General features: G+C 43.3%; 3 protein-coding genes across 7 annotated transcripts in view; 2 read left to right on the forward strand and 1 right to left on the reverse strand.

Annotated features, from left to right (window-relative positions):
- The first annotated feature begins 1,088 nt into the window (after positions 1-1,088).
- CDS1 (CDP-diacylglycerol synthase 1) lies at positions 1,089-27,147 on the forward strand. Its single transcript, XM_081925160.1, has 13 exons — positions 1,089-2,353; positions 10,912-11,039; positions 11,465-11,561; positions 12,097-12,194; positions 12,615-12,754; positions 14,948-15,006; positions 17,320-17,402; positions 18,686-18,773; positions 19,590-19,658; positions 21,410-21,562; positions 22,282-22,401; positions 22,684-22,787; positions 23,676-27,147. Exons 1-13 carry the CDS (start codon positions 2,291-2,293, stop codon positions 23,803-23,805), a joined length of 1,332 nt encoding a protein of 443 aa, XP_081781286.1. The 5' UTR covers positions 1,089-2,290; the 3' UTR covers positions 23,806-27,147.
- A 4,054-nt stretch (positions 27,148-31,201) lies between these two features.
- WDFY3 (WD repeat and FYVE domain containing 3) lies at positions 31,202-159,908 on the reverse strand. 5 transcript variants are annotated; one of them, XM_081924725.1, is made up of 66 exons: positions 159,804-159,908; positions 132,604-132,814; positions 126,647-126,770; positions 126,155-126,264; positions 124,423-124,584; positions 123,779-123,971; positions 121,091-121,277; positions 120,537-120,703; positions 119,446-119,913; positions 118,760-118,861; positions 116,663-116,856; positions 115,375-115,832; positions 113,582-113,665; positions 109,716-109,893; positions 108,537-108,751; positions 107,087-107,199; positions 105,496-105,727; positions 104,213-104,313; positions 101,619-101,837; positions 100,800-100,981; positions 97,813-98,044; positions 96,594-96,754; positions 94,911-95,022; positions 92,789-92,979; positions 91,361-91,513; positions 88,169-88,242; positions 87,034-87,195; positions 86,410-86,504; positions 84,810-84,930; positions 83,559-83,776; positions 80,479-80,714; positions 78,639-78,773; positions 77,947-78,126; positions 76,558-76,791; positions 75,353-75,452; positions 73,942-74,102; positions 73,179-73,408; positions 71,417-71,526; positions 69,876-70,058; positions 68,601-68,758; positions 68,133-68,210; positions 66,622-66,849; positions 65,246-65,299; positions 61,375-61,543; positions 60,030-60,193; positions 57,413-57,561; positions 56,979-57,099; positions 55,880-55,965; positions 53,662-53,742; positions 52,540-52,594; positions 51,802-51,921; positions 51,264-51,381; positions 50,560-50,666; positions 49,851-50,004; positions 49,503-49,594; positions 48,869-49,081; positions 47,217-47,364; positions 45,148-45,302; positions 43,700-43,858; positions 42,548-42,727; positions 40,725-40,907; positions 39,997-40,093; positions 37,380-37,709; positions 37,084-37,195; positions 35,996-36,193; positions 31,202-35,032 (listed from the first exon to the last, which is right to left on the reverse strand). In XM_081924725.1, exons 2-66 carry the CDS (start codon positions 132,781-132,783, stop codon positions 34,912-34,914), a joined length of 10,587 nt encoding a protein of 3,528 aa, XP_081780851.1. In that variant the 5' UTR covers positions 132,784-132,814; positions 159,804-159,908; the 3' UTR covers positions 31,202-34,911. The 5 variants fall into 5 exon arrangements, with proteins under 5 accessions (XP_081780851.1, XP_081780849.1, XP_081780848.1 ...); XM_081924723.1 differs by lacking the exon at positions 159,804-159,908 and adding an exon at positions 140,481-140,498 and having other exon boundaries at positions 80,524-80,714; XM_081924722.1 differs by lacking the exon at positions 159,804-159,908 and adding an exon at positions 140,481-140,498.
- Positions 159,909-270,979: 111,071 nt separating this feature from the next.
- ARHGAP24 (Rho GTPase activating protein 24) overlaps positions 270,980-288,358 on the forward strand; it is a 361,105-nt gene continuing 343,726 nt past the window's right edge. The window contains exon 1 of the mRNA XM_081924955.1: positions 270,980-271,116. Coding sequence (XP_081781081.1) covers positions 271,101-271,116 — 16 coding nt within the window. The 5' untranslated portion in view covers positions 270,980-271,100. The remainder of the gene's footprint in view (positions 271,117-288,358) is intronic.

Consider the following 288,358-nt stretch of genomic DNA (forward strand, 5'->3'; position numbering starts at 1 on the left):
GTCTTGAAAGACCTACATTGGCTCCCAGTACGTTTCCGAGCACAATTCAAAAATGTTGGTGCTGACCTTTAAAGCCCTAAACGGCCTCGGTCCAGTATACCTGAAGGAGCGTCTCCACCCCCATCGTTCAGCCCAGACACTGAAGTCCAGCGCCGAGGGCCTTCTGGCGGTTCCCTCACTGCGAGAAGCCAAATTACACGACAGACAGAGGGCCTTCTTGGTAGTGGCACCTGCCCTGTGGAATGCCCTCCCACCAGATGTCAAAGAGAACTACTACTACTAGACTTTTATAAGACATCTGAAGGCAGCCCTGTTTAGGGAAGCTTTAATGTTTGATGCATTATTGTACAGTATTTTAATATTTTGTTGGAAGCCGCCCAGAGTGGCTGGGGAAGCCCAGCCAGATGGGCGGGGTATTAATAATAATAATAATAATAATAATAATAATAATAATAATAATAGGTAGCCGTGTTGGTCTGCCATAGTCAAAACAAAATAAAAAAATTCCTTCCAGTAGCACCTTAAAGACCAACTAAGTTAGTTCTTGGTATGAGCTTTCGTGTGCATGCACACTTCTTCAGATACACATTGAGTCTGTGTATCTGAAGAAGTGTGCATGCACACGAAAGCTCATACCAAGAACTAACTTAGTTGGTCTTTAAGGTGCTTCTGGAAGGAATTTTTTAATTTTGTTTTTAATAATAATAATGACAGCCGTGACCAACATAGAATTAGAGAACTGTAGAGCTGGAAGAGGCCCCAAGGATCATCTAGTCCAAACCTCCCCACACAATGTAGGAATGCAGGAACATATTTACCTTTACCTTACACACAAATATCCACCCCAACTCTCCCCCCCCCGAAAAAAAAAAAAGGAGCTCGGGACTCGAACCGGCGGTTCTCCCTGCTCCCCATCCCTGCCAACATTCCTCTATGGGGAACTCCCGCTCCCCCTCCCGGCTCGCCTACGCAACTGCAAGCGGCGTCGCTTCCCTCTCTCTCCCGCGCGCCCGCCTCTGCAGGATTCAGTTCCGACGAGGGGGAGGGAGGGAGGGAGAGAGAGGGGGGCGGGGCCGAACGCATCACCCCAGGGGGCGTGGCCCGGGCGCCGCGCGACGGGCAAGAACGGCCGGCCAGGCGCGAGGAGAAAGGGGCTGCTGAGGGAGCGAGCGAGAAAGCGCGGGAGCGAGCGAGCGAGCGAACGTCCGCCCTTGCCCCTCTCTCTCCCGTTGAGGAGTCGCTCTCTTGCGCGCGGCTGTTTTGTGTGTGTGTGTGTGTGTTTGTGTGGCGGCGGCTCGCGCGGCGGTAGCAACGCTGCGGCGCCGCCTGTGGCGGGTGGCGCTGTGGGTCGGAGGGAGGCAGGCGCTGAAGGGGTCTCCTAGGGGGCTCCGCTGTGGTGTCCCCCCCCCCTCACCTTCCCCATTCTTCCGGGGGTGTGTGGGCAGAGAGGTTAGGCGGGAGAAGCGAGCGAGCGGGTGACAGGGGTGGGGGGTGTTAGATCCCTTGGGTGCCCTCTGTAGTTGGTCGTGAGGGGAAGGGGAGATCTCCCCCCCCCAAAAAAAAAAACACTCGAAAGGGTTTTCAGGGGGGTCTTTGCGATTTTTTTTTTTATGTGGGGCCGAGCAGCGCCTTTTTTGGGCGGGAGTCTTAATTGTGGGTTGCGCATAACGCCCCCCCCCATCATTTAAGTCTTCTGAGGAACAGAGCTGAGATTCATTTCGGGGAGAGGGCAAGACACCTGATGTGTGTGTATGAGTCTCTGGAGTAGGAGACCCCCTCCCCACCTGCTTGTTTTGTTTTATTTTATTTGAGGGAGGGTCCCCCCCATACTTTGCCTAGGAAAAAAGCAAATCTTATCTCAGAGCCCATTTATTTGGGGAGAGAGGGGGCGGGACACGTAGCCAAAGAAGACCTTTTGACAGAGATCTTTTTGAAGGGCATCTGTTTTTTTTTGGGGGGGGGGTCCCTGCTATAAGTAGCATCATGGAAAATTCCTGAGGGACCTCACAGGGCCCTTCTGTTATCCTTGCAGAGTCTTTGGAAAAGAGAGAGAGAGACTTCTGGTCTGTGTCTTCTTTTGCAGTGGGGAGCTGATTTTGGGGTTGTTTTCCCCCCACTTCTCTGGTTTCTTGCAAGGAGCTAGCTGGGATGTAGGAGGGTTCCAGAGGCCTAGGCTTTTGCAGTTAAAGCCTGTGATTCTCCCCATTATTATAAGGTAGGCTCGCCCCCCTGCACACACACATTCTACTTCCTGCTCCTGCTGCTGTTTTATTGACCTCACACCAGGGAAATGTCGGAGCTGAGGAAGAGAGGAGCTGGTGGAGATCATGAAACTGCAAACCTAATTGACAAGGTAAGGTTGAATGGGCCTCTTTTTCGTTTTACCTGTTTCCAGGTATGGGGACATGGAAGGTGTGAGCCCTGTCATTTTCCGAGGAGGATCCTTCGCATACCATTTCCTCCCAGCAGATTCCACCACCCTTTCTGCTTGGGGTATGATGTAAGCAGTTCTTGTTCCCCACGGAGGATTAAGATTTGAAAGAGAGATGCTTCTTTGCTGCCTCCTCTTTCACTCGGTTATCATTTCACCTCTGGGGATGTGCTTGAGTAATGAAATTTGGGGCAGGTGTTTGCTTTCTTCACCTCTCTCTTAGGAAGTCACTCTTCCGTGTCAGTGACACTTGATCGTCCTTTATCCTGCGGTGAAGGTGTGGGAAAATGAAAGTCATTCTCCCTTCCCCACACCTCTGCATTTTTAACATGTTCATTACTTAACAAGGTTGCGAGTATTCAAGGTGAATTGGTAAAGCTTAAAAATGTGGATATTGAGCACCGTTCCAGTTCTGCGGTAAGAGGCCGTTCTCTCTACCTGCAGTTTGCACTCTGTGCAGAAGGTTGTTCTTTGCATCACTCCTCCCCTTGTTCTACGTTTTCACTAGCTATAGGATGTAAACAGCCGGTTCACTAATACATTGACCCTGTGCATTGGAAGGAAGTAAAAAATAAACTGCTGAATTTGTTCTTGTTAGCTTGTTTCGACACCCATGTCAGGTTATATATTTATGGTTTTCTAACTGACAGACATTTGACTCTGGGCTCAGATATAATATTTCAAGAGGAGAAGCTGTTGTTGTTCGCTAAGAAACAACAACAACCCCTTTCATGGATATCTGTGCATTGGTTTTGTGCCTATTAGCCCTTAGGCAGAGGGGTTGAAACAATTCATTAGCAGTTGTGTTTCTGCGTTACGTAAACTGTAAAGGTAAAAGGTAAAGGTACCCCTGCCCGTACGGGCCAGTCTTGACAGACTCTGGGGTTGTGCGCCCATCTCACTTAAGAGGCCAGGGGCCAGCGCTGTCCGGAGACACTTCCGGGTCACATGGCCAGCGTGACACCGCTGCTCTGGCGAGCCAGAGCTGCACACGGAAACACCGTTTACCTTCCCGCTGGTAAGCGGTCCCTATTTATCTACTTGCACCCAGAGGTGCTTTCGAACTGCTAGGTTGGCAGGCGCTGGGACCGAGCAACGGGAGCGCACCCCGCAGCAGGGATTCGAACCGCCGACCTTTCGATCGGCAAGTCCTAGGCGCTGAGGCTTTAACCCACAGCGCCACCTGTGTCCCTTACGTAAACTGTATGTGATTTTAAATACTGAAACGTAGGCTTTTAGAAGTAAGTGTCATTCCTATGACTGAATATTAAAGCTGACACTATATAAAGCATAATAGAGGCATCTTAATGAAATAATGATGCCAAGATTTTAATTATGTCTAGACTGTGTATGTATGCTTTGCCAAAAAATGCACCATTCTTTTAGTGCTAGGAAAGAAATGGAAATGGGTGAGCCCAGTTTTTTTTTACCTTTTAAATTCTAGCAGAACTTGGAAATGAAAGCTAGTGGTATTGTAGTAGTGTTGTCAGTAAACTCAATTGTTTTAGGGTGCTGAATATACCTGAGCGAGCAAGCCAGTTTTTCAAACTTTCTAACTTCAGGAAGTGATGGAATAAAGAGAGAGAGAGAGAGAAATGGATCCTGTTTTCAAGCTCATAAACTTAAAACAGAAGGCATACAAGAGAAGGGGACTGGAGGGAAAAGGTAGAATAAGATCACTTCTTCAAAGATGAAACAAAATTGTATCAGTCAGGCTGATCTTCCCATATTGGGCTGATCTTCCCTGTTCTTGCTTGAATAGCAGTTGCTTGCTCTTCTTCCTTTGGCTGAAGGATGAGGCTTTCCCCTTGCTTTTTTTCTACATCTCCAGGGCAACGGACAGTTGGAGCAGTATGTTCTTTCAGGGGGTGGGTGGAATACAGGTTCCCTGTAGCTGTTCTGTTTCTGGCCAGTGAATGGGGCCAAGATGGTCTGCTCCTTGCCATAATGATCTTCTTGGGATGCGTAGGGAGCAGCTTCCTCATGGCTCTTGGTCTCATACCTGATGACAGAAGGCAGAGTATCCTGCCTTTCAGCTCTACAGTCCCAGGTCCATGAGGCAGGGGTGGTCTGGAGAGAAGTAGCAGTGACTATACTCTCACGAATTTTGTATTATGCCATGCCTGTCATGGCAGCCATTTTCTGACCACTGCCTGTGCCACCTTTTGACTGCTGGTCAAAAAAGGTTGGCGACCCCTGTTTGACGTTACCCACCACTCTCCAACACAAGAACCTTCATCTATCATAAACAAAACCTTACGGTAATTGTGTGTTAACTTTATTGTAAACTTGTTTGCATGTACGCCTGATGTTGGAAAGAGCACACTGCATCCTGGGGGCAGCAAAGAAATCCTTCATTGGCACCATAATCTCTCTAACACTGGGCTGGCAATCCCTGATTCTTTGGTGCATCTCCTGTTGCCTTGTGTGCAGTGCCTTTTTTTTTAATGGAGTATTCAGTCATGTGAATCTTGACCTGCAATCTGAAGTGGTATAGCCAAGCTAACAAGCTAATAGGCTTGCCATCAAATCTGCTGCTTGAGATAACTAGACATGTTGAGTAACTGCAGTAAACTGGCCATCCTCTTTATTACTGCATTTTTGCCATCTTCTATGAACTAAGTGAGAATCTTGTATGCTTATTTGTGTTCATGAAGGGGATGCTAATTTCTCCTAGTTCAAACGCCTGTTGAAAGTTGTTCTGTAGAGTCTCCCAACCTTCAAGAATTGATTCTTGGAGTAGTTTTAAAAACAACAACAAAATATACTGGTCGCATGAGTTAGAAGGAGCATGAGCTTCTGCCCTTTGCTCCTGCCTTTGGGTAGGGTTGTGAAAAACACGCTGTTAGTGCACTTTAAAACCCTGGGTTTCTTCCTGTGGGCTTTCACCACCGCAGGCAAGGATAACGACATTAAAAATCAATCAAAAGCATCCAGGGGAAATCCCGACATGTAACCAATGCAATCATCAGTCTTAATGTTTTAAAGTCTATGAGCACCACAGGCACTTTTGACGTGTGGCAGAAGAAGAAAAGGAGCTGCGGGTGCCCTAGTGGCTGGGGAAACCCAGTGATAAGCCCTTCTAAGTACAAATTTTACCTCCACATCTGACACTGTCACAACTTTAGAGTTGAGCAGCAACACTTAGCTTTTTCATTCTGTTGAGATGTCATTTGTTAGCTGCTTGCTCACAAGGGATTCCTAGTGGAAGGGATTTCCTGGAAGGGAATTCCTGGTGGAAACCCAGCCAGATGGGCAGGGTATAAATAATAAATTATTATTATTAAATTATTATAGTGGAAGCTGCCAACCTTGTTGTCATCAGTGGCTCCTCTGACAATGGTCTGGTTTCTCCCCGCTTCTCTTTATTGCTGCCACTTAAAGGTCCTTCTGAGGGGCTCACAAGGGTGAGCTACCTGCTAAGACCTCTGTTGAGTGAGGGTAGCTTTGCCCAGGCCAGGGGCTTCTGGCACCAGAGGTAGGGTTAGAGGTGGGGGATATGGAGGAATGTAGCCTTGGTGTGTCAGGAGGTGGGCCAGTACTCTCTCAGAATTGAAAAGCATGCCCTGTATCTGAGCATGTGCAGAGTGCCTTCCCCCATAATTACTATGCAGTCGCAGCCAGCCCCCACCCCAGCAGAGTAGGGCAAGGGACTATGAAGATCAGGGTCAGGGCTGTTCCCTTCTGTTGTGCTGACTTGGTGTGGCAGTGGGGAGAGAGATACTGTGAGCATTTAGGTTGCAGCAGCTGGGACCATTCACCCTGATCCATTTTCAGTTGGAGTTGCTAGCTGTCCCCCCCCCCCCAAATTGTTGGACTACAGCTAAGAGCTGTTCTACAGTGGAATGGAGTCCTTCAGAAGGTGGTGGACTCGCCTTCATTGGAGAGTTTTGAGCAGAGGTTTGATGGCCGTCTGTCATGGATGATGAGATTCCTACATTGCAGGGGGTTGTACTAGGTGACCCGCAGGGTCCCTTCCAACTCTACAATTCTACGAAATGCTCTGGTGTAGTTGTGGCTCTAGAGATCCTAGAGGGTAATGTACGTTGTTAAACAGCATGTTGCAATGTTTGATCTAATTACAAAAACAAATTTGTGACCAATCCTGTGAGCCTGGGAAGGAGAAATTTGCAGCTGAGCAGTTATAACAGCATGGCAGTAGCAAACAATGTTGTCCTGGGCAGTCATATGTTTTCCTGGACAGTGACCATTGCTACTGTTTGATGATGCTTGCAGTTGTAGCAGGTGCTTTGCAAGCAAAGTTTTGCTGGGCTACTGGGTTTGCCCTTGACTGCTAGGAATCCCTTGTTTAATGAGCAAGCAGCTAGCAAATGACATCGCAACAGAATAGAAAAGCTAAGTGTTGCTGCCCAACTCTAAAATTGTGACAGTGTTAGATGTGGAGGTACAATTTGTTCTTAGAAGGGCTTACCATTCCAGTTTGTGTGAAGGAAAGACAAAGGAAATATTTACTTGCTACTTATTATAATCCATTGGAGTCTCTTGCTTTATTTTGTATAAATAAATTATCTTAAACCTATGAGCCTGGCAGTGTGCAGCTCTTCAAATTCTTGGAAGCAGTAGGGCTGGGAGTTAAATCTGGAGCTTTAGTCAAACAACATGCCCTCTGCCCCTGATCAGTGACTCTTTTAATCATCTTCAGACTAACTTTTAAAGGCCTGGTTATAAAGTTTTTGCCTGGTGCCTAAATATATAAAATGATGGTACCAGGTGAGCCTGCCTCGGGAGAGTGTTCCACGAACAGTGGCAGCTTATGGAGAAGCAATGAGACATAAAATAAGGCAGCCCTCCCCAAACTATTGCCCTCCACATGTCTTGGACTCCACCTTCCATCAGGTTGTGACACAAGTGAGGGAAAGGCGAAGGGGCTGAGAACAGCAGAGGCAAGAAAAATGGTGGCACAGCACAAAAACAGGGATGCACACTTAAAGGGCTCCTAACATATTATTTTGCATGCTGCCACATACTACACTGCAGGGTGCCACAGCATCAGGCACAAGTGAGCAAAATATACCATGCTACAAGTGCCTTCTCTGCAGGGTAAGAAATCCAGATGACTCATGCAAGTAAGCCATACTGCATGGAAAGCTTAAACTAATAATACTAAGAATTTATACAGCGCACATGGAGTGACATGCAACATTATGTGAGGTGATTTTCACTTCCTCCCCTTCCCCCTGCAGTCCGTTCCACTCACAGATGGCCACAGTTGGCTGTCACCCTTAGTGTTTGAAGCATTTCGCATGTATATCAATATGCATTCATCAGTCATTTTATTTGTATGCTACCTTTCCATATAGCAGCCCTTTAAAATAGGTTAGTGTTAGCTGCATGTTGCAGTTGAGGACCTGAGGTGATAAAGAATAGTAGTTTGCTCAAGTCTACCTAGTGAGTTTGTGCCTAAGGTGAGTTTTGAGCCAGGGACTTCCTGGCTTGTACTACTAGGAACTGTACTACTACCAGATTTCTCTATAAAAATGAAAAGTGCCTCATAGTTTTCTAAACTTCTAAGTGGAATATGAATTTGATCTTAAGCATAAAACTAGTCTGTTTACTGAAGTTTCATAGTTTAGTTTTGTACAGGAAATTTTGCAGCTAAAATAAGTAATAGTGTATGATTATGATGTGTTCTGGGAACAGATTGTTGGCCATAATGTGTCCATGCTTTTTGTACTGATTTATGTTAAACCAAGAATGGGAAAATGGACCAAAATGGTTAAAATACTCATGCAGCCAATTATTTTGGCAGACATTTGAACCCTTTCATGCTTAAAATTGCTTTAGAAGTATTACTTTGCACTCTTATTTCTGTTTCTTTCTTTTTAATAGCCTTAGCATACTTTTTAATAGTACTCCACTGGCTGTTGAAGGAGCACCTTATGTCCTTAAACCAGGCAAAGGCAAACCCGGCCCTCCAGATGTTTTGGGACTACAACTCCCATCATCCCTAGCTAACAGGACCAGTGGCCAGGGATGATGGGAGTTGTAGTCCCAAAACATCTGGAGGGCTGAATTTGCCTATGTCTGCCTTAAACCTTCCAGCTTTCTAGAATTATCAAAGTCATTCTTTCCTTATTTGTAAACCTAGCTGAACTCACTGAGACTTCACTTTGAGTAAATATTCATAGCATTGGGCGGTATGACAGCTAACTGCACTTGAGAAGGGCATAACTAGAACCCTGGAATAAATTAGGAAGTTACTTAGATGTGACACCCTTTAAATTCTAACAGATGTATTATGGTGTAAGCTTAAGTGGACTATATTTCAGTTGAAATAAATGAACATTTCATGAAGTGGGCTCTAGTTCTTATGTAACAATATATTTGTTAGTCTTGAAGGAGCCACAGCAAGACTCTTCGTTCTACAGGCTACCCCTCTGGAATAAGTAAATACTTGGAACTTTAAACTAGGGCAGTTGCTTTCAGAATCTAAACTTCCAATCTCTGGCTTTGTGATGCATCTGGAAGCTAGAGGTATGCTGTGGTATAAGGGAAAAAAAATAGAAGCAAACAGTTAAGATAGCAACAGATTGTGACTCAAAAAATTCAGTCTAAAATAATCAAGCAGAAGCTCAGACTCAAAGTTCTCATTCAGGGTGGACGCCTTCTTTGGATGGAACATTCTGACTTAAAATTGCCAGGGTTTCAGCTCTTCACTATTCTTATTTTGGGGACTATAAAGACTTAACCTCCATTCTGGAAAAGCTTAAATGGGTAACTACTATGTAGTAGGACTGGGAATTGGCCTTTTCCTACAGAGATGGACAATTCATAAAATGTCCCATTCTTTTTCATGGAAAGGTATCTACCCTGTGGAAGGAGAGAAGAATTGTAGTAATGTGAGAAAGGTATTCTTTTTTTAAAAAAATGCCAGGCTAGAAACATAAACATAAACATTTAGTTTAGTACAAGTCTATACTGAAAATAGGAGAAGAAAATACAGTGGAACCTCGGGTTACATACGCTTCCGGTTACATACGCTTCAGGTTACAGACTCCGCTAACCCAGAAATAGTCCTTCAGGTTAAGAACTTTGCTTCAGGATGAGAACAGAAATCGTGCTCCGGCGGCACGGCAGCAGCAGGAGGCCCCATTAGCTAAAGTGGTGCTTCAGGTTAAGAACAGTTTCAGGTTAAGTACGGACCTCCGGAACAAATTAAGTACTTCACCCGAGTTACCACTGTACTGCCCATTTTCTTGTTAAGAAGAAAAACCTCTCCTCTCCCTTAACTGTTTTATTTTACAACAAATTTCTTTCAGCTGATAACTATCCTTAAAATCTTGTGATTGCTATTAAACTCCTCCCATCAGATTTGGGTTTCCTCTCTTGCTTTTTTTTAGCTGACACTACTGTAAGTCTTTCAGAATGACTATTCATACTGTGCTCTGATCAGCAGTCGTAAGATACAGTGTTCATGCATAATGAAATTAATTCCTATTTATCTTTGATAAATGATACGGCAGTAAATGTAGAAAGAGCCAAGGATGGAAAACATCTCACATTCTTAGGCACCAGCATCAAATTTATTGGTGTCCAATCAAGAACATTTTCCCCACCCCTGTGAAGTATGAGTACAGGTATAATTTCTATTCTGTCTTTTATTTTACAGCTTTTGAATTAAAGTAACCTACCTACAAAATAAAAAGAGTCAAAATAGGAAAGGAGGACATGGATTATTTTGACCATAAATTGTTAATACAAATATACTGGACTGCTGAGTATGATGCATGCCTCAAAAAAGCTGACCAAAATGTTCTCTCATTTCTTTTTCGTATTCTCACGTTGATACCTTGTCAGCTCAAATAAGAATAGGGAGTAAGGTAAAGGTAAAGGGACCCCTGACCATTAGGTCCAGTCGTGGCCGACTCTGGGGTTGCGACGCTCATCTCGCTTTACTGGCCAGCATGACTAAGCCGCTTCTGGCGAACCAGAGCAGTGCACGGAAACGCCGTTTACCTTTCTGCCATAGCGGTACCTATTTATCTACTTGCACTTTGACGTGCTTTCGAACTGCTAGGTTGGCAGGAGCAGGGACCGAGCAATGGGAGCTCACCCCGTCGTGGGGATTCGAACTGCCGACCTTCTGATCAGCAAGTCCTAGGCTCTGTGGTTTAACCCACAGAATAGGGAGTACAATTTGTTAAATCTATTGTTGTGTGGAAGGTGTTGACTTCTTCCAGTGTTTAAGCGAATTGAGTTTCCATATTTTTTTTAAAAAAACAGCTTTTTTATTTGTTTTTGGAAAGCTGTATCTGTAAAGATAATTTTGTTCACAATGTTGAAAATTTCTAGCATTTCACTTAACATGAAATCATGCTTTGCCACTGATTTCAAATAATGGAATAATAATAAATTATAATAAATTTCTATATTACAGTACGTTGAATGTTGAAACAATATGCTGCTGTATGTGTGTTCTTAGCTTCTTAAGCGTATTTGCATCATGTGCTTTGTTTTAGGATGTAGATGGAGAAGATAGATTTGCGGAGCTAGACCTCAGGACCGATTCAGACATTCCTGAAGTTGTTCCACCAACAGACCGCACTCCAGAAATTTTTAAGAAGGCCCTTTCTGGCTTGTCTTCCAGGTATGGAAAAATAAAACTGAAAATATTACTGTAAAATAAATTAAGCAGATTGTATGCAAGCTAAAGCTTTGTTCTTGGAATTAGTTGCTTGGAGATGCATTAAGGGAGCCATTTGAATGGAGACAATTATTCTAAAAAATGGTCTATTGTTTTTATCTCATTATCTCTTCCTAGTGTTATGAGTTTATAGGTGCCAGACTTATTGAACCTAGTGGGACTTATTTCTAATTAAAAAGATCACATTGTCAGTGGTGTTCTGACCTGGACATTGAATTTGGTTTCAAACATGAAAAAGTTACATTAGACTCATCAGTATTCCTTTGCTCAGTTGCTGAGTATTAGTGTAGCTTAATACTTAAATTTTGTTTCTCTTGTTATGAAGTGGCAGGTAGTTGTAACATTATGGATTTTTTTTTCTTTTGCAGATGGAAGAATTGGTGGATTCGTGGGATTTTAACTTTAGCTATGATTGTAGCTTTTTCGCTGATTATTTACATGGGATCATTTATGCTGATGCTGCTTGTAAGTTTCTTGAACTGTTAAAATTTATTTGCTTTGTTTTAGCATAAATGAAAACCAATTTGTTAATCACTTCAGCCTGCCTTTTCTCAATTTGTCCGTTGTGAAACCAGTCTAATTGAGTAGCATAGCCATATAGACTGAAAGTCTCCTTTGCTTTTATAATCTAGCACTGCTTGAGGTTTCAGTTGAGATGTATTAGCTAGAAACTTGTAATTGAAATCTGAAATGCCAAGTGAATTCTCTGTTCGTCCCCATTTGGAGCAATATTGAACATAGGCCTTTGTACACAATGTAATGTGCGTTGAGAGTTTCCCTTAATGTTGTATGAACCAGGAAGCCTGTGTACTGAATTTCTGGAGTGCCTATGAGCCTGCCAAAGGCATCTATGAAATGAGCTATGCCATATCAAAATACTTTGACTCACCTAAGATTAGCTTCCAGTTCCAACTATCTAGGAACACCAGCATATGAATATGATGCATTTCTATCCTGTATTAAAATTTGGAATCGCATTCACCTTTTACCTTAATTTCAGGTCATGAGCATACAAGTAAAGTGTTTCCATGAAATCATCACCATAGGTTACAGAGTCTATCGTTCTTATGAGTTGCCGTGGTTTCGAACACTGAGCTGGTAAGTAATTTCGGTTCTAGCTGTTTCCAGCCTCTCCCCATTACATCCATAGGGATGACTTTTAGTGGAAGCACAGGCTGAGGATTTACTGACTGCTTATAACTGCTGGCTTTGTGGTGCTTCACTTCTGTACTTGAATTAAAATAAGTTAGACATCAAATGCTTCAATAATGGACACAGTTAAAAGAAATGTAACAATTTAAAAAGATTACTTTTTTGGTATCCCTTGCAAAATACCCCTCCAAATCATGTTGTATCTGCTTGCTTCGACGAGCCTCCATTAGAAGACTCCTAAGTATGTAAAATGTTAGAGTTTTCTTACTTTGATATTTTCATCTTTAAAGATATAGAACGGTATGAAGAGAGAAAAAAGGGGGCTCCCTTCTTAGAAAGTATCTCAAGTTGCTTTATATGTTGCAGGTATTTCTTGCTGTGTGTGAACTACTTCTTTTATGGAGAGACTGTAGCAGATTACTTTGCCACATTTGTTCAAAGAAGAGAGCAACTTCAGTTCCTAATTCGCTATCACCGGTTTATATCTTTTACACTTTATCTGGCAGGTAACTTGGTCCAACTTGTTACTTGCCATTGCAGTTATTTACTACTTGATGTCAGATTCCAGTGTTCTCCCTTTCTGTGCTAATAGACAAAGAGAGAGTGTGCACAGAAATTACAGAATTAACTCTATGCAACCTTTGAAAACCACACTCATGGGTGCAGTAAACACTGAGTAACTTGGTAAAGGCATTTTGGCAGTCATCTCCCATGTCATAGCTCCAGAATTATTTTTAATGAATAGCTTCAGTGTTGGATAAGTTTGGGAATGGGCATTCTTGCATAGAATCTGGAATGGCCTGATCTTGATTTGATCCTGCAAGGCACTTAACGTTGTTAAGCAAGAATGCATAATTAGTATCACTTAACAGCTAATTGTATTGCAACTCTTAAGCAATCCAAAGTGTGTATTCTTGCTTTGAAAATATAATATGCGTTGGTGGGCCATGAAAATTCTAGGTCAAGACTTTCCAACATGCTTTCCAGATGCTGCAAACTACAGCTCCATCAGTCCCAGTCATGTGGCCCTTGTATAGGAAGCTGTGGGCTGTTTTTGTTTTTTATTGGTAGATTGTACAATGACGAGGTTGGGCCATACTTTATGTAAACCAAATAACACTTCCAGAAAATCCTCTAGATGTTGCCATCCAGGGAAAGGATTTTCACAACTGTGAAACAATTACTGAGGCTGCACTTTTGTGCCCTCTTTCTTTTAAAACCTAGATGTAGATGAGATTATCAAGGGAGTGGTGCTGCCTAATCTAATAATTTGTTGTAAAACACACCATACCAATGATTGTCTCATTGGTATTGCATTTTTAATAAAGGCAGGCACCAGACTGAGTACATGTGACATGCCCAAATTTTGAAATTTGTGCTTAGAAGTTACCAGCCATCTTTTTCGCTTTTGTGAAATAACCTTGCATCAGTGTTCCTTGAAAGCTATTGAGTATGAAAAATGCTCTGTTGGATGCAGACCTTATTATATACAACAATAACTCGGGGCAGGGTAGATTTTAGTTATGGTTCACATTTTAATGTGAACTTTCTTAATTGGTACATCCCAAAACAGTATAAAAAGCAAAACACAGCTATTGTTCAAAACTCACAGTTCTCTGAATTTTGTCCTGTGGTTCTCCAAACAAAAAAAGTACACCAAATATGCTATTAGAGAAATGTGTGCATAAAAATGGATGTATTAGTGAAATAACATACAAGAACACATTATATTAGGGGAAATAAAGATTTATTTTAAAAATTACAAATTGATGCAGAGATTTGGCAAACTGAATTTAAGATTTGAAAAATAAGAAACTGAAATTGGCCCATCCTTAGTCAGAAGCCTCACACCCTGCTGGTGTGCAGGAAGTCAGATTTGTAATGATGCATAATACATACACGTTCTTTGGGTAGTACTCACAATTATTGGAGCATGTTCCTATGAGAACCCTGCCAGGCTTCCTTTCTACACTGCTTTTTAAGAGAGCATTGAAGCTACTCCTATCCATTAGGCATTTGGCAGTTGGAACATTCAGCTCCTAGGGTAATTTTTCAGGCTTTTAGCTGTTCATACTGTCTTTGTTGGGAGGTTCATGTTGAGTTTTAAGTGCCTTGGGGCTTCTGTTGAAAGGCAGTCTATAAATCTTAGGGTTGTTTTTTTCCAAATCAGTCATTAAAGACTCATCTGCAATTATAATTTTAAATATTTGGCCTCTAGTTGCGTTCCGCTCTTGTTGCGGACTTTCAGCTTACGAACGCAGGAAACCTGGAAGTGTTTACTTCCGGGTTCACCACGCGTGCATGCGCAGAAGCGATCTGCACACTTCGCACATGCGCAGAAGCGCTCGATCGTGCCTCACACATGCGTGGAAGAGGCGGTCTAGTTGTGGACTTTTCGGGGTGCGAACGGCACCCCAAAATGGATTAAGTCCGCAACTAGAGGTACCACTGTACCTGTATATAAGAATCTGGACAATCTTGTTCAGTGTACTGCTTAAATTGGGCCTATAATCAGGAGGTACAATGGAAACCATTTTAATCTCTAAAGAAAACAGTAGTATTTACAGTTATAGTATCGAGGTTAAGACTGATACAATTGAAAACCAAAGTGGAGGGGGCAAGCCCAACAATGCAACTGGCTAGCATCTGTTTACTGAAAGGCTGGAAAACATGTACCTGCTTTCTGTTTTTTTGCATAGGTTTCTGTTTGTTTGTACTGAGCTTGGTGAAGAGGCACTATCGCCTGCAATTTTACATGGTGCGTATCTATCCTTCAGCTGCTAAATTTGTTGTCAAAATAATTATCAGTATTAAATCACTTGCTTTTGAAGTTTAATGTCCAAAATAGATTTTAAAGCCTTATGAATAAAAGTTATTAACCTGCACTGTTAATAGAAATCTGGATTTGAGATATGGAAGTGATACCTTTGTCAATGACTGTGTTGACATGTTTGGGCTAAATCACAGTTTCGTGTGATATGCAGAGACCAGAATGTGCCCAATGCAGCTTTGGGCTCTCACTCTTCACCTTTCCCCATTCCCATTTCTCACCCCACATGACTGGGAGGAGGAGTTTGAAAGATTTCACTTCCAGAACAACAAGCTGGTTGACATAACCTGTGGTTAACTGAAAGCAAACCAGCTTCTGAAATGATGGTTTGAAGTAACCATAGTTATATATTAACCATGTTCTGGCTCCAGAAGACATAGCTAGCTGTGGTTAACCAAAAGCAGCAGTAGAAGTTTGTGAATTCCCTCTTCCCAGTTGTGTGGGAATAGGACAGGGTGCATACACAAGTTTTTGTTTTGCTTAGGCTCATTTCAGATTGTGCACATGGCCTAGTGGGGTTGAAACCAGCTCAACGTGTAATAATTATGGGTTCTTTGTTGAAGACTATTGCTATAAGGCTTAATTCAATCTGCCAATATAGACTAACTACACTTTGGGGAAAGTGAATTTGTTATTTTCTATACCAATCATCCAGCAAAACTGTTGGGGTATTCAAAATCCTCAGCATGAACATAAAGAAAATTGTTTGAAATTTAAATGCACATTAAACCTTTAACATTTATGTTCTCACCTCTGCCTAAATTAACAGTAAGAAACCAAGAATTATTTTAAAATTATTGACTTACCTCAAGGCTGTCAGAATTTTGCATTTTTCTGTGGCTGCACTTTAATCCAACGTGTGTTTTTGAATGCCTCTACATAGTACTGCTTTGTGGAATGGTTGCAGATGTGCTTTCAGTTGTCTTGAGTGATAAAAACACAAAAGTGTAGATCTACAAAAGTGTGCACTAGTAATTTGTGCATAGTCAAATATGTACAGTACAAACGTATATACAGCTAAAACAACTCTTCATCACAGATCAGAACAAGAGACTTTAGAAGTTTGGAAATGTATAGCATCCTGGTATGCCCCACAGAGGAACTTACGGTCTTCAAACAAAAACACCTTGAAGGTCCCAGGCCACAGAGAGGTTAGGCTGGCCTCAACTAGAGCCAGGGCTTTTTCGGCTGCGGCTCCAACCTGGTGGAACGCTCTGTCACAAGAGACAAGGGCCCTGCAGGACTTGACATCTTTCCGTAGGGCCTGCAAGACAGAGCTGTTCCGCCAGGCCTTTGGTCAGGGCGCAGCCTGACTCCCTCCTTGGCAACCTTTACAAAACTTTATGGTTGCCATCAATCTTGATTTTAATTAATTTTTATAATGTTTTTATAATGTTGCACTATTTTGGTGTTGTTAGCCGCCCTGAGCCCGGCTTCGGCTGGGGAGGGTGGGATATAAATAAAATTTATTATTATTATTATTATTATTATTATTATTATTATTATTATTATTATTATTATCCATGCTGAATGTAAATGTAAATTGAGAGTATCTACTTAGCACACACAAAAAGCACACATCATAGCACACATAGGCAAGTGTCAGAATAGTCATATGGAGAATATTAATCAGTGGGATTCATATTTGAACCAGACATTAACATCTAGTCCCTAGTAGCCTACCAATTATTAGCTACATTTGAAATTGTAATTTAATTGTATGAAACCTCTCCAGAGTTGCCACATGACAAATCACAATTTGTTTGTAAGAAGGGATGATTCTTCTTTAGTACGTCTGCAGGTAGTGTAGTTTTGATCCTTTGTGTTCATCAATAACTTGTAGGAACTACGTAACTTCTGTCTGGACAATTTTCCATCATTATATTGCATGCCATCACCATAACTTTGCCACTAACATCTTTAATGTTCTAATTCAAAATTGCCTTATATGTATATGCAGACTATCCTTATTATTTTCCACCTTCGTTCTTCCTCATTCCCATTAAGATACATGGTTAAAAGTATTTTAACTCCCAAATGGAAAAATTATAGGAGTTTTAATAGAAATCTTCTTTTATGTCTTGTCTTCAAAATTAATACAATTAGATTGTGATACTGTTTGTGTACACCTCTAATTTCTTAGAATGTCTGTGCAATTCCTTCAGCTAAACTACCATTTTTATTTAGATGTATTGATCTGTTGTAGTGTCACTAACTGTTGTGTTATTGCACTGTTAACAGTTCGCATGGACTCATGTCACTTTGCTGATCATTGTAACACAATCCCATCTTGTCATCCAAAATCTGTTTGAAGGCATGATCTGGTAAGGGGACAGTAATTCTTGCAAATCTATACATATGTCTCAATTGTTTAAATAGTATGTTTCTAGAGTCTGGTAATTGTTTTCTCTTTCACAAGTTTGTCTGCAGATATTCCATGAGGCCTTGTCTAGGCCTTAAAATATCTGGAATAAACAATAAAATAAGCATGGTTAAAATTCAATTCAAAATTGAAACCTTCACCCTCTGAGTAGTCTTAAAATATTGGTCAACATCATTGTAATCTAATTTTCAACTAGCATTAAGGGCTGCTGAATGTAGGTCATAGAAAATAAGTGCCAGTTCTAAATACATTGTCTTGGAGGTCTTGTGAGTAACTGCAAAACTTTCTTCCAGAGCCTTTAGGATTATGATGAAAGGCCAGAATTAACTATAAGAAGTATGGATGGGTATACCTCAAGAAGTCATACAAATATCTCAGTAAATTTCATTAGCTTTATGGTTAAATCCTGAGTAAATTGCATTGCTGGCGAGGAGTGAGATTGCCCTGTGTTCAGGAAAAGCTTCTCTCTTCCTTACAAATGGGCAGGGACCATGATCCAAACGATTCTGACACTAGTTCTGTGAACTAAGGGGGGCTTCTGGTTGTTCAACAGCAACCTTCCAAGCTCTGTGGCAAACTGCTTTTGAAACTGAGGGAATTTGTGATATGGAATGAGTGTCAGCAGTTTAAAGAATGATGTTCAACTGTTCTGCCGGTTAGCACAAGCCTTTGAATGAATTCAGGCAGTTAGTTGATTCCCACTCTGTTTTCCTGTTGTCTAGCAGTTGCCAATGACTGAAGTGGAAAGCGGGTCTCCTATTGCAAGAAGAGACCCAAACATAAATTATGAATCTAATTATTTGTGGTGAGGGGTGTTGCTGATGCATAGCCTGGATTTATTTTAATTTACAGGAAGTGTTTGTCTCTTTAAGCATGTGCTTTGTATCCATCTCTTTTCCAGACATATTTCTGATTCATTTTTTCTGATTCATTTCATAACTTTCAAAGTGTTTGACATATATTTACAGTGTACAGAATTTCCTCATATTGTAGAGCCATCTCAAAGTGATCATTCTGTAAACATTTGCATTTAAATTATTATTATTATTATTATTATTATTATTATTATTATTATTATTATTATATTTAAAAAATATACTCTTGCTGTCCTATGAATTTGCCCTTGCAAGTTGACCAGGATTTTTTTTTCAAAGTTACTGTTCTTCACAATAATACCTCTGGGTTGACTCTAAACTATAAAACTTTTTTCTTTTTACTGCTCAGGTTTCTTGTTCCTATCTCAAGTGTTGTTTGCAATGATATTGCTGCTTATATCTTTGGATTCTTCTTTGGGAGAACTCCGTTAATTAAGGTACAAAATTTGGTTGAGTAAATAATCAAATAACTTTTTATAGGTTTGGCTTCTATTTACTGCAGCAAATTTACTATTTACTGCAGAATGTGGCATATCCTGATTGTGCATTTCGTCAACACGTTATGGCTATTTTGGAAGGGATTGTTCTGTCCAGCAACTAGGCTAACTATAATTTTGACCAATTTTACAATATTGCTTGCTACTTGTACTCTCAGATTCTTCCCATTCTTCTTATGTACACATACAGATTGCTTTCTTTGTTATATTCTTTGCTATTTTCTATACTTGAATGTTTTGTTAGCTTGTCAGAGGACCTCTTACTGTTAGAGGGGGAAAATTAGGACTATGGATGGGTCTACAGTGTTGGCGATCAGAGTGCATTAGTTGCATTTCTGGCACTCTTAACCTCAGATTTTGATTTCTGAGAAAACATGATCCTAGTCCCCAGTAGCATTAGCAGTCATCTTGTTATAGACACATTTAATCTGCATTAGTAATTTACAGGCTCCTATTTGAATGTGTCTTTGAAGTCACTGCTGCCCTTAGACACAATCCCACTACCTTATTTGAAAAATAATTGAAAACGGAGGTGTACTTTTGTAAAGGGTGAGCATTCTTACCTGTTATAATATACACATATCTACACATACTACTCTAGAAGTAGTACAGCACTTGAAAGATGGCTGGAACATTAACTGATTATACTAGATCTAAACAGCATTTAAGTTCTGCTTATGTTATGTGTGTGTGTGTGTTTTGCTTGGACAGAAATGCAAAAATTGTTGTAACTTCTTCATTTCTCTCTCCGATTAGCTGTCTCCCAAAAAGACCTGGGAAGGCTTCATTGGCGGTTTCTTTAGCACAGTTGTGTTTGGATTCCTTGTAAGTGGATGTGCCCTTCTCATACTAATGTGGTGTTGTTCATTGCATTTGATTTGAAGCTGGCATGAAATGCTCTGAAATGTGGCCCGTCTGCTGAAGCTTTCAAGCGTCAGGCTCTTGACAAGTTAAGGCTTGGAATACCACTTTGTGTCTAGAAGTTGTGGATGGCAGGCTGACTTGTGACAGCTTTCTTTGCTGCAGCAGAAGATAGCTGGTTGAGTGACATCCTGGCATGTGACTATGCTACCTTTCCTAGCCACCTGGGTGGACATATCTTCATTTGCTCCCTGTATAGACCACCCTTCAGTATAAGAATTGTTGGGTGGTATATGAGGACAGTAGTTCTAAAATCACAGAGCAGTAACTCATAAGTCAGCAAAGTCCAGCATTTCGCAATAAAGCATCTATATACAAAACATTGCTAAATTGTATGCATTTTACAATACAGGGGATTATGCTTATCGGCCATAATGGTCCTCAAAATTATTCACCCGATTAAAACGTGATTTACAGGCTGCCGATGCTGCCTTTGCAGCGACAGATCTTCAATACCAGGATTCTAATTGGTTTCTACAAGTATCACGAAGCGCCACACTCTCATGTTTTAAAGACAGTAGCAACAGAGTGTGATGCTGGAGAGAACACCTGTGCCCCAGAGTCTTCTCCCCAGTTGAGTAGCTGTTCCTGCTGCTGATGGGGATGGGGAAACTGGTTCGGTGTGGAGTAAAATTCTTTTGCTCCTCCTTGGAAGAAGGGACAGCCTGATAGCATAAATTGGAGCAACACCCATCTGGATGTGAAACCTTGAAAGAGCGACTGCTGCTGGATTTGCCTTCTGTCCTAACAGCAGGCAGGACTTTCTTATCCTTTGTCTTGGCTAGGGCAGAATGCACTTTTAAGATAATCATTTACCTGGCACTGAAAAGACATCATGTTTGGCACCAGATAAACTTTTCTGGGGAGGTCATTCCACATAAAGGATGCTACAGGCGAGAAAACCCTGTATTCAGTCACCAGCTGCCTGACTTCAGATGGTGGGTAGGGCCTCAGGAGAAGAATGGAGATCTACACATCACCTGGAGTGGCATGGGAACAACCATTCCAACAGTAGCCTCATTTCTGCAGAAAACATTTCAAACGTGCCTTAGGTACACAATGGGAGGAATGAACCATTTTTTCTTGGTGGAGGTAGATATCCTTCTCTGGGATTGTTCTTCCCATTCATTCCAGAAGGTAGGACTTGTTCATATCAGACTGTTACTCTGCTCTGCTTGGGAGGGAGGGAGCACCCTTCCCTTTTTTTCAGACTGGAGATGAGCTTGGGCAGAACTCCTTTCCTTTGGTTTTCTTTTCTGTGTCTTACTAGTTCTTCCCCTCAGTTTTGAAGCTGTCCAAAGTGGGAGGGGGCCTCTCTCCCATTCAGAGCACAGCAAAAGCTTGATTTGCCTAAACCAGCGGTTCTCAACCTGTGGGTCCCCAGATGTTGTTGGACTACAACTCCCATCATCCCTGAGCTCTGGTCTTGCTAGCTAGGGGTGATGGGAGTTGTAGTTCAACAGCATTTGGGGAGAAAGGCTGGGACCTAAACCTTGCCTTTTGGATTGAATGGGAGAAGCAACCCAGAGGGAGGCTATCCTCCTACAATGAGCCCACCACAGGTAAGACCAGTGCTCCTTTTTCTTGTATTAAAGAAGTCCAAGATGCCCTCAACTTGTCACAAAGATCTTATGGATGCCTACTGTCCTTTTCAGGTTGCCACCCTTCTGGCTCAATATCAGTATTTTGTATGCCCCGTGGAATACAACAGTGAAACCAACAGATTTGACACAGAGTGTGAACCGTCAGAACTATTCCAGTTACAAAAGTACTCCATACCACCTTTGCTTCAGGTTGTGCTGGGAAGGGTAAGTAAAGCAAAATCTTTAAGACAAAGCTGAATCTTTCAAAGTTGGCATTCTGAATGAAATGCTTTTTTAAAAGCCCAATTCTCTCTCCCTTCTTCCTTTTGAGTAAGTTAAATAGCAACTGTGTGAGGAGGAGGGAACAAATATCCTTGAGTTGCCTGAAGTGACTCCTGCTTTGTGCTGCTGCTGTGTAGAAATAGGCAGGCCAGGCCAATCTACCTGCCTTCTTCTAATCATTCATTGTCTTCCAGAAGGAAATGGCACCATGTGGTTTGCTCTATACCCACTTTGTGCCTCTCTGCAGAAGATGGCAGCCAGGGAAAGCTCCCCCATGTATCTAGACCTAAGGCTGTTTCCCCAACAACCTTATTCTGATGTCCCTTGCCGGTCCATAACTAGGGAAGAGGGACAGGGAGAAATTAATTTTAAGAAAAGAAGAAAATGAGAGGGAGGCTTTAATTAAAGTGTACAGACCTCTCTGGAACTTTGCTTGAACCCCGACCTCACGCTGGTCTGAGAAGGCTGGATACTCTTCTTTCACTGATGAGGTCAAGATGAAGAAGAGGTAAAGCTGGTCTGGTTTCTTGAGTAAGGTGCCCATCCTTTTAAGCATTTAATGCTCCAGGTTGTCCTTAAAGGGGGGGGGGCTGTGGATATGGAGAAAACTTAAGTTTCTTATAAGGAAAATAAGGAAAATTAATGACCATAATTTCTTGTAGGAAACAGTGAATTTGTGCCCGTTCCAGATGCACAGCATTGCTTTGTCAACATTTGCATCCTTAATTGGACCATTCGGAGGCTTCTTTGCAAGTGGATTCAAAAGGGCTTTCAAAATCAAGGTGTGTATGAATCTGGATGTATGAATCTTCTCTGTACCGAGACTTCTGTGTCCCTTTTGTAAGTACACGTAGAAATAGAAATCTGCTGCCCCAGTTACCTAGGGGTACCTTTTTTAATTGAAAACATGTTATGGATTAATTGACTAAATATTGCATCTGTAACTTAAATATAATTGATAAATTGATTTAAAAGCAGTTTAGAAATGTTACATTAAATATATAATTAGTATTAATTAGGACAGCTATCTTCAAACAATAAATTGAGTTTCCTTTTTTCTAAAGGATTTTGCTGACACCATTCCTGGCCATGGTGGAATAATGGATCGTTGTGACTGTCAGTATCTGATGTCTACATTTGTTCATGTCTATATCACCAGTTTCATAAGGTATGTTCTCTATTAATAATTCATTGCAGAGAATTGACATGAAGTCATTACATGAGTCTTCATTTCAGATACTACTGTAACCTGCTCTATGTGTTGCTGCCTTTGAAAAGTGCTCAGTCATTTACACTGGCTCATAACAGAAGAGAACTCATTGTTGGGGCTAAGGAAATGGCTCCAAATGGAAGTAATGGATGTAGGTAGCAATGTGAATGGTTGCTTTAACTTAATAGAAGCTTACATTAGATGCATGTCAGGACAGAGTTGCTGGTTGCTTGTCCCAGTACTCTACATTATTCTATGTGTAAAACTTCTCAGAAAGTGCCAGTGGCGATTGGTATCTTCCTTGTTATCTGACATTACTGTTCTGAGTTGCTGGAGACTCAGGTATAGGTCCATTAATGGGCTTATGCAAGGGGAAAATAATAGGGCCCCAATTCTGTAGTGGTGCAGGGAGCAGCATTTCATATTTCCTCACATGTAGAACTATTTTTTAAAAAACAACAACAACAATTTTTATTGGTTTTTAAACAAAAAACAGTACAAAAACCATTAAATACTTATCCTGCTGTACTGCAGAACCAGTTTTTGTGACTGGTATGTTATACACCTAATTTTGTTCTGACATTCTTAAATTTCCCTCCCTATAGTAATTAGTGCTTGGGTGGATGTTCATAATGAGGAAATGTGTCTCTCAGTAGATCTGGTTATTCATGTTGAATTTCTGTGACCTCATTAAGGTGTTTGCATATGTTCTGGTCGGCATGCTTTCGATGCTGTACTGTCCCCAGTAGAGCGAAGATTTCATTTGGATGAGCTCTTTATAAGCAAACATTTGATCACAAGTGGTATTGCAGATTGATACCTTGTCTCCTTCAATTTAATTGCCAGAGGCCCCAATCCCAGCAAGCTCCTGCAACAGCTGTTGGTGCTTCAGCCAGAGCAGCAATTAAATGTCTACAAAACTCTGAAGACGCATCTCATTGAAAAGGGGATTCTTCAGCCATCGCTGAGAGGATAGGCAGACCAAACTCTGGACTACAAAGAGAAGTGCAGCTGGAAAGGCAGGTTTTGCTTATATGAGCATGACATGTTGGACCGAAGTCAGACTGTGTGCCTGAAGATATGAATGTTTGTTTACTAAGATTACTGTGAATATCTAGGAGGCCATGCAAGATTTAAGTTCCTTCTAACTGCATGTTTTTGCTGTCTAGTTTAGTTCCTTGGGTTGATGAGACGAGCCTTCTCCCTTGGTTCCCAGCTACAGAATTTTTTAAAAAATAACTATTTTTAAACAACGGTGGGCACACTCCTTCTGGAACAAGAATTCAACAGATGATTGGGAGTATGCAGTTCATCAAAATACACTTTAGTGCAATGATATTAATGACTCCAGCTCAATTAATGACACTTTGCCGTGCTGCATTTTAGCTGACAGTATCACTAAACTTTGACCAAATGGCATCTGTTTTATCCTGTTGCATTACTTCCCCAAAATAGGAAAGGGGCCTGTAATGGAGAAACCCTTACAGGAAAAGCGTGCCTGTAAATGGATGCCTGAGGCTGGTTTTGCTTTTAGTTAAAAAGCCTAAGAGGCAGGTGAAAAATAAAAATAAAGGAATCGCTTCTTGTAAAAGGAAAATGTTCTTTGGGAGGGTGGGGCTCTTCCTCATAGCATCCTAAAGACCAGTTTAAAGCACAAAACGCCTACTTGAGTTGCAGGCCTCTTCTCTACCAGCAAACTCTGTCCAGGGCTTTGGGGTTGAAATGACTGATTAGTCTCTGGAATGTGCTCATTTGTGCCTCCAATGTTTGGACGTGTAAAATAGAAACTCCCCCTTCCTTTATGGTAAGTGCAATAGAAGTGCTAACTCAGCAATATTTAGATCACTTTCGTAACAATGTTAGTTGGAGTTCTATGCTGTGAGATGAATCTAGTGCTTCCACCACTACTGGAGTCTCAAGGGCGTTTAGTCAGTAACGGAGTTGGAGATTACTTCTTCTTACCCTGTGGGGAAGACCAGCACTTCTGTTGATAGATGTGCTCAATATGATTTGCACTTTTGAGATTCCTTACTGAAGTCTGCATGAAATGTGACATTTCTAATATTCAAGGCATGAGTTGCTTTTTAAATGCTTCTGTGTGGTTTCTTTTTATCATGTGATAATAAAAAATATTTTTAAAGCAAATGAAAGTAATAAACCTAAAGCACACGAATGCCAAAAACATGGTATGGGGAGGAGTGATTAAATAGGGTTTAAGGCATTAGGAGTGTAATCCTCATGGAAGTTTCTTTCTACAGAAGTCTCACTGAAACAAAGGATATTTGCACAACAGCACATCTATTTCCATTCATTTCAGTGAGGCTTGTGCAACAGAACCTTCTGGAGGATTCTACCCTATGAACTTGGTGTGAGTGAGTTTTCTTCTGCTGTGAGCTTTCGAGGTTCCATATTTCTTGCCCTGCTTGGTGCTGCTTGACTAAACTGTGTAGTGAAACTCAACACGTGTTATTAACGTCTGACTTCTAGAAAAATGAATTCCGTTTACATCATTGTACTACTTGAGTTCATTGTGTGTTTTGGTTTAGGATGGTATATATCAAATCATTATGACAGGGTGACTGAACAAGCTGGAAACCTTTGATTCTATCAAAATCAATGAAACAACATCACCAGTAATACCTAAATATTTACAGGCTTCTTCTAAAATTATCTTGGTGGTGCAGGAGTAGCTATGGTGTTTGTCCTTTCGATGCTTCTCCTGTGATAATGTAAATTGAAAATAGCATAGGAAATGCATAGGAAATGCTGGTACTGTGGGAAAAGTTGGCCCACTGGGAACTGGAGCAATAACTAGTGTGAGAAGGAGCCGTATTGTAGGTTCCTACCTCTTACTCTGGGGCAGACACACTATTCACTAGCACCCATGATGCCGAGATAACTTCAGAAGAGGTGCCATGAAGCTGGATTAGATATTTCTTTAAAAGAAACAAAACAATGCAGTGACTTCTGTAGTTGCCGTATCTCTAGATCCTAATGGAACTGAGTACTCTGAAGTACCTTGCAAAGAGAGTTTGGCAACTACCTTCCTCCTAACAAGCTGTTGCTCATACATTTGGCATGATGTCTGGACTCCTGATCATATGGAGTGCCTACATGTGTACAGCTCTGTCTATAGGTATCATTTCAGACACTGGGGTGCACAGCATTCACTGAACGCATGTGGGTAATGTTTATTTGAAAATATAATTACTTTCCACCATCCAGAATTTTTCCCCATCCAGAATTTATTTGTGGATCAATAACTACTTTTAGAGATCTCAGCTTTCAAACTAATCACAACAATGACCCCATAGGGGTGATGGTTAAGCTCTAAAAAGAGAACAAAATGCAGCTTAAAGCTGAAGAAATGGCCTAGACTTTCAAGTTAAGAAGCATCACTAGGAAAATTTGCACTGAAGTCAGTAGTCACTTGTAGGCCTTTGAAATTTGAGACTTAAATATATTTTTTCTTAGGAAATTTTCTGCCTAATTACTTATTTCATCCTGAAGGTGACTCATATAAAAATGTAAAACTTTAATGTAAAGGTGTAACTTTTGGGTTACTTTGGTGTACTTTTTATAGCATTGGTATTGAAATAAGACTGTATTTAAGCCATTGAATGCAGGAGAATAGCTGGATCTGCCAGCTCTGTTTGCACTGTTAAGAAACATGTAGAATGTTCGCTGCTCATTAAAAAGTGAAATGCCTCCTGGTCACTTTGGATGTGCTCTTATCACTTTAGAATCTGATTGTTTTTGTTTAGGACACAGTTGAAAAGGTTATCCCAGTGTGCTTTTCAGGAACAGCCTAAGTATATTAGCAGAAATGACCAGACATACTCAAGGATGCAAAAACCCACACCCATGGCCATCACGGGATATCTGCAGCAGTGCCAAGTCTGGTTGTTGTCATGTAAACTTAAAATAACTAAAGGTTAAAGCTTGCTGAACTGTACCTGGGACAGTAAATTCTTAATGAGCATAATCTTTTCAGGGAAGGTGAAGATGTCTTGCTGCTTTAGCTTTTAAGGGTTTTTTTTTTTTTTAATTACATGCCGGAACATTTTCTTCAACGATCTGTATTTTATTAGTTCAAGCAAACTGTGTGATCAAAAGGAAACATCCCCCTCCCCTATACTTTTTCATTTGCACTTCTCTTGGGTGAGACACTCTGCCTTGTTTAGCAAAACTTTAGAAAATTGTGTGTATATACTGTAAATGTTGAGCATTCAATACTGTAAATGTGTATTCAAAATGTTTTAGTTGACCATTTTGTAGAGCTGGGATGGGGAAAATAAAGCCCTGATCAAAACCTTGATATCCTGTCTTTGCCCATGAGTTCTTCTTTTTGCAGATGTTTGAAGTTTGCAGATGAGTTTCACTATGTGTTTCCTCAGTTCCTCATGTGCTTTCTATAAAAACATCAGTTTAATTCCCAAAAAAGAAAAAAGCTCTAAGTAGTAAACAGATTACAGTGGTACCTCAGGTTACCTACACTTCAGGTTACAGACGCTTCAGGTTATAGACTTCGCTAACCCAGAAATATTACCTCGGGTTAAGAACTTTGCTTCAGGATGAGAACAGAAATTGTGCGGCAGCGGGAGGCCCCATTAGCTAAAGTGATGCTTCTGGTTAAGAACAGTTTCAGGTTAAGAATGGACCTCCGGACCAAATTAAGTTCTTAACCCAAGGTACCAACTGTACTAGCTTTTATTGCACTTGACAGGAATACATAGATGTTTCAAAAAGGAAAAAGCAGCTAGATTCATCCATACATAAATTTTAAAATAGCATTAGATGAGTACAGAAGCTTAACATACTTTAATATGGTAAAATAAAGGTAGCTGGGAGATTGTGCTACTGTGCTGTTAATGAAATACTAAGGTTTGCTTTAAAATGGTCAATATTGTTAGATATTTGGGCTAAACCCTAGAAATTAATAAATGCTAGGATTTTGGGTTCTTTGTGATGTGAAAGGATAATATAAGCTGCCAGGGGATCCCTGGGCTGCCTTACGCAAACCAGTCTGGCTGGCTGGGGGCAGAGCAGAGCTGTTAGCATTACAGTAGAGAGCCCACATTGAGCCGCATGAAATGGAAGTCCATCAACCAGTGTATCTGAAGAAGTGTGCATGCACACGAAAGCTCATACCAATAACTAATTTGGTAGCTAGTCTCTAAGGTGCTACTGGAAGGAATTTATATTGTTTTGACTATGGCAGACCAACACGGCTACCTACCTGTAAACAGAGAGCCATTGAGGGTCATCACATCTCCTTCTCCCAGGTGTGACCAGAGACTAGAGATTGGGAAGGCTGCCAGGGTAACTGCTGGGGTAGGGCAAGGGGCTTCTGGGAAGAAGAAAGGCTGAGATCCATTTTGGCAAGGGTGAAGGAAGGACTGCCGGAACTGTTGTGGACCATGCTGTAAGAACTGGACCCCCTCCATGCCGCCGAAAGGTGTAAATAGGCAAACATACCTGATTTCTTAAAGCACGACAGCCTCCACCGTGTCTTCTATTATCCAAAGGGACACAGACCCTGTGTGGGCACCTGAGATCCCATACACTCTTGCCAAGGCTTGGGAAGAAAGAGGGACGGGCTTTTGTAACAGTATGAAGATAGAAGAGGTGGTCTTAAAACAACCACTTGGCAACTTGTTGCCATTGTTGCTGCTTTCCCATGACACTTCATCTTCTAGTTTTGCCATAGGTAAAGGACGGCATCTCCAGGAGGGTGGACCAAATTCCTAATTCTAAACCGACATTGTTTTGTGGCAGTTTGGTGCTGCGTACCAGTGGTATCTTTTTTTTTAATATAATTTTTTATTGAGTTTATAAAATACAAAATCCAACTTCCAATTACAAATTTCCATAGATCTAGTGGACTTCCCCCATCTTCCGAACCCTGCATTCTCTGTACATTCAAAACATCAGCAATTTGTTAACTTATTTCAAACACAATAATGTATCTTTCATTTTATCGTGATATCTGGTCTCTAGGACATTATAGTCCAAATCCTTAAACTTTTAATTTCAACACAATAAAGTTATTTCATTACACCACCTCTGGCTTCTTGTACCTTATTTTCCATTTCAAAAGTTTACAAATGCTGAAGCTATAGTTCGTACCAGTGGTATCTTGAGTGGGCACTAGGATACTACCAAGTGGGATGTTCTGAAATTATTAGTTATTCCCAAGGTGGGAACTGGCACACTAATAATCTGGAAGCACCTGAAGGACAGGCCAGCCAAAGGCAGTCTCCAAGCATACATGTAAGTCCAGCTTTTAATGCTTCATCAAAGAACTTGGATTGGTCCAAGTTACTGTCTGGCACATGTCTTGAAGAGATGTATTCTTGAGAGTGCAGCATCCCAAGTCAATTGCTAGATCTGTTGCATGGAAGTTTACTGTGATGCCTGGAGTGTTGGTATGACTTAGCAGGCATCTCTGTTCAACATCCCTGGCCAGTCAGGACCAGAATGAGAGTGAGGGCCCTGAGTCTGAAGATCCTGAAACCATTTTGGAAAACCATGCCTCCTTGGCCAGCAAAGACCCATAAACATGATGGTTGCCCTCTCCTGATACACTGTCTTGAACACTCAAGGAAGCAAAAGAATGGGAGGGAAAGCATATAGCAAGCCCAGAGGCCATGTCAAATCGAGTCCGTACAACCCACAAGCTATGAAAACCTGGTATAACACCACCTGAGTTGGTGGTTGACATCAGACACGAGTAAGTCGCTGTGTAGTTTCCTGAACTGACATAGAATTTTCCTGATGACTGTGTTGCTGAGCTGCGATTTCCCTGGGCATCAGGGTCTGTCAATTCAGTCAGCCTGCATCAGTGTAGACGCTGTATCCGTGCTCTGCTATCAGAGCCAAGATTCTTCTTCACCCAGGACAACAGTAATGTTGCCTCTGTTGGATGGATTTGAGGTCAGGATAGGCTATATTATTTTTACGATTTACTCCCTGTTACGCGTGTGAGCAGAACTAAAAAACTTACAATCAATCAATTAGCAGAGTTTTAGAACAATTCCATGCAACGTTAAACTTTTGGGATTAGGTTGTATAGCCTCTTTATATCTTGATCCAGGCTGTGGTGGCAGACTGGATCATTCCCTTTCCTCTCTTCATTAAAAGAATCACATTAACAGACCATAGACTTAGCATTAAAAGTGGTGTTTACTTACATAAGGTCTTGCACTTGATTCAGCAATAGCAGTAATGAAAAACAAGGCAGACATTTCTACCTCTAGATTACAAAACACACAGTTGAGTTCAAAAATGGAGTCTCTGCTTGAGCAGAGATCAGGTGACTGTCTCAGAAGCATGGTGAAGGAGAAAAGCAGAGTTCGGAGACAGAAGGCAGTAGAAAGGATTAAACCCTTGTGTCCTTTTCATAGATTCATGGAGTTGGAACGGACCAAGGGTCATCTAGTCCAACTCCATACAATTTAGGAATCTCAACTAAAGCATCCATGAAAGATGGCCATCTATTTTCCCTCCAGAGAACTAAAGGAAATGATGTCACAGAGAGCTGTCTCTCTAGTAACCTGCAACTGAGTCTTAACCTTTTGACTGTAAATTCTCACAGCCTCCACCTGAAGACTAATGTATGTATGAATGTGTGACCATGCTGTGATATTTATGTTCTTTAAAAAAATGTTTAGGAGTACTCTCATTTTCCTACTCATATTGAAATACTGCCCCTCAATGAGGCCAAACTTAGATTCACAAAATGTTTAGGGCTATGCGTACCCCCGTGTCCCCCCCCCCAGAAAAAAGCACTGGTTCTTCCTCATTTCCCCTTCTGAAAAGCACCACAACTATGGAGAGAATCTCTACATCAGACACTTTTTGGGGTAGAGAAAGCAGGAAGAATGTCATGTCTGTTGCCAGATTTCACCAACAAGAGCACTAGAACTTTTTCTTTAGTTGACGTGTCCTTTTGTAGCAGCGGAACCACACCAAAGTATAAAATCAATCTTGTATTAAAAAGCAAGGACAAAGGTCTGCCATGATTCACACTAACACATGAAAGACAAGCTTCCTAAAATGTCAATTTTTATTTAAAATAAAAAGTGTACCTAGCCAGAATAAAAGCAGCATTTCAATTAATCTTCTTGCCTCACACCATGAGTGCCATTCTGATTAATTTAAATTGACATGAGAGTCAGCTTTTTCCCCCTAATGCAGAACTTGGAGAATTGCCCGGGGATAAATTTTTTTGGCACAAACACTTGACTTACCGTAGTTGTTGAAAGCTGTACATTTACACACATATATTTTTTTCTCCCAAAAGAGATATACACAGAATAATTTGGTGGTAAATAGCAAGTATTTATTTGAAATGAAAACAAAACAAAAAGTACCTGAACTATTGCATTTAATCATGTATTGTAATTGTGTTACTCTACCTTTTTGCATTGGAGACAAATATACAATAAACATTCAAATATCACAGATTGCACACTAGATAGTAATTCTTCTGGCCTTTTACATATCCACCAAAAAAACCCAGAAATTGGAGTCCGCAATATAGTACAAAATTCCACCCCTCCAGTCGTAGCCAGTTATCTTCAATTTACTCTGGTTGCTGTACAAATAAATGGCCATTTACCTAGAGTTTACAAATTAATAACAGGACAAAAAATATACATTGTACTGACACAAAAAGTCAGTTGTGTTAAGTCATGCAACAAGTAACCAAACTTGCTGAAATTAAAAATATTTTCTAAAAACAGTTTTAACTGCATAAATATTTTTTATACACAGTTCACTTACCAAAACAAAAAGGAGTCTTAAATGATACAAAAAAAAAAAAAGGTTTCTACTGATTTTTATACACAAGAAAGTGCAAAATAATGTCTCTAAGGTGTTTTTGCTATTGGACTGATGGATGAAGGGGGTGGAGTTAGCCACTCTCCACTTCCTATGCGTGAACACTACAACCGCACAGTACAAACAAAGGTAGAGCACATGAATGCATCAAAATGAGGATCACATCAAAGAACGAGGCAGGAGGAGAGATGGGAGCTATGGGACAGTGCAATAAGCTAGAGGTGCTGCTCTGCTCAACGAAATTAAATGCAAAACCACAAATTTGGGGAAACAGAGCTATTCAGTCCAGAATGCTCTGATTAAGTCTATGGAACTATACTAGACATTGTTTAGGTCATTAGAGCAGCAGCTGCAGGGGGACTCTCAGGGCTCAACTGGGCCAAGAATCCATCCATTCACTCCAGTGGAGCTTGTGTAGGACTTCCATGTCAGGGGCCACCAGAATGAATGGAGGTTATGCAGTGCCTGTTTCGTGGTGCAGCTGAGCCCCCATTTTCCCTTTTCACACAAACAGAATACACAAACCTCTTCTATCCATCATCTGGCTACACAAATGAGTTCTGGGGAAAAACTCATCCCAAAGTAGGCAGCTGAGAAGTTCAGCCCACAGAACCTTAAATACACCTATTACTACGCAAGTTCAACGCAATCAACCACACAGAAGGAAAAAAAATCACCTTCCATCTTGTGGAGTGGCAAATGTAAAAAGTGTAGAATAACACTGGTACAACATGTCTATGTAATTAAACATGCTAAAAAAGAAGGAGGAGTAAACATCTCTACACATCCTGCTGTCTTCTAACAACCCAGCAATAGTTGTAACTGTGCTATCCAGTGCTTAGAATTTTATTTTCAATAATTTAGGGTGGTGTTTTTTTAAAAAGTAACAAACCCAAATTCTCAAGCTAGAGAGACTTCAAGTTAAGCTGTTCTTCTAATGTTCAGTCTTTCCTTAATAAGAGAAACAAAAATTTGGTGGTGTGAAGGTGCTTTCAGAGAATTCAAACACTTTTTAAAAAATATTTAAATATCTGTAATTTGAAAACTAGTTTTATCAGGTCAAGATCTATAAACCACTTATGTTTACCCATACTTAAGGCTATTTAGTTTGACAGGTCAGAATGTATGCTGGGACTTAAGTGGCATGGAGATCATGTTGTTAGGCTGTAGCAACAAAGTAAAAAGCAACTAAGTGCGGAAACTGACTTTCCTTGCAGGGCAAAGTAGGCGAGACTGCTGGATCAGTGCCATTTGTATCCAAAACCACAGAGTGGGTGAAGTAATATTAATAAATTTGCATGCATGCGTGTGTGGAATGATTTCCTTGGGGACTTGAACACAAATCCACAAACTGATCTAATTCTTGCAGTTCATAACCATTAAAAACATCATCATCAAAACAGACAGTTAATCTTCCAATCAGTGCATACATCTCTATCACCAGGGATGTTTAAGTGGACAAAAATGGTCAGTGAGCTCGATTTACTGTCAAAAGAAAGTACTTAATCAATATAAGCAGTGTGGAGTGTGAGTGTGTGTGTCCCACTTAATCTTGTGTAACGCTGCAAGGTACTCAGACCATTGTAAATGCTTCGTCTTTCCCAACTGAAGTGGTACAGATCTGAGAATCTCTGCGTTTTTGCCTTAGTGTTGAGCCCTGTTCCTTTTCACTTGGGAGTGTGCCAGGGTTTTGGTTCTGTTGCTAACGTGACCGTCAACTCATCTGCTGCGAAACAGCAGCGGTGATCTGGGAAACTGAACAAGGCCAATTCATCTCCCCACCCGTTTACAACATGCTATACATTACAGTGAAACGAAAACAAACAGCACAATAAAATAAAAACAAGCCACCACTTTCCAAGGCCATGTTCAAAAAAGGATGCCCATGGATTGCGCCTGATCTGTGTATTCCCCCATCTCTACTGACAAGATGGACTGGAGAAAAAGTGACCCAAGAAAGAAGTGAGAAACATAAGATCTTAAACCGCTAATGTATGAAATGCCCTTCTTCAATGAAAGTTTGAGTAACATCCCCCAAGTTGATGGTACGCCAATGAATGATAAAGGCAGCCTAAAAAATAATGAGTTAAAGACAACCCCAGCAGTAAAGCCCAGTTAAGGGGAATGAAAGGTGGGCAATTGTTCTTGTGCAACTCCCATTCACTTCAATAGGCCCTGTGCAAGAGAATCCCCCTCAGTATATTGGTATTAGCATCCAGTTATAACAGCAAGGGTCCCAAGTCTGTTATTTTCTTCTCTGGGGTAGGGCAATTCTGAGTTTCATGCAAGGCATTTACTACTGTCCAAAGTAAGGTCTGGCCTTTACTGTTGTAGGAACCAGCTGATCCAGAAACTGCAAAGAATAAGCACAAGCCAAGGTCCACATTGTATAAAAAGAGACCATTTTAAATATGAAGATAGGCGCTCAATAGCTTCTGTATTTTTAAAAAAATGAAACAAAAAGAGGGTCCTTATCTTACAGTTGAGAATGAAAGATTCCGAGTCCTATTGCCACAGACAAGTTGAGGGTGGTTCGCCCCGCCTTTCAAAACTCTCTGAATGACCTGGTTTAAAGTTAAGATATTGCAAGTAACCAAAGAACAAACATGCAGCCCGGGTTTTGAAAATAAAATACAGATAATGCCTCAATGCTTTTAAAAAAAACAAACACATTCATATTTAAGTAGATGGATGAGCTAAAAATGAGACACAAGGTATAGTGGTTGGTCTGATGTCCCATGTAACAGGCAGTTAAGTTCATATTTCAATAAAAAGGCCATTATATCTATTTACAATATCCACAGTTTGCTTGCGAAGAAGGCAGATTTACAACTATCTTCTAAAAAGCCTTCTCCTTCCCGCAACACAAATAAGGTGACTAGCTCTACAAAACCAAAGACAGAACAAGGGGTGGTTAATGATGGGTTTTCCTTCCCAGCCACGTTAGCAGGGGGAAGGCTGGGTCTTGTGGGTCCTCGCTGCAGTTGCGGCAACTGCTCGTCTCTCTGCCTGACACTCGCCGGCTGCATGAACGCTTTCAGCCCCTTCTCTGAAAATGTACATGGAAAATGAATGATCCCTTTTGCTCGCAAGTGCTTTGCTGCGCAGTACAAAGACGAAGTGTTCAGGGCTAGCGTTGCAATCCTTTCTAGATGTGCTGCATGTTCCTTCCTGCAATGAATTAAATTTACCGAGTTCCGGTGGGCCCTGCAGTTTTGTGTGGCTTGCCTCTGCCTTGTTAATTCCAGGATCCCTCCTCCGGGCCTCGCTCGTGCTGAAGGTTGTAGTAACAGTTCTGGCAAACCCGCACCGGGGAGGAGATTTTCAAACGCTTGATTTCCGACTGGAAGCGGCTGCACCTGGCGGGGGTGGGGGGGAGAAAGGCATGCAAAAATGTGAGCTGCTATTCCTCTCTCTGCACCCACAGTTTATTATGGTGGATGATGAAGTCTTCAGATTGGGCTATTTCTCTTGCAAGAGGCAGGAGCAAAGAATTGTGGGAGGTAGACTGTTTTCCTCCTGCATTTTTGCTCAGAATCACATGGTTCTGCTGTTAGAAGAACCTTGCTCTAGGGGAAGGGTGTTCTTGGGGAACCCGGTCATCTTGAGCAAGGGAAGAACCAGCAATCGATCAACGGAATCCAAGGGGTCATGCTATAGTGACAGCACTACTGAAACAGAAATGGAATTTCCGGGGTAACTAGTGTTAAAGTGGCCGGCAATGGGATTATAAAGGATCAGCTGTTCTGAGAACCAGCACTAATGTTTACAGGAGCTTCTGGAAACAGGGTATTCCACTTATGCTATTGTGGGTTTAATTTCCCCTCTAGGCCAATTAATGAGCTCTATCCTACCTTTCTCAAAATAATATAGCACCCACTTATCTAGAATAAGAGAATTTATTTATTTTTGGTGGGGAGAGGGAGTATCAGATTTGCTAGTGAAATAAATAGGGTGCCTGTTGTTATCAAGAAGCAGCTCTTCAGACAAGTTGTGTACAAACGTAGAAACTTGCCAGGGGCAAGTTTAATGATATTTGGAATTCATTTTAAAAACTAGATTAAGGTCTGATTAACTACAAAAACAAGTTTTTTTCTTTTTTTTTTTGTAATGTAAACAATATCTTTTTTCTGTTTTGTTTTCTACATGGGTACTATTTATTGTTCCTTCTTTTTTGTGTCTTATTCCGTGCACTTGTAATTCTGTACTTTTAATTTTTCAATAAAGAATATAAAATAAAAAAGCAGCAGCTCTTCAGATGCTAGCACTTCTTTGTGAGAACCAGTCTGTAAAGAATTTACAGGAGAGACCATCTTTCTTACTTCTGACAGAAGAGCTGCCCGCAGTTTCTGCAATGGTGACGCCTTTCGGTAAGAGAGAAACGGACGGAGCAGCTGGAACAACAGTCTCCTCCCTCATCTTTCACCCAGTGGTCAGCTGCAGAGCGGCCAGGCTGGTCACTCACTGACCAGCTGAACACTCTGCCTCTGCTGTCGCCTACGAGAATCCTGCTGTGATCCCTGAAAAGAGAAACAGATACGGAAAGACAAATTAGCACTTGATTTAAGCATTAGGAAGTAGCCTCAAGGCTAGAGAGAAATACATTTTTAAAGCCAGAGACTACTAGGCCAAAGGTAGCAGCTTTGCTCCACATCCCGCCCCCTTGAATTGCTGAATCAAAGTAAGGTCTACCAGGTCAGACTTACTTTCTCCCAACTTTGAAAAAAGATGGGGAGCACCAAACACAAATGAGAAAAAAGAGGCGGGGGGAGTGTCAGAATGGTAACCAAAAAATACAAAAATTGTAAAGAAGAAGAAGAATGCCCAAAGCATTTCATTAAAGGCCTCAATGTGTTCCCGGCACCTGATACTCTGACATAGGCTAACTCTGAGCACAGTACAGTGATACTCAGGTTACAGACGCTTCAGGTTACAGACTGCGCTAACCCAGAAATATTACCTCGGGTTAAGAACTTTGCTTCAGGATGAGAACAGAAATCGCGCAGCGGCAGGCCTCATTAGCTAAAGTGGTGCTTCAGGTTAAGAACAGTTTCAGGTTAAGAATGGACCTCCAGAACGAATTACGTTCTTAACCCGAGGTACCAATGTAGTTTTATGGCTTATAGTTGCATCTCCTATCTGTCTAACCCAGGCATCCCCACACTCAGCCCTCCAGTTGTTTTGGGACTACAACTCCCATCATCCCTAGCTAACAGGACCAGTGGTCAGGGATGATGGGAATCGTAGTTCCCAAACAGCTGGAGGGCCGAGTTTGGAGGTGCCTGGTCTAACCATTTCAAAGCAATTTTCAGTTCCAAACTTGTTTGTTTTATTCTAGCGATCTAAAGCCGAAACCACTACTGTGCCTTCAGCTGATATACTGAGGACACACAGAAAGCAGGTCACTTACTTGGAGATGCCCAATGCCGTGATGTCTGCAGGATGTGCGTTGTCCTTGCGATCAAAGGCTGTGTGCATAGTTAGTTTGCTCCGGAACACTAGCTGCCGCTCCCATCTGTAGCCTAAGAAAGGAAAACGGGTAACAATGTAAGCAGATGTGGAGGGTGGGAAACACATCTGCATGGTGCCTGCTCAGGATCTGGGTTGACTTGCCCCAAAGAGTACAGGACTGATCTGGGCACCCGGAAACCTGCCCAGGCAACACACTGACTTGGCAACAACACACGCCAAGAGGCGTTTCCCTACCTGGCTTGAGCTTGCTGTAATGTCGCAGTTCCCCTGGATTAGGGTGTGGGTGGTTAGCTTGAACCTGGGGGTGGACTTTCGCTTGCCCCTCGGAGTAGTTCACAAAGATGAAGCCGTCCTTCTCATCCAAGCTGAGCTGGTCGGACCAGCGCCTCGAGTCGTCAGAGCTGCTGTCTGCTGACCACGCAGCTGCTGCTCGGGCTGAGGACGAGCGAGGCCTGTGGCTGGCGCTGCCTGGCTGGCTCCGGCTTTCCTGCAACTTTGGTTCCTGGCCAAGGCCCTGGTCTTCTGCTTCCGAATCGCTGCTTTCCTCATCCGGGGCTTCCTCACCTGTTACATGCAATGCGTTAAAAAACAAACAAACCCAGCCATGATTCGCTTTCCCTCACTAGACCTGCTCCTCCGTAACATAAAACCTAGGACCAGATTCATACAAAGCCTATTAGGGACATTATTACCATATTTTTCACTCTATAAGACGCGCCTTTTCGCTCCTAAAAAGTAAGGGGAAATGTGTGTGCATCTTATGGAGCAAATGCAGGCTTCGTGGGCTATCCCAGAAGCCAGAACAGCTAGAGGGAGCACTGCGCCACGCTCCCTCTTGCTGTTCTAGCTTCTGGCTTAGTCGCGCGAAGCCTCCGCAGGACACTGGGAGCCTTCATCCCACTGCCCTACGGAGGCTTTGTGCGGCTATCCCTGGCTTTTGCGGGAGGTGGGGGAAGGGACAGAGCCCCTCCTTGGGGAAAAGCCTGCAAGCGCCGCACACACGCTCCTTGCGGCTCTTGAAAGGGAGCGCTGAGCAGAGCCTGGGATGCATACAGGCTCTGCTCAGCGCTCCCTTTAAAGAATATTTTTTTTCTTGCATTCCCCCTCTAAAACTAGGTGCGTCTTATGGTCAGGTGCGTCTTATGGAGCAAAAAATACGGTATGACATCCATGCCAGAGGGCAGCCGAAGTGGTCTCCCCGATATTGTCACACGCCAGGCCAGCAAAGAAAATGATCAGGGATGGTGGGAGTTAAAAATAAGTTATTAAAAACTAATAATTTTATTGTTTTACTCTTTTCTGAACAACTCCAGGCACGCCTGGAAGAAGCGGACCATTTGGATCCCTTCCAGTCGGGATTCAGGCCTCATCATGGGACTGAAACTGCCTTGGTCGCACTGGTTGATGATCTCCGGCGGGCTAGGGACAAAGGTGAGAGCTGTTTCCTAGTTCTGCTGGATCTCTCAGCGGCGTTTGATACCATCGACCATAACATCCTTCTGAACCGTCTTGAGGGGCTGGGAGCTGGGGGCACTGTCATACAGTGGTTCCGCTCCTTCCTCCTGGGCCGTGTTCAGAAAGTGGTGTGGGGGGGTGAGTGTTCAGACCCCTGGGCTCTCACTTGTGGGGTGCCTCAGGGTTCTGTCCTCTCCCCCATGCTTTTCAACATCTACATGCAGCCACTGGGAGAGATCATCAGGAGGTTTGGGCTGGGTGTTCATCAGTATGCAGATGATACCCAGCTCTACCTCTCTTTTAAATCAGAACCAGTGAGGGCAGTGAAGGTCCTGTGTGAGTGTCTGGAGGCGGTTGGAGGATGGATGGCGGCTAACAGATTGAGGTTGAATCCTGACAAGACAGAAGTACTGTTTCTGGGGGACAGGAGGCGGGCAGGTGTGGAGGATTCCCTGGTCCTGAATGGGGTAACTGTGCCCCTGAAGGACCAGGTGCGCAGCCTGGGAGTCATTTTGGACTCACAGCTGTCCATGGAGGCACAGGTTAAATCTGTGTCCAGGGCAGCTGTTTACCAGCTCCATCTGGTACGTAGGCTGAGACTCTATCTGCCTGCGGACTGTCTCGCCAGAGTGGTGCATGCTCTGGTTATCTCCCGCTTGGACTACTGCAATGCACTCTACGTGGGGCTACCTTTGAAGGTGACTCGGAAACTACAACTAATCCAGAATGCGGCAGCTAGACTGGTGACTGGGAGCGGCCGCCGAGACCATATAACACCGGTCTTGAAAGACCTACATTGGCTCCCAGTATGTTTCCGAGCACAATTCAAAGTGCTGGTGCTGACCTTTAAAGCCCTAAACGGCCTCGGTCCAGTATACCTGAAGGAGCGTCTCCACCCCCATCATTCTGCCCGGACGCTGAGGTCCAGTGCCGAGGGCCTTCTGGCGGTTCCCTCATTGCGAGAAGCAAAGCTACAGGGAACCAGACAGAGGGCCTTCTCGGTAGTGGCGCCCACCCTGTGGAACGCCCTTCCAGCAGATGTCAAAGCGATAAACAACTACCTGACATTCAGAAGACATCTTAAGGCAGCCCTGTTCAGGGAAGTTTTTAACGTGTGATTTTACTGTATTTTTGGTTTTTATGGAAGCCGCCCAGAGTGGCTGGGGAGGCCCAGCCAGATGGGCGGGGTATAAATAATAAATTATTATTATATTATTATTATTATTTCATTCACCATCTTGAGAGTTATTTTAAAGCAGTGAAACGGTATATAAATGTATGAAATAAATAAATAAAATTATAGCCCCAACTATAACTGGAGAAGCAAAGGTTTCTGACTCCTGAGCTACACCTTGAACAATTCAAAGCTGAACACAAAGCCAAAAAGAAACAGCACCTATTTGGGTTTCCGGACACTCTTCCTGCATCTCGAGCGCCTCCACAGGTTCAGGAGCTGGAGTTTCCGGGACCTGCAGAAACTCCATTCGCCAGAACTAGGAGAAGGAGAGATGAAAGTGTGAGTCTGAATGCATACATCCATTGCCATATAACCTGGCTTTCAACCTGATACGATAACAAGACATGGAGCAAAGTAACATTGAAAGCACTCAAGGAGACACAAAAATCAAGGCACATTTAAATTACAATTGAACTAGGTTTCTAACTGTATGCCCAAAACTAGCGGATGGGCTATTCAACTGCTTTAATATATGAGTAAATGAATATGCCATTGAGGAATTCTCAATAGAAAGGAGCTGTAATTAGGAATGAACCTGGAAATCCTATATAAGTCCTGTCATCCTGTTTCCCACAATAGATGTCTATGGGAAGCCCACAAAGCCCTCTTCCAATTAGCAATTTTAGATGTAGAGTATATGGCTATCACACCTAGTAACCACTGATGGCCTTATTGTCCGGGAATCTGTCTAAATCCCCTTCAGACTTCAGATTCATGAGTTTCAATGCTGCCTCACTCCCTTTCCTCCGAAACTCTCAGCATTCAGGTTCACCAGATGAGCCAGGTTCTCATATTTTGAACAAAAACCCTTCTCTATCAACTTCCTCTGCACCACGAGGCATGCTGCCGATCACCAGTTTTATTTCTACGCAACTGCTGGTACTTACTCGGACCACTCCATCTGAATGCCCCGTCACAATCACGTTCTGGGTATCCCATTCGTTCATTTCTGACATGCAACAGCACAGGATTTGCTGGCTGCGCCCGGTGAAAGTGTTCACGCTCACTATGGGGTTCCCATTAATGCTCCACACGTGGATGTAAGTGCCAGCGCAGGACACAATGTCTCCCTGAAAAAAAGGATAAATGTTTTAGGCACACTTAGATCTCAACGCTGCCATTCTTTGCCATCCCGGAGGACAAACGCATCTCGATTTAATATGAAGAACAAAGGCGTCGTCTGGCTGGAAACTCCAAGAACCGATGACTTGAAACTGACCCCATCAGGAACTGATCTACATAGATAAGAGGCTGCAATCTAGTTAAAGACAAATTGAAGGCCCCGTAATATGCTACTGCTGTGTCACACAAACAATGTCCCTGCAATAGCAACTGGTATCATGTGGGTGGGGTCAAGACCACAGCTCCTTTCAACCCAACTGCCATCATTCGGGAAAGACCATAACAAGCCTACATGATGACATGCTTTCCATTACAGTGGTACCTCGGACTACATATACTTCAGGTTACAGACTCCGCTAACCCAGAAATAGTACCTTGGGTTAAGAACTTTGCTTCAGGAACTTTGCTTCAGGAACTCCCTGTTTCAGCGGGAGGCCCCATTAGCTAAAGTGGTGCTTCAGGTTAAGAACAGTTTCAGGTTAAGAACGGACCTCCGGAACGAATTAAGTACTTAACCCGAGGTGCCACTGTATTACAGCAGGATGAAGCCACAAGGAAGCAGCTTAAAGGCCAATGCAGTATTGTAGGATCTCTGGTATTCTGCTATGCCTGCTCTTCTAGTGACGGTGCAAAAAATTTACGATAGGTCTTCCCGTACTCCAGAGTCAACTTGCCTAGTTACTGGGCCAACATGATGGTCAGGTGAAAATATGATAAACAATGGTTTTGGAAGAGGGGAAGAGAATCTCTGGTTGACCCCCCATAATAAGTTTTCTAAGTACCCAGCAAGCTGCTTTCTGTCGGCAATAAATTGCACAGTTGAAACCCCAAAAGGGGCTCCATGATGTTTTCATTTACCGTATTTTTCACCCTATAGGATGCACTTTTCCTCCTCCAAAAATGAAGGGGAAATGTGTGTGCGTCCTATGGGGCGAATGCAGGCTTTCGCTGAAGCCTGGAGAGCCCCACCGCCAGCCCCGCAAGCTCAGAGGACAGCGGGGAGGCGCAGCGCGTCTTCCCGCTGTCCCCCGACATTGTTTCAAGGCTGGCAGCGGGGAGAAGCCTGCTTCTCCCTGTCGCCATCCCCGCAAGCTCGGGGGACAGCGGGGAGGCGCAGCGCGCCATCCCGGTGTCTCCCGACGTGGTTTGGAGGCTGGCGGCGGGCTTCCCCCGCCCCGCATGCTCCCAGAGCGGGCTTCGCTGTGGGAGCCTGGCGCGACATAGGACGCACCTAGATCTTGGGGGGGGGGGGGAATAAGGGGAAAAAATTATTTCCCCCCCCCAGCTTGTGGAGAGCTGTCTGTTTTGAGGGCTGGGGTCGGGGGAAGCTTTGGCTTCCCCCACCCCAGCCCCACGCCTGGGGGGGGGGGAAATAATTTTTTCCCCTTATTCCTCCCCCCCCCCCAAGATCTAGGTGCGTCCTATGGGCCGGTGCATCCTATAGGGCAAAAATACGGTAATAACTTGGAAATCGTCACTAACTAGGGGACATGTGCAATCTGGAGCTGAAATGGGCGCAACTAGTTCAAGAGTGATTTTCTACATTTGTGTTTCTTCTAAGAGAAGCAGTCAATGTTCTGATCTGTACCGTCAGTTCGTTGATGCAGAGTGCTGACACGGGGGCCCGGTGGCCACGAAGCTGTGTTAAAAAGGAGAGCTTGTTCAAATCCCAGATGATGCAGGTGCGGTCCCGAGACCCGCTCACAATGATGTGATAGGCCAGAGAGGCTGTCAAACACGTGACTGCTTCGGTGTGGCCGAGCAGCGCCTAAAAGCAGAGGAAGACAGAAGAAAACACATAAAGCATTTGCTGCAAAGTGCTGCAAATACAGATATTGGAATAGTTTTCCTTCGGAGAGAGGGACAATGTGGGAGTATGACACTATTACTAGGTTGCAGAAGACGAATTAAAATCTAAGAAACACAATGCTACGGAAACTGAATAGTGTGGTTTCTTGCTGAATAACCTCAAACCACTTAAGTGGGGTTTGTAGCCATTTCCCAGGTGAGCCTCATTGAAATGAATGGAGACTCTGTGATAGCACTAGTGAACTGTGCCTAAGCAAAGGATAATAATAATAATAATAATAATAATAAATTATTTATACCCCGCCCTTCCCGGTTCAGAAAACCAGGGTCCGGGTGGCTAACAACAAATTTAAAACACTTATTTGATGCAACAAAAAACAGCATAAAATACAGTATAAAACGTGAATAACAATAATTTCAGAATTCATCAATTTAGGGGGGAAATCAATCCAATAAAATAAAATTAGATGATCACCAGGGCTAGCTGGCTAAATTAGTCCTATTTGGGCCAGCGAGGAGACCAGGGGAGAATTAGCTGACAACAAGAACAAATTCTCAGCCCCTTCCTTGCCTTTTGCTCACCCTTTGCTTATATAGGCAGACCCCTATGGGGACAAAAGACAGGGGCAGGACATAGAGCAGGGGTGTATTTCAATGGTTTTAGTAAATTGTCCATGCAGTCACATGGACGTAAGGCTATGGTTGTGCAGGGTAATAAGCAGATTTTGTTCAGAGCTCTGACAGAATCCACAGTGAATTTCTTCCTTCCCCCAGAAAACAACATCAACAACTTCTGGTGATCTATCCATGTGCCAACAGTTGAGGAGGGCAAAACCTTCTGACTTAGTTCACTCCCAACTTGCTGGATTTAATCAGTACCGATGAAATATGCTTGGGGGCCCAGTTTTCTGACACAGAAATCCAGATTTACCTGCTTAAGAGTGAGTGTTCTGGCTTTTTCCTTGGAGGTGCCCATCTCCCATACACAAACAACTGTGCTGGTTCCTCCGGTGATGACCAGCTTGGGATTTGGACAGATGGCACTGAGAACCTGTCCCCATTCCGATAAGCATTCATAAACGATCACGGCCTAGGAAGGTAGAAAAGTAAAACAGTGGACCCATCAATTTACAAAACGTGGCCAGTTTCCGGCATCCTATCACTGTGTTGGTCGGTTGGGGAAGATACATTTCCTTCCACCCAACCTTGCATCCTGGGAGAAAACCAGCTCACACTTCCAAAGGCAGTTGCAGGGGAGAGGCAATGGATTTCTAGTACTCCCATCCACAACCAAAGAGCTGGGTTCGAAAGCTGCGTTCCGGAGCCAGCTCCTTGGTTTCATGGAGAGAGGCAAAGCAAGGGAAGTGTGGAAAGGATACAAGTAATAAGAGAAGAAAGCCTGGAATCCTCTACCCCCGGAACATAATTCACTCTGTATTTTGGCCAGTCTTAAAGTCATTACCATAGCCCATCCTGCACCAAAGAATGGTGCTCATGCAAATTATACTTGTTAATTAAAACATATGTACATTTGACAGACAGGTTTCATAAGAAGTGTTCACTAGAAACAACTTTCTGCCAAGTGTTAACTTGCCCCATGGCCTGCTTAAATACCGGATTTATTTATTTATGTTACAAGCTTTCACAAAATGCACCGCTTGAGTGTTAAAAACCAACAAAGCAGTTTTTTTAAAAAGATAAAACAAAAAAATTATCAATAAAAATTAACAGCTATTGTCAGGGAACTGATATCGGAGCCAGAGGTGGAGGCAAGGCTCCCAAGCGATGCTGGAGAAGGGCCCAGCAGGGAGAGAGGGAGCTCATCGGCTGGGGAAGGAAATCAGCGTAACACCAGGGATAAAGGGGGGGCAGATGGGGGAATCGGCGAGAGGGCTCCAGGACTCCTCGCCGGAGACCAGTGGGGAGAGCACGGGTCCTCCGCTACCCACACCCACCCTGCGCAGAAGACTTCCGCGCAGGGAAAGTAGGCATAGACTTGGCGTCAAAGAACTTCTTTGCTGGAAGAAGTTCAAGAAACGCCCACTGACGGATTTTGCTAGTGACTGAAACAGCCACGAAGTGAAGGGCTGTCCAGCCAGGAAAAGGTTTAACCAGGTAACCTAGCCAGGAGTGGCGGCAACTTACGCACGAGCAACCCCATATAACCATTACAGCTATGATTTCAAAAAAATATTAACTAACTTCAGACTAAAACCTGCATCAACTTTCTAAGTACCTGGATAGGCTTGTCTGAAAAATGTGTTCATCAGGTTTCTAAAAGGGTACAGTTAAGACACCTGCCTGAGGCAGTTTGTTCAGTTATTGTTTTCCATCATCAAGCATGCAAGTTAAAGAGCCACAAAAATCTGAGAGACAAACCTTGTCTGACTCATAGGTTCCCAGCCTGCAGCTGAGATCTGCATAACCCCAAGCAAAGGTTTTATTCCAGGCTGGCGGAATTAGCACTTTATTCTGCTCCACTGCTAAAATTCCTTTGTCCGTGTACACGATCTGTCCTACACGCTCCTTGAGCTCTGCTCAAAGAGAGAAAGAAAAGCGAGAAAGAAAAGATAGCAGCACTCACAAACAAGAGCTCATAAAAACATTCGCTGTTCCAAGATTAGGTGAAAGCTATACCCAATCACAGTAGAAAGTGAGGATATTTCACGAGAACTTTGTTATCTTTCTGAGAAACCTGCTTACACTACTGAAAGCTCTGAAAGAATTTAAACAGTGACCAGTGATGTTAAATTCTTATCAACTCCCATGACACAGAAGTGTAAGAAACTGGATAAGAGACTTTCAAGGACATAGAGCTACTGAGAACGCTCCAGGAATTTGTTAATGCTCAAATCAGTCTTACATTTCAGCAGAGCAGTGGGGAAAGTGGCTGGCGAGTATCAAAATAACTTTGTATAAATTCAAACACAACCATTCCATTGTATGAAGACTTCTGTTCAGTCCTCTAGCAGTCTAGCAACATGAATCTTGTTACAGATAGGTAGCCGTGTTGGTCTGCCATAGTCAAAACAAAAAAATTCCTTCCAGTAGCACCTTAAAGACCAACTAAGTTAGTTCTTGGTATGAGCTTTCGTGTGCATGCACACTTCTTCAGATACCATATCTGAAGAAGTGTGCATGCTATCTGAAGTGTGCATGGTATCTGAAGAAGTGTGCATGCACACGAAAGCTCATACCAAGAACTAACTTAGTTGGTCTTTAAGGTGCTACTGGAAGGATTTTTTTTGTTTTGAACATGAATCTTGTTCATGGTTCAGTGTGCTAGAAGCAAGGCAAAGCCTAAGGGAAGATCTGTAGTGCAGGCACAATGTAAGGCCGGCTCCCAGTCCAGAAGGCTCTTTTGTGCTCTCATAATTTCCAGCGAAGTCAGGAAGCATGGAAATTAACTTGGGCTTGCAGCCTGGACAACTCTGAATGTCACTAGTGCACACACCTACCGTCTCCAGAGAGGGCAAGATGATTAAGACCAGTTTCTAGACGATGTTCCCTTAGAGCCATCCCCATCGCAACACAGAGGCTATTGTGGGGTGTGGGGGATTAGCGTGGCCTTTGCCACCCAAGCTGCAGGCACTGGACACCACAGTCATATAGGTCTCTATGCAAACAGAGTCCAACATGTAATCCGGATCTGTGCCGACTATACACTCTTCGCAACTTCGAGGGATCAGGATTTGTGGGTTTTGCTTACACATTTCACTCTATGAGCACAAGCCCTGTTCAAACAAGGTGTCTAATGCACAGATGCCATTGACAATCCTGATCCCACATCAAGTGAAATCTTTGAGGCACATTGGCCTTCGTTTTGTTTTCTTTATTTTAATATCAGCTTGTTTTAAACGCTCTCTAGTTTAAAGACTGGGTTCATATATATATATATTGCTTGGTTTGTTTTCACTCGTTTCTTTACCTGCCATGACATGTTCTGTTGTTTCTAGTGCACTGAATTCTTGGCATATTCTGTTCTGCTCATGCCATAACATACCGTATTTTTTGCTCCATAAGACTCACTTTTTCCCTCCTAAAAAGTAAGTGGGAATGTGTGTGCGTCTTATGGAGCGAATGCAGGCTGTGCGGCTATCCCAGAAGCCAGAACACCAAGAGGGATTGCTGCTTTCACTGTGCAGCGATCCCTCTTGCTGTTCTGGCTTCTGAGATTCAGAATATTTTTTTCTTGTTTTCCTCCTCCAAAAACTAGGTGCGTCTTGTGGTCTGGTGAGTCTTATAAAGCGAAAAATACGGTAGATGCAATGAAGGACGCTTCACATTTTTAATAGATTAAAAAAAACATGTTAATTGATATAGACGGCCTTGGAAGTCTTGTTCTTCTGGGGTAAACAACAGTATATGTTTTAATAAAAATGCCTGGAACTATGAGCGTAGTTCTAAAAAAATAAATAAATCAAAAGTAAACTGATTGCAGCATTTACCTTTTACTGGTGCAAGAGAAGGCCTCAGGTTGTCTAAATGATGAAAAAAAATCTTGCCACTGGCAATACCTGGTGGGATAGAAACCCCACTTATTTCTCCATTAATTCGGCTTCTCACTCGCTTTGGAGGGTGAGGTTTCTTAAACAACTGCAGCAAGACAGAAAACATTACAGGCTTAGCAGCAGGCCTGCAAATAATTTGCAGCAACACCTCTCAAAACATGTCAGCACCATCGATGAGACTTGTTGCAAATAAATTCCCTAACAGAGATGGATTTCACAGTCACAGGAAACACACAAGCTGTTTTCAGTTGCCTCGGCCCACCATGTGACGATGAGTCAGTGAAATACCAGTATTCGCCACTCCTGATATGCACTCAAAGCCATGTTAAGCAACCACGGGGTGCTTTTCAAGGGACCGTCAGAGGGGCAGATGGAATGCTGGTGTTTATCAAAACAGGATGCTAGTTTAAATACTGTCAACCTTAGCAGATAAGCTGCAATCATAAACAGAGAATTATTACGATTTGGCAGGCTGCATCCTAAACATTTAATAACATTTTAAAACACTCCTTTAAAATCTAACTGTTCACATAATTTCATTGTTAGAGAGGGACGTTTTAGCAGTGGAACGTTCTCCATGATGAAGGGACAGGTCAGCTCTATTTTAGCTTCTGGGAAGGTAGTAAAAAGTTTTATCTTTATTTTTAATATGCAGGTATTGAAGGGACAGAAGAAGTTAATTTTAATCCAGTTCTGCCTTAGTATTTTTATGTTTCAGGTTTTTAGGATTTTCATTTTTACCACCAGCTTCAATGCTGACAGCTATGTGGGATCCCATAAACGTAACCCTAATCAAGTAATTTTAATTTTGGAGAAAATGTCAGTCACTTTATGTTTTGGCTGTGTGGCTGTTTGTTCTTTGTCAAGATCTGTGCAAGGCCCTGGAACTCCATATATTTATATTTTATGTCTGGAAATCACATTTTACTTCTGGAAAGCATCAAGGGCACGATCCATTGGGCAAGCATGACTAAAATCAAGATTTTGCATATTTTGCATTCGTTTAAATGGGCCTTGCACAGAAGATCTTCCTGATGAGCTATGCGCCCCCCCTTCCTCCTTTGCTTAAGGTCTACCCAGATCCCATTCAAACATGAGTATATTCACTGCTATGTGTCTAAACCTGTAAGCTTGCTTCTCTGTGAAACAAGATCACACCAACATACTGAGGATGGACATATTTGTTTATTCTTGGAGTCACACTTAGACCATCCAGTTCATCTCCATTTGGGTCATGCTGTCATGTGGTGACATTAATATGCAATATTACAAAGATGGCATGAGCTGAAGGCCCACACCCTGTCCCAGACTGATTCCAAGGATTGTCATTCAAATACGTCACATTTGCATGACCAGCTTTTACTTTTACTATGAAATCAAAGCAACAGTGACTTGCCTTTTAAAGCAAGAATAAAGCCCATGGAAATGAGATTCAAACTCCTGATTGCTCCATCCTCCCCCAAAGGGCCAAGGGTCTCCAAGTCTTGAACAGAAGGAATTAAATCTCCGAAAGGACAAAGCAAATAGAATAGAATATACCAACTTTGTCTTGAACCACAGATGCACCATACTCAAATATCATTCATTACCTGTTTCGGTATCTGTCCAAAGTTGTTAATGAATCCTATAGTAGCCGTTTCTTTTAATGGATCGTTTATGTTGTATATGTCCACTTGGCCCTCATAGAAGAGATGATGGAAAACATTTACAGCTTCTACTGCAGGAGGCCCTTGCTGTTTGTAGCCAAATATCAAGTCTATCCACTCGTGCAGGTGAGAACTCACAAAATCGCATTCCAAAGCCTGCAATTCAAAATGTGCATGTTAAATGGAACACAACCTGCTTACAGGTGGCCAAAGCCTTGCTTGCTGAAACAGATGGCGCTGTTAGCCAACACCATGACTAAGTTTCCTTCTTTCTTTTTGACTGCTTTACTTATTTTCCTTCAATTTATAGCCTGCTCTAAAAACATTGCAACTGTTTTAAAAAAGTAACAAAACAAAAACAAAACTTCATTACAGAGTTCTAATAAGAAGGAAGGTGAGAACTTATCAACTGGACTCACTACGTCAATGACATGTTTGATAATCCCAGTGTGCTCAACATGTACAAAAGACATAAAGAGCAAAACGATCAGCCAAAAATGTTTTCTTCCAAACAGAATAGCGAGATTCAGATGGGGGCCAAAAAGGTGTTGTAGTCTCTAACAAGAACATACATTACCTCCCGATGCACTCTGATGAATTCGCGGGGATCCCCTTTAGCCCATGGGGGGAGTATTACATCCCCAAGTTTAGTGCCATTCTGCTTGCAACCTACAAAGCAAAAACAAGGATAAAGAGGGTATTTCCACAATGAAGTGTGCTTCCTGAGAAAGTTTAACAGGACACCTGAATGAGCTCCACAGCGCAAATGAGCAGTTTAAAACGACCAGTCTCCGAAATTAAGACGAAAACATACAATGCTCTTATCTTTATTTAATGGACATCAAAATCCGCTTTATGTTCATCTTTCGACGGTGTCTCTGTAAGAAAGAAATACACCCATGCTATCAAAAGCGGCTTTTCTCACCTAGATCAAAGTTGTTGGAATTGAGTAGCAACTCTGGGAGGTAGAAGAATTCCGGGATAAGCTCCTTGACATCTGCCATATTGTGCTTAGATGCAGAGTACCAGGCTTCACGCACACTGTGGAACATTCTGTCAGCCAAGTCAAAGTGGCCGCCCTGAGGAAGGAAAAAGAGAAGTGCTCTATAAGATGCACTTTTTTCCTCCTAAAAAAGTAAGGGGAAATGTCTGTGCGTCTTATGGAGCGAATGTGTGGTTGATCGCCGGCTCCCTTTCTGGCCCCGCCCCCTTGCCTAAGCCTCCATTGTTGAATGTTCTGCAGACGGAGGCTGTTTGTTTCCCCAGCGACATGTGACTGGCTGATTAGATTATCTGTCTGGAAACTGTAGAAACGGCTCCCTTTCCTTTCCTAAAGAAGCTGAAGAACTGTGAGTTGAACCCCATAAAAACAGGATTTTTTTCCCTTTGCAAAGTAAGCTCAACAACTTTGAGCTGATCCTCAAAAAATGGGGCTTTTCCCCTTTGCAAAAGAAGCTGCACAACTGTGAACTGACCCCCCCCCCAAAAAAACCCCAGGGCTTTCCCCCTTTCCTCCTCTAAAAACTATGGTCTTATGGTCTGGTGCGTCTTATAGAGCGGAAAATATGGAATTAAGGCGTTCCCTACACTGCTCATTACACCTTGGAAGCAAATGGCAGAAGTAAATAGTTTACCTGTAGCCTTAAGAATATCTGTGTAAAGGGTTCCATTCGCACAAGATATGAGGCTACTATCATTGCTGATGAATAATGGGTGCCGTAATGATAAGCTGGAGTTTCACCTGAAAGAAAATGGGGGGGGGGGGGGGGAATAACAGGAAAAGGAAATAGGAAGGAAATGAGGAAGTTTGTGTTAAATTACTAGGCTTAGTCAGTATTAGCTTGCTAATACCAAAACAATCAGTACATCTAAAATTGGTATAGTTAAAAAATTTTCAATGCTTATAATTTGGCACTATAGCCACTTACATTGTTATAGTGCTCAACTAATCATATTTCTTTTTTTTTAAATGTCACACACAGTATTTTATAACACTCTTTTTAGAATTAAATGCTTCAGATTAGACACAACAAGTTTCTCTAGAGACATTTTCACCGATCATTTCTTGAATGTCTTTATCAGTGGAAACATTTCCAAGAACTGATGGAGACAAGCAGGATTTTATAAAATTATTATATTAATTTACCACAGGGGCTCAACTGAATCACAGCAAATTTCCTAATGATAAACCTGTCCTCAGCTTCTTAGCTGGTAAATCTGATGATGTCTGGTGGGATCTCCAGCCCTCAGAAAATCAGATTAAAGGAAAAGCCACAGTACCATTTATTCCATTACATCCATCTCGGATTGTGGATGATAGACGCTTTATTGCACTTACCATTAGGGTCTTCCCAGTCTTTGTAGCGCTTCTTATACTGAGCTAACCTCTCGTCAGTCTGGGCTCCCATCGGTTTGGCCAAGTTTCTAAATGTCTTTGGGTTCGTAAGATCCAATTCCTTTAAAAGCAAACAAGTAGTAAAGTCCATTCTTAAGAAATTTGATTCTCTGACTAATTTAATACATTCATGTGCAACTATTTCTGGCTCCTCTATTCAATATACCGAGATACTGGTTTCTAAAAATGTTGGCAACTACTCTAAATATTTAGCTGCTCAGGCCTGATTTAAAACAATTGTCCCTTTCTCTCATCTGAAGTGCAGATATATCTTTTATTAATCTCTACAAATCACTGCAACATTACTCCAGCCACTGCCTTGAAACACCCACCCCACAACCTACTTCACAGATTAGTTAACAAGGAGTAATATTTGAAAAAGCAAGGCTTCCAGCCCTAATCTGAGTTACTTTTAAGTGCAGGGGTTTAGGCTTCCAAGAACAGGCTTTTATTTTACAAAATGTAAGATTTTTATGTTTACCTCTGAATCATAGTCTGCAAGGATCCACGGGAAAACCGGATACTGCATGAGGTCATTGTAGGATCGGCCAGCCAAAGTGTTTAAGTGCATCAGATACTGGAAATTACTGATTTCACCTCTCTTTGTAGAGAGAGCACACAAAACAGAACAAAACAAAACAGCACTGGTGTTAATTTCCCAGTAACAAAACCAAAAACGTTTCAGTTGTCCACCGCTTTATAAAATACAGAAACTTAAATGTGACAAAGCATTTTGGCCCCAATATTACATGTTCAAATATTCTATTTCAATCCACTATGAAAAGGAAACTTTAAAGCCCTAAATGGCCTTGGCCCAGTATAACTGAAGGAGTGTCTCCACCCCCTTCGTTCTGCCCAGACACTGAGGTCCAGCGCCGAGGGCCTTCTGGCTGTTCCCTCACTGCGAGAAGCCAAGTAACAGGGAACCAGGCAGAGGGCCTTCTTGGTAGTGGCACCCGCCATATGAAATGCCCTCCCATCAGATGCAAAGGAAATAAACAACTATCTGACTTTTAGAAGACATCTGAAGGCAGCCCTGTTCAGGGAAGTTTTTAATGTTTAATGCTGTATTGTGTTTTTAATATTCGATTGGCAGCCGCCCAGAGTGGCTGGGGAAACCCAGCCAGATGGGCAGGATATAAATAATAATTAATAAATTATTATTATTATTATTATTATTATTATTATTATTATTAACTAAACCACTCTTTATACTCACCTCCCACCTTTGTGTAACAGATTTCTCCCCCACTAGGGTGCTCAGCAAGCCAGACCTAAGGAGAAGCAGAAAGAGTCAGTACTCTTGCCATTTAGCAGTGGTATATGAGAGCAATGTTAGCAACTTCATGTAACACAGAGCAAATTTTTCCTTGTAATCCATGCTACCATATTAATTAAAACTGATTTTAAACTATTAAAGAATCGACAGTTGTACCATCCTAGTATCTATGGATCACTATCAATGTCACGAACATGCCAACAAGAAACGGTCACCTCTAACAGTCTAACATGCTTTGATGTTAGAGCTCGTGTAGTGTAGCTGTCTGAGTGCTTCAAGAACAAGCTTTGGTTTCCCAGTCATGGTTTGCTTGGAGCAAGGCAACCACCATGACTCATGGTTCTGATATGATACTAAGCTGGGGATTGTGGTTTGCAGCTCTCACTCTGGCTAGGAGAGGAGCAAAGCGGGAGACATCTAAATATTCATGATGAACCTTTAGCTATGGTTTACTATGATGCGTGAGGGACACCGGTGGCGCTGTGGGCTAAACCACAGAGCCAAAAATTTGCCGATCGGAAGGTCGGTGGTTCGAATCCCCATGATGGGGTGAGCTCCCGTTGCTTGGTCCCTGCTCCTGCCAACCTAGCAGTTCGAAAGCACGTCAAAGTGCAAGTAGATAAATAGGTACCGCTCCGGCGGAAAGGTAAATGGCGTTTCCGTGCGCTGCTCTGGTTCGCCAGAAGCGGCTCAGTCATGCTGGCCACATGACCCGGAACCTGTACGCCGGCTCCCTTGGCCAGTAAAGCAAGATGAGTGCTGCAACCCCAGAGTCGGTCACAACTGGACCTAGTGGTCAGGGGTCCCTTTACCCTTTACTATGATGTGTGAGCACAGTCAATTTCAAGAGAGAAGCCCCTTGCTATTTTATTTGCATTTCTGCTTTTTCTTATACTCCAAATCTCCTCTACTTACACTGGGAAACACATTAAAGACAGTGAAAGTCACCAGGAGGTTCAACTTTTAAAATAGCCGGATGAGTAGAAAGTAGTCAAAACGAATACTGTAAATTCCTTCACTTCCAAATCTATCGCGTGGAATAAAAAAACCACAGACACTCACCCTTGTTCCACACTGGTGTTGGGTCGCTGTCCAGACACAGACTCTGAACTGTCAGTTAAAGATGGAACGACAGCCAGAAACCTTAAAAATAATAATAGGATAATGTAATCAACAAAAATGCCTTTCAATTAAGATTCAGGTGGCGCCTACTGCCAGACTGTTAATGAATTAATTAGGCTGCTGTGTCTATTTTTATTAAAAGTATACATTGCAATGAAAAAACAGTAAAAAGAAAAGTACACCTCAGTTCTAAAAGAGATTTTTGTGCGCATGGGATAGAGAGGAAGGAGGGCATTAAAAGTGTTACTGTTAGCACATAAAGCCCTTAATAGCTGGGAACAGTTTATTTAAGGATCACTTTACCCCCAATATGTGTCCACTCAGCTGCTTGGAAAACATAGCAAGCAAATCCACTTTTGTTCATAATACTAGAAGGTATAAGGCAGGAATGAACAGTTTTTGCAGGTGTCCACAAAGGGAACTGAACAGCAGAGTCCATTCAAAGATCTGCATTGATCCTGTGATCTTGAGTCAAGGGTGACTAAAGAGGTGGTCTAGTTCTGGAGGTGGCACTGAATTACTCTGGTTAGTAAAATCCCAGACTGAAGATCTGTAAGAGGACAGAGGAGACCCCACCTATATTCATGCTGTGTAGTGTTCCCCTTACATGTGTCGCTGGGGTGTCTGAGATTTTCAGCAAATGCAACATCCCTTTCTGCCTACTGAGCTCACTTTTGGTTGATCTTGACATACTGGTTCTTGAGCTCTACTGGTTGGCTGCCCTCTTTCTAAGGCAGGCTGAATTATTGGGAGCAAGTTGAGATGAAATAATTCTCTTGTCTTTGTAATAAGGCTATGTTTAGCATAATATAGGCTAGCTGCTGCGGCGGCCTAATTTTCATCTCACTCCCTGTTAAGAGGAATTCCCACAATGGATGAATGGGCCACAGAAGGGCAGGGGATAATACAGTGTTAAATGTTAACATTTCCTTGTGGTCAATAAAAACTCAATATGGAATTGTTTCTCATTTGTGGTCAAATGTTTACAATTTTTCCTCTATTAATATTCTTGCCTACTATCAATAGGAGAGCATGCTCAACACACAAGCCTAACAGACCCTATTGGTATTGGTTATAAACATCACATTCCCTCAAGCCCTTTTGAAGAGGCAAGCCTTTGCCATGGCTGCCTTGCCAATACGCTTGTTATAAGTACAGTGGTGCCTCGCAAGACGAAATTAATTCGTTCCGCAAGTCTCTTCGTCTTGCGAGTTTTTCGTCTTGCGATGCACGGTTTTCCATAGGAATGCATTGAAAATCAATTAATGCGTTCCTATGGAAACCGCCTTCCCCCGACCTCTTCTGGCGGGCGGCATTTTAAAATCGCCCGGGACAGCGGAGGACTTCTCCGCTGTCCGGGGCGATTTAAAAGCCCCTAGGAAGGCAGGCAGGGGGGACAAAGACTTTTGCCCCCCGCCTGCCTTCAGAAGAGGTCCAGGACAGGCTTCGCGGACCTCTCCGCAAGCAGCGGGAGCGCTCCTTGCGGAGAGTTGCCAGCGCGCCCAGGCTTCGCGGCCCTGCCGCCCGGCTTTGGGAGGAGGCTTTCCCACCCCGCCGCCCGGCTTCGGGACATCGTTCCGATGCCGGGCGGCGGGGGGAGGCTTTCTCGCCCCGCCGCCCGGCATCGGGACGATGCCCCGAAGCCGGGCGGTGGGGGGAGGCGTTCCCGCCCCGAAGCCGGGCGGCGGGGGGAGGCGTTCCCGCCCCGCCGCTCGGCTTCGGGACATCGTTCCGATGCCGGGCGGCGGGGGGAGGCTTTCCCGCCCCGAAGCCGGGCGGCGGGGGGAGGCGTTCCCGCCTCGCCGCCCGGCATCGGGGCATCGTTCCTATGCCGGGCGGCGGAGGGAGGATTTCCCGCCCCGCCGCCCGGCATCGGGGCATCCTTCCGAAGCCCGGCAGCGGGAGGAGGTGTCCCCGCCCCGCCGCCAGGCTTCAGAGGAGGTCCGAGGACAGCGGGGAAGACGCGCTGCGCTTCCCCACTGTCCCGGAGATTTCCCTATGGGCTGTCGTCTTGCGAAGCAAGCCCATAGGGAAATTCGTCTTGTGACGCGCCTCCAAAACGGAAAACCCTTTCGTCTAGCGGGTTTTCCGTCTTGCGAGGCGTTCGTCTTGCGAGGTACCACTGTACTCTTATTATAAATAATATGAATACAAATACCTTTGGTAGACTTTATTCCTCACTCCTTTCTGAAAAGCAAGAAGGTAGTTGCGTCCATCTCCAGAGAATACTTCAACAGCAATTGGCTGCAAAGAAATGGCAGGTTTTAAAAACGTTGTCAAAGCACAGAAGAGTAATTGCTGTGGACTTTCACGAAGCCAAAGTCAGACCTTTTTTACCTAGGTATGAAGCCAACTTACGCCTGCAAACTGTACTTTAATAATCACTCCTAATCCCTTTGTCAGGCTTTACAATGCACCGAAGCTTCCAGACTAAAATGTTTAATAAAAAGACTACAATATATATTATGTGTGGGGTTTTATCCCACCTTAAGCAAGTGGCAGGGTGACGCCAGTGCCTATAAAATATAAAGCTCTTAACAACTTGGAACCAGTTTTCCTATGAGATCGCCTTACTGCGCATGTGTCCACTTGACTGCTTTGATTGGCGGAACTGGCGCTAATACAAGTGCCACATAATACCTGATCCACATTTGTAAGAACTTGATTGTTTAGTGTGGCAACACCTACACTTTGGAACGCCTTGCCTGTTGAGATCAAGCAGGTGCCGTAACTGTACAGTCATACCTCAGGTTGAAGTAGCTTCGGGATGAATATTTTCAGGTTGCGCTCTGCGGTGATCCGGAAGTAACAGAGAGTGTTACTTCTGGGTTTCGCCGCTCGTGCAGATACTCAAAATGACATCACGCACATGCGCGGAAGCAGTGAATCATGACCCACGCAGATCCGGGTTGCGTTCGTTTCAGGATGCAAACAGGGCTCCGGAACGGATCCCGTTCGCATCCAGAGGTACCACTGTAATCTTTTTGGGGCCTGCTAAAAACATTCTGGTTTAGACAAGCCTACCCAGATGCTTAGAAAGGTACGGTATTTTTTAAAGGTTTTAGTATTTCAGCCTTTGTACGTTATAAAGTATGTTTGTGATTTTTTTCTTGATTTTCTTGTTTTTTCTTCTTGTAAATTGCTTTGAGGGTTGTTGTTTTTTTAAAAAAATCAAGTAGTGTGTAAGTTTCATTAAATTATGAAATAAATAAATGAAATATTTACGAAACCCTGCTATTCCCCACTAGAAACAATACCTGTAACAGGTATCTTCTTTTGTGCACTTCCTTAATATCCTCGTATGCAAAAATACTGCATGTCCTTTTGAGTTGACTTGGACCCTGTCGGGCTCCTCTGGGTATAATTGGCTCATGCATACTGTAGAGAGTAAAAGGTAGGAGAGAAACTATAAATATAAGACTATACATAGCAAATCTGATTTCACCCACTCATATTCCATAGTCATATTTGGCTTCATAAACCATTACGAGCATTGTCAAAACTATGATACAATAACTATAGAGTCACATACAGATTTTGCATATTTCTATTTTAGGTGCAGTGTTGTTTTTGGAGATGCATTTAAGAGCTATAGTCAGGAGGGTTTTTTATAGGTCTGATGCTGTAATCCTTTCTAACAGGGATACATTTTTTTCTCTTACAATTTCAAAGAATGTCACGCCTAACTCACTTTAGAGGCAGGGTTTCAATGTCCCGTATTTCTCTGGTGGCGGTCATAGTATAGCCATCAATCACATAAAAGTGCTCTTTGCCAAAGAGGAGGAGCCCCTCACTGGTGTCTAGGCCTTGAACCCGAGCACAGCGGTACATGTGTTGAATCTGTAATATAAGAACATATTTAATGAAAACATGATGAATAAATAAGGATATGTACATGACTATGATCATAGTGCTTTCAAATTGCTAGGCTGGCAGGAGCTGGGACAGAGCAACGGGAGCTCACTCCGTCGCAGCGATTCGAACCGCCAACCTTCCAATCAGCAAGCTCGAGAGGCTCAGTGGTTTAGACCACATCACCACCCTGCCACCCTGGAGGCCATATCAACACTCACAAACAGCATTTAAAACTCAATCTGAGAAAAAATGACTGCAACTGAAGATTTAATGAGAAGAAAGGAAAGCCCTCAAAGGACCATTTAGACCAAGGGAAACTTGAAGTCTTTAAGAGGGATAGCTATTTATATGGAATGAAATAAAACCAAGGCCAGTTGTGTCTTCTTGGAGGTTAGGCTTGTATGGCAACCCTGAAGAAAACTAATCTGGTCATTTAGTTGAAATTGGAGATCCTTGTCTTGACTAACAGAGTTTCATGTAAGAGAATAGTTGAGCAATGGTTGTGTTGAAAGCTTTGCATGATACTATGGACCTGAATAACCTGCCCTTGGATCCATGCATTTGACAGATGGATAGGCATAAAAATCCAACATAGGAAAATCAGTGCTAAGCTACTATAACTGCAACATGTTATGGGGACTACCTTTAAATAAGATGCTTGAAGAGGATGAAATAAGGCAGTATCAACAGGACCTGAATGTGTTTAATTCTGGCTAGATTGTGACTTATCACTCCCCTTTCTGCTCGTCAGATATGATAAAGGAAAAAGGCATGCCAAAGGACAAGGAATGGTAAAAATATAAAGAGCAACCCATTGATTTAATTTTGAAATGCAAGCACCAGCATATAAATAACCTCTGCCCTATAATGTTCTTTTTGATTAAATTATAGGAGGAGAGGGTCCTGTTTATTGCCAAGACAGAATGAAAAAATGGAAGTGATTACTGCAGTACAAGCAACACTTCCCAGTTGTTATTTTCTTGCATCAGTGGTGCCTGGGGACCTGCCCTTCATGTCCTCATAAACTAGGAAGCCACAATGACACTGAGTGAGGATGAATGCAAAGACAACAAATCACCTCGAGAGGTCTATTTATTCCACGCATAATCTGACATTCGAGAGGAGGCAATGTGAAAACTTTCCCAGCCATTGTCATGTTGATTCTACGGCGTATACTAAGTTTTCATCTGCCAGTCAAAGGCATTTGCAACTCATACAAACTATGTTCTGGCATCCAAAATTGGATCCTCCCCTTTTGCATGCCAGAAAATAAGGATTTGAAATTGTACAAAGAACTATTACATAATGCTTATTTATAATGCTTCAGAATAATAAAACTGCATACACATAGCATTAAGGAAATATTCTACTGCCTTCCATAGAGTGAGATTTATGCAGCTGGTTGTAATAGACAAGCAAGAGGCATCATGGCAGCTTTATCAAAAAGCATTTGAACAGGGTGCAGAGCAGGGTCTCAGAAGGGATGAAGCCTGGAGAAAGTTCTGAAGGCCAGTTCAAGGGCCTGAGATTCCACACACCTGTGCTACAGTATTGCACACCTTGGAAAGATAGGCCAGTTCTCTCTATGTGGATGCATTTTTGTTCCAAGAAAACCAAAATAGGTTCCTACAATAGCAAAGCTGAATTTGTATATTTTTCTTAAGAGTATTGTTTCCAAACTATGCCAACAACAATATGACATTTGTTTTAAATGAGGACACTCATCACTGAAAGCAACAGACATTTTCCAAGGTAAGGCTATTTATTATGAGCATTCTCAACAGCACTTCAGAACCTATTATGTCAATGTTTCATAAAACTGTTTCCCAACCACAATTAAACATGCTCATACAAACTTAAGGAACAAAGGTACTCTAGTAATTCACTGAATTTTAAGGCTGAGTTCCAATTTAAAAGTGTTTGCCAGGTGAAAAAAAAAGAATTATTCTTATATCAAAGGTATAAAAAGAAGAAGAGCTTAACTGAAGGTTAAATCTACAGAGGGGCTCTGTCACCATGTAATTAACAATTCTGCGTTTGAGTTAGGAAACTATGGGTTTTATCCAACAGGTCAGCATGTTCATGCAAGGACTTCCACTTGCGTACTGGAACTTCCCCTCTCTCCGCCCCTTCCCCCCCATCTGTTTTGAGGCTTCCCCTCTCCAGAACCGATTTTTGTTTTTTGGGGGGGGGCGGTTGGGGACAAGAGGAGAGGGAATTCCACTGCATAAGTTGGAAGTCCTTGTGTGAACAAGACAACTTAGCTGGATACAATGCATGACATTTTGGTGAGATATCACACACGCGTACTCCACAACCCCTCTATGCCATGTTCATTTTGAATGATGGATGAACTGCTTCGGAGACTAGAGGCACTAGAGAAGCCTCCACACAACAGCTTGCTAGGTTCAGTAACTGAGAGACCAAAAAGAGCATTAAATGCTGGCTTATACCTTCTCCCCTTCTTCGAGCAGTCGAAGCAAAGTTGTGTTATCGGTTTTCTCCTCTTCATCTATAGAGCTGCTCTCAGCTATTTGATCCTGCAGCTGCTCCTGACTCTCCTCATCACCACCATCAGGTGCGGAACGAGATCTCTTCAGTGGCGGTTTAACAAGGCCTGCATGAAGCAATCAAACCAGCAGCACATTTGTCTGTAAGTCACTGAACTTTGTGTGGTACATGAGCAGCGCGGCATACTCTACTTAAAGCCCACCCCAAATCCTACAGCTAAAAACTGGTAGAATTTCTGCACGACCAGCTGAGTCTGCTGAGAACTTGCAGGCCAAGGGCAGTCAATGGATAACGGTCCTTGCTCAGGCATGAAGGTGATCTCAGATAAGTCACACACTCTCACTGTTTGTTGTGGGGCTAAAACGAGATAACCCCCCAAGCTCCCAGAGGGGGGACTGAGAATCTGAATGCAAGTTTAGGTCATACAGGCTGTTCACATGCTATGTAGTGCCAGTGTTTCCCAACCTTGTGCCTCCAGATGTTTTTGGCCTACAACTCCCATCATCCCTAGCTAGCAAGACCAGTGGTCAGGGATGATGGGAATTGTAGTTCAAAAACAGCTGGAGGCACAAGGTTGGGAAACACTGAATTGTAGTCAAGGGGAATGGGAAATCAAAGGAGGCATGCCCACCTTTACAAACACACTGTGCTGATACATAGGGATAATTAGTGAATCTGATCTTTACAAATTCCAATGTGAAGTGACCTGGTCAATATGAAGTGACCTCTTCGACTAAATACACTAGCAGAACTTAAGTGTCCTCAGGTTTTCCATTCCTCTGAATGCTGCAATACAATTCTCAGCACACTAAACTATCAAATTATGTTTTAAAATGCATGTTTTGCAGGAAAGCATTAAAAATATATATAATTTAAAACATTCAAATGCAATTTTATGCATCTTTTTTCCTACAACAACAAAAAATTCTAGATGCAAAAGTGACTGGAACTTGACCAATTCCCTACTGATAGGGAAGGACTACTAGACAAGACAGATTCAAATCTTTCTTAATCAACAGTTTTAGCATCTTTGGGGTGAGTCACACATTTATGGAGGCCACTAAAGTATTACAATGGCCACAATTCACATATCAGCAGAAGTCGGGTCTGCTGAAGACTTCTGCCTTGTCCTAAATAACCTATGAATGTAAAAATTGTGAATGTCTGCCAGCACACTCAAGAACAGCTTGCTGCTTGTGCATACTTCCCTATAGGGAAATACAACATAAATAACTTCAACTTGTCAAGCATGCCTAAGCATACAGAGATATGTGCGAAAATACCCACCTTTAACTCTTGCAATAGTATCTTCCCCATGTTCTGGCTCCTGCTGAGCAGTTTCTCCTTCAGAGCTCTCTTCGACAGTGTCTTGGAAGACAGCAGGGTTTCCAGAAGCCAGGCGCATGTAATATTCTTTGCTGTCATAGCTTATAGCTCTTCGGTAGCGCGCAGGTTTCTTTAAACAACAACAGAATAAAAACGTTTGGCAAAACCAACTCAAACATACCCTAAATATAAATCTATGTTCAGAACCTGCTAAGTGTTGTAGCTGGAGGCAGCCAACTGTAAACTGATTAAGTTTCCAATAGGCAAATCAGCTAGATTTGGAATGAACCTATTGTTGCTGGAAAGATGATCAAAAATTAAATGCTGCTCGATGAACGTAAAAGTTAGCAAAATGTGTTCGGTGCTTTGTGAATCATCACAAAAGAACTGGCATCTCATCATTTCCAATATTGCACCCAGCCATTTCAGGTATTTTCTTTAAACACTGAAATGTTAACCAAAGTGCAAGGATGTAGAGAAACTGATGGGGATTAATTTAGACCTATTATTAACTCCCACACTATTACTTTAATTATGATATTACAATTCTATGATTTTATGATTATGCGCAGAGAATGGGGGAGGCAGGAAAGCTATCATAATTTGTTCATATGGATGTGGTGCTCAAGAACCAAAGTGTTGTTTGGTGTTAGCTCACACAATATACATGCTATGTTTCTTTTTCTATTTATTGGGCTGCAATCAAACACAGCTGCATGCTCCCTAATGGCCAAGGTCTCATGACCAAAACTAAATGTTGAGTGCAATGGTAAAAGTGGATCTTTTTTGGGGGGAAGGGAGGGATTTTGCATTTTTGCCAAAGCTCCGATCATGTTTTACAGGAACTTCACAGTTCATCAAAGAAGAAAAAACGTTTTCTGGAATGCTATAATGTTTTACCAATTTTCTATTTTAGTCCACTTCTCTTCATTCTCATTACTAGTGAAATACACCTGTGGAGTTTCTTTCTGCAGAGAACAGTGATGCGACTGCTTCTCCGTGGGCTCAGAGCACTTATCACCCCACAACTGTTGAGTAACCAGCGTTTATCATCTTTACGCTAGTGTGGTGAAGAACTGCAAGTGAGGCAGCATTCATAAAAATCACTTCACCCCCTGCCAAATTCTACAGAGATCCAAGCAACAAGTGTTACTAACATGCCAACTGGGTCGAAAGAATCGACTCTATCCTCCATTTATTTTAGTAGAAATAATGAGTAATACAGAGAAGTGGATCAGGCAGAGGGCCGGGCTCACCCTCTGTGGGTCATTTTGATAAGGTTGGTGCATTAGCCCCAGCATGTCAATTTTATGTTTTTCCTTTGCTGCGCTTGCTCTTCATTTGAGTTCCCTTTGGTCAGGCAAATCCCTGTCAGCGCTTGGATATGGAGCCTGAAGATCCATTATTGGCTAAAACTTGTTTCCCCCCCTCTCGGCTTGGCTCTGGTAACCCTACTGGATTCCTATGAATCCAAATGGAAAGCTACACTGCACAAAAAGCTAAAAGGCTTGGGGTTACCCCACAAGCCTTGGTAGCTGTAGGTTATGAGAAAGCTAGAGCAATAATCCACCAACGAATTTGGGATGTGGAACTGCACTGTCACGTGAGTGAGATGAATAAACACCTCAGCAAAATGTCTGTCAAAATTACAAATACCTAAATACAGACGGTCGTTTACCCTCGCTAGATTCAATGGGCTGCCATCTGCCTTACTGCAGGGCAGATTTGAGGGTAAACCTTACGCAGAACAAGTCTGCCCCTGCGTCTTGATGGAGGTAGAAACTGTCTCTCATGCCTTGTTACGCTGTCGTTTCTACTGGGATATACACTCAGCATTTATCATCCCGGCTATACATAAATCTCCAAATGGGTCCGAACTTCAACGTCTAAAATCCCTGGTAGAGGACAAGGATCCAGAGATCACGCTAAGGGTGGCCAAATTCTGTGCGACTACCACAAAACTTAGGGAACAAGCTGTGCTACCATAATGACCAAGGCCTTAAATGACAATTTTAGGTTATATTTTAGTGATTAAGATATATGTATTGCCCGTTATACCCAACTGCAAATTCAAATGTATCCCTATCATGTTTTATGACTTCCCTGATATTGTATGTGAGCTGGAACTGGTCTGTGACTGAAATTAATAAATTCTCATTCTCATTCCTTGAATTCAAATTGGGAATGCAAAGGGAGACTCTTTTGGGTGGGAGGAAATGCTGCCTTTCACTGTCAAAGAACAAGCCGCATTTCTCTTATCTCCAATCTCAGAGCTTGGGAGCACAGCACTAAGACTGAAGGTAAGCCTCTGCCTGATGCCTTTTCCTGTTTAAGAGCAGGCAGAGGCACAGGGGAAAGGCATGTGACAGCACTAAGATAAAAAATAAGCTCAGATTGGAGATAAGAGAGCTCCACACCTGAGGTCATGTGATGTCAAGTGACTGACAGGTGGGTGTGGTTTGTGCAAAAAGCCTCATGGGCCAAATTCAGAGGTCTGGTGGGCCAAATTAGGATCGTGGGATGGAGGCTCCCTCCCACAGGTGTATGATGTACACATTATTATACTAGGTCACATCCTATGAAGTTGTCTTATTTGTGCTTGTGCAATGGAAATTCTCCTCCCCTTGCATGACTCCCAAAGTTGTCCCCCGACTCTCTGAAGAAAATTCAGGGGACAAAGAGGAAACTATGTTAATAATGTATACAGATGGTTGTATCCAAGTCCAAATACTTATGCCTGGAATTAATTAGTTAATAATGCAATTAACATGTAGATCGCAGTCCCCCTGTATCTCTCAGAAATGAAGATTAGGCAATATAAGGTTAGGAAGGTAATAAGCACTACACTTCATCATGAAGCCTATTGGAAAAGATCAAGAATTCAGCCAAAGTTCTTCTCTAGATGCTCCCTAAAATCTCCAATTATGCTTGAGGTTTTTTAAAAGAACAGTTCATTTATATGATGATGATTTGTTAACCTAGTCCTATGGACATAAGAGATAAGCCACCTAGAGAACAGACACGTTTTTAGCAAGTCCACCAAGAGCCAAAAAATATATTAATGCATCACCTTCCAAAATGCTGGTTTGACAAGTAATTCCAAATGAGTGAAGGCATATTGTACTTAGTGATGAGCAATTTTTAAAAAATGTTTTGATCTCTATTTTTTTGTGACCTAGATAAGACTATTTGCAAAGGCAATATAATGTTGGAGCTTTCTTCGCAACATATTTTGGGAATTAAATATCAGTGGAATGCAATAAAGTTGTTCATGAACAGAAAGGAATGCATTCCAGGACGTACATCCCATGTTCCCCATTAGAAGCACATAGAAAAGGTTTATGTTAACAAGGGGGCAGAAAGCAGCAATTAATGGTCCCAAATACACGTATGGGATAAGGTGAGTCAACTGCTTTGCCAGCACAGTGCCCTGAACAGGTGGGATGGTCTTAACAGTGCAAAAACATTATGCCAGCCCTGAAATACTGATTAGGCTAACTGCATGAATGTCCAAACTGCCCATCACTAAACACATCATAGTCCATTAGTTCTAATTTCGAGCTGGTACATGTTTATACAGTGAGAATAGTGACAGCACAGCCCATCACAGCTTGTTAGTGTGCAACACAGACAGAAAGAGCTACATAGACATTGTATTAGGTGAAGACTGAAGAGAACACAGCCACATCCTCTTAGTATATCATTAACCCTACGACAGAGTTACTGAGGAAGCACGTTGAAAGCCAACCAGAGAAGCCTTGTTAAGGTTGCCTAACATGCACAGAGAAGTTTCTATCTGTTTTGCCACCCATGGAGAGTTTTCTCTCTTTACCTTTTGAGGAATGGTATCGTCAGATGTCTCAGGAGGCTTACTTGAGAAGTCAGACTGAAAATAGGGTATTAAGTATAGAAACATCAGGGGAAATATCATGTTGAGGAAGAATGCATGATGCGACTAAAACTGTCAGAGCATTAGTGGGCAAAAAGCCAATGACTGAACTTCTAATTTTCTCCACAACGAGAAATGCAAAGCAGGAAAAATAACAACATAGAAACTCGAACCTTAAAATCTGCTAAAACTAGCACAAGGTAAAGCTCAATTTAATCACAAAGTTCTTGCATGGGAGGCATACGCAATATTTTAGCAATTCAATTAAAATCTTGTTGATTATCAGTGGATCAAATTAACAGCTCACACTGCTGCTTTGATTCTGCACTTGCCTACAAACTCAATCTTCAAATATGATGGACTATGAAGAGACAGTGTGAGAAACTGAGATATGAAAGCTAGGAGCTAAATGGCACCCTAAACCTAGGTTATGGGCGCAACAATGGAATGTCTTGGCACGTTTTTTTTATAAGAAGAATACAAAGCTGAAAATGAACTGCAGCTAAAATATTATGTTCATTTTTCACATGGTCTAGTCCTTCTCCAGTCTTCAGAGAGTATCTGGAAGTAGGGAGGTTGAAAAAGGTCCTCTTTTCCTTCCACTCTGCAGTTTTAATCTGAAACCTTAGGCGCAGTACTGTACCCAGAGCTCAGAAACTGTTTGCGCTAATGAAATTCCCTGTCGCAAAATGCGCCCAGAACAATGGGAGTTCCGAACGCTGTTAAGAGATGCACCTTAACAGCAGCCTCACGTTTGTACAAGTCACACCTACCTGACAATGCATTTACATTTTCCTAACTTCCCAGGTATCTTTGATCAGACTAGCACAGGCCTGTATAATCCCCCCCCAAGCTCAATGCAGTCCATCATCCATGTAGGACAGCCCACCAGGGACTCAATTAACCTCATGTTTTTGCTACCTGCCTAGGACTACAAATACAAGGGGGCTATGAAGAACCATGGTAGGTGGGCTGTACCTGGCTTGGTACATTGTAGGTGGCGTAGTCTGGCCTTCCTGTTAGGGCAGAGCGAAGCCACAGCCCACTTTACTTCTGCTATCCTCCAACTGGAAAATTAATCAACGGGAATCCAGAGGCTGCAAAAAGACAACGGCCATGGCTGCATGGTTCAGGGAGCTAGTGCAAATATTTGCTGATATGCACTTGAAGGGGAATCAACGTCCATCCATAAACCCATAGCTGAGCACCACCAGAAACGCGTTATCCAATCGACGATGGACCTTCTTGGCAATGTTGCAAGAAATAATCCAATGCATTGCTACAGCTAAAAGCTACTGTCCTCCTGTAACTGCACTTACCAGCATATTTGTCTCATGTTCAGTATCCGGCATGTAAGGATACTGAATATAAAACATGTCATTTCGCACCATCTTCTTCCTCATTCGACAGGGACCTTCTGTCATCTCGAGCATCCACTTGTCCAGGTGAGAGCCAATAGGAGGGCCCCACAGTCCCCTCTCCCGTAACAACTCGTATTCAATCTGAGACCACTCTTCTGTCACATACTTCAACGCATTCTGCTGACGCTGGAAAGGACACTACAGGTTAACTGCCATGGTGTGCAAAATCACGTGTCATAAATGGCATGCAGAATCAAGCAAGCTCCCTTGTACCGTGATTCTAAGTGACATAGATTCTCATGAGGCATGGCAGCAAAGAAGCCCAAGGCATTTTAAACTGCCCTGTGATCCTCGGAAGGACGGTATATAAATTTAATAAATGAAAATAAAACAAAGTCTTTTAAAAGGTTCAAGGTGCAAAGTTGGATATTTATGCTGTTTTCCTCAATTTCAGAGCTTAAAAACTCAAGTTGTGAACTGTCCTTGCACGGGATTTGTTATTTACATAGTTCATAATTACATATTTATAAAGTGTGTTGTCTATAAAAAGGGTGTACTTGTACTTAAATCTGTCCCTGTTCCTTAAGCAGCTCTAGCACTGCTCCTAGGTTGCCAGCACCACAAATCTTTCTATAGACATATGAAGCTGCTTTATCCCAGTACAGTCCACTCTTAAGAAGAGTGTCTGAAAGAATTATCTCCTATCACTTGCTACCTAACTGAATATGCAAGGGATTTTATCTGAGACATCTTCATGCAAAGCATATATACCATTGAGTTATGGGTGCTCCCCTCTTAACTGCTGACAGAGCTTTCTCTCTAGTTGAAGGGCAGCAACATAAAGAAACTCTCTTTAATTTAGGAGATGGCTGGTTGAGAAGGACTAGTCTTATTCATATTCCATCTATGATGCTAAGGAACACAGTCTTAAGGTAGATGAATGAATTACATGACAATTTCAACAGATTCTGAAAATACTGAAATCTCCTATCAAAAGGATATGATCATTATCTTCTCTCTGCATGGTGTATGTTTCTTAGTGAGACTATCTATGGGTGGGGATCTTTCGATTGTACTGACAAGTTTGAATAAGGCCTTTTTCATTGTGATGCCCAATTTGTGGAATGAGCTCCCCATGGAGACCTGGAGAAAATAGACAATGTGGTACTTCTGCAGACAGATCTTTCTATTCTGGCATTTCCTGACTACTGATACCGAGTTCTTCTTTGGTTCTGGATGGTATAGTTTAAATTGCATGACTATGTAAAAATGTTTCAGTTGTTATTTTTTACTTTGGCTGCTTTATGTATATCACAAACCACTCTGGGACTTACAAATTTAAAACAGAAAAGCAAAATGAAAGATTTTTTTTTAGAAATAAAATGAAACAAAATAAAGAAACCACTTTTAAATACAATGCTCATGCAGATTTGATAAAAGCATTTGGTTTGATTACTGCTCTCATTTACCTCTTGGTATTCTTTATACTGCATATCTACCAAGTCTCGAACCACTGCTATGTGAGTAAACATCCATTGAGAGATCTCCTAACAGAAAAATAATGAATATATTAATGTGTGCAGAAAAGAGCTTGTCCTTAAAACAACTTACATATAAAATAACCCTGAAAACTTCAAGTAGTGTGGATTACGTAGGGAATTATGGTAGATAGTAGTTATGCTCCAATTTTTACAATAAAACAATACCTCTAATCTAGCAAAGTATTTCAACGGTCTCATCTACTTGAAACTGCTATGGTGGATTAAGGCCACAGTACTTAACATTCAGGCAGTTTAAAATCTAAATAACAGAATATAGTGAAGGGGGGATTTATTAAGACAGGCTAAATCACCAATCAATTTGTTATACTGTACATATAAGGGATGACTATTTTTTTCCTTTGTATTATCTGTTTGTCTTTAAATGCTATGCAATACCTGCGTGGATAGATTATGTTTGTTAAGACCGCTTTCTTTTCGGTTTCTTCTCGATCCTGTTAGCTTGGAGAGACCGAATCCACTGCTGACCCGGGAGAGCTTGGACTGGGTAGTCGGAGCCAAGGCTTCTCCTCTACTGATGCTTTTCTTTTCATGAGCTAGAATGCCAAGAAAAGTTGGGGGTTTTCAAAGCGTATTTACTGGACCCTACCAGCACACCTACAAACCAGGGTGGATAAAAATCAATGGTTTTTAAAAATTAAAATTTAAAAAATCAGATTTTAAAATTTTAATTTGGATTTTTTAAAAAAAATTAAATTGGATTTTTAAAATAAAATGCTTTTGGAGGAAAAATCTTTCTAAATATAGTCTTCTATTTAAGTTACGTTATAGTCCAAAGGGTATTCATCAGGAAATAAGGATTTGTTTTAAGTTTTTCATGTGTGCTAAAACTCAGTCTAATTTTTTAAAATTAATAAATAAAATTAACCACATCAGTTAACAAACATGGCTACATATGCTATAATGCTATTTTTTTAGTTAAATAAATTGTTTAAATGTTTATTAAGGAAATGATTATTTTTATCCTTCCAATGAAGTACAGCAGAAAAGTTGTCCAGATATGAACAGTTAACTTCTTAAACTTCACCATAATTTCATAATTATCTATGTATTTCTAATATAACCAAATCAGTAATTTTTGATATAACCAAAAACTACTCTGAAAATTTATTATTCCAAAATAAAACCTTCATATGGTTGTAAGTATTAAGATTATACCAGCAAGATTGAGCCTTTCTGTAAAAAAAAAAGATTTAAATCAAGTCTTACTGACTAGTGATTTAAATCGTGATTTAAATCGATTTTATTTAAATCAAATCCACCCTGCTACAAACCAAAAACGATACCCAGAAAAGCTGCAGGCTAATCTAGATGGTAGCATTCTCCCACAAACACACTCCCATCCCACATACTTTTAAACAGGTAGATATTACACTGTTATATTAGAAATTCCTCAAAGAGCACATTCCACATTTGCAACACTGTCTGTGGGTGAAGAACAGGAAACCCTTGTTCCCTAGGATGAAAAGCAGGGGATGAAGTGGTGCCCTTTGGGATGGGTAGAAAGGAAGGCGAATTATCCAACATCAGATGTAATCAAGGACAATGTCATTTTGCTCCCATCTTCCTCCCTACATTTAAGGGGTTTTAAATATGCCTAAGCCGCCAAAGAATTATATACCACACAATAATAATCTGCACAGCTGCTCTTACCCAAGTGATTTTGCCAACATTTTAAACTGGCTTCTTCCACAAGCGGCTTTACAAGGGCAATATCCACATGGCCCCTGTCATTGACGGGGAGAGATACTTTGAATACCTCCTCCAAAGCCTGTTTCTTGCTGTAGAACAGTTCTGTCCACACACGATTTACAGCTTTTAAAAGAAGCTGGCGACCTAAATACACAAAGAGGACACAAAAGTGAACAAATGCACATTTATTTTGATAATTAATCTCCTGTAACTTCAGCATAGATTTATCGCTCTAGAGTGGCTAACAGAGTAGCACGAAACAAAGAGTACAATTTAATAAATAGTAAAACAACAACAACATGCAAGCTAGTACAGCAAATTAAAAACAAGTGAAAACAGCGTCAGTTTAAACAGATGGCAAAATCAAATTGCTCTAAGATAAAGCTAGGCACCTGTCAGCTGCAGAATGGATGAGAGACAAGAATGAGGGAGTGAGGGAGAGAGAGAGATAGAGCTCAAAAAAAAATGTGTGACTAAAATTAAGTTTGGGACAAACCACCTGTGCTTGCCTCGGAAAAGCACCTGGGGTTTGTGAATATTCTTGAATCATAAAACTACCTTGTTCAGAATCATAGAATTGTAGAGGGGGAAAAACCTTTTAGAATTTAGCAAGGGGCAGGAGGACAGCAAGTTTATTTTGAGCCTGGTCCAGACAATGGAGAGTCACTTTTGGACTCTCTCTTTTAAATATTCACCCCACTCCTAACACGATTAGGACACTAGTGTTAGCTTTTCCTATGATTTATATTAACCTGTCTATTCATTTGGATTTATAAGCAGTGCTTTTTATCTTCTAGTACCCCAAGAAAAAAGCACTGTTTATAGGTCGCACAATACCTTGTGCCGACTGGGATTCATAGTATCAAATACTAGATTTCCTCCATTTTGAGCCAATATGCAATGGCGTTCCCAAGTTCTTCAGTGTCAAGGATGAAACAGAAATGATGCTGGTGAAATTTTTAATGGAAGGGTTTCCAGTGAAGCAGAAAGTCTGTGCTGTGACAATGCTGGAATTGCTGCCAGTCATTTGGAGACTTCCTTATTTTTCTCTTTCATTATCCTAACTCCATTTTAGCTACCTACTTCAATGATTTGCAAAACAGATCTGTAATAAATCTTGCTTTCTCCAGAGTTCTGAATTGTTAGCCATTTTCCATGAGAGGCAGGTCCTGCTGAGTGAGAGGGATTAAACCTAATCCTAATTATTCCTAACTGCTGTTTGGGCAGGATCTGTTTAAGGTAGATATGCAGCCTGTAATCTGTATTACTGGTCCTGTGTTCAAAATTAACCTCTGATTAGTCCTGGCTTGGCTTATACTTCAAAATGGCTTCTTTTATATTCTAGTGTTTATCATCAATCTTTTCTTCATACCTCCTTGGGAAACAACTCATACCCCCACTCTCAAATGAAACAGCCGAAAGATTAAGGGAAGACATGAGGAATCCATTAGCTAACGTACTAACTGACATTTAAGACGGATGGACTCCAGCTGCATAATTACCTTCACTAACATCTTGATTGTAGACTCCATCTGGCTCGACATCAGAAGGGATCATAACATGCCAAGTAGTCATCCTGGCTTCTGCTTCCAGGCCAAACCCATCTACGCTGCTGCAAATATTATCCAACAATGTTAGATGGAAGTGAAGGAGTTACACTGTATGCAGGACAAAAAGTATACATAAGATCTGCCCGAGGTCTTCATTTCTCAACATTACCTGGGTGAAGCCTGACCTAAACAAACAGGCTCCATCACATCAAATACTGTCTTTAAAAAGTTGTTATAACCCATCCTCGACTTCACAGTGAAGAGCGGGTAAGAAATCAAATAAATGAATGAATGAAGTTTCCTAATTATACCACTTTCTAAAGGAGGTGGGGGCTGCATATTTGAATGCTTCCCCCTCTCTCTCATCCTCCAAAACACATACAAAAACAGCTAATGCCTCAGGGAGTAAGCTAGATCAGTATCTGTCTCCATTCCATTAGCAAAGAGTGCAGAGGTGTGTGTGTGTGTCTGTGTGTTTATCTAGACTGGCCTTCCCAGTGCTTTTTTTCTAGGGGTACGCATACCCCTAAACATTTTGTGAATCTAAGTTTGGCCTCATTGAGGGGCAGTATTTCAATATGAGTAGGAAAATGATAGTACCTCTTGTGACATTAACATATGAGAGTGCTGGAGGTGAATTAGTTAAACAAGTTACCCAATCAGAACCCAGGGGGCTGGAGTCAGAGGGACTATAAAACCAGCTCTGGGAGGGGCAAAAGGAGAGTTCATTGGGAGTTGGGTGGTTGGTTGAAGTGGGAGTGAATTGGGATAGAGTCTGTGGGTAGGTTGAGTTAGTGCAGAGAAATAAGCTGAGTCAGGAACAGTTAGGAGCTAGGAAGACAAGGAAATATCTGAGAGGTGGTTTAGTGAGTGAGAGCAGGTAGCAGAAGTTATAGGTCTGGATAGGCAACCCATGAATGTAATTGACCGATACCGTTTATGAAACCACACGCTTGTTAAACTGCAATAAATAAACAGAAGTTTATGCTCCAATTTAAACCTGACTGGACTCAGTATTGTACCAGGTAGGGCCTGGGTGGGGGCAGCAAGAAATCAAGTGGTGGCACAGGGATCAAGAGACGGTGAAATGTCTGGGGACCCTGTGTGATTGCCACACCTCTAAATATTTTTTAAGAAAAAAAGCACTGGGCCTTCCTAAAAGGCGAAGAGTGAAAAAATGTGTGTGTATCTCCATGGGCTCAGTACATGACATTCCCACCACCCCTTGAGGTTAACCTAGTTTACACATCACAAGGAAGATGAGGAAAATTATGACCATGGCTGCTTCATGTATTTCTGTTCAGGAGTTTCAACATTTGGACAAAATTAATACATAAGCATCATAACATAAAGACTCCCTCACCTGAAGTGTGTGTGAGATAGAGGGCAAGACTGAAGGCTCACTTGGTCATGTAAGACCTAAAGCTGCGTCAAGAACCTACTGTGACTTGTCTTGAACTTTTACATCTGTCCTTACCTAAATTGTGTGTCCTTGCATGACTAGAATTTTATTTCTACATTTCCTGTATGTTGCCTCTTCACTAGCATGCAAGATAAATGGAAATATGTGTGACTGTTTCTAGCTTATAAGCTGCAGCCGCAGAAATATGTCCACAAAAAAAGGGAGGGGGGCAATTACAATGCACCTGACGATTTTACAGTGTAAACAGTTTTCTAAATAAACTGGTGTATGTGCACTTGGTGAGTAGCTCACCTCCCAGCGTGTAGATTCATCAAGCAATGAGCCAGGCAGCTGAAGAACTCTTGGTCGTGATTCCCAGGACCCAAGATCAGAGTCCGATTGACAGTAAGCGTCCTTAGAGAATCAAGGAGAGCAACTTGCTGAGGAACTGTTTTGTGTGGTCTCGAGAATTGGTATAAGATGGTCCTGTTCAGGCAGTGATAAACGGCATCCAGTGATAATCCCTGAGATCTTCTTTTTGACTGAAGCAGCAAAAAAAATGCAAATGAACATGTTTAAACGTGGAATCTCTGTATTACCCCAAGTTTATTAGCATGTTTTTAAAGATACTTCTTCCACTCAAATCAGAGTAAACCATACTGAGGTGTAAGGAAATAGCCAAGTATTAATTTGTAAAAATAGCTTCTAATTTATTTCTGTAGGAATTGGCCTCAATTGCAGGAAAGGACCATGATACACTTGCAACTTATCATAATGAAGTAGGAGGTAGATATCTAGAGAGTTCATTAAAAGACAGAGCCATCTGATGATCTGTACATTCATACAGCCAGGGGAAAGTATTGCTTTCTGGGTAACACACACACACACACACTGTTCTCCATCCAGGCAAACAGGAGGCATCATCAGAGTACAAGGACAGATTCCAATTAGGCAAAAACATGGAAGGAAAGTGCCTCTGGCTCCGAGGTTCCCTATCTTTGTATATATTGCAATGTATAAAGTTAAGCAGGCCAAAATTATAATAGGAGGATGAGGAAGAAGAAGAGAAGCATACCTGTGCAATTAACTGGATTATGAACTCTATAAGCAGCTTGGATTCCTTGTTGAACATGCCTTGCCAAAGTTTATCCACCACACGCTGGGTGAAATAGAACACATTGTTTACAAGCACCTGATAGCTTCCTCCACTTGTAATAGGCAGAGATGCGTCCTCTCCTAAACGACAATGACAGCGTTAAAAAATGTTTTACCCAAATAATTCCATCCCATCCTTCAGTCAAACAGGCACAGCATTAAGAATGAAACCAAGCTAAATTATGAACCGGAAGACAGATTAACATGCAAACGTTACCAGTTGCTGAGGAATCGATCACTCCCAACACTACCACACCAGCCAGCAGAACTGGTGACAAGGCCATGTCTTTGCCACCTGCTATAAGGTTTACTGCAGATGGAGGGCATTTTCTGTGCCTAGGCCATGAAGGCCCTGCCTCGTATGCCCATCCTTCAGACCTCTGACAGTGGAGGACCACAGCAGAACTTCAGAGGAAGGAACAGGTGGCAAGATACCCTGGTCTCACAACATTAGATGGGTTAAAAGCCCATCTTGGCTGCGAGCCCTGGAAGACTTGCTCCCTGCCTTTTTCCACCTAGCTTGGAACAGTGGATTAACACCAGCTACAGAAGCTGATGCGGGTGGAGCTCTGCGTTAAACCAGAGAGCCTAGGACTTGTCAATCAGAAGGTCGGTGGTTTGAATCCCCGTGATGGGGTGAGCTCCCGTTGCTCGGTCCCTGCTCCTGCCAACCTAGCAGTTCGAAAGCACGTCAAAGTGCAAGTAGATAAATAGGTGGGAAGGTAAATGGTGTTTCCATGCTCTGGTTCGCCAGAAGCGGCTTAGTCATGCTGGCCACATGAGCTGTACGCCAGCTCCCTCGGCCAATAATGTGAGATGAGTGCCGCAACCCCAGAGTTGGTCACAACTGCACCTAATGGTCAGGGGTCCCTTTACCTTTACCTTACAAAAGCTGAAGTTGCTGAAAGAGACCAGAGATTTATCTTGGCTGTCTCTAGTATAGACACATAGAGCCTGAGATTCCACACATTAAGCCTGAGCTTCTAAAAATGTAAGAGCTGGATCAGACAACAGTCCTATCTAGTCCCGCATTCTACTTCCTACAGTGGTCAACCAGATGCTTATTAGAAGCTCACAAGCGGGACTTGTACACAGAACTGTACGCAGAATTCCAAGTGCAGCCAAACCAAAGGACTTGCATAAAGGCCAAGTGCAACCAAACCAAAGGACTTGCATAAAGGCTCTAAACTTTCAGGGTTTTCACCCAACTCTTTTCAAAACGTTCCCAGATATTGAACTTTTTCCTTTCGAACAGAGTTTGCCATCGCAAAGCTATTTTAGTGTGCTTTTATGTGATATTGAAAAAGAGTCAAGCAAAATAAGTTAATTACCCAATAAAACATCAGCAGCAAGCAAATGGTCCATCACACTGTCCAAAATATAGGTCTGAAATTCTTTTTGCTGTGCTCTCGTCGATCTCTCGGGAGAGGCCTGGAAAATAAAACAAAAGCATAGGAATATTTACCGTAAGGGCTTACTTTAAAAGGGCTTCATTTAAACGGGCAAATTTAGGGACTCAACACAAATTGAATGTGCTCTATGTACAACAACTGTGGTCAATACGGTCAACTAAAATATACTTTCCTTCTTAAATGAGAAAAGAAATGTCCTGAATACAAGCTACCTGCTAAATTGATAGAACATACCCCCACTCACATACTTTTTTTTGTTTAATGGTGGCAACAGATGCCTTTTTAGTTCTACTGGTACTCTTCATTGGGGTGGTGTGAGACCACTTTGTGAGAAGAGGATGAGAGTGACATGGATCACAAGAGCATGGTGCAGCCTTCTTTTGTTGCTCACATGCTACTCTACTTCATTTCCCAAGCTGCTCCCTAGCTCTGGACAAGACAGAAGCAAATGTGAGCACTGGGGGGTGGGAATCTCCCTACCTCCGCTCTCTCGCATTTTTCTGAGCTGTTTTCTGGTTCAAAAAGCTAAGGAGGGAGGCTTACAGAGTGATGCACATTGAAGTGAATGCCTTATCACCTTCCTTTCTTTCTGAGCTAGAGGCTGACCAGAAAATACACAAGGCAAGACAATCAGAGGAGACTCAGCTACATTAGTAAAGAAACGATGATTTTAATGTGCTATAAACAAGCAACACCAGATGGCGGCAGAGAGCAGGAAATTTTAAAACACAGTTTTCCATAGGGATTTCTTTCTTTTGTTATAACGATATAATTTCTGTCTTATTTATAGTGGCAGCGCCCCCTCCCCTGTGTCTAGATCCACCCAGGGTCATACAAGAAGCGTTCCTTCTTTGGCCCACCCATATGTTTGGCTCTCCTTTCATCCCTTTCCTCCAGAACAGTTTCAGGGATCTTTCAGAGGAAAGGGAGTGAAAAAGAGAAAGCGGTGGTAACTCACAGGCCAGCTAGCCCTTCCACAGGGTTGGATACAATCCAAGGGCTGCAACTTACCATCGCTCACAATTTGGTATAACCGGTACTCTTAACAAACAACAGATCATGAAAACTACTCGCTACAACCTCTGGTCCTGCTTAAAGGAACAACGGCAGAAGGCCAACTCTACCTCCAAGAGAAGGTCTATTAAAGGAGTTTGCTTGCTAGCAGGTGTAAGGCAGAGGTTATCAATTATCAGCACACGCATGAAGTCAAACACAAACTTCTTAGCAGGGTGGTTGGTCAAATAGGTCTTGGATCCAACATTGCAGTATTCTGACTGGCTTCGGTTCATTCCTGTGTCAGAGGCAAATGCTTTGAACTCCTCTGCTGGAGATCCAACTTCATCATCCAAATCAGTAACCTTTAAAAAAGAACAACCAATAATGCAAGTCAAGTGATTTACTAGAACCAAAACTATCTTCGCCAAGGCAAGGAAGGGAGCAGTTTGCAGTTATTCACTTATTTTAGTGTTGCTTTTCTACAAATATAAACTTTAGGGATTGTTGCTTTCTGGACTGTTTCCTGGACTGTTCAGGAAACAACTGAACACGATTTTCTTCCGAAAGGTTTTTCCCATCTGGATAATAAGTATTTCCAGGGGTCAGCAAACTTTTTCAGCTGTGAGCCAGTCCACCGTCCCTCAGAACATGTGGTGGGCCAGACTATATTTTGGAAAGAAAAAAACTGAACAAATTCCTATGCCCCACAAATAACCCAGAGATGAATTTTAAATAAAAGCACACATTCTACTCATATAAAAACATGCTGATTCCCGGACCGTCCATGGGCCGGACTGAGAATGTGATTGAGCCACATCCAGCTCCTGGGCCTTAGGTTGCCTACCCCTGGTCTAGATCATCCCATTCCCATTGCCTTCTGTCGTACTCTAACCACAACTGTTAGCAATACGTTCCTGTTTCTATGTTGGAGGCAGTTATACCCTACCAACACACACCATCTAAATTTGTTATGGCTTTTTGTTGTATTTATTAATTGCATTTGCACTCCACCTTTTCTGCAAGAAGCCTAAGTGGAGCACATGCTTTTCCGCCTTCCCCATTTTATCCCCACAACCACCCTGTGAAGTAGCTTAGGCTGAGATGTAGCGACTGGCCCAAGGTCAGCCAATGTGTTTCATGGCTGAGCAGGGATATGAAACCTCGTCTCCAACGTCCTTGTCCAACACACAACCCATTGTGTGTGTGTGTGTGTGTGTGTGTGTGTGTGTGTGTGTGTATGTAAAGATAAAGGGACCCCTGACCATTAGGTCCAGTCGTGGCTGACTCTGGGGTTGCGGTGCTCATCTCGCGTCCATATTTATATATATATAAACTAGCATGTCCTATTGTATGGAAAGGTGGTATATAAATGCAGAACTTCAGCAAATAAAATCCCAGATCCCAACAGAAAATGCCATATGGACAAGAAGTAAAAGAGAGAGAGAGAGAGAGAGAGAGAGAGAGAGAGAGAGAGCTGGTTTCTACTTTGTGTGTGTGTGTGTGTTTTGTTCTCTTACCATTTCTGAGTATGGCCGGATGTTGAAAGGGAATACAGTGGCTGCCAGTGCACAAAGAAACTCGGGGCTCATCCACATTGAAGCCAGATCAGGAACATTGTGATACAAGTAGCGGAAAAACTGCATCAAGGTGACTGGATATTCCCGAAGCCAAGAACCCTCTTCTTCGGACTGCCAAGGCTGTAATGAAAGGCAAAAACAAAGCTAATAGTGTGTGTGTGTGTGTGTGTGTGAGAGAGAGAGAGAGAGAGAGAGAGAGAGAGAGAGAGAGAGAGAGAGCGCGCGCCATAACCTGCACTGGAATCTTAACATAAAACAAAATCCAATATATAATGATTGATGAAACAACTACTGATGAAATAAAAGAAAAACACTTTGTATGGAGAGTAAGATAGCATCATCTCATCATTTTGTTAATTTGTGTTTAATATGAAAGCGGTTGAAGATAAACTCACTGGGACATGGAGATAGTTTTTTTGCTTATGTTGCTCTCTAAACAACCATGTCCACCAATGGCATCATAAAGATAATAAATAACATATTAAAGCTAAGCATGTATCAGCCCTACTAGGATATGGAGGGAAGTCTGCCTCATAGCCCCAGGTAAGCCTCTCTGAGCTTTCAAAAGCAAATGGTAACACATAATTAGGAAGCTGGATGTTTATTGACATCTGAACAGTGTTCATACTTACTGAATTCAACATGCTCCTAAGCATCCCCAGCAGCAAAAATGCAGCTTCTGTGCAAAGATTGTGAACTGAAGCAACCACAGTGCCACTTGATGCAGGAACACCAAATATAAATGTCCAAATGGAATCCAAGTCAAACTGTTGATTGGAAAGAAAATTGAGAATAGGGGGATGGGAAAATAATAGTCAACACGCAACCCAATTTAAAAGTATCACTATAATTGATGTTAGCAGCTTTTGAGCCTGGTTTTGGCTGGGGAGGGCGGGCTATAAATAAATTATTATTATTATTAATTATTATTATTATTATTATTATTATTATTATTATTATTATGAATATTGGCTTCCATAGAAAAGGGCAACATTAACTTGGGATATGTCTTGTCATACTGCAATTTGTTTTACTGGGGGTAGGGGCACTTGTTCCAATTTAGTGCTCGAGTGACAAGTCAAGACATTTAGAAGCGCCTATGTAGAGGTACTGCCAAATGAACATAACAGGAATTGTAGGTCTCTATGGGTTTTCCATCAATCTCTGTTGGTTTTCAGTGCTGAACCCTAGAAATGGAGGAAACCACCCAAGAGGATTCTGAGGTGTATTATGTCCCATGGAATCTGGGGAGCTGATTGTTCCATTGAATGCAAGGGATCTAGCAAAGCCCATATTTATAAAGGATGCAACTAAGATTTTTGGCACTAGGAATGCTGAGAATGTTGGTGTGCACTGAAGCGTCTGGGCAATCTAAGTGCTTCCGTCTTCTGTTACTGGAGACTCAGATGGAACTTCCACCAGAACATCTAGCAAGTCCCATCCACTGCTAAGTACCACAGCAGTCTCCCCCCCCCCCAATTCTCTCTGTATTTCAAGTTTTATTGGAATTTAGCAGCAGCCTTAAAGGTAAAGAGACCCCTGACCATTAGGTCAAGTCATGGCCGACTCTGGGGTTGCGGTGCTCATCTTGCTTTATTGGCCGAGGGAGCCGGCGTACAGCTTCCGGGTGATGTGGCCAGCATGACTAAGCTGCTTCTGGCGAACCAGAGCAGCGCATGGAAACGCAGCAGCCTGACTGAAGCTCTAAACGCTCCCATCAAGCAATTTCCAGTAAACTCAGCATGCAGCCTTTAAAGACCTCTCATTATCTGCTTGTGTACTTCAAAAGGACAATACCATACACCTCCAGATGGCGTTGAGGCATAATATCTCTCTGCCCACTGCTGTTGGCCTTGGGGCAGCTTTAGCATATGCTTAAGTTGCTACTTGTGGAATACAAAAGAGGAGGCTATCAGGGCACCTTTCAGACTCCAGTCCAACCGTACAAACTGTTTGCTTTTTTAATTGAGTTCCACGAAGGAACAAAAACTTGGGAGAAATACAATATCGTGCCTATATATGCAGCTCCTCATTATTGTTTCTCAAGCAGCACACTGTCCTGGCCCTTCTTTAGCCATGCATTCATTTTCAAATTATAAAGCTTTCCGAAGAGCATTCCCTATCATTCACACAAAATTAAACTTGACATTAGAATGACCTGTGCCTGTTAACCACTGGGACCTCTACTGAATTCAGTGGAATTCTAGAAGAGCGCAAGAGAAGGTTTGTCCACACAATGCAAGGGAATGAAGGCTGTATCTTCTTATGTCCTTTATATTTCTATTAAGCATGATTCTAACTGGCACTGGAACGAATGTCAAGTCCCTCTCAGATACAGAATGCTTCATCACAACTTTCATCGCAGAGCTTAAGTACTCTACTGTGAAGGGGGCTTCAAACCATCACTCCCCCCCCCCTTTGCTTTTTTGAGTCACACTTAACAAAATTGGTATCTTGCTAGATAATCCCTACCTGGCCTCCCTGATTACATCGGCTGGTGATGACAGGTGCACTGACCTGCAGGTTTTCAGGCAGTTCAGTGACTGGCTGCTGCAGGAAAAGTGCCATTAGGAGGAAATAGAGCGCAGGCACATTCGTGTGCTTAGGAAGAAATGACTGAAGAACCGGAAAGCCTGGGAAATGACAAGCCTCCCGGTTAATTTCCCTGACAGTCGATCTGCCGCCAGCACTCCTGCCAACGTTGAAACCTGAGAGGGGGAAAGTAAAATTAAAAGCCAAAAAGCAACAACAGTGGGTCCGATTCACAACATCAACATAATGGAACAGAGCACCGTTGTTAACACCTGTGCGTATCAACAATAAATAGGGTAGTCAGAGCAACAGGTTGCCAAAATACTAGGCCAACATTAATTCAATGGTAAAAAAAAAACCTAAGATGGACACTTTTCTGCTATGGCATTTTATTTGCCTGCCCTGTCAAAATGTTTTGGGATTGTGCAGAGGAATGTGCAAAGTAATGAAATTACTCGTGTTTCTTCAGAGTTACAAGATACAACAGTTTAGTCTGGTATCTACTCCCATGCTTAATAAAAAAAATGAGTAGGAAACAAGAAAAAAAAGGAAAAAAGCACAATTTTCGAAGCAGTGCAGAATGTATTGTGGCACATTATACTTTCAGATTTGAGGGATGGTTAAAAGTAATATCCTCATAAAGCTATTCTCATTCTTCACTCCCAAAAGATTAGGTCATAGTGCTGAAGTCTCATTTGGCCTCTTTACCCATGGAACAAAACCATGCCACTGGGCAACAAAACCATCCTCATATTCCAGTTACCTCAATGCTCAAAACTGTTTGGTCACCTTCTCAGCAAGAGCATTATTCCAGGCACAGGGTTGCATCCAAGTGAATTTAATTCAAAACAGACCGACTAAAATTAATGGAACTAAGTTACCCATGTCTATTAGTTTTGATGGGTCTACCCCAAGTATGGCTAAAACTGGATACAACCCATAAACCAGGCATAGGCAAACTCGGCCCTCCAGATGTTTAGGGACTACAACTCCCATCATCCCTAGCTAACAGGACCAGTGATCAGGGATGATGGGAATTGTAGTCTCAAAAAACATCTGGAGGACCGAGTTTGCCTATGCCTGCCAAAGACCATCTTGCATCATACATCCATCCTCCTTTCTTGCTGCTACCAATAAAAAGGTTAACATCTCTTTAAATCAGGGGTGGGGAATCCTACTGGAGCCATGGGCCAGATCTTTACCTGGCCCCATCCTGTGGGCCAATTTTGACAGGTGGACAGGATAACCCATCTGCCAATCACATAACATCAATATGGCATCTCATGATGGACAGGTAGGTTGTCCTGCCCACCTGTCAAAATCCATTGTGCAGGGTTCCCAAGCACCAGCATTTTATTGGTTTGGATTTGTCAAAAATTATGAACATAGGAGAACTGAACACAGATGGGGTGGGGAGGGAACCCAGAACAATACTACTGTTTTCAAACACAGGCTACATCCAGGGAATAAGGTGATTCAATTTAAGTAGGAACTCTGAAATACCATTGTTTTAAGTACACGAAGAAGAAAAAAGTTGCCAGAAAAATGTAATAATAAATAACATTGGTACAAAATGCTTGTCATTATTCTTCATAATCAAAAGGATTCTCCTATGAGAATACAAGACAGTGGCATTGAAATAGGACCTAATTTATTTTAAAATACATTATATTCTCATTTCCATATAGAACTCAAATTGGAATCCAATTTCACCTAAATTCCATAATCTCAGTATCATCCAAAAATGTTCACTATCTTTTGTTCTGTGCCCTCTACCTGTCATCCCTGATAAATAAGTTTCTCGTATAAAAAGACATCTGACATAAAGAATGTCATCTACCATTCAAGGTTTGTAATTTAATTATTTTGCTTCTGTTACAAAGATTCAAATTTTAGTATATTCTCTTGCTAAGTAATGGACTATGCCCTAATCTAGAGATGCTCAATGTATTGTTCATCAGGTACAACTCAGGTTCATAGATGGTTTCTCAACTCTCTCCTCCAATTTTAAAGGTTTAGTCATCTCAGTACTTTCCAAATATTTTATTTTGGACCTATTCTTATATTACAGCAGCAGCTGCAATTGCTGTTCCAATAACGTCAAGAGATAATTTGGGAAGTGCAAACACGAAGATTGCTTGTGTACAACAACCCACACATCACCCTCTCCACACATGGGAGGAAGCTGGGACAAAATGGATTTGGATTCTAGCTTCAACGTTCATTGAAAGGTGACTAAGGCTATACTCCTAAGTGCCCTTACTAGGGAGTAAACCCCACTGAGTGGGACTTATTACTGAGTAAACAAACATAGCATTGCACTGTGAATGATCCTCAATATTCCTCAGATGTCACTGTGCTCCTATGCAGTACTGTTTCACAGAAACCTCTGAGTTTGTCAGATTCACTGGGAAGCTTTGTATTGGCCTGAATATAAGCCTCACTCCCCGCCCCCCATTCCAACAGTGAAAAGTTAAAGTGCGGCTTATATTCGCGACCTTACAGTATGCAGCCAGGAGCAGCAAGGAATGGAGTGGCTTATATTTGGGTATCCCCCCCCCCCAATTTTAAAGGTGCAACTTATATGCGGGCCAATACGGTATCTGATAATGTCACCAACTAGTCTAGTCTATGATCCTGTACATGGCTTGGGTTGATTTACATGGGTGTTTTACAGCCATAATCACAGACAGACTAAATCTGTTTTGCCTTAATGAGCTATCTGTGAAATGTGCTCACCCATAAAGGTGTGAGCTCAAATCACCCACGCCTACAACCTTTGGCTAAGAGGAGTGCATTCCACAGGATGACCCGTTCAGTCGCAATACTTTCTGAGTGCATGCCTCCAGAGATTCACTCTAGAGACCATCTCACAACTGTTAAGAATGCTACATCGAGACTGGTCTTCCTGGTACTAGATCAATTCTGTATTAGCCACAACATTCAAATTAAAAATAAAATGAAAGTGATGGTGGGGAGATAAAGGGTTCAAAAATTAGGATGTTTTTAAATATTCATACCAAGCACCGTTCCAATCTTATTAGTCAACACAGAATCTGTTTGCTCAAGCCAGCCTCCGCCAGTGAGGCCTTCCTTGAACTTGATGAGAATGGCTGGGTTGCTCAACAGGACCACCAGAATCCTCATGGCTGCCGTCACTGTGGTAGGGTGCAAGTGCTCTTCCATAAACAGCATAATCCAGTCAAACCCCAGGGTCCGGACCAGTTCTTCACAAGCCCTGAATAAAAAGTAGGGGGATTGCTACAGAATTAATGGACTAAAGCCAGACAAAATGGGCAAGCCTTATAGGATAAAAACGTTAGGTGCTTTTCATTCTGTTTCATATGTAACTTTAACTCTGTTTGCATTTCGCAAGGTTGAGCATACACAATTGAGAATGTGCTAACTCTCCTTAAGAGCATTCAGAATAATCTCTGTTGGGTAGCTCAGTCGGTAGAGCATGAGACTCTTAATCTCAGGGTTGTGGGTTCAAGCCCCATGTTGGGCAAAAGATTCCTGCCTTGAATGGGGTTGGAGTAGATGACTTTCAACTCTAATAGTCTTAGATAAGTTCCTATTCACTTTCCCGTGAAACGATTTTTCATAAATGGAAAATTTCCTTCAGTCTATAAAGCTATTTAATGAATGAGAATATATGAAGAACTGGTTCATCACTTCAGTTACTTTATATTATGATGATGATGATGATTACTGCACCATGAACCAACCAACAACCACACAGGGGAACTGAGAAGCATTTTTGGAGGATGCTTCTCAACTGTGGAACTCAATTCCCCTGCAGGGTCACCCAAATTCCATTCCAGATATCTTTGGAAGGGTGTCTTTATACAAATAGGCTGACCCCAAACTTTGGAACAGTGTGGCTCTGAAATAAATGAAATTGATAAATACATAAAAACCTGCAATATCTTTAAATAAATGCCCTCAATGGATGGTTGCCATATTAGCATTTCACTACTAATTGACCATCTACTTGCCCAATTCCAGGTGTACACAGCTGTGCACAGAAACATGTGGCGGTAATTCCACATAGATGTAGCCACCATAATAATGACTGCAACTGCCCCCTGCCTTTGCTATGGCACAGGGGTGCAACACAATGCCAATTACAGGGATATGCTGAAAGCAGCTAACACCATCCGTGGAACTCTCAAGTAGAGCTTGACTAAGCCTTGTTTTTGTCCATTAAGGCGTTGTGGGTTCTTGACACAGTCACATTTTCTAGCAAAAGTTAGGCTACTTGTACTCACTGCAAGTTGACACTGTTTTTTTCTTTAGATGTATACACAAGCTTAAGCAGTATGTCCAGCAATCGGTTCCTCAGAAGGATAAGATTTGCAGAAACAAGACCTCCAAAGTCTTCTTCCGTTCCTAAAACACAAAATGCATAGTTAGCTTTGAAACACATCAATGGAATGCTTCTTGCAAGTATTGTATCTTCTAAAATAACATCAGTTGCCATTAAGCCTCCTGCCCCCTCAAAATATAACTGGTTTGTAAATAGTTTTCTGCTATTGTAACAAACAGTGTATGACTAAAACCTGCTTGAGCTGAAAATACGCTAGACTGCTGATTGAAAATAACAGTTGCAGGTTACAGAATGGCAGGCACCACAAACAGAAAAGGGGAAATTTATTGGTAAATTCACTGTGATTGCACCCACAGTTAAGAACAAACTACGCCCAAATGAATTTCATGTAGCAAGAGTATGAATTAAAATTATTGTTACTAGTACACCATAAAATAGATTCCAAGCTCTGCAGGTGAGTGAAGATGAACCTACTAATCAAGACTGAAACATTTAACCAACTTGGATGGTGGGAAAATTGCCTAGGCAAGGAAAATACGACAAACACTTCAAATTAACCATTTTCTTTTCTTCAGTTTCTTTCTTCTACTCTATGTGCTCAAGGAGCATATGCAAGTATGCAGAAGAACTATAAAGGTTTCCATCATGTTTAGGGCAATAAAGGGTGGAGGGAAAATACTCGGAATTTCTGAACTAAAGAGCAGAATGGTAGAGGGCATAAAGTTAAGTAGGTTTTAAAGCTCATAAAGGCTCCGTTTTGTTTTGTTTTCATTTCAGACTTCGTTACTTTTTCCTTTTCACACAAAGGGAAACGAAGAGGGGAAGAACTTCTAGCTGATGTGTGTAGCCAAGAAAAACAAGCTCCGCTACCTTTAAAGTATATGCTAGAAACTGTTTACTCCTGCTTTTTCATGCAATTTGTGGTTCAGAACAATTGAAGAGCCGTGGTCCATGCAGGCCACCTGGAATTTCATTACTTTTCTTGTAGACTACACTTCAAAAAGTGCCAATGTAAACATTTCTTCCACTTCATTTCCATTTAGATGGCTTGAATGTTCAATTAAACCTAATTCCTTTTACATGAAAAGAAAACCAAAATCAATGAGACTAATCACTTACAACTCTGTGTGGCCAAGTCCCACACACTTGGTCGCAACCGCTGCTTTTACATGTAAATATCATAGAGGATCTATGGCAGGAGATTTAACACCTTAGGGCCATGCAGTAAGTTTTCTTTTACTTTTATTTCTGTGAAAAGGACTTTTCTCTTAACTTTCTGCACTTTTTACAACACAAGCCAGCGGATTTTATTTCCATGCCAGCCTCTTTGACTTAAATGAGAGTTTCTTGAGTGGTGAAGTTTGTAGAGTGCAACCTTGGAAAATTAACTTTAAAAGGGCCATCCTAATTAAAAGGTTATCTTTCTAGAGAAGAAAAGTGAAGGGACTGTAGCACTGAAAACAAAGAGATCATCATCCGTGGTAATGAGAAAACATGTCTCGAGTGATTTCTTCAGTTCCACTAGAACTGGAACTACTTACCAGTGTCAAGCTTTTCTTCATTGTTCATCTCCATGACTACAAATTTCTCACAGACTGCAAATGTAGGCAAAGTAGAAGAGATGAACTGCCCAAACCTTGGTGGATAAGAGGGGGAAAAACAGCATGCACTCCGTTTGACAGGTGGAGTTTAATTTGTCATTAATTAACATTGGCTGCAAAGCAACACTAAGCAGCAATTATTTTCTTTAAAATTCAGATCCTGACATTTATTAGGATTGAATAAAGTTGACTCAGTCACACATGCACACACGCGCACGCGCACACACACACACACTGAAACAAATTGTCCTGGATAACACTCACTCACACTCTCTCTCTCCATGTGTGCAAAATTACTATAAATAGGACATTTTGAAGCATAAGGAGGGGAAAGAACATCATCTTCAAGGTATTTTGAAATGGATTCTGGAAAGCCACTGTAAAAGATTATTAAATTTACCAAGCATGAAAAAACTGTGTACATAAGGAATGTTTTATGTTCCCAGGCTGGTAGATTCAGAGCAACGGAAGATAAATGTAGCCTCACAGAGAAACATGTGATCTATTTTTATTTATTTATTTATTTATGAAAGAAGGAAATTAAAGGATAACTCTATTTGGTACCTGAGCAAGTCATTGCTGCTAGGGAATCCTTGAAGCAAATAGCTCAGTACGTTGCTAATAGCGGCAATAGTTGGCTGAGACAAAGACATATCTCGAAGTGTCAGCAGAAGTTTTGGGATAAGCTGGAACTCCCTCATCAGTTTTGCATTCTTTGCTGCTTCACTGAAATGAAAATAACAGCTTAAATGATAAGCAATTCTCATTGATTTGAGTAGCCCATGCATTACGGCTCTTTTTTTTTTTTAAAGATGGATCTAGCAATCCACCTGACTTATGTTCATACCATGTAACGAGAATATAATGTCAAATGTGGGAACATATTTTTCCCCATTTACTTCAATTAGTTTCTTTAACCTGGCTTTACATCAGATGCATTCATTCCAAGGTTGCTTACAAACCCACACACAAATAAATCGTAACCTCAGTCATCATGATAGATAAGAACATAGGTAAAATCGGTAGCAGCCAAGAATAAGAGCAAACAAAAACTACTTTATATAAACAGATTGGTTTGGAAATACCTTTGTCCACTCTTATTGTTTGCTGACCATCTTTGCTGTTAACATCTTATATGTATATAAGATGGTTAAAACAGCCAAATGCTGTTGAAGCAAGTAGTCCAACTGCTGTGGAAAAAAGCAGACGGAATCTCCTTCCCAGGGGAAGTCTAAGTTTCTGACTACAGAAAAAGCCTAGTCTCTTGGGCCTGCCCACCAAATATCTGATGGTGACAGGACATGGGTCTAACGCAATCTTCCCCATCCCAGTGCCAATGAAATGTTATGGAATACAGCCAGCCAGCATGGCCAATGACATAACAAAACATGACTTCATGTTTGCATTTTATATTGTAATCTTCATAACTATCTGAATGGAATTTCCAATAGTTAGGACTAGGTGCTTAGCATTCAATTCAGTCCAGCTCTCTTAACTCACTGTCTGTCTTTCGGTATTTTCCCACAAGTTCCACCTCTCCTTTCCTATTCTCCCTTCATCATAAAAAACCTTTCAAATCATATCAAATCAAAACCATGGCACAGCATTAAAGCAAGCAAAGGGGAGAGAGACTGGGAGGCAAAATCTGGATTGTACATAATGCTGTATTGTTTACAAGACAAATTATATCAGACGTTACCTGGATTCAGTAAGAAGCTCAATGAAATGTTCGAATAAGGAAAGGTGAAGTTCATAGGGTGCATGAAGCCAGACCTGAAATACAAAATATACAGCTGATTTATAGCTAGCATGTGCTATTCTGCTTAGTAGAGTTATTCTAGACTACCAATATTAGGGTTAGCTATTGCTGTTTTTGTCCCAGGTGTTGCTTTTTCCCCAATGGAAAAATAAATGAAGTTATCATAAACAATTATTATTTTCTTTCCATACCAGATTGCAATTGTCAGACCACCAATCAAACAATAAAGCCCATGGATTAAACAAGTGAAGAATAAGTAAATTCATATTCTAGTTGATCTGCAGGTATAAAATGACAAGATTTAGCCTCTTCATCTTCCATTTATAAAAGATTGAGAATCTAACAGGGGAAGATTACAATCTGAAAACTAAACAACAAACAGCACTAATACAGCACATTAATCAATGCCGTAGAAGTAAGTTGATCGACTTCCGCTTGCCACATACAAGTGTGTGAATGTGACTTGGGTTTTACTTAACTATGATAAAAATTGACATTGTTATTAAGGAAGAGAACAAAAAGGGGGAAGTTTATTTAATCTGTTAAAAAATGAACCAGAACAAGATAGTGATAAGAAAATCTTCATAGAAAAATACAAGTCATTTTCTCCATCTTGGTTATTTGCTTCTGTTGTTGCTAAAGCCTTTGTTTGTGGCCTAAAAGGTAAAGGTAAAGGTACCCCTGCCCGTATGGGCCAGTCGAGTCCGACTCTAGGGTTACGTGCTCATCTCGCTCTAGAGGCCGGGAGCCGGCGCCATCCGAAGACACTTCCGGATCACGTGGCCAGCGTGATGAAGCTGCTCTGGCGAGCCAGCACCAGCACAGCACACGAAAACGCCGTTTACCTTCCCGCTATAAAGTGGTACCTATTTATCTACTTGCACTTTGACGTGCTTTTGAACTGCTAGGTGGGCAGGAGCTGGGACTGAATGACGGGAGCTCACCCCACCGCGGGGATTCGAACCACCGACCATACGATCAGCAAGTCCTAGGCACTGAGGTTTTACCCACAGCGCCACTGTTTGTGGCCTAGACACCTCTACTCTCTATAACTTAAATCTCTTCCTCAAAGGCTGCTTCCTGCTAGCCTTCTGTCACTGCAAAAATAATCCCTTTCTCTTCTTGTTAGGATCAGTGTGCAGACCTCCTTCAGTTAACAGCGATGTGAAAAGCTACCGCAAATCAAACTACATAGTCAAAAGTATTTTCTTGCCTGTCCAATTATTTCCCTTTCTCATACCTTTGACTTCGCTTAAGGTAATGTGCTGCTGCTTCTCCCCCCGCCTCTGCCCCCGCTCCTTTCTTCATTTCCGATTTTATTTTTTTCTGTGATATTGTTCTCTCTGATCTGCAACAGCCTCAAAAATCCTACTTCCCAAGACCACATATACAAACTCCCTTTCATTTTTTTAAAAAATTCTCATTTTCTGGTCATCAGTCTAACCTGTCTTTTGCTGTTTGCTATCAGCTAGTCCTGCCCTTTATCAAATCTTGTCCCTCAGTTCTGCTGGCATTACTTAAAACTACAAATACTGTGTGTTTGGATTATCAGTTTAAACACAAAGGCGGGAAACCAGAATCTGCCATGGGTCACTATTTGCTCGTCGTGCACAACACAAATTCAGAAAATGGCCACTCGACTCATATTCCATTCATAGGACCTGTGGCACCCACCCATGCCATCCAGTATCTATTGCCAGTGTTGCCACTGCCATTTTGTGCACTCTCCAACACGGAGACCTGCCAAAGCACTACAGTGGACCTTGAGCAGACAACTTAACTGATGTCAGGTGAGGATTCTGTATGGGGGCAGCCAATGAGTTTGGGGGCTAGTGAAGTGAACTGCAGTGAGACCAGCTACAGTGGTACAGCAGTATCTTGACACCATCGATGGGGATGCTCAAAATGCATCCGTCCAGGCCTCTCTGTCTGACCCACAAGGCTCTCCAAAGCTACACCATCTCACCCAAGGCTACATACTCTTACTAGGCCTGCTTTGCACCTGAGTGATGATAAAGGGTCTGGAAGCCAAGCCTTAGGAGGAACGGTTGAGGGAACTGGGTATGTTTAGTGTGCAAAAGAGGAGACTGAGCGGAGATATGATATCCATCTTCAAATAGCTAAACAGTTGTCATGTGGAAGATGGAGCAAGCTTGTTTTTTCCTGCTCTGGAGGGTAGGACCTGAAACAATGGATTCAAGTTACAAGAAAGGAGATTCCGACTAAACACCCAGAAGAAACTTTCTGATAGTAAGAGCTGTTTGACAGTGGAACAGACTCCCACAAGAGGTGGTGGACTCTCCTTCCTTGGAGGTATTTAAGCAGAAGTTGGATGGCCATCTGCCAGGGATGCTTTAGCTGAGATTCCTGCATTGCAGGGGCCTGGACCAGATGAAACTCAGGATCCCTTCCAACTCTACGATTCTATGTTTCTGCCTACCTAAAATGCATCATTGAATGCATCTTACTGGCCTGGATGGAGGATAGAAAGCGGTGTGTGGATGTGTGTAGGAACTAGCCTACTGCACAAAGGAAAACAATTACCATTCAATGCTCTGTCAACTTTTGACTCTGTCCGTGCCCACCATTGGCGTGTGGCCCCCAGAAGGGAATGTTGCCCTCTGGCTGAAAATGGTCCCGTCTCTGCTTTACACCAACAACCTTAGCAGGTTATATGATCATGCCTGACTCGTGAAAAGGTTTCTAGGTCAGGGTGCTTCGCTGGTCTGAGCAAACAGTGGTAGACTGATCATGCTGCTCCTTACTGGCAACTATTCGCCTTCCCTTCCCTTCAAGCAAAACGATTACGTTAGAGGCCGTTCATGATTGATCGTGTGTTATTTCAAAAGGCATTTCTGACACCAACTCTTGAGTTTAGCTTCAGAACTTACCTCCTTCACGAAACAGAATAATGTAATATATTTTAAGAGGGCTGCATTACAATCAATCAACATTGCTGGTAGATTATAGTCTCTCTGCACTGCAATTGCATAATGTACTTCATTAGATATGTAGTTTCATAGATCCACAAAACCAATCTCTTCATTGGCGTGCTTTCTGTTTCAGAAAACACTTGCTCCAGGTTTCCTAATGACTGTAATAATTTCCAGCTTTCAGGGGTGCCCTACGTACCTCGAAGTCGCAAAGCAGGTCCTGGAAGGCAGTTGAATTTGGAATAATGGATGTTTCGTGACCGCTGTCAACAGTCCCCACCAAGGAAAAGGTCAAATGAAGAATGTGGCTATTCAGGAGAGAGCGTTTCTTCTTTAACAGCATTGCCAATAACTGAAATACAAGTAAGCAACATATGGACACTGAGTGGCAAAGTGTGTTTCCCCCCTCCTTTTATAATTCTTACAGCCTTTTGCAGACAAAGGAAATATCATCTTATTCCAAGCATAATAAAAAGTATCACAGCAGGGCAGAGTCATTCGCAGAGCCATGCTTTTGTAAATTCAAAGATCATGTATAGTGTACATTTCATTGTCGTAAACTATGGATAATACCAAGAATTACAATGGAAAAGCAGAAAGAGGTAAAGTTGACATTAACCGACAAAACAGCAGGCATTCTGAAGTGAAGAGGCTATTCTCAGGGATGTGGTTGCTAGTGACTAGTCCTACACAGAACTACTTGTCAAAAGGAAACAAAAGAAAGTCATCATGGTGGGCAAAAAGATTGGGGGTAGCCATTTCTGAATCCATTACCTTTGAATTCCAAAACCTTCTCTTTGATTTTTAAAAAATGTGCTTAGAAGGAAGCAATTTCTAAAGCACGTTTTACTGCCCAGTGTAAGTGTTCCTACCTCGGTATGGAACATAACTTGTCTGGGCCGTGACTAGTTTCCAGAAGACAATAATATTTGGTGCCTATTGAAAGCAAATCAAATGCAGGCAGAATGGCTAATAAATAAGCCTCACAGTGATGATTATCTAGTTCATTCAATGCAGTACTGATTAAACAGGACTCCTATTGGCAAATTCAGTTCAGGGGCTAAGTGATAGATGGGCCTCATACACAAAACGGCCCCTTCTAAATCGTATGGCACGTTGAAGGTAAGGGAAGTCATCTTGGACGTGATGAAATTAGAACAAGGGTCTCATCTCCTTTGATGGAAAGTCATTCCCAACTCGTAGGAGAAGCTCCATCCATTTGTCCGAACAAATTACTATGTTTTCAAATAGACAGATAAATCAACCTCACTGCTGGCTTCAAATGCCCTTCAACTGACACAGATGGTGCACTGCCCTTGATTACGGTAACAACAATAGAAGCTCCTCCTCATGTATTTCTCTTCAGGCTCCTGCGTGTTCTTCCTTTGATTTGGCAGCAGATAAGAGTCTCTGCTGAGCTAGCAGATGTCACAGATCTGACACGATGACCATATTCTGATGGCGCTTCACTTTAACCGCAGAGCTGTCACTGACTGAAAGCCTTTCCAGTACACAAGGAAACAGAGCTAAATAATGCAATTGACTTCAAAGGCAAGGTAGTAATGAAATGTGTTGATGCATCAATGCTTGAAGTGAAAAATCATGTAAGAATTCAAATCACACGCACCTGATAACCTTTGATTCTTTCCATTTCTTTGCTAGCCAGAGGGTTGCTCTTTACCACACACACAAGTGCCTTCACAGCAGCATACAGCCCCTCGACATCTGAAGCCATGGCTACCAGACCCAGAATAGCAGCTGCTCCACCAATGTACTGTAACGTAGTGGCAACAGGCTTTGGGACAAACGTTCTTACTCCTGAGCATAAGGTGGCAAAAAATAAACCAATTGGCATTAGTGCATTTCATGGATTGCTGTACAACCAAAAACTTCTGTGATTCAAAAACAGCGGATGCATTTCCCATTTCCCAAGACCCTACAACATCAGAAACAGAAACAAACAAAACCAAACAAAAGCCCTTAATGAGCAGAGGGGAAATTAGCTCATTTGTAGTAAACGTAAACTATATAAAATTAACATGACTTCTAGCGCATTTTGCTCTCAAAGGAGACTCACCATCCATTTGCTGAACAATTACATGCAAATAAGACAACGGAGTATAACTGAAATTAGAGATGGGGCAATTACTCAATTATATGGGGTGCTCAAACATGTGCTAACAATGCTGGCCTAATTAGTACAGCCACAACTCAAGGCAGGCACAACCATCCTTCAAGCTCGTCCGTCCTCAAACTGGTGGTGCGCCCAGCAGAGGATGGCATAGTGGGGATGCCCCACTCAGATAAATCGCTGCAGAATACCAGGATGGAGTGGAGGAGGGGTGCAGTGGTGGCAAGGTTGGTGCAAGGTAAACCGCAACCCAATGCTTCTGCCATGGTGACTGCACCACACCAGCCTCACCACCATTGCATTCCTTCTCTCCATCCCAGGATGCTGCAGTGATTCAGCGCTATCACCCTGTCCACTACTGCTTGTACCTCTCCTCCACCACTGGCAACTTGCAGGGCAGCAAGTGAGCTCTGTGGACTTTGGCCATAACCCATAACCTTGCCGTTGGCTACTTACTCCACTCCCTGCTGCCAGTTCGCCATATCTATCCAAGGTAAGGGTTTGTTTGTTTTTCTTGGTAGGTGGATGGGGGAAATGGGGTGCTCAAGTGTGCAACTTAAACTACTTGAAGAAACATAAAGCTACTGAGATTTTTTCAGCGTTGATTTCTAGTCAAGCCAGTGTCATCCATGCCTTGCATCAAATCTCTCCCCTAAACAGCCCATCTAACTCACTATTGTTTATACTGAGCAAAAGCAGTTCTCCAGGATCTAGGCAGATCTCTTTTCCGATCCACACCTGAAGATGCTGGGGACTGAAACTAGAACCTTCTGCATGCATATATTGTTTTCATAAATTTATTTCATTATAAATACAAAGCTCTGTCACTGAGCCGTGATCCTTCCTGCTCTCATAACATTCCCCCATGGCAAAGCATGCACGAGCCTAAAGTAAAAACCATCCATTCCCACCACTAATGCTCATTTGCTGAAGCAGATTTTTATCCTGCCTTTTCATTCTGAAAAGTACCCAAGGCACTAATAGGGACCAACTTGCATATGACTAGTCAGCCAAGCGAGCAATAAGAAGGCGCATGCGTTTTATCCAAACTCCACAAAAGCGAAGACCACAAGCTTTGGCTATTTTAAGAATCATGGATTTGGAAGCATGGGCCACCAAAATAATAATAATAATCATGGACACAATAATTTTCAGAGATTACAAATCTTGACGTATGAGGAGGGACTACAAACCAGATGCCTAGAGGCCAGGAATTGATAGAAACATTGTGAGAATTTCCTAGGAGCAGACTGCTTGGTAAACGAGGAAGAAATAAGAATGGCAAGATTCCAGATATGTATTCCAAGCGACAGCAGGATGCTGCCAATCATGTTCAGTTATTCTTTTATCGTGCAGAGGGTGCCAACACCACAAGGCAAAGCCAAAGAGCTTGAGTCAATGCCTAGAGTTCGTGATATTGGGGCAGAGATCAGGATTCCCCATCCCATGTGCTGGGTGTTCCTCTACTTAGGGGGAAAAGAAGCACCTGCGTTTAGAGGACTCCCAAGCTCGGATCTGAGCCTTTAGTACCATGGTCAGTGTGTAAAAAGCACCTTAAACTCTATATTGCAACTAAACACTGGAACTAAAAAAGTGAAAGAACTGCAACTCATCTCACCCAGATATCCTATCAGAGCTGCACCAATGGTACGTGCAGGTCCATTCAGATGTCCTCCTGAATTGTGAAGCAGCTTCACTGGAGTGGCATTCTCATGAGATGAAACAGCCAACTAATCAAAACAAGGAAAACTGATCATTTAGAGGGTTTCTTCAGTGACACAAAGTGTTTAATACATTTTCATGAAGTGGCAGAATAATGCTTAGTCCCCCCCCCCCAAAGGTAAGGTTAGGTCAATTCTGAACACCTGAATTTTGATTCAAGGATTAATGCAGGCTGAGCTGTGAGGTAGCAGGACTAGCAGCCTAAAGAGGCAGTGGAAGTATTTCTCTTGGAAGTTTTAAAGAACAGGTTAGCAGATATGGTTGAATCCGCTATAAATTTACAGACTTGAGTCAACTCTTTGTGGGTCCATATAGATAGAGGCATCATAAAAGGAGACCAGAGGTGGCTTCTGTAAAAATGCTAAGCACATAGTGGGTCCTGAATTTCATTAACCCCAACATTCTCCAGTTCTGTCAGAGTATGTCTCTCTAAAATTTAGAAGTAAAAACAGATGATAAAACTATAGGGAAATCAAAATGAAAAAAAACAAACAGCTGATCTTACAAAGCCCAGTTTCCCATGGTCATCTCCCACTTTGCACCTACATGATTTTTTCATATCACACTTTAGCAGTGGTAGACCCAAGAGAGGGAGATGAAATTAGTGCTGTGTGTGTGTATGTTTTTTCTATTACGTTTTATTGTAATTCATATTTGTTGTTAGCCACCCTTAGCCCGGCCCTGGCCAAGGAGGGTGGGGTATAAATAAAAAAATTAAAAATAAAATAAAATACCCAAATATGTCTACAAAAAGACTAATAGCTTTCCTACTCTGCAATATTGTATAAAAGAGGTAATAAGAACACACTTTACTAGCTACTAAATGATCACTGCTGTATTATCATTAATTACTATAATAAAAATTTTTATCAGTAATGATAATTGTTATTACTACTGACATTGGGCAGGCACCTTCATTATCCTCTTTTTGGTGCCTGCTTAAAACATTTTCTTTAGGCAAGCCTATCCAGACACCTAGATGTGTTTTACTATCCAAAACCATTTAAAACAAAATCAATGTTATTAACTGTTTTTACTAATATTTTATATATTTTTTGTAAAGAGGTTTTATTACAACCAAGGAGTATATTAATTTTGTTTAATAAATTAAAATAAAGGTATCCACACAAGTTATTAACAACTAAGGAAATTAGTTCCAACTGTTTTCTCTGTTTCAGCTTTAAACGCTTGCTGCAAGCTTTTCTATTCCGCCAGACATCTGCAGACACTTAAGAACACATATTTCCACAACAGCTAATTGATGTTTGATTTAAACTTTTTATATGGCTTTTACTGTATGGTTTTATGTAATATTGCTGCAAACCGCTTTGATTTTTTAAAAAGAAATAGCCATATATAAATATTTTGATAAATAAAATACACGAATAAAAGGTTAACACCTTAGTCTCAATTCAGCAGCCCCAGCACACATGCATAGCTTCCAGTATTAACAGTGCTGGTGCATGCTCTCTGTTAATGTGTGTGACATCCACAATTACATAACATGGCACTTCTCAAGTTAAAATCATAAAACAAGCCAGATGGTAAAGTCTTCTTCAACCTGAGTGTTGCAGCTTACCTGCTTGGCTATGGCCTTACTGTCCAGTTTGTTATAAACTTTTCTGATCCTTGCCACTGTCAGTGACGAAACAGAGAGTGCATAGAGGCCAAAAGAAACTTTCTCTTCTGGGACCAACGATACTGGAGACGGGCTGACTCCTTCTGGTTTTGAATCCTTGCCTTCAGAATGAGAGAAACACATTTCACTATGAGCTGATGCAATGTAGTGGATAAGACAATGTCCTGCCTTGCCCAGTGTTTTGTCTCCCACAGGGACCACCCAGACCTGGTAAGGGCACAAACAGTGGCAGGAATTCAACAGCCATCTCCTTCTTGGAGTTCCGCAACAACTGGTACTCAAGCAATAATGGCCCCTGAAACTGGATGGCAAGTATAGTCATCATTACTATAGAGGCCTATTCACCATGAATTTGTCTAACTCGCTTGTAAAGGCATGTAAGCTAGTGTGCAAAGCTCAATGTGTAAATGCTAAAGAACAATGTTAATTAATTCTGTGGTTCAAATAAACAATATTGTGGGGGGCAATTTTTACTAGCTAAACTCCAGGCTTTTACCATCTCAAGCCAAATTAATAAATTCTTAGTTTAAAGTATTATATCTCATTTTAAGATTGCACTAAGATTATAATAATAATAATAATAATAATTTATTATTTATACCCCGCCCATCTGGCTGAGTTTCCCCAGCCACTCTGGGCGGCTCCCAATCAGTGTTAAAAACAGTACCGCATTACATATTAAAAACTTCCCTGAACAGGGCTGCCTTAAGATGTTTTCTGAATGTCAGGTAATTCTTTATCTCTTTGACATCTGATGGGAGGGCGTTCCACAGGGCGGGCGCCACTACCGAGAAGGCCCTCTGTCTGGTTCCCTGTAGCCTCACTTCTCGCAATGACGGAACCGCCGGAAGGCCCTCGGCACTGGATTATCACAAAGTATCTAAATTGTATTTTGTACACCTTTGAGGTCTCCTCCCCTTTTGTTTCTTTGCAGGTGCCAAATTACAATAGTTTTGAGGAAGAGCTTTTTGTGGTAGTACAGCTTTGGATAATGAACATGCTTGCTTCTCAAAGTGATATCATTCATATACACACACACACACACACACACACACACACACACTTTCCGCGTATGTGAATAAATTAATCCTACTCCAACCTAAATCAAAAGAGAAGCAAACAATCAAAAAAACACCACACTAGGATAACTTTTACTTACATGGCATATATACAGCTTGAAAGCTTCCAACATAGTTTGGTCCTAGTTCATAAATCGTGCTAACACTTGATGGAGGCAAGACCTCTTCCAAGAAATGGGTTGGCCCCAGACGCCAAACAAGGGATGAGAGCTGGCGTTGAGCAGGTGGTGAGCCTATATAGGTGTAAACTGTGCTGACTACTGGTGGATTAGCACAACTTGAACCACCAGGACTACTGTGAATATAATGAAGCTGTAAAATAAATACCAATGCTGATCAGAAAACAACACAATTTTTTTAGCATGCATAAATTCATTTAAACATTAATGGAAGTCTGTAACAGAATAAGAAGCTTCACAAGCTGACTATGATTGGAACACATGTGCTGATGGCAAACATTTTGAACATTCCCTCCAGAGGGAATTTAATCTGGTTAAATTTGCATATATTTGCATATTTATATAAAGTATTTCAGCATGAAACTGTCTTTCCAAGCATACTTTCAAGGAAGAAAGGATGCTTTTTAAAGGTTTTTACAGTATCAGAAAAAAGGTACGAAAAATGAGAAAAACAACCTTGAAAATTTAGCAACACATGTTAATCATTTAATGCTGCAATCCTATGCACACTTACCAGAGATAAGCTTCACTCAACAGCTAACATCTGAGTAAGCATGCACAGGAGTGCACAGAACAACTGCATCTTTAGTGAATGCACCATCCATTCAATGAAATATTTAAACAAGGAAATTCCTCTCTGACAACAGAGCTAAGAACACCTCTGGCAGTAAGAAAACATGCGATATTTGTGTTTAAAAATACACACAGATGCGCAAACATAAAATAAAAAGATTAATTCTCTTCCAAATCCATCCAATCTCAATATTCTCCAAATCACGTACATGTACTGATATAAACAAATGGTTCAAATAAATCAATCAATCATCTCCCCTCTCACAAAGGTAGGACCAGACACATAACCCCTCTAACCCTTAATCCAAGGCATAAAACAAGGTCCTTCCCAAACACTTAAAACGTTGGAATTGATCTCCTTCAAAACACAGCCAACACAAAACCCAAAATCATATAATTCCTTCACGCTCCCTGCTTTTCCCTGCCTCCAATTAAAGTAATCCTTTCATATCTTCTCCATCCTGACTCCATCCTTCTCTGCTAGTGATGGCTGGCTAGCGCTAGCAGGAACAAAAGCAGTAGGAAAAGAAACGAGTCTCACATCACCAAAGTGAAGTACTGCTACTTCAGAACACACTAGGGTTCTTTGGCAGGAAAGGTGCGGAAGCAGTCGCTTACTCAAGGAGGGACAGAGAGAGGGGGGGTCTCCTCTTTGTCTCTAGATAGGGTTGTGGTGGTGATTTGCTGCTGCTCTATGTACTTGCATGGTACCTCCCTGCCCAAGAATCCATAACCCAAAAATGCACAAGGAGGATTAATCAAGTTCTCAACAACTTTCAACCTCCTCCATCACTCTCTGACTAAAGAAGAAAAATAAGCAACACCTGGGGCTGGTCTTGAGACTTTCTCAAGTCATTTTTGCACAAGCTCCTCCCACAGGGGAGAAAACGAGAGGTGAAGGCAACTGAGAAGCAGCAAAACATGAAACTCAAGGGAAAGGTTCTATAAATCACACGTAAAAGAGATAAACCTATAATGCACCTAAAATGGAAACCCAGCCAGATGGGCAGGGTATAAATAATAAAATTATTATTATTATTACTACTACAAAAGGTTAATCTTCTACCAGAAATGCACACTCTGCTTCATTTCAGCAACCAAAACACCACTTCACTTGATTCATCCTATTTTGCTTGTTGATTGGCATTAAAGAGTTATATCACCAGAAAGGAAACTTTCATGCTTCTTTCAATAATACCGTGTTACATTGAATACCAGAAGGTAAATTTGAGATACATAATGAAATATGTAAAAAGGTAAACTATTGTTACTGGAAGTATCTATATACCAGCCATCTATTTATGATGCCAACTGTTATAGGAAGAAGATAGGAATTCAGAACTGAAGCTTAATCACTCTGTAAATGGAAATGTTCTGATAAGCTTTTAGCCGGAAAGGTGTGAGAATGCTGTCCGATTAACTAGCTGAAAGAAGGGCTGGGAAACCTCTCATTAGTTTCAGTCAGCTGAATTAATCGCAACAATACCTAGCCCACTTTAAAGAGGAGGGATCCACTAGTCAATTTTAAGGAAACATGATAGATAGCTCAGCAGCACATTTCTGGGCTTGAGTGACATATTAGTTCTGCAAAAGAACGCCACACAGAACTGGTTGTGGCTAATGTCACACAGACTGGGATGGCTGCTACAATGATAGGCTTCTGCAAACTGCTGAAAGCTTTCGGCTGAAAGATCAGAGATGCTGTATCATCCATCGAACCTGACTTTTGACATCACTGATTTAAATAATGCAGAGGGGACTATATACTGCTAAGTAATCATTTATTTTCCCACATGCTTCTCCTGTGCTGTTTTCTTAATAGCTTTTTGTCTCAGGTACAGAATTGGGTTTGTGGTGTTGGATGGTTCACTGCGTTTGTGATTGAGAGAGACAGCCTACTCCCTCTGCTAACCAGCTATTCTGTATGCTATTCAAGGCTAGTCATCTGGAAGAAATTCCCCAAGGGAAGCAAGATAACTCTAGGCCTTTAAAAGAAGATTTCACAAAACCAGTAGTATGGACCCCACAGTTACAGAATACCTGGAAAGAAGGTCCTGATGATGGCAGCAAAAACTGTGCTTTGATCTCTGATAACTGATTAACACTGATCTCACATGCACCCACAATGCACAATCTGGTCAGAAGAAAACACCCACTTCACTTTAACAGCTGAACCATGAGTTCAAAACCAACACCATCAGCAACTCAAGGCAACCATTCCAGGTTGCACTCAAACCTTAAACACAAAACATGCTCGTAGTCCTTCGCACACATTATCTCAAGTAAGAATCAGAATGTCATTGTATTCAACTTACCTTCACAGTATTTATCAGCTGCCCATCAATGTAGAGTGCAGCGGTGCTGTTTTTCAGCATGCCTTTGCTCATAACCAAAACCATATGATGCCACTGGCCTTCTACTATATGGTCGCCACAACGAAAACGAGTGCAACAAGGGAGGATTTCATAGCAGGAAGATTCTTCACTGAAGTCATCAACTGAGGACAAAAGAAAATTAAATGGCAGCTCCTATTGCCATATAAATACATACATTAATTGAACAGTCCCAAGTTGGAAGCAGGCTGTATTCTGTATCACTTGCAGTTTTCATCAAAAGCAACCAGACATCCAGCACAGTGCTATGGCCTCAAGGTGAGGAGTGGCAAGTAACAGAGTAAAAATGTTATGTAGCACAATCTTTAGTTTTAGTGCATCAATAAAGCATTCGATTCAGTGCCAACTAAATTAAGATTTAGTACTGTACATTCAGACCTATCCACTCCCCTCTCCCTTTTAATATTAAGAATGTTATGATTTGGGTAAGTTATTTGCATTCAGAAATGCGGCAGTTAAAACTTTTCTTAAAGTGACTGTTGATAGAAGGGAGAAAAAATTGCAATCCTGATTTGAAAAAAAACCCTGAAATCAATGTTTCCCAGTTCAGATGTCACAGGGGAAAATGTGGTTTAATAAATCAGGAAATCTAATGCTGAAACTGGGCACATAAGCGGGGAAAGGACTGCTCAAGCTCATCACTCCATTCTGGTTGACGGGGGGAGCATGGGCTATATAAAGCCTTACTGTCACAATAACACAGAATGGTGAGGAATATATGCTGCACAGTGTGCTTCTTACCATAGTTCTGAAGTAGTTCTTCTTTAGTTGAAACAATCAGTGACCGGTCTTTTGCAGAAAGGACAATGGCAAGGCATATATAGTGCTGCTCGGAGCTGTTTGCCCGTCTTACAACTGTAAGTAACCTGACTGGGTGATGATTTGGAGCTGTACTAAAATGTTCTATGCAAAACCAACTTGAATAGCTCAATCCAGATGGGGGTGGGAAAAGTCTCTCTCCTGTAAGAAGAAGGGGGGGAAAGCTAGATGTAAAGGCAAATGAACACAAGAAGAACAGACAATGAAATTGACCCTGAAACACAGTCTTGTATCAGGGAATAATTCTAAAGCTACCACCTTGAGTGAAAGACAGGAATGCAACTGGGGCTCCTCCAAGGCAATGGAGGCCAGACAGAAGTTTCCTGTGGGATGACCACATTCCTGCCTTCTAGCAGTAGGAGGAGCAAAACCCAACTGGGTCAAGTATGAAACCACAGTAGAAAAAGCCAGTTCTTCAAAAACTTTGAATACAGTTTCTCCAAATTTGCAACTGTTTGTGTAGGAGTGAAGTGAGAATTCTGAAAAGGTGGTAGACATTAATACTGTTTATTGTTTATATATACACACACACACACACACACACAGTCATACCTCGGGTTAAATATACTTTGGGATGAATATTTTTGGGTTGCGTTCCACGGTGACCCGGAAGTAACAGAGCACGTTACTTCCGGGTTTCGCCGCTCACGCATGCGCAGACGCTCAAAATGGCGTCACGCACATGCGCGGAAGTGGCAAATCGTGACCCACAGACGCGGGTTGCATTCGCTTCAGGATGCGAACGGGGCTCCAGAACGGATCCCATTCGCATCCAGAAGTATCACTCTGTCTGTGTGTGTGTGTGTGTGTGTGTGTGTGTGTATGTATGTATGTATATATATATATAATTTAAGAACCTGTTTCTACAGTAGTATATATATCAATTAAAACAAAAGGTCACATTTTATTAAACCTTTTCTACATGCTCACACCAAGAATGCTATATAACAGGGGTGGCTAATGTGTTTTCTTTTTCCTTTTCTATATGCTTTCGGATTTTACAACATAAAGTCCCCCCAACCCCACAAGACAATATTCCAGCTCTCTCTCACCGTCTCAGATCACAGCCAACCAGGGATCAGACTGTGAGTAAGATGATATCATGCTATGTAGCCAATCAGTTTTGGTTATGAAGCAATGCCAATGAAGACAAATGAAGTGGCATTTTCCCCTGCTGGGGAGGGGCATGTGCATGTCTCCTACACTGCCTGTTCCCCTAGCACAATATGTCGGGGCAGGACAAGTTGCTTTATTGTTTTGGCAATATGAAGACATATTCCCTACAGAAATTCAAAGAATACAGTTGCCCGGTTGCCTTGGAAACTGAGAAATGTACTCCCTTTCACTTCCCTTGCCGTGGTATTCAGATCTGCATCTAGCTAACACCACGTCTTGCTGAGATCTGCTTTTGCACTTCCTTTGTTATGGTGTGGCAAAACAGGGAGTATCATCCCAGTTATAGCAAGGATGCTTTCCCTCCTTCTACATACTGTTTCAAGTCTCCCCCACCAATCTTCCACAAGGAAGATTTGTGAGGAGCAAGAAAATGTTCATGCAGCTCGTGACCCCAGTTCAGCTCAGCTCTAATAATGAGATAAATGCACAACTCTGGATTCTTTCTACTTAGTTGGGGGAAAGCAGGGGAATAACAGGTAGAGTTGAGCATGCTGCTCATTTGCGTTGGCTTATTTTTAACAATGGCTTAATGCAAAGGCAGCTAACCCATAGGTTGAGCTGGATGCAGCCAGCATGCCACATGGGAGCTGCCCAGAGTGGCTGGGGAAACTCAGCCAGATGGGTGGGGTATAATTAATTAATTAGTTAGTTAGTTAATGCCAAACCAGCCCCCACAGCCTTACTTCTCTATCTTGGCATTGGTGATGCTCTGTGCTATGTTCAGGAAATAAAATTCCTCTGCTGGCTCAGTGACAGGGTTGAGGGGGCTGGAAGTCCTGTATTTTACTCTTCACAGAACCTTCTGCAAAATGTAAAAAGGCAGTGTCTCCCTCCACCCACAAAGGGTGCGTGTGAATTAGGATGGGAGTGGTTTTGCAAGAGCGCTCATCCTGCTTTGGTAGAGGTGTAATGAGTATGTGTGCTACGAGTGTGCCAAGGGAGTGTGTGCATATAATAGCCATGTCCACTGCTGATGACCAAAGTAGCCCTGGGATGTAAAAGGTTAATCGCCCCTGGCAACCGGCTCCATGTAAGAACTAAGTGGCTCTTCTGCCACTGGGTTATTTTTTTCTGTGCCTATGCTTAGCATTACTTTTCATTACATCAAAAAGTCCCCTACAATTTTGGATGCAGGAAACATTTTGCAGTAGTCTGATGGAGCTCCATCACAATAAACATAGCTTTTTTCCCTGTTGCAATCTTGTGGATTCCTAGTGCATTCAAGAGGATTTCTTTACATAAATTAAAAGTAAACTGAGTCAAGAGTAGTTACAGGGCTGCTTTCAGAAGATGACAGACACACCAAATCCATCCCATATGGCTACGGCAAAGGGACTTACCAGTTCCAATTCCACTGACCACAGTGCCATCAATAAGCCCAGTTGTGACCACATTGTTGGTAGGTGCATTATGAGGGGCCAAACTTGGTAAGAACAGACAGCTGTTAAATAAAGATCAATGAGTTAAGAACAGTACTTCCAGTCAATATCCATCAGGTGTTATCACTTAGTCCATGGCAGGGAACAGAGAGAGTCTTTTAAGCAAGGTAAAGGTAAAGGGACCCCTGACCATTAGGTCCAGTCGCGACCGACTCTGGGGTTGCGGCGCTCATTTCGCTTTATTGGCCGAGGGAGCCGGCGTACAGCTTCCGGGTCATGTGGCCAGCATGACTAAGCCGCTTCTGGCGAACCAGAGCAGCGCACGGAAACACCGTTTACCTTCCTGCCGGAGTGGTACCTATTTATCTACTTGCACTTTGACGTGCTTTCAAACTGCTAGGTTGGCAGGAGCAGGGACCGAGCAACGGGAGCTCACCCCGTCGCAGGGATTTGAACCGCCAACCTTCTGATCGGCAAGTCCTAGGCTCTGTGGTTTAACCCACAGCACCACCCGCGTCCCTCTCTTTTAAGTAAAGGGGTGTGTAAAAGAGGGAAAATACAGATTGCGCAACACGCTCTTGATCCCTTAGTGATCAAGCCAGCATTAGGAGCATGGCTCCTTTTCTCAAGAGCATGAACGAGTATTCATTTTATGAAGATAATTCCTTGTATAAATACTTCAATAAGTGAATTACAGAATTTAATATTAATGCATACTTTTAAGATATCAACTTTGCAGATTAAGCCTCTTTACAGATTAGAAGAATAAAAAAACTGAGTAAAATAGACAAGTTGATCAAGAAAGCTAAGGTGTATATTTAATCTACAGTAATCAAATATGCTGAGATTATTCCATGATCACTGAACTGCCTTTCCAAAGCTGCTACTTTAATTATTAATTATATTTCTCCAAGCCTGATTCCATTCCACTTCCTCTGACAAAAATTTTCTAGGGAACGAAGGGATTTTTTTTTTTTGGAGAACTGGATGTTGGTGCCACTTCTTTGCTAAGAAATGGTTTTTTAAACACACACACAAAACATCTAACCTACATAACCCACATTTGCTTTGTGGGATCATCTATACTCAAAGAACTCATCATCTAAATTAGGTGCATTATTATATCAGAGGCAGTCTTCCATGGCACAACTAATGGTTTTGAAAATCAAAGAAGTTAATTAGGGACTGCAAACATTATTCTGAAACAAGAAAAGAGTAAGAAAAGAGCCTTTACGAGACCTTACCCAAACCCTTCAAGAGACGTGTCAAATTCAATAAACGCAGGAGTAACTGCTGAGCCATGAAGTCTAATATCATGTGGGGTTGTCATGGAAACCAAACATTTCACCCTCGTCAGGGGTACTGTGCTTCCTTCTGCTGGTTTTAAAAGGCTCTTGCTTATCCTGTAGTGGTTATCTTCATGTAAACTGAACACACAGTCGGTACCCAGGCCTTCCATTGATGTAATCATGCTATCTATAGCAGAAGTTAAAAAACGAAATACTTTTTTAAATAAATAATAATAATAGAAGATCCACATGAGATTAGTATTGTCAGTAAGAGAACCCAAATACAATAAAAGGGACAAAAGTACATTTTGTCTTTTCCTACAAAGTCCAAAATATTTTTGCCATTCAACCCACTGTTGATTCACGCGACTACCAGTTTACATGGTGCAGCCACCAATGGACTCCAGGTGGTTGCAAACAATGTGCGTCAAAATTAACTGCTTCTGAAACTTCTGTAACAGAAGCTTTATCTCCACAAATGCAAGGTTTTCTAAACACGGGTTAATTAACTACAATGTAGCCTACATAAATGGAAGTATTTAAAATTAAATCAACCAAGTCCTAATGAGCTCAACATAGTGAAGCACTCCTGAGTTCTGCTATGCCAGATTAACTGGGCTGTGAACAGAGAAAATAAAATCCTTCTTTTCTTCTTTGCAGTTAAAAAAAACCAGTAGGTCTTAATAGCTGTAATATCAGTAAAACAAATGGAAATTTGGGAGCACCCAGTAGTATATACCATTCGCTATTTGAGGCCAGAGGTGAACCCATACGAAATAATAACTATCCTACTTTGCAGTAAATGGAAACAGAAAAGCATTAAAAGGGAGGTTGTAATAACCGTAACTTAGCAGTTCAAGACAGCAGGCTGGCACAGGTGTAGTGCAGCCTGCCCTTTAACCTTTGTTAAGAGATCAGGAACAGCTGGAGGAGCAGATCCTTACAGCTCAGCCCCAACCCCCCCCCCCCCGTTAGCATGATTTGCTCCTCTTCATCACTGTTGTGTGACAGAACCGAAAGCATCACCCCTTTTTCTCCTTAAGAGCCAGTGTATCTAGCAATGAGTCCATCATTCCATAACAGTAAGGCAGTTGCCTCACACAGCCTGAGCTTTGTGTACATCCACAAAATAGTGATTGATTCATCTAACTGGCAGGGAAGAGACATTTGCACAAATTTACACCTTTATATCCATGGGTGAAAAGCTTTTTCCTTGCGAGAAAAGCCAAGTTCCAAAACCGCCATGCACCTGTGCATACAGAACCAGACCTTTAATCTGGAAAGAAAAAGCTGTCTTAAAAGCAGAGCTGTACACTTGTTTCAGATCCAGTGTTTCCTAGCTGGCCACATCTAGGGTCAAAATTGCTGCCCACTGCTAACCATCATTAGGCTCTATAAGGGAAATCCTCACTCCTTGTTATTACCTACAAGCATTAATTAAATCTCACTTGTTAGCTCTCTGAAACATTGTTGAAGCATGGCCAGGTTTCAGTCTGGTGGTTACTAATGAGTGCCTCAAAACTATTTCAAACATAAAAACACTTACTTCTCAACTCCGGCTCATAACTGAGTGAGCTTGGTTTATGCACTCTGTATCGTTTCAACAGCTTCTTATCCCAGGCTCCACAATTCAGAGGATTTCCCAAACGTAAAAATTCCCTAGAGAAAAATGGAGAGGGGAAATAAGAAAGGCTTCAAAGTCATTTGCATTCCCTTTTATTTGATTAAGTGCAACAGCTGCCACTTGAACATGTACATACATTAAAATGTGCTTAATCAAAAACTATTTAGAAAGTAAACAAAGCAAAATACAGACCAAAAGAACCCTACATTTTATTTAAATATAAAACAGAACTGTAGAAATCCACACCTACTTCACCAATGTCCATGTGGTCTTAGGCATTATGTCTCAGAGGAGCCAAAATCCTCTTGGCATAATTATGTGGGGGTTTTTTTTGTATTAGGAAGTAGGTACAGGTGCAGAAACAGACGAAGATACACTACAAGTGCTTGATTTCAAATGCTATCAATTTAGACCAACTAAGACTGCATACACATTACAGCTCAGTTTACCTAACATTTATGAACTTATTCCCATATATGCATTTTACATGGCCACATTTGAAATATTGAAATAGTTTTCAGTGCATCATAGTTCAACTTCGTAGTGCTTCTTTCAGCTTCCCCCGCTCTCCCTCACCCTAAAGGATAGAACAGTAAAACACGACAGCTGCTTCAGTTCATGAAGCTTCTCCTGTTCACAAATCACCAACTTCATTACCAAGGTGCTTAAATCAAAACAAGTGTTTGTGAAAGTGACAGTGCATAATACTTTTTTAAAAATGTGGAGATTGTTCCCATGTCATGTGTGAAACAGTTTTGAATGCTGACCTATTTAAATATGTTTTGCACCGTGCAAAAGAACTCTCTCGCTGTCTTGGAGCTATGATAAACAGCAACAGAGAATGTACTTAAACAGGAAGTTTAATACCAGATTCATTCTTCTCTCTCTTTAAATAATCCTAAACCCAACCTCCATATCAATTCAATAAAATACATTAATGTCCATGATCAACAAGCAGCAGGAGAGGACAGAGGGTGAAGAAAGAGCTGTGAAGGGTCCCCATCCTCTGGACCCCCTAGGAAACTCAAAATACCTGCTGTCTGCTGTTCCCAGGAACTGTTCTAATTGTGAGACTTTTGTGGGTGAGCTGAGAGCTTGTTTGGACTCTGGGCGAGACCCTGGAGGCTGAGTGGAGGGGGGTGTCAAAGGAAAATGAATGGATATTGATTCGTCTCTATTAGCAACTTTGTATTGATGTTAACATTTTTATACGTAGCTGTGTATTTTTGTAATTTCTTGTTTAAGTTGCCTGTTGTCGCTTCTGTTTTTTGTATACCGCTTAGAGATATATATTTTTAATATTAAGCAGTCTAGAAATCAAAAAATCAAATCAAATGATGAGAATTTGAATTAAACCCACTCTTCTACTTACCTCAGCACCATCGGTTCCAAGGCCTGAGAGGCCAACCTTTCAAACATCCTCTGGAGTGGGGGGTGCAAAGAGTGGTCCTCATCAGCAAGAGCTGCACTGCATCTCTGCAGAAGTCGTGCATGGAGTCCAGCTTCACACATGACTTGCTGATTTCTTTCGGTGTGCACTAGGGACTGCAAGATGTTGGCCACTGCTAGCTGAAGATCTAGGGCATGCTGCAAATTTTGCACAGGCATAAATGAGACAAAGGCAAAACAAATATGTAAGAAAACACTCAAGAAAACTGTGTCACTCGCCATTTCCAGCGTGTGTGTGTAATTTAGGATATTGCACAGTGGTCTGCTGCTCAAAGAAAGAAAAGGTTAAAAAAAAACAACAACCTCAGGACAACCACAAACTCTTAAGAGCACTTAAAATAGCCTTTGGGATTCTGGTTGCTAAACTCAGATCATTTTTATTTGATATTTTACTGATGAAATTAGCCAAGAACAAGAACTATAGTAGTGTTTTATAAATGGAAACAATGTCCAACTCACATAGTTTCATACTATCAGCTGACAAAAGCATTCTATCCTATACTTTACTCACCTACGCTTAGTGTAGATGCTTGTTATATTTTTAAAACAACCAAACAAACAATTTTGTTAGAAAAGGCAGGTTTCTGCTACTACTGATTTTGGCTTTTTGAAATATAGCTATCAGTGACTAACAAAAGATGAGCACCTTTAAATCTCATAAGGCAGAGTTCTCAAGTTTGCATGTATTTTGTAGGTAATGGCTGGAATCCAATTAGCTTCTTTAGGAACTCTCAAATATTTCAAAGTGCCCAGCAGGTCCTCATGTCATGCCATAAACTTTGGAAACACCCTAGCTTCCCATTTCAAAAGTGCTTTGTCTGCTATTTAGCACAGGGAGCTACTGTTCTAGAAGATGAAAAATCCAGAGCTTCTTTAATCAGATGGAACTAGTTGGTTGTGCTGTTCTTTTTGATTCAAGGCAATAACTGTACAGTGTCTAAATTTCAAATTCTCTGCCTCCTAGTAAAGCTCAAGAGTTAACTTTAAGATAAAGCAATTAATTAGGTTAGAACAGATCTTAAACTCCCCCAATGTATTCCTTTGTAAGCTTTCTTAACTTAACTTAACTTAACTTAAGCAGTATATTTGAAAAGGTTCTCACTTCTGGCTGTGTATTCGACCCAACAGAGACTAAGAGGTCCAACATGGAAAGCATAGCTCCAGGATGGATGATGACAGCATCTGAACTCTGCAGAGACACAGTTCCTTTGTGCAGTTTCAAATCAGTAGGGTTTTTGGGAGGAAATACTGGAGGTGTTGAAGTAGAATGATATGCGTGCCTAAAGATAAGGAGGAAAAATAATAGGGCTTTAACACACATGCAACATTAAGCTTTTCTCAAAATACAGCATTTGGATTAAATACGCCAAGGCTTTTCTAGTATTCGCTTTCCATAATATGTGCTCCAGGTGGTATCTTCTTTTCAGATGTGGCACATGCATAGATGTTGCTTGCTGGCTCTTCCTAGAATACCAGCTTAATGGAAAATTACACCAGTAGCATTTGAGGATATAGAGATAAAGCCTGCAGGCATTATGGCAAAAACCAGATAGCAAACAAGAAGAACCACAAATTAGGTTTTTCAGCCACATGACTCTGAGATATTTTGCAGCCCAGATGAACTGTAAACTTAACTGGTAATTTCTCATGCACCGAAACAGGTTTAGGCCTAAGGAGGTGAAATTTCCAAGAAAACATTGGGTCAAGTGGCCAATCTGGATTGAAACATAAACTTGCATCTGTTAAAGAGTCCCCATATGTCTTTCTAATTACAGGAGATGTGTGTCTTTCTTCATAACTAGTTAGCTCAAGACTGCTTTAAAATAATCTCTCAGTAAAGCCCCATAACCCTGCCTCCTCAAAAGTTGCTCTGGAATTGATCACTTGTAAAAGGATTTAGCGCATACTTGTCCCCTCCTACATCATCTGTCCACACACCACTTCTCATTTGAGCATGAACAGCTCTTGGCAGGGTTACTTGCACACCCTTTCTCTGTCATCAAGACTGTGACATTTGCTCAGTCTTGGGGAGAATTACAAATCAGCACACAGCACTTTGAATGGAATTGCAAAGCACGGCAGATAATGATACTCTGGTAATAACCAAAGAGGCTTAATACAAGCACAGGGTGTGCAGCACACATACATTTTTTTTAGTTGTTACTTTTGTGGATCACAACTTTCTCCAATAAACAAGAAAATGTCTTTCCTAAGGGGGGGGTGAGTTCTGACAAAACAGCAGAAGCCAGCCCAGCCAAAAGGGACTCAGAACACTTGGCAACTGTAATTACCAATGGATAAGAGCTTTGTGCACTGAAAGAAGAGTTTTTAAAGACCCCAAGAGGATTCTGCAACGGTTTCATACAAATCTTAACTAAAGATTCTTCACGGATGATTTTGTTGCCTCAGCTAGCTACCTCTCCAACTGTGCTTTTAAATATTGCTGGTAATGTTTTGTTTTGCAGTAGTCATCGATAATTTATTGGAATTAATAAATACCACAGTAACATGAATGAAGAAAAACAACAACAACAACAACCACCCCACCCCCAAGGAACAGTATATATAATCTGTTTCCAAACAGATTAATATATATATTCCAATATATAATCTGTTTCCAAACACAAACCCATGCAGCTCCCCAGGAAGAGATTTTTAATAACCTCTTATTTCATTTGAAATATTTCCCCATGATCTATTAGATACATGCCTGCAATTTTTTTTAATGTTTACTCCAGCTGTCTATAAATCTTTATGTAATATCTTAGGCGAGGATGATCTTACCGGCTTGGGCAAGGGTCATGTGAGCAAGGAATGGAAAATCCTACAGTCCATTCATACGTTCAGCACATAAGTAACATTCCTGATCTACTAAGCGTGACCAGAACGGAAGAATGCTGCGGAATCATGCACTCGCCCACTCCCACCATCTCCCATGTGAATTTCCTCTCCCTTCCACCACTTAGTGTAACCATGAAGCAGTCTCACATCCCCCATCAGCACTAAGCATGCTGAATCCTAACCATGTTCAAATCAGGAAGGGAAAGAAAAGTGTGCACACAGAAAGAGGGATGAGGCCCAACAACACAGCTCTCTCCCAACCGGCTAACCACTGTGAGGAGACAGGAAATGGTTTATCTGCAAGGGGTGAGCTATCAAATCCACAGGAAAGGATTCTATGGAAAGTTCGGAGAAGTTTTGTTTGTTCAAGCTGTTGCTCAAAACACTGCACAGAAAAGACCTTTCCATATGCCCAATATAATTTATATGTTACAGCCAGAATCATTGCCAATAAAGTATGGTGCTGCATTAAAACAAGTCTTTCACAAGCATGGAAGTATGCCATCACACACCTTCCTTTCATTCATAGTTCTTTGTTTCCAAGCCAATGGAAAAACCCATGCCACAAAGTTTCACAACCATCACAGAATCATAGAAGGGCCATCTAGTGCAACCCCCTGCAATGCAGAAATCTCAAGTAAAGCATGCAAGACAGATGATGAACTGTATTGCTGAAACGTTCAAGTCTACAAAAACATATTGTTGATGGGATATATTGCAATATCATCCAAGGGAATTATTACAGAGCAGATTGAGCCCCTATACAGCAACACACACTGAACACAAACAATGTAGCAGAAAAAAAGCACAACGGCAGAAATTGATAAAACTTTCTGAAGACATTCAAGCGTGTTTTAACTACTCTCAACACAAAGAAAATCGCAAGAATCTAGAAGCTAAATGTTTGCTTCAATTGATTGAAAGTCAGAGTAATCCTACGGAAGGGGGAATGAATTATGCCACTTCCAAAACCTAACAGGCGTCAACACAGGAAGCGAGGGTTCAAGATTTCCCAGAAACCCCTTCCAGTCAGCAGAACTTCCAAGTTAGGATTATACTACAAATGCATTATATAATAAGGTAACCAAAAAAAAGAACACAATGAGGGGAATTCATTCAAGGACTAAGGAAGCAGGAAGGAACAGTGTGTCAAGAGTGTAGTAAAAGATCGAGAGAGCAAGAGGGAAATTATATCCTGGGAAATGCCAGGTTTACAAAGGACTTTAAAATCAGCATAGAACTCCCTGTGCACTGGTTGACTCTGTAGCTTAGATCAATCATTAAGAAAAAAATTATATCTAACTGCTTTTTGCTGCTATTTAAAAAGAAAACTCAAGGCAGTATACATTTTTAAAATCAGTAACTCAAAAATATACTGAAAGTTTTTGAATGCTCCACCACATCAAATGCTCCTTAAAAGTACCAAAAAAGAAAACACCCTAGCACATCAAGAAAAAAGTTCTGGCCCTAGCTGCTCCCCACTGTGCTTAGTTTTCTACTTACAGCGAATTTCCTTATCAGAACAGAATTCAACATTTTGATGCCCCAGGCTGAAGTTCAAACTGGTATAGTCCATTCTACCACCACTAACGTAATTCTACAGCACATAGACCATGCCTTAAAAACCGCCCTGTATGCTGTCTCAGGGCAACAAATTCACTCAAAATGTTGTGAACCTTGACTTCCTTGATTTCCTTTATTCTGCACCAAGTACAATGGTACCTCGGGTTAAGTACTTAATTCGTTTCGGAGGTCCGTTCTTAACCTGAAACTGTTCTTAACTTGAAGCACCACTTTAGCTAATGGGGTCTCCTGCTGCTGCCGCGCCGCTGGACCCCGATTTCTGTTCTTATCCTGAAGCAAAGTTCTTAACCTGAAGCACTATTTCTGGGTTAGTGGAGCCTGTAACCTGAAGTGTATGTAACCCGAGGTACCACTGTATTTGCCCAAATATTTCAAAATGGGGCTTCATTACATGTGAATTTACTAACTTGCCAGCCAATTAACAATTCTTGGAAGAACAGAGAAGCACAGTAACAGACCTCACTCTGAGGAAGTTAATGAAACACAGAGAACACAGGTGTGAAGGCGGTAGAAAGAGCAACTTCTCTTTAAAAGGATCAGTACCTTTTCCTCGACAAAGCTGGTGTGCCCCAAGGAGAGGGGAGAGAAGTCTCATTTGTCAGGCAAGGAGGGATCTGTTCAGCACGACTACAGACAAAACAAACGTGGAGGGGATAGAGAGGTTAGAAAAGAAAACAAGAGGCTAGAAGCTTTGTTAGTTTTAAAGTTTCACCAGTAGAAATACATACTGCAGAATTAGCCAGAGCAAAGGTCGAAGAGCACATGAAGTAAAAACTAAGACATACAAAACAGATAGGTGTTGTTTTTTTTAAAAAAAGGAATAGATTTTCCTTTTCATTTGTTTGTTTATATTTTGAGTTATCTGCTTCTAAACAGCCTAATATCTTGAAAAAAACTGATGCAGATCAGGGACTGATAACAGAAGACCAAGTTTAAATACATACTGATAACCAGATATGATTAAAATTTCATCAGGACTAACATAATATCCCAAGCAAGTCTACAAAAATTAATGAGTTTTAAGAACAAAGGGGATGAAGGGAAGACAGATAATGAGGAATGGGAAAGACAAAATGGATTAGAAATACTTATGTAACAACAAAGCTAACCCAGATTTCTTAAATTCCAGTATTAACCAGTATCAGACAGAGTACCCCCCCCAATTCTATCCACTAGAAATTTGAAATTACTATTTTACTGAGCAATTAAAGATCATGCCAGTAATACTTTATAAAAACATTAAAATCAATTGGCAATATTTAACAAAGAGGAAACCAGAGTACAGCTAATTTTAAGGCTGAATTTCAAAACTGCATGAGGTTTTGAAGTCACAGAACGTGTTTGCAATTAAATAAAATAAGGAATAATGGGTGAAGGATGTTCCATGCCTGTGCCCCTCTCCATCAAAAGCAACAGAGCTATTAGGGTTACATACTACACAAGAAGCATCAAGGCTCAGGAAGTTTCCAGCCTAACCTATTGTTTTCCAAGTGTTAACTTTAAATGTACTGATTTTATAATCCTAGTACTAGCCACTATATATCAAATGCAACAACCCCATAGACCCAATGCTACTGAATATTTTAAGATACAAATAAGGTATTAACTCTTTTAAAATTCATTGAATTCAAAGTATCATTTAAAATCATACTTTTTTTAAAAATGTCCCTATTTTATTTGAGCCTGTATTAAAATGGGCTCTGTTTTGATTTGCCTTATACAACAGAATGAAGAACCAACTACTGCCCTTAAACAAAATACCTTAAAATAAACCTACAACTTTTCTTAGGAGTCTCAAAACTTACTAACAAACAAAGGGGAAACTGTTCTAACAAAACAGCTATCTGAAGTTTAAGGCCAGGGAATGGTGCTATCTTTTTTGAAATGGTTAGGTAACTATACAGATTACTTTACGATACCAAAGTTGATAGAACGCCTGTTGCCTCAGAGGAGACAGAATTTTGGCAGAAGCAACTTCTGTTCAGTTTGCCAAAATCCTCTCTTCTGTAAACTAATGGAAGTACAGCAGCCCTATCTACTTTTGCTTGCAAAGAGGACAGGTAGTTAACAGTCATTATTGCCAAAAGTTAGACCTTCTGTCCTACCCCAACGCCTTCTATGAATCATAATTTCCACATGCACAACCTCAAAGTAGGGATGCACCAGCAATAAATCATTGTCTACAAGACAGGCACTTAAAAATGGCTGCCAATTCTCAATCTCAGAAGAAAATAACAGCGTACAACCCCCTTAGGGAACGTCAGATAGAAATGAGTGATGCGATTCCCAAGACATAACTGTGTTTCCGACTCCACCCCAAACCTCGCCAATCATACCTGTCAAAAGAGTCTGTAGCTACTTTGTAGAGGTAAATAAAGAGTTTGCTGCAATGCCTTAACGTGGGTGACACCGAATCCATGGATATGAGGTCATCTTCCAACAGTCTTTGAAAGGGCTGAGTGTTTGAGGGGAAGATGTTAAAAGGGCTTATTTTCCTGGAGTCTGAGAAGCAGCCAAGTAACCTCACAGCATCGGCCAACTTTTCGTACTGGATCTCTGTTCTGAAGAAGTGTGAATTGGCTGGCTCATAGCGCATTGCTGCAGTCAAGGTACAGAGCACAGTGTGGAGCAGCTCAAACACTTGGTTCTGGTTCACTTTCTCCCAGCCATTCTTAGGTGGAGAGCACAAGGATCTTTCCATGGCAACAAGTAAAGATGTGACATACACAAATCCACCAACTTTTCTGAAAACCGTTCTCGTGCGATGACTCTCTTTCAGCACAGACAGCAGGGCCTACACGGATATTTAAACAAGACAGAACAAACAGGATGTCATGGAGGTCAATTGTTCTAAACACCGCAGTGACAAAGGCTTCCGAGATTAATTTGAATCATATGCACACAGAGAAGTTTCTAAATTTCCCCAAACAGTGAGTAAAAATCAGCCTTGCCTCATCAATACAAAGAGCTTTTTCAAGTGATGAACTTGTATTGTTGAATCAGCTTCAAGATTCAACAGAAATACAATTCTCTCTCTCTCTCTCTCTCTCTCTCTCTCTCTCTCTCTCTCTCTCACACACACACACACACACACACACACACAACCTCTACAATGAATGCAAAAACAAGGCTGAAGGAAGCTTTTAATTTTAATAACAATTGTGAAAAAGTAAAACAGTTGCAGTTCTGTGAACCATCACAAGTTGTGGACTGAAAGAAAATGAAATATGAAAGCTGTCCAGAACTGCAACAATGGTAGAAAATGGCTGCAAGTCAGTTCTGCTGACTGTCAGAATCTTAATTGGGGAAGCAAAAAAAGATGTTGGCTAAGTGAATTCTCGAAGGTTCATGAATGTGAATTATATTTTACAGAAAAGTTGAAAGAAGTGGATTTCTTATTTATTTGAGAAATATTATTATTCCTGCCTCAAATAACTTTTCAGTATTTATTTTCATGTTCATTTGTGTTGCCTGAGTACATGAAAAAGATCAGTTCAATTTATCTGCCCCCACAAAAAAAGAAAGTTTGAGATCAGTGATGTGAAGTGAGATATAATTGCGTCTGAAACAGTAATTTAATGAGAAGTGTTAAAACATCCATACATTTTTCATTAATGTACTTACCCTTAATATGTCAGTCTTCAACTGTAATTCTGTAGGTGGAGCAGAGTGCATTAATCCCAAGAGAGTCCCCATGTCATCGTCGCCACTTGGTGATAACACCAACTGCTGGATTATCATCAGTGCATGTTGCCTGCATTGTGGATATTTTACTATGTTATGTACACACCTCGCTCCACCAAACTCCCTGAAAATGCCTACAATGAAAACAAAGACAGTGGAATAGGTATGATGCCACCAGGTAGAACTAGGCAGCACTTTCTAATGAACCACACTGGCACAAATGCTTGCAATTTCTGGGATCTCAGAGATGACTGAAAACATTTAAAACTGGATATAAAGGGTTTTACTTAGCTTGCCACTCAGGCGGATAAGCACTAAATAGCTGTAATACAAGCAAACATAAAATAGGATCTGCATGTTCTTGGTAATTCTGCAACTTCATTCAGGCTTGTGATATTCTACAGTGCAAATATTTATTATTTGTTTAATACATTTATACAGTACATTCTATATCTTCTTAAATCCAATACGTGCCTTGGCAGCTTACAAAAGTTAAAACCAAGCAAAACTTAAACTGCCAGAAACCTAAAAATAACCTAACAGCATATAAAAGCAGAAACAACAATCACAGCTTAAAATAATCAAGGTGCTCAAGGTGCCTTGAAGTTATGGGCTGGTATTAGGCAAATATCCTCAAGGAGGACATTCCATAAATGGTGTGCTGCCACCAAAAAAAGACTTCTCTTATTAAAAGGCAATTTTCTTGTAGCAGATGGTAGCTGAAAGCAGGGAATCTGCCAATGATCTCACTATGCAGGTAGATACGGGTGATGGTATTCCCTTATGTGCTTGGTCCCAATCCATTTAGGGCTTTGAATTTGAACTCTAACTGAATAATCAGTCCGCGAAGTCTATTTAAAAAAAACCCAAACTGGGAAGATGTTATCAGAGTAAGCAGCACCAGTTAAAACTCCAGAAGCCAACAGATACTGACAGACCAGTTTCAACTACATGCCCCTGTCCTACCAGACTCTATTTCAGCTTCATTCCAAAGTTCTACCCCGGCCTTTGACAATCTGGTGACATCCTATGTTTTTGACTACAACTCCCATTAGCCCCAGGAAAGATGGCCATTTTATTCCAGTGACGTGTCCAGTTTTGCCCTATCTCTTTTTGCCCTTGTGCAAGCACTTGGCTGCACCTTAGAAGATAGTATTTCAAAACTAGAACTGAATGAGCTCAGGTGAGCTCATGCACACTCTCAAAACACATCCATGAAAGGGGAAAGGAGAAATGTTGAAGCAATTACAGTGGTACCTCCCATCTACGAACAGTCCTCCTAATGAACTCTTGGGCCAACAAACTCCGCAAAACCGAAGTAGGTGTTCTGGCCAGCGAACTTTGCCCCGGAAAATGAATGGAAGCTAAACAGGGGAAGGGTGCCGGCGGCAGGAGGCTCCATTAGGAAAAGCACGCCTCGGGTTAAGGATGTTTCGGCTTAAGAATGGACATCCGGAATGAATTAAGTTTGTAGATGGAGGTACCACTGTATTTCAGGCGTGGAAGAAGATCATGTTCCGTGACAAGGTCATGTTTTGTCAGGGAACAGAAGCTGCTAGACTGCAGTAACATGCCAGTAAACATATTCCCCCTATTGTCAAGACCAGGCTAATACAAACCTACCCCACACTAAGAAGCAACCATTTATAAGAAGAGGCTATTGATTTAACTTTTGATAGATTGTGGTTATCAGAAGATGCAGGTGAAAGTAATAATTTATCACTAAATATGTTTTATTCAAATAAATGCATCTTAAAACTACAAATTTAAATATCTGAAAGGCACCATTCTAGAATAATCTTATCCTCTGCTAAGGGAAATTCAAGCAAATCTGGCCAAGCAAATTAAACCAATTCAGTATTCTATTCATGTACCCTCCTTCCAAGAAGGTCAAAAGATCTGCTTGACACAGCATTTCCACATCTAAACAGATTACATAACTCTATATTGGTCTTTATGATTTAAGTGCATTTCAAGGGCAGCTATCAGCATTAAGAGACATAGGTTCATTCCTTGTAATAGCCATTTGCCAAATACCTGCATTTGTGTTCGATCCTTGAAGCAGTACTGTCAAGGTCTCCATAACCAGCAAAGCAAGCTGCTTTTGGTCTTCAAATGAACTGTTGTTTCTTGAGTCCCCTAGAAAACAATTTCGAAAAGCTACAATGAAAGAAAATGCAGTGTATATATGCCCATGCTATTACCAAACATCTCATTAATTCAGAGTATCGCTCCTATATTATATGTGCTGGCTGGTGTACAACGATCACTTTTAAAAAATGCTTAATCATGGTACACTGAGCCTGCCTATACTTTGCATCCAGTGTGAAGTATTGGGATACAACTCAGAGGCAAGTCTATAGTGCATTGATATGTCACTCAGTGCATTTTAGTTTCAAAACTAAGTGAGAGTTTAAAAGATTCTAGCAGGTTGCTTTACTCTTGTAAGCAATACCAATGTCTCGTGAGATTCTGCTGAAAACTAAATGCCTCTTTTGAGGAGAATCTGAAAGGTGGTTTTGGAGGAGGGCTGATGATTTGAGGAATAAGAGCAATCTGAACTTACATAGGTTTTATGGGCAATAGCATATCTTTTTGCAAAGTAATGCAAGATAGGTAAGCATTTCCAATAGTATAAAAAGAGGTGATAAAAAAGAACAAGATAAAAGCAGGATTTGAAAGAAAGCTTGGTCAGGGGTGGGGGAGGAAGAGAAGATAATTACCTTGATCATTCAGAACCTGTGTAGGCTCTTTCAGAAGAGCTGCATACTTATGTAAAAGGTTCACCATCACCTCCAGGAGTCCCACCTCCCTGAAGACGTCCTTAAAGATGTAGTCATGCCGTGTGAACTTAAGTAGTGTCTTCATTGCAATGATGCTACATGGGTAAGAGGTGCTGGATTTTAAGAGAATGCTGACGCTGATCAGTTCTTTGCAAGGTATGTAATTCAAGCTAAACACAACAAACTCAAGCATCTCAAAGTATTTGGCCTGTACTTCTGGAAGCTTGGAAATCTTCTCTGCAAACTGGGACAAGGTGTGCTGGGATTCCAAGATGAAATAGTTGGCATTGTCGGCAATGTAGATATTTAAGATGGCATCAAGGATAATTTGTGCAAGGTAGCTGGTTTTTGCCTTCAGGAAAGCATTCTGTAGGACAGAGAAGGCTTGGATATTCCTCACATTGTGACCTACAACAGGAAGAAGGGAAACTTTACAGATCTTTACACATAAAGATTATTCTTCAAGCATACAGTTCATCACACGTTATTCTCTAATGCAAACAACTGCATATGAACAGAGCCTGCAGATGAAAATGGGGTAGTAGTAGAAGCTCCTCTTTTACAAGAATAGCCACACCATTCCCAGAGGGGGGGTGGACAGGAGGCAGCCCCCAGGATGATTAGGATGTGTTGGGGGGCTCCAGTGGAAAAGAATGGTGGGAAAGAACATAATGTATTGTTCTTACATAGTATGGTATCCTATGTAGGCTAGGAATAGACAGATCCAATCAATACCATCATTGTATTTTATTTTACAATGCTAAGCAATATAACATAGTAACTGAATATCACTTTATGGGTTGCCTCAAGAAGCAAAGGTGAGCTTGGGGTAAAGTAGAGGGTCAAGTTGCTCACACTATATTATGGACCAGAGGTCTGAGAAAGTTTCTGATCCTTCCTAATTCTACACTGTTAAAAATCTGAGATCACCATCAATACCAGATCAAGCCACTGCAAGCAAATCCAGGACTCTTAAATGTCAGATTAATTTTTGCATGTAAGGGACATTTTAAAAAGAAGAGAAAGCTCACCTTTGCCTGCAGGTTGTGGGACGGCAAATCCAGGCAACAGAAAAGGTGCCCCCGTAGTAACACCAGTTGGCTTTAATTCATTGACACCATATGTTGTTAATGAGGTTATCAAATTCACCAAGTCCTTCAGAGCATCCTTAGATTCTGCTTCTTTTGCTTGTTCTAACCTGCAGGGATGAAATGCACACTCATCTCAAAACAAGGCCACTCATTCGTTCAAATCAAAATTTGGAACATTTTTTTTAAAATCACATCCAATTTCATGTGTTCACCATAAAACTTAGTTCTTACTTAAAATAATAACCTACAATAGCCAACACTACACCACATCGAAAGAGTAATTACTAGACTGGCAAGACTCAAACCAAAACCAGAAAATAGAATGTAGTTTCAATTTGTCACATACTTCTTCTTACATTGTAACTTATAAGAAGCTACTGAATTGGTGGCATTCAATTTTTCAGCTCCAAAAATGATATGTGAACGCAGATCTTGCTAGGATGAAAATTGCATTTGAAGCAATAAGATTAAATTTGCAAACCTGGTTTGCATACCTGAGTAAGAGATCAAAGAGGAAGTTGTATCCTTGCCATATCCTAAAATCATCTAAGAGTGTTTGGGAGACATCACTGGAATCTTTGAGGAAGCAAGAAAGGCCAGCAAACATCTCAACTATTTCTAAGGGAGAAAGGTCATCCGATTGTTGCATGTTTTGAACACATGTTGACAGGCATTCTTTTTCTGTAAAGACAATAAACCCCCCAGCATTTTTCATATTATACAAAAATTACCAAGCACAAGTGTTCTCATACAACATAATTATCGACTAGTTTGTATCAATTATTTTCAAGAATGATCTTATGTACTGAACTAAGAGCTATTTTACACACTGCAAGAAAATGAACTAAGAGCTATTTCACACATTGCAAGAAAATAAAAACAGATGGTTGGGACACCTATATTATACATGTCTAGGAAATATACAAAATGGGAACTTTGACATTTGCACATATTCTACATACATTTGCAAAGCTCACACTATACTAGAGCAGATGCGCAATTTCCCCTTTCACCATGTTACACAGAACTACAAATCACATCCACTTCTTGCCATTTGTCAGGATGTGCAAAATAACTCACAAATAAGAACCTCAATCATATCTCTTAAGAAAGCACATTACTTCACTAAGCATCTTTGCATGACTGACTATATCTTGCAAAATGTAAAAACTGGCAAGGCAAGATAAATGATTTATATTATATTATATTATATTATATTATATTATATTATAGGTAAAGGGACCCCTGACCGTTAGGTCCAGTCGTGGACAACTCTGGGGTTGCGGTCCTCATCTCGCTTTATTGGCCGAGGGAGCCAGCGTATAGCTTCCAGGTCATGTGGCCAGCATGACTATGCCGCTTCTGGCGAACCAGAGCAGCACATGGAAACGCCGTTTACCTTCCCGCCGGAGAGGTACCTATTTTACTTGCACTTTGATGTGCTTCTGAACTGCTAGGTTGGCAGGTGCAGGGACTGAGCAACGGGAGTTCACCCCGTCACAGGGATTCAAACTGCCGACCTTTAGACCACAGCACCACCCGCTTCCCATATTATATTATATTATAATAATTATTATTACTACACACACATACACTACCCTGTATACTACCCTTCATCCGAAGATCACAGGTCAGTATTAGAGCAGGTAAGAGGAACCTTTCTTACACTACACTCCCACCCTCCCTGGCCATTGGCTATGTTTGCTTGGGTGGATGGGAATTGTTGTTCAGCAACAACTGGGAGGCCAAAGCTTCACTACCCCAGGTTAGAGTATGGAAGATCCAGGTCTCCTGATCAAGCCATGAAACTCACTGCTCTTGGGCAAGTCACCATATCTCATTGCAGTCTGCATTTAAGAACTGCTGTCTATATAACTGTAGAAATTATAACTAAGAAAAAAATATAAAAACATATTGAAAAAGAAAACGCCCTGAACACTCTCACCAACATTTGAACAGAGTTCCAAGCATAAGCACCAGTGACCAACCGTTCTGGCTTAGAAAGTAACTCTGCAATTTACCCTGCCCATGACATCTCTGGTACTATTACTCCCAGAGCTTCAAAAGACGAGGCCAAATCAAAGGCAACCATGCCATACGCATATTGAATACAAGAACTCCACAAACAAATACATACAGAAATAGCGGGAATGTTTAAAGTGCAATTTGCACTTTAAAAGATAATGTCTTCTGACTGTGTTACTTATCAGAAGGAAATTTGCTGTGTGTGTGTAGCTCCTTATCGCTTGAAGAGTCTACATTTGGGAAAACAAAAAGCCTTGGATAATCTGAATGTGTTTATTTGCAACAAGTGTGCTCTTATTCAAAGCATGAATATAATTTGGGTGCCATATAGCAGAACTAAATTACAATTCCTGGACTTCATTTTAAGCATGAGTGGATGTATTTGAGCAGAACTCTGTATGGTATACTAACTACAAAACTATGACGGCATAAGGCAGTGGCATAATTCCCTTCAATCGGTTACAAATGTTCCACGGAAGAGACAGGAAGCAGTAAAACAGAAGCAACTACCCAGAGCTGTCTCTGCAAGAATCTAATGCTCCATTACACGTAGATAAGGAACAGAAACTACTCTTGGGAGCTTTCAACATCAGTGGAAGTGGCAAGCCCACAATCATTCATGTAAGAAACAACTGTGCATTTTGCTAGCCAACACTGAGGTAAAAAAAATAGGTTCTTCTTCCTACAATCCCTTTTACGTCATCGTTACTACCAGTTTAAACCAAATTCAGTTTCCCCAGCATGTACACAATATGCAGTTGTTCAATGTGCTCTGCTAGTTTACTGAAAGCACATCATCTATTTCTGTCACCTTGTTCAAGCAACAGAAATAGGAGGGTTTATGAAACATCTGGTGGGATGGCAATAAATGCCAGGCATGTCACAAAAGGGACAGCAGATTCGATGACCCTGATTCAGAGTTAGGCCCGTCCTATAATATATTCCACTGTTTTCAGGATAGGCACCACCACCTCAGTTACGTCCACATGAGTTAACACACCAATATTCCTATTTCACAAATGGGAATTTAAAATTAGGGATTAAGACCAGATCGTGGTCACCCAGACAGAGAGAGAGAATCCAGCGATGACAGAAATTATTACATGACTATATTGAGAGAAAAACAAAATCACAATACAACACCAAGATATACCAACCGTGAATGTATTTCACTACATTGACACTAAGGCCATGACGTGATATGGTCATTAGGACTTCGCCTGCACTCTTTCTCCAAGGCAGGTTATAGGGAGGGCACCATGAGGTTATTGCACTGAATAGAAGCTGAAGATCATCCTTTTGAGCAAGTTCTTCCGCCGGGGACACAAAACTGCAGAGTTTCACCAAGATCTGAAACAAAAGGCCATTATAGGAAGCTCATATAATTGCTACCGTAAGCATTCTGTTTATTGTAATTTTCATGTAAGCTGTGGAGAAAGTAGGCAGATTTAAGCAACTCCTTGGAATCAGTTCAGTGCAACTATATTAATTTTCCAAATGCCACTGTGCACTTATGGATGTTTCTCTCATCAGTAACCAGCTTTATTTTAAAAAAATAAAAATAAAATTGAGGGAGGGGGTTGCAACAAAGAAAAACAGGTAGACACACAAAAAAAGTAGGTAACAGAGAAAAAGTAATATAGTATAGAAGGATAATATAACACCTTGATTTGGCCTAGGAATTGTAGAGTGTATAAGCGTCAGTGTAAAAGAATTCAATGTAAGAACCTTTCTTCCCAATGCATCCTTTAGGAGTTGAAACAGAATTTGAAATGTATTATTGTGGTTACAACTCATTTACCTGCACAAACACTTTCTGCAATAGCGTTCTACGTTCTGCTAGAGGCAGCTCATTCTGGGCTCCTCCAGCCACCTCAGGCACATGTGGAAGGTCAAAAAACAGATAGAGACATTTCACAAGCGTGGAAGGCACTGACATAGTCGTCATGCAGTCCACTGTTTTCTGAGGGCAGAAAAAGAGTGGAGACAAAATGTTAGCGTAGCATTCCTAGCACAGTGCAGTTTGTTCTGAATTCCACCTACTCTGTTAGAAATTATCCAGCTATACAGCTTCTAGAACCTTTATGTGGAAGTCATAGAATACCATTCTTGAAGCAAGTTACTCTGAAAATTTTCAGAAGAAAAAAGCATTCTCATTATGAGAAAAGGAAAGCTTTTAGCAACATCGATAAACTGTGCACACACAGAGGAACAAGCTGAGCAGCCCCATCCCATTTCCCAAGGGGAAAAAGAGCTTCAACCCAGGAAAAAGTACCAATGGGAGAAGCTTAGTGCACTTCTAACTAGCTGGAGAATACACACAGAGCATCATTTTTCCCCTCAATGGAGCACTCTGGCACCTGTTTCATTCATCATATTTTAGGTTTTTTTCCCCTTAGTGGGGAGTACGACAGAAGAAATGGGAATGGGATGATCTAGACCGAAATAGGGGCCCACTTGAGGTATGCTATGCTCACCCTGCTTCTGCTGGTTGTAATTTGAGTAGGAGAAATCACACAGTAGAGCACTCTTGTCCTGAATGCTCACCCTATCTCATCTTGAGATGGGGTATACAAGAGATGGTATACAAAGTCCGTCAAAACCTAGTGCACAAAGTCTGCCCTATTATCTTGAAAATTGCAAAGAACCCAACAAGCCCCTGCACCATTGCGTTAGAAATTGCACACAATGATAAACGAGCTTCTCCCAGTTTGACGTTAAGATCTGCACACCTCCTGGGGTATGTAACATTGAGGTAATATTTGAGTCGTCCTTATCCTCTCCCACCATAGCCAGATTCTACACCTAGAAGCTTCCCTTTCTTCTTTGTAAAATGCATGATCTGACCATATCTCATCTACGCTACTAAAGCCTCCTCTTTGCTGTCTTTTAGCCTACCATCTCAGGCTAAAATCATCAATGCCTTTGCCAAAATAACCCTCCCCCTCAAATAATAATAATCACTATGATCATGTATAGATTATATTCATTAATCACTGGCCATTTCCCACAATGTGTTCTGTTGCCTAGTCTGTTGAAGAACTCCCAACACCAGCACTAGCTTTCTCTGTCACATGCTACTCACTGAAGCTTAGTGAATATCATTCCACCTTTGCTGCCTACGCCAGCTTTCACCTTCCATGCATGATGACACTCTAGCCCCAAGCTTTGGAGTTCTGACATGCTATATAGAGTATGCAGTTTCATGTGTGCAATATTTTCACATATATACATATTTCCTAAAATGAATGGTGTGGCCTAAAGCTATGTGCGCATAAGAGACAACAGAGGATTCTAGATCAGACCATAACCTTTTAACCTCCAACCTACAAAGACGCCTAACAGGACTTTACAAGGTCTTTCTTCTTTTTATCACTGTATGTCTTCGCTCACAACTGCTTAGAAAAATGGCAAACAATATACATTTCTTGTGTTTCAAAATCCTCATTTGCTAAACACAAATACCTCTAAGAGTATTTATAGGTACACGCTACACGCTACACAGTACCAGATTCTGTTCATGCATAACTAACCTGTCCAGATGAAGCTAACAAGTTAATTGTAGTAAGCAACATCCAACCTCTACTGGCTTCTTCACTCTGATTGATCTCCAGAAACTGGACTATGGCACGACTTGCAGCCTCTGGAGTTAATTAAAAACAACAACAGAAGATAAGCAAACACAATATTAAAACCAGTTTCTACTCATACAATATTAAAGCCAATTTCTACTTATACTATATATAGGCAAATTGTTCCTTCTCATGTTCCAGCTGCTTAAAAACTCCCATCTTGAATCCAGTTTTGCTATGAAGTGCATAATCAGCATGAAGACAATCAAGACTCACTTTCCTTTCATGTCTAATTACATGCTTGTCCCATTCATACTTTGATGAAGGCAGGTGAGAATCATTCACTATCTTCAGTGACAGCCAAGGGTCAATCATCTCTCGAAGAATGTTGTTATGTGAATATTCAACTTCTGATTGGACAAAGATAAACTAGGTGCTATGGCATGAATTTACCTGTAGACTTGTTAGAGGCTCTCCGCCGAATTTCAGTCACCATCAATCGTGACACTTGTGTTGTAAACTGAAGGAGATCTGAGAATTTTTCTATCATTGTACTAGGGGGTGCGTTTCCAAATACCTGCAGATAAGAAAATACTATGAACACCACAGAATTTATGGCAGGATTCAACGAAAGTGATCTGTCAGTGGAAGCCCTACAGAAGGACTTATGCAAGTGCAACGGAGCTTCTTGCCACCTCTTGCACCTCTCAAAACTGGCTTAAGGGGTGTTGCGAGAATCCCTGGAACGGCAAGGGAGGAGAGGGGGCACCATTCCATCAATATGCTGGTAGAACGTTAATCTTAGCACAGTCTCCCCTAGAAAATATTTTTTGCAGACATACAAGTCCAGTCACCTCTTTAAATTGGAGCATTAGCTGTTTAGAGTGCAAAGTCATCGAACAAACTTTGATTGTTGAATACCCTCCTCTCAGAGATGCAGTTGGGCTTCTCCCTCGTATACAATTCGACACTGGGTCTCAAGAAACACCTTCTTGCCACAGACCTTTACGGGACGTCACATGCAGCTTAATACAATAAAACCATGTAACATTCAAATGACCAAAAGCCCACAGCATGACTGCTGCAACTGCATGTTGGATGGGTGAGAGAGGGGTCTGTATCTGTGAGTCACAGGAAGAAAGAGAGCTGTTTGGCACTGGCTCTGACCCCTGGTCCATCTAGTAAGGTAAAGGTAAAGGGGCCCCTGACCATTAGGTCCAGTCGTGACCGACTCTGGGGTTGCGGCGCTCATCTCACTTTATTGGCCGAGGGAGCCGGCGTACAGCTTCCGGGTCATGTGGCCAGCAGGACTAAGCCGCTTCTGGCGAGCCAGAACAGCGTACGGAAACACCGTTTACCTTCCCACCGGAGCGGTACCTATTTATCTACTTGCATTTTGGCGTACTTTCGAACTGCTAGGTTGACAGGAGCAGGGACCGAGCAACGGGAGCTCACCCCGTCATGGGGATTCGAACCACTGACCTTCTGATCGGCAAGTCCTAGGCTCTGTGGTTTAACCCATAGGGCCACCCGCGTCCCCATCTAGCTCTGTACTGACTACTATGACTGGCAGCTGGTCTCTAGGGTTGCTGGCAGGAGTCTTTTCCCAGTCTAGCCCAAGCGTACTGAGTGCAGAAAGAGCTTTTAAGCCTTGCTGGGGGTGTATGTGTGTTTAAGGCAGGGGTAGGCAACCCGTGGGCTGGATGCGGCCCAATCGCCTTCTCAATCCGGCCCATGGGTGGTCCAGGAATCAGCCTGTTTTTACATAAGTCCTTTTATTTAAAATGCATCTCTGGGTTATTTGTGGGGCCTGCCTGGTGTTTTTACATGAGTAGAATGTGTGCTTTTATTTAAAATGCATCTCTGGGTTATTTGTGGGGCATAGGAATTTATTAATTCCCCCCCCCCAAAAAAAATAGTCCAGCCCACCACATGGTCTAAGGGACGGTGGACCGGCCAACGGCTGAAAAAAGTTGCTGACCCCTGGTTTAAGGTCTACTCAGGATACCGGTTCCAGAATAGTAAGAATGCCCAGGTGGGGACAGTCCAAATATACACAGAACCCTTGGAATTGAACCCCTGGGTAAGATGCGATTTACGAGTTTACTCCTGTGTAAGATGCAATGTCATGATTTACTCATAAGTTGAGAAAGTAGCCACGTCTAGTCAAGCTCTGCCTGGCAAGAATTCTAAAAGCTTCCCTGGAGAAAGGCAGAGAAAGCTAAAGGAAACAGCAAGTGAACATATACAGAAGTAGAAGCCATTAGCTGCCCCTTTCTCTGTGTGTATTACCTGCTTAGCGGACATTTCTTCTTACCCCTTGGCTTCCAAAATTTCCAGACAAAGGCAACACCTAGCTACACATGCTTACATTTCACACAATTATTATTACTTGATTATTTATTAATTCATGAATTGCCTTTGACACACATCCCAAAGTGATTTACAAACATACCATAGGAATGTTTATATGGGGAAGTTTTTAATGTTTTATGTCATGCTGTGTTTTAATTTGTTGGAAGCTGCCCAGAGTGGCTGGGGTAACCCAGTCAGATGGACAGCATATAAATTATTATTATTATAGCTAAAATTAGTTTTGAAAACAGTACAATAAACAAGTAAAGGTGAGTTTAGAAAATACATAATGAACACCTAATGAGTGTATCTTGTATCCTGGGTCTACGGCTCGGCAGTACTACTGCTCCACTTTCCCAGATTTCAATGCATCTGAGAAAAGGTAATTTTGCTCTTGTTAATATAATGGCTAGAGACCATGCATTCACGGGTGCCATACAGCACATATGGAATGCCGCCACTGTACAGTTCCTTGCCATATAAATCTGCTAAGTTCAAGGTATGCACCATTACTGTTAGTGTATGAAGTTCAAAATGGCATACCTGAAGGACCACCCTGTCCCTTATACACTGGCCAGCATACAGTGGTACCTTGGGTTACAGATGGTTCAGGTTACAAACTCCGCTAACCCAGAAATAGTATCACGGGTTAAGGACTTTGCTTCAGGATGAGAACAGAAATCGCATGGCGGCAGCAGCAGCGGGAGGCCCCATTAGCTAAAGTGGTGTTTTAGGTTAAGAACAGTTTCAGGTTTAGGTTAAGAACGGACCTCTGGAACGAATGAAGTTCTTAACCAGAGGTACCACTGTACTGAGATCATCTGGGGAAGGCCTCCTGACTATCTCCCCTATTGAAATCAGACAGACACCTACAATTCTGATATTTCATGACCTGCTTAAAGGTTTAGCTTGCTAAGCATTTTTAGAGAATCAGGTTGATTCAGTGTACGTCATTTGTTCTATACTTTATGATTTTATCATTTTATTATTATCTTCTAACTTTATAATTAGTTTATTGTATACCACCACAATCATTTTTAATGAGTTGGCAGGTTATAAATACTCTTAAAATAACATGAATTATGTCTCATTTAGTTTGGTCCTATGCATATGTGGGGAGTGCAAAGACCTAGGGGGTATACTGAAGATTAAGGCTGCAATCCTATACCCACTTGCTTCTAAGTAAACCCCATCAACTTCAATGGGACTCACTTCTGCCACTTATCCCACTCCCTTGTGTTCCTGCATCCTTGCTCCATTCAAGGATAATTCACTGTCCCGTCTTAATGGCTAATAAAATGTATTAGGCAGTAAAACCTGCAGCTGGACTTGGTTATACTTGGTGGTTGTGGAAAATACATTCCATATAGCTAGGAACAACAACAAAAAAACTTTACAGGAACCAACAAATACAAGTGTTCCTACACTTACACTAAGGCTGTCTATGGCTTTTGATCATGCACCACTCAGAGAAAACCAATATACTGAACAGCAAAATGTAATAAATACACCACAGTAATTTGGAAAATAACTTTGTTATAACAGAAGCAACTACCTAGATCTGTCTGAAACATGATCCAACAAAAATGGAAGTCTGGGCTTTGAAATAGTCTTCCTCCTCACTCATTTGCAGCCTACAAGATGCTCCCGGGGAGGAAGGGCATGCTTATTTTCCATATTTCATCATATTGATCTTCTCTATCTTTAAATCAAAAGCACTTTGCTGCAGTTCTTACAGTAAGAGAGTAAGCACATGCCATATATTTGAAGCTAATCACTTAAGAAACTTTGAGGCTTTTGTTTTTTAATAAAAACAAAAAACCCGCAAGCCTATCATTTTGGCACCCTCGTACTATGCGCACAATTATGCCACTCTTCAGGAACATTAAAATGCATCATTAAGTATTCAGGATTGTGCAAGTAAAGCAGTGACAAGAAAACACAACACGTTATGAACCAAAGCATTGTTTACTGGCAGAGACCTTTTCAGTACAATGTCCACATTTTACACTTACACACACACACAAATCCTTGCCGCTTTAGCTCATTGCTATTCAATCCAAAATCACCCCATACAGCACCCAACTGTATGAAAGGCTCTGTCAGAGAAAAATAATCTACAATAACATAAATGGAATGGTTTTAGAAGAGTTCAGAAACACAACAATTTTACTAAAGATGCAACATGGATTGTTTGATGACAAGCCTCCTGAGACCTTTCCACACATTATGCAGTTTGACAAGGACCCAGTTCACATGTAACATGAAGGTAAATAATACCCATGTGTGAATGAGCAAGATAAAAATCAGAACCACTTCAGTCCTCCTCCAGTCCTGCAACTGCCACACGACCTGGAGCTACGCCATTGTTTGGCTCAGCATTACGTCTTAGTCAAAGTTCAGGATTTGTCTCCCCACAGTAAAACCACAAGTGGCAAGCCACAAACATATTTTTTTTAATGAAGATTATGAGTAAATTGACAATGAAACCAAAGTTAATATCAACAACATGCTGCTCAGTAAACCAGTCCTTTCCTTTACAACATTCTGGGGATTAATCTTCAAACTCATATTTGGTGTCCTTAAAGATGTTTAGGGGAAAGCCAAACAGAAATCCTTAATTTCAAATTTGCTCTCCTAAGAAGATGTATGCAGAAAGTTCATGGGCTGCATGAGCAAATATTTGGGGTTATATCCCTAGTAGCTGCAAGCAGATACACTTTAATTATTACAGTAGCCAATTAGTATACATGGTCATTCATAAAATCTATGAATTATGAAGTTGGAAACTCGATTTAAAATTTAAGATTTACGTCAGCTTCTTTCCTTGTGGAGCTAAAATGCCCTTGATTTAAAAAGCAGAGCAAAACTGAATCCACCCTGTTACAACGGCCTTATAAATAAATCTACGGAAGTTACTAGCCTGAAACAAAAATTACTACTCTGCCAAGGGCTGGTGAAAAGAGAGGGGGAGGAGAGAGAGATCTACCCTGCTGTGGAAATGGCATCCCACTCAAGTTTCTATGGCACATGCAGAAAAGAAATGGAGACTCTCCTCTGCCATACAGCTCTCACTCAACTGCTTAAATACAAGACCTGATCTTATCACAATACATAAACGGCTTCATCTAAGCCTTGTATTTAAGCACTAACCTGGCAGCCCTAGGGACAAGGAACTGCATGCAGATATAAGTGCATGAAATTCAATGCCAGCAACTGCAGGAGGGACTCTTCAGTGGTTATTACAGGAAACCTTGAAACACATAAACCTGATAAGCAACATACACACACCCATAATCAATACATATTTTTGTAGAAAACTTTTTTGGGGGGGGGGATTCAGAACTGTATTCAGGACTATTACAAAGGAGCTAAGACTTGTGACCAAGATTCGATACAAAATTCTCTTCTGGGGGAAAATGGTCATAGTATTTAAGCTGACTTTCATATTTGAAGTGGAACAGAATGGCCCAGGTGGTGCAGACAATCTATGATTAGGATTTGTAAGCAAAATCTGGATGATCACGGATGCTGAAGCAGTTTGTTTCCAGGTTGGCAGTGGGTTGGACTAAATGACCTCTGAGGTACCTTCCACCTCTATTAATCGAGGGTTTGATTTAGGTTCAAAAAGTTCAACCCCAATTCAGAAACAGTGATGACTTAAGGTTCAGTCATTCTCAGCCCAGTATCTGTCCCATACGCCCACTTTCAAATTCTCTGTATTCATGGGAAAACTCAAATCTACTAAAAAAATCATGACAGACAGTGCTAGAAGATCACTTCCACATATAAATTGTCCTGGATGTAACGAACTTGGAGGTGGCCACTGGGGAATTTTGATCCAAGCGTAAGGAAGATAAGTTGTTATGGCTGCAGAGGCAGTGATATTTAGATGCTGATATAGATGCAGAGAAAGCAAAAACTGGCATTCCATTACTTAACTTTTAATCGACTCCCTCCTACCCCTCTCCCTACCCCATGCTCTCCATGTTCCATTAAAAAAAAAATCACCTTGTTTAGAACCAATAAGCAGATCTGAATTCAGATGGGCTTACCCTATTAAAAACGGGGAGCATCATGTAAAGCTTCTCTTCCTGTTCTTTCTGGGTCATGTGCCGAGGTGGATGACACAATTCCGTGAAGAGTCGACGCAGATGCATCAAGCCAAGAGCATTATCCTGAGGGCTACATTCCTCCTGCCGGGGTCGACCCATTATCCTTTTCACCATATTCATCTTTGCTGGTTTCTGAAAGACCCCTTTTATTCTGTTCAGGGGGGGAAACAGAATAACAGAATTTGAAAAAAAATGCAAACTAAACAAGAAAACAACAGCAACACACTTAGTTATAATTTATGCGTGATCAAAAATAAAGAGGGGGAGGAGAGGAAGAATCTGGATCATTATTATATACTGAAGTCAGCTACATATACATCAGGGGCGTCCAACTTCCAAGAGTCTGCGATCTACTCACAGTATTAAAAAACCGGCAGTGACCTACCCATTTGTCAGAGTTGTTGAGCTTTTTTATTATTTATTTTTGGGGCCATTTCGCTGGGGGTTCAAAGATCGACCAGGGACACCCCGCGATCGACCAGCAGATCGCAATCGACCTGTTGGACAGCCCTGATATACATTATGACTTCCTCCTACATATGGCACTGGCTATGCATAACTGGCCAAAAATTACAAAGCATAATTCTGATGTATGGCTTCCAATTGAGAGAAACAGCAATATAAAAAATGCACATGCAATAATTAGGTAAACACCTCCACTTTTTAAAGGCTTTTTATACCATTAAGCTCAAAATGTCTTTGGGCAATGTGGATCCACCAATATTAATCCCATTGTGGAGCATGCAGATATATATGAGGATGCCCTCGGCAGCAATGCTGCCTTTGCATGAACTTCCCAAAATAAATTTGCAACCCAAGTTTCTTTCGACGTTCTAAAAGCAAGTGATTTTTAAACACCACAAAGTCCTCCAAAGGAGATTTTAAGTCAAAACCTAAAACTCTTCCTCCATATGCCACTATCCCTCAAAGAGAGGAAAAACAAAATCCCAAGACCAAAAAGAACAAGAAAAAATGAGACAAATCTTATCTCACTTATGAACAAGTATTCCTTTCACAGCCATTGTGGGAGCTGCATATGTGGCAATAAAGCAAGACCATATCCTTGTAAACCCTGGAAAGGAACCTGAAAGTAAGCTGATCACAGCCCCAAACCAGAGTCATATTTGGGGCCTGACTAGAAGAAATATGGTGATATGCAACGTTTATATTGCACATGGTTGCACCTTTTTAAAAAAACAACAACAACCCAGCAACAATAGTAGCCTGTGTGAGTAGGCCCCAATCCAGGGGATGGGGTTTAATCCTTTCCCCTTCTGCCATTTCCTCCAATGGAAAACTCTCATCCCAAAGCTACTTTTTGCCTAGAGATAAAAGATACATGAGTGCCTATATATTGCTCCTCCTGAGAGGAATAGCAACTTGGTTCCAAATCAGTAGCCCACACATCTCTTATCCCTTCAAAATTGGCTAGAGTCGTCTTTCATGTATACATGCAACCCCCAATTTGGGGGATGGCGGTTTGCTTTCTGGGTCATGGTGTGCAATGGCAGAGTGCGCATAAGCCCATGACACCCCCTTTTCCAGCCACTTCCAGGTCACCGCAAGGCACATGTCACACATCAACTAGATGCATGTAAAGCAATCATTCCCTGTATGTCCCAAAAACACAGAACTAGAAATGCCTATCCTATTTCTGGAAGGGGGATGAGACTACAAAACTTTAGTCCTGAACGAGTTAAGCGCTCTGTATACACTAAACTGAGTGTTCCAGATTCAAGACACTAAATTTGAGCTCACATAACTGTAGGTCTATCAAGCACATATCCCTACCTAACCCGTTTATCTTGGTTGGCTGAAAGAAGGCTTACTTAATGTGCACGAACACACACAGATTACAGTTACTAGACAGAGGCCACCAATTAAAGACTGAGTAGCCCAGTTTATGTATACTGTTTCTATTTACAGCAACCTAGTCATTTGAAACTGTCTTCAAGTACTAGCTTATTGCAATCATCACAAGCCAAGCTGGAAAAAAACTATCCATTCTACCTTGGGAATCCCAGTGGGGTGCTGGTGGAAGGGACAAAATATTTGCTAGGACCTAATTCCTAGTTTGGAGTTAACAAGGGATAAGATACATTGTGGGGCATATGTCATGTATATCCTGGGTAAACCCAAAATGTCCTGTCACAAAATTCTTCACCAATGAGTTCTATTCTGCACCACTGCTTACTTCGGTTGCCAATTTATTGTGCCTCCAGTATTCGTGTGAAAGGGCACCAAGCTATGTGGAACACTGAAACTCTCACAAGAACTGGAAAAGCTATTAAGTCCTGCTCTGGCTTCTGGGACTACAAAGCATTTAGCCACATGCTTTCAAGCCTAAGTGGAAGATAAACGGTTGTTTACTTTAGAATGAAAGCCAAGATTTTTATGATGTTGAATTCTACAAAAGGAACACAAATTCTGAGCTTTCACACATTTATGATGCGCACACAGATCCCAAGTTACAGTTTGTTACGAAAGTGTCGCTCAATTCTGCATACATAAAAGGAAACATGGAGGATATGCAATTTTCAACACCTCACTGTACCGTGACTGGATGTTACAACTGGACATCAATAAGAAACTGTCCAATAGAGCAAAGGGCATCCACAGAGTTCAGATAACTGAAGCCAGAAGCTCAGGCACTTCATTTTTTGCTTATTTCAATCTGAATCTGTGTAATGGTATATGAGTGTCCTTCTTTTTGACACCCCTGTCAAAAAATATGGAGCTCACTGCATATCGAGATTTGAACTTGTCCCAGATAGAAACACGCTTCCCTAGAATACCTGTATGCAAATCTCTCACAATATATACCCAGACAAACAAAAGTCGTCACTGGAAAGGTTTAACACATATGGCAAGCAGTTAGTTCAGATAAAGTACCTCCAGGCTATATTAAATAATGCAGATACATGGGCAGGAATGTAGGAGATTAATATACATTCATCATGAATCATTACGATATATGATAATTTAGGGGTAAATAATACTGCTGCTTTCAAAACATTTGTTAAAAACAAAAACGGCTAGGAAACGACTAAACAGCACACACTGTATTTAGTTTAACAATAGCTATTATAGGACTACAGAATTGGTTTGTTACTTCCAAAGGGTGTTATTTAAGCAAACAAGCAGATAATTATCCAAACATTCATCAGGAGACTTTCCCCAGCTTTTTAGCCGGCATACAGAAATAACTCAGCCATTTCAAAACACATTAGTAATAAGATAACATGAAACAGACATATATTTCTTGGGTTTTATAACAGTAACAGTAGAAGCAAATATTTATTCTCACTGCTGTCCCAAGTACTTCAGAAGTGTCCCTTTAACACAAATTCAGACCCCATACTATGTAGAATGAGAACAGGGTCCACCTTTACGCCTCACATAACTATAAAAGATGGCCTTCAAATAAGCTTATTGAAATTTCCAGTGTTCTCTTCTTTAGACCAAATATAGAAACTGGAATCTCAAAAGATTTAACAGTTTAACTGCATTTAGCAGATGTTGAATTTGAAAAACAGATGTCTAGAAACTAATTGTTCCAAAATGTTGTTGTAGGGACGGCTTAAAGAATGAATATATATATATATATATATATGCTTTCGTAGATTTTCACGGGTACAGGAATGCAGGTTTTGGTGTCCTCGGGTGTCTTCCCGTGTAAAAGTTGGGGTGTCTAGGCGACGTTTCGACGAGGTCTCACTCGTCATCTTCAGGCTGGTGCTTTCGGCTTCTTGTTACTGGAACAGAGCAGGATCTCAGTGTTTGAGTTCCTATAAATACTGTTGAGGGGGTGTGGTGTATAGCCTCCAATGTTCTGGGCAGAGAGGAAGTTCCCAGGCTAGTGTGCCTTTTCTTCTTTTGTTCCTTAATTACTTGAGGGATATCTTGAGTGATTTCTTGAGTGATATCCTGAGTACCACTTAGGTGGGTCATTAGGTGTGGATTAGTTGCTAAAGTCTTTGTGTCTTGACCTCTTGAACTTTGTGAAGAGTTTTTCTGAGAAGATGGCTGTACTGCACTTAGTTGTGCTCTGGCTTGGCTTCGTGTATAGGGGCGAGCTGTGGTTTTGTGGCCTGTGTCAGCCAGATCTGTGTAGGGATTGCAGGGGGGTGCAGCATCCGGAGGTGCCACCATGGTTTGGCTACTGGATGGTGTCTGTAATTTATCTGTGGAGAGGGTCTGGGTTTGGGTCTGGTGTGGTTGATTGGTGATGGCGTTCTGTGTGCCTCTGGATCTGGTGTCAGTTTTTGTGGGGAGGGCTAATTTCCAGATGTCTGGCAAGCGGGATGTGTCGTCACGCTTGTTCATGTTGTGAGGGTGTTTCTCTATCTCGATGGCTTCCATGATTATTCTCTTGTGGTGATGTTCCATGTTAAAGAGCAATTTGGAATCTGCAAAATTAATTTCGTGTCCTGTTTCTTTCATGTGTTGGAAAAGAGAGGAAGTTTTTTCTTCTTTTTTGACGGCATTCTTGTGTTCTGCGATACGTGCATTTATTCGTCTGTTTGTTTGTCCAATGTACGTGGCTGGGCAGACTTTGCAGGGTATTTCATAGGGGTCTATGAAATACCCTGCAAAGTCTGCCCAGCCACGTACATTGGACAAACAAACAGACGAATAAATGCACGTATCGCAGAACACAAGAATGCCGTCAAAAAAGAAGAAAAAACTTCCTCTCTTTTCCAACACATGAAAGAAACAGGACACGAAATTAATTTTGCAGATTCCAAATTGCTCTTTAACATGGAACATCACCACAAGAGAATAATCATGGAAGCCATCGAGATAGAGAAACACCCTCACAACATGAACAAGCGTGACGACACATCCCGCTTGCCAGACATCTGGAAATTAGCCCTCCCCACAAAAACTGACACCAGATCCAGAGGCACACAGAACGCCATCACCAATCAACCACACCAGACCCAAACCCAGACCCTCTCCACAGATAAATTACAGACACCATCCAGTAGCCAAACCATGGTGGCACCTCCGGATGCTGCACCCCCCTGCAATCCCTACACAGATCTGGCTGACACAGGCCACAAAACCACAGCTCGCCCCTATACACGAAGCCAAGCCAGAGCACAACTAAGTGCAGTACAGCCATCTTCTCAGAAAAACTCTTCACAAAGTTCAAGAGGTCAAGACACAAAGACTTTAGCAACTAATCCACACCTAATGACCCACCTAAGTGGTACTCAGGATATCACTCAAGAAATCACTCAAGATATCCCTCAAGTAATTAAGGAACAAAAGAAGAAAAGGCACACTAGCCTGGGAACTTCCTCTCTGCCCAGAACATTGGAGGCTATACACCACACCCCCTCAACAGTATTTATAGGAACTCAAACACTGAGATCCTGCTCTGTTCCAGTAACAAGAAGCCGAAAGCACCAGCCTGAAGATGACGAGTGAGACCTCGTCGAAACGTCGCCTAGACACCCCAACTTTTACACGGGAAGACACCCGAGGACACCAAAACCTGCATTCCTGTACCCGTGAAAATCTACGAAAGCAAATATATATATATATATATATATATATATATATATATATATATTACCCAAGAATCCATAATTCACAGGTAGTACACAGCACGAAAACACAAACCATCAAAACTGTTTTGATAAAAGTGCCAAATGCTTCAAGTAAACAGATGTGCATGCCCGAAGTATTTCTTCCTTAAACATATAATTTCAGTAATTATGTTGAACTGCAAAGGCCAAGCCAAAATCTATAGTTGTGCTGCAAAGGACCCATAGCAATGCTCATATGAAAAACTTACAAACTTAGGCTATCATTTTTTTAAAAAAATCCCACTCCATTTTACTACAGACATGGTCAGTGTGCATGATCTCCAATGTTACGTCAAACTAGACCCATTGCAATATATGGACTTAAGTTTGTTTATTTCAATGGGTCCGCACTGAATATGACTTTGTGGGATATCACCTTACATTTGGGAGAAAAACATACAAAAATCCTCATTTTCCTGAATAAGTGACTTCAGATAGAAGGCACTCAATGGCTGCAATACAGTGGTACCTCTGGTTGCAGACAGGATCCGTTCTGGAGCTCCAGTCAGATCCCAAGGTTTCCACAATCGGAGGTGCCTGTTCTGTGCATGCACGCGGCACGTAGAGCGCTTCTTCGCATGCGCGAGTGGCGAAACCCGGAAAAATACTTCCGGGTTTGCCGCTTTCGCAACCTGAAACTTACGTTACCCGAGGGTAACTTAAGCCGAGGTTCTGCTGTAACTTTCTAAAATGCAAGCTAATCCACACTGGATTCTCTTCACAGGGAGAAAAGCTTCAATAATAATGATGGCTCTAGACCAGCATTCCCCAATCTATTGCCCTTCATATGTTTGGGATGGTAACTAATCTGCTTCAGTCAGCATGGTCAATGTTCAAGGATGACAGGAGTTGCAGTCCAAAACATCTGGGCAGAACCACTTTGGGGGAGGCAGCACTAGACAGCGAGAAAGAATCACATTTCAGCAACAATTACCAGATACAAGGGATGGGCTCCCAATAGTGTTACTGCAATCTGGAGGGAAGATGTGTATCCGTTTCAACTGATGCATTACAACTATGTAACCTTCATTAAAAAACCAACTGAAACACCTGTGCTGTGTCTAGGATTCACAGAATTCTAAGCTACCAATTAGGATTTTAGGATGTACAACGGAACTGTCGCCAAGCAGCTTTCTAGAGTCTATAAACAAGCTGGTCACAGTGGATCAAAAAATCTGGAAGCAGTGATCCGACAGGATATTTCGCATTTAACATTTCTACAAATTGAGCACACTTTATCCTGTTTGTGATAAACAAACACTAAGCCTGTGTGGCGTTAAATTCTGATTTGGTAGTTAAAATATGCATTCCCTGTTATGTTTTCAACAATGAAGAGAGAGGATCAATATAAATCAGAAGTACCACCACCACTTGCACCAAGATATCTACTGCAGTAAACATCTGACCCATGATTCTCCAGCTGTTTCTCACAAAAGATTACTTTCACAGAGAAATTGTGTGATTTATAAACAGCTCCACACATGCATTCATTCACAACAGGCATATTCTTGGAATCTAAAAAGAACGCTAAACAATCATAAGCTATTCACTTTATATAGCTTTTAAAAATATTTATTTTTTCATAACAGTGTACAACTATGTTAATAAGACTGTTAAATCAAAATGCAAAGTAATTCACAGACCACTTGCAGCGGTGTATTTCTGAAGACAAGAAGGCTGTACCATTTGTAAACAATGTAATGAATCACTGCTCCAAGTGTAAGACATTCAATTAAAAGGAATGAAACATGAGAACTAGAAATCTATCTATCAAGTTTTATTTTTAAATATTATTAGCATATACGCTGTATTAAATAGTTTGTTGAAACACCACACCGTGTTCATTTCCCCCATGACCCAATTTTCATTTCCCAGGCAAAAATGCAAAGCAGAAAAACCTTGGCAACATTTAACACCATTTTCATTGCAATGAAACAAAACATTACTCATGTTCAGCACAAGATCAAACAGAAGGAAGCATTTGTTGCAGGGATGTTTTATGGCGTAAAAATGATTGCTCTGTCATCAAAAGAAGCATGAAATCTGCTACACGTTTTGCTTCCTACATAAATGTTTGCCATCTTACCTGTGCTGTGTTTGTTTTGCACTGTCTAACAAATTCCAAAATGTTACACTGGAAACATGTTTGTCACAATTTCACACAATGACCATCTGACATTAAATTTTCCAAACCAAAAGGAGACAAAATAATTATCCCACCTGGTGCTTTTCAGGTTCTTTGCAGGCATCTTTAAGTTTTAAATCTTCTCTTTGTGAAAGAAAATAACAGCAGCCTCCTGTTTCTTGTTATTATCTACTACTGCTAGCCCCACATGCAGCAAAAATACTTCAGGCAATCCAGGCGAAACTCAGAGCTTTGCACTGGAGTCTCCTGGAGCTTGCTGTACCAGTGTGCAAGCTGGCTTGACGACAGAGGCAAAGGGCTGCTGTTCTATCCAGCAGTACTGCCGGACTTGTTTGTCATAGGATGATGAACCCGTTCTGCTTCAGGCAAGGCTCCCCCTCCCTGCTTGTGTCAACTAACATATGCTGATTAATGTAGCCTTTAGAAAGGACAGGGGGGAACAAAGGGTGGCAGGAGAAAAGCCACTCAAATTCACATGCAGGACAATTTAGAAATGCCTGACTTATGCATTCTTCATGTGTCATTACAGTTTGTACTTCACTTGTGTCAAGAGTGTCTATGGCACTGTACCAACACACAGGAGTAATGGGCTTTATTAGAATCTTTACAGTCTAGAAAGAGGCGCAGGGAAGCTCTGGCCCTGCAGACACTGTCGGGCTACAACAGCCATCGTACCAAAGCATTGGACATAGCCTGCAGCTAATGGGCTCTGGAGTCTAATAACATCTGGAGGGCTGTAGGTTCCCCACCCTAGTCTAAACGATAGCTCTGGCATTATGGCAGATGCAGTGCTGGAAACTTCAGATATATGAACTAGGTGCCAAATGGCTGCTTAAACCAAGGTTAAAGGTAAAAGGACCCCTGACCATTAGGTCCAGTCGTGGCCGACTCTGGGGTTGTGGCGCTCATCTCGCTTTATTGGCCGAGGGACCGATGTACAGCTTCCAGGTCATGTGGCCAGCATGACTAAGCCGCTTCTGAAGAACCAGAGCAGCACACGGAAACGGCGTTTACCTTCCCGACAGAGCGGTACCTATTTATCTACTTGCACTTTGACGTGCTTTCAAACTGCTAGGTTGGCAGGAGCAGGGACCAAGCAGCGGGAGCTCACCCCGTCGCAGGGATTCAAACCACCGACCTTCTGATCGCCAAGCCCTAGGCTCTGTGGTTTAACCCACAGTGCCACCCGCGTCCCTTTAAACCAAGGTTACAGTCACCAAAACAGAATGTCTAGTTGCCATTTTTTGGCAAGGCGGCTCTAAAGTCTTGTTTTTCAAAGGATGGGCTGACTTTGATTGATTCTCAATTAAACATCTGGTTAGTTCAGATGATAACCTTGAGCTTGGTTAAGAGCTTTGAGAACTCAAAGAAGAAAAGTCACTTATCCAGGGACAGTCCACATATATATTGGCCTATTCCGACCTCTTTTTCTTAATGGCGACTTCACCTGCTCAGGCTGAACAGACAAAGCATTTTGGTTCCAGAAATTCATTCCAACTGTGTAGATAAAATATAACTGAAAGAATTCTACAGGATAGGGTATTTGTGTGAAAACAAACCAGATCCAATGATCCCTAGGCATGCACTTCCAAATGGTGCAGATGTCAGGCGCCATCTTGGCGCCTAGGCAACTAGACTTGGTTGCAAGTGGTCAAAAGCCTGGTGCAAAATGTGCCTGGTGCCTGGCTAATTTCGAACACTGTGGAGATGCTGTGTTTACAGAACCCAAAAGTTACCTATACATCTAGGATTCCTAACTTCCAAAGTAACGCGATAAACAAAGACTCATAGATCTTGCCCAGGACTTACAAGAAGAGCGCAAATTACACTTGTATTAGGCATTATTTCTTTTGAGCAGCCAAACAATTCCTGAATAAAGACAGGGCATTATTCATGCACTTAACTGTGCCAAAATTCAGCTCCCCACAAATGCATGTGTGCCACACTAAACACTGCCTCAGGTGCCATGACTAAAGAAACAAAGAGTGTAAATGTAATAAAATAAATAAAAAGCAGCCACATGCATACTGAGACAAATGAAATACCAAATGATGACTAAAGACAGCAAAGGCATGAGCAATCTAGTGGCCCAATTCCCATTGCTCAACTGTGGTGAAGGGCCAGCAAGTGCTGCAATCCAAAATTTCACTTTCTGTATCAACAGTAAAATGAAGACTCATGTTTACCCACATACTGAAAGAGTGAGGGTCATGGTAATATGAAAAACAATGGAGCTACTTGCATAGAAGTATCTCTCCTAAAACTGCTACCACTGATGGCTCAATTAGCACAAGCATTTCTGGTTGCCAGATGGAACAATGCCCCCCACTGAATGCTGTTCTAGGGGTTCTCTAGACTCTCCAGAGTGGACGGGGTTTTTTGTGGGTGGCACAGTGGGAGTCCTTCTGGCTTCTGACAGTGTGCTGTGTTAGTTGTGCCACTGACTTTTATTTCTTGAATTCTAGTTGCCAACTTCAAGAGAATGAAGTCATTTCCTTCCCAGGATTTTATTGGGGGTGGGGATACTTTCCCTGGGTTAGGTACTACAAAAAAAGGCTAGATTATTAATAACCACAGTATTGTCAACAAGGTATTGATTATTAGTAACCACTGTATTGTCAACAAGGAAAGTCACTTGCAGAACTGTTTTCATCTTCAGAAAAATAAGGCTATATGAAGACTTAGCTTTGCTAGCTCAAATGATGTGTAATCAGTAACATATCAACAAGCAAGCCTAAGACACTCATTACAAAGCACACTCTTTTCCAGACTAAAAAAAAGAGGGGGGTTACATTAGGGGGCATGACAGAGATTGGCAGGTCCTCACTTTCTAGAGAGAGTCTAGGAAACAGCATTTATGATGACACTATTTCCTGGTGCTCTGCTGCTATGAAATTTTGAATAAGATTAGTCAAGTCCACAAAACTTTTCTTCTAAATTTTGTTGTTGTTGTTTGCCTTCTCTCAACTTCTCTTTTTCACATTCCAACACCGTTAGTATAATTTGCAGGGATAAAGTGCAGCAAAATGCTTTCTTCTCAAAAGTTAAGAGTCAAATTATTGAAAAGATGCATAATAAAACTTTAGAGACAACAACCGTCTCACAGGATATGCCATACCACAGTAGAACTTATTAAAGTTACAGGATGTGAAGCTGCAATAGGCTCACTCACTCTCTCTCCTTAATAAAAAATAAGTAATAGACTTAGACCAACATAAAAGTTACTGCTAATGTAGAACATTTGTGCAAAGTTAGAAAAAGCATTTAGAAGAATTCCAGGTGCATTCTACTGGGCCAACTGGAAAATACGTAGTTGCTCAGATATCATAGATGTTTCACACATTACTTGTTCCTGACAGATTAACTGGGTTACAGATGTCTTCCACTGACATTTAAACAAAGCAAAATAATTTAGAAAGAAATTAGCTAAATTGAATTTTTAAGAAAGGTACAATTCAGCATGGAGTTAAAAAAAATTATCCAGCAATTCTCTGAAATATCACCACTACAATGTAAAGCTACCCCTTCAGTCAAAAAGTTAATTTAGCCTGAAATTAAGAGAAACATTTCTGTCATTACTTGGGCAAAAGAATGAAGAAGTTATCTCTCAAAATCAATGTGACGATGACTAATGAGGGATTTTAGGCACACAGTGAAGCAATTTCCTATTTTTGTAATAACAAAATCTACAACTGCTATGGTGACTATTCAGAGTTATGACAGGGATTGCTAAATTCTAGGCATCCAGAAGTACAAACTGCTGAAAAGGGCAGAAATAGCATGTGCATCACCATTTATACATGGTGTGGGTAGGACCCAGTCTCCTCCTCTTATTGCCTTAGTTCCTATTTTTCCTGTTCCAAGTGCATCCCCTTTCTTATACACATTTCTTCTTTGTGCTCATCACTTTCCTTTTCCCTTAAAAGCCTGCCAAGGATGAAGGGTCTAATGGAAAACTGTTTCCCAGAGCACAACTCTAGGACCTCTTTCAATACTAGCAGCCAACTATGGAAGATATGATGTAGTAGTAACAGCAACAAGAACAATGGGTATGATCATATGCAATTCCATGACTCTGAATAACCACAACAAGCAAATGCTCTTTGAGGAAGGCAGCCCAAGCAAAGGTACCTTTTAATCAAGTACTTCCAGGATGGAAGGATGAGAAAGCATTAGCTAGAACAAGGCTCTCTTACCACCTAAAATCACAAGCCCCCTTCGCTCCAAACTTGCATTAAAATTTGCTACACTCTAGGTTATGTCAAAAGTTCTTTCTACACCAGTTTTCCTTCCATCTTATTTAACAATCCTGATTCAATCAATCAATCAATCAATCAGTGAGCAGAAAATCCCAGGGGATCCTTGTTTATGTGATTCAGATAATGTGAGAATCTGTACTCAAATGGTAATAATTATTGAATTCTGAAAAATGAGCTTTGGCATGGACGGCCTATATAAGACTCTATTTGATTTTTAATGCAACTCAGGAAGTTCCCAATTCAAATCCCCCCAATGAAGATACTAGGTTGCCTTAACAGAAGCTTCATCTTCAGACTCAAGTAAAGGCCTTTTGTGGCACCCTAACGGTCCGTTCCCACCACTGAAATTAGGGTCACCATGCAGTTTGCAAATCTGCCCCAAAAGGTTGGTAATCCCTGCCCTGTAGGACTGTTATGTGGTTAATTGAAAGTATGAAATGATTCCAAAGTCGAGAAAAGTGTAGGGTTAAATGATGTATGGTATTGTTATTAAAGGAAGCAGAGTGACCAACTACAAATTTAGGTTTCATGACACATTCCACCTCCACATAAGAGCAAGTGGAAGAATGAGAATATATCTGTAAAGTATTACACACTGGCAGTACTATGTAATTTATTAATGGCTCTACTGTTCTCATGCTGTGGGGTTGACAACACTGTCATCACCAAACCTGCCAATACAATACAAAAAGTACCATTAACCTTTTATTGAATTTAGCAAGTCACAGTAGGTGCAGCATTTCCATCTGGCACTGCCATTTCTAATTTGACAGCTTCTTTAAAAGCTTTCGGGGTCTGAACAGCAATGCAAGGCACTCTGGAGTAAGGGACATTTTCTAGAACAACACTGCAAGGCAAATGCTATTTCTGAGCAGGGACTGCAACACAAATGCCCTGTCAAAGTAGGTAAGTGATGGTGAAGAATCAAACAGTAGTAAATAAGGTTTTGATTAGTAATAATGCAAAAGACTGAAGTTGACAAGGAAGGGAATATTGCATGTTCATGAGCCTAAACTACCCACATGCACTACAATGTATTATGGACTACAGTAATTGTTCCATTTAGTTGATTCAAATCTCCTTCAGTCCTAAGACTCAGCTAGCTACACAGCTGCAAATAAAATGTTTCAAATGTGTTGCAGAGTGCAATATACAAATGTGACACTAGATGGTGACAGTGAGCTACGCAAAATTCAATGTGTTTTTCAAAACAAAATTTAAAAAACATTTTCGCAGTGTTTGTGTGTGTGTGTGTAGATTCCACCCAAGTTGCAGATGTAATTGTCACAATGATTAAAAAAATTAGCAAGAGTTTGATGAAGACAGAACACTGGCCACTTTTAGGGAACACAGCCATGGGCCCACACACATTCCTTAATAGTTGTATTATATAATCGGTACAGATCAGTTACACATGTCAAAGAGTGGGGAATGTCTGGTCAAAAATGAAGGGGAGCAGAAAGGAACGCCTGATCAACCACCAAGTTTGGGAGACCTAACATTACAGAAAAGGAAATTTGCAACAGGCTGGGAGCATGCATCCCTATGGATGTCTCCCCATTTGCCATATTAAATAATAACACCCAATCAAAGATCATGACATACATATTTCTCTAGATAGTGTGGGGAGGGATACATGTAAATCAGAAACTAAACTACATGAGATAAAATCCCACCATACTGTGTAGAAATGAGCAGAATCTTCCTGTCCCTTAGAAACACTTAAAGTATGCTATTGTTTTTCTACAATAACTGAATTCCAGAAATTTTACTGCATAGCTAGATTTGTTAACCATTTCCACTGTTGTGCTATTATCATTAATATAATAACAGAGGCATTGCTGCATGTCCTCCTGCTCTAAGCATGGGCAGTAAAAATAGGGAACTGGACTTTTGTAGTTATAGCAGCCATATTTGGAACTCATTACACAGGTGACTGGTTTGACCCAGACTGCCTCCCAGGGAAAGTGGGATTTCATAATCCATATTCTGCACCTTATGTAGTGACTCTTACCTTGGGATAAGGAATTTTTCTATGTATTGTACAAATACATTCCCTCCCCCTTTATACTAAGTGTCATGTCCCTCAGTGTGCTAGATTTATTAATAAAAAATAATAATAATTCTTAGATTAAGCAAAAATCCAGACAAAAAAAGCTGTTGAGCTTTTTTTTCCACCTGGATTTCTGCCTGGACACTGCTTCCGACAGCAGTATTCTGGGTATGTCCAGGAATTTCCAGATGTATGGCAACCCTATATTAGATTTATATACTACCCCTTATCATAAGATCTGAGGGTGGTTCACAGGGCTTTAGCCCCAAGATTTGATTTCAGTTTTCTATCTGTGTGATTGTTGGGGGGATGGGATTCTCGGAATGTAAAGAATGATTGCAGAGGCCAAAGTGTATGTGCTCTTGAATTATATATTTAAGGTTTCCTTTATGCATATCGATCTGCTGCTTATGCACTGCTTTAGCCCCTTGGATTCAGAGTATAACAATAAACAATGTGACTCCCTGCTCCCCGTCTCTGCAGTGATAATCTAGCATTATGTACTACACTCTCTGACCAAACCATTCCAACCGGAATATTTCTTCGTGTTTGCTGGTTGTAGAACTTGACTTGTTGTAAGCCGACTTGAGCATGGTTTGAACTATAAAAAAGCGGCATACGATGTACATCTTTTTCAGCCATTTGCCTAAGGTTGCAATTTCGAAAGTAAATTACGTATAAGCAGTGCTTTTTTTCAGGGGGTACTCAAGAGTGCACAATACTGGCACCTCTCTCTTTTTGGTGAAAAAGTGTGACACTTACATAACAACTTCATGGTGAGTATTGGCACCTGTTTTTCTAGAAAAAAAGCACTGCGTATTATAAGTGGCGGGCCCACTGTACAATGATAAAGGAAAGGGATAAATGATAAAGGAAAGGGATGTGCGCTCTCTCTCCCTGTGTGTGTGTGTGTGCGCGCGCGCGCCTCACAAGCATGCATGCACACACACAAACTCAGTCACTCTTGGAAAGACTGAGAAATGGCACATGGAATGTGTTCAGTTAGTTAAAGGTAAAGGTAAAGGTACCCCTGCCCGTACGGGCCAGTCTTGACAGACTCTGGGGTTGTGCGCCCATCTCACTTAAGAGGCCAGGGGCCAGCGCTGTCCGGAGACACTTCCGGGTCACGTGACCAGCGTGACATCGCTGCTCTGGCGAGCCAGAGCTACACACGGAAACGCAAGCGGTCCCTATTTATCTACTTGCACCCGGAGGTGCTTTCGAACTGCTAGGTTGGCAGGCGCTGGGACCGAGCAGCGGGAGCGCACCCCGCCGCAGGGATTCGAACCGCCGACCTTTCGATCGGCAAGTCCTAGGCGCTGAGGCTTTAACCCACAGCGCCACCTGCGTCCCTCGTTCAGTTAGTTACTTCTCATCATAAAGATATCAGGCAAAATTGAAGCTGGAAACTGCTTTTGTGAAATATACCAATTTTTCAAGTGTAAACAGTTTTCTTAATCTATTTCAAACCCTATTTCGCAATTTACACCTAATTCACATCCTGTGTCAGTATAAAACTAAGGTATTGTAAGAAACAGTTGTGAAGACTTCTTTCCAGTAAGATAAGCAATTGCATATTCTACATCTGCTGACTGAAATGCAACAGTCCAGCAAACACTAGACTATAAAATTTTCCAAATCCCTCTGCTTGGTCCAATATACAAATATAACAACCCCATCTAAGCACATACCTCTCTATACATTTGTTGACTGGCTGATTCACCATCCTTCACCAAATTTGATTTCAGGGTAGCTTACAAAATTATACATATACAATCGTGTAAATACACAGTAAAAGAGAGTGAACAGTCAGTAACATTTCATATTGATTAAATTTTTGAAAAGCATGGATTTTTTTTTTAAATTTCCTACCTGGTGCCTAAAAGAAAACAATGTTTGCTCCAGGAATAGACACCATGGCTAAAAAGAACGCCCTGGGAGTCAGAGACTTAGTGGTTTTTTTGTGTGTGGTTTGGTTGTTGATTTTGGGAACAATATTCAAGTTGGTGACATCTCATCCTCCTCCTGCCTACACATGAAAGGTACTGTCCACAGCATGAGACACAAAGTTATTTAAATGTGGGTGCAATGTAAGGGAAAAGGGAAGCTAAGTTCAAATACCTGCCAGACATTACCTTTTAGGCCCAAAGGCCCAGTCCTAAAGTCACATGCACTGAACATTTAGGAGGGAGGGATCACATCTGAAGAGGATCTGATTTCCTCTCATTATACTGATCTACATTAGTAAGACATTCCCTGGTTTAGGGGGGATAAGTAACAAAAAGAGAACAGAAAAATGGGGAGTGTAGTAGAGTGTAAAAAAAGGTAAAGGCAAAGGACCCCAGACAGTTAAGTCCAGTTGCAGATGACTCTGGAGTTGCGGGAGCCGGCGTTTGTCCGCAGAGTTTTTCTGGGCCATGTGGCCAGCATGACTAAGCTGCTTCTGGCGCAACGGAACACCGAAACCAGAGCAGCGCACGGAAACACCGTTTACCTTCCCACCGGAGCGGTACCTATTTATCTACTTGCACTTTCTGGCCTGCTTTTGAACTGCTAGGTTGGCAGAAGCTGGGACCGAGCAACAGGAGCTCACCTCGTCACGGGGATTCGAACCGCCAACCTTCTGATCGGCAGGCCCAAGAGGCTCAGTAAGGAAGCTAAATAAAGTTCTGTTATTTTCCAGAACTTTGCTAAACTTCCTTACACTCTACCTCATGTTTTTTTCCTGAAATATCAAGTGTCAATTATTTCAAAAATTAAATCATTTTTCTGCCCCTGATATGCTGGTGCCCTAACCATGTGCTTAGTCTACCTATTGGGTAATCCAGCACTACTGTCAAGTGAAAAATTACTGAACTCCTACAAGTGATTATGTAAACTGGCCTCAGTGGAGAATGACAGCAATTTTAGGCAATAAGTAAATATATTTTGCAGATACACAGGATAGTATTTTCACTTTCTCCCAGGAGAGAAAAGAGGAAGAAACCACTAGCAGCTTTCTTTTCTGGTAGCATGAAGAGCAATTTCAATCTTGCTAATACAGTCAGCATCATCTAACTGCCTGCTCAATCTTACTTAATCAACCAGAGGTCAGTTTCTTTCATATTTGTTTGAAGAAATTCAATATATCACACTTTATTGGGATTTCCTTCTGCTAATCAAGACATAGCATTCTTATGAAGTTCCCAATTACCAAACAGAATCGATTTCAAAAGTCAGCTTCAGAAGAAACAAAAATACCTTAAACTAAATTAAAACCATGGGCACCCCACTTTTACCGAAGGTAGCTGGAAGAAGAGTTGGCAACAGCAGTCCTAGTCTTCCCCATGTGCATATTGCTGTTCCCCTCCCCAAGCATTCAAACAATTTATAGAAGCCATTAATCTTCTAGCTACCCACTAAAAAGGATTATACATAAAAATACACAAATACAGAATATTCATCTAAAGGATTATATATAAAAATACACAAATACAGAATATTCATCTATCTTACATCTCTAGCACCTTCCTTTTTAATGTATCCCAAAATAGAATTTCTGTTTAATCATCCAATGTCACCTTTCCCACTCATTTTCTTTCCTGCATATGTTTCCTTCATCTAAGGAGAACTATAAATCAGACACAACTGCAAATCCTTGAAGCAGTTTTCATTTACCATCACCTTCAGTTACAGACAAAGACAGAAATTATTCCTTCTATACCATTAACGAGTCTGTCTGCACCTCCAGCACCTGCTATCTATAAAGAAGCAAAACACATACATTTGAATAAGGATTAAAAAGTGCCCATGGAATGTTTTTTTCAGGGGGGAAACCTCACATATTCATCTAGGAAAAAAACCCTCACAAAGTGTAGTGATAGAAATTACTCTTCAAGCAGAATTGCAAATTTCAGCTGGTCCATTACTTTTTTCTTACTTATCATGTAACCCTGAAATTATATGTTAGGTTCTTATAGACTATAAGCATGTATGCATATTCTCGAGTGATGACCCCCACTACCAGGGCACAAGTTGTTTTTATTTGATCATATCAATTAGATACTCTTTTCTCTGAGTTATATTTAGTTTCCATAGTTTACACCAGAAACAGATGTTAAGTAGCATGCTAATACCCAGGTCCCCCTGTATCATAAAAAGGTTTACACTTTCCAGACTTCAGGTATGGAGGCTGATCGAAGGACAGGTTACATATTTTTGTTACACCAGCAATTTCACAGTTAAGTTTGTGGTTTTTAAATTTGTCAATAAGGCCTAAAATTTAGACTTTATCCGCTTGCCTCAGATCTTCAAACACTTTCTGAGAAAGCTAGTTCTGGACAAGGATCTGCCCTACATATCCTGCAGTGCAGGCAGATACAAAGAATTCATTCAGCTTCTCTGTAGTATCCTATAGCACACCTATGTGACCCCTTGTCCTCCAAGGGAGTCTTAATGATATGCAGAACTGTACTCGCTCTGATAATTTATAGATTCTGTAAAAGCGGCACAAAAAGTGCTCTGCTGACTCTCTTAAAAACTGAATTAGGTCACATACATACATAATTTTAAGCGTATTCCATCTTTCCACAGTTCCACAACAGGGCTTCCAGGACTCACAGCCAACTTGCAGAACATTTTTGGAATTTCCGTAATGAAGTAATGATTACTTAACACTGAAACACTGTACATGTAGATTCAATTCTCTATTCTCTATACAACTTAAGGACTGTACAAAGTAACTTTTTAAAGTACTGAGGGAGTGAGCCAGAGGTACTAAGCTAAAAATGTAAAAAGTCAAAGGGGTTCGTACACTTGTTTTGTTTACATGCGTGAACATGAATTATTGTAAAGATGCTTACTTGCTAACCACTAGCCCTTCCCCCACTATTTTTAAAATTGGCCCCTCTTTTTATAGAGGTGTTCAATGGGGCATACTTTAAATATTCATAATTAATATTTAGAAGGAATGTATACCAAGGACCATGCTGGTATTCTAAGTCCAAAGCAATGATCTTATCCTAAAAAGGTGCTCAACTCTGCAAACAGTTATACCAAAGAGAAGCCAAATACAAATTTATCCAGAAATCTGATTGAATGAACAAGACTGTAAACAGCTTCTTGTCCTGTTTCAAGAACTGAAAGAGCTTAAAGGAGCATAATGGTGTTTCTAGTCATATTGCATTTATTTATAAACTGCATTTTCCACATATACATTGTGTTCAAAGCAATTCTTAGACAAAACCACAACAAATAAGAATACGCTACAAAGTCTTCTTCTTCTTCTTTGGCGATCACTCGTAGCCGAGTAAGATTGTCTTCCATAAACATGGTTTTAACAATGAGTCCATAAGGGACTGTGGAGGCCAATTCTGGACCCACACGTCCTTCCACAGTGTGGACATTGGTTCCCAGGCGGGAGGTGATCACGGTGTGGATTTGCCAAGCGTGCCTTCCTCTTAGAACGTTTCTCCCTTGCGTTCTGAGTTCAAGTGTCTTCAAAATCCATGACACCTTTGGTAAAGGCTGTTCTCCAACTGGAGCACTTGCAGGCCAGTGTTTCCCAGTTGTCAGTGTTTATACTACATTTTTTTAGATTTGCCTTGAGACAGTCTTTAAACCTCTTTTGCTGACCACCAGCATTACGCTTTCCATTTTTAAGTTCAGAATAGAGTAGTTGCTTTGGAAGACGACCATCAGGCATCCACACAACATGACCAGTACAACAAAGTTGATGTTGAAGAATCATTGCTTCAACACTGGTGATCTTTGCTTCATCCAGTACACTGATATTAGTTTGCCTGTCTTCCCGAGTGATGTGTAATATTAATTGGAGCATATTAAAAGTTTGAGCAAGAACCATACCAACAGATTAGATAATATCCAATATCAATGCTACAATTATACCCATAGTAAGGAATTCATTCCACAGTTCCACACTAACAAAACTGAACTTCCTTTAGCTGCTAAAGTGTAAGTACAGTGGTACCTCAGGTTAAGAACTTAATTCGTTCTGGAGGCCTGTTCTTAACCTGAAACTGTTCTTAACCTGAAGCACCACTTTAGATAATGGGGCCTCCTGCTGCCGCTGCGCCACCGCTGTACGATTTCTGTTCTCATCTTGAAGCAAAATTCTTAACCCGAGGTAATATTTCTGGGTTAGGGGAGTCTGTAACCTGAAGCGTATGTATCACTGTATACTATATCACTGCACTGTACATAAAACAGCCAACATGTTCCAACTAGCGCCACACTCAAATCCCCTTTCAGTGGGATTTGAACACTAGCTTCAAAATAATATACTACACACTTTGCATCAATTCCTGTCCCAACCCTTGATATCCTGATTAGCATATGTGCTACATAAGAAAGTCTAAAAACAACAACAACATGGGGGGGACTAGTTGAAAAAATGAAGAGGGATATGAAGAATTGTTCTGGGATGCATTCAAAGAACTGTATTCAAATTTGGCATCTGTTCACCCCATTCTAATTTTAATGCAGAGAGCTACAGGTGCAACTCTGGGGCCATGCATACCCCCTCCCACAGTCAATATAAATATGAATGAAAATTTGGACATAGCATAGAAGTGGTCCTATCTGAGCTCTCAAGTTCTCTCTTTCTGCCATGAAAAACAAAAAGAATTCCTTCCAGTAGCACCTTAAAAAGGTTGCCATGAAAAAGCAACACTTATCTGTGTAGATCTTGCCCATGTCGCTTCTCATTAAAGGTTATTTCTTCATTTTCAAATATATGTAATGGCACCAGATTCTGAGGTAGCTAAAATAGTGATTATGACACAAAGCATCTTCAGAGAACACTTTCTTAAAGTTGTCAGTCTCCATTAATGGGGAGCGGGGAAGGGGGAAAGAAAGACTGAACTTAGCATACTTTGGTAAAAGTATAGCTAGGGCAACCAAACACAGATTATTTCATAAACTGTGGTGTGGTTTTCCACTGTAAATTATTTGCTTAGAAATCACAATTTGGTCATGGAAATAAAGCAACAAACATCATGTGGCTCTGTGAGCAGTGCCAAGAACCTTAAACAGCAGAGTTTAAACAAAATAGCCTTTATCACTGAACTAATCATTAGCAAATGCGGAAAGCTGCAACCAAATGCCTGCAGGTTCATCCAACAGCAGTGCACAGACACCTCTTGCCTGCATCATTTCTTTCCAGATTTCTTTTACAACCCAGTGGTGTCAATGTCACAATTATTCCTGAGACAGAAATGAGGAGGAGGGAGAAGGTGGATGCTAAATTAAAAGAATGGAGAAAAGCAAGGGTCTTATGCCAAACTATTCATCTTCCTCTATCAATGTGTGCAATTTCAATCTTTATATGTAAACAGAAATTAGTCACATGCCCAACACTCACTGCCCAAAAAGAAGTGACATTTATAGCAGAAGATCTGAGAACAAACTGTCAGAAAGTCAGACACAATTATATTCAAGTGTCAGAGGAAATTCTGTTTAAAGCAATGAAGTTCACAACTGTACAGGTAAAGACTGCAGTTCTGCAAAAGTTTAGTGCTCTGAAGTTACAATCACATGTGTTTATGCATGGAATTAAGTATCACCGGCGCCAGCACCATCATGGCAGAAAAACATTGATCCAAGTTATGGAGTCTAACAGGTCCATACAAGGCATGCCCACCAAACCATTCACCCCAAATTAAAACTGACATTAGTTTCTATTGCTTGCACTGTAAAGACAAAACACTAATCCAGCACTTGTCAGAGCCACCATAGCACAAAAACATGGATCCTGGTCACAGAACTTCATGCTAATGGATCCTCATGATTTCCCCAAGGAATCCCTCTAAAACCACAATCAAAGCACAGTTTATATCTGTGTCCACAGATGTGCTCTGTGGTATGGGGGTGGGGGGAATCCCATGTAACAAACATAAAAATCAATGAGGATCCCTGTGTAAGGTGAGGTTTTCTTTACCGCTGTAAACACTGTTCCAACACTATCCACAGAAATCAATGCCAACTTTATTCAGTTGGTGGCTTGGGGGACATGCCTTGCAAAAATAATGGGGAGCTATTAAGCATCACCCCCCCCCCAAAAAAAACACCTTTCCATCAGCTTTTTGGCTTGCCAGACAGAACAATTTCTCTCTCCTTCCCTTCCCGCTGCACTATTCTGGGAGTTCCACCCGCCACCCCAAGCCAATTTCAGGGGGCACAAGGCCATGCAGAGAGAGGAAAGGGGGAGAAGCTCCATTGTGCAATCAAGAGTCCCTTTGCCGGGCTTTCACTGACAGAGCTCATTAGATGAATCCCACGCAGGATGATTTGTTCTGTGCCATGACAGTGCTGACAAATGCTGGATCTGCAGGTTTTTTTTACAGGTCAGCCCATGAAGACGAATGTGGCCTGTTATTTGATGGTGGCCTGGGGGAAATCTCATTTAAAAATTGTGCAAGTTGCAAGGGAAACCATTCTGATCCACCTTTTATATTCTGCTTTTTCCATGCCCTGGAACAGCCATTTTCTAACTAAGATCCACAACACACACAATTCCACATGTGCCAACAGGAACAGGAAGTTTAGGGACTCCTAGTCTAATCCATCTAGAATGAAGCATGAAGAGTAAAAATTGGTGGAGGTGGGAGTAATCACTTGCATTCAGTGTTAGAAACTGAGATATGAAAGCTAGAAGCTAAATGGCACCTTAAACCTAGGTTATGGGAGCAACAACGGAATGTCTAGGCATGCTTTTTTATAACAAGAATACAAAGCTGAAAATGAATGAACTGAAGCTAGAATATTATGTTCATTCTTCACATGGTCTACTCTAGTCCTTTCCCCGCCCACCCACCTAATACTCTTAGGAGGGTCTCTTCGCCAGTCTTCAGAGAGTAGCTGGAAGTGAGGAGGCAGAAAAGCCAATGAAATTCCCTGTCGCAAAATGTGCATAGAACAATAGGAGTTTTGAACGGCGCTTGCATTACCATGTCAATATGTGCTGGCAAATACTTCCAACTTTTCACAGAACAGGCACTAAGAACTGCCTTGATATCATAAATATTTTTCTCTTCAAAACAAGAAGTTTGTAATGGTGCAACCAAGTTGAGACGTGGGACTACGTACACCCACAGGTGAATGCTGATTCCAATATAGCTACCACATGCCCCAAAGTGGGCTTTCGTATACTACAAGCTGCTACATCTATGTTACCCAGGCACTAACATACCTTGCTTGAAAAGATTCGCTTGACTTTGGTAAACAAAAACAGACTGCTAGCACCACAGTATTAGAATAAGGTGAGGAGCCACACTGTAATGATACAATAACATTTTGCATGCAGAAGGTTACAAATTCAGCTTCTAAAGATCCCCAGGGCTGCAAGATTAAAAGAATCCAAAGTAGCAGGGTTGGGAAAGACCTGTCTAAGACAAGGTAAACCAAAGGTCTGCCTTGGGGTAATGAATTGGGCGCGTAAACCTCAGCTCTGATGTTTCAAAAGTGAGTTGATGTTTTATTCCAAATTATTGTAGGGTACTACAATACAAGAATCAGAAAAAAATCAAAATATTCATACACAGAAGTATTTGTCTGTTTACTTTCTAATTCAATGTAGAGTTTAAATTATAGCCTCTTTTTATTTTTGATTATTTGCACATTAAGCCATAAACCATGAACTACTGTGAACAAGTAGTGCATATGGCCCAATTGCTTCTGTTTCACTCCTCCCCTAGCATGAGAGCAACACCCATTAAACGTGGCTTACCATGCCACGTGAACTCGGATCATGGTTTGTTTCTCCTTAAGAAAACCACAATCATCAAGCCAAGAAACAAAGCAAAATTCTGGGTTCAAATGACATGTCAAACCAAAGTCTGTGGTTTGTTGCTTTCACTTATACTGTAGGAGGAACAAAGCAGGAGCGATCAGGTAGTGTGCTCTAGCATGCTGCTTGTCTATTGCTTAAAATGATGTGCAACAGTGACCAGCTTTTCCAGCATCACTTTGGAGGGCACTCGTTGTTGTTTTTTATAGGTTACTCTCTTGTTCCTGAATGCTGGGATAGTTCCACCAATTTCATTTGCATGCACCCATGCCTATTTTACTCATCTATACTCTCAGTAGAATGGGTATCGCCAACCTGCGGCCCTCCAGATGTTTTGGCCTACAGCTCCCATGATCCATAGCTAACAGGACCAGTGGTTAGGGATGATGGGAATTGTAGTCCAAAACATCTGGAGGGCCGAAGGTTGGGGACGCCTGCAGTAGAATGTCACAGCAGCTTCTCCTCACATATCCATGAAAAAATAGATATCTGTATTTTTGTGATAGTAAACACCGAACATAAATGCTTCTTCCTACGCTGAAGCATTTAACAGTGTTGGTTAACCACCATATGTGGAACAACCCAATCCTTAAGTAGGAAGCTGCTATAGCTACAGAACATAAGAATTTCAAAACTTCCCTTGGTAATCATTTGCCACCCTAAATATAAACTTCATGCACATTTCCTGATATTTAACCAAGCCTTTCCTCTTTCAACACTATCAAGCGTAGTCAATAATGTTTTGGTGGGAAATAGTAATTTTTCATGCACTGAGCTTAGGAATATTGTCAATATATCTGCAGAAGAAGATCTATAGAGTAGATAAGCAACTTTAATTTAAGGCACATATTTTTGAGTGATGGAAACTATCATGCACAACAACATGTTTAGTAAAATCCTATGTCTGAAAGTAGTTGAGGAATAAGCATGGAGAATGTCAATTTTCAATAAATTAGCACATATGCCAAAATATGCCAGAAACCTATATCCAAAGACTGTATTATGAGCTGTATTATGGAAGACCATTCAAACATAGTTTCTCCTTTTTATTCATGCACCGAATTTTGGAAACTGCTGACTTGCTTATCACAGCCTCCAGTTCTAACCGTCAAGGATAGCAGATGCATTTCTTATCGCTACATGAGCAGCTGAAGTTCTGAAACAATTATTTATAAGAGTGAACTCTGTTGTATTTATCTCAGAGGCATGGTGAGCATGGGAATAATGTATGACTGATCTCTTTTCTTTCCAATACCAGTTATTAGCAGAGGCATGGGGGAGTGGAGTCCATCAGTCTATATACTATATACAAAAAAAATTAAAATGGAACTAAGCCAAGCAAGATTTTAAACAGAATCCTGCACTCAGGTCACTGCAGTCTACATAGGATCATGAAACATTTCAGCTAGCTTATGAAACACATACTGCAAAACAAACTTGCAGGAATCTTCTATGGATACACTTAACACACACAAACAAGTACACAATACAATTCCTAAATTCCCTCTGACCTCACTTTTTACAATATGCTATTCCAGTCATGTATATATGTATATATGCAACTCAGAATAACACGCTGTGCATCTGATGAAGTAGACTGCAGGCCATGAAAGCTTGTGCGATAGTAAATCTGTTAAGTCTTTAGGGTGCCCCAAGACTCTTTTGTTATATTTAAATCAGTAGTAAAAAAGAGAGAGAGAGAGCTGTAAACCAGGCTAAAAGAGGGGAAGGAACTCCTGAAATCTTCGGAAAGATCTCTATCAGCAATAACTGCTTCAAGATTGACAGGTTTAAAGATTAAAGATTCTCTACTATAACTAGCAGAGTCATTTATCCTAACGTAACTCAACATTGGGGTGGGGGGATCCATTACAGTTCCTAATGACTAGCCAGTCTTTCCTTGCCCCCTCAGCTACACACAAATATTCCTTCATCCTCCTGAACCAACATTAAGAGCCTTTCAGACAAATACATCTTTTATCATTTCCTACAGACCTGTCACGTAAAGCACTTTCTAAAAACAAAAACAAACCACCCCTAATGGACAGGGATGGGATGCCTTTTGTTCTTTTCCCTTCATCATACCGCAGGGCACAGAAGGTTGGGAGAGATTTAAAAGTGGGGTGGGGGGAGCCCTGTATTTCCTGTTTCTGTTCGTTCTGCTTGCCCATCTTTTTCCCCATATCCCTTCCCAGCAGCTAAAAGGAACAAAACCCATTAACAAAGGTAAAGACAGCACACTGGGGTGCGGGGGAGAGAGAGAAACAGAGGGATTTATTTATTTTTTAAGGCAATCACTGCAGGGCCAGGAAGAGGACAAGCTGCCAGCGTTTCCGTGGGCCCTTCTGTCCCTCTCCCAGAAAGCAGAAGCAGCTTCCAGAGACAAGGGGGTGGGGTGGGGTAGTGGGTGTTGCAACCTGCCCGCATAGGTTAAAGTGAAGGCAAGTAATAATAATAATAATAATAATAATAATAATAATAATAATAATAATAATTTATTTATTTATACCCCGCCCATCTGGCTGGGCTTCCCCAGCCACTCTGGGTGGCTTCCAAAAATATATATTAAAATACTATTTAGCCGCCTCAAACATTAAAAGCTTCTCTAAACAGGGCTGCCTTCAGATGTCTTCTAAAAGTCTGGTAGTTGTTGCGATTCATTTATTTACCTCTCACATACAAAACACCTTTTGCTGGAGAAAACAAGGCCCACAATCCCATGCAGATCCCAAAACCTGGAGCAAAAAGGGGGGGACACACAAAAAATCTGGGGTAAAGGAGGGGGAAGATAAGAGAAAACTACCAGCCCAGACCGAAGCAAACCATTGGAAAGAAATAATAATAATCAGGAAGTCTGGGCTTTCGTCGCCAGGAAGAAAAGAGATTCCTGCTGCTCCTGAATATTGCAGCCTAGGATAAACATGCACAGATAAAAAAAAACGAGCTAAAGCAATGCGGGTAACTGTCCGCCACCCCCCTTTCAAATCGAGGCGCAGGGGGAAAGAGGGTGGGGGGTGCGGGGAAAGCGACGTATAGCCAAAAGCCAGCAAGGAGGGGGGGGGTAGCAAACGGCTTCTGCTGCAGCATCCCTGGCCGGGGAGGCGGAGGAGAGCTCGGAGCCGCCGTTGCGGCCTAGGAAGGAGAGCTGGGAGGGGGAGAGAAGGGAAGGAAGAGGGAGGGAGGGAAGCCGGGGGAGTGGAGAGAGACACCCCCCAAGTGTCCTCGGGAGTCGAAGGGTGACAGAAAATGGGGGTGGGAAAGGGGGGAGCTGAGGTTAATGCCCAGAGCTCCGTTTGCTCACCGGGGTGGTCGCTGCGAGGTTGGAGACGCGTCCGGGATCCGCCCCACCGGCGAGGGCTTTGGGAAAGAGGGCTTGCAGTTTTTCTGAAAAAGGGTGAAATGATAATAATAACAGCAACGACGAGGCTGGGAGGGAGGGAGGGGCGGCCGTCCGCCTCCTCCTCCTCCTCCTTTCCTTCTCTTTTCCTTTATTCCTACGGCGAGGCTGCAGCCCAGGCGGGGAGAGGAGGGGAGGTGGGCTTCAAGGCAGCGCCGCCCGCCGTCGGGCTCCCCTCAGCCGGCAGCTCCCAGCGCCGCTTCCCGCTTCCCCCATCAATCAAGGCCCGGCCTGGGCCGAGCGGGCAATCCCGGGAAAGGAGGAGGAGGAGGCGCTGCTTTCTCCGCTGCTGCTGCTCCGCTCCCAGCTGCTCCCGCAGCGGCTGGTGGCCATTTTAATTCGCCTGCTCCGGCCTCCTTTCCTCTGGGTGCCGCCGCCGCCGCCCGACGCGGTTCCCTCTTTCCCAAGCGCTCGCTGGCTCCTTCCTCCGGCGCTCCTCCCTGCCGCCCTTCGCCGGCTCCCTTCGGCCCGCCTCCTCCTCAGCTTCCCTCACAGAGACGCCCCTGGGCTGGCGGGCAGGCGGGCGGACGAGGCTCCTCGAGGAAGGTCCTCCTCACCACAAAAAAAGGAAACCTCAGCGCCAACAGTTTTAGGGAATTTCTTCTCCTCACACTTTTAGGGGGCCAGTTCCTGAGAGGAGACAGAAAACAGGCTGTTGTGGGTCGGTGGGTTCCGAGGAACTTCTATCACGTCTGAATGGATGTTGTGAGTCCCGCACTTGCTCGGGATTGTGTTCCTTGCACAAGGAAAGCTCTATTTCTGCATATATCTATCTATCTATCTATCTATCATCTCAGAGACTCCCTGTTATGGATGCTTTAGCTGGGATTCCTGCATTGCAGGGGGTTAGACTAGATGACCCCTGGGGTCCCTTTCAATTCTCCGATTCCATGCTTCCCGACTGAAGCAATGCACGCGTTTTTTCTTCAGCAGATTTCCATCCCTAATGAGACCCCAAAGGCAGGGCAAAACCATATATGAAACGACATAAAGCCAACAAAAATGCACATGCACGCGCCCTCAGTAATATCAAATCGATCACCAGCAGATCATTTGTATATATGATATGTAATAATATATAGATAGATATGTGTAAGTGGGCATAAAGATGGTCTACACAGGTCAGCCAACTTCCTTTTCTGGCTTGCTTTGTCTCACTTCACCCCCTTGTTCCCCACATCTTCTTTTCTGTCTCTCCTCATCCCTTGGACGCAACATTCCTGACTGTTCTTGTACTTCCAGATGGGAGCTATTTTGCTTGCTGCCCACCTCTGTTGTGTATGGCAAGCTGATGTTGTTTCCCACTTTCTGATTTAGAAAAAGCAACTTTGCTTATAGGGCTGCTGAGCATGATGTCCAACAGCCCCCGGGTGACAACCCAGCCACGCATCACCTTTATCTGCTCAGAAACCTAAATTTACTTTTCTGTACATATAAATTAACATAGCCACATTTGTGTCACGGGCTTGAGTCCTCCTGTAAATAGATGTGAAACAAGAATGTCTCAAACTGATGCCTTCTTTGAACAGGAGAAATGCAAGGTATTGAATTGGGGGGCATCAGTTGCTGCGAATCAGAATTGGGGAAATTGCTGCTGCTGCACTCGTGTCCTGTTTTTGGGTTTCCCATATGCCTCTGATTGTCCACTAGGAGAACAGGATTCTGCACTCAATGAACCCTTGGCCTGATCCAGCAGGATCATCCTTATCTTGCTATGTAATTGGGTTTTGGAAACCTGATAAAATCTTGGGAGGGAATTCTGGAGGGAGAGAGAAAAGGCAACAAAGCCGTATGCTACTAGACCAGACTTGGTTTAGTGCTACTAGCTACAACTTCAACTTGCAAACTCTTCGTTTTCAAGGTGTTTCCCACATGTTGTTGTAACTGAAACAAATGGCAAAGCCGGAATCTGGCATTAATGGTAAGATGGACAAATAGGACATGAGAAAGATGACAACATAAGGAAAGGGACAACTTTAGGAAAATCTGGTTTGACTTTATTGAATACAATTAGACTAAAGAACTTGGATATAAATCACCAAGGACTCATGATGGAATACTTTTTTATCATGATGTTGAGATATTATATGTTAAATAAATAAAATGGTTAGATGGTGTGGCTTCATGTTCATGGCCACAGTTACACTGACACTGTAGCAAGCATGTACGGTAATTTTGCCCTTCGGCATATTATTTCTTGAGTTTTTATATAGCTGATTTTTGAACATCACATGGTCACATGTTTTCTGCTTCTCTCCTGCTTGTGACACTTACTTGGTTTGTGATAAATTGTTCTCTTTTTGAGTCACCATTGTGTGACCCATTTTCTTTTAGTGTTGATTCAAAATATATAGGTATGAGCTGTGTGGAGACAATAGCTTTTAGGAATTGACTCAAGTTATTAGACGCCAGCAAAATACATGTGTATCTAGTTATAACATATTTTTATGTCTGTGTTTTCAATATTTTACATTTTATTCCAGGCCTCTAAGGCAATTCCTACAATAAATACCCACCTATTATGTTTTGGTTTAGTGGGAGTTCTCCCCTGCCCCCGCCCCTGGAAATGTTTGTCTTATAAAACTTCCACAGAGTTGAAAGCAATTTCAGGGTGGATTTCTTTTTGTTCCCTAATATAGATTATGTATTATGAGTTTTATTTGATTTTTATTTTTATTTTTTTGCATTAGGTAAAAGGTAAAGGTATCCCTGCCCGTACGGGCCAGTCTTGCCAGACTCTGGGGTTGTGCGCCCATCTCACTCAAGAGGCCAGGGGCCAGCGCTGTCCGGAGACACTTCTGGGTCACGTGGCCAGCGTGATATCGCTGCTCTGTCGAGCCAGAGCTGCACACGGAAACGCCGTTTACCTTCCCGCTAGAAAGCGGTCCCTATTTATCTACTTGCACCCGAGGGTGCTTTCGAACTGCTAGGTTGGCAGGCGCTGGGACCCAGCAGCGGGAGCGCACCCCGCCACGGGGATTCGAACCGCCGACCTTTCGATCGGCAAGCCCTAGGCGCTGAGGCTTTAACCCACAGCGCCACCCGCGTCCCCTTTTTTGCATTACCCCTGATTAAAAGCAGAGAAATTGATGCATCCAAGGAATGGGGATGTGCTACAAGCTCTTTCAAGCTGCTCCCATTTCCAAGCTGGTTATAATTGCATTGCCCATGCAAGCCAATGTTTCTCAGCCATTATAGCTAAATGGAATTTCTATGTTCAGGGACAGTTTAGTTCTGAATAAAAGTGCTGAGAACAAGCAACAGGGGAACTCTCTTGCCCTTATACCCTGCTTGTAAGGTCCCTAGGGGCATTCCCTAGGGTCACTTTTGGAAATTGGACAATGTGGAGACAAGTGACCTGCCCAAGACTACGTTCAGGACAGCTATGTCTTCTGATCTCCAAATATATGCTTCTTGATACTCTCAAAGGACTCTTAATAGGTTAGGGAGACAGGGCTTACCTTTGCAGAAGCCATGCTGGTTCAGCTTCAGCAAAGTTTGTTCTTCTCTGTACTTGGTTATTTTATCTTTAACAATATTTTCCACAGGTTTTCCTAGCACAGACGTTAAGCTAACTGGCCTGTAATTTCTAGGATCCCCCTGGATTCCTGTTTTAAAAGTTGTGTTGCACTGGGTGCTTTCCAGTCCTTAGGTATGGAGGCTGATCTGAGGGACAAGTTCAGGACCCTAGCTAGGGGGTGGCAAGGTGGGGGACATGCTAAATTGTCTTTAAAATATGTACATAAATATGTCTATAAATAAAAAATATTGATTATTGCCTCATAAGAAAAGGTTTTAAATAGAGGGTGAATTGAATGGGGGGGGGGGTTGGAGGAGAGGCGGAAAGAAGAGCTAATTTCTCCGTGGCTAGGGGGCACAATCTGGACGGTTATGCCAGGGGCACAAAATCACCTAGCTACAGCTATGGACAAGTTACATATTTGTTGCACAGCACTCCAGTCTCTCAGCGGTGCAAGATTCCACAGCTTCCAGGAACTTACCCAGGGTTCTGTTTTCTCAGAATGAGGGACAGCGGAGACTGTGGTGTCTCTAGTATATATGGTTTATTTACACATACATACAATCTGAGCCAGCAATGGAGCAGCTCACAGCATTAACACGCCCAGAAGGTCTTGATTTCCCCATAGTCACACCCTTGGCTTCTAGCAGAAATCAAGCAGAACTCAACTGCCCTGGCCTTTGTCTTTCTTATTACCAGCCAGCTGAGGGTGCCCATCCATTTGCCTTCCTTTGTTATACTAATGACCATATATAGGACCATTAACTCACCAAGAAGCTTGCCTGGTTGGTTCGACAGTGGAATCCTCTTTAAGATGTTAATGGACCCAGGACCCCAGGAATTAGAAGGAACTCAGGAACCATAGAAGGTAACACACACCCCAACTCACAACCCTATTTTTGTTAGAAGATCAGCAATTTCTGAGGTCTGAGATCTCTCAAGTGGATGCCACCTGGACCCAGACATTTGTCAGTTTCTAGTTTGTCTATTAGGCCTATACCTTTGTTTCTCATCACCACTATTGGCCTCGGTTCCTCAAATTCCCCTCCTGCAAAACTTAGTTCAGACACAAGGATCTGCCCCCTATCTTCTGCCTTGAAGACAGATGTTGAGTAGAGTCCATAGCTCAGCAGCAGAGCATTTGCCTTGCATCCTGAAGCTCTCAGGTTCATTCTTGGCATTTCTAGGTAGGGCTGAGAATTTCCTGTCTGAAACCCTGGAGCATCACTGCTAGTCAGTTTAGGCAACTTTGAGCTTAATATGCCAATGGTTTTGATTCAGTATATGCAGCTTCTGATGTCCCAGTGACCTATCATAGGCGAGCCACTTTGTACAATTCTTCTTGCTCTTTTAAAAACAATATACATTTCTTTGGGGTGGTTTTTGCCATTCCCTGTTTAATCATTTTTCTCCTGTTTCTAACAATGCAAAATGGGATCAACTTGAAACTGATGGAGCTAAACCCGCTTACATCCAATATCTCTTGCTTGGGAATTCGACTGGAGAGGAAATGGGAATGGACAAGACTTTAGAGACACGGCCTTGAAGTACTGCCCAAAATAAAATGCATATATTTTCCAAAGACATGCTTCTTTTAAATAGCTCAATACAGTTTCCTTTGAAGGTCTAGCAAGCTTTTCACCAAGAAGGGCCTACAGGGCTGAAAACATAAGCCCAGTACACACAACCCTTGGAGAATACTGCATAATCTTGCCCTTGTAAGCAGGAATCTTCTAACTAGGAATATGCCTGCCAGCATCCCCGCTCCCTTTTACTGAGCTGGCAGGAAGAAAAATTGGCCCTAATTCAGCAAAATAGGCAAGCCAATAGCTTAGCCTGTCACGCAGAATCTAACTCACTCAGTGAGGCCTTACAATACTTGCCTCTGTCCAAGAGCAATGGCATAAAAAAACCCTCTTAACAATTAAGCTGCTCAGTATGTTTCTCTTATTTGCAGATAGCAGCGCTGTATGACATATACAAAAAGACATCTATATAAATTGCGCTGTCATAATTCAGGCTGGACAGCAAGCAGCAAGAGGTTTCTAACTATCAAAACAGCAACATTCTCTAATGGCCTCTTTAGAAAAGCACCTACTTATTTTTTAAAAAAAAAATTATTCAAACCATGGACAAACTATTTACATATTTGTATTGTTATGAGCTTGTGAGTGCAAGGCACCTATCACTCCTGGATCCAGTAAGTGTTAGAATTCAATCAAGGCTTGGGGTGTTAGACTGCATCCAGGAAGTGTTAAAAGCTAATCAAGCCATCACACTCCAGAGGAGAGAGTATAGAGGTTAGAGGCATTAGGAATTATGTGAACTAGAAGCTGGAGGCATGGAACAGTAGGCTGGAAGGCCAGATAGGCAGAGCACGATGTTTGATGTTTATTTGCACCCAGGGGCGGAGGAAAGGGGGCGTGGTAGATGCGGGCCACCCCGGGTGTCACCACTGAGGGGGGGTGACAAAATGCCAGGCAGCACTCACCGCGGGGCCTGCAGTCTCCGCACTGCCCAAATGGTCCACCTGCTGCCTCCCCCCCAGCTGTAGGGCGGCTGAATGGGAGGAGGCAGGCAGACTCCGAGGCCCCGCGGTGCGCCCTGCCCCTATGGGAGGCTCACTCTGCCCCGAATGTGCAGCTCCAGGCACCCAAGCGGCTTCCTCCATCGCTATTTGCACCCAAGGTTGTGGCTATGGGAGAAACAATAACCTTTTGGGGTGTTGATGCCATGAACCCCTCTGTCATACGCTCAGGTTGTATACATATGTGTAAATAAACCATATATCCTAAAGACACCACAGTCTCCTCTGTGCCTCATTTCCAAAAGGAAACACAGACCCAGGATAAACGACTGGAAACCCTGGAATCTCTCACCACTCAGAGATTGGGGTGGCAGGCAGCAGAATAATGAGCAGCTACCCTGATTCCAACTGTGTATACTCAGCAATAAGCAGCATTCAATTCAATGACGGCTACTCCAAAGTCTGTTGCCACAATAGAAATTAAATAATAGCAAAAGCGATCTTCAATGTTTTATTATTATTGTGCCGTCAGTGCCATCATACAGTGCCATCAGTGTGCATGACATTTTACTGAGTGCAAAAATGACAGGTCTCTGCCCCAAGTAGATTGCAAACTAAAAGTTGACATAGCAGAAACAATAGGTGAAGGAAAGGGGGCACAGAGGCAGGGGTACACAGGGAAAGACTACTGTATCTGTTTCACTGGCACGTGCTTAGGCCTGGTGACACGCTTAGTTGCAGTAAAAAGAAACTAATAAATTTTATTTTAGAAGACCTAGAAGGAGGCAGGGCTCATCAGAGAGCTTTTCCTTTGGCCCCTTAGGGCTGGCAACATCCTGCTTCACTCCTGCTGCTGAGCCAAAGGTGATTTATTCAGCAGCTGGCTTATGCTAATGGAAACATAAGGAAAATAATGAAGAGCACTTTGGGGGTACCTACCAGGCAAACCACTTACTTGGCCAGGAGCCAGATTCAACCCCATTGGAAACAGCAACGAGGCTGCCTGTAGAGATGGCAGTTAGGGAGGCCGAAATAATGCTTCAATGTGGTATAATGGTTAAGGTAAAGGGACCCTGACCATTAGGTCTAGTCGTAACCGACTCTGGGGTTGCGGCGCTCATCTCGCTTTATTGGCCGAGGGAGCCGGCGTACAGCTTCTGGGTCATGTGGCCAGCATGACTAAGCCGCTTCTGGCGAACCAGAGCAGTGCACGGAAATGCCGTTTACCTTCCCGCCGGAGCGGTACCTATTTATCTCCTTGCACTTTGCTGTGCTAGGTTGGCAGGAGCAGGGACCAAGCAACGGGAGTTCACCCCATCGCAGGGATTTGAACCACCGACCTTCTGATCAGCAAGTCCTAGGCTCTGTGGTTTAACCCACAGCGCCACCCGCGTCCTGGTATAATGGTTAGATCCCTGGATTAGGACCTGGGAGGCCAGGGTTCAAATTCCCACTCTTCCATGAAGCTCACTGGGAGACTTTGGGTCAGTCACTGTCTCTTAGTCTAAACTACCTCACACGGTTGTTGTGAGGATGAAACAGGGAAGGTTAGCACAGGCAAAAGCAGGAAAGTGGAAAATAATCACTAGTGGCTGGTTTGCCTGGTAGGTACCCCCTGGTAGGTTCTTGGATGAGATTCCTCCTTTGTGCGAGCTGTTTAAATGGTAACATTTCGCTGCAAGCTTCTTTGCATTTATAATTAAAATCTATGTACTGATTAGGGATGTGGACTCAGGCTTCCTCAGAACAAAGTCCAGCACGCTAAACCCTACACCACCCTTGCCAGCTCACTATTCTGTGACTCAGCTAATTCAAATACACCAGGTGTTATGACACGTGTTGTTGTCCATCGATGTGCGTTCATGTAATGGATCAAACTGCCTGTGGTTCTTGCTCTCTGGGGCATGCCTGCAGGGTGGGGGTGGGGAGCCTTTTTGACTCTACAGGCCAGATCTTTATCTCCCCTCACCCCTGTGGACCGACTTCACCTGCCAAAGGTGGTCAGTGAGTTTGTAGAGAAACCAAGCAGGGTGGAATCCCCAGCCCATCAGCTGACCGGCAGAGTTCCCATTTTGCTTTCTGCAAAGATCCAGGGTGAATGCTCAGCAAATAGATAGCGTGCTTAATCAATAATATTATTATAAGCCACTACAAATAAAAAAAGAACTGTTCATAAATAATATAATAATATAATTTATATGCCCATCTAATTGGGTTTCCCCACTCTTCATGTGATGACTGAAGGGGGCGGGGCTAAACTACTGGCCCCAGGGCCGGATTTATGTTTGATGAGGCCCTACATTACTGAAGGCAATGGGGCCCTTTATATGTCCAGCTGTCCTTTGTCAACAACAAATGGTCGCTGTTTTGTGTGTGTTGAATATATGCTATATGGTCATTTATGGACCTAATAGGTATCTAAACCCATTTGCACATAACAAAATATGTATTTTATCAAAGTAATTGTTGAATTGAAATACAATTAAGAAGAAGTATATTAATAGTAAAGAAGAATATATGGGGGGGGGGAGAATGGGGCCCTAAGCTATAGCTTGTTTAGCTTATACATAAATCTAGCACTGACTGGCCCAGACACATCCCAACTTCATATCCTAAACATCCACACACTGCTGCAGACATCTGCACTGCAAAGGCTGGGACCATGCATTTAATGCACTTGCATTTAATGCATTTAAAGCTATGCATTTAATGCACTTCTGCAGGAATCCTCACAGAACTAGAATTGCCAGACCCTTAACAAACTACAGTTGCCAATATTCTTCAGGGGTGTGTGTGTGTGTGTGTGTAAGATATGAAGTGTGCATAGCCCTGATCCCATTATTCACATGCTCTTCTCTCCCACTTCCACTGATGCAGTTGTGCTGACAAAAGGGCCCAGGCAGCTTGTGGAACATGGGCTCAGTTCCCCAGACTGGAGGATTACATTTGGACGAAAACAGCTGTGGTGGAAATGAATTCAAACGAGTCCAAAAAAGTTATAAGCATGTGTCTGTAGTCCAATAAGAGGTCAGTTTAAAAGTCCTCTGGAAGCGTTTGAAGTCAACTGGTTGGTTTTTAAGCATTTAAATCCTTATGTTGTCATTGTTTAATATTTATATCTTGCTCTTCTCTCACTAAATACCCAGAGTGCCTTACAAGGAAACATTAAACACAACCAGGCATTGAAATATAAAAAAGATTTATTTTCTTAATACTACATTCTTTTTAAAAAGTGTAAGGAGTTGGATTATCTGCCAGTTGTGTTTACTTCTGTTTTCAATTCTTGCATGTGATTTTCGCGGATCTTTAGGTTGACATACCTGTGTGAATCACTTTCTGAGCCCAATGACACAGAAGCTTCCCCAGCACGGGGAAGAGGATACTTTTCCCAAAATGTGTTGAGTGCCTTTGTTTTAGCAGTGGTAGGATGATTGCCGTCTAAATTGCCCTGCACTATGAATTTTTAACAGAGATGGTTTTAGTACTTGAGCAATCTGTTGTAACCTATAAATAGTCTCTATAATATTTGGAATTCTTATAAGCAGATATGTTTATTAAACATTAATAAGAGATTTTTTTATTTGGCAGTATTCATTAATAATTATGTGTCAGTAAAAAGCATTTGCAGGAACAGAACTGCAATTGATGCCCACAGTCCCAAAGCCCTGTACAGTCATGAACACATTCCTTTCCATAAGTAAGTATGGGGTACATATGCATTGCCAACCAACTTGGAACTGGGGAATCTGTATTACAGAAGACTTTCTCTAGGGAAAGCCAGTGACCCCAACCTGTGTCACATCCACATCACACATTTGAAGCACGTTTAAAGGAATTTATTTATTTATTTATTTATTTTGCCAATTACCAGCACCACTAACAAGCTACAGGATTATTTGAGGGAAGACATTTGCTTGGTCTGGATATGACCAAGGTTTCCATCCACTAATATGTCAGGTTGATTCAGAATACAGTGGTACATCGGGTTAAGTACTTAATTCGTTCTGGAGGTCCCTTCTTAACCTGATACTGTTCTTAACCTGAAGCACCACTTTAGCTAATGGGGCCTCCCGCTGCTACCGCACCGCCGGAGAAGAAGAAGAGTTTGGATTTGATATCCCGCCTTTCACTCCCTTTAAGGAGTCTCAAAGCGGCTAACAATCTCCTTTCCCTTCCTCCCCCACAACAAACACTCTGTGAGGTGAGTGGGGCTGAGAGACTTCAGAGAAGTGTGACTGGCACAAGGTCACCCAGCAGCTGCATGTGGAGGAGCGGGGAAGTGAACCCGGTTCCCCAGATTACGAATCTACCGCTCTTAACCACTACACCACACTGGCTCTCGATTTCTGTTCTCATCCTGAAGCAAAGTTCTTAACGCGAGGTACTATTTCTGGGTTAGCAGAGTCTGTAGCCTAAAGTGTATGTAACCATGTAACCCGAGGTACCACTGTATAACTTTTTAGTTGCTGGGGGCTCTGATACTTTGCCAAATTATTTGAGATGAGCCCTGTTTAATTCAACTTTTAAGTAGGCATGTATAGGTTTCCTGGCATCTTAAGGTAGAGATGGGAAAGATTCCTTTTTGAAACTGCAGATGAGGCATTCACCAATAAGTTCTGTCAGCCCCAGTTTTCTGCCAAGGGACAGAGGTTCATACCTGCCATCATCTCTCCAATGAAGATTGGGATGCCCTAAGGAAAAGCAGGGTATTCTGGGATGGCTTCTGTAAATCCAGGAGTCGGGACTGTCCCTGGAAAACAGGGGCATTTGGAGGGTCTGAGAGGTCCAGAATAGAATGAACAGACCAATAGGATGAAGGATAAATATCTTATTAAATAGCAGCAAAACATCATGGTTATGTTTACATCCCTGTGGTTTCTGGGAACCCCATTAGCAACAAACGTGACTCCAGAAGCTGGAGCTGGAGCTCGGCTGGTGGTATAATGCGTTTTCTGCAGTCTAGTGCATATGCTAAGGTACTCTCCAGCAGAATTGGTGGAGAGGCTTATGTAGTGCTAGGGTTGCCTAGGCCGCACCTGGTGTTTGGGTGACAAGTCCATTCCCACCAAAGTGAAAGTCTACTTCAGACTTGGCAGGCAGCCAATATAGATAACGTCCGAGTCTATCCCATACTCCTTATTCCAGGTGTCACCGTGGGAATGGCAGAAGCAAAATCCCCACACGGGGCCGTCTCAGCCCATAACTAGATGTGAGAAACAGTTTGTGAAAGAAACAGAGTTCAAAATCCCCAGGCTCACAGGATTTCTAGGCATAAAATGAGCATTGAGGTATACCTCCTGAAGCTCCTCAAAATCACAATGGTCTTCAAGAATTTGCTAATATTCTCAGCTGATGGGAGAAGTGGTCGACCAACCTTTGAATGGCACCATATTGGCAAGGGTATACAGTGGTACCTCGGGTTATAGACACTACAGATGCTTCATGTTACAGACTCCCAGAAATAGTACCTCAGGTTAAGAACTTTGCTTCAGGATGAGAACAGAAATCGGGCTCTAGCAGCGTGGCGGCAGCAGGAGGCCCCGTTAGGTAAAGTGGTACCTCAGGTTAAGAACAGTTTCAGGTTAAGAACGGACCCCCGGAATGAATTAAGTTTTTAACCCGAGGTACCACTGTACTACTACTACTACTACTACTACTACTACTACTACTACTAAAGCAGCCTTCTGTGTAGAGTTCTTAAAATTTTTCCACAGGGAGTAGATCATATCCACTGCACAGAAACATAATGTTGTGTTGGGGAAACAAAACACTTTTTCAATTCTTCAGTCTAACTGTGTTGCCTTATGGACATCAAGAGCTGCATGTTTCTTTTTGATAGATACATAACTTACAGCAGAGAAAGCAAATTCAATTATATCTGACAGTACCTTGCCTACAAGCAAATCGCCCAACTGCAAGCTTTTACTGCTATTATTAGCTTTGTCATAGGAATTGCTTTTTTTAAAAAAGCAAAGGCTTGTGGATGCCTTTGGCTGCCCTCTTAACTTCAAATTACATTGTCAAGTCTCCTTTGGGGTATGCTCCTGAAAGGCCATTTCATTTCATGCTGAATATTAAGATTTCTTGCGTTTGTCCTTATTCTGCACATAAATGAAGGTATGTTAGGTGGCAAGTCCTGGCATGTGGTTAAATATGGGCATGTTTAAAGGGGCATATTCAGCATAAAGAAGCTGAGTGCAAACAGGAGCTGAGTGGGAAGAGCAAATATTCTCTTGAGCATAGTTTTGCTGGTCCCAGGGGCTAACCGAGAGGCGAGGTCCGAGTCCAGTCCAAGGTCGATGGTGCGGTATGGAGGCTGTCCGTCAAAGCTGTAGCTGGGTCCAAGGCGGGGAGTTGGGTGGGGTCAGGAACTCTGGCAGAAGAGCAGGACAGGGTGCAGGCAGGAACAGGCTAACAACAACGTTGCTCCCGCAACCTGGGACTGGGCTGGCTGGCTTTTATCTGCCCCGAGGCATAGGGCGGCCCCGGTCCACAGGTGACTCGCCTCTCCAGGCCTGGAGGCGAGCACTCCTCCTGCGGGAACTTAGTTCCCTCCGCCTCTCTGCCCTGAGCCTCTGCAGCTCAGGAGAGGCTGGAGGGTTACTGGACCCAGAGGCAACCTCAGCTTCCCCTGACGGGGCTGAGAGTGGAGCACCTGCAGGCAATGGGTCCTCCATCACCTCAGGAGCCAGAGCAGACTCAGCTGGTGCCTGCACCTGAGGATCCAGCACAGGTGAGGACCCTTCAGGCTCAAGCACCAGCCCCGGCTCAGCTGGTTCTGGAGGCGGGGACTCCTGTGCAGGCTGGGATTCCTCAGGTTGAGCCTCTGAGTCCGAATCCCAGGCCATCACAATACAGTGGTACCTCAGGTTAAGTACTTAATTCATTCCGGAGGTCCGTACTAAACCTGAAACTGTTCTTAACCTGAAGCACCACTTTAGCTAATGGGGCCCCCTGCTGCTGCCGCGCCGCCGGAGCCCGATTTCTGTTCTTATCCTGAAGCAAAGTTCTTAACCTGAAGCACTATTTCTAGGTTAGTGGAGTGTGTAACCTGAAGCGTATGTAACCTGAAGCGTATGTAACCCTAGGTACCACTGTAGTGGAATTTTGAGGGGATATCTTCTTCGACTCTTTTTGTAAGTGCCATAGGACGTACTGGTGGGTACACAGGAGGCTGTGGGCGCCATGTTGCCTGCCGATTCTTGCTTCTAAGAAAAGCGTTATAAATTAAATGGTGGTTTTTAGAAACATGTTTTAAAATCCACACACACCTCTGAGGGGAGGAATTACCACGGTCTGGTATCTGCATTGGTGACCCCTGTTTTAGAAGCACATGGAATGGGATTTCCAGGGTTGCAACAGACAAAAACAAAACTGGCAGCTTGTTTCAAACCTTTCATGTAAGCCCACTTTCTCATTCTATCGAAAGTGCTAATGTTCTAAAGCTAACACTCTTAAAAGCGCTAATCTAATTTAAGCGTAAGCCTTTTGTTGGTGCTGGGTTGCGTTTTGGTGCAATGAATTATCTGCACATAGTTCCCTTAAGTGTAACCCAGTCTCTATTGCTTGGCCTCTGAGAATCCCTGCTGAAGGCCTTCATTTAGACAGCCTACCAGCAATCCATGTACTGTAGAACCCTGTGGAAAAACCAGTTGAGTTACCCGTGTGATGCCTGAATTAACCAGTCAAGGTTCAACAGATAATGCAGCTTATAAGTGCCTAGGTGAGTAAAGAAGAGATGGGCTCCTGTTTGCTGAGATAATATAGGCATAGGAGGATTTAGGGGACGACAACCGGTTTGGTCACATTGGGGATGGAGTAACTATAATGTAGAATGGAAGGTGAGAAGGGGGTGTCAGCCAAATTTGGGCATTGCACAAGGTGCCACTGAAATCTGAAACCCCAAGGCCCACTGCTGATGTATGTCAAGCAACAAAAATTTACTACTGATGTATGTGAAGCAACAAAAGTGTACAAGGTAAATGCTTACATTAATATGATTACTTTAACAGTTGTATAGAATGATGGAGTTTTGAGAGGGGCGATTTCTCATGCCCAGAGTGAAAACATTCAGCTGCTGAAACACGTGATAATGTTACGGAGCGTTCCTGAGTAGCCCATGCCAAAACAACATAATTGAACCAAAATAATATGTATTTAGAAAAAGTGTGAGATAAAGTGGAAGAATTGCTGCTTTGATAGGCATGTTTTTGCACAGATACGGAGGTACCTAAATACAATGTACTTTCCCCCTTAAAAGCAAAACTGTTTTTTTTTTACATCTCTCCAAAAGAGGAGAAGATTCATAATTGTATCAAATTGTAAACTTCTAAACTTCTAGGGTATGCTTTTCGGTTATTTCTGGAAAGCTGCTAAGATCAAAGCATTTTCATTGCTGCACTTTAAGAAACAGAACTCCATTAAAACGAAAAATTTCTTGCTCTTAAGTCCAAAAACTAATTAGTTGTTAAATATTCACAGGGGATTTTCCTTCTAGCAACAAATCAGGGACTTCGTAAACCCAGCCTTTATTAACCAAAATATGTTCCTAGTTAGGTCAGGTTTAATTAAAAAGTGTCTTCTGTTGGGCGCTGCTATTGTATCCCTGATAAACACCAAATTAGAAAATAATTTGTATTAATAACACATGGTCCAGGGGTGGGGGGCAAGGAAGCAAGGTGGGCTTGCTGTTTATTTGGCAGCATTTTTAATAGTCAGTGCGAGTTAATTACATTTTAAATTATACCCTGTGGTGTAGCAATGCAGAGGAACATATTTCCTGGCATTTTTAAATAATGAAGAAATTATTCATATATCTCAAATGTGCAGCTTTCAGAAAAACCTGCTTGGAGGGCCATATACATCAGGGTAGTTAGGCAGACTTCCAATTTTTTTTGTACCAAAAGCCCAAGATCCACCAACCAGAGCCTTGTGCAAAAACCACATAAACCGTGAATTAAATAATGTTAAGCTTAGAAATTGGTTTGCAGCACCAGAACTGAACAGAACTCATATAGTCCTTCAACACCAAAGCCCACTTCTAGCCCCAGCCTTCTTCATTTCATAGAATCATAGAGTTGGAAGGGACCCAGGGGTCATCTAGTCCAACCACTTGCAGTACAGGTATCTCAGCTAAAGCATCCATGACAGATCGCAATCCAACCTCTGTCTAAAACCCTCCAAGGAAGGAGAGGCCTGAGGTTTCAGCTGTATAAATTAGGACTGGATTGGAAGCAAGACCTGAATGCAACAGCACTCCCTCCGCTTGTGACTCTCAGCAGCTAATAATAATAATAATAATAATAATAATAATAATAATAATAATAATAATGTATTTATACCCCGCCTATCTGGCTGGGTTTCCCCAGCCACTCTGGGCAGCTCCCAACAGAATATTAAAAACACGATAAAACATCAAACATTAAACACTTCCCTAAACAGGGCTGCCTTCAGATGTCTTCTAAAAGTCAGATACTTCTTTATTTCCTTGACATCTGGTGGGAGGGTGTTCCACAGGGTGGGCGCCAGCACCGAGAAGGCCCTCTGCCTGGTTCCCTGTAGCCTCACTTCTCACAGTGTTCAGAGGCATGCTGCTTTTGGCAGTGAAGGTAGTGAAAAGCAATCATGACTGCTAGCAACTGATTTCCTTATCCTCTATGAATTGAGCTCTTTTTTGGGCAAAGTTTCTGAGCTATTTTAAAGAAAATTAACCAAAATCTACCCTTCTGTTACGGGCTGCCATACATCCTTGTGTGATTTCCGCTGGGGCACCCTTTCTGAATGTCGTATTCTGTGGAAATTCTGGATGTAAGGCAACCCTAATTGTTCTACCTCTCGTGGAAGCCAGTTCCATAATTTAACTGTTTACTGTGTGAAGAACAGTAAGAGCTGGACCATAAAGAAGGCTGATCGCCAAAGAACTGATGCTTTTGAATTATGGTGCTGGAGGAGACTCTTGAGAGTCCCATGGACTGCAAGAAGATCAAACCTCTCCATTCTTAAGGAAATCAGCCCTGAGTGCTCAATGGAAGGACAGATCCTGAAGCTGAGACTCCAATACTTCGGCCACCTCATGAGAAGAGAAGACTCCCTGGAAAAGACCTTGATGTTGGGATAGATGGAGGGCACAAGGAGAAGGGGATGACAGAGGACAAGATGGTTGGACAGTGTTGTCAAAGCTACCAGCATGAGTTTGACCAAACTGCGGGAGGCAGTGGAAGACAGGAGTGCCTGGCGTGCTCTTGTCCATGGGGTCACAAAGAGTCGGACATGACTAAATGACTAAACAAACAAAAAAACAGTGTGAAGAACTGCTTTCTTTGGTCTGCCCTCGGGGTGTTAATGCTGTGCACCCCTCCATCGTAGGCTCAGGTTGTATATATGTGTAAATAAACTGTATATCAAAAAGATACCAATCTCTGCCACGCATCATTCTAAAATAAATGCAAACCCTATGTAAGCTCCTGGAAACCCTGGGCTCAGAGATTGGGGTGGCATGCAGCAATATAAACAATCTCTCAGTAGCTGTTTCTAAAAGCCAAGTGGTGTTAATTGTCCTACACATCTCTCTGAAACGAATTCAAGCTACCCTGCAGTTTAAATGTTGATCACGTCCATCATGCGCAGGCAGAGGATTGTACAAAAACCATTCTTCTTAGATCATTATGGCAGCAAAAGCACAGGGCTAATATTTATCGCTTCACTCTGCTAAACAAGCTTGGATTTCATCAGCTCTGCACATTAAAGGCACAGAAACCATTCTCTGGCATCTTTTACAAATGAGTGTTCAAAAACCTCAATCTGAAGCAGTGCACGAATTCATCACTGAGCAGGAAAGAGCTGCAAGGGCATTATATTTAGTTACGCTTTGTTTTTTGTCCCACCCTCAGGGAAACACAATATACCAGACTGAAATCACAGTTGTGTTAATATTGTGAAGATCTATTAATGACCCAAATATATTTATATATATATAGGAAACATTTTCTAAAGAAAGAGGGAACAAGTCTGAATGAGCAGGCATGGATTCTTATCAGTAGCACCAGGCTTTAAATAGCTAATTATGACAATACTTTGCATTTATACCAAGTAGATTTCAAGTGTTCAAGGAGCACCACATATATTATCTCAGTAATCAAGCCATCCCCAACCTTGGTGCTCTCATTATGTTTTGGGTTACAACTCCCAGAACCCCCAGCGAATATAGCCATGGAAACTGGAATTCCTGTCCAAAATGCAATTTGGACTATGGGAGGCAGTAGTAATCTTTATTTGCAAGTTAGGCCTGCTTTATTATCTGTATTCTGCAAAAAGGGGGCCACTGGCAGATTACGGCTACAACCCTAATTCCATTTACTTTAGAGTAAGACCCACGGGGGGACGCGGGTGGCGCTGTGGGTTAAACCACAGAGCCTAGGACTTGCCGATCGGAAGGTTGGCGGTTCAAATCCCCATGACAGGGTGAGCTCCCGTTGCTCGGTCCCTGCTCCTGCCAACCTAGCAGTTTGAAAGCACGTCAAAGTGCAAGTAGATAAATAGGTACCGTTCCGGCAGGAAGATAAACGGCATTTCTGTGCGCTGCTCTGGTTCGCCAGAAGCGGCTTAGTCATTCTGGCCCCATGACTCGGAAGCTGTACGCCGGCTCCCTCGGCCAATAAAGCGAGATGAGCGCCACAACCCCAAAGTCGGTCACGACTGGACCTAATGGTCAGCGGTCCCTTTACCTTTACCTTAAGACCCACTGGATTCAGTAGGACTTAATTCTGAGTAGTGATGGTTAGTTTTGTGCTGTAAGACTGAAAGAGCAGTGCTTTCATTTGAGGTGATATTTGAAAAGGATACATCATGACTATCAACCTTAGCAACAAATTTATATATTTATAGCATCCATTACCTGCCGTGAAGGAAATGGTCTATTTGATATTGTTTCACACCCCTCCCTCCAAATCTCTCAGCAGTGCGAAATTCCACAGATTCCAGGAACTTACCCACGGTTTAGTCTCTGGCATCTTCAGGATATATGGTTTATTTACACATATATACAACTTGAGCCTGCGATGGAGGGGCTCACAGCATTAACACATCCAGTAATGTCTTGCTTCTCCTATAGTCACAGCCTTGGATTCAAGCAGAAATCTGGTATGGCTCTGTCTCTCAGCCAACTCCTTGGGCTTCTGGTACTACAGTCTTTGTTACCTTAAAGAGCTATACTTAAACCAGGAAGCTGACCTAGCATTCCAGCAACTGAATTGCATAATTTGGGTAAAATTGCATTAGATTTTAACCATTGATGGATTCAGGAATTAGAAAGGGTCTCATGCATACAGCCTACCCCCCACCCCTGGTCACAACAGTACTAAAATATACTGCTTTGTATTAGCTAAAACATTTATACACTCCTTTGGGGATTGTTAAACCTGATCTGTCAAGATCTCTCTCTCTCTCTCTCTCTCTCTCTCTCTCTCTCTCTCTCTCTCTCTCTCTCTGTGTGTGTGTGTGTGTCTGCACTGTGCATATTATTCGTAGCTGAAAATTAAGACCCTCTAATTTGGGGGCTGCAAGTCATGGACCAGAAGCTATTTCTGTCAGCAACTTGCTTTGGCTTGCTGATCAGAGGACGATCTCGTACAAATGACGATCAGAATTAAGACAGGATCTCAGTACAGTATACAAAGGAAGCATCTGCTGGAGTTTGTGTAAGACAGTGGCTTTAGAGATACAGAAAGGGGATCGCCTTTCACTCAAGGTTTATTTTGACAGATCTGTTGCTCCACAGGAGAAGTCACTCATATGCTGGTGACCCAGTGGCGTAGCGTGGGTTGTCAGCACCCGGGGCAAGGCAAGTAATTTGCGCCCCCTAACCCGTGGATTTTGCGCCCCCTAACCCGTGGAGCTCGCCCCCCCAGATGTTGCGCCCGGTGCGGCCGGCCCCCCCGCACCCCCCACGCTACGCCACTGTGGTGATCCTTCCTTGTTAACCCTCTTCTTTCTCAGAACCTTGTGCTTCTCAGTAAACTTTTATCTTTGCTTCATCAAAAACCCCTGTGGTCTCCATTTATACCCCACCGACGTCCGAAGCCAAGGCACACACTACTTTGAGTTGTTCTTGGGGAGACATAAGGATAAAATTTGGTTTTAGTGGAGGGCAGGCTTGAAGAAAAATAAATTGCTTTCACCCAGTGGCAGTAAGTTCATAAATGGGGAGCGGGTGGGCAAGGAGAGGTGCAGACTTCATTCTGGCTGGATCTCTGAAGTGTTGACAACAAGAAACTTTATTGAACGACTGCACAACAGGCACAAAGCAACTGCTTATATACACTTCTGAAGACCTGGGCCACACCCACTCCCACCGTGATTGGCTTTCTAAACCTCCAAGCTGCGAATCATGACTCAGAGTTTAAGGGCCAATGGCAGAGGCCCAGATCCTGAAATGTTCTGTGATTGGATATCATGTATCAAATCAGAACACAGGAGCTCAGATTCCTCAGTCCAGACTCTAGCTCAGGCAAACACAGACTACTGAATACATAACAAAACACAACCCAGGGAAACTGGGATACTGCGACACCCACCCTTTGCCTGAAGGCCCCAGACTGGAAAATACAAACATTGGGAAACAAAGCTAACAGCATCATTTAAAGCCATCCATCAACAAAACATCACGAAAATACAGTTCAGTAACAGCAGGCAACCAGTACGTTTCCGAGCACAATTCAAAGTGTTGGTGCTGACCTTTAAAGCCCTAAATGGCCTCAGTCCAGTATACCTGAAGGAGCATCTCCATCCCCATCGTTCAGCCCAGACACTGAGGTCCAGCGCCGAGGGCCTTCTGGTGGTTCCCTCACTGCGAGAAGTGAGGTTACAGGGAACCAGACAGAGGGCCTTCTCAGTAGTGGTGCCCGCCCTGTGGAACACCCTCCCATTAGATGGCAAGGAAATAAAGAACTATCTGACTTTTAGAAGACATCTGAAGGCAGCCCTGTTTAGGGAAGTTTTTAATGTTCGATGTATTTATCGTGCTTTTAATATTCTATTGGGAGTCGCCCAGAGTGGTTGGGGAAACCCAGCCAGACGGGCGGGGTATAAACAAATAAATTATATTATTATTATTATTATTATTATTATTATTATTATTATGCTTGCATCCACACTACACACCTGCCTTCCGTAAAAACCTGGACAAAAAAGACATGTTTTCACCTGATGGCAAAATGAAAACAAAGAATTCATCATTTAGCGTGACAGCAACACCTCTGAAACCACCTGCTGAATAATAGCAGGCAAGTGCTTTCACTGTATTTTTTTTTTTTGCCTGCAAAAGCCATTTTTGTTTAGATAAGATATGTAATTAATTTATGTATATTTGTTCTAGAACTGCTGATTGTATCTATTCTAATAAAAATGTGTATCTACTTGTTTTTAAAATTTGAATTTATCTGTATTTTCTTACAAATACTTCATACTATTTTATGTTAAGTGATTTTGATTGCTTATGTGGTACATAAATAATAAAGTGTGCTTTAAAAAGCATATATTAGTGAAAGCAAGATACAAATAAGCATTAGATTGGGGGGGGGAATTGCTTCCAAAAGTGTGTACACGAGGCAAAATTGCATACAAAAATGCGTATCTCAGGAGAAATTTGCACTAAAATACTGACAAATTTTCATGCCGACTTTAAAAACAAAATTAGAAAACGGATGCAGAACTGTGGAGAAAATAAGAAATTTGCCCATCTCTAGGTTAGTGTGCCTTACAGTGTCATCATAAAAGGTAAAGGTAAAGGGACCCCTGACCATTAGGTCCAGTTGTGGCCGACTCTGGGGTTGCGGCACTCATCTCACTTTACTGGCTGAGGGAGCCGGCCTACAGCTTCCGGGTCATGTGGCCAGCATGACTAAGCTGCTTCTGGCGAACCAGAGCAGCGCATGGAAACACTGTTTACCTCCCCGCCGGAATGGTACCTATTTATCTACTTGCACTTTGACGTGCTTTCGAACTGCTAGGTTGGCAGGAGCAGGGACTGAGCAACGGGAGCTCACCCTGTTACAGGAATTCGAACCGCCGACCTTCTGATTGGCAAGTCCTAGGCTTTGTGGTTTAGACCACAGCGCCACCCGCGTCCCACAGTGTCATCATAGCACTGGTCTAATGCAAACTGCGCCTTCCACATTTCTATAGTTTGGGAGGGGAGAACAAGTCTATGAAGTCTATGAAGATATCAACTCAACGCCTCTCCCATCAGCTGGCAGCACGCTGGCTTCTGAATTATACACAATTGTTACTCTTAGCGTGCTCTTATTTCAGTTATAAATACACGCACAGTTTCCGAGGAATATTTAACAAGTAATGGAGGATCAAAGACTCCTGACTTATAGCCTCTGATCTTACGGCTGAGCTATTGCAGCTCCGTTTTGAAAACCCATAGCGAAGCACCTGGGGCAAAAGCGGCAAAGCAGGGCGGTAGTGAGGAGGGGGTGACAGAAACCCAAATAAGAAGGCTTGCATTTTAATAGCATTCTTGGCTGCTGAGCTTCTGGCGTCTGTGAGTACCAGAATTTCCTTGAAGAATGTGCACAGCTTGAGGCACCAAAATGAATGAAAAGAAAATTAACATAAAAATGAAAACATATGGAGATATTGGATGGGAGGGGAGCCTAGAGGCAGTTGAGAAGCTAAACATAATCCTTTTTGTGTTATAGTCTTCCTTTGGCTTCTTTGGGAGGAAAATAAGATGTCAAGTATTCTTAGTTCGTTCTCTCTCTCTCCCTCTCTCTCTCTCTCTCTCTCTGTGTGTGTGTGTGTGTGTACGCATGCAGCAAATCCCTGAGATTTGCTGTTACTGAGATTAAACACAGCTATTTATCATTTTTAAAGAACTTCCAACATGCAAAGCGCTTCATAATCCCTATCTAATTAATCCTCACCACAACTTTCCGAGGTAACCCATTTGTCATAATGGACAGCGGGCAGTTCGAGAAAGGGGTGGCCTCGCGAGTTGCTTCACTGGAGCAATCGCGGTCGATGCAGTTATTACGCTGCTTCCTGATCTGTGGGGCAAGGCCTCTGCTTCCCGTATCCCGTTTTTCAGCAGATCCAGCAAAATATGTTTGTTTATTTTATTTATCAAGGCTATTTATAGCTCACCCTCCATTCTAGGGGTGCTGTACAGACTGATAGTGTGACAGAAGCTGAAAGAGATAAGCACCATGTTCTGGGACAATTGGCACAGCATCTCAGTTCCTTTGGTTGCCATCCTAACTATGTCTGTCCAGATGCAACTCCCATTGAATCCAGCAGTTCAAGCTCACAGGCACAATGAGAGGCACAAATACAAGATGGGTGACATCTGGCTTGAGAGCAGTACCTGTGAAAAGGATCTAGGAGTCTTGGTTGACCACAAACTTGACATGAGCCAACAGTGTGACGCGGCAGCTAAAAAAGCCAATGCTATTCTGGGCTGCATCAATAGGAGTATAGCATCTAGATCAAGGGAAGTAATAGTGCCACTGTATTCTGCTCTGGTCAGACCTCACCTGGAGTACTGTGTCCAGTTCTGGGCACCACAGTTCAAGAAGGACACTGACAAACTGGAACGTGTCCAGAGGAGGGCAATCAAAATGGTCAAAGGCCTGGAAACGATGCCTTATGAGGAACGGCTAAGGGAGCTGGGCATGTTTAGCCTGGAGAAGAGGAGGTTAAGGGGTGATATGATAGCCACATTCAAATATATAAAAGGATGTCACATAGAGGAGGGAGAAAGGTTGTTTTCTGCTGCTCCAGAGAAGCGGACACGGAGCAATGGATCCAAACTACAAGAAAGAAGATTCCACCTAAACATTAGGAAGAACTTCCTGACAGTAAGAGCTGTTCGACAGTGGAATTTGCTGCCAAGGAGTGTGGTGGAGTCTCCTTCTTTGGAGGTCTTTAAGCAGAGGCTTGACAACCATATGTCAGGAGTGCTCTGATGGTGTTTCCTGCTTGGCAGGGGGTTGGACTCGATGGCCCTTGTGGTCTCTTCCAACTCTTATGATTCTATGATTCTAGGTAAATGGGTTTAGGATTGTGGTCTCTGCCTAAGACACACTTGTGTCACCTGCTCCCTTCACCCACAGAGGTCTGCTTTCCTCTATCCATGGGGGCAGCTCATAGTTAAACTATGGAACTCATTCCCACAAGAGGCAGTGATGACCACCAACTCAAAACAGCTTTAAAGGAGGATTTAACAAAGTGGCTATCAATGGTTACCAGCCATGACAAAAGGTAGAATAGAATAGAATAGAATAGAATAGAATAGAATAGAATAATTTATACCCCCCCCCCCCATCTGGCTGGGTTTCCCCAGCCACTCTGGGTGGCTTCCAAAAAAATATTAAAATACAGTTGTTTGTTAAACATTAAAAGCTTCCCTATATAGGGCTGCCTTCAGATGTCTTCTAAAAGTCTGGTAGTTGTTCTTCTCTTTTACATCTGGTGGGAGGGTGTTCCACAGGGCGGGTACCACTACCGAGAAGGCCCTCTGCCTGGTTCCCTGTAACTTGGCTTCTCGCAGTGAGGGAACTGCCAGAAGGCCCTCAGAGCTGGACCTCAGTGTCCGGGCTGAGCGATGGGGGTGGAGACACTCCTTCAGATATACTGGACTGAGACCATTTAGGGCTTTAAAGGTCAGCACCAACACTTTGAATTGTGCTCGGAAACATACTGGGAGCCAATGTGGGTCTTTCAAGACTGGTGTTATATGGTCTTGGTGGCCGCTCCCAATCACCAGTCTAGCTGCCACATTCTGGATTAATTGCAGTTTCTGGGTTACCTTCAAAGGTAGCTCCACATAGAGCGCATTGCAGTAGTCCAAGCGGGAGATAACTAGAGCATGCACCACTCTGCGGGCAGTCTGTGGGCAGATAGGGTCTCAGCCTATGTACCAGATGGAGCTGGTAAACAGCTGCCCTGGACACAGAATTGACCTGCGCCTCCATGGACAGCTGTGAGTCGAAAATGACTCCAAGGCTGTGCACCTGGTAAAGGACTCCTGGATGGTTAATTCCAGTCAAAGGTGACTATGGGGTTTGCAGCGCTCATCTCACTTTCAGGTCAAGGGAGCCAGCATTTGTCCACAGACAGCTTTCTGGGTCATGTGGCCAGCAGGACTAAACCGCTTCTGACACAACAGAGCACTCTGACGGAAACCAGAGCACACAGAAACGCCATTTACCTTCCCCGTCACAGTGGTACGTATTTATCTACTTGCACAGGCGTGCTTTTGAACTGCTAGGTTGGCAGGAGCTGGGATAGAGCAACAGGAGCTCATGCCGTTGTGAGGATTCAAACCGCCAACTTTTCGATTGACAAGCCCAAGAGGCTCAGTGGTTTAGACCACAGCGCTACGCGCAATGACTTGTCTCCATAGCTGTAATGAAAGCAGTAATATTTCCAAATACCAGTTGCTGGAAACCCTGGAGCCATTTCCTCCGTTCCCCTTAATTGCCCATCACCTCACCAGGAAGCTTGCTTGGCTATTCCAGGAATTAGAAGGGGACCTAGACGTTCAGGCTATACCCCAAACTCATAACAATATGTTCCCCTTGCACCACTCTTCAGTTTGTCAGAAGCCTGAGGTCATATGTGAGGAATTGACAACACAACCCGTAGCCAACTAGAGTTGACCCAACTCCCAAATGAGATGATGGTGTTTCAAGCGGTGTAGGTTATCATTAAGAATCAAGCAGGAGGAATGCAAAATGGTTTAAATAAGCTTGCTTTCAACTCACAACTGTCCCTCCTGCTCTGTCTTCTGTACTCTTTGTGCTGAGTCACTTCCTGGTCCTTGTTCCCTTAACCTGTTCCTTCTTTCTGGGTCACTACGTTCCTCTTCTTGTCACATGTCCTAACTTAGTTCCGCACACATTGATACAGACAGCAGTGTGGGAATTAGCTGCATTGCCAATGCCAGGTGACCTCAGCCTTCTGAGGCCAGTCAAGAAGGCCCACTCCACATCGCCATAGAAACACCAAACCGTCCTTAAGAAAATATGATTTGTCCCAAATTAGCAAGTGCAGTAGTTTCCTGTTTGGTGCATCTTGATGTCAAATCACTGCTTTTGCTGCTACATTTTGATCTGTAGATAAATTCATCCACCCGCTTAGTATGAAAGACTTCGTGAAGAGAGAGGTGAGCAGAACTGGAAGGGTAATAAAGAGTAGCCTCCACTCCTGACATTGATACAGATCCTTCCTTCATTGCATCTTTCATTTATTCATTCATTTTTATTTACTTACAGCAGGATTTCCATCCCACCTCAAGATGGCCAGTGTAATAATTTTTAAAACAGTCAATAAGAAATTTAAGACAGTACAGTAAAAGGCAACACACACACAAAGAGACAGCAGCAAATCAAAGACTATTCTGGGCTGGCCCAGGAAAGGGGACAGACTTTTTATTTATTGTAAAAATGTACACCCCACTTTTCGGTATCTGGGCCCCAAAGCCAGTTACAAATTGACTAGAAATTGAAACACAGCACTTCTGGTGCAAAGGCATCCTGGAATAAAATAGTTTTGACCAGATGTCTGAAACTAGGGACAGCGCCGGTCTGAATTCTGCTGGGAAGGAGTTCCACAGGGCTGGTAGTGCTGCCATACATCCAGAATTTCCTGAATCTTTGCCTGGGAGGAAACTGCTGAAATGCCTGGGGATATCCCATATTGGAAGTGTAGATTTTGGTGAATTTTCTTAAAAATAGCTCCAAAACTTCATTTAAAAAAAAAAGTTTTGTTGGGCCTTCTACAGAGGGTATGACTCCACATTGACATGAATCATGCTTCTGGTCCACAGCAGACCAACAACAGTGCTCTCCAATATGATCTCAATGATTGACTTGGGACATGTCAGGTAAGGCCCCCTGAAGCTAAGTTGTAGACTAGTACAATAATCTTGAACCTGGCCCAGTAGCAGATGGGAAGCCAATGCAGGTCTAGACAACAAGACATGATGGCCCAATTGATGTGCCAACAGCAGCAGTGGTATGTCCCCAAAAGGAGTTTTCCTTCCTCCTGTTGACCCCACCCCAGCTGCTATTCACCTTAGAAGAATTGTTATGTTAACTGCACTCCCACAATTAGCATCACATCTAGCTTGGCCCAGAGATGGTTCCCCTTATTTCCACCTATTGAGATTTGGAGAAGCTTTAGAACCAGGGCCATCTTTCCCATAGGCACTAGGGTTGCGGGGCACCTAGGTGCCGGGCTCTCAGGGCTGTCAGGCCGAGAGTCCGGGGCCCAAGAGTTGAGTCCGGGGAAGAGCCCACCTGTCGGTTGGAGAGCCATGGCGGGCTCTTCAACTGCGGGTGGCTCTGTGCCACAAATTGGGGGCGACTGAGCCAGTGAGATGCTGAGGTGTCCGTCTGGCTCCGCCCTCCTGCGCACCTGGGACTGGGCAACCTGGGGGGGGGGTTGGGCGGATCTTTGCACCCCAACGCCACATATGCGTAAGACAGCCCTGATTAGAACATGCAGAAGAGCCTCTGCAATGCAGTTTAGAACCTGCTGTGGATCTTTATGCCTGAAGTAGTTGAGATGGGGCTCCAGCTCCGAGCCATTCTCTGCATCCTTCCTGTAGCAATTCTCTTGGTTCAGCTGGCTCCTTTGGAACAGCCTTTCCACTCAAGGTTGCACTGCTCTAAACGTTATCCATGTTAAAATTGAGAACTATAGTGACAGCTTCTCCCCCCCCCCCCTAGCTCTTGTTCATTTCTGAAATCCAATTTTCTTCCCCTCCCATCATTCCTCGCCTGACCAAGCCATGCAGTGACACATTTTATAGAGCTGCATCTTACATGGCATTAAGCTAATGCCTCTGCCTATGGGGGTGGACTACAAAGCCAAAACTGGATTGAATTTCAACTTTTAGAAGTTAGGTGCAGGTGCCCTGTCAGGAGGGGAAAAGAACTTTTTAGGTTCAAATAGCTCCTGGGTTTGAAGGAGCTTAGTGGAATAACTTAATTTGACAGATATACGCTATGGAAGATTTCTTTATTTTATCTTCATTTATCGGTTGAGTTGGTTGCCTGCTTCTTTTTACAGCTGCATCATTTCCTCTCCCTTTTTCTTTCTTTCTTTGCCTTTTGCACGAATCCCAACTTTTCTTACAAAGCAATCCCAACAATGAAACCAAGTATAACAGCCAAAATAAAATGTAACATACACACACACAGAGGCAGGCAGATCTAACTCACCCCCCCCCCCAGTAAAAGAGACCACAAATATCCTCCAAATTAAGGATTCTACAAGCAGGAAGCCACAACTGACAAGGCCTATTCTGATGTTGCCACCAATGTTACTGTTTTCCTAATCTTGTTAAATGCTGAAATGAGATCATATGAAATTACCAATACTAATGAATGGGTGTGGTATCTTTGAGGTTGTTTCTGGGAGGGGACACCCCAAGACATTTTGCTGGCTGAGAAACGCATGATTCAGCACCCCCAGCACAAGTCAAGGTGTATTGTTCAAGGACGAGCCAAGTTATTTTGGTAACTGAAGTAAATTAAACAGCTAACAATTTACTGACACCCGAAATCTGCCACCTGACACCTCTTTGCCTAATGGTAGGGTCAGCCCTGTTTATGGGAAGTAGAAAAATGAGACTTCTAAATACATATAAAAGCATATCCATTGCTAACTGGTACATTTTTTTGATGCAATATAAGTTTGCCCACTGTCCAGGGCTGAGGGTGAATGAAACAAACCCTTGACCTATTAAAATGGCTCAGAGGTGTGTGTGTGTGTGTGTGTGTGTGTGTGTGTGTGTGTGTAATCAAGGTCAGAATTACTGATCACAAAATTAACCCAGAACCTAAACTTGCACTCCTCTCAATTCTGGAAGATGCTCATGCAATCGTTCTCCAAAGGTTTCCCACCAATAGCCCCTTGACTATTTCTTGTTTACTGCCCATACGGAAACTGCACAGCACTTGGAGATTTCTACTCGGTGTCAGCTACAGGTCTGTTACCCTCATTTCCTAGAGAAATTATTATTGACTCACATGGCTCTACTCTCCACAGGTCTGGTCAGACTTCTTTGCTACCCTTCCCCAACCAGATGCTCTCCAGATGTTTTGGACTACAAGTCCCATCATCCAGGACCATTGACCATGTTTACAGCCCCAGAGCTGGCTCCAGCTGGGGTTTTTTTTGGGGGGGGAGGAGGCTTGTTCAAGTGCCCTCTGGTCAGCTTCCTCCTTTGTGTGCAGGAAGGGGTGGGGTTACTTCATGGGTAGGCAAATTAAGGCCCGGGGGCTGCATCCGGCCCAATTGCCTTCTAAATCTGGCCTGCGGACGGTCCGGGAATCAGCATCTTTTTACATGAGTAGAATGTGTGCTTTTATTTAAAATGCATCTCTGGGTTATTTGTGGGACATAGGAATTCATTCATTCCCCCCCCCCAAAAAATATAGTCCGGCCCCCCACAAGGTCTGAGAGACAGTGGACCGGCCCCCTGCTGAAAAAGTTTGCTGACCCCTGGGTTACTTGGTGGTGGCAGTAACAGCATCATTTGAGGCCTGATAAAGTACTGGGTGTCTGGCTACTACTACCATATAAACTTCCTGAAATGCCCTGGAACAGATACTTTGGAGGCATGATGAGAAAATTAAAAACTTGAGTCCCAGCCCTTGCCAATGCAGTGCCGATAGGAATATGGGAAAGAGACAGGGATCCAGGGCAGATGTGGGTGGTGGATCTTGCAGCAGCTCCCCAACAGTGCCACATGCTGATGTCAGTTCACCCAAGCCCTAGCAGCAAAGCTGGACCAAGCAGTAGCCCCAGGATACAGAGCTGGTCCTCAAAGGGAAGTGCAACCCCGTCCAGCAAGGGCTGGATACCGATGTCCTGAACTGATGCTACAAAGCGAATCAGCACAGAATATGAGCACTGGGATGAATATTTTAGGTTTTCCAAGCAACAAAGCTCTGCATAAGCTACTAAATCAATGTTTCACACTGAAATCACTGATCTGAAGCTCACTAAGCCCATCCTTAGCTACGCAAACACATTAGTATGGGAGCTACCAAGTCATTCCATTTCTATTTGACTTCCATCTTTCTGAACAAATTGCATTTCCCACTTCCCATACTAGCTTTGATGGGGCAGCCCTGCCCTCTCCTGCCGTGGCTCCGGGACTTATTCCACGCTCTGTGAAGCTGGGTAGCCAGAGAGCCTTCTTCTTCCTGCAGTAGCATTTTCTCCCTTTCTGAACGCAGGGCTTTTCTGACCTAAAAGGTAGGCCTTGCTTCAAGCCCTTCCTTGCAGCCAGGGTTGCGTCAGGTTGCCTGGAAGAGGAGGTAGCTGAGTAGCAGCCATGTATTTTCAAGTGCCTTGTAAGCTGTTGTGCTCTCATGTCACAACAGGAAAACCAAACTGGGACACATAACATAAATGTTGCAGTGTATCCTCCTTCCTAAGAGGAAAGCCCCCTTTCAGGGTTCCAGCAACATTCCCTCGAAACAGGGCATTCCATTTCTCTCCTCCAACAGTTTTTCAATTTTATTTTCCAGATGTGGCTACTGGCTCAGCCCTCAATGAGCTGCTTTTGAGGGGGTCAGATTCCTCTTCTTCTTGTGTTTTTATCTTGCATTTTATTTTTATCTTGTATTTTTGAGCTGTTAACTGCCCTGAGATCTTCAGATGAAGGGCAGTATACAAGTTTAATAATAATAAATAATAACCTCAGGGGTCTTCTGAGCATGTTGATTTTTCCCTCCCCTTCCGATTGCTTCTCAGTGGCCTCATTTTGCTCCAGTCCTTTTGGCACTCGCTAGCTGAGTTTGCTATTAAATGAGAATGATACAAACATAGAGCGCCTTGCTGGCTTATACTGTCCAGTCCACTATTGCATATCCAGCCGATACCTATGAGATGCCCCCAAGCAGCTGGCCAGTAATGAGCTTATGCTAATACATTCGATTTCGGCAAAACCAGTTGGCTCCCAATCTTTTCTAGAAGCAGAAAATCTTCCACTGACAGTGAAATGAAGATCTAGCTTTTTTAAAACTAAAAAAGATGCAGTTATGCCAGTTACATCGGTACTCATAAGAATCAGAAATTGCAATGCACGGGTTCCTTGTTTAATTGACCCTTGACCCTTGACTCTTATAGTCCTCCTCAGCTTTTACCATCAGAAGAAACATCTTCCTTCAGAAAGAGGCGCATCCCAGATCCCTGATGCTTTAGTACCTCTAGTGGTCATTGTAAGGCATACTCTACAATTCCCTTGGCAATATATTTTACTGTATTTTTTGCACCATAACACTCACTTTTTTCCTCCTAGAAAGTAAGGGGAAATGTCTGTGCGTGTTATGGAGGGAATGCCTGCGGGTGGCGGGGGGGGGGATCTGCTGCAGTCGTGAGCAGAGGATCCATGGTTCCCCTTCCATCCCTCCTCCGTGGTTACAAAGCATGGATCCACATGGATCCTCAGAATTTTTGCATTGGGCTACTCCAAACTCATTGTCAGATCACATGTCTGTGGCCACAGCATGAACCACAAAAATCATATATCCACTATTTCATTTAGAATATTTTTTTCTTGGTTTCCTCCTCTAAAAACTACGTGCGTGTTATGGTCTAGTGCGTGTTATAGAGTGGAAAATACGGTAATTTTTTTGTCATTTTCTAACTGATTGTAACAAATATATCTAGTGCAGTCCATATCTCTGCCAGAAGTCTTCTCCTGGTTAGCACCACTCTGCTTCTAGTTTTCTTAGCAGGCAAGTTAGGACAATTTCCATTGTGTAATATTTTGGTTCTTTGATTGGCTACTTCTTTCTTTTTTTAAGGATCAAAGAAGCAAAGAAATGTGGTGTGAAGAGTGGTCAGTCTGGATCTCCCAATATTTATTCAAAACATTTCTATATCATCCTTCAATTGACAGTTCCCGGGGCATTCCCAGTAAATATGATCCTGATCATGGATCCATCCTGGGAATGTTATGATCTAAAATACATGGTCACTGTCTAGGCATTCACAGAAACACTTTAAATAGAAAATCCATAAATAAACAAGGTCACATTGGAAGAGGCACTTCATCAAACAGACACCAAAGCCCCATCTGCACTATCCATTTAAAGCAGCATCAAACCACTTTAAACAGAGAATCCTGGAACTAGAAACTGCTGGTGCAGAACACCGAGGATTGAACTTTAGGATCATTAAAAAACAACAACCCCATAACCAACCCTCCCGTTTCCCATTTTTTGAGACTCTTATATGTCAGTTCAGATTCTCTGTAGGATATCAAACTTTAGATTTGGCAGCGGTAAGCGAATTTAACTGGATCTTTGAATCCATAGGATATCCAATGGATTTGAATTTATAGGAAACTACGTGTGAAAGTAGTTCCTAGCCAAGTGATACTAGTGTGGTCTTAACATTAAAAGTGTGAGATGGTATAATCTTGTTTTATTTCCTTCTTAGGTCTGGAGATGGCCTGTCAAAAAGTCCATTTCACATTTTTTAAGCAATCACGTTTTCTGTGGCTACAGTGCTAAAAGAACCCATGGTTTAATACCAAACTCGTAAGTATGAACAGCAGACAAGTGTTCCTAAACACCCACAATACAGCATACCGTATTTTTAATACTGTATTTTTTAACTGCTGCATTTAAAAATTCCATTTCTTAGCCTTATGGTGAAACCCAATAAACAATAATACATTATGTTTATTCACACTAAAGGTAAAGGTAAAGGTACCCCTGCCCGTACGGGCCAGTCTTGCCAGACTCTGGGGTTGTGCGCCCATCTCACTCAAGAGGCCAGGGGCCAGCGCTGTCTGAAGACACTTCCGGGTCACGTGGCCAGCGTGACATCGCTGCTCTGGTGAGCCAGAGCTGCACACGGAAACGCCGTTTACCTTCCCGCTAGAAAGCGGTCCCTATTTATCTACTTGCACCCGGGGGTGCTTTCGAACTGCTAGGTTGGCAGGTGCTGGGACCGAGCAGCGGGAGCACACCCCGCCGCGGGGATTCAAACCGCCGACCTTTCGATCGGCAAGCCCTAGGCGCTGAGGGCTTTAACCCACAGCGCCACCCGCGTCCCGTATTCACACTAGGGAATCTCAAACAACCAGTTGCAATGAGAACCCTGATTGACTGGGATCCCCAGCTGAACACATATGAACTTTATGTCACAATTTTTGCCATTTGCAATATACATGTTTGTGGGAACAGTGGGAGAATACTGGCAGGTGCAGCAAACTTGACTGCCATAACTTTGCAGTGGCTCCAGAGTCATATTTGATTCTGCAAGTGAGAGACTGGGAGCTGGCCAAGGTGCTGAACAGAATATCCTTGAAGCCGCAACCACAGTTAAGGACTCGGCCAGCTGCGCTGGTTCAGCAGCTGTGTGTAGCCACCTGTCTTCCAGCTATTTATATACCCTCTTCTCATATCTGTATGCCTTTCCTGGTGTTCCAACAATAAACTTAGTTTCATGATGTACCAGTACTATGTTTTGAACCCAGTCAATTCAATGGGGTCTTTAGCATGAGATATGCCATACAACGCCTATGCTGTTTGTTATACACTGACATTACTCCAAGAGCAGTTGAGACATGTGTCCTCCAGGGAAGAAGGTACAGTCACCACCTGCCCCTCGATTTTCCTGCTTACCTGGCACTGCTGAATGGTTCTCTTGCAGGTGTTGGCAGCTGCTTGCTGACACAGATGCCTGCCCTCAATGCAGGCCAACTCCAGCTGGCCCACGAACATGGACAAGGAAGTAACTGGGTAGGCAAGGGGCCACACACACATAACACCCCATCTCCCCTAACCAGGGCCAGTCCCTTCCCTCTACCTGGAGAAGTGACGTTGGCTGCTGCTCTGCCCCACTTCCTGTCCAAGACTTGGTTGCTGATGGGTTTGGGAAAGGGATATCTGGCTATCTCCCAACCACTGGCAAGCAGAGGAACAACAGATACAGATGAGATGAATCCTGAAAGGCAAAAATAAATGTCAAGTCACTCCAACAGACCTCCTGCAAACAGAAGAAAGAGAAGCAGGTATGGTATCCCTCAGTGCTTGGTGCCCACGCTAAAGACAGTGTCTTTTCCCACCTATCATAGATTTGACAGGGAGCAAGAGCTTGTCTGATGCAAGTAGGTTGACAACTCCTCAAGGAACAGCAGGCTTCATTCTGATTGGTGTTGGCCGAGATGGGGCTGGGACTCCCACATAATCTGCATGTGGCTGGATGGTTCCATTGCCCCATTAAGAACCATATCATACTTTCAACCTTGCTTTCATCCATATATCTACTTCATTGGATCAAGGTAGCACTTGAGCTGACAAGAGCTCAAGTGGAGCCCAGGGAGTGAGGCAGGTCTGCCCTGATGAGAGAGCTGGCATGGGAGATTTGTGCCCAGCCCATTCCCTTCTCTCCATTAAACCCCATGCTGAAGGGAAGTATGAGGCCATAGGCAGCCATGGAATCACAACCCAGTGGAGGCTGATGTTGTCTGGGCAAAGATCTAGCTTGTCTGGGAAGACTTCATAGTCCTTCCAAGTTAGGGGAAAGCATTGCCCAGTCTACTTCAACCCAGAATTCAACTCACATCAATCACCCTTGACCGTTGGCTAAGCTGGATGGGGATGATGGGAATTGCTGTTGTTGTGCAACAACTGAGGACCCAAGGTTGAGGAATTCTGCTTTAGCCATTGGCCAGTCAGGATGGGCAGAGTCACTCCTGAGCCTAAGAACACTTTGCTGTCCTGGAAGGACTCCAATCTGTACCCCTGGTGCTTCACCAGTGGGGCAACACCACAGTGATCTATGGCTTATCACTTCCAACTGTGGCACCCAGCAGTCTTAGCCCTGGCAGGCTAATATTGTGAGTGTTTGTCTCTGTTGTCGGTGGTCAGAGGTAGCATGAGAGCATCATACATTCACATTCCCCCAGGCTCCAACAGAATGTTCCTCCAACACAATTTCTCCACTGAGCTCATTCATACATGTGTCAGCCACTTTACTAAGGAGAGGAATGTTTCAGGGTTTAAACATGTTCTTAAAACTAGTGTATCCACTAGTGAAGATTTAGAGCTCAAGTGTAATAATTTAATTCACATACCAGCACACATAACCATCCTGATTCTAGTTGGATTCTACCGCATTGCTAAAAACAGCCCAGGTTTTGAAGCACCATTTGTCTGATTCTGTTAGCAGAAGACCAGCTTCATTGATGTAATGGCTGGAACAAGGTCCAGTGAAGTTTATTTCCATGGCAACCTGCAAAACAAAGTGGGAACAGCGAACTACCAAGGCTTCCTTTGAAGTGCAATGCAATTGAGCTCCTTGGCAGTTTTCAGATACTGTACTTCAAGTAGCATTTGTTTTGGAGAGAAGGTTTCAGTGTGCTAGGGGAGGCAGGACCACATTTCCAGGTGGGGCTTTGAATGAGTGAAAGGAAAAGCAGTGATTTCTTCATGTACAAATGCATCTCAGCACATGATTCTTCCACCACCCAGGGGGGAACATGTACATGCAAACCCAATGCTGGCTCCTGCTTTATGTGTGTTTGTGTTGGCCTAGATGCTTTCCTTGGGAGAAAAGCAATGACAAACCTAGACAGCATCTTTAAAAGCAGAGATATCACCTTGCCAACAAAGGTCCATATAGTTAAAGCTATGGTTTTCCCAGTAGTGATGTATGGAAGTGAGAGTTGGACCATAAAGAAGGCTGGTCGCCAAAGAATTGATGCTTTTGAATTAAAGTGCTGGAGGAGACTCTTGAGAGTCCATGGACTGCAAGAAGATCAAACCTATCCATTCTTAAGGAAATCAGCCCTGAGTGCTCACTGGAAGGACAGATCGTGAAGCTGAGGCTCCAATACTTTGGCCACCTCATGAGAAGAGAAGACTCCCTGGACAAGACCCTGATGTTGGGAAAGATTGAGGCCACAAGGAGAAGGGGACAACAGAGGATAAGATGGTTGGATAGTGTTCTCGAAGCTACCAGCATGAGTTTGACCAAACTGCAGGAGGCGGTGGAAGACAGGAGTGCCAGGCGTGGTCTGGTTCATGGGGTCACGAAGAGTCGGACATGACTAAACAACAACTAAAAATGCTTTCCTGGACCCCCTCGTCCATACCACAGACACTACTGGCCCTTTGCTCACTCTCGTGGTCTGGACCCCTCCTCAAAATTGCAGTGGGGGAAGGAAGGGAAGCACAAGATACTACTTGCCTTTTCATAAGAGGTTGTTGAAACTATATGGTTACTAGCCATTATGACCTAGAGGAAATTAAAATTGATCACAGTGTTACAGCTACTACAATGGTGCTTTGTATCCAAGTAATGTCACATCCACACCACATATTTAAAGCAAAATCAACTCACATTTAAAGCAAGAGGCTTCCCTCAAATATTCTTAGGAACTGTGGTTTACTCACCACAGAGCTACAATTTTCAGCACTCTCAACAAACTACAGTTCTCAGGATTCCTTAATCTGTTCCCATGTGCTTTACACATGTGCTTTAATTGTATGGTGTGGATATGATCTAAGTTCTACACCCAGAGTAGGCTCTTTGAAATTAATTACCCTAAGTTAGTCATGTCAGTTAAAGTCAGTGGGCATATTTTGAGCAGAATTAGCATTGGCTTTAACCCAGGGTTTATAGGGAAGTTATCCTGGACCACTTCTAAAGCAAGTGCTGTTATGTTAGCCTGTGAAATTCATTTTAGATGAAGTCACAATAGTTATTTGTCTCAGAAGAATCATAAGAATCAGACATGCACATTAACTCTGCTCTGCTACAGGTCTTCTGGGTTAGATAAAACATTTCATATAACCCAGTAGGAATATAAAATGGACAAATATTGTTCTGAACCAGAAAATGCGGAAGGAGGAGCCCGTTAGTTCAGTTCTGGAGGATGAATTCATTTAACACTGAGGTTGGACTTGGAGGCCAGATCAGCCCTTTGCAATATTATCCTCACGGAACATGGATGGAGAGCTCTCCATGTGTGGTTTCTGCAGCTCTCCATGGATTGCTGCAGGCCCCCTCCTATCAGCCAGTGATCAGGGATGATGGGAGTTGTGGTTCAGCAGCATTTGGAGAGCCACAGGTTCCCCATCCCTGTCTCCGAAAATTTCTGTGTTGAAATGCCACTGCTTGACAAATATGTAAGCACAAACCCAGATCCAATGACATGCCAGCAACAGCATGTTGCTGTTTTTAGCTGTGTAAATTCTGAATGATATCGAAGTTTTTCAAACCATGGTTTGGGAAACTCTTTTATTAGGGGCAATTCCACAAGGTGACCTTCCTCAACAGCTTATGTTGTAGTCCAGAACATCAGATGGGCTCTATAGGGCTGATGTAGCTCATCCTTGTTTCCTGAAGCAAATACAAAAAGCTGCCAATCTTAGTGAATGTCTGCCCGACACATCTATTGCAGATCTGTAGCTGTAAAACCAGTGCGTTCAGACAACCATCAGTTGCACAGACTCATTTCTTTGCACCAAAACACTCTGAATGTAGGAGAGGGCTGCCTCGTTTTGATCCATTACTAACGTGCCAAACCAGGTGCCGTTGTTAAACCTAGTGCTATAGAAGCTTGCTGTCAGGGGCAAGATTAACTCATGTTTTGAAAAATGGAGAGCAGAGCCTGTTATTCTTCCTAGGGCAAAGTATGTGACAAGATAGCAGCTGAAGACTGAATGTCATATCTCACCTGGCTTCTGCTGACAAAAAATAAAATAAAATACTGCTTGACTCATTTCGTCTGGTTAAGTATCTTCTGAGTTGCCTCTTGATGTAGGAGGGCAGAATTGACACTACATGCCTCATGGACCTTTTTTTGAAGCTTGTCAGGCCCATTTATTTATTTACTTAAATATTTCTAAGCCACACATTCATAAAGATACATCAAGGCAGTGTGCATCATGCAAAATTAGAACAAAAGGAATAAAAACAGTGATAAAAACATCAGTAATGACCACTCACTAGTCATGATGTGGGTGGCTTTTGCGACCCAGTGTGGGCTTCCCTGACCCATGGGGTCATGCTGCCCATTGCTCTGACCCCTGGGCCATCCCCATAGGCTGTAGGTCACCCAGGTGACCTGCACCACCAGCCAATCGGCTGCGGCCCAGGGGGTGGAGCTGAGAACCAGAAAAGGAGGCTGCTGGCAATGCTGGTCAGCCATTCTGGTCAGAGAGTCACCCACCCATCACTCCCTTTAAAGCGTAGTGTTATTTGTAGGCCAACCACGCCGTTTACTTACAGGGCGCAGACGTTGCTACGGTCACACCATAGTTGCTGTTTCTCAGAGCTGAGAAGGAATTTTCCCTGTTCTGCAGGTTTTGCCTTCCCCGTAGCGGTTTGGCGGTTTTAGGCCTTGGGCGGAATCCTTTAATGCAGCCTTTCTCAACCTGGGGGTCCCCAGATGTTGTTGAACTACAACTCCCATCACCCCTAGCTAGCAAGGCCAGAGCTCAGGGATGATGGGAGTTGTAGTCCAACAACATCTGGGGACCCACAGGTTGAGAAGCACTGCGTTTGTTGAATTAACCGAGGGGTAGCGCGGTAGCGCACCTCTCACATGGCAGTGTTAGCAGGGCCCCATTAGAGGGGTTTTTATGCTAGGTACCACTGGCCATGAGTGCTTGGTACATGGTCAGAAGCCCAGAACGGGAGGAGCTGGAGGGGCCTGCAGCATAAACTTATATTTTGTGGTGTCCCCCTGAACTCCTCCAATCCCTGCTCTTCCTCAGTTCCCAGCCGGGGGCTGAGAGGTATGCATGCCCAATGCCTAAGCCAAGGTTCCCCTACACCTGAATTTTAATAAAGTTGTGGCCTAATTTAATCCCATAACACTCTCTGTGTGTCTTCTTATTTATGGGGCCTGACTTCTGGGGCAGGGGGAATGCGACAGAGCTCGCAAAAAGAAGAAGAAGAAAGATCAAGAAATACAGGTTGGTAAAAGGAAATTCAGAGCCATACTGAAGACACCAGAGGCCTTCTACATGCAAAGCAGGTGTTCTGGCACTGAGCTGTGGCCCCTCCCCAAAGCACCCCTTAAATGAATTAGATTTCTTTTGCCAAAGACTACCTTTGTCATCTTCCATAGGATTATCACAAGTCATCCACACATCATTTCCTATTTCCCACATGCGTTGCTCTGGCAGTTGAAGGCATGCAAGATGCGGCAGTGACCTTTGGAAGTGACCTTTGTATTTTGGAAGACGGCTGTTCCCTTGCAGCTGCGGTCACAGACCATCCGCTTCCACAGCACACACCCTGTGTGCCGGTTTAAAGCATTTCCCCATTACCGAGCCAAATGAATCATTTGTGCTCATAGCGAGAGACATTAATTAATTACAGCGAATTGGAGAAGTCATGTCTGTTTTGTAGCCTTCGCTTTCCCATCCCAACACATTTTAGAGGGTGCCACAAGTACTGTTGTGAATGATGGGCAATGCAAATACTGCTGGCCCTTTGAGTGCTTAGCAGAGGCAAAGGCCAATGGTAGCAGAGAAAGGCCAGGTTTAGGGTTTCAACTTTGAATGATGTAGCCTGGGGGGAGGTCCTTGGGGTTGGTTAGCAGTGAGAGGTAGAAGAAGGGGCAGAACTCCATGTGTTTGGAGAAGGACAGAATGGAACTACCTCTGCTCTATCTAGAGGAGCCATATTTTGAATCCTGTTGCTTCCCCTCTGCAGTATCTGCATTGCAGTGATTTAAAGTCTTATGAAAAGATAGTCACAGCTCTCTCTCTCCATGATTCCTCAGATCATTAGCTTTACTGAGCTTCCTGCTGACCGCATTCTGGAAGACCAGGGGAGAGGGGAGGTTGTCACAGCAGGAGGGAGAGACACCTGTGACTCTTCACCAGCCTGACTCATCTCTGCTTCTTGGCCTCTCTCCTCTCCTTGTTTAGCTTCTGCCTCTCATTCTGGACTGCTCTCTGCCACAGCCTCTTCCTGCTCACTAAACCCTGTTTCTTGTTAGGATTTTTATCTATCCGAGCTGCTCCAGCGAGTGGTACTGATGTACTATGTTTTGTATACATCATGTGAGTGTCTGAGTGAGTGTGAGACAGGAGGTCTGAGTACTGCGGGAAATTAGTTTTACTTCTGAAAGTGTTGCAGTTCTGTACTGATGCTGAAAGAGCACAGACACGCTGATGGAGTCTTTGTATTATAGACTGTAAATAAAGTAGTTTTAGAGCTACTAATTGTGTCTTTCTTCTGCTATGATATGTCAGAAGATGAGTGTGCTCCTCTCAGGAGAGAGGGGTCACTTATCACCAGTCCCTCTGGACTGAGGGAGATTTACAGCCAGGGAGGACCACCGGAGAGACGCCCCAATGACTTGGGAAGTTGGCGGCCTTCCTGGGCGTGTTTCTGAGACCTCCTCCTCCATCTTCTCCCTCTGACCACCCATCATCGTCCCACCACCAACCCCCGGGCTCTGAGCCTTCTTCCCTTGGTGGTTCCCCAGCTGGTTCCTCTCACCATTCCTCTGCGTCCAACCAATCTATGACACCTCAGCACCAAGCACCCACCAGGACAGTTCCCCTCTTCAGGCCTTCACTCATGTGATGGTGGAGCCAATGGAGATGTGATTGAAAGGGCTTCCATGTGATGCTAATCATGTGAACTTGAATGCCTACATATCATCGTCATTTCTTCCACCAACTCAGTGTTTTGGTGGTGGTCCACTTTTCCTTTAGTGTTTAGATCAGATGTTGCTGGATTGCAGCTCTCTGACCATTAGGCATGCTGGCTGAAGCTGATGGGAGGTGGAGTCCAACAATCTCTGGAGGGCTGCAGGCCAGGCACCCCTGATTTAGAGAGTCATAAGTTGATTTTCTCATTTCATCTCTCAGAACATAGCTAGCGCACATTTGGAGAGAAGCACATTTTGGACAGATGAAATTTCAATTTCAGCTATGAATGGCCCCGTTTTAACAATGAATAGCAGAGCCAAAGGCCTTTTAACATGTCAGTTTGAATGCTGCCCAAGTCAGCAATGATCACTCCCCCCCCATCCAACTCTGTTCAACAGTCTTTATGGCAAGATGAAGTCCAAATGGCAGCTTCTGATGTCTGTATAACAAGCACTAAAAATGGAAGTCTGTGCTGGCAGAAAAGGTCAAACGCCTGAGAACCCAAAAAGCTGCACTTCCTTTTGGACAGAAAGGAAGAATTCGGCTTTCTATAGATTTTCACAAGTATAACGTACGTTCTTTTAAGAAATACCGGGATCTATAATCTCAAAGAGGAGATGTGACCTTTGTACGGTAACAATAAAAGAAAGAGAAGTGGGCAGAAATAAATTAGAGCTGAATCAGAGAGGCATTTCATCGTAGTGCAGTCTGGCTTCAATGTGTGTCCTGCATATCAGCTGAACCGGCTCTACGTTGATGGCCGAGGTGGGGTTTGAAAAGAAATCAAATCCAATGGGTGGAAAATGACTTTATTTGCAAACCGGCTTCCCGACTTCCCAACATGTTTGAACGTAAATGTTCTTCCTCAGGGCAAACTACTTAACATGCAAATTAAGAACTCAGTATACTGTTTGAATCCAATCTCCTACAGTTTATGCCCCAGTACAATTCCCTTATTCAAATACAGAACTCTCTACATTGAGCTAGCAGCTTTTGATGAGTTGAATATGGATGCAACTTAAAACCATCAAATAATAGATTTTACTGTGGTGTAAGCTGGAGGAGATTGAAACGAACCAGTAGACTGATTTTTTAAAGTTCCTACGAAAGAAAAACATTTATGTTAATGACACAATTTAAGAGACTTTCTGTATTAGAACAAGGTGGTGGCCGCCATTCCCTCTTAAAATTGCAGTGCTGGAAGGGACCCCAAGGTCATCTAGTCAAACCCCCTGCAAGCAGGGGGCAAATTCCATAGTTTATGCCCTGTGTGAAGAAGTCCCGAATCTTCCAAAATTCAGCTTCAATGGAGAAAAGCAGGTGGTCCATGTTAGGATATTGATGTTCCATTCCACCTTAAGAACAGGCATGTGAAGTTGTTGTATGTCACATGTCTGTTTACTTCCAGCACAGCCTGCTGGGAACTTCCGTTGTGTATAGCTTTTGCCTTAGGCTTTTTGCTTGGACATGAAGGGGAGCAGACATGTTTTTCCTTTGTCCCGATACTGAATAAAATGCTTGTAAATGAGCTTTACATATGCCTCTCTCTGCCCTTCCGTTGCAAAGAGTTTCTTATCTCTGCTGGCTTGCGTGCCCAACTTCTAATGGGTTGCTGTTTTGATGCTGATCCAAGGACCGGAGGTCACCTGGCTGCCAGCCGGTGGGCTGGAGCTAGCTGGGGGCCTGCCAATTGCCCCCGTTCCCTTGGACGCATCCCAACAGTCCAAGGAGAGATTATGAATGATCACAGTTCCTGACCCTTCAGTAAGTTCTCTTGCACAGGTCATAAGAATAGTTCTGTTGGATCTAGCTAATGGCCCATCTAGTCCAGCATCCTCTTCTCACAGTGACCAACCTGATGCTTGCAGGAAATCTGCATTTAGGACCCGAGTCCAAGAATACTCTACCTTCCTGTGGCTTCTAGCAACTCGTATTCAGAAGCACTACTGCATCTGACCATCGAATCAGGGAATAGCCACTGGGGCTAGTAGCCCTCTCCTCCCTGAATTTATCCAATTCTCCAAGATGGCGGCTTCACTGCCTCCTGTGGACATGAGTTCCACAGTTTAACAATGTGCCGCATGGAGAAATGCTTTCTTTTGTCTGCCCTGAATCTTCCAACATTCAGCTTCATTGGAGAAAAGCAGCCGACAGTGTCTTCTTCCTTCTGCATTTCTGCCTTATCCTCTCTTCCTTCAGAAGTTCGTTCAGAATCCTCAACAAGACAAAGCCCCGCTAACTCCTTAATAAAAGATAAGTCTCCCCAAGCTATTGTGCACTCTAATTGGGAACGCCACGGTGATGATCGTAAAAGCCGATTACCATCTTGATTCCAGCAACTAAAATGTGTCATGTCTATCCACAACGTATTAAAGCCTCCAGCAGCTAACTTAGGTTGTCGTTTGAATTATAAGATTATTTTTAGTCCTACCTGAGATGGAAGGTGGGAACCGTTTTTATGAAGACAGCAAAGCCAGAGGATCCAGCAATTTTACTACTTAGCGACAGTAATTTAGATTGTTGAGCAGCTATGGTTACGACTCCCCACCAGCCTGGTGAAAACATTTTGTAATGAAACTGTATTTTATCAAAAAGACACCAGAGGGTGCTCCTCTACTAGGAAAAGCAAAGTTTGCCCAGCGTGCAAAAGTGATTTGAAAAACAACTGTAGGGGACCATCATGAATTGTTCGTTCTTTTACCGATGCCAATGACAAGAGATGAGAAGTGGATTTTAGGCAACAAAGTAGTCTTTTATTTTATGTAATTATTTAATTTCTATACTGCCCTCAAGGATCACAGGGCCTTCCTCTGCACACATTCCAGCTTCTCAACATCCTTCTTAAATTGTGGTACCCAGAAGTGGACACAGTACTCCAGGTGTGGTCTGACCAAGGCAGTATAGAACAGTAGACTTCCCTTGACTGGGGCACTATACTTTTCTTAATGCAGCCTATAGGATTAGCTTTTTTATGCCGCAGCATCACACTGTTGACCCATGTTAAGCTTGTGGTCCACCAAGGCCCCTAGATCCTTTTCACATGTATTACGGGCAATCTAGGTGTTCTCCATCTTATATCTGTGCAGCTGGTTCCTCCTGCCTAAATGCAGAACCTTACATTTCTCCCTATTGAAATTTGTTTTCTTAGTTTTGGCCCAGTTCTCCAATCTGTTGAGGTTTTCTTATATCCAGACTCTTTCTTCTGTGGCATTGGTCACCTGAAAATTTGATGAGCATCCCCTTAGTACCTTCATCCAGGTCATTTATAGAGGGCCTTCTTGATAGTGGCGCCCTCCCTGTGGAATGCCCTCCCATCAGATGTCAAGGAGATGAGCAACTATGTAACCTTTAGAAGACATCTGAAGGCAGCCCTGTATAAGGAAGCTTTATAAGGTTTAATGTTTTATCGTGCTTTTTTATATGTTGGAAGCCGCCCAGAGTGGCTGGGGCAACCCAGTCAGATGGGTGGGGTACAAATAATGAATGAATGAATAAATGAATGAATGAATGAATGAATGATGGTGTTGAACAACAACGGGCTCAGGACAGAACCCTGCAGCATCCCACTTGTCACTTTTTCCAAGGTGATGAGGAACCATTATTCAGCACCATGCAGATGTGAGGTTTGTTGGCTATCTTGCAGGGATGGCTAGCCAGTCAGGAATCACACACTTGCATGATCTTGACTGAGGCATCCCTTGCCTCCATCACAGACTTCTGTCAGTTTCTGATAAGGACAAGAAGGCCCCTCTTCCTGCAGTGGTGCTATACCTGCAGTGGTGGTATCAACCTTCAGTGGTGGCTATACTTATGTTCTATGCTCTTACAATATTTATATCTAAGGGATCAGGAACAGATGAACAGATTACCCCATTTTCTATTTATGCTGGTGGCTTCGTAAAGTCACAGTTAGTTACTTAGATTGATTTTAATTTAATTAAAATTCTCTGTAAGACTTAATTCAGAAAGATATAAAAATGAAGGACTCTTATTGAAAATTAAAATGTTTTGCAGAGGGAGGGAGGGAGGGATGTTGAGCGGAATATTAAATCTTCTTGTTATACGAGTCTCTCTTACAAGGCAGATCTGTTTCTTTTTTATCTTTCTGAGTTTCTCCTGGAAATAATTAATTCCATCTCTATTTTCTGAAAACAATATAAATACAATCAGCTTGAGGTTTTGGGGGGGGCGGCTATTTCAAAAGCTTGCATTATGTAGTTATGAGATACCCCCGTCCAACCGGAACCCAGAATGCTCTCCAAGAGCTCTGCATAAATATACTCTAAACAACAGCAAAGCATGTCTAAAATCAGATTTTAAACATTTTAAAGCCAACACCCTGAACAACAACAAAGCTATGCAGGGCGAGAGAAAAAAGGGATCAAATCCAATTGCTCAATCAACATCTGTTGGGGGAGGGGACCGGACCCCCTCAATGTGGAGGGGGCAAAGGAGGCTGAGCGCAGAGCGGAGCGGCCTGGCTTCAGTGGCAAACCTCTCCTGAGTGTGAGGGAGGAGGAACTGCCAGCCATTGAAGCCACTGAAGCCATGCTGCGCTGGGCTCTGCGCTGGACCTCCTCCCAACAATGTGATGCTGTGCGTGCAATGCGTGTTGTACAAACATTCTGTGATGGCCTGGGAATCCGATTCAGAGGCTGAACTGGAGGAATCCCAGCCTGCACAGGAGTCCCTGCCTCCAGGGCCGGCTGAACTGGGGCAGGGCCTTGATTCTGAAGCGCCTGCACCTGTGCCGAATCCTCAGGAGCAGGTACCAGGTGAATCCACTCTGGCTCCAGAGGTGGTTGAGGACAGTGCCTACAGGTGAGTCTCCCCCTGGGCCCAGTAACCCTTCAGCCTCTCCTGAACTGCAGAGGCTCAGGGCAGAGAGGCGAAGGGAACTGGTTTCTCCCAGGAGGAGTGCTCGCCTTAAGGCCAGGAGAGGTGGGTCTCCTGGGGGCCGGGACCACCCCTGGCCTCAGAGAAGATAAAGGCCAGTCAGCCTGGTCCCAGGTAGCGGGAGCAACATCGTTGATGAGCTGTTTCGGCCAGCATCCAGTCCTGTTTCCCCCAGAGTTCCTGTCCTTGCCCGGCTTCCCGCTGTGGTCCCCGCTTCGCCCGAGGAGGACTGTCTGCTGACCCTCAACAGGTCCTGGACCTCGCCCAATGGTAACCTCCCCCCTGGACCAGCACACATCCTGTCTCTGTCACTTCCCAATTTGTGGAGTCAAAACATATACTGTCATGTGAAAGAGAAAAATCCCGTGACTGCAATCATGGAGCAGGAATTCTAACATTTTCAACATATACCTCTCTCTGTCTTCCACCCATCCAAGCAATCAGGAAGCATTAACAGAATTCAAGGGCACATTCCAGCCTGGCATAAACACGCAAGGAGGGTGAAAATCAAGGCTGGTGAGGGAGTGTGGCTCAGGAGGGTGTCTGGCTTGTGCAGGATGGTCCCAAGGGCCAGAGGTTCCTCTTCCCTGTCCTGAGTGGTTCACTTAATGTGCTCAGTAAAATAGATAAAAGGGAACAGGGAAGTATCAATGCAGAGCTAATTGATGAAGTTCACTGCCATAAGTCATGGTGATAGTATCTTAGGTGGCTTTGAAAGAGGATCAAGCAAACCACCAGATCCTAAGGCACTATGTACCTCTGGATCCCAGTAGCTGTGCAATAGCAATGGCTTCTTAACTTTTGCCTTCTTAACCTTCATATGCCCCGCCCCCAACGCATTTGGTGGGCCATGATGGGGAACAGGACAGAGACTAGATGGTCTGATCCGGCAGAGCCTGTCTTATAGGCTGGGTACACAATACTGTTTACTCTGGCTCGAGATTTTGAATCTGTTTACACATGACCTTACCCATGATGCATGTCTATCCTGCAGTGTCTTCTGAAATACTGACGTTTGATTTATATGTCCTCCTTGCCAAGCTAGTTTTGATCCACACTACAGTGGTACCTCGGGTTAAGAATTTAATTCGTTCTGGAGGTCCGTTCTTAACCTGAAACTGTTCTTAACCTCAAGTACCACTTTAGCTAATGGGGCCTCCTGCTGCCACTGCACCACCGCCATGCAATTTCTGTTCTCTTCCTGAAGCAAAGTTCTTAACCCGAGGTACTATTTCTGGGTTAGCGGAATCAGTAAGCTGAAGCGTTTGTAACCTGAAGCGTCTGTAACCCGAGGTACCACTGTAGTTGTATATGATCCAGGGCTTTGAGCTTCCCATCCCCTGTTCATGCGGAGTTGAGCAACTATATGCACACTGGCACTACTCTGGGGAAGATGATGGCAAAAAAGGAAAAATGCATCCCAATTGCCTTTTTCTTTTTAATGCCCAGCTGCAAATGTCAACTCCTGGTCTTGGACTTGATTACTGCACATCTGACTTGCGAAAAGCATAATTAAAGCTTTGGATTAATGAGTTTTACGTGAACACAGAAACTCGTTTTCGTTTTCTCCCTGGGAACAGACTGCAATACATTTGCAGGAATCAACTCTCTGTAATGTTCCTTTGCAGGCAATATACATTAATTGCTACTGAGTGACCTACTTTCCCATCGGGGTAGGCCCTACACTTCAACAGGTATGCAGGGCAGCACGTCGGTTTGGAAGTATACTGAGCTATTTGCAGCACAATATTTTGTAACTGATACAATCGTGATGCTCGATTTCAAGGTGAAATCATGCAAGCTGTTTCACTGTAGCCTATCAGAGAACTAAGCCCCAGTCATGTTTCTGGGACTTTTGAAATGCTTTGGTTTGACAAGTTGAGTGGCATCTGCAATTTCCAGTCCTCCAAATAAACAAGCAATCAAAATCAACATATGTATCACATTAAAATGTGCACCTGGATTTTTCAGTTTTTAATTTTGGAGCTAAATCAGTCCAATCTCCCATCCCCTCCGATGCAATTTTGAAAATACTGTGGAAGAGTTATGCAGGCACACATACAAAAGTTTCACTTGGCTGGTCCATCACTGCAGACCTTAAGAAAGCGGTCCACACTTGTACATTATCCCAACTTTTTTCTGATTGCAATGTTGTGTTAGAATTAGATGCTGCAAGATGCAGCTCCTATCAAAAGCTTCGGCATCATCAGGGTTGCTTCCATACCATAGCTGAGACATTGCTTTTCTGCAATTATCTGGAAGTGGGGTTAAAATGGAGGTTCCACACTGTTGGAAGTACAGCAGCAAGGATCATTCAATTAGTAACCTAAGGGTTAATTCTGCTGACAGTTAGCCAACCAAGGGGATGGCTTTGGTGAATGCATTTCCTAGCAACCACTCACAATGGCATGATCCTTGCTGAAGTAACTTGAGCTCTGATTGCTGTTCTTGTTCAGTTTACTAAGTAAAGTATTATCAGTTTCTTTTCTCTCTGGACTCTGTCTGCTTTTAACATATACATCACTACCCATACCACTGTATTATCCAATCATGCCCTTTCTCGTGGCCAAGATCCTTCTATCATGTCTGCTCACATGTGAATTCCATTCAGCAAAAGTTATATTTAATGCTAACTGAAAGCCTTCAGTTTTCAGGTTCAACCCATTTCATTGCTTCCTATTGACTGGAACTTTGTGTGATGGGTGAATTTTTCTTAGGTTCTCATTCTTCCAATCACTCACCATATTTCCACATTCAGTTAACAGTTTTTATTTTGTTTTTTTGTTTAAAAGAAAGTCCTCAAAAAAAAAATCCACCAGCATTTTACACCACATTTGATGCACATTTTTGGGTTAGTGAGCTGCACCACAAAATTCAGAGAAGTGTGAATTTTGAAGGATAGCTATATTTCAGTTTGTGTATTGCTCGGGAAATGTAAACCAAATTTTCCCGCCCACCCTAACTGACACTAAGAGCTTAGTGGTGGCTACCCTCTCATTTGACCCTTGAATAGCCTCTCTCAATTGCTCTCTTTGCAAAGAACAATAATAGCTGCTACTTGGACAAAGTACAGGAAGCATGCAGGCCCTGTTTGCAGCCTTGCCATGGGCATCTGCATGTCCACTGTGAGAACAGGACATTGGACCAAGTGGGCTGAAGAACAGGGTTCTTTCCAAGAAAGGTGTTAAGTTGTGGGTGAACATATCAGATGACACAGCGATTCTTCAAACAGCTCTTGTTTGTTCACAGGCCCAGAACAGAACTGGACTGAAGGGTTCAGCCAACCTGCTTATATACAGCTCCACTACAAAGCAACAGTAACAACTTTCTGTAACTATCCAAGCACTGAATGTCACTTTCAATTCCTTATTTGCATATGTGGACCTGAGTGAAAAATATCTACGGTATCCCCCTGCTGGCCCAGGGTGAGAACTTCAGTACCTAACAAAGACCCCACAACTGACAGTGGGGAAAGGATCTAGGTCAAAACCTAAGCAGTGTGTTTGGCCCATGTGTCAACCGAGCCAATGTTGTGATCTCTGAGAGTTTATCCTAACTTACGCCGATTTCTGTGTTGTTTGAGAGTCAATGCCAGACCCTCTGAGTGTCCCTATTTCCCAGGGACAGTCCTGGATTTACAGAAGCCATCCCGGTTTCTGATTTGATCTGGGAATTTGGTCTCGCTTATCCTTAGGACGTCCATGCTTTCATTGGAGAAATGTTGGAGGGTGTGGAATAGTATATCCCCAGGACTTTATTCCGGTACCTCTCAGCTGGGAACCACTGTCATTCTAACAGACTGAGGGAGGTGTTCATGGTGAGATCCAGCACCTCTTTTTCTATACAAATAGCACTGGATGTCCCTGTTTCCACTGGAGAAATGTTGGAGGGTATGCATCGCTGGACTAATTTATATTCTGCATGGATCAGGATTCATTACCTCTCCTTTAATAGTAACCCAGCCTTTCCTCCCAACCCTGGCGCTTGCCGCATAATACATATGCATGCACGAACTATTGTATTTATATTTCTGAGAGCAGCAGCAGAATGAATAGCAATCAGTTGCAGTTTACAGCTTTACATATGAGGAACTGATTGCTATGTATTCCCCGCCTCCCTTTCGCTTCCTTAGATGCAAATGTAAGTAATGGCCATACAACCGCAGAGTCCATTTTAAAAACCCAGTCACGGTCTTTGGCTCCTTGACACAGGCACCGGGAGCCTTTGGGAGCCGTAGATTATTATTAAGAGGCCACCGAGAAGAGAAAGATTGCTTTGTAATTTGCAGCGCTTCATCCATTTGGGAGGGCCTGGTGTAATTGACAATTTTAAAAAACATAATTGACAATTCAATTACATAGCCTACAATGCAGACAATATTAATTTTGTCATCCCCAAGTGCTCTTTCTTTCTTGGAGCACAGCAGGACGGCGCTTCTCCCCAACCAGCCTCCCGTCCCTTCTTTTGCCCAAGACACCAATTAGTTGCTTCATGACGGGTCTTGCAACCTTCAGCGGGGAGATGCTTCTGTGTTGCTTGATGGCATATAACTCGGAGGCACTGCACGGCAGCCTTAACAAACAGAGACCATTTCTCCCTTTTCCTTTCACTCACGTGCCCTTTTGCACCCAGCTTGCCGCACAGAAATTGAGCACGCAAAGCATTTTCTGGAATGGAAGTAGGCCCCTGGCAGGTGTCAGGAGTTCAGCCTACACTCGAGTAGGACCCTGGCAGAGACACATGCCCGACTGGCATGTTCTCTCCCTTCTGGTCGATCTTTCGGGAGCTTCATAAGCTTTCTTCAGCCTGAACGTCACAGCAACCGATGCCAACTGACACTGGCACACTTAGGGATCCGCAGAGTTTGCGCAACATGCGTGACAGACCTCAGCAACTCAGCATTTTGGCTAATCTATTTTATTTACATATAAACACACACGGAGCACTGCAACATGGCTCCCTCTCTCTCTAGCATCAGACAGCAAAGAGAAAAAGAACAAAGGACAATAGTCCCACTTTCACGGAACACAGTAACCCAAACATCCTGTCTCCGTCACTTCCCACTTTGTGGAGTCAAAACATACACCGTCATGTGATAGACAACAATCCCATGACTGCAATCATGGAGCAGGAATTCTAACAGCAGGGACTAGCAGGACACTGACGAGTGTACAGTGGGGGGGGGGAGTGGGTCTGGAGTCTGACTTGGAAGAGGGAGCAATAATTTGTGGGGACCAAAGAGGCAAGAATCAGAGGAAGGGGAAGCTTCAGAGCTGGAGGAAGAGGCAGGCCAGGCAAGTGTAAGGACAGGTGCTTCCCCACCCTGTAAATTATAATAGATTTAATTGACACAGAAATGGAAAATGTGTGTGTATTAATGAAGGTTTAAAATGGAAAATGGCTAAATGTGCCTTGGGAGGTTTCCACAGTAGTTTTTCCAAGGGTAATTTATGGACCTAATAGGTATCTAAAACCATTTGCACATGTTGCCATGCAACCAGTCCATGCAGAATGTAGGCACCCTATATATAGAAATGAGCAAACCAGTGATATTTTAGGGAGCAGACTAGCAGGCGGGGCCCATTACTTACATCATAGGAGCCTACACAACACAAAACACTGTTGCTGTATGTAGGTTTTATTTGTTTTTTATCTGATATTTTGGAAATATACATCCAGGTTTTTCCCCTTTAATTTTTTTGGGGGGCCCTCAAGAGAGTGGGGCCCTAAGCTATAGCTTGTTTAACTTATATGTAAATCCGGCACTGCCTCCAGCAGGGCTCTTCTTTAGTCCTTACACTGAAAATTAAAAAAAAACTGAATCCAAGTGTATATAGAATGAATAAGTCAAAACTAGGGGAGCGAAATAGTCTCAGATTCTTACTTTTCAGGGTCCGCTTGGCTTCTTGCAACAACTATTCATCCGTGGATTCTTTCTGACTGTGAGAGAAATACCTTGCTCAACAGAGTTCAGTAATGGCTGTTACCAGGACGGGCAAAGGGTGGGGATAATGAAATGATACAGTTTTTGCGTATAGATTTTTCTCTTTGGGAACTTCAGGTCTGAAATATATATATATATATGAGAGAATCACCCTAAAAGTAGAGCAATATGGTTTATTGGAGGCTGATTTATTATTGAGAGATGAGGAGCTGTAGGCCACGACTAACATTAGTAAGTGCAGCAGACAGACGGACAATATGGCATGTGAGTATATGTTGCAGGCCATGCCTGAAATGTGGTGAATGTTGACATTCCTATGTGAACCCCACTCCCCTAATGGCAATACCTTTCTTAACAGCACAATCCTAACTTGTTGTTGTTGTTTAGTCGTTTAGTCGTGTCCGACTCTTCGTGACCCCATGGACCAGAGCACGCCAGGCACTCCTGTCTTCCACTGCCTCCTGCAGTTTGGTCAGACTCATGCTGGTAGCTTTGAGAACACTGGCCAACCATCTCGTTCTCTGTCGTCCCCTTCTCCTAACTATCCCTGCTCAAAAATAGGTAAGTGAGGTTAGGCTTGTAGCTTCAGCGAAGCAAAGTGCCACAAAATAGTGAGAAAGCTTTAAAGTTCTCCGGAACTCTTTATCCTGCTGGATGCTAAGCAAAGGAGTAATAATAATAATAATAATAATAATAATAATAATAATAATACAACACCTAGACTTACATTAAAAGTCATAAAGCCTTCATTGGTCTCAGTGTGAGGTAGATGTGTGGGGAATCAGGCACGAAATGTTTTTTCATCCAAGCATGGGGGAAGCTGTGGCCCTCTAGATGTTGTTGGACCACAGCTTCCAGCATCCCTGACTCTTGGTTATGATGGCTTGGGCAGATGGAAGTTATAGAGTCCTACATCTGCATGGCTTGAAAATTTATTGCAATACAAACAATTGGACGTCTAACCGAGCATCCGTGCCTTATGAGTCAGTTGACCCTTCTGAGGAGTGCTTCCTGGTTCTGCAGAATATCCTGAACCTATGACCCTTACATTTCTGGGTTTGTTTCCTGTCTAATACCTTTTCCATATGTCTATTCTTTGGGCTCAGGGGATTAATTGCCTCCTCTTCCGATGAGGAAATACTACCCCTCCTGCTTTCCAAGGCTGCCTGTGCTTCTTGAGTGAGCTGACTTCTCTCCCTCCCACTCTCTGCTAATGCCTTATCTACATTCCGTTCCGTGTCAGGGGGAGGGGGCTGCTTCCTACCTCATGCTTTGTCTCTCTACTTTGGGCAGATGTGTTGATGACCTGTACACCTGAAGGAGCGTCTCCACCCCCATCGTTCAGCCCGGACACTGAGATCCAGCGCCGAGGGCCTTCTGGCAGTTCCCTCATTGCGAGAAGTGAGGTTACAATGAACCAGACAGAGGGCCTTCTCGGTAGTGGCGCCCACCCTGTGGAACACCCTCCCTTCAGATGTGAAGGAAATAAGCAGCTATCCTATCTTCAAAAGACATCTAAAGGCAGCCCTGTTCAGGGACGTTTTTAATATTTAATGCTGTATTGTTTTTAACACTTGATTGGGAACTGCCCAGGATGGCTGGGGAAACTCAGCCAGATGGGCGGGGTATAAATAATAATAATAATAATAATAATAATAATTATTATTATTATTATTATTATTATTACAACAGGTTCCCTCATCCCTAACCTAATCTACTGAAACTTTTCCCTCTTCCTGCTCCATCTCTATAGAATGCTGACTGATTGCTCAAGGACAGGAGATGGAGAACTGGGTAGGAAAGGGTATGGCCTGGAGGAGGACTCTGAATAGGAACACTCAATGCTGCCACATTTTTTTGCAGATTCAACTTACCTGTTAAGCTCTCCTCAACCTCCCCACCCCCAATGCATAGATAGATCAGTTCTGTACCCCCCCGACCATTCACTACACACCTTCACAGGCCCAGTTCTTGGATTATTGGCCCTGTTTTCTTCTTTAGAGTCTTCTTATGAAAACCTTCAGTTTTCTGCATTCTCAGATACAAGGTTATTCCTGGCAGATGAAAATAATGTGGTTTGCATAGGCATGTACAGGTGCATTGATTTTGCTTCCTAATGATGTATCTGTTCCACTTAAAACATTCGCATGATCTCATCAGAATTCATCTGGTATGCGAGCAGATAACTAGAAGATTATTGAGGGATTGCTTCGTTTTGAAAAAAGAAGAAGTTCAGAATCAAATATTAGCATGCTGGTTTCTCACTATTTTTTCCTGCGTGTCCAAAATTCAGGAACCAAGCAGGCGGTGGGAATGAAAGGGGAGGGAATGCCCTGGAAAGGTGTGTTTAATAAATGCGGTTGACATCATTTCCCGCCTGATGCTCAACTCAAGGTAACTTTGATTTCCAATCAGTTGCATGAAGGGTATTGCAAAACAACAACAACGACATTCAGAAGCAGCTGTAGGAATTGTAAAACCTGGTGGGCATGAAATCAGAGTGGTACCCCAGAAAGAGCACAAGATCAGAGGTACTACCCCTCCCCTAACAATCATGATATATTCTGAGGGGTTTCCTCTGAGCTAGGCAGCCAACCAAGATATTGGGATTGCTTATTTATTTATTATTATTATTATTATTATTATTATTATTATTATTATTATTATTATTGCATTTCTTACCCTTCCTTTACTGGAAGGTCCTAAAGTGTGTTATAACATATAAAAATGCAATTAAAACAGTAAAAAAAACCATAACTGCCAAACAGTAAAAAAAAATCGCACCCATAACTTCCAAATCAATAAGCCATAAAACACATTACAGGTTGTTGTTATTTAGTCGTTTAGTCGTGTCCGACTCTTTGTGACCCCATGGACCAGAGCGCACCAGGCACTCCTGTCTTCCCCTGCCTCCCACAGTTTGGTCAAACTCATGCTGGTAGCTTTGAGAACACTGTCCAACCATCTCATCCTCTGTCGTCCCCTTCTCCTTGTGCCCTCCATCTTTCCCAACATCAGGGTCTTTTCCAGGGAGCCTTCTCTTCTTATGAGGTGGCCAAAGTCTTGGAGCCTTAGCTTCACAATCTGTCCTTCTAGTGAGCACTTAGGGCTGATTTCCTTCAGAATGGATAGGTTTGATCTTCTTGCAGTCCATGGGACTCTCAAGAGTCTCCTCCAGCACCAGAATTCAAAAGCATCAATTCTTCGGCGATCAGCCTCCTTTATGGTCCAGCTCTCACTTGGTCCAGCTCTCACTTCCATACACCCTTCTATTACAGGTAGGATACCACAATCAATTCATTGATTTTCAAAGGCCAGCGTAAGGAGGCACATTGGCAGCAACCAAAGGAAGCTGTAAAGGGATAATGCCACGTGCACCTGTGTGTGCACGACAGAGAGAATTTCACATTACTGGGGCCATCACTGAGAAGGCCCTCTCATAAGCTGCCTTGCCCTTGCAAACCTCCAAGAGCATTAGGACAACCTTAAGGTCTTCAGCTGCTGATCTTAATTCCTGGTCTCTTGGGAAGGAGGCACTCCAGATATTTGGAGGCTAAGTCCATAGGTTGTTCTTTACGAATTTGGGGGTGGGGAAATCAGCCACCCAAATGTCCTATATATACTTCAGGAAGAAGTGATAGATCAGTCAATGGACTTCCCTGGGAATGGAAGGTTGCAAATCCACTTCAAACCATGGTTTCTGATACGATGGGGTAGCAGGGCAAAAATAAGGGAGTGGTTTCAGGGTCTACTATAGATTAAAAGAGGTGCATAGAGGACCCACCTCACTGTGGTTTGCTGAAACGCAGCATGGAACTTCAGAACTGGTTCCTGATCTGTAAAGCACAGCTTGCAAGTGCGACACAGGTAAGTCTAGATTGAGGTAGGTAGCCGTGTTGGTCTGACACAGTCGAAATAAATAAATAAAAATAAAGAAAATTGTCCAGTAGCAGCTTAGAGACCAACTAAGTTTGTTTTGGGTATAAGCTTTCGTGTGCATGCATACTTCTTCAGATACACTGAAACAGAAGTCACTAGACCCTTTTATATAGAGGGAGGGTGGGGTGGGGTTTTTCTCAGAAGGGTGGTAGGAGATGGGTGATTGACTCAATGGGTATGGTAAACCTGTTGACGACTGTTAATGACTGCAATTAGTCCTACAGGAAAAAGCGAGGGATAGTATGCAGATGACCAAAAATAGCTTTAGCTAAAGAAAAACCCCACCCTCCCTCCCTATATAAGGGTCTGGTGACTTCTGTTTCAGTGTATCTGAAGAAGTGTGCATGTACACGAAAGCTTTTACCCAGAACAAACTTAGTTGGTCTCTAAGGTGCTACTGGACAATTATTTTATTTTATTTATTTATTTTGACAGGTAAGTCTGACAGGTAAGACTACTGCAATGTGCTCTGACTACTGCAATGCGCTCTTCGTGAGACTACCTTTGAAGGTGACCTGGAAACTACAACTAATCCAGAATGCAGCAGCTAGACTGGTGACTGGGAGTGGCTGCCAAGACCATATAACACCGGTCTTGAAAGACCTACATTGGCTCCCAGTACATTTCTGAGCACAATTCAAAGTGTTGGTGCTGACCTTTAAAGCAGCCTCGGTCCAGTATATCTGAAGGAGCGTCTCCACCCTCATCCAGCTCCGAGGGCCTTCTGCCGGTTCCCTCACTGCGAGAGGCCAAGTTACAGGGAACCAGGCAGAGGGCCTTCTCAGTAGTGGCACCCGCCCTGTGGAACGCCCTCCCACCAGATGTCAAAGAGAACAAAAACTACCAGACTTTTAGAAGACATCTGAAGGCAGCCCTGTTTAGGGAAGCTTTTAATGTTTGATGTATTACAGTATTTTAATTTTTTTTGGAAGCCGCCCAGAGTGGCTGGGGAGGCTCAGCCAGATGGGCGGGGTATAAATAATAAATTATTATTATTAATATTATTATGATCTCAACGTATGTTTAGAATAGGCTTTGCTGCATGGCTTTAAAAGAGGTTTGGTATGATTATGATGCCTATTGAAGATGCAAGGAAATAAGGTGTGCTGTTCCCGAGGGTTAACTGTGCAGCAATGTCCGAGTCCAGTCCAAGGTCGAGGATGCGGTATGGAGGCTGTCCGTCAAAGCTGAAGCTGGGTCCAAGGCAGGGAGTTGGGTGAGGTCAGGTACTCTGGCAGAAGAGCAGGACAAGGTGCAGGCAGGAACAGGCTACCAACAACGTTGCTCCCGTAACCTGGGACTGGGGCTGACTGGCTTTTATCTGCCCCGAGGCATAGGGTGGCCCTGGTCCACAAGTGACTCGCCTCTCCTGGCCTGGAGGCGAGCGCTCCTCCTGCAGGAACTTAGTTCCCTCTGCCTCTCTGCCCTGAGCCTCTGCAGCTCAGGAGAGGCTGGAGGGTTACCAGAACTAGAGGCAACCTCCTCCTCCCCTGATGGGGCTGAGAGTGGAGCACCTGCAGGCAATGGGTCCTCCATCACTTCAGGAGCCCAAGCAGACTCAGCTGATACCTGCACCTGAGGATCCGGCACAGGTGAGGACCCTTCAGGCTCAAGCCCCAGCCCCGGCTCAGCTGGTTCTGGAGGCGGGGACTCCTGTGCAGGCTGGGATCTCTCAGGTTCAGCCTCCGAGTCTGAATCCCAGGCCATCACATAAGGTTTCAGGGAGATAAACGGTTAATTTTCAGGCCTCTGTGCCTTTTAGCAAAACCCCAGCAAATTCTGTCCTCGGTGAGCTAGGCCTCATTCATGCTGGCTTAATCCTAAAAATATGAACAGGAGATTAGTGCAGTCATCTGTCAAAAATGTGTGACAGACATTGCACAGCTTTGATAAACGCATCATAATTAGTGGAATGTGGCAAAGTGACTCAAAGAAAGAGAAGGCGGGAAGGGGGAACCGGATATGTATCAAACATTTTTATACCACCCAGCTCAAGTCGCTGACAGGCAAGCAACCCTAAAGCCATGATCAGATGACGAACCGTTAGGGCGAATCTGGATCTACACAGAAAACAAACAAACACAAGAGCCCCAGCCAGAAGCATCTCCTACAATCGCAGCAGCAAGGGTTGTCAGCTTTTAAAAATTGGGCTGCTCCTGCGCAGCTGTTAAAAGCAGAAGTTCGGGACCAATAAAAAAAGTTGGCAATAATTTGTGGTGGGAAAGCTGTGGCGGCCAAAGAGTTAAAGACACAGAAGCAGCCTCTTTCTTTGCATCTGGGCTCCCTAAGGTGAGTCCTACAGGGTAGCCAGATGTCAATTTTTAAAAAATTAAATTATTTTATAATTTCAGTTACTTTGAATATTGTTGTTTCAGTGTATAACCCACAACAACACCCCCTCCTCAGGAGTGGCTAATAACATTAACCATACAGAGCTCACAAGTAGAAAAAAATGAATTAAAATGTTTAGTTTTGAAAATAAGCAGAAGGAATAACCATAGAGCGGCTGCAACGCTGAAGTCTTGGATAAGATTAACTTTGTTTCCCATTTAACTGTATGATCCAGAATCTACCAGCTGCATTACACCATCCACAGGAAGTCTTCATATTTAAAAGTTTGGCATGGAAACTCTGGCCATTCTTGAGTCTTGAGTCCTTGATCTTTACACCTTAGGGCAGGCTTCCTCAACCTCGGCCCTCCAGCTGTTTTGAGACTACAATCCCCATCATCCCTGACCACTGGTCCTGCTAGCTAGGGATCATGGGAGTTGTAGGCCAAGAACATCTGGAGCGCCAATGTTAAGGGTATCAGGTGGTTGCTCGAGAGCAATCAGGCAAGATGCCTCACTAGTCTGTGCTAAAGCTTTCTTATTGGTGCTAAAAAAAACCTTTGCAAAGCAGAGCGCCTCTATTCCATGTCTTGCTCATTCACTGGCAGAATCTGAGAGTGGGCAGTGCTTAAATCTTCCCCCGCAGAGTAGTTTCTTGACCCCCAGTCTGCGCCTCCCCTCTCTGTGCGGAAGCCTAAGCCTACTGCGCAGGGACGGTTTGGGTAAAGGAGGACCTCCCTCCTCCCCGCTTTGCCCAGGCAAGGTGTCCTGGCACCGCCTTGCCTCCTCCAAACCCTGCATCTCCTCTCCACTAGAGGCGTGGCTTCCTTCCTCCGCTGAGGAAGTGCTGCTTCCCACGATCTTTGGGGGCTCTCTGTAATCCATCCGCCTTTTCCCCTCTCGCCCCTGAGCCAATGGCAGTTCCCTGACAGCCAAGGTTGAGGAAACCTGCCTTAGGGCACCCTTTGCCTACCTGGCACCCTCCAAATGCTTTGCGCAACAACTTCCACCAGCTGGTCTTATGGGTGGGTACTAGGTGGGCATTGCAGAGTCTCTCGTTGTCTTCTGACTCAACCTACAAGAAACAGTGTACAGTGGACGCAGGTGGCGCTGTGGGTTAAAGCCTCAGCGCCTAGGACTTGCCGATCGAAAGGTCGGTGGTTTGAATCCCTGCGGCGGGGTGTGCTCCCGCTGCTCGGTCCCAGCGCCTGCCAACCTAGCAGTTCGAAAGCACCTCCGGGTGCAAGTAGATAAATAGGGACCGCTTTCTAGCGGGAAGGTAAACGGCGTTTCCGTGTGCAGCTCTGGCTCGCCAGAGCAGCGATGTCACGCTGGCCACGTGACCCGGAAGTGTCTCCGGACAGCGCTGGCCCCTGGCCTCTTAAGTGAGATAGGCGCACAACCCCAGAGTCTGTCAAGACTGGCCCGTATGGGCAGGGGTACCTTTACCTTTACCTTTATCTGCTGTACAGACCAGGCTCTTAAAGTAGCTGGAACTGTGACCTAGAGGTGCTTTTATCATCTCCATCTGATGAAGATAAATATTGGATTCCTCCTGTGCTCTCAGCTAGTGTGCATTAGTGCTCGACAGTGCTGTGTGCTTTGCACATGTCCAAATGTTTCGGACTGCCTAACTGAGAGGCCCGTGGAGTGGAATTTCCCTTTTCTCACCAGTGTTCTTTACAGCAAGACAAACAGAGCATTCCTAATTTTTGTACTGGGATTGGGTTGATCACATATTCTCTTCAAAGTCTTCCCAGATTTCCCCAAATTCCCAAAATTCTATGTGGATTTTTAATTTTGTAATTACAGTGGTACCTCAGGTTACATACGCTTCAGGTTACAGACTCTGCTAACCCAGAAATAGTGCTTCAGGTTAAGAACTTTGCTTCAGGATGAGAACAGAAATTGTGCTCTGGCGGTGTGGTGGCAGCAGCAGACCCCATTAGCTAAAGTGGTGCTTCAGGTTAAGAACAGTTTCAGGTTAAGTACAGACCTCCGGAACAAATTAAGTACTTAACCCGAGGTACCACTGTATTGTTTTTATTGCAAAACCCCCCAAAAAACAATGTCAGCTCACATCAACAACAAGAATAACCCATCAATTCTAACACATATATTAATATAACCAGGGCCTATGTCCAAACAGATCTCCAACAAGTGACAATTATAAGATACACAGTCAAATGTAGAAAGAACAATGAGGTTTTCAGGCCGTTGAGGAATGAATGACAGATGTTTATTTCTCCAGACATGAAGTCTAAGTCTCTTTGTCACCATAAAAGATGGCAAGATCCACTTTCGTTGTCCACCTGTTACTCCCTTCCAAAAAATTATGATACAAAAATGTGTGAGCACCTGCAGATATCAAGGATTTTTCTGAGGTAAAGTTAAAACGAGCAACAATTTCTGATGAGAAAGAAGACATCATGTAACATGCCCACATGATATGCCTAACAGACAGGGCTTTTCTCCCCAGGGGGAACTCACAGGAACTCAGTCCCGGCACCTCTTTTTCTGGAAAATTAGTATTGCTTACAGAGGCATCTCCATACTTACTTTGCTGCAGGCTTTGTGATTTGAAATCTCTGCTGGGGTTCTCTCACCAAGGAGTCCTTGCCCTAAACTTGGAACTTGGCATCCAGGAATTCTCCTTTTATACCTCGCCCTCCCCTGCTTACAGCCTTCAAGAGGAACAGTTCTGTTCCCTCCTCTCTGTATTCAGTGAATCTATGAAGGCCTCCTTGGAAGGAGTTGAAGTGAGCTCATAGCTGAGAAGTGAGATATGAAGCAGCCGTTTTCTTGCTCATAAATTTAGCTGCTGTGCCTGCATTCATCAACTTGGTACCCTCTGAATGTTTTGGACTACAATGCCTCTGCTATCTGGGACTGATGGCAGCTGTAACCCCAAACATCTGGAGGGCAAGAGGTTGAGGAAGACTGCATTAGACCATTCTCAAAGGTACATGCACACGAAAGCTCATACCAGTAACTAACTTAGTTGGTCTCTAAGGTGCTACTGGAAGGAATTTTTTTATTATTTTATTTTATTTATTTTATTTTGTATCGACTACGGCAGACCAACACAGCTACCTACCTGTAACTATGGTTATTCACAGTCATAGCGAAACCAATAGCAATGTCTTGCATGTTGCTCCCCAGAAGGTAATGCTATCTGGGGAAAATCTGTAAAAAAGATGTTGTTGTTGTTTAGTCGTTTAGTCGTGTCCGACTCTTCGTGACCCCATGGACCAGAGCACGCCAGGCACCCCAGTCTTCCACTGCCTCCCGCAGTTTGGTCAAACTCATGCTGGTAGCTTCGAGAACACGGTCCAGCCATCTCGTCCTCTGTGCCCCCTTCTCCTTGTGCCCTCACGCTTTCCCAACATCAGGGTCTTTTCCAGGGAGTCTTCTCTTCTCATGAGGTGGCCAAAGTATTGGAGTCTCAGCTTCACGATCTGTCCTTCCAGTGAGCACTCAGGGCTGATTTCCTTAAGGATGGATAGGTTTGATCTTCTTGCAGTCCATGGGATTCTCAAGATATTCCTGATATTGCTGGACTACAACTCCCTGGCATTGGCCATGCTAGCTCAACCCCTGACAAACCCGAATTGGGATTGTTGTTTAGTTTTGTGCGACTCTTTGTGACCCCATGGACCAGAGCACACCAGGCACTTCTGTCTACCACTGCCTCCCGCAGCTTGGTCAAACTCATGCTCTAGCTTTGAGAACACTGTCCAACCATCTTGTCCTCTGTCGTCCCCTTCTCCTTGTGCCCTCCATCTTCCCCAACATCAGGGTCTTTTCCAGGGAGTCTTCTCTTCTCATGAAGTGGCCAAAGTATTGGAGCCTCAGCTTCACGATCTGTCCTTCCAGTGAGCACTCAGGGCTTATTTCCTTCAGAATGGAGATGTTTGATCTTCTTGCAGTCCATGGGACTCTCAAGAGTCTCCTCCAGCACCATAATTCAAAAGCATCAATTCTTCGGCGATCAGCCTTCTTTATGGTCCAGCTCTCACTTCCATACATCACTACTGGGAAAACCATAGCTTTAACTATACGGACCTTTGTTGGCAAGGTGATGTCTCTGCTTTTTAAAAACAAAAAAAATTCCTTCCAGTAGCACCTTAAAGACCAACTAAGTTAGTTCTTGGTATGAGCTTTCGTGTGCATGCACTTATCTGAAGAAGTGTGCATGCACACGAAAGCTCATACCAAGAACTAACTTAGTTGGTCTTTAAGGTGCTACTGGAAGGAATTTTTTTTGTTTTGACTATGGCAGACCAACACGGCTACCTATCTGTATCTGCTTTTTAAGATGCTTTCTAGATAAAAAAAGATAAACCGCCCCAAATTAAGTGACGGGGCCATCACGCCACAGTGAATTTTGAAAATGGGAACTTTTCTTTCCCCACCCAGATAATTGCTGCGACTTGGGCAGCTGTGTCTGTTTTACTATTCCCCAGGAGCTGTTTAGGCAGCCTAGAGCTCAGATAAAGTGAGATCCTGAAAGAGCTGGAAAGCAATTAAAACAAAAGGGGCTCCTATTGATGTGCAAAGCCTTTGTGTGATGCTTCAGCAGACCTGTGCATACTGGCTCAGGGGCCTTGCTCCCCTTACCTTTGGCTGCCCTTCTCAGCTGCTGTTCTGCCTTTAAGCCTTGCCTTTTTCTTTTTCAAGGGGAACTTTCATCTCTCCCCCCCCCCCCCCGGTAACTGGCAAAAACTCCACTTCAGAGGATTATTGATCATAATGCAGATCATTTAGTTCAGAGAAAGCCTACATGGGTCTGGAGATAATAAATTCTCTCTCCCACCCCTACTTTTTAAATCTAGCTGTTCTGTTAGATCAATACTGCAAAGTTGCTAGCAGCTCAACAGCGGCTGAGACGGTAAGAACGGCTCATCTGCTCAAGCGTTTTGTCTCTTAAGAGGGGCCGGCCAAACACCTCTGCAAGCTCAAAGGGTGGCCAGGATGTGTGGGCAGGGCTAACCAACACAGTTAACTTCTGGATGCTGTCGGACTACAACTCCCATCATGCCTGACCGCTGGCCATGCTGGCTGAGGCTGATGGGAGTTGGAGCCCAACAGGAGGGCCCCGCCTTGGCTACCCCTTTGTGTAAGGTTTCCAACTTTGGTTTCCAGTCCATGCTTCTTGAAACAGCACGATCGCGAGATCTCAGCACATCACCACACTGCTTTCCTTGCTCTGAAAAGCTCCTTCTGCTGATTTATGCAGATCCAGCTACTGTTAAAGATGCAGGACCAGGCTAGGGTTATGTCCTGGGTCAGGAGTGATATAAGTAAAAAAACCTGCTCCTTTTCCCTTATGGGGTACCCAAGAGCCCTAATTATTATTATTATTATTATTATTATTATTATTATTAGTAGTAGTAGTAGTAGTAGTAGTAGTAGTACCCCGCCCATCTGACTGGTTTTCCCCAGCCACTCTGGGCGGCTGGAGAGTCCTTTGCAGGTTCTCAATTGGTACATAGCTGTCAAATTACAGATTTGAAAATAAGGGACCAGCAGCCTTGAAAATAAGGGATCAGCAGCCAAAATAAGGGATTTTCCTACAACAGGTATGTTCAGCTTCTGAGCCCCTCTGAGCCAAAGGCAGAAAGCCCAGCCAGCAGCCAAATGAAGCCTCAAGTGGTGGTTCCCACAGCGCAGCAACCCGGCAAAGGGGATGCAGCAAGGAAAACCACTGGGAAGTGCTGAGCAAAGGCGAGTCCCCAGGCAACGAGGCTGATTTGATTGTCACAAGGCATGCAAGCTCCACCCCCCAATCGTTCTTAGACTCCTTATTGGGTGAGCAACGCAGCCAAGCAATACAGTTGGAGCCTCCCTCCTCCCTGGCCGGCAGGGAGGGAGGGAGAGGAGCTGCTTCCTTTGAAACCTGGGAAATTTAAGGGACATGATCAATAAGGGACAGCAGCGGGACACAGTGCTGGGATAAGGGACTTTCCTGCCAAATAAGGGACGGTTGACAGCTATTCATCGGTAGGAGAAAATAACAGAGACCAACCAGAGAATATTGGGAAGCAAAGCAGCTAGTAAGTCTGATTTTTATTAACTGTTGCAACAGGGTGCTCCCCACACGCAGGAGAGAGGAGGAAGACCCAGAACAAAGGTGTGCCCACCCCTATTTTAAATTGCCCGCCCTGGAGTCCAAGACTACCCCCAGAAACATTATACATACATCACAGAAAAGGCTGTCTACAACAGAAATCTGAGTGCGTTGTTTATCTCCTGGTTGGCAAGTTTACCTGATTGTATTATCTGGGTTTTGGCCACTCTTTTGTTATTATAACTACTTGATTCCTGAATCTAGGCCACAGGTCACAGGTTCACACCCTGTTCATATCTTGAATGTGCCCTTAAGACAGAATTTGTGAGGAAAGAGACAATGGGGAGGTTTGCCACTTTGACCTTAAAATTCTTATAACAGGAGTTAGCTTTGCCTGCTGAGCAGCAGCCTGAAGAGGGAAGAAGGTGAAGTGTCTCCACCTGCAACTGATCAGCTTTCAAGGCCACAGAGCAAAGAGCAAGATGAGAACCAGCTGGCATTGATGAGAACCAGCTGACTCTGGGCTTCTAAAACAGAGCTCTCAGCAGCAGTCAGATGCGGGAAACAATGATGGTGGTTCCTACCTCTACCTGGCTGCTTTCCATCTTGGCTCTGTGATCATCTGGATTCCCTGATTATCTGACTTTGTATGTGGATTCTGCTCTTAAGCAAGGGCTCCTCAGAGACTCCTAACTCCTGCTTGCTTAGCAATGGGATTCAGATGGGGCTATGACAGCTAGTTCCCAGTGGTCAGTTGGCAGTCAAGAGCTTCCAGGAGTCAAATGAATGGTGCCCCCTAAATATGGAAGCCCCATGTGCTTAACAACCAGGGATAGACTTACATAAGTCACAGGGTGCCAGACCACACCCCAGAGGGTTATTGCAAATAAGAGCTTAATACAGGCATAGGCAAACTCGGCCCTCCAAGTGATTTGGGACTACAACTCCCATGATCCCTAGCTAACAGGACCAGTGGTCAGGGATGCTGGGAATTGTAGTCCCAAAACATCTGGAGGGCTGAGTTTGCCTATGCCTGGTTTAATGCAGCACTGTTAACTAAGGCTGCCAAATTTTCCACCAGCCCCTGCAGTTGTGCCCTTAACGACAGATCGATCTGGCGTGATTAGCAGGTGGTATTTTTTCTTTCTATCCGTGCTCCAAAGCTTTGCCTGCTTGTTATTGCATCTTACAAGCCTCTGTAAACAGCCACCAGAAAGGTTGGCACCAGTATTCGCACTTCCCTGGAAGTAAGGTAAAGGGTAAAGGGACCCCTGACCATTAGGTCCAGTCGTGACCAACTCTGGGGTTGCGGCGCTCATCTTGCTTTATTGGCCGAGGGAGCCGACGTACAGCTTCCGGGTTGTGCCCAGCATGACTAAACCGCTTTTGGCAAACCAGAGCAGCACACGGAAACACTGTTTACCTTCCCGCTGGAGTGGTACCTATTTATCTACTTGCACTTTGACGTGCTTTCAAACTGCTCGGTGGGCAGGAGCAGGGACCCAGCAACGGGAACTCACCCCATCATGGGGATTCGAACCACTGACCTTCTGATCGGCAAGTCGTAGGTTCTGTGGTTTAACCCACAGCGCCACCCGCGTCCCTCCTTGCAAGTAAATCCCAGCAAAATAGGTGGGATTGACCTTTGAATAAAGTTGTGAGATTCAAAGCCTGTTTAGCATTATCTCTTGACCAAATCCATGCCAGACCGCATTTAAGTCTAATTAATCCAAGCAGTTCTATTGTCAAAGAACATGAAAAGATAAATTTGTTCTCTTTCCTTGTTTTTTTTTTTTTAAATTGAATCCAGTTTAAGCTCCGTAACAGAGATTTCCTTTAATCTCACTCTCCAACATGGCTGCTTAATTTTCTTTGGGGACTTAAATAAACTTGACATGTCACGGCTGGTTCCAGCCCTGAAGATATGGAATTTAATATGGCAAGACGACCAGTTTCCTTCCAGCTACTCAAACAGCCGTATGTCTTTTCCAGGTGTGGGACTTTCCGCTGTTGACGGATATGAATTTGGCATCCCAGCCAAACTTCTGGAAAAAAAAAACTGGTGGGAGAATTGCTGGAGTAAGTCTCTTTAATTTATTTATTTCATGCTACAGAGTTTGATGGCAACGGCAGGGTTTGGGGAGAATTAAAAATACAATTAAGGGCCTGTGCAATCCTATGTAGGAATGGAGATGAAATTCAATTTGGTTACCATTTAAAGGTGAACCCACCTAATTCAAACTTCCCAAAGTAATATGAGGCCTCAAACACAGCCAGCCTTGAAAATTTGCACTTCCCCAAATTTTGCAGTGCAGTTCTCCAGGCAAATAATATGTACAAAAATGCATGTATAAGTGAAAAAACCATACAAAATGAAATTTTAGGTGAAGTTGTTTTGCAAAACTGTTTATATTGGGCAAACTTTCATACAAACATACTTGTATTAGCAGAAATTCACACTAAAATGCTGTTGAATTTTCACTAAGTCAGAAAAATCATAAACACCAATTGATGTGGAGAACTGAATTTAATATTGGAAAAATGAGAAACTGTGAATCCAGAAGTGACATTCACCACCCTCACTCCTCTGTGTGTTTATTTAGGAAATTGGAAATAAGCTCAGTCAGTCAGTAGGTTTTAGGAATTCATGCACATATATTTTGCATCTTGTCAATTTCATATTTATTTATTTATTTGTTCATTCCTTCATCGGTTTATTTACTGCCCTTTGCTGTTAAGGCCCCAGGGGTGTGTGTGTGCATCAATAAATGTATAAAACCAATCCAATAAATTGGGTCAAATATAATAAAAGCAATTTCATAACTCTAAGACACAATAGGAAGAGGCAGCTTTAAATTGTTTGTCAATTCCTCCACGAATCCCAAGCTGTACAATCAATGCAACATACTAACATTGGGTGTAAAATGATGTTCTGGGATTTTATAAACTTAACTTCTGCTAAAACCAAAACACCAAAAAAAGCTGAAAGGGAGGCACAGGGTTCCTTCAGACATTCAGCCTGGCGATCACACAACCTTTGAAATATTGTAAAACCTTCTAGCAACTAGGCGTGGAGCTGAGTGAACCGAGCCAATACAAAATGCCCTGTTTGTCTATGGTGGGATGGCACATCTGCAGTCTTCCTGATATTTGTTGTTTGTTGTTTAGTCGTGTCTGACTCTTCGTGACCCCATGGACCAGAGCACGCCAGGCACTCCTGTCTTCCACTGCCTCCCGTAGTTTGGTCAAACTCATGTTCGTAGCTTTGAGAACACTATCCAACCAACTCGTCCTCTGTTGTCCCCTTCTCCTTGTGCCCTCCATCTTTCCCAACATCAGGGTCTTTTCCAGGGAGTCTTCTCATGAGGTGGCCAAAGTATTGGAGCCTCAGCTTCAGGATCTGTCCTTCCAGTGAGCACTCAGGGCTGATTTCCTTCAGAATGGATAGGTTTGATCTTCTTGCAGTCCATGGGATTCTCAAGATATTCCTGATATTGCTGGACTACAACTCCCTGGCATTGGCCATGCTAGCTAGGGCCGATGGGAACTGTAGTCTAACAACACCAGGTTCCCATTCCTGATCTAAGGCACAAATGGGCAACCTGTGGTCTTAGGGGCACATGCCATCTTTGGCCTAATTTCATGTGGCAGGAAAATAGTTCTCACCCCTTCCTTTTATTACCACAACATCCCTGCGAGGTAGGTTAGACTGAGAGCGAGTGACTGGCCCAAGATCACCCCGTGAGCTTCATGGCTGAGTGGGGATTTGAACTCTGGCTTCCCTAGTCCTAGCTTGACCATCAAACTGTTAGAATTCCTGCTCCATGATTGCAGTCATGGGATTGTTGTGTACCACATGACGGTGTATTTTTTGACTCCATAGAGTGGGAAGTGATAGAGACAGGATGTTTGTGTTACTGTGTTCCGTGAAGTGGGACTATTGTCCTTGGTTCTTTTTTTCTTTGCTGTCTGATGCTAGAGAGAGAGGGAGCCATGTTGCAGTGCTCCACGTGTGTTTATATGTAAATAAAGTAGATTAGCCAAAATGCTGAGTTGCTGAGATCTGCTACACATGTTGCGCAAACTCTGCAGATCCCTAAGTGTGCCGGTGTCGGTTGGCATCGGTCGCTGTGATGTTTGGGCTGAAGAAAGCTTTTGAAGCTCCCAGATGATTGACCAGGAGGGAGAGAACATGCCAGTCGGACATGTGTCTCTGCCAGGGTCCTTCTGATGGCCTGGGAATCCGATTCAGAGGCTGAACCAGAGGAACCCCAGCCTGCACAGGAGTCCCCGCCTCCAGGGCTGGCTGAGCTGGGGCAGGGCCTTGGATCTGAAGCGTCTGCACCTGTGCCGGATCCTCAGGAGCAGGCACCAGGTGATTCCACTCTGGCTCCGGAGGTGATTGAGGACACAGTGCCTACAGGTGCACCTCTCCCAGCCCTGACAGGGGAAGGTGAGTCTCCCCCTGGGTCCAGTAACCCTCCAGCCTCTCCTGAGCTGCATAGGCTCAGGGCAGAGAGGCGGAGGGAACTGGTTTCTCCCAGGAGGAGTGCTCGCCTTAAGGCCAGGAGAGGCGGGTCTCCTGGGGGCTGGGACTGCCCCTGGCCTCAGAGAAGATAAAGGCCAGTCAGCCCAGTCCCAGGTTGCGGGAGCAACGTCGTTGAATACCTGCTTCTGCCCGGACCCAGACCTGTCCTTCCAGAGTTCCCGTCCCCGCCCGGCTTCCTGCTTCGGACCCCGCCTCGCTCTTTGTGAACTGTTTCCTGACTCGTGACCCAGGACCGGACTTTGACCACGCCAACGGTAACCTTCCCCCCGGGACCAGCACAGTCCTACTGAAGTGTAGGCTGAGCTCCTGACACAAACAACTACCCCACACTGGCTGGGGGCCTCCTTCTGCTCTGTGTGATGAGCTAGTGAGCTTTCTAGAGTTGCGTTCTTGAAGAATGATCGCCTGATGCCTGAAGCAAGAGATTTTGTGGGGTGGCCCTTACAGCTTTCCCTTAATGGCACCCCTCCTTAAATGGACATTTAAGGAGGGGTGCCATTAAGGGAAAGCTGTAAGGTGGGTAGCACTGCGGTGGGTAGATGTCTTTATTCACAACCACTTGCACCTGAAAGCAGGGAGGGGAATATACGTGAGATTTTATGTGTCGCTTCAGACAGCTGCAGATTTTTACATCAAAGTTATTAACCTCTGAAAAATGGGGGTTATATTAATGGAAGTGGTGACACACACTTCATCATGAAGGTCACAAGCAGTGTTATTATAGTAAACTCAATGTTGCCTGTCTACGGATATTGTGGAAAGGGCCCCTTGTGATGGTCTACTTTATGAAAATAGAAGAGAAAATGAAATCAGACTTAGCATTCATGGAAGTTTCCTGACTGACCGCTTTGGAAGCACAAGTGATTCCTGTAAACTTGAGGGAATAAGACAGGCAAAGTACTGCACGCCTCTTAACATCACTTTGTCAATACTTGTGACTGGTGAAAGAGTGGCTTGTTCTTCAGGGCCCTTACTTTTCGTCCTTGGCTGAGAAAGGCTGTTGAGTGTCAGATGTAATATTTATTTATTCCCAGCAGGAACTGTCCAATGTGCCCAAAATGAGCAGGATTGAACTCCCCTATGCAACAGCCGATACATTTGTATGTTTCAATCCTGCTTTCTTCAGGATTTGGGGCCAAATCAGCCAGTTCAACTGAGGAACTTACAGTGGTACCTTGGGTTACATACACTTCAGGTTACATACGCTTCAGGTTACAGACTCCGCTAACCCAGAAATAGTGCTTCAGGCTAAGAACTTTGCTTCAGGATGAGAACAGAATTCGTGCTCTGGCGGCGCGGCAGCAGCAGGAGGCCCCATTAGCTAAAGTGGTGCTTCAGGTTAAGAACAGTTTCAGGTTAAGTACGGACCTCCGGAATGAATTAAGTACTTAACCCGAGGTACCACTGTACTGGCATAGCCAAAACAAGCAGGATTTAACCCTCACCTATGAAGCAGTTGATCTACCAAGCTCCCAATACGTTTCTGAGCACAATTCAAAGTGTTGGTGCTGATCTTTAAAGCCCTAAATGGCCTCTGCCCAGTATACCTGTGGGAGCGTCTCCACCCCCATCGTTCTGTCCAGACACTGAGGTCCTCCTCTGAGAGTTTTCTGCTGGTTCCCTCACTGAGAGAAGCAAAGTTACAGGGAACCAGGCAGAGGGGCTTCTCAGTTATAGAGCCCTCCCTGTGGATGTCAAGGAAATAAACAACTACAGTCATACCTCATGTTACTTTTGCTTCAGGTTGAGCATTTTCAAGTTGCGTCCCACGGCGACCTGGAAGTACCGGAAAGGGTTACTTCCGGGTTTTGCCACTCGTGCATGCGCAGACGCACAAAATGCCGTCACATGCATGTGCAGAAGTGGCGAATCGTGACCCATTCACGTGCAGATGCGGGTTGCATTCTGCTCATGTTGCGAACGAGCCTCCGGAATGGATCCTGTTTGCAACCAGAGGTACCACTGTATCTGACTTTTAGAAGACATCTGAAGGCAGCCCTGTTAGGGAAGTTTTTTTTAATGTTTGATGTTTTATTGTGCTTTTAATTCTGTTGGGAGCCACCCAGAGTGGCTGGGGAATGAATGAATGAATGAATGAATAAATAAATAAATAAATATTAATTATTATTATGCACACTTGCTTCAGGCATGCTTGGTTTGAGCCCCCCTTCAAATAGAGGATCCCTCAAGTAGAGCTATCCTCTGTAAGGTAGGACACATGGCCCACCCCTGGCAAGTCTGAAGTGGTACAGCCCAGGAAAGTGCATTATAATATGATTCCCCTGCATGTGTAGATAGGATTAACAAAAGTTCTTAGGGGTGCTGGACCCACCTAAAGAAGAGGCTAACAGCGGTTCTCAACCTGTGAGTCCCCAGATGTTGTTGGACTACAACTCCCATTATCCCTGAGTTCTGGCCTTGCTAGGGGTGATGGGAGTTGTAGTTCAACAACATCTGGGGACCCACAGGTTGAGAAAGGCTGGGCTAGGAGATTGAACAAGCACATGTTTAGAATTCGCTCCCCTTTTGTAGGACAGCTAAATGTACAGGAGGATAATAATTACCGGTAAGTGTCATGAACTGGCAGGGAGGAGGAAGACAAACCCAGCAAGGGGTATAGCTGTGACTGGGACGCAATGGGGCAAGCTGGGGATGGAGAAGGTTGGTGTAGAAAATATGGGGCAACGGAGGATGGTGAGGGGATTTGGATCAGTGCACAGGAACCAGAGCAGCAGGACCCATCCCCAGATCCGGAGGGCGCCCCCGTCTCCATGAACATGGCAGGCCCTGAGGTGTAGGGAGCAGTGTGAGTGCTCTAGTGCATGTGTAGGCAAACTAAGGCCCGGGGGCTGGATGCAGCCCAATCACCTTCTCAATCCGGCCCGCGGACGGTCCGGGAATTAGTGTGTTTTTACATGAGTTGAATGTATCCATTTAATTTAAAATGCATCTCTGGGTTATTTGTGGGGCCTGCCTGGTGTTTTTACATGAGTAGAATGTGTGCTTTTAATTAAAGTGCATCTCTGGGTTAATTGTGGGGCATAGGAATTATTTCATTTTCCCCCTCCAACATATAGTCTGCCCCCCCCCCAAGATCTGAGGGACAGTGGACCAGCCCCTGCTGAAAAAGTTTGCAGGCAAGGCCCACAGCTCAGCTCACTAGCTGCCCAGGTGGGGCTTGTTAGCTCTGGGAGGAGGCTCAGGACAGGTGAGGGCTATATGCCTCGTCAAGCCCAGATGCTGCCCTCAGTGAAGGAAAAAAGGGAAGCAGAGCTGAGGAGCTGCGTCTGCTCAGCATCCCACGTTGGTTGGACCATGACTGGGATGGTCCACGGAGCTTTTTGGGACTGTGCTTATGTGGGACTGACCTTCAGGTGCCCTGGCACCTTGACCGGTCGCAGAGGTGAACTGACTGGACTTTGGACTTTGTGCCCGTTAGCCTGCCAGACTCTGCTTGCAGAACTGTGTACACCAGCAGGACTTGCTGCCAGGTACCCTGTGGTTCAAGACATAAATAATCTACCAGTTATTTTATGTCACTTGCTCCTCAAGCATAATCGGCTGAAGTGGGGGAAATCATGAGCAGCCGAACTTATCTCTTGAATATGTTTCAGGGCCCTCTTGAGTGTCCAGAGAGTTAAAAGATCACCACTCAGCTTTTTCAGATGCCTCTATCTTCTGTCCCATATGAATCTTCCCCGCCCTCTGCAGAATCATATTCCTCTTCAGCCCCAGGCTATAAACGATACAGAACATCCGTTTGCCTCATATCCCCCCTGAAACACTGGCTGAATGAGAGCCTTGTAAAACTTCCTGTGTTCTTTTCCTGTCCTGGTAGCACTTGTTATCTGAAACAGCTGACTGAACGCTGAAACTTTTCCAGACTATTTCTGTCCTCGTAGAGGGGGGTGCCTGTTCTCCACTGAGCTCAACTGAACTCCCCAGAAAAATAAATATTAACAAGTGCTCTGTTGTGTACAGTTTCGGTGATCTAGGTTTTGCTTCTGTGCAAAGATGTAAAACCATCTGATTGAAAGGACAAGACTCTTGTGCATCTTTGCTATAAATACGCCAAAACTCAACAAATTTAGTTCAGTTTATGCCTATTTAAATAGCCTAAACCTGGAAATTTTAGTGAGGTCCTGAGAACTGTCTTTTTAGAGATTACCGTATTTTTCGCCCCATAGGGCGCACCGGCCCATAAGGTGCACCTAGTTATTTTAGGAGGAAATAAAGAATTCCCCCCCCCAGGTGCGGGGCTGGGGCGGGGGAAGCCCGAGCTTCGCGCAGCTCCCCCACGCCTAGCGGAGAGCTGTGCGAAGCCCGAAGCCTGGGGTGTGCTGAGCTCAGTGCGCCCCAAGCATCTGGGTGCAGGCAAGCTCTCCCATGGCTACCGGAGAGCTGCGCAAAGCCCGAAGCCTGGGGCATGCTGAGCTCAGCGCGCCCCAGGCTTCGGGGTGCAGGCAGCTCTCCGCTAGCCGTGGGAGAGCTGCGTGAAGTCACACAGCTCTCCCACGGCTTGCGGATAGCTTCCTGAAGCCTGGAGAGCGAGAGGGGTCGGTGCGCACCGACCCCCTCGCTCTCCAGGCTTCAGCAAAAGCCTGCATTCGCCCCATAGGATGCACACACATTTCCCCTTCATTTTTGGAGGGGAAAAAGTGCGTCCTATAGGGCGAAAAATATGGTATTTGCTTCCTCTTACATAAGTACAGCCTGCAGTATGAAATAATAATAGATTTTCTGGATCTTTGATTAAACATTCTATGGCCTTTAAAATGTGTTTGTGGGAGGGGGGTTATTGGTTTGTTTCTGTTTTTTTAATGTATTTTCTGTTCTCATTTCGTATTTTTATCTTGTAAACCACCCTGTGATCCATGATTACCTACTCTTCATCCTAAGTTCCCTGCATGGGTCACAGTATTTAAAATACAACTTTAAAGCAGACTACAATCAAGAGAAGCATCGAAAGCTAGGGCAAAGAGGTGCATCTTTGGTAGAGTGTGAGACCCTTAATTTCAGGGTCATGATTCGAGCCCCACGTTGGGACAAAGATTCCTGCATTGCTGGCGGGGGTGGGGTGGGGTGTTGGACTTTATAACCCTTGTGATCCCTTCCAACTCTACAATTCTTTAAAATAAACTGTATAATGAAGATGACAGATGCACCTCTGTGGAGAAGGAATTCCACAACTTAGGGGCTGCCACAGAGAATGTCGTCTCCCCAGCCACTCCCAATTTCTGGTGACTGTGACTGTGGAACTAGCAAGAGGGACTCCTCTGCTGATCTTAACACCCAAGAGACTCTGTAGGGAAGGAAGCAGTCTTTAAAATATCTGGGGCCAAGTCGTTTAATGCTTTCAACACCAATGTGAGCACCTTGAATTGGGTTTAGAAATGAGCCAGGTGTCAAAAGCCAAGGTAAATAGGTACATCTTAAGCATTTGATGAAAGCTATGCAACAAGTATTTGTTGACATGCAGAGGGCCGGGAGGCCAGCTGATAAGCCCCAGCTGTGCCGTCTCCTTCCATCGGCCCGTGCTCTGACGTAAATCAGCGACCTGGACTTGAGAAGCCAGGGCACGCTATTAGCAGAGTGTACTGCGCACACAGAATAGGTGTGAGGCTTGTGAAGTCAATACTACGGCTACAGATTTATTAAACATAAATCAGGACAAAGAAACATGTCGCCTCTCTCTCATGTCGTCTCGGAGAGAACAGCAAAAGCAAAAGCTATACACAAACGGAAGTTCCCAGCATACTGTGCTGGAATGTAAACAGACATGTGACACACAACAATCTCATGCCTGTTCTTTAAGGTGGAATGGAAATGTCAACAGTATTATGCTTAAACACATCTCTGTGGAGAGGGGATTCCAGAGTCTCAAATGTCAGGCTCCTCCTTGTTGGATTTTGAGGATGCTCAAACTTTAGAAACTATTTAAGAAATACAGGCATAAAATGAGACTATTAATACAGGTCCCTCTGCAATAAAGCTATGTGCTCTAAAAGGATCCTGTGGTTGTTAAGTGGAGCCATTTATCTGACTGTATTGTACGACAACCGTAATGGCTGCCCCAAATTATTCAAGGTCACTGATAATGCAAATGCAGTTTGTTTAGCTACCTTAGAATAAATATAGGCTAATTCAATCCTGGATCAAGAAACTTCATTTCTTTTAAGAGCAATTTATTGTCATTTTAAAGAAATCAGATGGCAGGTGTTCCGCGTCACTAGATGAAACCGGTGACATCTCTTGAATATTCATGAAAGCGCACATTGTCGTTTCAGAGGCTGTCAGATCACCCAGGTTTAGACAAAGTTGCTCGTTCCAAATGTCACCAGAAGAACTCCCAAGGAGTGCAAAACAAAGGCAGGGGGATAAACAAATCATTCATCCCAGAACACTTTGATCTCCTTTGTGCTCAAATCTTGCCTTGGAATGTCGTAGAAACACAAGATTGGAAGGGCCTCTGGAGATCAAGTCAAACTCCCTGCAGGATCTGCTACATGGGATGCAACAGCCGCAACTCAACAGATGCTTGAACATCTCCAGCGAAGGACCAAAGTAGTCTCTTCCATTGTTAAGCAGCTTTCATCATTAGGAAGTTTCTGCTAACGTTTGCCCGAATCGGCTTCCTGGCCATTTCCACCCTTTGGTTCCAGTTCTGCTGTCTGGATCAACAGAGAGCTCCAGGTAAAACAACGTCCCCATTTAAAGCAGTATCATACAGAGACATCACCTTGCCAACAGAGGTCCGTATAGTTAAAGCTATGGTTTTCCCAGTAGTGATGTATGGAAGGGAGAGCTGGACCATAAAGAAGGCTGAACGCCGAAGAATTGATGCTTTTGAATTATGGTGCTGGAGGAGACTCTTGAGAGTCCCATGGACTGCAAGAAGATCAAACCGATCCATTCTTAAAGAAATCAGCCCTGAGTGCTCACTGGAAGGACAGATCGTGAAGCTGAGGCTCCAATACTTTGGCCACCTCATGAGAAGAGAAGACTCCCTGGAAAAGACCCTGATGTTGGGTAAGATTGAGGGCACAAGGAGAAAGGGATGACAGAGGACGAGATGGTTGGACAGTGTTCTCGAAGCTACCAGCAAGAGTTTGACCAAACTCCTGGAAGACAGGAGTGCCTGGCGTGCTCTGGTCCATGGGGTCACAAAGAGTCGGACACGACTAAATGACTAAACAACAACCACCACTTTAAACAATCATGACTTTTGCCAAAGAATCTTTGTTCCTGATTCCTATTCCCTTACAGAGCGACAGTCTGGCATTCCCTGGGGAGAGGGATTGAGTGCTAAAAACACACTGGAATCACTGCTCACACATTGCCTAAGAGGGAATTCAGTTCTTGAATGTTCCCTACTCCTGCTCTGATTGCCGTAGCCTTTTCAAGGCTCTAGAATTGGATGTTGACATGTCAGAAACACAGGCTATACAGGGACATTGCCCGCCTTTTAGCTGTAACAGATCTCCCAGGTGTGGTGAAATGATTAGGAATTACACAACTTACTCTTTTAATTTCTTTTTCCTTAAAAAGGTTACGGCTGCCTAATTCTGTCCAGTGTGAAGCAGCAATGCAAATCATTCTGATGGAGTAGTTTAAAAATTCGGTGGTTTAATGTTGGCATCTGTCTGTCTCAGGAGACAATGGAAGAGTGTGCCTTCAGGGGTAAACTGCTGGAGGGTCACAGCACCTTTTGTGGCTGTAGAACAGAGCTTTCCAAACAGTCTGTCACGACACATTAGTGTGTCAGCTGCAGTGTGTAGGTGTGTTGTACAAGCACTCTTCCTGAGGCTGGAAAGGGGTTAGTTTAACCTCTGGTTTGCTAGTAAAACTGAAGCACTGTGCCGTGAAACGATGCATGTCTGAAAGGTGTGTCACCAACATGAAAAGTTTGGAAAGCTCTGTTGTAGAGACTGATATGGCAGAGACATGTTTTGTTGCAGCTGGGGCAGATGAAGGCATTCAGTTTTGCTGATGTAGATATGTCATGACATTTTCTCTCTCTGCGCTCCTCCCCGCAGTCATTCTTTCCCTGGCCGCTGTTGTGGATGCACAACCTGACTGTCTGTTTCCAGGCACTTTAGTTGTCTGCAAGGGACTCCGATAAGGTGGGGTTGTTGCCAGCCTTCGGATGTAGATATGAAACTGACAAAGCAGGCCACAAGGATGTGAAAGGCACTGTATCGCTCAAGGAAATTCTGTCTTTGACCATGGGAAAACATTTGTCAGGAGTACAAAGGAGAAACTTATCTTAAGAACTGCAATAGGGCAGAGGTTGTCAAACTAAGGCCCACTGGGCTTGTTAATCCGCCCCGCGAACCTTGCAAACCCTGCCACCCGCTCGCCGCGCGGAGACTGACTTCTGCGACACGGCATGGCTTCTGATTGGCTGCAGGAAGCTACTGTAGCCAATCAAAAGCTGTGGATGCCTCTGGGCGGGCAGCGACGCTGGCACGGCTTCTGATTGGCTACAGGAAGCTCCTGCAACCAATCAAAAGCCGTGGACGCCTCTGCGTGCTGCCCCTTCCTTCCCGCTGAGGCAGCTGAGCAGGAGGAAGCAGTGGCGGCACGCAGGCTGCCCAGGCCAGCAGCATCTGGGTGCCTCCCCTTCCTTCCCACTGAGGTGGCCAAGCGGGAGGAAGCGGCTGAGCGAGAAGGAAGTGGCAGTGACGTGGAGGCTGCCTCCACTGCCCAGGCCAGCGGCTTGGGCTCTGTGCCCCGCCGAGACAGAAGACGCCGACGCTGCCAAAGACGAGGCAGCGTTGGCGGCTGCTGCGTGAGTGGCATAGATGAGGAGTCCTTTTGGAAGGGGTGTGTGGCGTTCGTACGGAGCCCCCGGTCATCTCACAGACTATTGACCCGTACACCACTAATGCACCAACCAGGTCCTCTCCAGTAATTCACTTAGTCTCAGTCAGGTTCTTAAGTTAACAAAGAAGAGTGTAGTTTATTGCAAACAGAAATAAACTAGAACTGCATTCAAAGCGTTGTTACTCTTTACCTTCTTAGTCTTGTTTTATCCTGTCTCTAACTCTTCTGCCTCCCCTCACGCAAGAACCAACTGCACTAACTGTCTCTCTATTTCCAACTGACTGCCAACTGCCTTCCCAACCAACCAACCAACTAACTAAAACTAGCCTCGGGCTTTGCCTCTGGCTTTTCTATTGGTCTACCTATTAACCCTTTCTCTTCCCCTGTACAGACATTTCCAAAAGAACGGGCAAACACCACAGGGGGGTGCTTTCGGGAGGAGGTGGGTCCGGCCCCCCACAAGGTCTGAGGGACAGTGGACCGGCCCCCTCCTGAAAAAGTTTGCTGACCCCTGCAATAGGGTGTACAATAATGTTGCCCCTGCTAATCAGCTGTCAAAAAACCCCACAACAAAGGCATAAAGTTTATTCAAGTGCAAAATAAAGATATGCAGAAGCTTCCTTGTGCTGTTGTCCCGCAAAGCTGCCTTTCTTAGAAATGAATGCCAGGCAGTTCAGGCAAACTCAAACAGAAGCAGCTTCATTTAAGTGCAGCAAACAAGAAGCCCTCCTTACTCCTAGGTCTCCAGGTCTACACTTGCTTCCTCCTTTCCACCACATGATTTCCCCTCTTCCTAATAAACACATCTTTGCATGAGATTTTGTGTAAAATACATATTTTTGCAAAGCATTTTCTTCTTACATAATGCATTTTTGCATGCTATTTTCAATCAGCCCAAATTGTTTGTTATTCATGGAAGACAGGCAGAGAAAACTGTCAGGGCAGGACAGATCGGGGTGGCTGGTCCCAGGAATAAGAGGGTAGAAGAGGGAGCCTGTAAAAATAGAAGAAGTAATAAAGCTTCCATATTAAGTGAGGCAAAAAAAAAAATCTCTCCTTGAAAGAGGCTGCTGGCTGAAAGGAACTGGACTGAATTACAAGATGTGGGGGCTGTAATATGAAATCTATTTGAGAAGCGGTGGAAGAGGGCTTGGGGTCAACAGACTCATTTTGTTGAGGGCATATTTACGGAGGGCCTTTGAATGACAAGGTCAAGGTAAAAAAAAGAAAAAGAGGGTAACCTATTATGTCCATGGACTGCTCTGGAAATGAGGGGAGCTGCTTCTAGTTTCCTCTGTGGAGTTACCTCATCAAAATATGAAATATTAGGGACTTTGGTCTCAGAGCTCCATCCATAGAGTTCTTGAGAGCTGTGATGTTCTTAAGCACCAGAGAAGCCGAAGGAAGACCAAAATTTTGTTAAAGTCAGATAAAATGTATAGGAGTGTGATGTATTGAAAATTAATAAAAATTATTTTTTTAAAAAAAGGACTATCATCCCTGGGGACTGAACTGACACAGGGCTCCCACTAGGTGGTGTTAAAGCCAGCTTGTGGTTCCTGGATTAAAAAGACACATAAGGCATCTTTTATCCCGTCTGTTTTGTCTTTGGGCTTATCCACACTTACATTTCCTCTGCTTACATTCCTCCCCCTCCAGAATTCCCCCCCCCCAAAAAAATGCTTCTCCTGATGAAAACCCAAACTGATGTTTGCTCTGATTGAGCTCCAGAGCAAAAAACAACAACCAGAAAACCCCTATCTCACTCGGACACAGAGCTTTAAAGCTTGGTTTCCTGAGACTCTTCTAACTCTAAAATTCTATGGTTTGTGGTTTCTGAATGTTTTGAATAGACGCAATGCTTCTAGAGAGCTGGGGCAGAACAGGTTTTGCAGGGTATTCAGACAAACATGGGCTTGTAAACAACAGCAGTTCTCTTTTCCTTTTCATACTTTGTTCTGAGTTCATAGCCTCACTGTACCCACAAATGGCACACTCTACTCAAGGATAGCTACATAGGAACATAGGCAGCTGCATTATACGTACCATTGTAGCTCAGTTTTTACTCTGACCTAAATCTATACTTAATTCTCTCTGTTAAGTTGTGGGTGAACATATCAGACGACACAGCGATTCTTCAAACAGCTCTTGTTTATTCACAGGCCAGAACAGAACTGAACTGAAGGGTTCAGCCAGCCTGCTTATATAGAGTTCCACTAGAACGCAACAATAACCATTTTCTGTAACTATCCAATCACTGAACGTCACTTTCAATCCCTTATTTGCATATGTGGACCTGAGTGAAAACTATCTACAGTATCCCCCTGCTGGCTCAGGGTGAGAACTTCAGTACATAACACTCTCCTCTTAGGCAAGTTATCACAAGATGGCCTGGCTGGTAGCCAGATTCTGCGCACAGATCATCCTCCGGAATAAAATAGCTTACTAGGAAAATGCCGAAGTCGCCCTTTGGGGTGCCTCAGGGTCAATTTTTAGCCCAAATCTCAGTTGTACGGGTGTATGTATATATCTCAATTTTAACTCATGAGCTATTGCTGCAATCTGCTCTGATTGTACAGTATATTTTATCTTTATGAATGCTGTTTTATTGTGTTTTGCGAGCTGGTCCTTGACCATAATAAATTATCTATCTATCTACTCTGACCAGCAGTGGCATTCCAGGTTTTCTGGCAGGTTTGTCTCCCAGTCCTACCTGAAGATGCCGGAAGTTGAAACTGGGACATTCTGCATGCAAAGCAGATGTTCTGCTACTGACCTATGACTTTCCTCAAAAGCTGTACCAAACAGGTACATTTTGTAGCCCTGTTTGTAAAAGCAACAGCTTGCCGTGGCTGCTGAATTGCACCCTTGAACTCGAAATCTGAAGCCAACCTTCCACAAAGTTATGCCCTCTTGATATAGCTCCCATCATTCCTGACCCTTGGCCATGCTGCCTGGGGCCAATGGGAGCTTGAATCCAAACATGCACCATGCTAGAGAAGGCTGTTCTAAGGCCTGCTTTCACCCCACCCGAAGGCACGCTATTGACTGTTGACAGTTGGGTCATCTGGAAAAGATTAAAGGCAAAATACTTCACTTAACAGTTCAGGACAGAATGTCGCTAGGCTAAGTATTTAGTTTCCTCCTCAGTACAGCCATTTTTTAAAAAAGTGGTGTTCAGTATAAAATATCCGCCTCATAAAAGCCCCCATTCACTGTGGAACCATAAACAGCTCACGAGGGAGATCTGGTGTCCAAAAGTTGGGTCCTGTTGCATGGAAAGCAGAAACCTGCTTTTAATGGTTTGGTAGAAACTTCGGTTTCCTGAGGGAATTTGCATTTGCTAAGGGGAGCGACATATAGTTAAAGCCATGGTTTTCCCAGTAGTGATGTATGGAAGTGAGAGCTGGACCATAAAGAAGGCTGATCGCCGAAGAATTGATGCTTTTGAATTATGGTGCTGGAGGAGACTCTTGAGAGTCCCACGGACTGCAAGAAGATCAAACCTCTCCATTCTTAAGGAAATCAGCCCTGAGTGCTCACTGGAAGGACAGATCGTGAAGCTGAGGCTCCAGTACTTTGGCCACCTCATGAGAAGAGAAGACTCCCTGGAAAAGACCCTGATGTTGGGAAAGATGGAGGGCACAAGGAGAAGGGGACGACAGAGGATGAGATGGCTAGACAGTGTTCTCGAAGCTACCAGCATGAGTCTGACCAAACTGCGGGAGGCAGTGGAAGACAGGAGTGCTTGGCGTGCTCCTGTGAATGGGAAGTGAAAGGGGGGAGAGAGGGCAACCTGTGGGAGAAAATAGAGGGGAGGGATATCGAGGACCAGTGTGCAGGAAAGCAGGAAGCTGCTGCAGCCCAGCAGGATCACAACTGGTGCACCATTCAGCTGATTTCTTTCTTTTTTTAAATATATTTTTATTATTTTCCTCCTTAAACAGCACTTTCAACATTACAATACCAAACACAAAGACTTTCTGCCGAGCATACGACTTCCCTCCTTTCCTTCAGTAGGTTTTCCACTTTCAAATCGAATCTCGCAGTTTAGATCTTTAACCTATTCTCCACATTGCAGGATTTATTTCAATCCTGCTAGTGTCTTCAGATTTTTGCAATTATTATTCAAATATACAATAAAATTACTCCAGTCCCTTTGGAATTTCTTATCGTCCTGGTCTCGTATCCTGCAAGTCAGTCTGGCCAGTTCTGCAAAGTCCATCATCTTCGCCTGCCACTCTGCAATGGTAGGTACCTTCTGTAACTTCCACTTTGGGGCCAATAAAGTTCTCACTGCCACTGTGGCGTACATAAATAGTCTTTGATCTATCTTTGCAGATTCCTCTCCCATGAAACCTAGCAAAAATGCTTCCGGTTTTTTGGGGAAAGTGTATCTAAACATCTTTTTTACTTCATTATAGATCAATTCCCAGAATATTTTTACTTTATCACAAGTCCACCACATATGGTAGAAGTCACCGTCTGATTCTTTACATTTCCAGCATGTTTTATCTCTCGTTCTTCCCCCCCCACCAGACACCCTTTTTTTAAATTAAAAATTTTCTTGATTTTCAAAAGTGTGTGCAATGTCTCTCTCTCGTATTTTATCTCTCTTCCATGTAACATTTTTACAAATCAGTTTCATTTGTTGAGACATTAGGAGGAAAGGGGGGAAAGAGGTGGAGGGGGAGAAGATGGAGTGGGGTGGCGATGTTTCTATTTTACTTACTATAGGTAGGGTTTGGTGTCAGTGTTGCTTGTGCAGGTTCTCTGCTGTTCACTTGTGTTCCTTTGGTGGCGAGAGAGGTTGGGGTTGGCCTAAGGTGTGATTGTTCATTTGTGGTTGGCTGTGGTGGTCTTTGTTTTCATGTGTGAGTGGGTTGGGTGGGTGTTTTGAATCAGACTAGCCATATTGATTTGTATGCTGTTGGTGGATTTTTGTCGTCTTGTTGGGCTCTGTGTGTGTGATAAAGGGGAGCCATACAAGGGTGAAGTGTCTTCTTCTATTTGTCCCTGCGTCAATTTCAGTTGATTGGTTAATTTTTATAGGAAGGCTGTTTCCCATACTATTTGGTACTACTGGTTCATTATCTCTCGTTCTATACATTTTAGCTAACTTTACTGGTGTCAAATACCATCGATACATCATCTTCATTACATTTTCTTTTAATGCCATGCACGCTGTAAATTTCAAATTTCCATTCCACAATTTTATCCATGAGTCAAGCTCAATGTTATGCCCAAAATCTAGTGCCCATTTTATCACCACTTCTTTCACTTCTTCATCTTTGGTAAACCATTCTAACAACAAATTGTACATCTTAGATAAAAGTTTACTTCTGCTTTCCAACAGATCAATTTGAAATCTTGATTTTTTGTTTTCAAAACCAACCTTCCTCTTATCGACATTAAATATGTCATTAACTTGATGATATTGCATCCATTCAGCTGATTTCTGTTTGGCAGATGGTTGAAGCCCATGGATGTGCAGTGGGTGACTGAGGCTCAGAGACTTCCTTCTTGAGGCCAGTTCACATCTGGCCCCAGCCAGATATACCACTCTTTCAGTCCTTCTGCATATGGCAGCCCATTTTACATGTTTCAGCTACCATTGTAAATATCTGTAATGTTGATGTTTACACATATGGGCAAAACAAACATTCAGATTAACTTTTCTTAAAGAATTTTCTCGGCAACAGATTTCCTATACGAGGTTATCAATAGACGTTTATCTCAGTAAATCTAATTCTGCAGAGAGCATAGATTATGCTGGCAGCCTCAACTGCACTGTTGATTGCAATTTATTTTTTTAAAAAATAAGGGATAATTTGGAGAATGTGCTTTCTCATATGCTATCAGCACTACCTGGGGCCACAGTCATCACGCTATCATGGCAGAAGAGTGCTATCACCCCATTGCAGAGTTTATTTTGTGATCCTCACCCCCAGTTAGGTTCATGGGATTCATGTCAGTGGGATTTGGTGTGTGTGTGTGTGTGCGGGGAGATCAAACTCTATTTTCCAGGGACGGTCCTGGATTTACAGAAGCCTTCCTGGTTTCTGATTTGATTCTGGAATGTCCTAGTTTTGCTTAGGACGTCCCTATTTTCATCGGGAAAATGTTGGAGAGTATGGAGTTATGTGACCCCCGAGCCAAGGAGATATCTAACTATACAACCCTTAGAAGACATCTGAAGGCAGCCTTGTATAGGGAACTACAGGGGTAGGCAACCTAAGGCCCATGGGCGGGAAGCAGCCCACGGAAGCTGTTTAACCACCCCATGAGCCACCCCCGAACTGAGCCGCCCGCTCGGCGAGTCCCCGCGCCACGTTGCACTGATTTAGCTCTCTTCCACGGCTCCGGACATTGCTTCTGCACATGTGCAGATGCCGGAAATCAAGTCTGCACAGGTGCAATTTTCGGCATCTGGGCTTGTGCAGATGCAATTTCCGGCATCACGCTGCGTTGGCCCAGCCCACAGAGGATCTCCACGGGAGTGATCCGGCCCATGCCCGTTGAGCCTTGCCAACCCCTGGGGAAGTATTTTAATGGATATGGTTTTCATTTATGTTGGAAGCTGCCTAGAGTGGCTGGGGCGACCTAGTCAGATGGGTGGGGTATTAATAATAATAATAATAATAATAATAATAATAATAATAATAATAATTTATTATTATTAATGGAATAGACCACCCCCGTTTTCATTTGAGAAATGTTGCAAGGTATAGGAGAAGGACATTGGCAACAGTGCCAATATTGACATAGCTCTCTCTGTGTGTGAGCCCCTTCCAGTGTCCACCTTAAAACAGGCTGCAGATGGCAAAGGGTTTTTGGTGGGAACAGGAGGCCCTTTTTGTCTGCATAAACATTTGCTTGCATTATTTTTTTAAAAAAACCCAAGTCCTGATAATTAATTTTGTTATGCACCAGAAAGATTTGGTTTAGACGACTAAGGTTGCTAGGTTGCAACTCGGAGATTTCTTGTCGTCTACCCTTCAATATGCAGCTGGATCAGAAGAAAAAGCAGCTGTGGGCTCTTAGCTTTCCCCCCACCTCTTCCCTGCTTACTCTAAAGCCTGGAATTCCAGCATTCCAACTATGGTCCATGGACACAGCAATGGGGTTGGGAGATGCCTTGGTTCTCTCATGTCCCAGTTCAATATCACGTTGCAAGGCAAAAGATGGACCCTCTAGTTTGTAATCTCAAGATAAGGGATGGAATTCGGTTACGTTTTGCTTAGCATAGACCAGGAATAGGCAAACTCGGCCCTCCAGCTGTTTTGGGACTACCCATCACCCCTGACCACCGGTCCTGTTAGCTAGGGATGATGGAAGTTGTAGTCCCAAAACATTTGGAGGGCCGAGTTTGCCTATGCCTGGCATAAAAGGATAAGGGTAAAGGGACCCCTGACCATTAGGTCCAGTTGTGACCGACTCTGGGGTTGCGGCGCTCATCTCGCTTTATTGGCTGAGGGAGCCAGTGTACAGCTTCCATCATGTGGCTAGTATGACTAGGCCGCTTCTGGTGAACCAGAACAGCGCACGGAAACACCATTTACCTTCCCGCCGGAGCAGTATCTATTTATCTACTTGCACTTTGAGGTGCTTTCGAACTGCTAGGTTGGCAGGAGCAGGGACCGAGCAACGGGAGCTCACCCCGCCGCGGGGATTCGAACCGCCGACCTTCTGATCGGCAAGTCCTAGGCTCTGTGGTTTAACCCACAGCACCACCCACTGAAATTAATGGGCCTAACTTAGCCATGCCCATTAATTTCAGTGAGTATACTCTGAGTCAAACTTAGTTGAATACCACCCAGGGATTCCTCTTTGTCAGGGGTGAGAGGACTGGATAATTTCAGCTAACTTGGTTCGATGACTGAGCACACACATCAAAGAAAGGAAATGCACTTGGATGTAGAATTGGGAAATCTCTGTTTCGATAGCCTCAAGGTTTGAAAAGAGTTGAACACACACACAGAGGCCACAAAGCATGTGGTGCTATGGAAGTTCTCCCACTGCTGTGTCCACAAAAGGCAAGCGAGAAATGGCAAAGAAAAAGTGAACCATTTCTTCACTACATTGATGTCATGGATGAAGATGCACCGGAGAGAAATTACTTTTTGTCACTGTTGCTCTAAAATACAACAGGCTTCTCAGTTTGCAGGGCCAGATCACCGACATCACTCCAGCCGTCCTCCTGCTCTGTCCTAATTCAATATGCAGGGATGATCTTACTTGAAAGTGGATTATAGGCTTGTAAATCTAATAGAGTATTTCCTATTTCCTCCTTGTGGTTTTTGCAGCAGCTAGGGCGCTTTCTGTTGAAGAGTGGTGATTGACAATTGTACTGAAGAACCCCAGTGTTATAAGGAAAACACATAGAGCTCAGAGCCCAAAGTGTGTTGCATATAAATACAAGAATTAGAATAAGATAATAAATTATTATTATTAGGGGCTTTCTTTTGTGTGTCCTGTATCTTCCAACAATTGGCTTCATTGCATGACCCCTGAGAGAGAGAGGGGGATTTTTCCTCTGTCCCCTTTCTCTACCCCATGCATAAGCTTGTCTCTCCCACCATATCTCTTCACCCGCCTGCAAATAGTCACTTTTCCACTAAGCTAAAAAGCCTCAGATGCAGAGCCGGCTCCCCTATGAGGCAGACTGAGGCAGCCGCCTCAGGTGGTGGAATCCAAGGGGCACCTCCAGATGTATCACCCGCTGCTGCTGCAGAAACAATGAGAAGCAGCTTGGCAGCTTCCGGATATTGTGAGGGCCCCACAAGATCACATGGAGGCCTCTGGAAGCCTCGCCAATGTCCTTGCCAGCAAGTCTTGGGGGCTGAATGCAGTGCATGCCCAGGGCAGCACCTTTGCCTTTTGAGTCACGCAGTGAAACAGGATGGGTGGGCCCTGCTCAGATGTAAGCTAAGCAGGAGTTGCTTCAACCCCTTGGCCATCTTGGTTGTCCCTTTTTGCTACCATACAGTGGTACCTCAGGTTAAGAACTTAATTCATTCTGGAGGTTCGTTCTTAACCTGAAACTGTTCTTAACCTGAGGTACCACTTTAGCTAATGGGACTTCCTGCTGCCGCTGTGCCACCGCGCACAATTTCTGTTCTCATCCTGAAGCAAAGTTCTTAACCTGAGATACTATTTCTGGGTTAGCGGAGTCTGTACCCTGAAGCGTCTGTAACCTGAGGTACCACTGTATATGTGTAGCACCTTCTGCTTGTGGTTAACGCTTAGCTGGAATGAAATATTCAACGCAGCAATAGAGAAATTAAAATAATAATTTATTTGTCAGACAAATAAATGAGAGGCTCAGTGGTATATGGTTACCAAGCTCTGGCCTGCCTCCTGCCATTCTGGCCAGCACTTATATTCCCTTAATCCAGCCCCCTTTGCTCCTCCTGTGGCTGCCTCTGTCCAATCAGCCTGGTTGAAATTCCTATTGGTTGTTTGCTAGAACCAATCACAATAGATACACCCATATCCTCCTGTCCTTATATGGAACACAAAGAGCTATATATTGTTACATCTATAAATGACAAATAAGTAATAATATATCTTACATGTGTCTCAACAAGGAATCTTAATTACCAGCTCACCTCTTGCCCTCCTTGCCCTATTGCCTTCTAAAACAAATGGTTAATCTTAAATTTTTATCTTCAACAGATGTCAAGGATCTTGAGTTCACATCAACATTGAAAGATCTCCTTCATTGAAGGTTTCTAAACAAAAGGCCTGACAACTATATATCAGGAGTGCTCTATGGCGTCTCCTGTCTGGCAGGAGGCTGGGCTCATTTGCCCCTCTGGTCTCCTATTGCAATATGACTCTAAGAATCTAGCATTTCTTAAATCCTTTGCATAATTACATTTAAGCCAATATATTTAAGCTAATATATTTCATACATTATCATAGGTAGCCTTTTAAAAGAATAAAGCTTCTCAAAGTAAAAAGGAAGGAACTCAGTAAAAAACAGCTTTAAAAGAAGCCTCTTCAGTTTACACCCCTCCTTTCACCCCTCCTTTCCCAGCCAGCTAAATGCTTCTCCCATTAGCTCTTCCCAGCATTTATTACCCTTTAACTCTCTTAGTTTAAGAAAGAAACAGCTTTAAAAGATTTCCCAAAAATGCTCTCATTCTTCCAGCCAAGCCAGTTGCCTTTTTCACTGCTCTAATGAGAGGCCCATGGTATCATTTTACTATTTGCCCATTCCTAATTGTGTTTTCTCAGCCTTTTTTATCTTCTGTAACATGCAGGATCAGTGTCCTCGCTCTTAGTCTGTAATTTCCTCTTTTACGACTTTGAGAATTGTTTATTCTTCTGCTGTAAATCAGGGGGGGCCCTTGTCTTGGAGGAATTGCCAAGGTTCTTTCTAAGCAGCTGGTCTTCTGCCTGGCATGAAACATTTGAAAATCTTTTTTTTTTAAGCTCATTTTAAAATACAAGCCTTGATTGAAATATATAAGCTTTGATAAAAATGCAGGCTTATGATTAGATGCCTCATATGTATGTACATTCTTAAGGAAATCAGCCCTGAGTGCTCACTGGAAGGACAGATCCTGAAGCTGAGGCTCCAATACTTTGGCCACCTCATGAGAAGAGAAGATTCCCTGGAAAAGACCCTGGGAAAGATTGAGGGCACAAGGAGAAGGGGATGACAGAAGATGAGATGGTTGGACAGTGTTCTCGAAGCTACCAACATGAGTTTGACCAAACTGTGGGAGGTAGTGGAAGACAGGAGTGCCTGGCGTGCTCTGGTCCATGGGGTCATGAAAAGTCAGACACGACTAAACGACAACAAAAGGTATGTACACACTGGACACATTAATACAAATTAATACTCAACTATCCTCAACCTGGAGGGTAATGCCAGCATTGCTCAGCTTCAGGTCTTCTGAGCAACCCAGCCTCCAAGTGCCACCTGGGAACAGCATCATTTTTTATCGGAGCAACTGATGGAAGGCCGAAGCTGAAATTTTATTATTTATTTATATACTGGATTTATATACCGCCCTATACCCAGAGGTCTCAGGGCAGTTCACCAAAAAATCACAGTACATAAAATCAAAATAAAAGCAATGACCCAATAATACCCCCCCTGAAAGAGCCACATTTTAAAAGGGTATGGGATGTTGATCAGGCCAACCAAAGGCCTGGTTAAAAAGGAACGTTTTTGCCTGATGCCTAAAGGTGTATAATGAAGGTGCCAGGTGATCTTCTCTGGGGAGAGCATTCCACAGATGGGGAGCCACTGCAGAGAAGTCCCCGTTCTCGTGTTGCCACCCTCCTGACCTTTCGAGGAGGGGGCACATGAAGGAGGGCCTCAGAAGATGATCTCAGGGTCTGGGTAGGTTCATATGGAAAGAGGCTGCCCTTGAGGTATTGCAGTCCTGAGCCATTTAAGGCTTTACAGGTCAAAACCAGCACTTTGAATTGGGCCCGGAAACTAACTGGTAGCCAGTGCAGTCGGACCAGGATTGGGCAGAATGAAATGCTTTGCTATAGCCATTTTAAATTTCTGTTAGGCAAGTCACTGGTTTTAATGATTAAATACATGCTACCACAATCCAGAGCAAACTTATCTCAAGTTCTGTTTGAGGCTTTCTATATCTACCTAAAACTCTACGTTGCAAGCTCAGCATTTCTAATAATACCCCCTACCCCATTGCTTGCCTCCGAAAATTGAGGATGCTACGAAATGTTTCATCAATCAAACCCACTCAGATCACAACCAAATCTTTTGTAGGCTGTTTCTGTTCAATGCATATTTATTGGTTCAGCAAAAAAGTAGGTGAGCCTCTCTGATTAACCATGTGAAGTATCTGGGACGGCTGCAACTGGCGTACAATTTTAGATAAACACTCAAGGCATATGTTTAAAAATTCAGAAAGCCGTCATAACATTTCACAGGCTACACATTTCAGGCTGTTTTGAAAAAATCTTCATTTCTGAAAGGGAAGACAAGACTTGTAAGAGCTGGAAGGAAGGTTCAGCCTATATTTTAAATCTCAAATGTATAATAGTTGATGATTCCCCCCTCACTGAGTATTTGTATTTTTTTTTTTTTTCAGATTTAGCTTTTTCGTGAGGTTTAGATTTAGCTATTTTGTGAGGAGGCGGCAAAACTTTCTTAAATAGCAGCGCACAGTTTTTTATAAAAATGACAAAACAATCACAACGAAAAGAAAACAAACAATAAAATCGCACAGCTAAAAATTGATTTTCGAATGTGTCAGCTTCTGCATGTGCAACTAACTGTAAAAGTTCTTGAAGAAATCCAGTCTGTTTTTATTGTAAGTCGCCGTGAATCGCTTTTGTGGAAAATATGACGAATTGATAATATAACAGTAACAATAATATTTTACCAATAGAAAAGAAATATTACTGACCAGTTTATGTAAAATTCTTTTATCTAGCCTTTTAAAATAAAGTCAAGTTGCAAAAAGCAAAATTGTAATGCGCTCACACAAGTCATTAGCGGTCAATGAAGTATGAATAAAATAATATCACAATGAATAAAATAAAATCACATCTGTGTAGGTCACCAAATGTTTGCCTAAATGAAAAGGGCTCCACTGCCCCCTAAAACCACTAGTTAGGTAAAGGATGCCTGGACCGTTAAGTCCAAAGTTAACTATGGGGTGCAGCACTCATCTTGCTTCAGGCCGAGGGAGCCGGCGTTTTCCACAGACAGCTTTCCGGGTCATGTGGCCAGCATGATTAAACAACTTCTGGCACAATGGGACACCGTGACGGAAACCAGAGTGCACAGAAACACTGTTTACCTTCCCACCACAATGGTACCTAATTATCTACTTGCACTGGTGTGCTTTCGAACTGCTAGGTTGGCAGGAGCTGGGACAGAGCAATGGGAGCTCACCCCGTTGCGGGGATTCAAACCACTGACCTTCCGATCGGCAAGCCCAGGAGGCTCAGTGGTTTAGACCACAGGGCCACCTGGCTTATCTGGAAAAGAAATTCCACACCATGGGGAGAACTGGCAAGGGATTCTTTGTCCTGTGCTCTGATGGACTCATAGGCAAAAATCACCTCCCCCCACACAAAGTGGGGAGCGCTACCTGCTGTTTGAAAAGTTTGCTTTGCTTGTGCCCCTGCCCTACCTGAATGTGCTCCATCTCTCTCTCCATCCTATTTTTCTAGGCAGCTGAAATAACAGAATCTTCGTTTTCCTTTGCATAACACAGAATGCCATTGTTTTGAAGTACGAAGCTTGCAATGTGTGTGCAAAATAAAGCAAGAAAGGGCAGGTGGGGGGCATCAGACCTAGAGCCAAGAAATGCGCTTAAGCCCTAACTTGCCAGAGGTAAACTTCATGCCTTTGCAATACAAAGGAGCAGGCAAATCCTGTTTACTGATTGTTTGAATTAAACTAATCTGGATTTGCCTTGAAGAGACTTGCCTTTCTCAACCAGAGCACCTGGGTTTTCAAAGGAGAAGATACGCTTCATTTGAAACACAAAACAATATTTAACTATCTGCAGACCTAGATATCCTTGCATTTTTCATATGTGGCAAATTCAGGGTGGATTGTTCCAATTATAAAGAACGCAAGAATGAGTCCTGCTGGATCAAAACCAGAGATCCACCTGGTCTAACATCCTGTTTTCAGAGTGGTCAACTAGATGCATATGGGAAGCTCACAAGTAGGAAGAGCTGTCCGGATTATTTGCTAGAAACTGCAAAAACACATACTATACAGAAAATACAAACTGCATAGAGCTTCACTGCAAGAAGTGATGTGACACGGAACCAGGCAGAGGGCCTCCTCAGTGGTGGCACCCTTGCTGTGAAACACCCTCCCATCAGATGTCAAAGAGATAAATAACTAGACAACTTTTAGAAGACACCTGAAGGCAACCTTGTATCAGGATGCTTTCAATGTTTGATGTTTTATTAGGTTTTTATATGTGTTGGAAGCCGCCCAGAGTGGCTTGGGCAACCCAGCCAGATGGGCAGGGTAGAAATAGAATTATAATTATAATAATTATTTTATTGCAACACACAACAGCACTCTCCCCACTGTGGTGTAGTGGTTAAGAGCGATAGACTCGTAATCTGGTGAACCGGGTTCGCTTCCCCGCTCCTCCACATGCAGCTGCTGGGTGACCTTGGGCCAGTCACACTTCTTTGAAGTCTCTCAGCCCCATTCACCTCACAGAGTGTTTGTTGTGGGGGAGGAAGGGAAAGGAGAATGTTAGCCACTTTGAGACTCCTGAAGGGGAGTGATAAAGCGGGATATCAAATCCAAACTCTTCTTCTTGTGAGTCCTAGCAGCTAGCTCCAACTGTGTTAAGTAGAACATAGTGGGTCAATGACTACAAGCCAGAATGGCTATTTATTTGTCGAGTTCACTTTAATTGTCAAAGTGCGATGTGAACAAATATCTAGACTGATAGTGAGCTTCTTGTGAAATGGTTACATCATTGCATGTTCAGTTTTTACTATACCATTGTAAAAACTCTGTCTGGAAATCTTCTTGGGTAGAACAGTAAAACTTGGCCACAGTTATCGGTTAATTGTACGATTCATTCACAAAGATCACCTCAACCTCTGTTGTTAATGCTGTATTGTTTTTAATATTTGATTGGGAGCCGCCCAGAGTGGCTGGGGAAACTCAGCCAGAAGGGCAGGTTATAATTAATAAATTACTATTATTATTGTTACAGTAACTGGTGTAAAAAAAGGCCTGTGACCCCCCTCCTCAATGTCAGACTATAACTACTATCATCTGTGACCACTGACCCTGCTGGCTGGGGCTGATGGGAGCTGGAGTCCAGATACACCTGTATGGCCACAGTTACCCCACTCCTGGGTGGAATCTAGACACACATAAAAAAAATTGTGAAAATGCTTTTTTAAAAAAAGCTTTTGAAAAAGATATTGAATTTGCCATAGCTCACCATTACCATCTAGTGTCACATTTGTATAATGCACTTTACAACACACTTAAAACGTTTTATTTTTCAGCTGTGTAGCTGAGTCCCTGATTTGCATCGTCCACAGTCATTTACACAATTTGCTCATGCCATTGATCTACCTACCATTTTAATCTCAATTAAACAGGGAGAGGGAGTGCTTTCAAATGACAGGAAATAGGATTATTACATTGCTCAACATGGCAAAAGAAGCCTTTGACAGCTCCTTCCCTTAGAGGAACAGATTTCAAGTTGGCGTTGTTCTTTATAGTTACACCGGTGGCGTGTTAAAAGAGCAGCGTTTACAGCTGAAGCAGGATGAAACTGACAAGACCATATGTCTTTCCCTGTCTTCAAGGTTACTTCTGTTTTCAAGTGAGGTTCTGACAATGTTATCCCTTCTTAAGGCTTCAGCAGCAGCGGCAGTTGGAGATTAAAATCTTAAAGAGCATTTAATTGTCAGTTACCAGACTCGACTAGAAAGGAATTTCCCCCTATATTGTATTAAAAAAAATAGATAAAATTAATTTGCAATAGTTTCACCAGTAAGGACTAATTTAAAGAAGAATACTTGGAAGGTAATTTAATGATCAGCAGTTTTAACTAGGGCTGTGAATGGCTTTCCCAATCTCGTGCTTCTGAACTGACCCTGTCATGACACAGGACAATCTGAGGTTTACCCAATCTGAATCCGAGACATTGGCCAAATATAGAACCTCAGAGTGTTGTTGTTTAGTCGTTTAGTCATGTCTGACTCTTTGTGACCCTATGGACCAGAGCACGCCAGGCACTCCTGTCTTCCACTGCCTCCCGCAGTTTGGTCAAACTCATGCTGGTAGCTTCGAGAACACTGTCCAACCATCTCGTCCTCTGTCGTCCCCTTCTCCTTGTGCCCTCACTCTTTCCCAACATCAGGGTCTTTTCCAGGGAGTCTTCTCTTCTCATGAGGTGGCCAAAGTACTGGAGTCTCAGCTTCAGGATCTGTCCTTCCAGTGAGCACTCAGGGCTGATTTCCTTCAGAATGGATAGGTTTGATCTTCTTGCAGCCCATGGGACTCTCAAGAGTCTCCTCCAGCACCATAATTCAAAAGCATCAATTCTTCGGCGATCAGCCTTCTTTATGGTCCAGCTCTCACTTCCATACATCACTACTGGGAAAACCATAGCTTTTACTATATGGACCTTTGTTGGCAAGATGATGTCTCTACTAAATAAACTCAGGTCCAGGAGGAGGGGTAAATATGACGCTCTAGGCTTCTCTGTTTGGCTCTCAGAACTCTCCCTTAGCCACAACCACTCTTTCCAAGCCACACCTTCTTGAGTGGTTTTGCCTGGCTGAAGGATGGAGAAAGGACCACGAGTTTATGCAAAAACTAGCCTACTGCACAAAGGCAAAAACTGCATTAGTTGCTCCACCCATTTGTGTCACTGGCCCTGGACACCACTGAAATTTCCCTATTCCTGCTGTGCATGCATTTTTCAGGTCTCTGCCCCCCTACATCCCATCTCCCCTTTCTAGGGTGGCCAATTGGATGGCGTGGTGACGGTGGAAATGACCAGATCTTCTCCTGCATCTTTAGCAGTGGCTCGATCTGAACAGCTAGCACAAGGGCTTCCAAACTTGGGTCTCCTGCTTGTTTTTGACTACAGTTCCTATCATCTCAGACCACTGGATCCTGCTAGTTAGGGATGATGGGAGTTGTAGTCCAAAAACAGCTGAGACCTAAGTTTGGGAAAACCTGCACTAGCACAATATGGCAATATGTATTATCAGGGGCTGATGGCTGTCAGAGAAAGCTGCTGTTAAAAGTACAGCAGGAAGGGGCTATAAAACATCTGGTAATCCCAATTGCCCAGTAGTGATGTATGGAAGTGAGAGCTGGACCATAAAGAAGGCTGATCGCCGAAGAATTGATGCTTTTGAATTATGGTGCTGGAGGAGACTCTTGAGAGTCCCATGGACTGCAAGAAGATCAAACATCTCCATTCTGAAGGAAATCAGCCCTGAGTGCTCACTGGAAGGACAGATCGTGAAGCTGAGGCTCCAATACTTTGGCCACTTCATGAGAAGAGAAGACTCCCTGGAAAAGACCCTGATGTTGGGGAAGATGGAGGGCACAAGGAGAAGGGGACGACAGAGGACAAGATGGTTGGACAGTGTTCTCAAAGCTAGAGCATGAGTTTGACCAAGCTGCGGGAGGCAGTGGTAGACAGAAGTGCCTGGTGTGCTCTGGTCCATGGGGTCACGAAGAGTCGCACAAAACTATACAACAATCCCAATTCGGGTTTGTCAGGGGTTGAGCAATCCTGTTTATGTAGCTCAAGATCAAGCTTGAGCCCAAGCCAAAGGGTTGTTGACCCCCTTTCAGGTCAGAATAGATGTTTGCTGGGCTTCATTTGTTCAGAGGACAGGCCACCCTTCTCCCCTCTCACCCCTGATAATCTTCTTGCTTCTTAGAAACTCCCTCACCCTTCCCACTCTGACGATCTCCCTTCACAACAGAACAAGGCAATCAGCTATAATAATACTAATAATTTTATTATTTACACCCCACCCATCTGTCTGGGTTTCCCTAGCCACTCTGGGCAGCTTACAACATATCTAAAAACATAATAAAAGCATCAATCCTTTAAAACTTCCCTAAATAGGGCTGCCTCAGATGTCTTCTAAAAGTCAAATAGTTGTTTATTTCCTTGACATCCACAGGGAGGGCTCTAGTACTGAGAAGTCCCTCTGCCTGTTTCCCTGTAACGTTGTTCCTCACAGTGAGGAAACTAGCAGAAGACCCTCGGAGGAGGACCTTAGTGTCTGGGCAGAACGATGGGGGTGGAGACGCTCCTGGGTATACTGGGCTGAGGCTGTTTAAGGCTTTAAAGGGGAGCACCAACACTTTGAATTGTGCTTGGAAACATACTGGGAGCCAATGTAGGTCTTTCAGGACCAGTGGTATATGGTCTCAGAGGCCACTCCCAGTCACCAGTCTAGCTGCCACATTGTGGATTAGTTGTAGTTTCCGAGTCACCTTCAAAGGTAGCATTGCAGTAGTCCAAGTGGGAGATAACCAGAGCATGCACCACCCTGGTGAGACAGTCTGTGGGCAGGTAGGGTCTCAGCCTGTGTACCAGATGGAGCTGGTAGATAGAATTGACCTCCATGGACATCTGTGAGTCCAAAATTACTCCCAAGCTGCGCACCTGGTCTTTCAGGACCAGGGACTCCTCCACACCAGCCCACCCCCTGTCCTCCAAGAACAGTCCCCCGCTCCCGCCTGCCCTCTGTCCCCCCAAAACAGTACTTCTGTCTTGTCAGGATTCAACCTCAATCTGTTAGCCACCAACCATCCGCCAACCGCCTCTGTCAGCAAATGAATGAGCACAGGTGGCACGATGATCCATTAGTCCTCCCATATGGAACACCTGCTGCAATTTCCTTTGTAGTTACAACTTGGCGACAGCTGGTCTCATAACAGTTTCACTCTGTGGAGAAGAGATGCCTGGTATGCGGCTGAAATAAAAATGGATGTGTGTGCCAAGCCTTCGATTGAGTTGTCCTCTCCCCACAAGGCCCAGGACTCAAAGACCTTTTGCAAAGTTGATGTGAAGTTGCAGGCACTTAGAACCTTTGAAGGTCAAGCTCAGGCATTAAGGATTTTGTACACTTGTAGGTCTAAGCTAGTGAGTTTCAGTGTCTCATCTTGAATTTCTAGTCCTACTCTTGGGATTTTAACAACTGTCTGGCACAGAGAAATTAAGTGGACAACCTATTTGTCCATCATTTTGGGTGCTTCCAAACAGGGGATTTATATTGTAAACAGGTTGTTTGAATGTCACAAACCAGGAGAAATGGCAGGAACTTGAGATAGGAGGGGTGAAAAGGTGGGGGGGGGTATTTCATGCTGATGGACAGCTTTTCATCACAATGAATTATTTTTCAGGGCACCTCAATCTCAGTGATTTGCAGAGGAGAATAAAAACTATTTATTTTTGTTTTCTGCATGGATCTATGATTTCCTCAATCAGCCCTGAGTGCTCACTGGAAGGACAGATCCTGAAGCTGAGGCTCCAATACTTTGGCCACCTCACGAGAAGACTCCCTGGAAAAGACCCTGATGTTGGGAAAGATGGAGGGCACAAAGAGAATGGGATAACAGAGGATGAGATGATTGGACAGAGTTCTTGAAGCTACCAGCATGAGTTTGACCAAACTGTGGGAGGCAGTGGAAGACAGGAGGGCCTGGCGTGCTCTGGTCCATGGGGTCACAAAAAGTCAGACACAACTAAACAACTAAACAACAACAAATGATTTCCTCTGTGCATGCCAAATGGGGAGATCACCACCCCAGGAAGAAGAGACTGTGTCTCCAGATAGCCGCTGTGGGGCAGAAGCCCACTCCCCATCATTGAGCTATGGTGTAACACAGTGGGGGAAATCACACATCCTAAGCTTTCCTGAATCCCATACTTCCTCCTGACCCACAAGCCACCTGTTTACCAGCTCCATCTGGTACGCAGGCTGAGACCCTATCTGCCCGTGGACTGTCTCGCCAGAGTGGTGCATGCTCTAGTTATTTCCCGCTTGGACTACTGCAATGTGCTCTACGTGGGGCTACCTTTGAAGGTGACCCGAAAACTACAACTAATCCAGAATGTGGCAGCTAGACTGGTGACTGGGAGCAGCCACTGAGGCCACATAACAGCGATCTTGAAAGACCTACATTGGCTCCCAGTACATTTCCGAGCACAATTCAAAGTGTTGGTGCTCCCCTTTAAAGCCCTAAACGGCCTCGGTCCAGTATATCTGAAGGAGCGTCTCCACCCCCATTGTTCTGCTGGGACACTGAGGTCCAGTGCCGAGGGCCTTCTGGCAGTTCCCTCACTGCAAGAAGCCAAGTTACAGGGAACCAGGCAGAGGGCCTTCTCGGTAGTGGCACCCGCCCTGTGCAACACCCTCCCACCAAAGAGAACAACTACCAGACTTTTAGAAGACATCTGAAGGCAGCCCTCTTTAGGGAAGCTTTTAATGTTTAACAGACTATTGTATTTTAATACTTTGTTGAAAGCCGCCCAGAGTGGCTGGGAAACCCAACCAGATGGGCGGTGTATAAATAATAAATTATTTATTATTATTATTATTATTATTATTATTATTATTATTATTATTATTATTATTATTAATGCTTTAGTTGAGATTCCTGCATTGCAGAGGGTTAGACTCAATTCTATGATTTTATGAACCCCACCCTTCTGTGATTCCTATTGTACCACCCAGGAATGGCAATGTCTGCTGTTGTGAGAGAACCACTGGCATCTATCCTTCTGAAATTTGTCAGGCTTAATCCCTTCAGAAAGGGTGACAATGTCTGCAAATTGAATCCAGTTATGGAAAACATTCAAAGCATTACAGACTTCTCCTTGGTTTAAATGGTTCAATAACAGACTGAAGGCACTTTTTACCATCTCTGGTGGACCTGCCCAAAGATTAAGGCCTACTGGGAAATGATCTATAATGAAATTAAGAAAGTCCTTAAGTGGACATTTGTAAAGAAACCGGAGGCTTTTCTCTTGGGCATGGTCGGCCAACTGGTACCAAAAAGGGATAAGACATTCTTTATGTATGCAACCACAGCAGCAAGAATTCTGTTGGCAAAGTATTGGAAGATGCAAGAACTACCAACTCTGGAAGAATGGCAGACGAAGGTGACAGAATATATGGGACTGGCAGAGATGACCGGCAGAATCCGTGACCAGAGGAAAGAGACAGTGGAGGAGGACTGGGGAAAATTTAAAATATATCTTAAAAATTGTAAAATTGTGGACTGATAAGATGTTAAGGGGTAAGAAACAAAGAATTACAGCTGTAAATGTTAATCTTAAGTAAATCTAAAAGAGACTTGATTAGAAAATTGACTGAAGGGTTGCTAAAAAAAAATGGTAAAATAAGGATGCGGTGAAAGGGAGGTATGGGGAAGTCAAATTTTGTAGTATGTTTTTGTATATATGTTTGGTTTGTCTTTTGTATGTTTTGTATGTTTAGAAAACTAATAAAAATTATTATAAAAAAAATGGTTCAATAACAAATTTTATAGTGGCCCTGAACAAAACACCTGGATGTATCTGCCCAGAATATGGCAGGGTTCATCCATGCTAAGGGCTTCTATGGCTGAAAATTTAATTCAGTTGTGCGAGGGTGGGAGGCTGCAGCTATTTTAAGATTTTAGAAAAACTCTTACAATGTCATAGAATCATAGAATTGTAGAGTTAGAAGGGACCCCGAGGGTCATCTAGTCTAACCCCTGGCAATGCAGGAATCTCAGCTAAAGCATCCATGACAGATGGCCATCCAACATGTGCTTAAAAACCTCTAAGGAAAGAGAGTCCACAAAATTTAGGGGCTGAACAGACATTTGGAATTTCAGAAATAGTATGTGAGCAGTACACAATTTCGGCCGAAAGCTGAAATAGATGTGCTTTAAAAGTGCTTAGCTTTTGCCAGATCATACAAATCATCTTTATAAAATTTGTTGGTACCCAAAAAAATTGAATTTTGGGGTTTTTAGCTGGAATATATGAAAAGTATGTAATCAAAAGTCCTGCGGTCGATGAGGACTTGTTATTTTCCATTACAAAAGTGCTCCAGAAGCACATGGGAAATCCTTATTGCAATGTTCATTATGACAGCAGGGAAGTCCCTGAGCACTACCCTTTCCATGGAGATATATATATATATATATATATATATATATATATATATATATATATATGACGAATCCTGCAGCAAAGTCCAATCTGTATTTTTTTTAATAAGTTCACCTGACATCCATAAAGCATGCTGCCAAGTAAACATGCGCAAGATTTCAGCCGAAGGATAATTTCCAAGTACATTTCAAGAAAAACCCAGCTGGCAGTCTTACTCTGTGATTATGGGATGAAAAGACAGTATTCTGGAGCAGAGAGGTGCATGTTTACACAATATGTCTACTGTATTTTGTGCAGAGGGCACAGGTTATATTTGAGACAGCCAAATGCAATCTGTTGTCGATCAGAGTTGAAGATGGTGGCTGCTGAATAGCTGTCTTCAGACAATATACATTTGCTTTTTAACTAGAGCTCAGCATCCACCTTTGACGGTTTCCCCTTTTTCTTTTCTGTTATTTTTTTTTATACATAAAATCATCTGTGTGTCCTCTTTGTATTAAGCCCACTGCACTCCTAAGTTGAATTAAAATTGTCTGTCTGCGGTGAGATGAGACAATATGAAGAATTCAGAGGGATTACAGTAATTATTCAAAATTGCATTGTGGAAAGGTAAACAGCCCCAAACAGCTGTTGGGACAAGTTATTCAGGTGCTTGTTTTTTTCACTTTTGAGCTAGGGGAAAAGAAGAAGAAGAAGAAGAAGAAGAAGAAGAAGAAGAAGAAGAAGAAGAAAGCCCCTTTTGTTGTTGCCAAGTCAAACGTGTGAAGGCTGTGAAAAACAGGAGAGTCTATTTAAGAGAAATAATTGCCAGGGTATCTGAGTCAAGGAGCAGCTCTCAGATGAACATTCCAGGGCATTGTAGTAAAAAGATATGATGGTTTGAATGTACAGAAAACAGGGTTAGGGGGAAGCTGATTTCTCTTCTCCCTTCACTGCCCTGCAGTCCTTGAAAAGACTCCTTCAAGGAATGTGGGAGCCAGAGATGCCAACTTGAATAAAATATCCCCCTCCAATAATCAAGGACAAGACATGGGACATGCACACCATTTGAATGGCAATGCCCATCAACCTTGGGGGACACTGGGCCCCCTCAAATATTTTACTGGGATAGCTGGAGGGACCTCAGCCCCTAGGAGTTGGCTCCTTTGGTGGGACCCTCTGAATGGGGTGGGCTTTGGTGTGAGGTGGGGCAGAACATGGAAGGAGGGAGGTGAAGGTGACATCTTCTGTTTTGGGGAAAGTCTCTTCCACCTGATTTCACAGTATCCCCTCCCCTTTTCCTCTCAGCTCCCCATATCACTGTTGGGATATAGTTCCGTTCCATCTTAAAAGGGAACAGGCATGACTGTTGTGTGTCACATGCCTGTTTACTTCCTGCAGTTGCTGGGAACTTCCGTTTGTATACTGCTTTTGCTTTTAGCTGTTTTGCTGGAGATGAAGGGAAGCAGACATGTTCCTGAACTATGCTGAATAAAATGCTGTACACATGCTCTGCTGGCCTCTTTGTGAGAAGAATTATTCACTCTGCTGATAGAGCGTGCACAAGTCTCTAAAGATATCTGAGGCTCGTGTCGCTGTTTGATGCTGTTCCAAGGGAGACCGGTGATTGCCCGGCTGCCGGCCGGTGGCTGGAGCCAGCTGGGGGCCTGCTTGATGCCCCCGTCTCCCCAGCAGTATCCCAAGATGCATTTCTCTTCAGCCGGTTCTGTTTCTATAAATGTGAGGTTGAATGTCTTACGCAGTTAAACATGTCAGCTGGAAAAAAGAGACCCTCTTGCGCATTCCCATCTCCATGCAGTTGGGGGCAGTGTGGCTTGGGGGGCATGGCTCTTTGCCAGAAGTGAGGGACCCACCCCCGCCTGATTCCTGGACTTGAACTCTCTGGAGCAGGATTAGCCAATGTAACCATATTGTAACCTTCCAGACATTGCTGGACTACAACTCTTATCATCCCTGACCATTGGCCGTGCTGGCTGGGGCTGATGGGAGTTGTAGTTCAACAGCATCTGGAGGGCACCCCATTGGCTGGCCCTGCTCTAGAGCCAGCCCAGGCTTCAAAGCTGCAAAGGCCAAGTTTAAACAGATGTTAGCTGTGACCTCCACCACTTCATATGCAATAAGCAATAAGCAGCTTTCCTGCTAGCACTTCCCCTCTTAAAATATTTGCTTTTGCCAGAGGGTGTTGCTGTAGTGTTTAGGAGGAATGCAGGCCCACAAAGCCGTGATTGCTCTTTAGTGCTCTGGTTTCCCCCCAGCCGTTTACTTTTCCACCCACTTTTCAAGGGATCCAATATTTGCATGTCTCTTCTCATCACCCAGAGAGTCATCAGCTACTGCTGTGCCTTCATTCCTTTTTTGGACAACCATTTCTAGGACAAATCTTGACCGTGCTCTCACAAACCTCCTTCCCTGAGCAAAGGCACACCATCTGTGGGAGTCAGGTGTGTACCAGTTGAAATTATTTCTTATACAGTGGTACCTCGGGTTAAGAACTTAATTCGTTCCAGAGGTCCGTTCTTAACCTGAAGCACCACTTTAGCTAATGGGGTCTCCTGCTGCTGCCGTGCCGCCAAAGCACGATTTATATTCTCATCCTGAAGCAAAGTTCTTAACCTGAAGCACTATTTCTGGGTTAGCGGAGTCTGTAACCTGAAGCGTATGTAACCTGAGGTACCACTGTAATCCCACCAAATGGCCACACTAATGTTTTTCTATTGCTCCTGATCAGTGGCGTAGCGTGGGTTGTCAGCACCCGGGGCAAGGCAAGTAATTTGTGCCCCCTAACCCGTGGATTTGCGCCCCCTAACCCTAACCCCCAGATGTTGCGCCCGGTGCGGCCGGCCCCCCCTGCACCCCCCACGCTACGCCACTGCTCCTGATGCTCACCTTAATCATTCTCGACCCGTTTAAAGCCCTACCCACAACCCCCAGGAAGATGATGTAAACTGGAAAGAAATCTCCGGGATAGCTCAATTGGCATGAGGCTGTTAATCTCAGGGATGTGGGTTTTTCAAGCCCCAGGTTGGGCAAAAGAACTGCCTGCATTGCAGATGGTTGGAACAGACGACCTTTGCGGTCCCTTCCAACTCTGTGATTCTGAAGGATTTTATTGCTGCTGTCGTCCTAGTAGAGGGATAGGGGAACCTGTGGTCCTCCACATGTTGCTGAACAACACCTTCCATCATCTCTGGTCACTGAGTTATGTTCCCTGGGATTGATGGGAGCTGCATCTCATTCAGCAACATCTGAGGTTAGGCACCTCTGTCTTTATGCATTACTGTTGTGTTTTAAAGTCTGTTGTTCTGGCTGATCCGTGATCATAATAAATATTAGATTGGAAAGTGCATTTCCAAAGAAATGTGGAAGATACATATTGAATTTATAAATGATGGTGATATTATTATTATTATTATTATTATTATTATTATTATTATTATTATCACCATCATTTATAAATTCAATAGTGCTGCTACACCAACTTCCCACCCTCTTTCCTCCTCTGCCCCTCCCAAAATTTGCTTCACTGGCAAACAGCTTACCTGTCAATCATTTAGTGGAAGAATAATGTTCCAAGAATAATAGAGAGAGGAAAATTCACTTAGGTGAATGTTTTACTAAAACATGTCCATCTCTTATTCAGATCATCTTCATATTATTTGTAGCAGGCACCAACTGGTAATGCAATCATTTTTTCAGAAATGAGATTTGGCAGGGAGACGGTCCGAGATTATTTTTGCAAGGAGTGTCCCTCTCTTAGTTACGTGGCAAGTCTCTAAAAACTGGTAACTAGATCAGGAAGGAGTTTTTGTGCAACTTTCCTTTCATGATATCCTCTCAATGCCATTGCTGCAAGGTGACCTGCAGAATCGAGCAACTTCTTCTCTTTCATTCTTTCTGACAATGGTCAGGCCTGCATATTACTCAATGGCAAGGTGGACAGTGGGATGTTGCTTTTGTGTGGTGGCTATTTTTATGGGCCTCTGGTTGGTTGCATGACTTCTGCTTACCAGGAGGGAGAGGCAATGGGCAAGGTTGGCGTGGTGCAAACACACCAGCTAAACCCACCCAGAGTTCCTGCCAGGGCATTTGCACTCCAACGACCTCACTGCTTCTTCCACTCTACGTCCTGGTAAGCAATGCAATGCAAAGAAATCAAACGCCAGGTGAATGACACCTCTCTCACCACGCCATCTGCTACTGGCAAGAGTTGGCTTCCCGATTTGGGTGTCCACTATTCAACTCTTGCTTTCAAAGGAAATAATGACTGCAAAATTTAACTGAATTGTGAGTTGCATTTAGCTAAGTCCTACTCAGTGTAGACCCATTAAGATCAACGAAGCTAACTTAAATATGACCATTTTATTTATATACAATCGTACTTCGGAAGTCAAACGCCTTGCGAGTCAAACGTTTCGGCTCCCAAACGGTGCAAACCCTGAAGTGAGTGTTCTGGTTTGCGAATGTTCTTTTGGAACCCGAACGTCCGACATGGCTTCTGATTGGCTGAAGGAGCTTCCTGCAGCCAATCAGAAGCCGCGCTTGGTTTCTGAACGTTTTAGAAGTTGAACAGACTTCCTAAACAGATTACATTTGACTTCCGAGGTACAACTGTACAAAAATATTTATATACTGCTATTAGTGTTTTTTTTTAATAAATCCAGAGCGGTTTACAATGAAAGTACATAAACATGCAGTAAAAACTGCATTAAAAAGTTGAAATCAATCATTAACATCAATGGGTCTCCTCTGAGTAGTACTAGCATTGAATGCCCCTTTCACATAGTATTGTGTGAATCAGATCTTCTGGTTGCACAGACCATCAAGCTTAAAAAATTAATAGGTTATAGAGAATCACCTGACCCAATTTGGCAATTAGTATAAAGAGGCATCTTGGGTCAAGGCTGTCGCGAATTTTTCATGGCGCTTTAGCAGAAATGCTCAGAGTCCCAGGTTCTTCAGTGCAGTATTATTTATTGTGAGCTATGCACAGTGGTACCTCGGGTTAAGTACTTAATTTGTTCCGGAGGTCTGTTCTTAACCTGAAACTGTTCTTAACCTGAAGCACCACTTTAGCTAAAGGGGCCTCCTGCTGCCGCTGCGCCACTGGAGCACAATATCTGTTCTCATCCTGAAGCAAAGTTCTTAACCTGAAGCACTATTTCTGGGTTAGTGGAGTCTGTAACCTGAAGCGTATGTAACCCGAGGTACCACTGTATATACAAATATCTACGGAAGCGGTTCATACAGTCAGACAGAGTACCTGGCGGCACCTTAAGGCAAATAGGAAGGCTCTTTCTCTCTGACCACACACCACCACTTTTACTGCTGGACAGGTTTCCCTTTTAAACCGATGACAGCCAATCAACTGTCAGCACATTACTGCTGAGTCATTCTGACCCAGCACCTCCATAGAAAGTATTGTATCAGCCTGTTGTGTTTCCCAACCTTGTGCCTCCAGCTGTTTTTGGACTACAATTCCCATCATCCCTTGCCACTGGTCTTGCTAGTCAGGGATGATGGGAGTTGTAGTTCAAAAACAGCTGAAGGCACAAGGTTGGGAAACACTGAACTAGGAAACTCAAGCCTGTAGACTTACTATCTTACACAGCATTCTGTGAATCCTGACAAAGGCTGCCACCTTCCCTGACATCCTTCAGGCAACAGATCAAGGCCTATTGTGGATTTGAGTTCTGATATATGCCATTGATTATATGATATCTCTGATAGCGGCAATACATAAAGCCCCCACAGTGTGATCTTGAAAAAGTCCCTTGTTCCCCTCTCATGTTATTCAACATGGACCCAATGAATAGCTTTGTGTGTTGGAGTATGGACTTGATAATGACATCATCTTCCACATATGAAAGTGTAGAATGAATGGACGACCCCTTTTCTGACCAAATTGAGATGTCCATTCTTTTATTAAAGCACTAATTTTCTATTATGTGATAAAATCTACTCTAAAATCAAAGCACTCTCTTCCTGTAATAATGCTGATTTATTATTATTATTATTATTTAAATGAATGGCAGCCAAAGGTTATGCATGAATTTTAATTATCCATTATAATATGGAATTTGTTTTAGGCAAAAACTGTAGTTTTTGTACAGTGGCAGATTTAGGGGAGTGCAACCAGTTCACCCGCACCCACTCTGCACCAGAGGCTTGTTGCAGGGGGCGCTGTAGCAATGACGGAAAAATGGAAGGTGAGAGGCGAGGGGGAGGCGAATTTTGGCATCACCTCTGAAATGTTAAAGCCCAAAGTCTGCCACTGGTTGTATATCTGGCTTGGAAAAATAAAACTAAGCTGTAATAATGACTGACATCTATAGGATTCCTTGTTTGTGTGGCCTTCGTATACAAAAGTTTGCTTAACTAACTGAGCAATCTTAACCATAGGAAGTCAGTGTAACTTACCCTGGCATAAGGTAAAGGGACCCCTGACCATTAGGTCCAGTCGCGGACGACTTTGGGGTTGCAGCACTCATCTCGCTTTATTGGCCGAGGGAGCCAGCATACAGCTTCCAGGTCATGTGGCCAGCATGACTAAGCCGCTTCTGCCGAACCAGAGCAGTGCACAGAAACGCCGTTTGCCTTCCCGCCGGAGTGGTACCTATTTATCTACTTGCACTTTGACGTGCTTTCGAAGTGCTAGGTTGGCAGGAGCAGGGACCGAGCAACGGGAGCTCACCCCGTCACAGGGATTCAAACCGCCGACCTTCTGATCAGCAAGTCCTAAGCTATGTGGTTTAACCCACAGCACCACCCACATACCCTGGCATAAGTTACCCCTATTCCAAATTCCTGTTAGGAGCCTCAGCTGCTATTAATCTTTAAAAAAAAATCTTTAAAAATTTAAAGCACTGGGAACTTCAGTCATTGATTTCCAATTGTCATGTCTAGTTGAGCTCCAAGAGTGTCAGCAATGTTTAAAGACTTTGGGTTGCATTCGGCTAAGTCCTACTTAAAGTTAACAAACCTAAGTTAGTCATGTACATTAACTTCAGTGGGTCTACTCTGAGTAGGAATAGCATTAATACCACCCATTTACTGAACGTGTGTTGTTGTTTTTTTAAAAACCACACACCTTGATTAATCTGCAGGAAAAGTGCAAGTTAATTTAAATCGATTTCACATATCAAATTGACCTCCCGTGGGATGAAATATAAGAAATCAATGTTTCCGTACAGCTTTATTCTGAGGATATTAGGTTGCAGTTGATGTGTTTGTGGTGTGGAGCCTCAGCTGATACAAAGCAAGTCTTGACTCCTCGTGTCAGAACAATAGAATAAAACAAGGTTGGGAAGTCTAGGGTCTGAGGATTGATTGTGGCCCCCCAATCTCGATATCAGGCCCTTGGGACTGTTCCCTGGAACTCTCTCCTGAGAGCCAGTGTGGTGTAGTGGTTAAGAACGGTGGACTCGTAATCTGGTGAACTGGGTTCACGTCTCTGCTCCTCCACATGCAGCTGCTGGGTGACCTTGGGCTAGTCACACTTCTTTGAAGTCTCTCAGCCCCACTCACCTCACAGAGTGTTTGTTGTGGGGGAGGAAGGGAAAGGAGAATGTTAGCTGCTTTGAGACTCCTTAAAGGGAGTGAAAGGCGGGATATCAAATCCAAACTCTCCTTCTCTTCTTCTTATGCCCTCTCCCAGGACACCAGCTTTTCTCTGGATCTTCCTTAAATACTTTTGCCTTGTTGCTGAACCATAGTAATGCTTTTTGCTTGCCTGGATGGAGGTTGGAAAAGTGTGTGTGTGTGTGTGTGTGATTCCTGGATTGCAGGGGGTTGGACTAGATGACCATAGCTGTCAACTTTTCCCTTTTCTTGCGAGGAATCCTATTCAGAATAAGGGAATTTCCCTTAAAAAAAGGGAAATGTTGACAGCTATGTAGATGATCCTTCCGACTCTACAATTCTATGATTCTTTAATCACTGGTCCCAGAAGGTTGGCCATGGGAGAACATGGCCCCTGGGCTGATGAAAATGAGCCTGCAGCAAAACAATAGAGCATCGTGAATAAATGGAGGACAGCTAAAAACCAAGCAGAGCAGAATAACCTGACTTTGAGGCAGAATCAACAGGGCTTGCTAACTTCCCTCCCTGTTGCACTCCTTGATAAGAAACAGCTGGAGCAAGACCTGGCTGGAATGAGACTCAGCTGTAGACCATTGAGCTTCAGGACTCCTATTAATTCAGAAGAGGTGTGTCTGGCAAGCAGGGAGAAACTGGCCAATGGGGGAAAACACTTGGAGAAGACTGGAGTGACTAGCTGGTGGCAGGAGGATACCTAGCTGCCCCCCCCCCCAGATGGGAACAAGCTTGGAAGGAGGCTGAAGGAAGGACTCTCCCCCACAAGTCCCAGAAGGTGGGTAAGCATTGCTACAAATCCTTGTTGGCTAGATTCCTCTCCTTCAACCCTCCTGGACTTGGGACAGTCCTGGAATGGAAGAGCAGGATGTTCTTTCTTACGCTATGCTAGCACCAGGAAAGGCTGAGCTGAAGCTTCCATCGACGGAACTGCTGGGCTATATTTATGGGATACCAAAGTGCTTTTGAGTGGACCCGCCAGCTGACTCCTGGGTAGGGGCAGCTGCCTGAAACATTAATCCAGGGAGGTTGCTTTAAGGCTCAGGGAGATGCATCTCTCACATTTTGATGGGTGGCTGGTGGCGTGTGCTATATCACACTTAATCCCCTAATAAAAGCTGTGAACTGAACATCCCCGTGGTCATGGCTGTTTGTGCAAATGAAAAAGAGGGCTGGGTAATTATAATTATAATTCATTATTTATAGCCCGCCCATCTGGCTGGGTTTCCCCAGCCACTCTGGGCAGTTCCCAACAGAACATAAAAAGATCAACGATTAAAAACTTTCCTAAACAGGGCTGCATTCAGATGTCTTCTAAAAGTCAGGTCGTTGTTTATTTCCTTGACATCTGATGGGAGGGTGTTCCACAGGGTGGGCGCCACTACCAAGAAGGCCCTCTGCCTGGTTCCCTGTAACTTCACATCTCACAGTGAGGAAACTGCCAGAAGGCCCTCGGTGCTGGACCTCAGTGTCCGGGTTGAATGATGGGGGTGGAGACGCTCCTTCAGGTATACTGGGCCAAGGCCATTTAGGGCTTTAAAGGTCAGCACAACACTTTGAATTGTGCTCGGAAATGTACTGGGAGCCAATGTAGGTTTTTCAGGACCGGCATTGTATGGTCTTGGCCACTCCCAGTTACCAGTCTAGCTGCCACATTCTGGATTAATTGCAGTTTCCGGGTCACCTTCAAAGGTAGCCCCACGTAGAGCACATTGCAGTAGTCCAAGCGGGAGATAACCAGAGCATGCACCACTCTGGTGAGACCGTCCGTGGGTAGGTAGGGTCTCAGCCTGCGTACCAGATGGGGTTGATAAACAGCTGCCCTGGACACAGAATTGGCTTGCGTCTCCATGGACAGCTGTGAGTCCAAAATGACTCTGCTCATGGAAGTCCAACAATGGAAAGCCTGTAAGCAGGACCTGAGCACCACAGCACTCTTCTCACTTGCTGCTTCTGCCCTTTTGGCTAGACCAGGAATGTGGTCAGAGAACCATAGAGTAGGTACGTCTAGGACTGCACTAGAAGACTGCAGAGCCAAGATGAAACTGCTGCGTACAGTTAAAGTGGTACAAACTTCACCTTCATGTCACGTTGCCCCTCAAATCCTCCTATAATAATGAAATCCTGCTTAGCGGTGGAATATCTACAGTGCGGTCATGGCATTGAGAGAAACGGGCCGGGTATCCTGGGAGGATTGTAAGAAAATGAACAAATAGCTGCTACTATGAATAACAAATCGAGGAAGCTATTTTGAGATATATTGAAAGAATGGAAATTAGTGACAGATTAACAGAAGAAGCTGGATAGCCATATTATTCTTGGGCATGGCATATTTTATAAAGATTTGCTGAACTAGCGAGCAAGGGAAGGGGAAAAAAACCCAATGTGATTTTATCTGGTTGTAAAGTATATGCAAAGCTAATAGCAGCCGCAGCATAAATTTTAGTGCTCAGTAACTGGGTGATGGATATTCTTTTTAGATATAGCAAATATTTTTAACTCCAGAAACGCCAGCTAGCATGTGTCTCAGTGCTGCAAATAAATTCACGGCAAGTGATAAGTGACCCTGGTGGTTCTTGTTTTGGGGAGGGCCCCCCAAAATATGCTTTCTTGTTGACATTTTGCCTATAGTGAAAGCAAAGTTCCTCTGTTGTGTATACAACAGTTGTGTAAAATTCTTTCTCCTCCTCTCCTAGGCTTTTCAGTAAGTTTCAGTGGTATTTAATAGTTTTATTAATTTAGCAGCAGTGCTGTTTTATAGATTTAGAAGGAGCATCCTCTTCACATGTGATGGTTTTAATGTTGCTTTCTGTGGTTGCTGCTTCTGTTATTTTGGGATGGGGAAATTTTATATAATGGGGGAGTTTTTTTCTTCGATGTTGGTTAGAAGACGGAACTTTGCGGTTTTGAATTGTGTTTTCGATTTTGAAAATGCATCGCAAGGTGAACTGTCTTTGTTTTGACCTGATATCGCTGAGTTAGGCAGTTCCTCACAGAAGTGCCCTGTGCTGAAGGTTGCTTATACAAATCATGCTAATCTGCGCTTTTTAAAAGACAAAAACTTGTGAATCTGGTTAATGCAGCATGAAGCATGGGAAACTGCCAGTATTAATTTGAGCAATGGCCTCCATTTAAGTCCAATGATCTGGTCGATGCACATTTTTCAGTTCTTGTGAACAGATGTGGTTTTCGAAGATGTGCGCACTTCATCCCCAATTGCTGTTAATATGGAAATATTTGGCACTCGGGCTCTGCTCTGAGAGATATGGTTCAGGGACAGGTTGCAGCAAGGGTCCAAAGTTGGGAATACTGAAGGGTTGGTGGCTTCAACCCAGCAGGTCAGGCAGCAGTTGCTGCAACTTGGATGGAAAGCTGAGGAGAGCTCCCCAATCATTGGGGGAAGATGCGAAAGTCATTGCCTCTGACTTGGTCTATCCTACCTCCCAGGATTGTTGGGAAGATAAAATGAGAGAAAGGGGACCACATACTCCCTCTTGAGCTCCCTGAGATATACTGGAGGTCAGATATAAACTTAATAGATAAATACACTTCTTCAGAGCCTGTCTTATGATAGCCTTTATGTCTCTGAATTGCAACAGAGTTGCACCAGCAATTATCAGATGGAGAAATTAGATTTTTGCATTGGGCTTGACCTCCCTGACTTGACCTCTTTCTGAAGCATGAGTTCCGTGTCTCTGCAAATACTTGGGCCTCCTGATTTGCTTGAGCCCTACTCTTTGAGGAGCTCCTCCTCACCACCTGCAACAAACAAATTAAACTCCAGGCCACATGAAGGGCTTGGGAACCACAACAGTGTTACAGCTGAGCTGGCATAATATTCTCTCTCATTATGGGTCTAATATGGGAGAAGGCAATCACCATTATCATATTCGTCAGATGGAGGGACTTGATGCATCATAAATAACATTAAGTGATGATGATTCTCCAAAAGGCTCAAACCGTTAATTATTGAATCCTTAATTATTTGTTTCCAGACTGGGCTGGAAGGGTCCTTGCATGGTCAGTCTTTTCAGTATGGAAGATAAATAAAAGGCATCCTGTCTAGCTTGTCCCTTGTTGGCATGGATTTCATGTGTAAGTTTCTCTGTAATGGCAATTGTCCAACATTTACTATGGTGCTAGAGGTCAATAGTAGGAGTCCTATTGCTTCTCTGTTACCACAGGCCTGGCAGCAACTATCTGCAGACACTCCCACCCAGGGGTGAAGGAAGGCGTTGTGACACCTGGGGCGGGCATGGCCACATAGGGCGCATGTGCGGCATCGCTATATATGACGCATGCGCTGTATGTAGCGACGCCGCACATGCACTGTACATAGCGGTTTGCCGGCGCCGCTGCTCCAGCGCCATATGGATGATGCCGGAATCCTCTTCTCGTGGCTGCAGCCGCAAATGGAGGATCCTCCACATGTGGCTGTGGCGGCGCGATGGCTGGTTGCGCCATTGTGAGCCCCCGCAGGGTGACTTCTTGTCACCCCCGCAGACATGGAACCTGGGGCACACCGCCCCCGGCCTCCCTGTTCCGATGCCATTGCTCCCACCACAGATGAGTGTAAGGTAGGGTTAACGGACGTCCCCGGTTCCTGGGGACAGTCCCCAGATTTGCAAATCTGTCCCTGGACAAATTCTGTCCCTGGAATGTCCTCAGATTTGCAAATCTGTCCCTGGGAAACGTGGCAGCGGCAGCCTCAGCAGCCCAGAGCCAGCCTGGTAGCGCAGTTGGCTCTGGCTGGCTTCAGGAGCTGCTTGCTGCCTGCTGCCGTGGCACCCACCATTTTTTCTGCGCCACGGCAGCGAGCAGCTCCTGAAGCCAGCCAGAGCCAACTGCACTGCCAGGCTGGCCCCTCCTGGGCAACAGCCGCCTGCCTGTGATTCCTGAGCCTCCTCTGATCTGTCAAAACAAAGGGGGAAGTAGGAAGGAGATCTAGGGAGGCGCGGGAGTCATTTGCAGGTGGCACGCCATTGCCTAGTTTTTTTAAGGTGCGAAAGAAGGGCTTTGCACCTTTATACAATATGCATGTGTGCTTGGGCCCAGGGTCTTTTGCCTCACTACTGACTCCCTGTTGCTACTCAGCTTCAAAAAATAAATAAATAAAGTGTCCCCAGATTCATTGGGGAAAAAAATCTGGTAACCATAATGTAAGTGCCCAATTAACTGCAACCCTTCAACATTTGGGGCCAGTAGCACACAATCTCACTGGAGTAGAATGCCATTAATGGATTGTGTCTTAATATTCTCTCTCTGACATAACACAGAGATTGCAGTGGCTTTGGAGTGTGCCTCAGCATCCGGAGGGGCCCTATATCTCCCTGAGGACATTGCCAGGTAATCTCTTCCTTAGCAGAGAGGGCCTCTTTGCGTGAGAACCTGATGTGAATGCAGAAGGGTGGTCCAATTCCTGGCATATCTGGGGAATACCTCTTGTACAAAACCCTGGAGTGCTACTGCAAGTCAGTGTAGACAATACTGAGACAGATGGAGCAATGGTCTTACTCAGTATGGGGAAGGTGCTTATGTTCCTAGAAGGGGGCTGTTGAAACTGGAAACTTCTTTTGTCTTTTGCAGGCATGGACCCATCCTCAGTTCTTGAGGTGTCCATCATTCTGGATGAAGGCCATGGCGCCCTGAAGATAGCTGGCGTCGCCATTCTGTTTTGGGGTCTTCTCCTACAGAGATCAGGTGATTGATGCAGTATATAAGAGGTAAGACTGTCTACGTACCTTCACTATGTGTTATGTACTGAGTTGAATAGGATCCAAAATGCAGCAGTCTGATTGGTCCTAGAAGAGTAGGATCCAGAATGTAGCAGTCTGATTGGTCCTAGAACAATAGGACCCAGAATGCAGCAGTCTGATTGGTCCACAGGAGCCACCCAATCCAGCTCCAGGTGAAAGTGAATCCGCAGCCTGATTGGCCTACAGGAGAATCCCAGAATTAGCCAATCACGTGGGGTCCATTGTGTAAATAGTGTATATAAAGCAGATATTCTGGGTAAACTTCCATTCCTCTTCACCTCTATGAGCTGAATAAAGAGCATGAAATCCACTCTCTACTCTGAGTGTATTTCACTATGTTTGCATAACAACAGTGTGATTAAAAAGGGTGTTTTCCCTCCACCCAATCCCTTCCACACATTGTACAGGGCTCGCCTCCTTCCACATCACCACCTTGCTACCTTGATTCCTGCGTGCCAAAGCTATGCCAAGAGGCATTCTACTTGTCTACTGATATAGGAGAGCTCTAGTCATGTACATGAGGAGGGACCCTGTTCTGATGTAGCTTGAGCAGGTGGGTGTTGGGTGTGTTTGTGTGGGGCAGTGGCATGCAGTGGTGGGGGCACTGAGCTTCCCCGCATGGCTTTTCAACCTCACCCGCACCTTTCAACACATGGAGGTGAGTCACATGAGCCCTCTAATATGACCTACCAGGAAAAAAGGCTTTGAAAATGTCATAGGTATGTGATGCGCCTATGTGCAGGAATCCTTGCACCCCAACAAAGCTTCTGCTCTACTTTCCTCTCCCTTTCATATTTCCCTTTATTGAGAGATGGACCCTGACAGATAGTTGAATGACTGCCCTTTGGACAGTATCTTCAGTCAGATGAGCTAAACATTTGGGTATTCTAAAGGAGAGACTTGATGACACTTCCCCCAACTTCATTATCTGAGCATCCTTTGAATTCTATATCTGTCAACATTGCTGTATTAAAAATTCATCAAGTCTGGAGCATTTATTCCTGTAGTTAAAATTGCTATGGAGACTCCTTTTTTGCCTTCATTTTTTATTTTTCCCCCCCAATTTATTGCTTCGTTATTTGGTGGGTATTTTTATTTTTTCCATCCATCACAATCAGAGCTTGTCTAATGTGGTTTTCAGATGTTTCTCACAAATGTGTGTGTGTTTTTCCAAAAGACTCAGATATTTTCAGAGTGTTGCCAGACTTGATGACCAAGCATTAAAGCAGATTTGAGGAACCTGTGGCTCTCCAGATGTTGTTGGAATCCAAATCCCATCAGACCCAGCCAGTCCCACAACATCTGGAGGACCATAGCTCGCCCCTCCCCTTCTGGCCTCAGACCCCTGTTCAGTTCTCTGTCATTCACACTGTCTCTGCATGAAAGAGTTGGGTTTTTTTTGCTTTGGGAAAACGTATCCCAAATCTGATAATTTTAGAAATACAACTCTGTGCATTTGGGAGAGGGATCTATGTCATTGCAGGGGAAGGGCAAGATACACATGTTAGAATAGCCTTCCCCACACCTGACTCCCCAGATGTTTCTGGATTACAATTCCCAACGTTCCTGACCATTGGCCAGACTGGTTGGGGGCGGGGTGAAAGGAGTTGGAGTCCAGCAACATCTGGGGACCCAAGGTTTGGGAAGAATGTCTTAGATAAAAAACCCCTAAAAATGTACAGCTGGTGCAAAATGCTGTGGCCGGAAGACTTTCTGGTACAGTCATACCTCGGGTTACAGCTGCTTCAGGTTGCGTTTTTTTGGGCTATGGACCGCCGAAACCCGGAAGTACCGGAATGGGTTACTTCCGGGTTTCGGCAGTTGTGCATGCGCAGAAGTGCTAAATCGTGCTTTGTGCATGCGCAGAAGCGCTGAATTGCAACCCGTGCACGTGCAGACGTGCAGACACGGGTTGTGAACGCTGCGGGTTGCGGAAGTGCATCCCGCACGAATCACGTTTGCAACCCGAGCGTCTACTGTATATGTTTTTCTTACAGTATCACACCAATCTGGCTTGTGATTCATTTCTGGGTACAAGTGCATTGGCTTCTGGTTCATTTCTCCAGATGCAATTCAAGATGCTGATTATTACCGTTTTGGCCTGAATATAAGCCACCCTCCCAATTCCGACAGTGAAAAGTTAAAGTGCGACATATATTCACGACCTTACGGTATGCAGCCAGGAGCATGGGGCAAACAGCACCAGGAGCACGGCGAAGCGGTGCCTGCCCCATGCCCCATGCATAGTCCCCCATCCTCTCTCCCAAGGCTGAGTAGGGAGAGAGCAAGGAAGATGAAAGGCCGCCGGCAACACAGCATGCGTCCCCCCTGCCCAGTATGCAGCCAGGAGCAGCAAGGAAGGGAGTGGCTTATCCAGTGGTACCTCTAGATACGAATGGGATCAGTTCTGGAGCCCTATTCGCATCTAGAGGTAAACTTAACTAGTGACTGCGCGTCTGTGCATGCGCGCGTCGCTGTTCGCCGCTTCTGCACATGCGCCTGATGTCATTTTGAGCATTTCCGCATGCGCAAGTGGCAAAACCCGGAAGTAATGTGCTCCATTACTTCCAGGTTGCTGAGGAGCGCAACTCAAACACGCTCAACTCGAAGCATATTTAACCCGAGGTATGACTGTATTCGGGTATTTTTTCTCCCCCCCCATCAATTTTAAAGATGTGGCTTATATTTGGGTGCGGCTTATATTCAGGTCAATACGGTACCATCTACAAAGGCTCAAAGGGTTTGGGACTAGGATATTCAAAGGACCGCCTCCTCCCACATGAACTTGGCCATCAGCTGCAGAGGTGCCACTCTGCATTCCACTATTAAGGCAGGTCTGATGGGGCAGAGAAACATGACCAACAATGGACTGTGAAAGCTAAGTAGAACCTCCATTGCCTCCTGCAGATGCTGTCTTATCGGGAGTTCCGTTCTGCACAGTGTTGGAAAGGGGCCTTTAGTGTTGTGGCACCTGCCCCTTGGAATTCCCTCCTCTTGAACATTAGACAGGTTCTATCTCTGCTGTCTTTTTTGGTGCCAGCTGAAGTCCTTCCTCTTTCAAGGAAGCCTTTTAAGCGGAGATCTTTCCCAGTCTCCCATCTGTACTGGAATTGTTCCTAAGACGTTGCTGTTGGTTGTTGCCCTGGGCTCCTTTAGGAGGAAGGGCGGGATACAAATTTAAAAATAAAATACAAAATAGTGAAAACATTGGGAGATCTATCAGTTTTCCATGCCTGGGCTTGATGGTCTGACAGTATATGGCAGTTTTATCTAATCATAAGCTTGCATTAAAATTGTGGTACAGAGAATAGTTGTGATGGCAGTACCAGCTGCTGCTGCTGCTGCTGCGTTCATCCTTGGAAGTATCTTTCGTTTTTCTCATGCCCTTCAGGTATCTTGGCTCCATAGAGCCTGTGTAGGTGGGAGCTAAGGAGGAACCACACCACAAAGCAACTTCATGGTGCAACATGCCTCATTGCCTTGTGGGTGGAAATATTTGTCAATTCCAGTTTCAGCTTTGGATTCCCCATGAGAATGTCTGCCTGGACATTTTTGTGTGCATTTCTCCTAATATATGCAGTTTTGCAAGCAATTTCCACTAATAGAATGCATATTTGTACATTATTTTCCCTGGTGTATACATCTTTGTGACCATTTCCCCCAACATTCCCCCCTTTTTTTTGCACAAAGTTGGGATTTCATTTGTTCAGTAATGACACTGCCATTTCGTAAAAGTGTGAAAAGTTTAAGGATAGCTGCCTTTTGGTTTCCCACATTTAGGTTTGGGAAGTGAAATAGAAGTGAAAACTGAACTACAGTGGCACCTCAGGTTAAGAACTTAATTCGTTCTGGAGGTCCGTTCTTAACCCGAAACTGTTCTTAACCTGAGGTACCACTTTAGCTAATGGGGCCTCCTGCTGCCGCCGCCGTGCGATTTCTGTTCTCATCCTGAAGCAAAGTTCTTAACCCGAGGTACTATTTCTGGGTTAGCAGAGTCTGTAACCTGAAGCGTCTGTAACCTGAGGTACCACTGTACCATAGGATAATGGGGCTGATCTCTACATTTGGTGTGTGTACGTGACTAAACTACAGAACTGCGCTCAATCAGTGGAAATATGGCTACTGATTTTTACTCACAATTTGGGGAGCTCTCATGCCTCAGTGCCAGAGCATCTGACTTGCATGCAGTCGGTCTCAAGTTCAATCCATGGTACCTCCAAATAGGGAGGAGAATGTCCCTTGTCTGAAGTCCTGCAGCCATCCAGTGTAATTTTTATTATTATTAATTATTATGTTTATATACTACTCTTTCTTCCAATGAGCTTCAGGTGGTTCTTTTCTTCCCCATTTTATCCTCACAACAACCCTGTGAGGTAGGTTAGGCTGAGAAATAGTGACTGGCCCAAGGGCATCCAGCAAGCTTCATGACTGAGTGGGGATTCGATCCCTGGTCTCCCAGGTCCAAGCCTTCGCCACCCTTCATGAGCTGTCCCTGACAAGTGGGTGGTGCTGCCTGCCTTTCATTCACCTGAGAATGGAGGGCATTAGGTGACCATGCATTGACAAAGTCAATGTGGCAGTGAGCCAGTGTGGTGTAGTGGTTAAGAGCGGCAGACTCGTAATCTGGGGAACCGGGTTCGCGTCTCCGCTCCTCCACCTGCAGCTGCTGGGTGACCTTGGGCCAGTCACGCTTCTCTGAAGTCTCTCAGCCCCACTCACCTCACAGAGTGTTTGTTGTGGGGGAGGAAGGGAAAGGAGAATGTTAGCCGCTTTGAGACTCCTTCGGGTAGTGATAAAGCAGGATATCACATCCAAACTCCTCCTCCTCCTCCTCCTCCTCCTCCTCCTCCTCCTCCTCCAATTCCTCCTCCTCCTCCAATTCCTCCTCCTCCTCCTCCTCCTCCTCTTCTTCTTCTTCTTGACATGCAGTCTGAATTCTTCCTTTCCAACTCTGACATTAATTAAAGCTGGGGTCGCAAAAGATTCCATACTGTGGCTGCAAAAGAAGAACTCCTGTGCAAAAGAAGAACTTCCTTGTTGAAAGCAGTGCTGGCTTTTGGCACTGAATTCAGCACAGAAAGGAAGCCCTTCTTGTGGCAGGGGTCAGCTGCTGTCAAAAACTTCCAGGTGTAACTGGTCTTGGACAAATGGAGAAGGCACTGAATGCAAGCCCCACTTTCAGAGCAATGGGGAGCAAATGGTACCCACACATAGCTTTCTGTGACCTGACGTATGGGGCAAGTGAGCTGAGCGTAGGGGAAACAAACAGCCTCACAGGCTAATCTAGAACTCTTGGAGTGTCAGGAGTGCATGCAGGAGCCAGGCCCTGTGACCAGTAGGGCTTCACAGGACTGGGGCCTTCCTAAGTTTGTTCTGGAGAGGCAAGGTGCGGCCGCACAGGTGAGGCCACTTGGTAACTCACTGCTCCTGGTGGTAAGAGCCGGGAAGGGATATAAGGTCAACATTTCCCTTTGGCTCTTTGCCACAGCAACACATTTCCTGCCTTGTTGCGTTTGGCTCCTTGCTTCCTGATCCTCGGACCTTGGCTCCTTGACTCCTTGCTTCCCGACCCACTGACCCTTGACTTTGTGACTCCTTGCTTCTTGACCCTCAGACCCTTGACTTTGTGACTCCCTGCTTCCTGACCCTCGGACCCCTGGCTTCTGGACTCCCGTTCCTGTTCCCACACCGCCATCTTGCCCCCAGTCCCGACGTTCTCAGCCGGGACTTTGATCGTCCGTAGACCGGACCGTGACATGGAGGCCCATGGAATCAGAGTTTTGGACGGTACCCCATAACCATCTAGTCCAAACCCCTGCAATGCAGGAATCTTTCACCCAATGTGGGGCTCAGACCTATGACCCTGACCTCTAACTGTACCGACTGAGCTAACCATGAGCTCAAGGTTCTCCCCCTGTGGTGCAGAAAATACTGAACAAGATGGAACAATTTGTCTGAATCTGCATAATGCCGTTTCCTGTGCTCCTCCGTGTATACTTCATTCGAATAATTCTGGCAAAACTTCCAAATGCTTGTAAAGAAAACGAAAGAAGGGAAGCCAAGCCAAACCCTGGCAATTAACTGAGTGATATACAAAATGTAGGCCAAGGTTGTCTCCCCGGTTTGGTCAGGTGTCAGCTGCAGGAATGTTTTGTGTTCATGGCAACACCCTACACTAGGTAGTTTGAGCAGGCCTTTGTTTGTACCAGCAACCACTCCAATAACCATTCCACAGAATTTACAACAATAGCTTTCAAAAGCACCGCACACACTCCCGCACGCACATGGATTTTTAATTGGCTGTCGCGCACATCACTTGCAAAGCTTCCCAGCTAGAACCGAAGGATTGAGGTACGATTGTGTTTTGAAGGTCAAATAAGACAAATGGCCCAAGGAAGGACACTTTTATAATTGGAGCGGGATAGCGGTTTGGTTAATTTACAGCTCCTGGTAATTAGGTTGATGCCCGAAATAGCAGAATACGCAGGCTGGAGGTAGGGGGGAGGGGGTGGGTGGGTCACGGCCTTTTCCTGTGAGTTCCTGCAGTTTTTCATCCCTTTGCAAACACACAGGAAGAAAGCAACATGGAGAGGAAGGATATAGTCTTGCGTACATTGAGCCACCGCTAATGTAGCAGTGTGGAGAAAAATTAGGAGATCGGAAAGTTACCTTTAAAAAATAAATAAATGTAACCTAACAAAATCTAAACTTGGCCATCGAACCACTGCATTGCAGGGGGTTGGACTAGATTCCCCGTGGGGTCCCTTCCAACTCTACAATTCTATGAAATTTAAAGTAAAAAATTATGCCATGTTACTAGCAATGTAGGCCCTCAGAGGAACTTGCTCTGGGAGAAGAAGGGCACCCTGTAGCCACAAAATAGGATTTTCCCCAATGCATACAAATAAACCCAATGTCACAGGAGCCTGCCAGTTAGTAATCAAAGATGGCGTCAACTCTTTGTGAGCAAAAACACAACATCTATTATTATTATTATTATTATTATTATTATTATTATTATTATTATTACATTCCACTGTGTATTTTTATTAAATATTTTCTTGGTTTACAAAAGTGTGTGCAATGTCTCTCTCTCTTTTTTCAAGTAATATTTTTTTACAGATCAGTTTCATTTGTTGAGACATTAGGAAGAAAAGGGGGAAAGAGGTGGGGGGGGAGGTGAGTGGGGGTGGTGTCGGGTGGTGTGGTTTCTGTTTTACTTAACATATGTGGGGTTTTGTGTCAGTGCCGCTTGTGCAGGTTCTCTGCTGTTCACTTGTGTTCCCTTGGTGGCGAGAGAGGTTGGGGTTGGCCCAGGGTGTGGTTGTTTGTTTGTGGTTGGCTGTGGTGGTCTTTGTTTTCATGTGTGAGTGGGGTGGGTGGGTGTTTTGGATCAGGCTAGCCATATTGATTTGTATGTTGTTGGTGGATTTTTGTATGTGATAAAGGGGAGCCATATTGTGGTGAAGGTGTCTTCTTCTATTTGTCCCCGTGTCAGTTTCAGTTTATTGGTTAATTTTTCTAGTAAGGCTGTTTCCCATACTATTTGGTACCATTGGTCCATGCTTACTCCTGACAGGTCTCTCCAGTTTCTGGTTATGGTGTTTTTGGCTGCTGAAAGTAGGTGGGTTATGAGTTCTTTGTGTTGTAAATGGGCATTATTGTCTTGGAAGATGTTTAGTAGGGCCAATTCTGGGGTGATTTCTAATACTTGCTTAGTTATTTATGCGATTATTTCAGAAGGTGGTGGACTTGCCTTCACGAGAAGTTGGTAAGCAGGCGCTGGGTAGTTGCCTGTCAAGGATTCCTTGCTTTGACTGGGATTGCTTTGTCCTATAAAGTCATGTGAGATTTCCACATGAAGGCTATGTGCTTGCAAAATGTGTAGGGAGTTCAGTGGGTGCAGCTCACAGTGCCTCAGGGGGGTGAACAGGAGCGCCTTCCCAGATTTTCTCATCTGAGCAGGAGTTTAACAGGATCCTGGATGCAGAGGTGTGCATGTCTGCCCGTGTTTTAGGAAGTGGGGGAAACAAGCATGCCTTGTTGAAAAGGAATGGCGGAATAAATGCCACTGCTTTTCTCCAGGAAACTCTGGTGTGTTTTCCTTCCACCGTGAGACAAATGGAGGAGCTCTGGAAATTCTGTAGTCCCCAAGTCCCTCAAATGGTGAGCTGGATGGGGGAATGGGGCAGTCACAACTTTCCCCTGGTATTGACTCAATCCCCCTCCCACACAAGAGCATCATTTTGGAGAATTATAGAGTTGGAAGAGGACCCCAAGTGTCTAGTCCAGGGGTCTGCAACCTTTAAGACAAAAAGAGCCACTTGGACCCGTTTCCGAAGAAAAAACAACAACTGGGAGCCGCAAAACTCGTCATTATAAAAATAACTTTTTTGTCACTTTTTTATTATTTCTTTGTTTGACCCCTCAGAATTACTTCTCCTCATAGAAATAAACGTTAAATTAACAAGTTACCTTTGTGTGTGTGTGTGTGTTCTTCACTCCCCTTCAAAACAGTGACCAGCGTACATGCCCCTTACAATGTAGCGGGCAGGCGGGAAGGTGACATCGGGACGGTGCGTGACTAACGCACGCACCGCCCCCATGCGACGTCACAGCCAGTACAGCGCCCGCCACAGTGGGGAGTGTTGGGGCGCACAATGCGCCTCCTCCCCTCGCTAGTATCCGCCCCGGACCTGTGGCAAAGGTGTAAAAGAGCCACATGCGGCTCCGGAGCCGCGGGTTGCCGACCCCTGGTCTGGTCCAACCCCTTGCAATGCAGAAATCTCAGCTAAAAAGTCCCCGACAGATGGCCATCCAACTGCTGCTTACAAAGCTCCAATAAAGGGGAGTCCTCAGCCTTCCTCAGGAGCAGCTATATTTTGTTTTTGTCCCCCCCCCGGTAAATCTATATTGGTTTAAAATACAGACATAAATGATCATTTACAATGAAGGTAAGTATAGAAAAATTCAATATAGAAGGAAAAACATCACAACATAAGAATAGGAAAAGACAAAAAAGAATGGAAAGAAAATGGGTGGGAGGGGGTAGAGAAGAAAAACAAAAAATTATACAAAATCATATCCATCAAATAAAAATTTCTGCTTAAAACTTCCATTCGTTCTCATTAGACTATTTCTATTATCATGGTTTTGTCGCACAGCTTTGCGTTACATCCTTTTTCATGTATTCCACTAAGGTATTCATTTCATTCGTTTTTGTTCACAAGTATCATTCAAGTTTTGCTAAGATGGTATCATTTGTACAATATAATCTTATATATTCTTTAAATATTTTCCATTCTCCATATGTTTTCTGATTTAAAGCTCCCCTGACTTTACCCGTCAGTTTTGCTAGTTGGAAATAGGAGCAGCTATATTTTGATGGCATTACGTAGTTTTGAAGAACAGTCACAGCAGCATTCTTAAAATGAGCAGCTTAATAAAACAAACCTGGTGAGCTTAAAAAATGTCCAGATAATTCCAAACCAGCCTACACTATTGGTCATCAGCTGTTGTGTGCAGCTTAACCATGTGGTAAGCCTGGTATCTCCAGGTAGAGATGGGAATGTCTGCTCTCTGAAATGCTGGAGAGCTGCTGCCATACTGAGCTCAATGGACCAATTGTCTGATTCAGCTTCCTATTCCATCACCACCTGTCCCACTGAAAGCTAAAATGGCAGCCCTGCTGTCTTTGATGGTAAGCAAGACTCCAGGGAAGTGAGGCAAATAGATGGAAAGTCTGCTTTGCAGTGAATTTAAAGGTACAGGGGGACTTTCTGGGTTGTGACCTGGCTACCTTAAATCCCAGGGAAATCCAGCTAAAGCAGCATTGAAGAACACCATGGATCTCTCTGTGCATCCTCATCTTTGCCACATCTGCCTTTTGCACACCCTCTGTCCCTTTCTCTGCTCTTCCTTCTTCGTGTAGGTAATGCTATAAATAGAGAACGCTGTTTGTGGAAGAAAATAAATGCCCCAAACAACTGCATTACATTTACAAGATTCTGCTTCCCTGCACAGACAGGAATAGCAAAGAACAAGATGTGTAAGAAAACAATGAAGGTGGCAGAGTAATAGTAAACGCTATTTTAAAACTTCTTTTGTTGACGGTGTTAAATCATTATCTCTCTCTCACACACAATCGGCATATACAAGCCACAATTTGCAATGGCTGCCATCATCCGATTCTGTCTAGGCTTGAAGAGACCAGGGCTTTTGGCAGTCGCTTTGTGGGGGGAATGGCATAGAGTCTCCTGAACACAATTGCATGTGAAAGTGGTCCACCTCAACACAAATGGAAGGTGAAGGCGGTGAAGGTCTTGTGTGAGTGCCTGGAGGCGGCTGGAGGATGGATGGCGGCTAACAGATTGAGGGTGAATCCTAACAAGACAGAAGTACTGTTTTTGGGGAACAGGGGGCGGGTGGGTGTGGGGGACTCCCTGGTCCTGAATGGGGTAACTGGGCCCCTGAAGGACCAGGTGCGCAGCCTAGGAGTCCTTTGGACTCAAGCTGTCCATGGAGGCGCCAGTCAATTCTGTGTCCAGGGCAGCTGTTTACCAGCTCCATCTGGTACACAGGCTGAGAACCTGCCTGCCTGCAGACTGTCTTGCCAGAGTGGTGCATTCTCTGGTTATCTCCCACTTGGACTACTAATGCGCTCTTTGTGGGGCTACCTTTGAAGGTGACTCAGAAACTGCAATTAATCCAGAATGTGGCAGGTAGACTGGTGACTGGGAGTGGCCGCCGGGACCATACAACACCGGTCCTGCGAGACCTGCATTGACTCCTAGTATGTTTCCAAGCACAATTCAAAGTTTTGGTGCTGACCTTTAAAGCCCTAAATGGCCTAGGTCCTGTATACCTAAAGGAGCGTCTCCACTCCTATCAGTTCACTGAGATCCAGTGCCAAGGGCCTTCTGGCGGTTCCGTCACTGCGAGGTTACAGGGAACCAGGGAGAGGGCCTTCTCAGTAGTGGCGCCTGCCCTGTGGAACGCCCTCCCATCAGATGTCAAGGAAATAAGCAACTATCCTACTTTTAAAAGACATCTGAAGGCAGCCCTATTTAGGGAAGTTTTTAAGGTTTAATGCTGTATTGTGTTTTTAATGTTCCGTTGGGAGCCGCCCAGAGTGGCTGGGGAAACCCAAGCAGATGGGCGGAGTATAAATAATAAATTATAATTGTTAGTAAATATGAGCTTTGGGAAAAAGAAGGTAGGAACTGGAGAGAGCGAGAGAGAGAGCGCAAAGGACAGGTGTACTGAGACTATGTTCCTTCAGAATGAAGCTAGGACAGGGTCAGACACTGTGAGAGTTAGAAAATGGAATTCTGGTTCTGGGTTAGTTGAAAGGGTTCTTGGGAATCATCTAGTATGACCCGCTACTTAATGCAGAAATGGAAATGTAGCAGAGGTGGGGAATTTGATTTTATTTCTCCCACCCCGCCCCCCCAGCTGCAGGCCAATCATCTGTCATCACAATAATACCAGATGACCCATTTTTGGGTCCCACACAATTTGAAACTGAACTGCGCGAGTAAAGGCATGGCTCCTCTGTGCTTTGCAAGCTGCAAATGACCAGCTGGTTGTGAAACTACCGCCACCACCGCAAACCGACTTTGGGGCATTGCATGGAATTAGGAGGGTTCACTAATAAACTGATCAGAGTACCAGCAAACCGACTTGTGGCCTAGCTGTGCCTTTACTTTCCCCACACCTGGCATCATGTTTGATGGGCATGGCTTGGCTGAAGTGGCCTCAGAGGTTCCAGACTGCTGACTTGCAGCATCCCTGATAGATGGTCGCTATTGCCTCTAGCAAAGGAGAATCTACTTTCTCTAGAGAAAATCTGCTTCCATTCAGAAATCAGGATTCCTGCTTCCTTCGGCTTTGAAGGCAGGTTTTAAAGCTGATTAACAAACATTGGTTCAAGAGGGAGCTCGCTTAGTATTTTAACAAAATAATTTTCAAAAAAAAATTGTTTTGACCACAGCAGACCAACACAGCTACCTACCTGTAATTAGTATTTTAAGGTATCCTTTACGGCCAAATAAGATTGGTGGGGGAGCTTGCTCTTTGGAAAGGGCACAGTCTTGGTGACAACCTTCACTCTGTTAACCACAGCTGGGAGACAGAATTTGCTACCCCAACAGTTTTCACTAAAGATGGGAGGGGAATGCATTTGGTCTGTAATCTGATGTTGCCACACTTACTTGTGGATTGGAAAGCAGTGCACCATCAGATCATGCACACTTCTCCAGATTTTGCGATGCGTTTTGGGTGTGCACAAATGTCACACAAAAGTTTGTATATTGTACTGTATAAAATACGCATGCAAAATTCCTGTTTTACAGACAGGAAGGTTTTAAAAGGATGTTTTATGTAAAAGGGGCAGACAAAATGCGGGCAGATTAAAAGTGGGTTGTTGGGGGGTTTTTTTTTGTCCATTCTCTCAAAAAAGAAGTCTGCTCGAAACACTATGGCTGAGTGTGAGTGAGACAGAAACAAGACAAAATTAGCTGTTGATCCCATCCTTTGCCCTAGCATTAGCAGGCAAGACTGGCCAGTTGGTCTGTGCAGGCCAGTCCTGTCTATTTTGATTGCAAGCTCTGCAGGTTCTTGGCCGGAGACTGTTCCTCTGCCCTGCTACCTCTCTGAGCTGGAGATCAAACTGGGATGCCCGGCCTGCCTGCCTGCCTGCCTGCCTGCAAGGCATATGCTGTGGGCTCTTCATTGATTCCCCCTCTCCATTGCTACAAGTGGTTACAGCGAGAATGGGAAGGATCATCAAATGATCATTTAAAGAGAACAACAACAGCAACAAAAAAGCAGATGAACTCAAGGCCTTGGCTAGAGCCGGGCTTCCTAAAACTGAACAGTGAATTCAATTCATTCTCAGTGGGAGTTTCCACTGTGAGAATTTGCAGTAGTAATAAATACATTCTTGGCCGTATTTCCAGACTCACTCCAAAAGAGAAGACTGTCAGCTGGAAAGGGGAAAGTTGGCAGATGTGTAAATGAGCAAGGGGAGCAACAAGATTTCTGTTGACTTACATAACATCCCACATGTCCAGAAACCGTGTAAGCCGCTTCCATGAGATGTGAAGTTCCACTTGTCTGCCCTTCTCCAAACCTCCCTCCCCCACCACTTCCCTTGATCGTAATGAAGCCTTTCTGCTGGGAGCAAAGCACCAAAAATTATCCTCTTCATAGCACTCGGGCCCAATTATCCCCATCATTATTTTTTACTCGTTAAGAAATATTTTCTGTTTCTCACAATTCAAATGCACGGCATGGAATCCAGAGGGACATCAGCTTCCTCCTCTTCAATACCTGTTGTACCTCTTAAAACCTTCTCCAGAGGGTCTCCAAACCCTCTGGAACCTCAAAATCGAATGCATTCCATTTCTAAAACACACACTTTCCTATCCTGATAACATTGTTTGATGGCATTTAGACCCCATCTTTTTCTCCAAGCACTTCAAGGTGGAGTATGTGCTTCCGTCCACCCTCATTTAATCCCCACCACATCCCTGTGAGGTTAAGATGAGAGGCAGAGACTAGCCTCACCCAGTGAGCTTCATAGCTGAGCGAGGATTTGAACCCCAATCTTCCAGGTTCTAGTCTGACTCTCTAACAATTACACTGATGTATTTTCAGGATTTTTTTATATTTTTTAAAAAAGAGATGCGTTTTTGCAATGTTCAGAAACAGGATTCCAGTTAACCTCAGCAGTATGCTATCTTTTATCGTTGCTTCTGATGCAATGAGTTGGATATAGGAAGCCTTGTACCAAGTCAGACCAGTGGTCCATCTTGTTGGAAACACGCCCGGGAAGGCCGGCATCTTCCCAAGACTCCGGGGTGTCTCTCTGATGGTCACCCTCTGGCTATAAATCTCCCTCAGTCCAGAGAGACCGGTGATAAGTGTCCCCTCCCTCCTGAGAGGAGCACGCTCGTCTTCTGGCATATCATAGCAGAAGAAAGAGTCAATCAGTAGCTCTAAACTACAGTGGTACCTTGGGTTACATACGCTTCAGGTTCCAGACTCTGCTAACCCAGAAATAGTACCTCGGGTTAAGAACTTTGCTTCAGGATGAGAACAGAAATTGTGCTCTGGCGGTGTGGCAGCGGCTGAAGGCCCCATTGGCTAAAGTGGTACCTCAGGTTAATAAGTTTCAGGTTAAGAACGGACCTCCAGAACGAATTAAGTACTTAACCCAAGGTACCACTGTACTTTATTTTACAGTCTATATACAGTGAATCCATCAGCACATCTGTGCTCTTTGGGCATCAGTACAGAAACAGCAACACATTCAGAAATGAAACTAACTTCCAACTGTGCTGAGACTTCCTGTCTCACACTCCCTGTGACACTCACATGATATACAAAAACATAGTGCTACTGCTGGAGCAGCACAGATGGATAAAAATCCTAACACATCTAACTCAATATTGATTACGCTGATTGGCAGCAGCTCTCCAGGGTTTCGGGGATGGTTTCCCCTCAATCCCTACCTGAAGGTGCTGAGGATCTTACCTGGAACCTTCTGCATGCCAAGCAGGTGCTTTGCCACTGAGCTGTGGCCTGTTCCCATTCTGCACCCCACAGTTTAACAAAGCTCTATTTGAAGGAAGGAAGGTTCTAAGACCTCCCCTGTTTTGCTCAAGTTAACCTTGCTGTAGTAATCACACAACTTACCAATCCTTTATCTACCCAATGGATTGCTCCTTTGATATCGTGAGAGAGAGAGAGAGAGAGAGAGAGAGAGAGAGAGAGAGAGAGAGAGAGAGAGAGAGAACAGCTAAGTAATGATGTATGGAAGTGAGAGCTGGACCATAAAGAAGGCTGATCGCCGAAGAATTGATGTTTTTGAATTCTGGTGTTGGAGGAGACTCTTGAGAGTCCCATGGACTGCAAGAAGATCAAACCTCTCCATTCTTAAGGAGATCAGCCCTGAGTGCTCACTGGAAGGACAGATCCTGAAGCTGAGGCTCTAGTACTCTGGCTACCTCATGAGAAGAGAAGACTCCCTGGAAAAGACCCTGATGTTGGGAAAGATGAAGGGCACAAGGAGAAGGGGACGACAGAGGACAAGATGGTTGGACAGTGTTCTCGAAGCTACCAGCATGAGTTTGACCAAACTGCTGGAGGCAGTGGAAGGCGGGAGTGCCTGGCATGCTCTGGTCCATGGGGTCACGAAGAGTCGGACACGACTAAACGAATAAACAACAACAACAAGTAATGAAAATCAGTGGTTAGTGGTGGCTAGAAGAAGAGGTGGAATAGCTGCTCGAGGCTGGCAGCGAAACATGCAAAAATCAGGAGTCTGTGGCTGATGGAGAGAGCTGTCCTTCTGGAAAGACCTCTTGCAGGGGCCAGTTTTCCTGTTTAATGAGTAACAGACCAGGCTACTCTATCATTTCCATCATTGATCAATTTCTTTTGGTATAGGGCGCATAATGGTACCATGCCAGGAGCCAAACAGGCGCCTTCAAGAGGATTCAAATGAAACAAAGGCGGCAGTGTCTGTCCATACGTATGCACAGGATCACACCCTTATACATTATGTTGGGTGTGACACATGCTGCCCCAGAGCAATGCTTTCCAACCGCGTTGGGGCAGGGTGATGTTTAAATTGGCTCCGAGAAGGTTTTCTGAAGAAGACATAATGGAAATTGGCCTGTGTAAACAACTTTGCTGAATTGCTGCTACCATCTTACCTCAGTTTTTTGTTAAGAGGCGGTTATTCAACACTAGCCCTACTTGAAGCAGAAGCCTTACCGCTGAGCTATGGCACTTCCTCAAAGTGCTCTACATCACCCATCTTCCCTGGTCATTGGCTAGTGTTGGACTAGTACCTGGGAGACCAGGGTTCAAATTCCCACTTGGCCATGAAGCTGGGGGCGAGTCTCTGCTGCTTAGCCTAGCCTACCTCACAGGGTTGTTAGGGGGGTTAAAGGAGGTGGGAGGGAACTATGGAGAAAAGCTGGTATATAAATGCAATAAAATGAATAAGTAAATATGGCAGGCATCAGGCTGGAAAAGGCTTCTTTTTTTATATACATACATACATACATACATACATACATATATATATATTATTAGATTTTCTTCCAACCATACAAAAGTAAAAATCACCACAACAAAAACGTTAATAACAAACACACACACAACTATATGCCAAAAACAATTTCAAATTGGAAAATAGGGATTCTCCGAATCCCGTGACTTCCCTACCCTGGTTCCTTCATTTTCCTTTTTAACTGCATATCATTACTATTCCAAAAAAAATATTCATCCAATTTTTCCTATTATATCTCTAAAATTACAAGTGTCCTTAAAATCCTGCCGATGTGCTAACTTGTTTACAACACTTTCACATATATACAATAAACATTTCCCATACTTTTCTGAATTTCTTGTTTTCTGAGCTTTCCAGTTTCGCCATTTCGGCGTATTCCATTAACTTGATTCGCCAGTCTTCTTTTGTATATGATGGCGCCTACAAAACTGGCATGCTGTTCCCAAAAGGCTCCTTGCATTATCTCCACTTGCAACTGGAAGAGTCTATTTTATGTTGCCTTCTTTCCCCCCTGCTTTTCTTCTTCATCTTCTTTTATCTAGTCAGTTTATGTGTTGCCCCTCATTTCTTTCTGTGTAATTGGAAATGCTCCCTGGGGTAGTCTAGCTTTTAAGCAGCAATTTCCTATCCCTTTTTAAACCAGCGGTGTTTTGTGTATTCGTGGGGCTTTCTTGCTCATGCAAAGATGCAAGAGAACAGCTGTGGGGGGAAAACGACTTGTTTCAGGGTTGCCAATTGCCTCCCTCCATAACCTACAGGTTTCCCCCCAGTATGAGCACCTCATCAGAGAGCTGCCTTGCTCCTTGCTGCTGGAGGTACTCCCAACCCACTTAAAGGCTTCTTTCTCTTACTTATGTCATTCTGGCAAGGCCTCCCTGGGAGATAGTGGCTGGCAGCAAACCAAGCCTCAGGCAAGCAGAGGTATCCTGCTGCGTTTCGCATCTTATTGCGCAAGTCCCCTCCCTTTTTAGCATGTTAGACATTCTCCTACTGTTTGCTTTATTCCGTTAGGAGCCTCTGAGCTGCTGTCAAAGTTGTTAAACTATCGGCTGCGCTTAACCAAAGGGGAGCGTTGATGTTCTGCAGAATGGTGTCAAAACCGTACCCTCTGCAGTGTTTACAAGT

This window comes from Podarcis melisellensis (assembly GCF_964234715.1).
Source record: "Podarcis melisellensis genome assembly, chromosome: 9".
NCBI classification, from domain to species: Eukaryota; Metazoa; Chordata; class Lepidosauria; order Squamata; family Lacertidae; genus Podarcis; species Podarcis melisellensis.

Excerpts from the sequence above, each read along its gene's own strand:
- CDS1 (XM_081925160.1), top strand. The coding sequence starts at position 2,291 with ATGTCGGAGCTGAGGAAGAGAGGAGCTGGTGGAGATCATGAAACTGCA. Across the intron at positions 11,562-12,096 it reads CATTTATGCTGATGCTGCTT|GTCATGAGCATACAAGTAAA; the intron begins GTAAGTTTCTTG and ends CCTTAATTTCAG. Across the intron at positions 18,774-19,589 it reads GGAGAACTCCGTTAATTAAG|CTGTCTCCCAAAAAGACCTG; the intron begins GTACAAAATTTG and ends CTCTCCGATTAG.
- WDFY3 (XM_081924725.1), bottom strand. The coding sequence starts at position 132,783 with ATGAATATGGTGAAAAGGATAATGGGTCGACCCCGGCAGGAGGAATGT. Across the intron at positions 119,914-120,536 it reads CCCACAACCTGCAGGCAAAG|GTCACAATGTGAGGAATATC; the intron begins GTGAGCTTTCTC and ends TTCCTGTTGTAG. Across the intron at positions 118,862-119,445 it reads ACAGGTTCTGAATGATCAAG|GGGACTCAAGAAACAACAGT; the intron begins GTAATTATCTTC and ends ATTGTTTTCTAG.